Genomic DNA, 260,833 nt, shown 5'->3' with positions numbered 1-260,833 from the left:
TCCCGTGCAGACCTCTAATCGAGACTGAGGATAAGTTGAAACTAGAAATTTCAGGTTGGTCGTATGGATTCCCCCCTGCCTCTGCCTCTCCCCCTATTGGGAAAGGGAATCCTCGATTTCTGATGGATATTCGGATTCAGATTGCTCCTGTTGTATACTGGTGTTTGGTTGTGTGTCCACAGGTTTTTTCTAAAATTGTTTTAGAGGGACCAGGTTCTGGTGTAGGGGAAGGACTAGTGAGGGGGGAGTGAGGCGAAGAAATTATAAGAATCATTTCTTTTTTTCTACTTCTCTCCTCAATGTCTCGATTGGGTAATTCTCTATTGTCAGAGTTGGAAATTCTGCACGGCATAGTTCCAGATATGGATATAAAGCTCATTGTGGTTGTGAGGGAAAAACAAACTGGAGAAAATATTTCTTGAAGAAACGTGTAATTGAACTCTGGAATTCGTTGCTGGAGAATGTGATGAAATCAGTTAGCTCAGCAGGGTTTAAAAAAAAAAAAGTTTGGGATAATTTCCTAAAAGAGAAGTCCATAGGCCATTATCGAGATGGACTTGGGGAAATCCACTGCTTATTCCTAGGGTAAGCAGCATAAGATCTGTTTTACTATTTGGGATCTAGCTAGGTACTTGGGACCTGGGGTGGCCACTGTTGGAAACAGGATACTGGGCTTGATGGACCTTTGCTCTGTCCCAGTACGGCAGCTCTTATGTTCTTATGTGAGCCAAGTGTTGGACAATGGAGCCATTGTGACATCACTGCTGAGGTTGGCTTAGGCATTGGCATTATGACATCACAAACTCAGCTCTGGAATGTTTCTACTCTTTGGGCTTCTGCCAGGTACTTGGGACCTGGATTGGCCACTTTTGAGACAGGATACTGGGCTTGATGGACCTTTGGTCTGTCCCAGTATGACATCATAGGAATATATATTACCCATTTTATAATACAATGTTTCGCTTTTAAATTTATCCACCTTGCTTTTTTTTTTTTGAAATCATTCATATGGGTACTTACATCATGCAAAACAGCTTTCAAAATTGCTTTTGGTATCTAGTTCAGTCGTCAACACATCAAGCTTATGTTTGAAAGTTTCTGTTAGTAAAATGATCAAGTCCAAAGAGCGCTTATTGAGTAAAGCCCACCGTGGAGGAAAGGGGGGGGGGGGCGGAGGAGTGGAGTTAAGTGACGTCACGAAGGGACAAATGCCTGGAGTCTTCAGCTGGTGGGGCCTGGAGATCTCTGCCAGACACGCTGCAGCTTGTGCCATTAGGGGGATCCACTTGTGGCTACACCACCGCTTTATTCCGTAATGGTGACCTTTTGAGAATCGCTTCCTAAATGCATACAATGATTGTGATTTCCAGCTGCTTCGGTTGGTAGATTATCTGTCTGACAGTAGACAGAGGAAGCCTGACATGTTTAGACATGGTCTTATCGATTGATTGATTGAGATTATTTGTGAAGAGATTCGCTCAAGGCGGTCGTGTAACCTTGCGCGAACAGTTACGCTTTTCTCTATGTCCTCTTAACCTTCTAACGGGGGGGGGGGGGGCTCCGCCAAGCTGTTCATGCGAGCAAAACCCTCAAACGCCACAGAGTTGAAACAGTCCTGTGTAGATCAGAAGGGGGCCAGAATTCCTCGGGGGGGCAACGTGAGAGAGACTGATGGACAGTTACAGGAAACTCTTGGCTGAAGTTGCTGGAGCCGCTGAATGAAGGATTCATACTTTCCACACAAAGATGCTCACTGTTAACTCTCGTCGAAGGAATTCTTAAAACATATGCTTTTTTTGTTGGAGTAGTTTACCCACTGGGGTTAAAGGGTAAAGGAGGTGGGGCTTGGGTACCACTTTTTCTGTGTGGTTTACACAAAGTGGTTTCCCTATTTCAGGCAGGTACTTATTATGTACTTGGGGCAATGACTTGCCCAGAATCGCAAGGAATTGAACTCACAACCTCAGGGTGCGGAGCCAGCTGCTATAAGCACTAGAATTAACAGGGTTTAGTTTAGGATCTAATCATGTTTTTAGTATAAATTCAGAGCATCCTAGGGAATTCTCTCAGCCCTATAGATATGTTGAGTGGGAAAGCCAGGATAAAGCAACCATTTGCTTTGGGACGTCTGTAGGTTATCACCCACTTTCAAAGAGTTCTGTCTACTAGTGTATTAACATTTATATAGTGCAACAAAGTGGTACATAGAAGACCTGTCCCTGCTCAGTAGAGCTTACGGTCTAATCAACTGATGAGCACGGAGGGCAGAAGGTGGTTGAGGAGAGATGGAAACATGGATCAGGGAACATTAGCCCTGCATGTCCTCCCTCTCTCTTCTTCCCTATCACCTGTCTGTGCAGCGAACAGGGAGTCAAACACGCATATGTTATACAGAGGGATCCGTAACAAATCAACCCTAAGAAGGGTCCGGGAAAGAGAGAGACCTCCACCAGCATTAGTTGTGTTTTGCCATCATCCAGTTCCCGATATGCGGGTGCCAGGGCCGGCTCAAAACCATGAGGCAAGACTGGGCGGTTGCCTAGGGCTGCAGCTTCTGAGGGTGGCACAGAGCAGCCGAGAGCCACGCCAACTCAAAGAACCGTCAATGCGTTTGTTCACCCGCAGGAAAAGCCCAGGCAGTTTCGAAGAGCTCATGTATCTAATCTAATCCTTAGGTTTGTATACCGCATCATCTCCACGTTCGTAGAGCTCGACGCGGTTTACAGTAGGAGAAATAGGAAGGAACTACAACAGAGGGTTAGAGGTAGAAGTGTGAAGAAAATTTAGAGGATTTGGGATGCCAAGATATAAGAGTTTCCTTGATTCCTATCTGGGGAAACAACTTCTGGAAACTGGCCTCGCTGTTTCTGTGTGTGATACACACCTGCATACGATAAACGGCGCTATTTCAAAGCTCGATGTCTTGGAGAGCAGATTGGGGGGGCCTGAAAGTTAATTGAATAGAGGAGGGTAAAAGGCTGAAGGTTTTCCCAGGGCATCAGTATTCTTGCACCAGCCATGGCGACTCTTTTCCTGCTAAGAGTGCCACTCCCCTGTAGATCCCAGAGAATTTCCCCCACCCACCCCCATTCCCGATTGCCCTCTTGGGGCGGGGAGAGGTTATTGGAGAAAGTGGAGCCGGAGCCTTCCATGAAGTCATCAGATGTTGTTAAAAACCTCATCGCCCTCTTCTGCCCCCACCCAACCCTACAGGTCAGGATTCCAACGTAGGGTTACCCGACCTGCACCCAGCTCACGGCATCGCCAGAGAAGCTGGTAAATTAGAAACATAGAAACATAGAAATAGACGGCAGATAAGGGCCCACGGCCCATCTAGTCTGCCCACCTTAATGTCCCTCCCCTACCTCTGCCCTGTGAATAGATCCCATGTGCCGATCCCATTTGGTCCTAAAAACAGGCAAGCTGCTGGCCTCAATCACCTGTAGTGGAAGACTATTCCAGCGATCAACCACTCTTTCAGTGAAAAAGAATTTCCTGGTGTCACCTCGTAGTTTCCCGCCCCTGATTTTCAACGGATGCCCTCTTGTTGTCGTGGGACCCTTGAAAAAGAAGATATCTTCCTCCGCCTCGATGCGGCCCATAAGATACTTGAACGTCTCGATCATGTCCCCCCTCTCTCTGTAAAAAAATTCCAGTTAGCTACGGCCATCGTCCCTCGAGCTGTCACTTCGGAGGCCGGTGGCGTGAGCTGCAGTCCAGAAGTGGAGATGATCTTAGGGCTTCATTATTCACAGCTGGTCTTGCTTGCTTTTGTCATCCCTGCTTGCTCACAGCTGCGAATGTTCAACGGAGCTGATTTTCACCGAGCATGCCAGGGTGCCAGGTAACGGCTCTGCCCGAGAGGAGTCCATCAAATCCTGAACGCTCCACGAAATGCCTATCAGCAGACTCATAGGCTTGATTTGGCATATAAAGCGTAACTTTCCCGAGCAAGTGATATTCCACCTTATTCTATAATCTTGTGGTTTTGCTTACCATTTGTCTTGACCCTACTTTTGGGATTTTATTTCTGCTCCTGGGGTCATCCCTACTCTTGCATTTTTTTTTTTTCCATGCAAATTACTGTGCCTTACGGGTGATTTTTGTGCAAGCATAAGAGCACTAGTGACAAATGATTGCCACTTATGTGTGTTTCTGCACTAGTCCTTTTTACGGTAATGTTCAGCGCACAATTTCTCTCATGCACACCTGGTAAAGGGTGCACAAATGGGTGACGAAGAGGCATTTGCTAACGTTATAGAGATGTGCAACGTTTGAGTTTAGACGTGAATACAGTAAAACCCTGGTTTGGGAGCATAATTCGTTCCGGAAACATGCGTGTAATCCAGTGGTCTCAAACTCGCGGCCCGCCAGGTCCTAGTTTGAGGCCCTGGGTATGTTTATCATAATCACAAAAGTAAAATAAAAGAGTTTCTTGATCAAAGGTCTCTTTAGCTATAAATTACAATATTATTATTAAGTCTTAGCCAAAAGGAAAGATTTATACACTATAAAGAGTTTTACCTCCTGCAAAATTGTCATTTCTTTAATAAAACATTAACTCTTTTTTCTGAGGCCCTCCAAGTCCCTGCAAATCCCAAATGTGGCTCTGCAAAGGGTTTGAGTTTGAGTCCAGTGGCTTAACTGTAACCATGACATCCTGTTTGCTTTTGGGAAGCAGAGCTGAGATTGTGATGTCATAATGCCTCATTCCACCAATAAGAGCCAACCTCATCAGTGATGTCATAATGGCTTGATTGTCCTGTTCTCCCTTCTGCCCAACCCAGCCAGAAAAGAGTTTTATCTCATGCAAAATTGTCATTTCTTTAATAAGACATTAACTATTTTTTCTGAGGCCCTCCAAGTCCCTACAAATCCAAAATGTGGCCCTGCAAAGGGTTTGAGTTGGAGACCACTGGCTTAACTGTAACCATGACATCCCGTTTGTCTTTGGGAAGCAGAGATGAGATTGTGATGTCATAATGCCTCATTCCACCAATAAGAGCCAACCTCATCAGTGATGTCATAATGGCTTGATTGTCCTGTTCTCCCTTCTGCCCAACCCAGCCAGAAAATTAACCGTTCCCCTTAACTCAGTGGTCTCAAACTCGCATCTCGCCAGGTACTATTTGAGGCCCTCGGTAGGTTTATCATAATCGCAAAAGTAAAATAAAACAGTTTCTTCATCTTATGTCTCTTTAGCTATAAATGACAATATTATTATTAAGACTATAAAGAGTTTTATCTCATGCAAAATTGTCTATTTCTTTAATAAGACATTAACTATTTTTTCTGAGGCCCTCCAAGTACCTACAGATCCAAAATGTGGCCCTGCAAAGGGTTTGAGTTGGAGACCACTGGCTTAACTGTAACCATGACATCCCGTTTGTCTTTGGGAAGCAGAGATGAGATTGTGATGTCATAATGCCTCATTCCACCAATAAGAGCCAACCTCATCAGTGATGTCATAATGGCTTGATTGTCCTGTTCTCCCTTCTGCCCAACCCAGCCAGAAAATTAACCGTTCCCCTTAACTCAGTGGTCTCAAACTCGCATCTCGCCAGGTACTATTTGAGGCCCTCGGTAGGTTTATCATAATCGCAAAAGTAAAATAAAACAGTTTCTTCATCTTATGTCTCTTTAGCTATAAATGACAATATTATTATTAAGACTATAAAGAGTTTTATCTCATGCAAAATTGTCTATTTCTTTAATAAGACATTAACTATTTTTTCTGAGGCCCTCCAAGTACCTACAGATCCAAAATGTGGCCCTGCAAAGGGTTTGAGTTGGAGACCACTGGCTTAACTGTAACCATGACATCCCGTTTGTCTTTGGGAAGCAGAGATGAGATTGTGATGTCATAATGCCTCATTCCACCAATAAGAGCCAACCTCATCAGTGATGTCATAATGGCTTGATTGTCCTGTTCTCCCTTCTGCCCAACCCAGCCAGAAAATTAACCGTTCCCCTTAACTCAGTGGTCTCAAACTCGCATCTCGCCAGGTACTATTTGAGGCCCTCGGTAGGTTTATCATAATCGCAAAAGTAAAATAAAACAGTTTCTTCATCTTATGTCTCTTTAGCTATAAATGACAATATTATTATTAAGACTATAAAGAGTTTTATCTCATGCAAAATTGTCATTTCTTTAATAAGACATTAACTATTTTTTTAAGGCCCTCCAAGTACCTACAAATCCAAAAGGTGGCCCTGCAAAGGGTTGGAGTTGGAGACCACAGGTGTAATCCAATTCACTCGTATATCAAAGCAAAGTTCCCCCTACGAAATAACGGAAACTCAGGCGATTCGTTCCACAACCCAAAAACTTTAAGACAAAATAGTGAACTGTCCTGTAGAAAATAAAAATATATTAACCTGCGCTTTACTTTTGAAACGAATCGAGGCTGGTGTGAGGGAGACGCGAGAGAGGAGAGGACGAGGGTTATTGTGTAGGACGGCTTTCACTATGACGCGGCGCGCGTATCGGAAGACCTCGCTCGTTTCGAACAGTCACTCCGCTCCTGCAGCGTCAGAGCGAGAAGAACCGTCGGCTCAGTCGTCGTGCGCGTATACCGTACGTACTCGTATTGCAAGATCTCACTCGTATATCAAGTTAAAATTGAATTAAATGTTTTTGCAAAACACTCGCACGCCAAGTTACTCACAATCCAAGGTTTTACTGTATTTGTTCCTGCTATTGGCATGGCGTTAAGTCCGTGGTCGCAAACACGTGGGCCCAGGGCCCCGAAGTCCTACATTGCGGTCCTCAAACAGCCGGCTGAAAATACAAGCCCGAGAGCTGGTCTCAAAGGGTGACCATAACACGGAGCTGGTAGGCCCATCAAGAGCTTTCTGGGAAGGTCTCGGGGAGGCGGCGGCAGCATTTCCCACTGAGACAATTTAAAAATGATTGGAAGGAGAGCAGTCGCAAGGGGTGCTGGGGGGGGGGGGGTTAGAAAAACTGGGAGCTCGGAGGACTCGGGGCTTACCTGGTCCTCGGAGGCAGTTTTTCCCACCCGCCTCTTTTTGTCGGCCAGTTGTGGCTGGTCGGGAGGTAGCTCTGGAGGGCCGGTTATCCCGAGCTACTGATAGCTGGGCTCATCCGGGGATGAGCGGAAGGCCGTCTGGGAGCTGTGCCTTTGGGTCGGATGACCCTGGAAAATGGGGCATGGTAGTACATGCCACCCCCCAGACCCTTGCTGACATGGCAGGGTCGGGGGCTATGGGCATTATGAGGCTTATTTTGGTAGATCAGGAATATTCTCTTTGCTTTTTTACGTTTTTGAACTTGTTACAGGGGTTGCCAATAAACAGAGCTGCGGCGATTTTCCCAAGAAGTGAGTTTTGTGTGGTGATTAACAAATTCTAAATTCCCATACCCAACTCTTCCTCGCCATGACCCTTCCACCTCGCCCCCTAATTCCAAGGCCCGAAACTAATTATACTTTCCACCTTGAATCTCATGTACTGACAGAACATATCTTTATTGTAACCCATGTACTGACTAAATGTATCTTTATGGTAACCCACCTGCAGTGTTCCCGCTAAGCTGCGCTGGCATGCGCTGGCGCACAAAATATTACATCGCAGCGCACAAGTTTCACGTCACAGCGCACACTCGAGCGGAGGTGAGAGGAAGCGGCGGCGGTCTGCCCTGATCGCCTAAGATGCAGCAGCGGCGGCTCCTTTCATGATCCCCGTAAATTACGGGGATGCCGCCGCTGCTGCATCTTAGGCGATCAGGGCAGACCGCCGCCGCTTCCTCTCACCTCCGCTCGAGTGTGCGCTGTGACGTGAAACTTGTGCGCTGCGATGTAATATTTTGTGCGCCAGCACACGCCAGCGCAGCTTAGCGGGAACACTGCCCACCTGTATCCCTTACACTGACAAAATGCACCTTGATAGTAAACCACTTGTATTGTAACCCACTTGCATCCCATGTACTGACAAAATATATCTTTACTGTAACCCACTTGTATCCCATGTACTGTCAAATGTATCTTTATTGTAAACCGCTTCGAACTTCATGGTATAGCGGTATATAATAAATAAATTATTATTATTATATTATATTATGAGTGTGTTATGGGGAGAAGGGGTTGCAAATGGTTGCAGTGGCTTCTCCCTTGTCTTCCTCAATAACAGACTACTGTATGGACTTTTCCTCCAGGAACATGTCCAAACCTTTATTAAAACCAGCTACGCTATCCGCTCTTACCACAACCTCTGGCAATGCGTTCCAGAGCTTAACTAAGAACATAAGAGTAGTCTTATGGACCCCTTACTTTTTGATACGAATATCAAACTCTTTAGTCCCCTTCCCTCCCCACTGTTTTTTCCCTTTTATGTAATTTCTAATAGAGAAAGAAATTGTAACTTTTCCCTCCTTTCCTTCTTTAGTCATGTCTGTCTCTAATACGATTACTAATATGTTAATTGTTTTATTTAGTTTTTATTGTGATTAGTTTGTCCAATTGCATGTGAGACCACTATCTAGTGGCTTTTTAAATTGTACATCGCTTAGAAAATTTGCATAAGCGATTCATCAAATGTTAATAAAACTTGAAACTTGAAACTTGTCAGACCAATGGTCCATCAAGCCCAGTAGCTCGTTCTCACGGTGGCCAATCCAGGTCCCTAGTACCTGGCCAAAACCCAAGGAGTAGCAACATTCCATGCAGTGGCTTCTCCCATGTCTTTCTCAATAACAGACTACTGTATGGACTTTTCCTCCAGGAACATGTCCAAACCTTTATTAAAACCAGCTATGCTATCCGCTCTTACCACATCCTCTGGCAACATGTTCCAGAGCTTAACTATTCTCTGAGTGAAAAAAAATTTGCAGAAACGGGGTCATGTCAGTTTTTCAAATACAAGACGGGCTTTTATGAATCGGATGTTTTACCACTAAAGCTTAGCTTTATCATGGTGGTGGTTACCTGGACCTGCCTTCCTCCATTTTGCTCATCTTCTGTGGTATTTGCCTCTCACCTTTTTTCTCTTGTGGTCGTATGGAACAGACTTCCCAAGAAAGTGTTAGGGAAGGACAAAATCTATACTGGAATGGAAGATAGCATGGGATGGGCACCGAAGACCCTGAGCTCTGGGAGAAGCTTAGATCAAGCACTCAGGAACCTCAGAGCTGAAGGAGCAGTGGGGAAACGCCAGAGATCAAAAATCTGCAGGTTTTCATCCATCCCACAACTGCCACACCTACCTGACCAAGGTAAAGTGAGGTGGTGCTAGTGTGGGGAGAGTTTCAAGGCTAAAAAAAAATGATGGAGAAAAAAAAATCCCATTTCTGGCACCATAATCCCAGGGAAAATAAGCCTTGCCATATTTTTTTTTCCTTTTAAGATTCACATCAGTAAGTTTTCAGCATAGAAAAACAAAAAATGGCCTTTTCTATTGAAAAAGAAGCTCCTAACTGGAGGCACTTCACCCTCCATAAACATCCTTCAGAGTTTCTGCACCACAGATCCTGTGTCAAAAGCTGTCGGCTGCAGAGCAAACATCCCGATCAAAGGATTTGTACCGCTTCCAAAACAAGAAAAAAGGGGAACATTTTCTACCCAGTGTCTCTTGCACGATATCTGGCTCCTCTGTTTATGTGTTGGGGGAAGGGTGAGCGGGGCTTGCATTTTAGGGGCTCTCTCTCCTTGTGCTGGCAGAGGAGAGGGGGGACGTTTATCTGCCCCAGGAATGTAGTAATTCCCTCTGTTTTGTGAATGACTCCATTCATGGGAGGGCCCGGCCCCGCCTCTTGGAATGCTTGGCTCGCTGCCCACCTCGCCATTGGCCGAGGAGAGTTCCATTGGAACGTTGCCCGGGACAGTGGGCGGGGCCCGACTGCAGCCGCTATAAGTGGGAAGGTGGGTGCCCGATGAACAGCAGAGTGTGTGTGTTTGTGAGTGAGAGTCTGGGCCGGGGGATTTAGAAGCCAAAACGGTGACAGGGGCTTTGTGTTGTGGTTGCTGGTATTGTTTTTGACATAAATATTTATTTATTTTTTTGATCGATCTATTTCATTTGTTTTTCGGAAGTGTGTTTTTTTTCTGCAAAGCTATGGAACAGCCAGCTCTGGTCATCTGCTTGATGATGGCATGGTGTGCTCTGGTAAGAAGAGATGAGAATCTAGCATCTGTGTGGGACGGGGGGATTGTGCTTCTGCCCCCCCCCCCTATTTAAAACGACCTTTTAAGTAATTGCAAAAACACATGAAATGTGCATCTGTAATTAAACAGTATCTTGTGTCTGACCAGAGCTGTGATGGCTTTGAGGGGTTATTTTAGCGTCAGGTCTTGGTTTCAGTCTTGGCCGTGACCTGTCATGTCATTATAGCCGCTTAAAGGGCTGCGGTTTCATTGATCTCTTTCCAAAATATTTGCCGTGTCTATTTTAATCGACGAGGGTTCCTGGTATAGCTACATGTGCAAAGGTTTTAAATATACATTTGTCCCAGTTCCTGCTGCCGGGAACGGAAAATATTTGGGACTAAGTATAAAGCGAGGGGCAGTTTGTTTACTGACAGATCTGCTTGTGTGATGGACTCTTTATCGTGCTCACAGCCTCTGGTCCTTCTCTTCCTGATCAGGTTTCCTGTGATTGCCCCCTGGTGTGTACCTGTCCCTCTGGCCTGCCCCACTGTGCCCCTGGAGTCAGCAGGGTGCTGGACAGTTGCGGCTGCTGCAAAGTGTGTGCCCGACAATTGAACCAGGACTGTGGCAAGCTGTGGCCCTGCGACCCCCATAAAGGCCTGGAATGTAACTATGGCGCTGACCCTGCAGCTACCAAGGGCATCTGCCGAGGTAAGTTTGGGGAGGGGGAGAGGTGATTCCCTACTTTGCATGGTGGTAAAGAGGGTCAAGGGTAGCTGACAAGGAACTACAAAGGATCCAGCTCCAACATATGGGCTTCTTAACGTGTCGGTGACCCCCATGGCCTGTCCGGTTTTCAGGATGTCCACTGAGAACAGAAATGGACCAAACAAGCAGCGATAGAAAAGACTCAGCATAAAATCTTTCATAATTATCATAAGATCAAAAGTCTAGCACATTTATCAGTGCAGTACATAAAACCCGACACGGCCGTGCTTCAGCTTATCACACTGCCAACCAGGTTCCTGTGTTTTAAAGTTAGCAAGCAGATCAAAGTCTTGCATAATGACAAGAGGGGATTTGGTCTCTATGGAAGGAGCTCTTATGAGGGTTTACACTACTAAAATGATCTGAAACACCAAAACACCCCTGACGCAGGTGAAAGCCTAAACATGGCCGTGTCGGGTTTTATGTTACAATGATAAATGTATGAGACTTTGCCCTTATGAGGGTTATTAAACATTTTGTGGTGATTACTTGTATCTCTGCTTTTTACGTCCTCCGTTTTTCCTCTCTCGGCTTATCCACCCTGAATATGTACAAGAGACCCCCTGTAAATAATCTTCCACAACAGGTAATTGAGGCCAGCAGCGTGCCAGATTTTAAGAAAAGATGGGATTGGCATGTGGGATCTCTTCATGGAGGTAGTTAGGGGGTGGGCCATTAGTGTGGGCAGACTAGATGGGCCGTGGCCCTTTTCTGCCGTCATGTTCTATGTTTCTAAAGTGTAGTTACTTACCTGTAACGTAGGTTCTCCATGGACAGCAGGATTCTCTCACACACGTGCTCAGTGAGGAGATCTGAGGCCCTGCTTGGCTGTGAAGTCCCCAGAACAGGTTTAGGATGCTCATATGAGCCTGAGAAGTGGTCTCGACAGGCGATCATAACACGGGCAACATCTTGGTGAGGGCGCAGGCAGGTGTCGTCTCCTCCGCCACCCCCCCTACCGCCGCTTCCCTTCCCTCTGCTGTCACACCAGCGTCAGCTCTTCCTCTGATGTCACGTACGGGACCCACGCCTAAGAAGGGACATTAGAGGAGGAGCCGATGTTGGCGTGACGGCAGCATGGTGGTTGCTGCTCACACCAGGAATGTTACAGAGGTACGGGGGAAGGGAAGCGACAGGAGGGGGCGGGGAAGGAGGTGACAGGACTAAAATGCGTCAGACAATCGTGCGCGGGACGTCAGCGCACCGGATTAAAAGGTAAGTTTAAAGTGCTCCGAGGGGGGGGGAACCCCCCACTTAGAACAGTTGCCGTTGGGGGAGGGGAACCCCCCTATTTACAGAGGAATCTGTAATTTTTCACTAAAACACTGGGAAAAATTATACTTTCCTCTGTAATGGGGGGGGGGGTTCCCCTAAACCCCCCAACGGAAGCGGCAACTGTTCTAAGTAAATTGGGGGGGTTCGCCCCAACCCCTTCCCCTCGGAGCACTTTAAACTTACCTTTTAATCTGGTGCGCTGCCGTCCTGTGCACATTTGTCTTAGCTGGTTTGTCCGTGCGTGATTTTCCCGCACGCTTTCATCTATGATCCGGGAAGGAGTGTGTGGAGGAGGGGGGACAGAGAAGAGGGTGGGGGGTGGGCACCTCTCACCCTCACTACGCTACTGCCTGGGCAAGTCGCATAATCATACATTGTCCCAGGGGGAGTGGGTAAAATGAGGGACTCGCAGATCTTAACCGCAGGCCCTTAAAAATATGCTCACCTCAGGGGTGAGTGGGATCCATGAGGTCTGAGGGAGTTAAAACGGGGATCTCTGCAAACCCGGTTAAGATCCGCGAGGTCCGCAGCCAGCAAAAGTAGAAATTTAAAAAGAGGATCTCGCGGACCCCCACAGAACTAGAAGCGCAGGGACTTACAAAGAGAGCGGATGTGGCGTGGGGTCCGCACCGATCCTGCGGACCTCATGGATCCCACTCACCCCTGAGGTGACCAGATTTTTTAAGGGCATGCGGTTAAGAGCCATGAGGTCCGTGGAGTCCACAAGGTCCACGTTTTACCCAGTCCCTGTCCCAGGTACGTTAGATAGATTGGGAAACATGCAAGAGGTACCTGATTGTAAACCGCCTAGAGAACCTTTTTTGATAGACGGTGTATAACTAAATAAATGGCCTCTTCTCCCCCACCTTTCATAGATCCTGGGGCACTTCTAGGTTGCTGTCACTTATGGAAATACCAACTGCTTCTAACCTACGCAGGAGAGTTAACCAGGGGTTAACTTAGCTTCTGTGCCCTTTCCAGAGACAGCCTAAGCACGGCTGGGCACTGGGACCCTTCTCCAAGGGGCATGGGACGCTCCCTTCAAGGAGCAGAGGCTTTGCTGGTACCCCGGGCCATGTGTCTTCTTGGCTGCGCACAGTGGAAAAGCCGCGCGGCTGGATCCCTGTGACTATTTAGACTGGGCCAAGTCTCTGGACACAGGAGAGGGGGTGGAATTTGGAGTCTGTTAAAAGCAAATACAGGCGAGGGCTGGGGAGGGGAGGCAGCACAGAAGCCGATTCATATCCCATTTCTTTCAAGGCGACAGTTTATTTTTGTCTGCTTTCTCTTAATGGCTCCCTCCTCCCACCCCAGACACGTACTCCTGGGGTGGAGGGACAGGGATGGAGGGGGGGGGGGCATAGATAGAAAAGGGTGCCTCCTTGTCCCCTACCCTAATATATTTCCTGCAGCACTTGATAAGTCATTTAAATAAATCCTTCAGCTGAGGGATGCTGCTGTGCTGTTTATCACTGACTGGGCACAAAGGGAAAGGAGACCTCCCTGGAGAAGAGGTTTAGACTTGGGAGGAGGTTTATAATCTTTTTTTTAAACCCATGTAGACCCATTCCCCCTTCCTTTACAAAGCCACACTAGCGGTTATAACACCAAACGCGGCGGTATCAGCTCGGACGCTCATAGGATGAGCGTCGGGGGTGTTACCGCCACGGCCGACGCTATGAACGCTGGGGAGGGGGAGATAGTTTGCAAAGAAAATAAAATGGATCTGTCAAGGGGCAAAACAGAGTTGAAACGAAGGAGCAGAGAACTATCCATAGGAACCCCTAACAGTCCGTGTAACTTTAAAAAAACCCCACAAATTCTCGTTTTACTAGTAAAAGCATGGGCAGCTGTTTTTTGTTATTTTTGACCTAGTCCTTGCCAAGGAAAGCCGGTGATCAGATCGAGACCTTTCTCTAACCCAGTATCGCTCTGTAACTAGATAACCTCCCTCCACCCAGCTTCTCCATTGGCCCTACTGGGATGTATCCTGTTCTTTTATTTAAAGCACCATCTGTGCCTCTGGTGCGGTTCCTCTCTAGACCCTGTAAATAGAGGCTCCCCCCCCCCCCCAAGCTACAGACATCTTGGTCCGTTTCTAGAACACACAGTATCTGTCACTTTAGTTTCTGAGGTGAGCTGAAAGAGAAGTGTTCATTTTGCTCCATGGTTGGGAGAAAGTTTCAGGCAGCTCCCTCCCCACCCCCACTTCCATCTCGCACCCTGGCTTATTATCAATTAGACCAGTGTATTGCAAACTGTGTAGGACACCAGGGAGGAGAAGAGGTGACAGCTGAAAGCCTACAGGACATGCTTCTCGCGGCGAGAGGCACGTCATGTAGGCAGTCAGCCGGCACCAGTGCGTCTTCCTTTCCAGCACCTCCTGCTGGTGGCTCAGGGCCCCGTCTGAGGGCATTCATGCATGCATGCGCAGATGTTGACGTGTCAACATCCGTGCACTTCCGGATGCTTCAAGCTGCGGCTACCACGTGTAGTGTGCCGTGGCTTGGAAAAGTTTGCGATACACAGTTACAGGGAGGTGGGGAGGGATTTTGGGGGGGGTTTGTATGTCCCTTGGTGACAGTTACTGGGGATGTGCTTGCTCCGGGGCTGTTTTCAGGGATTTGGAGGAGAGGTTGAGGTCTTTATTGGGGCCGACTGACCGGGGCTCTGTATTCTCTTTGCAGCCAAGCAGGAGGGCCGGAGCTGCGAGTACAATGGACGTGTTTACCAAAACGGAGAGAATTTCCAGCCCAGCTGCAAGCACCAGTGCGCCTGCATCGACGGCGCTGTGGGCTGTGCCCCTCTCTGCCCCCAGGAGCTGCCTCTCAGCTCTCTCAAATGCCCCAACCCCCGGCTGGTGAACACGCCGGGACGCTGCTGCCAGAAATTCGTCTGCATCAAGGGGCCAAAGAAGCCCGACGGGGTGACCTTCAAGGACAACTTTGACTGGGACGCCAAAGCCAATGACCTCGTCTATGTGGGCAAGGAGCAGCACTGGAAAAGCGTGCCAGGTGAGGGGCAGACGCCATCTGCAACATCACTCTTCCACCACCTCCCCACAAGCACCATGCAGTCCCCTGGAGATGTTTGGTGGATTCTTCCCCGGGGGTAAGGGGGGGCAGAGTATGTTAAGAGACCCCAGGAGCCAGTGGCTTAATTCAATTTTCTATACTGTTCACCCAAGGGAAGCTTAGAACAGCTTACATGAATTTATTCAGGTACTCAAACATTTTCCCTGTCTGTCCTGGTGGGCTCACAATCTATCTAATGTACCTGGAGCAATGGGGGGATTAAGTGACTTGCCCAGGGTCACATGGAGCAGTGTGGGATTTGAACCCACAACCTCAGGGTGTTGAGGCTGTAGCTTAAGCCACTGTGCCACACTTTCCCCCTGTGTATATATAAACTACTTCAAATGTGGTATACAAGTCTCATCCCCTTTCCCTCCCCAGTAATGCTGAATGGTTGAGGGGGGGGGGATTCTAATGGTTCCTATATCAAACTGAGCCTTGGATGCCACCTGCTGGATGTGGACTATCCTAACCGTGCCTTGTGTTTTTGCTTTTCTCTCTGTTCCTAAGCAGTTTGGAGTTCCCTGTTTGGCAGCCAGACCCTAGCTGAGAAGAAGTGCCTGGCTCAGACCACGGACTGGTCCTCCTGCTCTAAGACCTGCGGGATGGGGGTGTCGACCCGTGTCACCAACGAAAACCCTCAGTGCAAACTGGTGAAGGAGACCCGCCTCTGTCTGCTGCGGCCCTGCGCCCAGCCAGACTTCACTAAGCTGAAGGTGAGGAGAAAGGAGCATCTCGCCCCCAATAATGGGGGAGAGGGAGGTGAATGTCCTTCAGGGAAAAAGAGGACTGGGGAGGGGACATTGAGGGGCATGGAACAGATGTGAATTGCTTGTTTACTCTTTCCAAAAATACTAGGACTAGGGGACTTGTGATGAAGCTACTAAGTAGTATATTTAAAACAAGCCACTTCACTCAATGTGTAATTAAACTCTGGTACTCTTTGCCAGAGAATGTGGTGAAAGCAGTTAGCTTAGCAGGGTTTAAAAAAGGAGGGGTTGCTGAGGCTCATTTGGGGATGAGCGACGAGCTGGCTAGAAGCTGTGTCATTGGGACATGGAAGTAGATGCCACCCCCCAGACCCTTGCTGACATAGCAGGGTCGGGAGCCATAAGTATTTTGAGGTTATTTTTGGTAGCTCGGGAATGTTCTGTTTCAATAAACAGAGCTGTGGCTGCAGCTATTTATCCAAGAAGGGAGTTTGTTCTGTAATTATGTTATGAATAGGGTCCGGATGTCCCCATACATGTTCTCCTTTTGAGGGTCCGGGCGGCTTTTCAAAGCCTGGTACTTTGTCCAGGTTTTGAAAAGCTTCTAACAAATCGCTTGGATTTTCCAGATCCTGCTGTTTTGTTACCTTCATTGCGATATATGAGTTATACGAGTATTTCTGACTCCCGAAGCAGCCCTAACGGCCGAAATCACAGCTCGTGTTGAGTCATCCTACGTGTTGGTAACTCAGATAGGGAAGGGGTAAAACGCAGATCTCACGGACCTGACGGACCTTGCGGATCTAAACCCGCACGGCCTTAAAAATCTGAGGTCCGTGTCCGAGCCACTTGTAGTTTCTATCTCTGACAGACCTCGATGAGATTTCAGCGCTGACGGATCCGTCTCAGCATAGGGAGGGAAAAATGTTAGGATCCATCAGCGCTAAAATCTCTTCGAGGTCTGTCAGAGCCAGAGACTAGTGCTGGAGCGGCAGAGCAGAAGCCAAGAGAGCGGGGACATAGGTTTGGGACGTGCGTTATGGAACAGAAGTCTCCAAACATTGCTGGGTGCTGCCGGGGTTCAGTCTGAGGATCGTAGGCCTGAGGCAGAGCCTCGGCTGCTTTCCTAGATTTTAGCACTGACGGATCCTAATACTTTTCCCTCCCTATGCTGAGACGGACCCGTCAGCGCTAAAATCTCATCGAGGTCTGTCAGAGACAGAAACTACAAGTGGCTCGGACACGGACCTCAGATTTTTAAGGCTGTGTGAGTTTAGATCCGTCAGGTCCGTGAGGTCCGCATTTTACCCCTTCCCACTCAGATATTCCTTCTAATCCTCCCCCCCCACCCCGACTGTCACATTTTCAGCTGAAAATACAGCACAAATTTTCGAAGCATAAAAAAATACTTTGACGACTCTTCATTCCGCCTCTTAGTACAATCCTCCATCCTCAGCATACTGGACTACTGCAACATCATCTACTTGAGCTCCACAAAGAAAACCATCAGGAGACTAAGGATGATCCAGTACACCGCTGTCCGCCTCATATTTGACCTGAAAAAATGGGACCATGTCACCCCTTTCTACCACAAACTCCACTGGCTCCCACTAGAATCCAGAATCCTATTCAAATTCGCCTGTTTTTGCTACAAAACAATATTTGGTTTATCCCCAAGCTACATCACCCCTCACTTCACCCTTAACCACAACTATAATAACTCCTGAAAAATTCAACTCTTTGCCTTCTCCTCCCTAAAACTATGCCACTCAAAAAAAATTCCTTGACAAAACCTACGCCTTCCAAGCCACCAAACTAAACCCTTGGCTAGCCCAAATGGTCCTCAAGGCCTACACTACCTCGACTTTAGAAAATTACTCAAAACTCACCTATGCCCCTTTTCAATCCTCCTCCTCCCCCCGTTCTGACCTACTCCCCTCCCCCCATCTCCCTCCTCTCCCCCCTACTTCTCTCCTTGCTGTTTGCAACTCTATGATCAATTCGATATGTAACCACTTGTAATCTCTGTCTAACTAATGTGAACCACCTAGAACTCTTCGGGGTATGGCGGTATACAAAATTAAAGTTATTATTATTAATAAACTGAGCTCTTTTTTTTAATATCAGACCCATATCTAGAGACTTTTTTTTTTTACTTTACAGAAGGGGAAGAAGTGTCTGAAGACTTCCAAAGCGCATGAACCCATCCGCTTCACCTACGCCGGCTGCAAGAGCATCAAGCGTTACCAGCCCAACTACTGCGGCACCTGCGTGGACGGCCGCTGCTGCGTCCCCCTGCAAACCCGTTCGGCCTCGGTGGCCTTCCACTGCGAGGACGGCGAAGTCTTCTCCCACGACGTCATGATGATTCGCTCCTGCAGCTGCGGCCCCCACTGCGGGCACCTCAACGAGGTGGTGGCGCCCCCCCAGCACCGGTTGGAGGGAGATATGCACAAATTCACTGAGTGAGGAGGAGAGTGGATGGACAGCAACCCGGAAGGGGTCAGGGGTGGAGAAGGGGGAGAGGAGTGAAGGGACTGTAATGAACTGAGGTGACACCCCCCCCCCCACGCCTTTCTCTGGCCTCTGAAGTTTCTCATAACCTGCACCTGGAACGGAGCTGCTGGCAGCTCCGCGGCCTTCCCACCCTCGCAGCAACTCCCCCTCCCGTTCCGATCAAGTAGCTTAGCCCAGACTGTTGTTTAAACCATGACTATTCTCCAAAGCCATTGCCCCTTCCCCTCCCCCCTCGCCAAGGCAGTACACTGAAGGACACGGCAAAGAGACTGAAGTGCGTTCAGCTGTGGCTAGAGAGCTTTCAGGATGGTCACGATGAATTTGCCTGACATCTGGAGCGCCTGGCTGGGTATGGTCCGATCTCTCTGGCGCTGACTGGGTTTGTCTTTCAAGGCCACTGAAACACCTCAACCATGAGTGGGTTCGGAGTATGGAGCAAAAAGAAAGATAGGTTTGGGGCCTAGTCACATACAGCAGTCAATAAAATCATTTAATTATCGAGAGGAAAAAGGACCTCGGAGACCAATAGTCTGAAACTTATATGTATTGAAAGCGGACTTCCAGTGGTTCTATTCATCCATCATTAGTACTTAAAACCCCTCCATGTTTTTAATCTACAAAGTCCTGAGTGGTGTAGAACGGGTACAAGTGGATCGACTTTTTTTTTTTTTTTACTCCGTCAAAAATGACAAAGACTAGGGCGCACTCGATGAAGTTACAGGGATTTAAAACCAATGAATAGTTAAGCTCTGGAGCTCGTTGCCAGAGGATGTGGTAAGAGTGGTTAACGTAGCTGATTTTAAACAAGGTTTGAAGAAGTTCCCTGGAAGAAAAATCCATAGTCTGCTATTGAGACAGACATAAGGAAAGCCACTGCTTGCCCTCGATCGGTAGCATGGAATGTCGTTACTAAATTGGGCTTTTGCCAGGTATTTGAGACCTGGATTGGCCGCCGTGAAGACGGGATACTGGTCTGACCAGTATGGCTGTTCTTATGTGTTTATCTGTTGATGTGATGCTTAATGTGCAAAGTGTTTTAAAAACAGCATGGATTGCATTTGAAATAACTGTAGCACGAATTCCACCTACGGTATATGATATCTGCAATTATAGAACTTGATGAGAAGAATTTGGGAGTTAAAGGTATGGATAAAAGGTTTGGAAAACTTTTCATACGCTGACAGGTTGGAAATACTGGGGCTCTTCTCCCTGGAGAAGCGGAGACATGATAGAAACCTTCAAAGTCCTGAGGGGCACAGAGAAGGTGGACAGGGACAGATTCTTCAGACTGGGGAACCACAAGTACAAGGGGTCACTCGGAGAAATTGAAAGGGGACAGGTTTAGAACAAATGCTAGGAAGTTCTTTTTTACCCAGAGGGTGGTGGACGCATGGAACGCACTTCCGGAGGTTGTGATAGGCCAAAGCACGCTACAGGGGTTCAAGGAAGGTTTAGACAGGTTCCTAAAGGATAAGGGGATTGAGGGGTACAGATAGAAGTAGAGGTAGATTATAGGAATAGTCAGGGACCACTTCACAGGTCATAGGCCTGATGGGCCGCCGCGGGAGCGATGGACCTCTGGTCTGACCCAGTGGAGGCAACTCCTTATGTTCTTAGGTCATGATGAAAAGAGTGAACAAATGAATAGTGTGGACTTAGGGGGGTTAAAAAAAATCCACCGTTCGCTTGCTTTCAACCCTCCCTGCAGCCCTCATTAAAAGGGTGAAACGGGGCCCCGTTGGGTCATTTTTCAAGATAAGCGTTTGCTCTAGGTGTCTGCTTTTTGAAATGTTGGCTTTGCACATTAAGCATCGCATGAAAAGATAAGATGATTAAAATCAAGGTTTTTAAAGATAAATAAAAGCCACCGAAAGTCATACATTTCGGACTGAGTCCTTGAGGTCCTTTTCCCTCCTCTCCATAATGAAATGATCTTACTTCCTATTGCATGAGACCCGTTTCAAGTTGAAAAAATATATGGTCTATTAAAATCTCTGCTTGTTCTTGTTCAAAACAAGAGTTTGACCTTCAGTCTCTCCCCTATTCAGTCAGGGATTGGAAGTCATTGACCAGGGCCCTGAGAAGTTTGCCTTTAAAGGTGAGAAGAACGGATTGGGTAGGGGAGAGACAGCAAAATGGTATTTCAATAACTGGACACCTGCATTGATTCTGGTCATATCTGTGCAAAATCACACTTATGCACTTTTGTAGATAAGGGTACACTTTCCGTGAAAGGCCAGCACTCTATTCGGTGAGGGGTGTGTCTAAACGCAAGGGGGTGTGGCCATAAGCAGGTCATGGACGGGGCTGGAGTTCAGGTGCCCAGATACCCTTATTTGAATAGGCTGTGATCCCCTGGCCTCGGAAGGCGAAATGGAGGTCCCAGTTATGGAACTGCTCTCAAAATGTACCCCCTTTGTTTTCCTCCAGGTCTAGTGGAGGGAGGGGCTTTTTTTTTTTTTTTTCTCCTTGGGTTTTAAAGAGCTAATGCCATGGATGGGGGAGGGCACTGTTTTAATCATATGAAGGCTAGCTTCCTTTCTTGGGCTTTTGTATCTTTGGGGAGTAGATAGAATTTGGGGGGGGGGGGGATACAGGGATTTTTGCACACCGTGGCTTTTGCATGGAGCCCACTGTTCTTAGCTTCTGATCTGGAGCTCTTTCTTTGTCATTTGCAACAAATGTTTTGAATTTATTTTATAAGTCTGTCTCGATGTCCCTATGTGGTTTGTATAGTGTCAAAATAGTGTCTGGGTGTGTGTTTTTTTTTTACAAAACAACACGTTTTGTCTATTTAAAAGGCTTGCAGTATTGATTAGGTCTGAAGTTTGGCTTCTGAGGATCGCAAGGGTGCAGAGAGGGACTTTAGAGCAATGATCTTCCTTACTACAAATATATTTAGGATAATACAGAACTGCTGGATTCCATGGGAGGGATTTGAATACAGTTAACTGGGAATGAGGGAGTTTAGAATCCTCATAAGAATCCTTATAAATAAGGAGATTCCTCTCCCATCAAGGAACATAGTTATCAACGTGGTCTACTGGTAAGATGTCTTAGATAACTTGTACAGATTTAACACATGAGACCTAGTTATTAATAACTGTAGCCCACATTGATCACTTTTCTAATTAATTAAAGAAAAAAGAAATGTCTCTAGAAAGTGAAATCACTGCTCTATGTAATAAAAGTGAGCCAAATACAGGACAATCAGCCATTGTGACATCACTGATGAGGCTGGCTCTTATGGGTGGAATGAGGCATTATGACATCACAATATCAGCTCTGGTGACCAGAGACTGAAACTCTTCACACTAAGGGGGGAAGTTGTCAATCAACAGGACAATCGTCCATTGTGACATCATTGATGAGGTTGGTTCTTATGGGTGGAATGAGGCATTATGACATCACAATATCAGCTCTGGTGACCAGAGACTGAAACCCTTCACACTAAGGGGGGAAGTTGTCAATCAACAGGACAATCGTCCATTGTGACATCATTGATGAGGTTGGTTCTTATGGGTGGAATGCGGCATTATGACATCACAATATCAGCTCTGGTGACCACAGACTGAAACTCTTCACACTAAGGGGGAAGTTGTCAATCAACAGGACAATCGTCCATTGTGACATCATTGATGAGGTTGGTTCTTATGGGTGGAATGCGGCATTATGACATCACAATATCAGCTCTGGTGACCACAGACTGAAACTCTTCACACTAAGGGGGGAAGTTGTCAATCAATAGGACAATCGTCCATTGTGACATCATTGATGAGGTTGGTTCTTATGGGTGGAATGCGGCATTATGACATCACAATATCAGCTCTGGTGACCAGAGACTGAAACTCTTCACACTAAGGGGGGAAGTTGTCAATCAACAGGACAATCGTCCATTGTGACATCATTGATGAGGTTGGTTCTTATGGGTGGAATGCGGCATTATGACATCACAATATCAGCTCTGGTGACCACAGACTGAAACTCTTCACACTAAGGGGGGAAGTGATCAACGTGGGCTCCCATTAAACTGTTATTTCACCACTAACTTGGGCTATTTTGGCACAGGTCAAATTTTATGCAATGAGACTAGTGAGTAAGAGCTTTTGTCAACGGTACAATAACACATCTTAATGGGAGGCTACGTTGATAATTTCCCGCCCTTCCTCCCCAAATGAAATTATAGCTTATAGAATGAAGATTTGGGAGGAATTGTTCCCAGCAGAGATTACCCTGAGATGTTGCTGATTGTATATCTACACATTGTCAGCAGAGAAAAATGGTGTTTTGGGGTTTTTTTTTTTCAACTTTGATAGTTATCGCTAGTGTCAACAAGGGTGACAGTAGTATTTCTCTCTTCCCCCCCCCCACCACCACCCCCCATTCTCAATCTGTTGTTTTTGTTGGAAGAGGGAGTAGAGTGATGCAAATCCTAAATAAAGTTATTTTAAAACTCTACTCTTTCAAACTTCTACAACGGGGGTCTGGGGCTTTCTCCCCCCACCCAAGGTCCTTCATAGAAACAGAACGGCCAAGCTTCTCTCTTAAACTGTTGTCAATTTTTGTCTCGTGTCTGTGCAGTTGTGGCAGGAATTAAGAGTATTTATCAACAGTAGTCTTTTTCAAAAAATTTATTTTGGATATGTGTAATGTAGTGTGAGCATCTAATGTGTATTCCCTTTTTTAAAAAATTCAGAATAAAATTTATTTTATAGAAAAGAGCCTGTGTGTTTTATGTTTGGGTGCTGGAAGGGATAGAACAGGATCACAATCCAGTCGGGTTTTCCAAATTTCCATAATGAGCTTCATTTGCATGTGCTGCTTCTGTTGGGGAAGGGGTAAAACACGGACCTCACGGATCTTAACTGCAAGTCCTTAAAAATGTGATGACTATGCCACTTTTAATCTCAGCCTTGACCAGGGGTGTCAAAGTCCCTCCTTGAGGGCTGCAATCCGGTCGGGGTTTCAGGATTTCCCCAATGAATATACATGAGATCTATTTGCATGCACTGCTTTTCATTGTATGCTAATAGATCTCATGCATATTCATTGGGGAAATCCTGAAAACCTGACTGGATTGCGGCCCTCAAGGAGGGACTTTGACATCCCTGGCCTAGACTCAGGGGTAGGCAATTCTGGTCCGCGAGAGCCGGAGTCAGGTCAGGTTTTCAGGATCTCCACCATGAATATGTATGAGATGGATTTGCATGCACTGCCTCCTTGAGATGCAAATCTATCTCGTGCATATTTATTGTGGATATCCTGAAAACCTGAACTGGTTCTGGCTCTCGAGGACTGGAATTGCCTACCCCTGGCCTAGGTTATGGCTCTGACAGACCTCTATGATGCTTTAGCTCTGACGGATCCTAATGCTTTTCCCTTCCTACGTTGAGACTAAAAGTGGCAAAACGCTTGCGATGAGGTCCTGCCACTTTCTCTCCTTCCATTTGCCCCTTAATCCGATGAACCCTCAATTGTCTCCTCCCTGCAAGTGAACAAAATCTTACTCTGTGACACTGTGTCTCCTCCTCCCTTGACCTGTTTGACCTTTTTTTTCGATTCAATTTCTGTCAGAGCTGAAAATCCAAGTTTGCAAAGATTAGAAAATCCAAAGCCTTGATTGCTTTGTTGCTCAAGTTAGGATAACTACTTCATAAAAAAAATAAAACTAAAATGACTTGCCATTAGTTTTCAAGTACCAAGCACGTCAAAGAATGATGGTTCATAGACAATGGCGCGAAAGACAAAGGCACGCCCGGACAATTGAGCTCAGCACGGAGGTGCGCGCTGCTCTAAATTACTGTTTTTAGGGCTCCGACGGGGGGTTTTGTTGGGGAACCCCCCACTTCACTTAATAGACATCGCGCCGGCGTTATGGGGGGTTTGGGGGGTTGTAACCCTCCACATTTTACTGTAAACTTAACTTTTTCCCTAAAAACAGGGAAAAAGTGAAGTTTTCAGTAAAATGTGGGGGGTTACAACCCCCCAAACCCCCACAACGCCCCCAGAACGCGGCGCAATGTCTATTAAGTAAAGTGGAGGGTTCCCCCCCATGCCCCCCCCCCCGTCGGAGCCCTAAAAACAGTAATTTAGAGCGGCGCGCACCTCCGCACTGCGCTCAATTGTCTGGGCGCGCTTTTGACCTGACACCAAGAATGATGCTTGTCTGGGCAGTCATATTCTTACGCTCTTAATATTGACAGACTCTTGCATACATGTCATCTAGTCTAGTGTATACTTATGAAGGGAATTTTTAAAAAGAAAAGAAAATCCTGGAATCTCGTGGCACACCGTTTCAGACACCGCTGTACTGGAGAAGTGTGATTCTGAAATTCTGATTAGATTAAATGCTGCCAGGTACTTGTGACCCGGATTGGCCAGTGTGGAAACAGGATCTCGGACTGGATGGACCATTAGCGTATTATGAAGCGCTTCACTCCCAGGGCCAACGCACGCAGTTACGGATGCGAAACAAGACAGAAAGAAGATGGACTCCTTTGAACTTTGGTGCTGGAGAAGGATTTCAGGCGTGCCGGGGACCGCCAGAAGAACGAACAAATCGATTCTGGAAGAGATCAATCACTCAAAGCCCAAAGGATGAAGTTACGACTGTCTTATTTTGGTCAGAAATCACTGGAGAAGGACATCATGTTTGGGAAGATCGAAGGAACCAGGTCAAGAGGGTGATCTGCAATCAGATGGCTGGATGAGGCTGGAGGACCTTTGCGGACTAGCACAAAACAAATTTCTGTAATTCAAGTCCCTAGAACTCCAACGCCAGTCGATGGCAAAATAACTAACTAGGTGAGTCATTGAGAATCGCCTACTTCAGACTTACACTTGAACCCTGTGATAAATGTATTTGATCCTCTGAAGAGTGACAATATTTACACATAAAGCTCTGGAGAGCCCTCCATCTTCTCCCCCATCCCCTGCATCCAATACATTCTTCCTTTCCTCCAGTGGTGTCCTGGCGGGTGTACGGTCAGTCTGAGGTGGGGGGAAGGGGCATTGAAGGACGAGCACAGGGCATGTGTGGTGTTGGGGGGGGGGGGGGCCTGGAGATTCCTGGGTCTTCCACAGTTTGCATTTATCGTGTGTTAAACCTTAGTAAAATCGCAGCAGGCGGAGAATTGACTCTCTCTTTCCTAAACAATCCGCTCCCCACCGCTGAGCAAAGGTGGGATGAGGCAGCGACTAAGCAAAAAGCCAGAGACAAAGGGGCAGCGGGGGGGGGGGGGGGGGGGGAATAGGTGTGTGCCCCCCAGGCAGCTCTGAATGTGAATTAAGAAATGGGGGGGGAGAGAAAAGGTTACAACCAGTGTAAAAAGAAGAGGCCTGGGGGTGCTTTGCAATCATTGTCCCACATTCAGGACACTTACGGACCCTAAGGTGCGCTTAGTGCAGGGAAACCCCAGGAAGCATTTTGTGATATTTGGCTGTTTGCATATTTTTTTGAGTCAGAGAGTGGTCATGGAAGCGTTAGCGCATTTGTATTAGCACGCTAACTGAATAACGCAGGGCAAACAGGGGAGCACTTTTGTATGCAGGTGCATGCTAGTACGTGACCTCCAGACATTGTTTGAAACGCCTGGTTTTTATGCTGCAGTAAATCTGGGGTTCGCATGCGGGAAATACCTGCATGAGAACATGCTAAGCTCTGGTTTTACCTTAGTCCCATCGGGGAGCCTCGCATTCTGCCCATCTGCCCCCCAGTCCCTGTACCAGATCCCGCAGCCTCCACATCTGTCTCAGGAGGATGTCTGGTCTGATAAGAGATCCTTGCACACAGCTGCCTCTGGTTTTACAGTGACGCTGGGTAGGGAATGCTTTAGAAAGCCTCAGGGACCAGAGTGCATAAATGTTTAGTGCATACTGTGTGCAATTCTGGAGGCCACATTACAGTAAAGATGTGCGCAGAATTGAATCGATTCAGCGGACGGCCACCAGGATGATCTCGGGGCTAAAGGGTCTCTCGTACGAAGAGAAACTGAACAAATTGCAGCTCTACACTCTCGAGGAACGTAGGGAGAGGGGAGACATGATCGAAACATTTAAGTACCTCACGGGACGTGTCGAAGTGGAAGATAATATTTTCTTTCTCAAGGGACCCTCGGCCACAAGAGGGCACCCGCTCAAACTCAGGGGCGGAAAATTTCATGGCGACGCCAGAAAGTATTTCTTCACAGAGAGAGTGGTTGATCATTGGAACAAGCTTCCAGTGCAGGTGATCGAGGCAGACAGCGTGCCAGACTTTAAGAATAAATGGGATACCCATGTGGGATCCCTACGAGGGTCAAGATAAGGAAATTGGGTCATTAGGGCATAGACAGGGGGTGGGTAAGCAGAGTGGGCAGACTTGATGGGCTGTAGCCCTTTTCTGCCGTCATCTTCTATGTTTCTATGTTTCTATATTTGGTTTTTAACTGCTGCGCTAAATCTTTACTTTAGTTTAATAAGGCAATGACTTACACAGCACAATGCCTAAAACCATGCTCTAATTCACCAGCTAGACAGGGAAGTCTGGTTTAACTCGCACCTCTAACCACCAGAGGTGTTTCCAGTCCTGAGTGACCCTGTACCCCAAGACAGAACCCCAAACACACCACCTCTCAGTCACTCACCCAGTCTAGGTCCTACCTTTAAACTGGATTCTCCTGTCTCTCCACTGGCCTTTGTAAAATGAAACCAGTTGACTTCAGCTGATCGCCTGGTGCCATTTTCAAAATAGCAAGTGAGGCAGAAAGGAAGGGGCATTATAAAGGAGATAGGCAGGTGGAGGATGAGTGGTAGGCTGCTGAGTTTCAGTGGTGGGAACCACACTGGGAGTAGAGGAGTGGCTCACATTTTGTAAGCAAAGCGCATGAAATTTGCTCATTTCTGTGTCTTATTTAGGGCTGGATTCTCAAAACTCACCAGTAAAATCCAGTGTCTTGATGTACTGGCCATACTGGGAACAATCTGATTTTTACAGGCAATTCTCAGCACAACAGCATGCAAATTATATGCATGCTATATATGCAGAAAAGCTCTGGTAAAAAGGGGGTGGGGCTTACTCCGAAGAGTAATCGCTAGGTTCAGCTACTCCCTCCTGTCAAGGCTACTCTCCCTGCCCCGATCAACTGAGCCACAGGTCTCCCCAAGTCTTGTCAACTCAGCTGATTGATCATGGGAGAGAAGCACAGGGAAATGTTCACCCTACCCGCCAACACCCCCTCATCTGCCACTGCCTCCTCCCCACCCGCCCACCATCCACGTACAAGATCAGCAGGAGGGATGCGCACACCCTCCTGCTGCCAGGGTACTCCGTCCTCAACCCCCTGTCAGTCCATACCTTTAAGATGAAGGATGGCAGGAGGCATGCCCATTTCCTCCTGCCAACCCCCAACAGCCCCCTGACAATCCATGCTTTACCTTTAAGATGACGCTGCCTGGGAGAGGCCTTAGATGCCTGGGCCAATCAGGGTCTTAGGCCCCTCCCCGGTGCATCCCTTTTGAAGAAGTGGACCTGTCAGCTGGAAGGAGTAGACATGCATCCTACCAGCTGTCATCTTAAAGGTACAGGAGGGAGGGGTGGTGGGCTGCTGGGGAGGCGGGGTCCCCAGTGGCAGGAGGGAGTGGGCATCCCTCCTGCCACCCTTAAATTTAAAGTTGGGGGGGAGGTATGCCAGGGGCAGGAGGGATTGGGCATCCTTCCATCTTTCAATTTAAAGTTGCTGAGGGGTAGGGGGGGTAGGGAGGCATCAAATAACCCTGGGGTGGGTCGGTAGGAGGGAGGAATCCAGGGGGGTCTTTTTTTTAATTTGCGGGGAGGGGGGGTCTGAACTGTCAAGCCTTACTTTCCTGCCAGTGCTTGAGCCAATCAGCACTCAGGCACTAAAAGTAGCACAATGAGGTTATAGAATCACCCAGTGACGATAGAGAATCGCCTGGAGTGCTCGTTTAAATATTAATGAGCCCATTTTACTACCATTTTAATATTAATGATCTCATTGTACTACATTTGGATGACAGAGTCAGAGTCTGCTAGGATGCTCGGAAAAGACCATGGCGAGCCGTTCTGATAATCGGCCGGTAAAACACTGGCTGGAACCGATCTAACAACCATAGTTAAGGGCACGGTAAGTTTTGAGAATCTGGCCCGTAGAGCTTAGTTTGTGCACCAAAGCCCTCCCTGCACTGAAAGTAATTTCAGAGTGCCAGTGATATATAGGAGCCGGGGGGAGGGATGTAATGATTAAGAGTCCCAGCTAATGGCTAAGAAAACCTGGTTCAAAATCTCACCGCTGTTCCTTGTGTCACTCAACCCTTCATTGCTTCAGGTACAATTTTTTTTACAAGCCCTCCATGGGTAGCAAAATATCTACGGTACCTGGATAGCATCTTGAGCTGGGTTATGAACGAAATCCAAATGAAGTCGTGTTAACACATTATCCAAAACGTAATACTCTGCTGCCATCTAGTGGACAATATTTGGAAGCGCAGACCCTTCCCCCCAAATTCAAATAGATCAGAATGCTGACTTATGGTGGGATACTTTGTCTGATGGGTGGTGCGGAGGGACACAGAAACAGCTTCACAGCATTCACTAGAAGTGGAGTTAAGAGGAGGTATAGGGGGTTTTGTGTGTGTGTAATATAAATGTTGTCAGGTTGTTAGGAGATGCCAGTGAAGAATCTGGTGCTTGTCATGCTGGGTCAGAGCACCTGAGTCCTGCATCTGCCTCTGACAGTGTGTAAATCATTCTGTACCACTCGAGACACCCGGAAGATCCCAGTGGGCCGCTGAGACGTCTCTCACATCAATCAAGGCAGACAGAATGCAGGAGAAATTTCTCACTCTAAACACAACCCTCCCTACAGGTAAAAATTCCGTTTCTGTGTTTAGTTAAACTGTGCAAAGAAAGGTAAAACGTATTGAAAGTCTGCTGACCAGAGCTTGGTAGGATTAGCCCGAAGGATCCTAAGAAAACTCTGAAATGGCATTTTCTCTGCCTGGACAGAGATCAGCTACAGCTGTTGGTCTTGGGTTTACTTCCGTAATATATATGGAGAATTTGGACACGTGATCTTGACTGTTTAGATTATAAGCACCTTCGAGCAGGGACTGTCTTCTTCGTGACTCTGAACAGCGCTGAGTACATCTGGTAGCGCTATAGAAATAATTAATAGTAGTTTTAATTACTCCACCTATCTTCCTCATCTGCTTGCTATGCTCGTCTTCGTCAGCAGGTGGCGCCAGATGATTACTTTACGATCATTTTCCTCTTACTACTGCCTTATCTAGATTTTAGGAGTAGGATAAAGGGCTAGAGAGGGTTATCCTTGTGATTTTTTTTTTTTTTTTTTTTTTTTTAAATATTCAGTGATGCAATATCCTCCAAAGTCCACAACTTGATTAAGAGAGTGACTGTCTTTCTACTGAGACTTTCTGCTAGAAAGAACTGGGCGGCAACCATTGTATCAATAAAGTGAGAAGGTGGTAACACAGCCGGGAGCCAGAACAGGCATATTTGATGGCTCTAGAGCAAAGGTGTCCAACCTTTTGGCTTCCCTGGACCGCATTGGCTGAAAATTTTTTTTCTGGGGCTGCGCAAACGCTGCAGCAAGGCAGAGGAAGGAGCCGGCAAGACGGTAAACATCCTGGGGCAGCAGAGGAAAACACTGCATCGCCCTCGACTGGGGCCACACAAAATACTTCATGGGGCCGCATGCGGCCCTCAGGCCGCAGGTTGGACACCCCTCACTCCAAGTAAAAGCTATACCTGCTACTGCATCCAAGCTAAAGGCTCCCACTGTGCCCCAGATTTGGCAGCTTGTCATTGATAGCCTGACATCCATAGCTTTGGTTGGTCTTCCTTCTTTGCACCGAGTTTCAATCTTACCACACTGATGCCTTTCTCTAACGATCTTTCCCTTCCCATTGTGTGTCTGAGGTATGAAATAGAGAATGACAAGGGCCAAATTTTTCCCCGGACCCGCAGAAACTCATTTTCCCATGCCGTCCCCGTGAGTTTTTTTCCTGTCCCATTCCTGCAAACTCCATCCTCCTCTGCACCAGCCTCAAACACTTTTTAAAATCATAAAGAGCTTATGGGAATGGGGCAAGGACAGGGACAGTGACAAAACTTGTGTGGACGGGATGGGGAAACTGAGTTCCTGCGGGGATGGTGACAAATTTGTCCCCGTGTCATTCTCTAGTATGACAGTCAGAGTTGAAAGCTTATGGCCTCTTTTACAAAGCCATGCTGGCAGCTGCACTGCGCTAACGGCCCCGAAGCCCATAGAGATTTAAAAGGTTTCGGGGCTGTTGCCACATGTAAAAGAGGCTGTTAGATTTGATCAAATTTCTCGTTTATTGGTGCTTGATATACCGCTTATAATGACCTAAGTGGTTTACATTAAAACATAGTTTTTAAACTATAAAATATGTACATACAGGGGGATGGGGGGTAGGGAGGGAGAGAGAGACTTCACAGGAGACAGGAGGGGAACTGCAAGGGTTACATCATTTAATGGGCAGGGGAAAACAAAGTAGGGTATAGATATGCACAAAGCTAGCTGATGTCATAATCTAAATCTATATGATGAAAGCATCTCTAAACAGAAAGGTTTTTAGGTCGGATCTCCTCTGATGTCGATTGATTTGTTCTTTGGGCCGTCACAGTGGTCTTCACGGCATCATAATTGGAAGGGATCATCTTCTTCCTGTCTTTCCTCTTCACTGCCCAACTTTCTCAACCATATTTTGAAAATATGATTTATGGTATGTTCAATTTATATCGCCTTTCCTACAGCTTGGAAAAGTTGCATTTTTGTAAGCAGAGATGCATCTCTGCACCTGAAGGTCTGGTATGTATCTTTGCATGCAAACCTTTGACTTGTCCAAGCCGTGGGCTTTTCAATAATGTCATCTGGATGCAACAGTTCAACAGTGAAGAAGCAAGATAGGAAGAAAATCTATACCATTGAATTATAGTGTTCAAGAAGACCATGGGGTGCCCCCCCCCAAAAAAAAAAAAACAAACAAACCCAAAACAAATTGGTATTGGAGGAGATCAAATCTAAGCTTTCCTTAGAAGCTCAAATGAGAAAACTTGACTATCATACTTTGGACACATCATACAGAAACATGATGGCAGATAAAGGCCAAATGGCCCATCCAGTCTGCCCATCCACAGTACCCACTCTCTGAGATCCCACTGACTATCCCAGGCTTTCTTGAAATCAGACACAGTCTCTGTCTCCACCACCTCTACCACGCATCTACCACCCTTTCTGTAAAAAAGTATTTCCTTAGCTTGATCCTGAGCCTATCTCCTCTTCACTTCATCCTAAGCCCTCTCATTCCGGAGCTTCCTATCAAATGAAAGAGACTTGCCTCATGCGCATTTATGCCACGTAGGTATTTAAATGTCTCTGTCATATATCCCCTCTCCCATTTTTCCTCCAAAGTATACAGATTGAGATCTTTAAGTCTGTCCCTGTTTACTTTATGAAAAAGACCACCATCCATTTTAGTTACCACACTGATGCCTTTCTCTAACGATCTTTCCCTTCCCATTGTGTGTCTGAGGTATGAAATAGAGAATGACAAGGGCCAAATTTTTCCCCGGACCCGCAGAAACTCATTTTCTCATGCCGTCCCCGCGAGTTTTTTTCCTGTCCCATTCCTGCAAACTCCATCCTCCTCTGCACCAGCCTCAAACACTTTTTAAAATCATAAAGAGCTTATGGGAATGGGGCAAGGACAGGGACAGTGACAAAACTTGTGTGGACGGGATGGGGAAACTGAGTTCCTGCGGGGATGGTGACAAATTTGTCCCCGTGTCATTCTCTAGTATGACAGTCAGAGTTGAAAGCTTATGGCCTCTTTTACAAAGCCATGCTGGCAGCTGCACTGCGCTAACGGCCCCGAAGCCCATAGAGATTTAAAAGGTTTCGGGGCTGTTGCCACATGTAAAAGAGGCTGTTAGATTTGATCAAATTTCTCGTTTATTGGTGCTTGATATACCGCTTATAATGACCTAAGTGGTTTACATTAAAACATAGTTTTTAAACTATAAAATATGTACATACAGGGGGATGGGGGGTAGGGAGGGAGAGAGAGACTTCACAGGAGACAGGAGGGGAACTGCAAGGGTTACATCATTTAATGGGCAGGGGAAAACAAAGTAGGGTATAGATATGCACAAAGCTAGCTGATGTCATAATCTAAATCTATATGATGAAAGCATCTCTAAACAGAAAGGTTTTTAGGTCGGATCTCCTCTGATGTCGATTGATTTGTTCTTTGGGCCGTCACAGTGGTCTTCACGGCATCATAATTGGAAGGGATCATCTTCTTCCTGTCTTTCCTCTTCACTGCCCAACTTTCTCAACCATATTTTGAAAATATGATTTATGGTATGTTCAATTTATATCGCCTTTCCTACAGCTTGGAAAAGTTGCATTTTTGTAAGCAGAGATGCATCTCTGCACCTGAAGGTCTGGTATGTATCTTTGCATGCAAACCTTTGACTTGTCCAAGCCGTGGGCTTTTCAATAATGTCATCTGGATGCAACAGTTCAACAGTGAAGAAGCAAGATAGGAAGAAAATCTATACCATTGAATTATAGTGTTCAAGAAGACCATGGGGTGCCCCCCCCCCAAAAAAAAAAACAAACAAACCCAAAACAAATTGGTATTGGAGGAGATCAAATCTAAGCTTTCCTTAGAAGCTCAAATGAGAAAACTTGACTATCATACTTTGGACACATCATACAGAAACATGATGGCAGATAAAGGCCAAATGGCCCATCCAGTCTGCCCATCCACAGTACCCACTCTCTGAGATCCCACTGACTATCCCAGGCTTTCTTGAAATCAGACACAGTCTCTGTCTCCACCACCTCTACCACGCATCTACCACCCTTTCTGTAAAAAAGTATTTCCTTAGCTTGATCCTGAGCCTATCTCCTCTTCACTTCATCCTAAGCCCTCTCATTCCGGAGCTTCCTATCAAATGAAAGAGACTTGCCTCATGCGCATTTATGCCACGTAGGTATTTAAATGTCTCTGTCATATATCCCCTCTCCCATTTTTCCTCCAAAGTATACAGATTGAGATCTTTAAGTCTGTCCCTGTTTACTTTATGAAAAAGACCACCATCCATTTTAGTTACCACACTGATGCCTTTCTCTAACGATCTTTCCCTTCCCATTGTGTGTCTGAGGTATGAAATAGAGAATGACAAGGGCCAAATTTTTCCCCGGACCCGCAGAAACTCATTTTCCCATGCCGTCCCCGCGAGTTTTTTTTCCTGTCCCATTCCTGCAAACTCCATCCTCCTCTGCACCAGCCTCAAACACTTTTTAAAATCATAAAGAGCTTATGGGAATGGGGCAAGGACAGGGACAGTGACAAAACTTGTGTGGACGGGATGGGGAAACTGAGTTCCTGCGGGGATGGTGACAAATTTGTCCCCGTGTCATTCTCTAGTATGACAGTCAGAGTTGAAAGCTTATGGCCTCTTTTACAAAGCCATGCTGGCAGCTGCACTGCGCTAACGGCCCCGAAGCCCATAGAGATTTAAAAGGTTTCGGGGCTGTTGCCACATGTAAAAGAGGCTGTTAGATTTGATCAAATTTCTCGTTTATTGGTGCTTGATATACCGCTTATAATGACCTAAGTGGTTTACATTAAAACATAGTTTTTAAACTATAAAATATGTACATACAGGGGGATGGGGGGTAGGGAGGGAGAGAGAGACTTCACAGGAGACAGGAGGGGAACTGCAAGGGTTACATCATTTAATGGGCAGGGGAAAACAAAGTAGGGTATAGATATGCACAAAGCTAGCTGATGTCATAATCTAAATCTATATGATGAAAGCATCTCTAAACAGAAAGGTTTTTAGGTCGGATCTCCTCTGATGTCGATTGATTTGTTCTTTGGGCCGTCACAGTGGTCTTCACGGCATCATAATTGGAAGGGATCATCTTCTTCCTGTCTTTCCTCTTCACTGCCCAACTTTCTCAACCATATTTTGAAAATATGATTTATGGTATGTTCAATTTATATCGCCTTTCCTACAGCTTGGAAAAGTTGCATTTTTGTAAGCAGAGATGCATCTCTGCACCTGAAGGTCTGGTATGTATCTTTGCATGCAAACCTTTGACTTGTCCAAGCCGTGGGCTTTTCAATAATGTCATCTGGATGCAACAGTTCAACAGTGAAGAAGCAAGATAGGAAGAAAATCTATACCATTGAATTATAGTGTTCAAGAAGACCATGGGGTGCCCCCCCCCCAAAAAAAAAAAACAAACAAACCCAAAACAAATTGGTATTGGAGGAGATCAAATCTAAGCTTTCCTTAGAAGCTCAAATGAGAAAACTTGACTATCATACTTTGGACACATCATACAGAAACATGATGGCAGATAAAGGCCAAATGGCCCATCCAGTCTGCCCATCCACAGTACCCACTCTCTGAGATCCCACTGACTATCCCAGGCTTTCTTGAAATCAGACACAGTCTCTGTCTCCACCACCTCTACCACGCATCTACCACCCTTTCTGTAAAAAAGTATTTCCTTAGCTTGATCCTGAGCCTATCTCCTCTTCACTTCATCCTAAGCCCTCTCATTCCGGAGCTTCCTATCAAATGAAAGAGACTTGCCTCATGCGCATTTATGCCACGTAGGTATTTAAATGTCTCTGTCATATATCCCCCTCTCCCATTTTTCCTCCAAAGTATACAGATTGAGATCTTTAAGTCTGTCCCTGTTTACTTTATGAAAAAGACCACCATCCATTTTAGTTACCACACTGATGCCTTTCTCTAACGATCTTTCCCTTCCCATTGTGTGTCTGAGGTATGAAATAGAGAATGACAAGGGCCAAATTTTTCCCCGGACCCGCAGAAACTCATTTTCCCATGCCGTCCCCGCGAGTTTTTTTCCTGTCCCATTCCTGCAAACTCCATCCTCCTCTGCACCAGCCTCAAACACTTTTTAAAATCATAAAGAGCTTATGGGAATGGGGCAAGGACAGGGACAGTGACAAAACTTGTGTGGACGGGATGGGGAAACTGAGTTCCTGCGGGGATGGTGACAAATTTGTCCCCGTGTCATTCTCTAGTATGACAGTCAGAGTTGAAAGCTTATGGCCTCTTTTACAAAGCCATGCTGGCAGCTGCACTGCGCTAACGGCCCCGAAGCCCATAGAGATTTAAAAGGTTTCGGGGCTGTTGCCACATGTAAAAGAGGCTGTTAGATTTGATCAAATTTCTCGTTTATTGGTGCTTGATATACCGCTTATAATGACCTAAGTGGTTTACATTAAAACATAGTTTTTAAACTATAAAATATGTACATACAGGGGGATGGGGGGTAGGGAGGGAGAGAGAGACTTCACAGGAGACAGGAGGGGAACTGCAAGGGTTACATCATTTAATGGGCAGGGGAAAACAAAGTAGGGTATAGATATGCACAAAGCTAGCTGATGTCATAATCTAAATCTATATGATGAAAGCATCTCTAAACAGAAAGGTTTTTAGGTCGGATCTCCTCTGATGTCGATTGATTTGTTCTTTGGGCCGTCACAGTGGTCTTCACGGCATCATAATTGGAAGGGATCATCTTCTTCCTGTCTTTCCTCTTCACTGCCCAACTTTCTCAACCATATTTTGAAAATATGATTTATGGTATGTTCAATTTATATCGCCTTTCCTACAGCTTGGAAAAGTTGCATTTTTGTAAGCAGAGATGCATCTCTGCACCTGAAGGTCTGGTATGTATCTTTGCATGCAAACCTTTGACTTGTCCAAGCCGTGGGCTTTTCAATAATGTCATCTGGATGCAACAGTTCAACAGTGAAGAAGCAAGATAGGAAGAAAATCTATACCATTGAATTATAGTGTTCAAGAAGACCATGGGGTGCCCCCCCCCCAAAAAAAAAAAACAAACAAACCCAAAACAAATTGGTATTGGAGGAGATCAAATCTAAGCTTTCCTTAGAAGCTCAAATGAGAAAACTTGACTATCATACTTTGGACACATCATACAGAAACATGATGGCAGATAAAGGCCAAATGGCCCATCCAGTCTGCCCATCCACAGTACCCACTCTCTGAGATCCCACTGACTATCCCAGGCTTTCTTGAAATCAGACACAGTCTCTGTCTCCACCACCTCTACCACGCATCTACCACCCTTTCTGTAAAAAAGTATTTCCTTAGCTTGATCCTGAGCCTATCTCCTCTTCACTTCATCCTAAGCCCTCTCATTCCGGAGCTTCCTATCAAATGAAAGAGACTTGCCTCATGCGCATTTATGCCACGTAGGTATTTAAATGTCTCTGTCATATATCCCCTCTCCCATTTTTCCTCCAAAGTATACAGATTGAGATCTTTAAGTCTGTCCCTGTTTACCATCCATTTTAGTTACCCTCCTCTGGACTGACTCCACCAGGCTTGTATTGTATGTGTTGAGTTGGGCTAAAAACTTGTACACACAAAAAAAATATCAACCCAAACTTGTACCAAAACTATGATAAATTGTAATCTGTTAACTGTAACCCATTCTGAGCTCTTTGGGGAGGACAAAATCAATCAATCAATAATGATTAGCCATTAGACTGAGGACAGAATCTAGCACAGGGCAACTATTCTGAAGGTCACCAGGAATCGACACCAATTTTGTGGTACCACATCAACAGCCCAGAGCTGGTTTGGCTGCCATTGCGTGCTGAGCTGTAATTCTGATTTGTCCATCGATTTCCCCTAAGAAAATCAGAACTAAAGAACCTAAGAAGAGCCTTACTGGGTCAGACCAATGGTCCATCAAGCCAAGTAGCCCATTCTCACAGTGGCCAATCCAGGTCCCTAGTACCTGACCAAAACCTAAGCAGTAGCAACATTCCAGAATCTCAAAGAGGAAGCAAGACTCCGGAACCCCAAAGAGTAGCAACATTCCAGAATTTCAAAGAGGAAGCAAGATTCCAGAACCCCACAGAGTAGCAACATTCCAGAATCTCAAAGAGGAAGCAAGACTCCAGAACCCCACAGAGTAGCAATATTCCAGAATCTCAAAGAGGAAGCAAGACTCCGGAACCCCACAGAGTAGCAACATTCCAGAATCTCAAAGAGGAAGCAAGATTCCGGAACCCCAAAGAGTAGCAACATTCCAGAATCTCAAAGAAGAAGCAAGACTCCGGAACCCCACAGAGTAGCAACATTCCAGAATCTCAAAGAGGAAGCAAGACTCCAGAACCCCACAAAGTAGCAATATTCCTGAATCTCAAAGAGGAAGCAAGACTCCGGAACCCCAAAGAGTAGCAACATTCCAGAATTTCAAAGAGGAAGCAAGACTCCGGAACCCCACAGAGTAGCAACATTCCAGAATCTCAAAGAGGAAGCAAGACTCCGGAACCCCACAGAGTAGCAACATTCCAGAATCTCAAAGAGGAAGCAAGACTCCGGAACCCCACAGAGTAGCAACATTCCAGAATCTCAAAGAGGAAGCAAGATTCCGGAACCCCAAAGAGTAGCAACATTCCAGAATCTCAAAGAAGAAGCAAGACTCCGGAACCCCACAGAGTAGCAACATTCCAGAATCTCAAAGAGGAAGCAAGACTCCAGAACCCCACAGAGTAGCAATATTCCTGAATCTCAAAGAGGAAGAAAGACTTCGGAACCCCAAGGAGTAGCAACATTCCATGCTGCCGATCCAGGGCAAGCAGTGGCTTCCTCCAAACCAGGACTGAATCAGTTTGCTCAGTTGACCTTGGGTTAGGATCATCCCTAAGCTAGGCCCAGGGCCACCTAAGAAAGCAGCCAGGTTGGGCGGTTGCCTACCTTTTGCAAGCTGAGTAGACTTGCCTCTGTTTTTTATTTCCATCTTAAGCCTCTGATGCAGGAGAAGGCGAGGGACTGACTTTGCTCCTCATCACCTGTTCTAATAACCTTTTATTTCATCTGTTTGTCATCAGTAATTCAATGCCATTCGCAGTGGCCAGATTTGAGGTTCATATCATTGTTTGTCTTACTGTCTGTTAATTCATTTTATGGATAGACATTATAAAGGCCTTGATTATAACCGTGATTAACTTTCGCTTCTCATGAGTCCATTTCTTCCCTCAAAGTTGATTTCCCAAATTGTTTTGGTTACTGGTATGCATCAAATAAAGGCGAAATGTGAAATCAGGTGGGTGAGGGTTGAGGATGGGGCACAGGGCATAAGAGAGAATTGGAAGATCATGAAGGCCCAGTGGCATAGCAGGCCGGGCAGAGGAGCAGGAGCAAGAGGTGTTTGCGGTTCCTCCTGCTCACCAACGCCAAAGGTATGATGGACACAGGGCAGGGGAGGGGGCATTGCGATGGCAGGAAAAAGTGGGCATCCCTCCTGCCATTTTGGCGCGGAGGGATGTTCAGCAGGGGGGTGCCGATGCTGATGGCAGGAAGGAGCATCCCTCCTGCCATATTTAAGTTCAGCACAGGGGAGGGGAGAGCGTTGGGTGGCAGGAGGGAGTGGGCATCCCTCCTGCCATTTGTGGGTCGCTGTGTTTGTCGGGGGGCCATTGTGAGTGGTGGGGGATTTTTTTCATTGGTTTTTATATGGGGCAGATATTTTGCGTGTGTAATGCGCGTGAAATATCTGTGCCATGGAAAAAAATAAAAACAGGCAGACCTGTCGATAACAGTAGACGGGTTGTAGCATCCTACAACCCGATGCAAACTAGCCAGGCAAATGTTAGTGAATCAATCGCTTGGCTATTTTGCATTGGGTTTTTACAAATTTGCATGGCCGGATCAGAAAATGGGCGATCGTTTTGTGAATCGGGTCGGTTAGCAGCGATCGTCGCTAAACCTGTGCCTTTCTTGAATCGGGGCCTAAAACCAGATCTCATGATCTTACTCCAGGAGATCTCTGGTTGCCAGGAGGCAGGAAGTGGTGAGAGGGAGAGATTAAGCAAAGACACAGGTGGGCGGTCAGAGACAAAGAAATGGGCCCAGATGCATGCGGTGATGGTTTGGATGGTTTCCCTGAGGTTTGTTTGGGGGGGGAGGGGGGAGGGGGCTTCCCCTGCTCGAAGTTACAATCAACAGAGTTTGGCCCATCCTCTCCTTGCCAAAGAGTGCCAAGTGCCCTTATCCTTCTCACCACCCGACCGACCCAGGAGAGCAAGTTATAAGTCTGGGGAGGAAAAGACCAGGGAGGCCGATGGACACCCACCTCGCTCAGCTCCATGGTAGCAGGAGAGCTGAAAATAGCGGAGGAAAACTGACAAAATACAGACCGTGCAAGGGCTGAAAATCACAGAGGAGACTCCAGCAAAATGTAGAGCAAAGGAGGGTTGAAAATAGCAGTGGAAACCCCGGAAAATGTAGAGTCCAGGGGCTGAAAAGTACTGAAAGGCAGCAAGACGGAGAGCAAACAAGGGCTGAAAATACCAAGGGGAACCCCCCGCAAAATGCAGAGAGCCCACAGGTTGAAAATAGTGGCCGGAGAGTGTGGCATAACAGCGCAGGCACTGAAAATAGGAGAGAAGACGGTAGCAAAATCCCGGCTTGTGTGTAACTTTTCTCTCTCTCTGCTGCAGTTCTCACCCCCCCCCCCCCCGGTGCCTCTCTACATGCCACCCCCTCCCCTCACGCCCGAGTTTATGCGCCTAAATTTGAAAGGATAGATGCACGAAACTGCGCTTTTTTTTCTTGTTTTCCCTGAAGCTCTTTTCTCTGGCTAGCACAGAGGAGATAGGGTTAATAAGCTTGCCCATTCCCCATTAAGCAGCTGTTGCTGGGAGAGGGGGGCTGTGCGTGCCCCCCCCCCCCTGCCACTGTGAATGGGAGGGCATGACATCAGCTTTTCAAAAGCCAGCCTGAGCCCTGGTTGGCTGCGAGTGGAGGGCGGAGGGTGAAGAGTGTGGGGTGTTGCTGCTTCCCATGTTGGAGGAACACACGCCCTGTGCCGGAGGAAGCAGCTGAGACAAAGCCCGCGGTGCTCCCAGCTCCAGCTCCCGGGCCCCCGACCCCCCCCCCCAGCCAGCTGTTGCACACATCTGCAGAGCACCAGACAGGTAGGACCTAGGTGGGAGGGGGAGGGGGGAGAAGGTGGCAGATCCACACCCTTGGCTTTTTGTTCTGCTCCTGGGTATCTCAGCCTCCTTGGGTGGGTGATGGGCTGCTGGCAGGTGCAGCAGCGGGGGGGCCGGCATTGGAGACCCTGCCAGGGCATCCCCCCCAGTTATCTTCAGAAACTGGGAAAGACCCGCAAAATGGAGAGAGAACATGGCATGGAAAGATAGATGCATGCATGGAGAGACACTGCGGAGAGACTGAGAGAGGCAGCTGTCTTGAGACCCCCGGGATAACCACAGATGCACCCAGCAGACCTGAGGTTTGGGGGGTGCACAACCGCTCTCCCTGCTTTCCCCTCTTTCACTCCTGGCTAAGAGCCTTGGCTGTTCCCTGGACAGCTCCTGGGTTTCTATGGCTACGACTGAGGGTTGCATCTGGCTGCCCCCCAAACAAGGAGGCGTTAAGAACATGGAAATCTCTCTGCTTTAGGATCAGCTGCCTATTATGGGGAGGAGCGGGGGGGGGGGGAGGGAGAGGAAAGGAGCTTTTATTCCTCTTTGCTTTTTCATTGGGATTTCAAATAGCCTTTCAATTTAAAGACATAGAATATAATTCTACAACCCTCAGATTGGGTCATCACCACCTCACCCAGATCAAGCTAGAGAGACGGATCCAGTCCTGGTTTTACCCCGTTGCATGCTGGGAACTGTAGTCCCTACTTTTCTTAGGGGCTAGATGTCCATCAGCTCCGCCTTGGTGGAAGGTACCACCAAGGCTATAGTCAACCCTGATGAGGTGGCAAAATCCAGTCCTGTCTCCCTCCCTCCCTGCTTTGCCACCTCCAATTGTGGCTGGCTGATGAAAGATTGCCGAATCCACCCCTGCAGGGTTTCTCCTTCCCACGAGAGGGGGGATGTTCACAGTTAGGAATCATCTGAATAAATTAACCCCGGCGGGATTTGGGTTGTAAGGGCAGAGGACGCCCCCCCCCTCCCCTCTCAACACCTGTCTTGGGCACTGGCTGGTCTCTCCCATGTTCCACAGAGCCAATGGTCATCAGAACGACGGCCTTGGGACCACACCGCCTTTTGTGCTGCATTATTTGTGAATTGTTTTACAAATCTTTTGCAGTAAATAATCCAGAGGTGATGCCTCCGAATTCTTTGGCCCTTTGTGTTAGGCGTAGCTCTGAGGGCACTCCTATGATGATGTGACCATGACCAAGCTCTGTTGAATCTAGGGGCATTTCACCCTATTCATTAGTAAAACTGGGTTGTCCTTTGTTAGCATTCGACATTACTGCGTAATAATAGTCTTTTAAATAAGGTCTTTTTGAATGTGTATGGTTATTATTTCATTCCATTGTTTGTTTTCTTGCAATCCGTGCATTAGCCTGTGGGAGTGTGTGGTTAGAGCTGCAGCCTCGGCACCCTGAGGTTGTGGGTTCAGATCCCGGACTGCTCCATGTGACCACGGACAAGTCACTTAATCCCCATTGCCCCAGGTAGGTTAGAATGGGAGCCCGCCAGGACAGTTAAGGAATAATGCTCGAGTACCGGAATAATGCTCGAGTACCGGAATAATCTGTAATCCGCCTAGAATTGGAGGGTATGCGGAACATTAAAAAATAAACCACTCTTGAACTTTAAATAGAAGGCAGTATATAAAGACCCTGTAAATGTTTGTTCATTTTGAGTGTGTTGCATGTTTTAGATCCTTGTGACTTACCTGAAGCATTCGTATTGTGATTGACGCCATACAGGTAGCTGCGCCCAGGCAGGAGGGGAACGGACTGGGACAATTCATCGTGGCCGTGTTTCATTGCGGGACGTTTCAGCGTGGCTGTGATGAAACGGCTGTGATGAATCATCCTATTGCGAGGAGGCTGGGCTTCATGGTACCTGTAGAGGGCGGGCGCGGATTCATCGCGGCCGACACAGCAGCGCAGCTCTTATGCCCCCAGGGCCCGTCCTTCCCGCCAGCCACCTCAGAGGAGCCACGCCAGAGCGCGGACAGAGAACAGGGGGAGGATACAACTTTCAGGGGATGGGGGGCATTGCCCGCCTCCCAAACGCTGAAATTGGACGATTCATTACGGCCATTTCATCATGCTGAAATGGCTGCAATGAATCACCCTAGGCCTGGAAGGGGGAAAGGGGAGAGAACAGCCAATTTATGGTACTTCTGGAGCGATGCTTAGCAGACAGCAGCCGCTGTAGAAAACACAAAGAAAGCCACCGTCCTAGAACGCAGTTTATTGTCAGTTAAAGAAAATGATTATGATATCTTTCCCCCATCTGCATGCCCATTTTTCTGTCAATTTTATGCTCTTCCTACTCTGCTGTCTCCTTCCACCCCCATTTCAGTATGAATGTGGAAATTGGGTGGTGCTGCTGCACTGTTTGTCATCAGACAGCTGAAGGGAGGATCTTCTTTGGAGTCCTCTGATATTTCTGTGTGACTCTTTGACATGCCATTGGACTTCTCTTGTGTTTTGACTTCTTATGCCCCAGCGTGCTCTGTGCGTCCACCAGGAACCTCCTGCTCCAGGTTCACAAAAGCTCTAGCTTTTAAAAGTGACTCTGGCCCCCGTGAGCCCGTCTTTGGCCTTCCTTTTCCCATCTTCAGGCTGCCTTTGTAAAAAAAAAAATTCCTTAGTCACTGGCCTAATTGCTGTCTTGTGAATAAACCACTTTGTTGTCCTTTTGGTCCATAGAGAGGTACAATAAACTAAACTAACTGAAACTTACATATATAGACCGGGTCATCTCCATGGAAATGGAGCTTGACTCAGAAACAGTCATAAACTATGACTAGCGACAAATAATATTAATGATTAAATAAACAGAAGGAAAAGATAAACCGAAGGACATAGGGAAGGCAAACATGAATACAGCACAGATAGCTGAAGAGTGGGTCTTCAGCAGAGCCACATGCAGGCCTCACACTGAGACATGTAAAGAATGAATACAGCACGGACAACTGAGGAACAGATTGTGATTAGGGCCCCATGACAGGCATCATACCGAGACAGGTAAAACTTGAATACAGCACAGACAGCTGAGGAGCAGATTGTCATCGGAGCCCCATGGCAGGCAACACCTGACATGTAAAGTGTGAATACAGCATGGACAGATGAGGCGTGGATCTCCTCAGACCTCTGTGCAAGTGTTGCGCCGAGGCTCATGAAGCAATGTGCAATTAACTTGTGGAATCTGTTGCTAAAGAGTGTGGTGAAACCTCGCTAAGTTTACAATCGGGAAAAGTTTCTGAAGAACAAGTCCATAAACAGTTACGAGCCACAGGGACCTGGGTGGTGCTACTATGAGCTTTTGGTAGGGAGCAATTTGAATGAACTTTCCTACTAGGATCTGACAAGGATTTCCATGCAGTGGTGGGACGCTGGGCTCAATGGACCCCCTGCACTGACCCAGTATGGCATTCCTATGACTACAGCACGGATGTCTGAAGAGCAGACCGTGCCTCCTGCCTGGCTGCTTATGTAACGCAACGTGTGTCGCTCCCTTCCTCCTGGCTCTGGAACTGGATCTCCTAGCTTGGAAAGGATTGTGCCAGCACTGGCTGGGTGTGCCCCTAACCTGCACCTGGCTTTGCCCACACTTCATTTCTCCCCTATGAAGCAGATCCCTGGTGACCCTCCCCTCCCCCACCAACTGCATCTGCTGGGCAGGACAAACAACATACCGTACCTCTGTCCATCCAGTTCCCATCAGGCATCGCCTCCTCCCCCCTGAGTGTCCTGTTGGACTGGGAGCAGCGGTTGGAGCTGCAGCCTCGGCACCCTGAGGTTGTGGGTTCAAATCCCACACTGCTCCTTGTGACCCTGGGCAAATCACTTAATCCCCATTGCAGATAGAGTGGGAGCCCACTGGGACAATTAGGGAAAATGCTTGAGGACCTGAATAATTTGTAATCGGCGTAGGATATGCAAAATATAAATTTTTTTTTTAAATAAATCTTTATTAATTTTTTCATTCAAAAACAATGCATTAAAATATACATCTACATATAATTAACTTCAGAATTGCATTTACATCAATCATAGAAATATTCAAAAACATTCCCCCCTCCCTCCCACCCCAATACAAGAACAAAACCAAAATGCAGAATATAAATTATTAATAAAATTGCAACATTTTGGGCTCCTTTTACAAAGCCACGCACGGGTTTTAAAGCGTGGAATGGCTCACGCTAGATTGCCGCACATGCTAGCCGCTACCGCCTCCTTTTGAGCACGCGCTAATCCGACTAGCGCGGCTTTGTAAAAGGATCTCTGTATTTATACCTTGACAGTTCAGAGCAGTTTACGTCAAGAAGGTCTGCCAAATGCAGGTGAAAAAACACACAGAACCACATCCGTCATAGAACTAAAATTTCTTAAACCAATTTATCACATAAATAAGTCTTGACAGATCTTCTAAACATGTGGTAAACATGTGGAATTCAAGAATAAACCACGTGTAATTTTACTCCAAACACCAGCCTGAAAGAATAAAAGTTTTGCCCAGAAATCTTTTTGAAATGCATCCTTGTAATGTTGGGAATGAAAATAGAGAAATTCCCCGCTTAGGGAGAGAATATGCCAAGACCCCCACCCCCCTCACCCAAGATGTGACTGAAACAGGACATGGCCATTCGTATTAGAGGGTAGCCTAATGCCAGGGCAGTGGAGTGTAGAGAAGGGGACCCAGGACCATTTCTCACTCTAGCACACTTGCAGTGGTGGAGTTAGGGTGAGTGGTGTCTGTCCGCCCATGCTCCTTCCCAACACCCCCCCCCCCTTCTCCTGCACCTCTTTAATTTTCCAGGTGTGAGAAGCATCGTGTATTCGTTGCCCGCATCACGTTGGCTCTCCCTCGGAGGTCACTCCCTAGGCGCAGGACCCGGAAGCGACGTCAAGAGAGTGCTGACACCGAGGCGGGCAGAAAGTCTGTGATCCTTCTCGCGCCAGGGAAATTAAAGAGGTACGAGAGAAGGGGCATAAGCATGCGACAGGGTGGGGTCAAGAAGGAGGAGGGGCGATGATGGGTGCAGGTGCCTCCATCAAGACAGTGGCTGGATTGGACCGCACTCCCCCCACCTCCCCTTACTAAGCCACTGAGTGAGCCCTTCAAACAAAACCCCAAAACCTACTGGACCGACATATGGGTGACACCTTTGGGCATAAGGGCGATTGAGGTGGTAAGACAGTTGGGTACAGTTTTGGAGGTCTCCCCAAACAATGTAAAGGGGGTTATGGTGAGATGTGTACCTGGGACTCTTTATGTGAAGTTCACTGCAATGTCCACTAGGGTGCTCCACTGGGATGTCTACTAGGAGGCCAGTGTGCTGAGAATTCTGGCCCTCCAGGGTCCCAATGGATTTGGTGCATTTTTCATTTGGACATTATTTTTCTTCTGAAAATGGATCAAAAAGATACTGCACTGAGACAAACATAGTACCCCCCCCCCCCACCCTCTTTAACTAAGCCAGATAGAAGTTTCTACTGTGGCCCAGAGCGTTAAAAGCTCCGACGCTTCTCCAACGCTCATAGAATTCCTAAGAGCATCAGAGCTGCGTCAAAACGTTTAACGCCCTGAGACGCAGTAGAAACCTTTTAACAGCAGATTAGTAAAAGGGGGAGGGGGATATTTAGGAAATGACCATTTTTGAAGAAAAAAAAGATAAACGTGGCGTAAATGCGCATGAGTCTTTCGTTTGATAGGAAGCTCTGGATATGAGAGAGAGGCTGTTTCTTGTGTTTCTCTTTTGGTTTCCTGATGTATTATCCTTTCTGATGTTTTCTTTTTTTCTGGCTGGCAATGTTGACATGTATTTATATTGTCCTATGCTTGTTTCTCTTGTTGACTCCTTAATAAACTTGATTTTCAAAGAAAGAGAGGGCATAGGATGAAGTTAAGAGGTGAGAGGCTCAGGAGTAATCTGAGGAAACACGTTTTTACAGATTTTTTGGAACAGTCTCTCGGTAGAGGTGGTGGAGACAGAGACTGTCTGAATTCAAGAAAGCGTGGAATAGGCAGGTGGGATCTCTCGGAGAGAGGAAGAGATAATGGTTCCTGCGGATGGGCCATTTGGCCTTTATCTGCCATCACAATGTTTCTAAGTATAGGGAAACCCAGCCATTATGACATCACCAATGAAGTTGGCTCTTAGGCATTGGTGGAATGAGGCATTATGATGTCACAATACAAAGGCTCACTGAAAGTTCTCAGCCCAACCAAGAAGAGAATGATGTGGAGCCATGAAACTTACAAATTATTCCACACTGAATTGAAGAAGGCGTGGGATAGGCAGGTGGGATCTCTCGGAGAGAGGAAGAGATAATGGTTCCTGCAGATGGGCCATTTGGCCTTTATCTGCCATCACAGTGTTTCTAAGTATAGGGGAACCCAGCCATTATGACATCGCCAATGAAGTTGGCTCTTAGGCATTGGTGGAATGAGGCATTATGATGTCACAATACAAAGGCTCACTGAAAGTTCTCAGCCCAGCCAAGAAGAGAATGATGTGGAGCCATGAAACTTACAAATTATTCCACACTGAATTGAAGAAGGCGTGGGATAGGCAGGTGGGATCTCTCGGAGAGAGGAAGAGATAATGGTTCCTGCAGATGGGCCATTTGGCCTTTATCTGTTTCTACTGGATTTTTAGACACTTTTCCCTAAATGTCCAAAGTTGGATTTAGCCATCCTATTGAAAATGGCCCTCCACCCATCTTTCAGTCCTATTGTTATATCTGGGGTATTGTAATCTCACTGTCTATTCAGTTTGGATTCTAAAGTCTGATATTATTTTTGAGTTTTCATTTTCAATGGCTTTCCTTCCCCTTCCTTTTTTTTTTTTTTATAAAACAGTAACATGGCTTTTAGCGCCAGCTGTGGTGGCAACAGCTCCGACACTCATAGCTATGAGGGTTGCTGCAGTTACCGGCACGGCCAGCATGAAAAACCGTACTACTGTTTTAACCTAGTAACATAGTAGATGACGGCAGATAAAGACCCGAATGGTCCATCCAGTCTGCCCAACCTGATTCAATTTAAATTTTTAAATTTTTTCTTCTTTGCTATTTCTGGGCAAGAATCCAAAGCTTTGGGTTCCTACTGTCGAAATCTCCGTTAAAACCTACTCCAGCCCATCTACACCCTCCCAGACACTGAAGCCCTCCCCAAGGGGGGGGGGGGGCGTATCTTTAATTTCATGTTCCCAATAATATTTTTGTCACACTGAATGTGGGTTTTTGTTTTTTTCAAAAAAATCCCAGTCTTTCCTTTTCCTATATTCAGTTTGGGGAATTTTGCAGCTGCAGTTAATAACATGATCTGCAGTTTCCTCTTTTTCTTGAAGTTTCCTGTCTGCTAATTTATTATTTTTTTAAAAAAATTTTGGCCTTCGTGAGATGTATTTGAATTGCTTGTTTTTCGAGCAGCAAAAATGACTGCCTCTGTTGCTTTATTTACAAGGGTGGTTTGAAAGATTCAGTAAAAAAATCAAATTACACAAATATTTTTTAAAAATCCCCAACAATTATATTTCTCTACATAGGAGTCCTTTCATTAAGGTGTGCTAACTGATTTATTGCGCTAATCTTTAGCATGCACTAAATCAGCATGCCTTCATTAAAGGACTCCATAGTCTCCATCGAGGGCTATCCACTTAGGCTCCCTTTTATCAAGCCTCATTAGGGGTTTTTTTTTTTTTAAATCACCAGCCATTAAATTATAAGCTCTGACGCTCATTGGAATTCTATGAGTGTCGGAGCTTTTATTGCAGCGGACGGCAATAAAAAAAAAACCCTAATGCATCTTAATAAAAGAGGCCTTAGTCCAGCGAGTTTCCAGTTTTAAAAATTTTTTAAAAAATATTTATTTAATTTGATTTTTTTTTATACCAAACCTTCAAACCACCCTCGTACTCTTTCATTCTGCATTCATTGTCAGCAATTCCTTCTATATTTTTCAATATTGTCCATGCAACTGGTTTTTCAATTTTCTAATCTGTCTTTTGTTTCTTTTTTAAACAACTTTTCATGCCTTGATCACACGTTACCTCCCCTCCCCCCCCACGCACACACTCCTCAACCTCTGACCTTTCTGGTCTGCCAGGATGAAGTATTCGGAGAGGAGCAGATGTCCCGGGGACTTTAGACTCTACATGCCTTTCCTGTAGACTCCGGAGTCAATCCCACTTCTGCCCCCAATAAGCAGCTTATCTCCTTCTGCCCACATTTCTTGAAACTGGAAGCTGTACCAGGTGATCTCATCTCTGTAGAGCTCTCTGTGCCAACTTTTAATACAATTCCCTGGCACAGGGGAATGCCTATTAAATGTCTTTTATCTTTCCAAGCAGCTCTAGAGGAGGAAATCCCCTGGCACAGCAAGGAGCTGAAGTCACTAGAAAACATGTTGCTTTGCACAAATGCTTCAGCCTTACGGTATTAAAAAAATCATCTTGGAAGGTGCTGTGCATTTATTGGGGGGGGGGCATAGCCTTCAGAATGTATTTCTGTAAATATTTGGGGGAGGGGAGTGTCTGATAATGATTAGCACAGTAGGACCCACACCTTAACGAGGTACTTTTGGTTTAGCTCACACTTTTTTAGGACTAAACTTGTCTGGCCCATTTCCTGCTTATACCTGTCTTGGGAGCTAAAAAAATATATATATATATCAGACCTTTATATAACCTCTCTGTGCAGTTGTTCGGCAGAATATTATTACCTTCATCTAGAACAAGCAGGATGCATCAGCCACATGTAGGTGACATCACCCGTCACATGTCCCACTTATCCTGCTGTTCACAGAGAACCTACATTACAGGTAAGTGACTATATGCTTTCACTCTCGCCACCTGCTTCTGCCCAGTGAAAATAGTGTATAATTTCAAGGGTGTGTGTTCTCGCCCCTCTGGGATTTTTCTCAGACAAAACAGGGCAGTGTCTAAATAGGCCAGCTAATTGCCCGATGAGGTAAGCAAATGAGAAACACAGCCCAAGCTTTGAAGTACATTTGCCCAGTGCAGTACTGTAATATGTGCGTACTCAACATTTTTCATCTGCAGGGATCATAGGTTCATATAGTGCCTTAGGGGAGCAGAGATTCTCTGTGGGTTTGTGCACACTGCCTAGGAAATTTTCCAAGGGTGTCTTCAGCTCAGAGCCTCAGACTGAGCACTTGAACCTGAGCCCCCCCCCCCCCCCCCCCCGAAAAAAAGAGGCTGACAAAATACTTGTTTCACTTTGAGCAGATTTCCTGATACGCTCTCAGGACATTCTGTGTTAGAATTAGTGCTACTAGGTGGCCAGACCTAGTTTCATCCCTCCTCCCTCTTCCAATGCATGCTGGGACTCGTAGTTTCTGTTTCCCCTTAATGCAGAGGTGTCAAAGTCCCTCCTTGAGGGCCGCAATCCAGTCAGGTTTTCAGGATTTCCCCAATGAATATGCATGAGATCTATTAGCATACAATGAAAGCAGTGCATGCAAATAGACCTCATGCATATTCATTGGGGAAATCCTGAAAACTCGGCTGGATTGCGGCCCTCAAGGAGGGACTTTGACACCCCTGCCTTAATGTAATTGTGCTTACTCAGGTCTGCCGGGTTTCTGTAGCGGGTTTTGTAGTGATGTAATCCAATTCTTTATGGCTCTGTAAAGTGCTCTGATGTGTCATTGCGTCTGAGCAGCAGTTTACCAAATCTTGAAAGAACCAACTAATGGTTTGGTCATGCAATAATTACGATGCTCGGGCTACTCATGAATAAGAAAGTGTGGTCACCCCGTTAGTCCAGTTTAAAGGTAATAAATAGGAATAAAATAAACCAGAAGAAAGGAAAACAGGGCTGATATCTTTTTATTAGAGGGATAAGCTTTGGAAGGCACATTAGGGCATAGACAGGGGGTGGGTAAGCAGAGTGGGCAGACTTGATGGGCTGTAGCCCTTTTCTGCCGTCATCTTCTATGTTTCTAACCTTCAGGTCAGTCATGAGCAAAGGATGACATAACCAAAATATATACATACATTAATGACATTCTCTGACATTTCTATTCTGCACCATACTGATTAAAGTTCCAGGTCGATTACAGAAAAGAAGCCAGAATTAAGCTATCTGGGAATTGCAACCAATGGGCGGAGCATTAGGCACCTGGGCCAACCGTATTCGTAGGACCCTTCCCAGTGCATTCTGGGACACACTGGGAGTGACCTACAACTGCGATTGGCCAGATCTCTAAGGCCACTCCCATAAATCTTTGGGAATGTCACAGCAAAACCAGATCAAAATGGAAGGCTCTATTTGTGATTTACAAACAGTTGTACAGAATATTGTCCCTTTTTATACTTTTAATAAAAAGAGTTACATGTAAAACCATAAGTGTTGGAGGCTTGTGCAGATGAGGACAGATGCCACGAGGATGGAGTTGGGACGGGAACAAACTTTGCACTGGTCTCTGTACCAGTCGGGATAGAAGCTCCCTGCCTCTGAGGTGTGCAAACCAACTGCACTTTGCCTCATCCATCCTTGCTTTTCTGTTTGGCCACTGGCCTCTTTAACATCCCACATCTTTCCGCTCTCATGGTGTTACCGTTGACCCATCCGTTTTGTAAATGGATCGAAGCAGCCAACAGTCCTTGTTAACAGCCCCTTCTTGGCCAAAAAGAGCCGAAGAGCTTCATTATGCATCTCAAGGGCTGCAAATGGAATAGAGCTTGATGAGAATTTATGTTTCGCTCTTAACATGAAATGGCAGATGTGGGAGCTAGGACCTCTTTGGTCTACCCGTCTGCTGAAGCGTTGCCTTCACTTTTTATATGGATTAGCAGGGAAAGGAGTCGCACAAGGCTGAGAGAGCTCAGAGACTGTTGGGTTTATAAAGTTCCAGTTCACATTTTTAAAACCTTGGCTCTCTTCTCCCTGCCTTTAATCTTGGCTGTTGGCCATTTCTCTTTCTGGCTGCCAGTAGTTGTCCCTTTCCTTACTGCACAAGCACCGAGGAATGGGTTTAGGAGGACGCTCTGCAGACATGTTTAAGGAAAAGCAAAATTCTAAATTTTGCTGCTTAGTTGGACTCCCCCCTCCCGCCCCAGAGATGAGGGAGAGGAAGCTTCGAGATGGGATCCAGACCTGATTTCCCCATCCCTCCCATCCCCAATTTTTAGGACCATTTCCTCTGGTATTCCATTCTACCGCAGTTCCATCTGGGGGAGGCGAACACCACGCAGGGCCTGTGAACCATTCTTCTCTGATACAGGGGGAGTGAAGGAGAAGCCGGAGGGGGCTTGATCACGTGGCTTTCCAGCTGGTGCAGTTAGACACAAAAATCTTCCTTGCATAGCTCAGGGCTGGGGGGGGGGATCAATTCATGTTATGCTAATCCTGCTGCTTAAAAAAGTGACAAAGGAGAGGCTGGCGGGATCCCTTGAAGAGACCAGCAACCCAGGGCACTGATGAGAGGGAGAAAGAGAGCTGCATTCTTTAATCTCCCATTGGCGTAGGAGATGGAGTAAGAAAACTAAGTAGAATTAAGAGGAAAAGAAGGCCGCTTTGGCTTTCAAAATCACTAGCTGAGAAGATAAGGAAAAAGAGATTTGTTTTCATAAACTACATAAGATCACGGAATGAAGAAGACAGGCAAATATATCTGGAAAAGGTAAGAGAAGCTGGTTGAACAGTCAGGAAAGCAAAGATGCAAACGGAAGAAAAAATAGCTGACAGTAAAACAAGGAGACAAGATATATATATATTTTTTTAGATATATCAGTGATATGAAGAAGTGCAAAAGTGGCATTGTGAGACTCAGGTAAAGGGGAGGAATATGTAGAAGCTGATAAAGATACGGCTGAATTGCTTAAGAAAAAAATTCTGTTCTGTGTTTGTGGCTGAAGCGCCGGTAGCGGGAGCAAAGAAAACAAAAGCAAATAGGGTTGGAAGTGTGGTAGATCCTGATTGATTGAATAAAGCGATAGGGCCAGATGGTGCATTGGTATAGTAAGGGGGGGGGGACTGCTATCTTTGCTGGGGCACCGGCGCCTTTCTTCCTGTCTTCCCCTCAGCATATCTGTTGAAATGTTTGCTGGCATGCTCGCTCCGGCCTTGGATCCCTTCTGATGCCACTTTCCAGTCGCGGGACCAGGATGTGTGACATCAGAAGGGATCTGAGGCTGGCGCAAGCAGCAGGTGGATGATGGTCATGCTGGCAAACATTTCAAGAGGTACACAAGGGGCAGGAGGTGCTCAAGCGATGGGAAAGAGGGTGCTCAAGCGGGGGGTACACAGCACGGCGGAGAAGAGCAAGGGGATGCACAGCGCAGCAATGCTGGGCATCACCGCCCTGGGTGCAAACCTCACCTACGCCACCGTTTAACCATAAACGTAGGTGTTAGTCAGCCACTGGATAGTCAATGCCGGTGTCTGGAGTGGACTTGTGGCCCCTCCTCTTTCAATAGAATAAATAGCGTACGCAGGGGAGCACGCAAAGCTTTTCAACAAATCCCAAGCGTAAAACACTCTCAACTGTATTTCAAGCAACACACTGTGGATTACTCATTTTAATATTGACCCCAGTATGTATTATTTAGTGTTATTTTGTATGTGATTTTTGTTCCCCGCTTAGATTTGTGGATAGGTGGGTTATAAATCATTTTAAATAAATACTCAATTATTATCCTTTATCTGAAAAAAAAATGTAAGAACTTTCAAAGTTATATCTTTCAGGTAGCGAATACCTAGTGGCAGAGTGCGGGGGGGGGGGGGGAGCAGTCCACCCCAGGTGCCATCTTGGTGAGGGCGCTGCCACCTCTCTGCCTTCACTTCACCCCCCACTGAACCTCTATCTCTTTGGTGCGAGCGGCAACGCCTCTCCCTCTGATGTCACTTCCGTGTCCCGCACCTAGGAAATGTCTTCAGAGGGAGAGCCGACGCCGGCAGTGAGTTGGGGATACTTCTCGCACCGGGGAAGTTAAAAGACGTACAGGGTAGGGAAGAAGTGGGGGGGGGGGGGAGGGGGAAGATATCAGGAGAGGGGCGCCTTTCATCCTTGCTATACCACTGTGAATACCATATCCTGCTGGTCTTTCAGAGAGCATTCAGCATATCCTACCTGTCAAAACCTCGTCATTGGTCAGGAATTGTAATTCCTTTTAAAATCTTACAGACATAATGCTTGCTCTCCTTTGTGCATGGGGTTGTATGCTCTGCGTGTTCATAGCCCAGTGAGGAACCCTCTCCGTGGGCCAGCTTTGAGAGGAGGGACAAGGCTAAGGAAGTAGATGCGCTCTACCTTGATGCATTTCGGGAGGGAACAGCTGTGCAAAGTGAACCAAACCCCACTGTCCTGCTGTACCCGGAGGGTGCAATGTTAGATCAGGGTGGGGGGCGGGGAGGGCCACAAGTGATATACCCTTAAGACTGCCCCCTGACTTCACCTTATTTGTTTTACCTCGCTGCATGCTGGGAGTTAAGAACATAAGAGTTGCCTCCACTGGGGCAGACCATAGGTGCATCTTGCTCAGCGATCCGCATCCGCGGCGGCCTACCAGGCCCACTGCCTGAAACAGTGGTCCCCGACCAATTCTATAACTTACCTCTACCTCCATTCTTATCTGTACCCTTCTATCCCTTTGTCCTCCAAGTACCTATCCAAAGCTTCTTTGAAGCCCTGTAGCGTGCTCCTGCTTACTACATCCTCTGGCAGCACATTCCATGTATCCACCACCCTCTGTGTGAAGAAAAACTTCCTGGTTGTAGTTGTAGTTCTAATTTAGCCCATGAGTTTTAAGAAGATCAGAAGTACAAACTCCCTGCATGCTATGCAGCGGGAAGGAGAAATGAAAAGGGGATTAGATCGGCCTGAGGGCACTGCACCGAGTTGCAGCTCCATCCCTCCCCCCACCGCCTTCCCATGCCAGGACCATCCACCACATTACAGGGATATTGAGATCTTCTCTAGACAGATTGAGGAGGAACAGCGCTGACTAAATCTAAAGGAAAACATTGTCCCCCTGTATTAAAAAACCAAAGTGAGAGGCATAGCATTGAGAAGCAGCAAATAGATTTTCTTAATAAGAAAGACCATCTTGTATTGAAAGCAAGAATCCGTATAACTGACAGACAACTTGTTTTGTAGAAAAGTGTCTTATAGTTTTGAAACAAATCTCTTAGATTTTTCCCAATCTTCCTGCCTCTGTTTAACACTTTAATTCTTCTCTTTTTCACAGGCAGTGACAGGCTCTTGCCCTGCTGTTTTCTCAGGTGTCATGGATGCAACTTCTTGCCAAGAGCCTGTGTCTGTGCCGGCTGGACCCAGCGAGATGACCTCTGACAACCCCAGCCCAGGTGGCGCAAGTCCAACAGAGGCGGCCATCCCTGGGAATGGGGTGAATGGACCAGTTAAGGGGAAAGTGGCCACGGCTATTCCTAAGTTACCCAAGAATTCACCACGGGAGCCCCGGCGTGTGGCACAGAGCTCAGGGTTAGAGCGACAAACGGTTCCCCATAGCAGACCAGCTCCAGGAAGCAGAGACTCCAGCAGGGCCCTTGGCATCAGCAGCATCAGGAAAGCTAATGGGCCAGAGAAGGGGTCACCCAAGGTCGGCCTCAGGGGCTCCCCTGGGGCAAAGCCAACTGACAGACTAACTGGTAGTTCCAGCCCAGCCAATGGTGTCAAGCCCCTGGAAAAGAAGTGTGGGATGGGCCAAGGTAGCCAGTCACCCCCCAAGCCAACTGGTAGACTGACTAGTGGCCGTTCTACCCCAGTCGATGGCATCAAGCCCCTGGTAAAGAAGAGCGGGACGAGCCAAGGCAGCCAGTCGCCACCCAAGCCAACTGGTAGACTGGCTGGGGGTTCCAACCCAGTCAATGGCATCAAGTCCCAAGGTAGCCAGTCGCCACCGAAGCCAGCACGAAAGCCAATCGTAAGACCAGTGGTGGGTGCCTCCAAGCAGTCCACAGGTGGGTAGAGAATAAGAGGCAGAGACACGTCCTGTTGTTTCAGATTCACTCCCTTCTTGTCAAAATGGTACGGGCTTGGAGAAAAAGCCTCAGTGTCCCAGAAAATGTCCTCAGCATGCATTCAGATGGGCATCCAGAAGCGTTTTGCATCGTTTCCATTTGGAATGTTTTGGTTTTCAATGAATGTCGTTAATAATGTGCCCACTTCTTAAAGAGAGTAGGAGTAGACATCCATATCTCTGTTAAAAATGCTCTCCAAATTGTGTTTTTAACCAAGATTTGAGGTGCTTACTGGCATCTAGAAAATCGGCACCATAACTGCGCCTACGTAGGCGTTTTAGGCCACCAAATGCCAAAGTAGGTGTGGCCAATGATGGATCAGTGGCTTAAAGCGCCTATGTAGGTGCGATTCACGCAAAGATGGCCACTGGAAATGTAGGCCTGGAAAACCCTGGCCTGTCTTTTGCTTCAATGCGATTCCAAAACTGGTGCCGATGAGTGATTGCCACGCAATCTGCGGCCACCGAGATCGGCGTTGTTTTGCGAATCCAGGCCATGGTGCGTAGTGTTGCCCGATAAGGTATGCAAGCGCAATGATTTGTGTGGGTTCCCAGGGGGGGGGGAAGAATGCACATTGTGGTCAGTATTCAGTAAACGGCACTCAACGTTATGCACTGGAAAGATCTGCGGTAAAACTGGTATTCTATAAAGGGCACTTAGCGCAGAGCACCCTTTATAAAATACTAGCATGGCATGGATTTTGCATCTCACCTTGGGCACCTGCCAAAGCATGACATAAATGTCTGTATCCAATGTATATTCCAAAACAATAAAGGGGTAGATCGAACGCTATGCATACCTAGGGTTACCATATTTTTCTCCCGGACACATGATTCCACCCTGTTCCATCTCCAGCCCCACTCAGTTCTGCCTCCAGACCTGCCCCCTCCCCCCCCCCAAGCCTCTTTTCTTCTTCCGGACGAGCTCCAGCCGTGTCTGGAGGGCCTGCAGCATGCGCATATGTGTGCGATGTCATCTGAACACGTTCAGAAGCCCTCCAGAAACGGCCGGAGCTCATTGGGGCTTTCCAAAAACCAGGACAAATGCCAGGTTTTGGGAAGTCTGTCCAGGGGCGTCCAGGGGTAGTGCGATGCAACGTTCACTCCAAAACCCCCAGCATAAGGACAATCAGTTCAATTCACTTTTTAGATCTTAATTAATAAAGCTTACAAATGCTCATAGTGGATCACAAGGCGCCAGGCTGGAGTCGAAGCTGGGGTTTAGTCTTCTATCAGCATTTCCAAAGCTAAGTCTTTCAATTTGAATCCTTTTTGAAAAATTGTTGCTTTCTTTTGAAACATTCCTGTTTATTAAAAGTTCTTTTTGCATTGAGTGAGAAAGCTTATATGCTACGATTCAAAAATGAATTGCACCCACTGGCAAAGATTTTTACCGCATGACGCCTTTATAAGCTTTATTAATTAGGATCTATAAAGTGAATTGAACTGGTCATCCTTTTGGTGGCTTCCAATGTAACTTCTGGGACCAGCCCTGATCCGCCTTGGCTCCTCCCATAACCAGACTCCTTTTGAGTTGTGCACTATGAAAATTACCCCCTCCTTTACAATGAAACACTAGCGTTTTTAGCGCTGGCCAACGCGGTAACAGCTTGGACACTTATAGGATTCTTATGAGCGTCTGAGCAATTACCGCGGTGGTCGGCGCTAAAAACGCTAGTGTTTCATTGTAAAAGAGGGGGTTAGGCACAGAAGTCATAGAATAGTGCATAGGGAACATAAGAACATAAGCATTGCCTCTGCCGGGTCAGACCAGGGGTCCGTCGTGCCCAGCAGTCCGCTCCCACGGCGGCCCCCCAGGTCCATTACCTGTAAGTGGTCCTTTACCTACAACGTGTATCCCCTAATCATTTAGTGACCTGTAAAATTACCCTCTATCTGTACCCTTCAATCCCCTTCTCCTTCAGGAAGTCATCCAATACCTTTTTGAAAGCCAATATCGTACTCTGTCCTATCACCTCTACAGGGAGCGCATTCCAGGTGTCCACCACCCTCTGAGTGAAGAAGAACTTCCTAGCATTTGTTTTGAACCTGTCTCCTCTTGTTTTTGTTGTCCCCGCTAGTCTGAAGAATCTCTCCCTCTCCACCTTCTCTATGCCTTTCATGATCTTATAAGTCTCTATCATGTCCCCTCTAAGTCTCCGCTTTTCCAGGGTAAAGAGCCCCAGCTTCTCCAACCTTTCAGCATACGAAAGGTTTTCCATGCCCTTTATCATCATAGTCGCTCTTCTCTGGACCCTCTTGAGTATCGCTATATCCTTCTTAAGGTACGGCGACCAGTATTGGATGCAGTACTCCAGATGCAGACGCACCATCGCTCGATACAGTGGTAGGATAACTTCCTTCGTTCTGGTAGTGATACCCTTTTTGCTAATGCCCAACATTCTGTTCGCCTTCTTTGAGGCCACTGCACCTTGCGCCACCGGCTTCACTGTTTTATCCACCAGTACCCCTAAGTCTTTTTCTAGGAAGATGTTGGTGGCACCCCAAAATTGTTGATCAATGACAGCAGGGCTAAAGAGATGGCATGGTCAATTACTGCAGTCAGATTGCAGACGGGGTTTTCTCCTGTGTTGCCCCTGAAGAATGGAATAAACTTCCATCCTATATTAAGAAGCAGGGAATGGGGGGGAGGGGAATTCACAAACTTCCTGAAACGACACCTGTTTTGTCTTATGAAGTATGCATTCGGAGTCTGTATTTTCTAAAGTCTTGCTGTGGCCGGTGTATTGCTGTTTAGTGTGGAAACGAATATGTAATAATTTAGCTCTGTGGATATTATGGATCTTGGCTTTTGTACTGTAAAATTTTATATGGTTTTCAGATGTTTGCATGTAATTTTATTGTGTATGTTGTTTTGTGCTCTGCCTTGATAAAGGTAGAATATAAATAAACCAACAAATTGAGACAATTAGGGGGTCATTTTATTAAAGCATAATAACCAATTTATCACACGCTAATGCTAAGGCATCCATTATATTCTATGGCTGCCTTAGCATTTCAAGAACAATTCTGGCACCTATGTCAATAATTCTTCTTCAAGAGCTCATTCTTCAAACATACTCTTTCATATTCACCGAAGTCCCTCAGATTACCACACTTGCACTATATGTGTGGCAAATCTTGTGTGGTGGTTCTCCTCACCGGAACTATTTAAATCGGTGTAATTAATTAATTGTTGTCAAATTTTCTTTCAATAAATATGTATATGTGAACTTAGCTTTTTGATTCATTTGATTGACTTTGATTTTGATTGAATCAAAAAGCTAAGTTCACATATACATATTTATTGAAAGAAAATTTGACAACAATTAATTAATTACACCGATTTAAATAGTTCCGGTGAGGAGAACCACCACACAAGATTTGCCACACATATAGTGCAAGTGTGGTAATCTGAGGGACTTCGGTGAATATGAAAGAGTATGTTTGAAGAATGAGCTCTTGAAGAAGTATTATTGCCTTAGCATTTAGCACGCCTTAATAAAAGGAACCCCAAGTTAGCTGGCGATATGGCACCTACTACAACCTAAGTTAGAGTGCCAACGGTAGCATCTGGCTCACAGCGTTTTCATTTTATTTTAAAATGAGGCATTTTAGTTTGCAAATCAGGCTGTCTCTTCTCCCCCCCCCCCCCCCCCCCCCACCTCCCGCCAGTCTCAGTCCAACACTAAATTTGGTTTCTTTCTTCCCTTGAAAGTTTCCAAGCCTATGGTAGAGTCACCCACAAGTGCCAAGCAAGCAGTGCCAAAGCCAGAGAGACCAGCAACGACAAAACCCCTCAGCAGGTATCGTATAAAACCATTCAGGGCTTGACAGTGAACCCGGGCAAAAGCCCCAGATATTATGGACAGACCTGCACGATCTGTGTTCCATATATGGTTTTTTGGTGTAGGATGGGCTGGGGAGGGCATCAATGGGAACTCCATTAACTTGGAACATGAGGACGTTACAGGCCAGACTTTACAATAGATATCCTGCAAAAAACAGGACAACTTCAACATTTGGAACCTAGGACAATACCAGTTTGTTGACTTAAAATGACCAAATTGGATGCTAAGCTTGACTCTCTGTAGATATAGCATTACTGTACACATGTAAATTCATAATTTGTCTACGCATTATGTACGTCAACCTTGTCGACCGTTCTGAGCTCATTAGGGAGGACAGGAAACAAAACCAACCAAATACATAACATCCTATTTTAATTGGTTTGATTGGCGCTGTTAATTGAAAAATGCCATTAAAAACCAATAACCCTCCCCCGCCTTTTCAACCTCCATTGCCCCAGGTTCAAAAAAGCCACGTACAAGACCCTTTTCCTTTCCCTACAAACCCCACCACAGCTCTGGCCTTGTTGCTCAGAAGCACTGTATATGATCAAACGCTCTTGGACATTATGGACTGACCTCCGAGAGTTACGGATAGTTCCTGTTTTTTGAATCCAGAGAAGTTGGACTGTTCTTGGGCTAATTCTTTACTGAATTTTCATGGTATTTATCTCTCTTTATTGAACATACCTTGAACTTTGAAGAGATGTTAAAAGAGGGAGATGAATGAGTTATGAATCGTTGCACAATTTTTCACTTGTTCATCTATTGAATTGTTTGACCTTTTTCAAGCACACTTTATTATTATTTAGAGACAAAATGATGTATCGGGTGAACTCACTTGGGCTTCAATAGCCATCTTGTAGTTGTCCAAGAGCGTGTGATCATATACAGTTTCCTGATATTGAAGTTTTTCACTTATAGGCTTTATACTCATGGAATTATTGAGTAGTATTCTATTTCTCATTTACTCATTCATCCCTCCCCCCTTCCTTCAATATATGGGAAGAGGTGTCCTCCTCTCGCCCCCTATTTTTTCCAATGTTTTTGAGTTTCATTTTTATCTGCGGCAAGTTTTGGGGTTTTCTTCTTATACCTTTGTATTTAGCCTCGACATAACCTATGTCAGTGGTCTCCAACGCAGGCTCCCATGGCCGCATATGGCTTCTGAAGTCCTCAGTCCGCTGAGATGCTCTTTATATCAGCGGTCTCAAACTCAACCCCTTTGCAGGGCCACATTTTGGATTTGTAGGTACTTGGGAGGGTTACAGAAAAAAAATAGTTAATGTCTTATTAAAGAAATGACAACTTTGCATGAAGTAAAACTCATTATAGTTGATAAATCTTTCCTTACTTGCTTCTGATAATTTCATGCAGAAAGTGAAGTTTAGACAGTCTTTCACTTTTTACATCTTGCACTGCTTTCAGCTGTGAATAGCTGAAATTATCAGAAGCAAGTAAGGAAAGATTTATCAACTATAAAGAGTTTTATGTCATGCAAAATTGTGATTTAGACTCTAAAGTATCAACTGCAAGAGACAAGATTTTGGATCAACTATTTTGAGGCCCTCGGTATTATAAAGAAGGGTTCTTTATGGAAAACTGGTGCCTTGAGTGTCTGGCGGTTGCATCCGCCAACCGCCTTCAGCTCTCGCCTCCTCCAGCACCAGACACACGCACAAGCCTGAACTGCCTCCGAGGGTTACCTTACATTCTGGAACGCTGCCCGCCTCACTGCTGTAACCTCACGCAAGCGCTTTCCTGCGTCTGTACGCGATTGTGAGGTGGAGTGGAGAGGACAATTGCATACAGAGGCAGGAAAGCGCTTGCGTGAGGTTACAGCGACTGCCGGATGCTTAACCCTTTCAGGACCAAGGGACATATTTGTCCCATAACTTAAAAATCCTATAAATTTTGATTGGGATAGTCTACAGTTCTAAATTTGATATGTACGGATTCCATATGATACTGCCTTTATGTAAACAAACTGGTTCCGACATTCATTCATTAGCGTCGTTGCCAGATTGACGAGAAGATTCACTTGCCACACTGTCCATAAGCCAGAAGTGTGATTTTTTTTAAAAAAAATAATGATATTTCACAAAAAAAATCAATTTTTTGGCATCTGCAAGCCCTTTTTACCATAAAAATGTCATCAAAACCACAAAAATTGGCCTACGATCCTTATGGTCCTGAAAGGGTTAAGGCACAAGTTTTCCATAAAGAATCATTCTTTATAATACTGAGGGCCTCAAAATAGTACCTGGCGGGCTGCGAGTTTGAGACCACCGCTTAAAATCCTGTAAATGTGTTCATTTCAATCTGGCCCACTTGATATAGTAACTGCAATCATTTAACTGTGTTATAAGGGGGTTATGGAGGGGGTGGGGGGACAGTCCACCCTGGGTGTGGTCTTCCTAAGGGCGTTCATCTCTCCTCCTTGCCATGCACGTGCGCCCTTTGCCTTTCCCTGTACCTTTTTTATTTCTCCAGCATGAGGTTGCTTCCCGTGTCGGCATCTGCACTCTCTCTGATGTCACGTCCGAGACCCGCGCTTAGGCAGTGACCTCAAAGGACGAGTTGACACCGACATGGGCACGCTGCTCATGCCGGAGAACTTAAAAAGGGAAGGGGACATGGCAGGGGGGGGGAGAAGGAGGTGCCACCTCCCCAGGCGCCACTCACCCTGTGTGTTACTCAGTTGTCTCATTTATGGAATTTGCCACTGCCGATAGACCAAACTTAAGTGAGTTTTTATAATACATCCTTGAAGCCTTGTAGAATCAATATTACTATTAATTTTTTTTCCCAAAGAATCATAAGAACATAAGCAATGCCTCCACTGGGTCAGACCTGAGGTCCATCGTGCCCAGCAGTCCGCAGTAATCCTCTATCTCTACCCCTCTATCCCCTTTTCCAGCAGGAAATTGTCCAATCCTTTCTTGAACCCCAGTACCGTACTCTGCCCTTTTACGCTCTCTGGAAGCGCATTGGCTAAGGCTCTTAACATTTGCATCTCCTCTTCCTATTGGCTAAGGCTCTTTGCACCTGAATTGTGATGTCATAGAGCTTTATGGTTATAGAAACCTAGAAACATGATGGCAGATAAAGGCCAAATGGCCCATCCAGAGCATCCACTATCTCCTCCTCTCCCATAAGAACATAAGCAATGCCTCTGTTGGGTCAGACCTGAGGTCCATCGTGCCCAGCAGTCCGCTCATGCGGCGGCCCAACAGGTCCAGGACCTGTGCAGTAATCTTCTATCTATACCCCTCTATCCCCATTTCCAGTAGGAATTTGTCCAATCCTTTCTTGAACCCCAGTACCGTACTCTGCCCTTTTACGCTCTCTGGAAGCGCATTCAAAATAAATATACAGAGTATACAGATAATTATTATAAATATACGATTATACAAAAGATAACTCAAACATGAAACAGACTAGTTGTACATATTGCAGTTAATAACCGAGGAGATGTTATTGATTATAAGCCAATACAACCAGTGCCTCATGCCAAACAAATCCAGCAGGGCCAGTACATAGAATTTCAGCTGAAAGTAGACACGCTCATTCCTTAGAGTATGGAGACCTGTTCAACGTTATTATGATTTAGATCATTGACATAAATTACTTCAACGTAATATCCATAAAATATATATTGAGTCATTTCTTATCATTTAATTACTATTAATTTTTAATGTTTAATACTCAAGCAGGTTGAGGTGGTTTCCAAAATTAGTAGTATGTCTAAGCTTGAAATTTTTGGGTGGCCTTTGGCCCTTTATATGAAAATAGTTGGAGACCACAGCTTTGTATTCAGAACTGACGTACATAGCTTTGCAGCTGGATGCACTAATGAAGCTTTCCTCGGATGTCTTCCTCCCCCCCCCCCCCTCCCATCTAGGCCTTCATCTTCCACAGGGCCTCCCTCTTCCGGTCGCCCTTCTACGCCAGCCAGAGTCCCGCTCACTGAGAGATCTCTGGCTGCCAAGCCTAAGGTTTTGGCGACATCTAGTGCCCAAGGTGCAGCATTGCCGCCAAGGAAAGCTACGGACCACCTTACAAAGAAAGGTAGGAGAAACCAGATGGCTACTCTGGCAGCAAAACAAAAGTCAGCTCACGGTTGGGATTTCCTATTTCAGAGATTACCTAATGCATGTGGTTTTACTTTTCTGTCAAAGCATTTCATGTACAATCATGTACAACCAAAAACATTGCCTCTTGCTATTACCAGTGTTATCAGTGGTTTGTCACAAGGTTTTTGGGCCTGTTCTTTTTTATTGATGAAGAGCTGTCTGGTAGACATCCCTGATGTAATGGATAACATGGGGAAGGACCTAGCGAAGCTTGAAGAATGGACCAGAAGTTGACAGCTAAGATTTAATGCTAAAAAATACAAGGTCATATCATATGGGCTGCAAAACCCCAAAGGACTGGTACAGTTTAGGGAGTGAAGAATTTTTGTGCATGAAAGAGGAGTGGGACTTGGGTGTGATTGCATGTGATGATGTTAAGGTGACCAAACAGGTTGGAAATGCTATGGCGAAAGCTAGAAGGATGCTAGGGTGAATAGGGAGAGGTATAGCCAGTAGGAATAAGGAGATATTGATGCCCCTGTATAAGACTTTGGTAGACCTCATTTAGAATATTGTGTACAATTCTGGAGGCTGCACCTTTAAAAAGATGTAAAAAGGATGGAGTCAGTCCAGAGGAAGGCTACTAAAATGGTGATTGGTCTTCGTCATAAGGCGTATGGGGACAGACTTAAAGATCTCAATCTGTATTCTTTGGAAGAAAGATGGGAGAGGGGAAGTATGACAAAGACATTTAGATACCTACTCATCTTTCTTTGTATTATTTGTGAGTTTGCCCTTTTGTGTTCCGTGGGGGGAGGGGGGGGAGGGTGGTAGCCTGCTGTTTCCTCCATGTTGCTACCCCTCCCCCCCAAATGTTTTTTTATTTGCTAAAGTGTTCTGTGAAGAATATAATGGTTATACACATGCACACGTCCAGCTTCATAACACAGCAGTCAGCCTTGTGCCACTCAGAGGAGCCAACTTTTCAAAATGGCTGGGGGTGCTCAACTCAGTACACATTCCCTATGGGCACAACTGGCCGAGCCATATGTCCATGTATTGCTTGGGAAGCCTCTCTTCCTCATCCCCACCAATATAATCCACCTTGCTTTTCTTCTTTTCCCTCCCCATCACAACCCACCCATCCAACAGTCATATCCACTCCGGCAGGACGCTTCTTTGATTTTTGTGAAAGTCTCTTTCAGTTTGAGACTTGACTATAGGTCCACTCCATTCCAGAACTTTATCAGACCATGGATGGCCAAACTTGCATATCCTGGTGACTACGGGCCTGGAAGAGAATGGCAAAATACAAGCTGACCCCTTCCCTCCCCACCCTTGACCCAACCCAACCCAACTCAACTAGCACAGAAATCTGTACTTTTGCATCTGTAGGTTTGTCTTATATCCTCAGTCTCTGTTTATTGCATCTTCTCTTTAGCTTCCTCTCTGCCTTCATGTTCTTTCTTTCATTTCTCTTTACTCCATGTCTTTAACTCTCCATAGTTTATCTCTTTACCATCTCATCTCACTTCCTTCTAATGTCACCTTCATGTAGTGAGAGTAGAAGGCACCCCTCCCCCCTGCTCCCTCATCATGCCTTCACCCTCCCTTCCCCGTACCTCTTTAAATCTTCGCCAGCGTGAGCCGCTTCTCTGGCCTGCTGCTTGCACTGGCATTGGCTTTCCCTCTGATATCATCTGCTGGCCCTGTGACCCCCAGAAGCGATTTCAGAGAGGAGAATTTGCTTACACATGTCTCTTCCTTCATCATAGCTCATACTCTCTCCCTGGCTTCCTCTCACAGGCTACTTTACTCACACAGTTCCCAGTTGTTGACTCCATAACTCAACCTCTCTTCCCTTTAGAGCTTTCAGACACGTCCAACTCTTTACAGCAATATTCTCTCTCTTTTGACTCCCTTTACCCCTTCCTAGCTCCTCTCTCCACAGCTCCACGACCAGAGCCTGTCTTGTTCACCCATTCTTCTCCCCCTTACAGTTCCTTTGTGTTTCTTCTAGCATTCTCTCGCCCAGGCAGTGACTCCTTCCTCTTCCTCTCCCTACAACTCCACTCTCAGCCCGTCTCCATCAACCAGCCTCTCTTCCAGCCCTTCACAGCATAATTCTTCCTGTCAGAAATCCTTTCAATCCCCTTTACCCCTTCCTAGCCAAACTGCAGTCCTGAAAGGCCACAAACTAGCCAGGTTTTCAGGATATTCCTAATGATTACTCAGATGATCTTGAAAACCTGACTGTTTTGCAGCCCTCCATTATTGCAGTTTGACACCTCTGGAACCAAACTCCTCATAAGACAGCTTCCAAACTACCCAGTTCCAGGAGGGAAAATTGGAGCCAGTCCTGGATTTCTAACCCTATTCTGGTGCATTATGGGACCCACAACACTGATTTCAATGGGTAGGAAACAGGAACTACAAATCCCACACTCCTTGGGACATAAGTTCACAACCAGGACTTGCCAACAAGACTTCCTGGAACTGGATAAGTTGACAGCTGTTTTGTAAAGGCAGGAAGTGCATTTCTTCTCCTTTAATTCCAACTCCTCTACTTCAAAAACTTCCATCTGTTCAGGACCTGGGACTGAGACTCCAGCTAATGAGTTTGACTGGATAGCACAGCCCTGGAAACTTGGAGTGAGTTTGGGAATGGAGAGCATATTGTCATATGCGGATGACATCTTACTCTTTGCATCAATGAACTTAGTTACCCTATTCAGTCCACCATGAAGATACTGGGTGTAACTCTAGATCAATGCCTAACCATGAAAGACCAGGTGGACTCCTTAATCAGAAAGGGTTTTTTCACTCTCTGGAAACTTAGATCCATTAAATCATACTTTGATACGTCAGCATTCAGAATCCTAGTGCAATCCCTCGTACTAAGTCAACTTGACTACTGCAACATCGCCTACTTAGCAATCTCCCAAAAAAATATGCGACGTCTTCAAATAATGCAAAACGCAGCGGTCAAACTTATCTTCGGGCTAAAGAAATTCGATCATGTAACACCCTACTACCGGCAGTTGCACTGGTTGCCAACGGAAGCACGCGTAAAGTTTAAATTCACCTGCCTCTGCTTCAAAGTACTATATGGACTAGCCCCAAAATACATAACGGACCTTTTCTCCTTTTCCACCAACAAACGCAAGAGAAGCACACATTCAAACTTCGTTTCCCCTCCAGTTAGAGGCTGCAAACTAAAAAAACACCATGAACACCTTCTCTTACATTGGGCGGCATTATGAGGTAAGGACCTAGAGCAATTGCTCTCGCCCACTACTTACGAGGAATTTAGGAAGCGTCTAAAAACATACCTGTTCCTGAAACACCTAGACAACTGACCTGTTCTTCTCTCTTGTACTCACTCACTCTTTCCGCTCTTAAGTCCAATTATTCTGTACCTTCTCTAATCTTTCGTAAACTGCATAGAACTTCACGGTATTGCGGTATATAAACTGTTATTAACCAAACTGACGCTCCTTAGAAAATCTCTGATAATATAGGAAAAATCCAAGCATGCTTAAAAACTAAAACTAGACGCCATTAAAACTAAAGTCCTCTATTTCCACAATGCCCAACATCAGCACCACCAAGCGTCATGCTCAAGTCGGGTGCCATACTTACTGTAGAAAAAACCTCCACAATTGTAGGCTGTATACTAGACTCCACCTTATCCATGGAGCCGCAAGTATCCCATCTTCAAAAGAAAGCCCTCTTCACCATGAAACAACTAAGACTCATTAGGCCATACTTCTACCAGCATCACTTTGCAACCATTGTCCACATGATGATTCTATCCCAACTGGATGACTGCAACTCCGCCTACCCGGGAATCAATGCCACCCTCACCCACAAAATGTAACTGATTCAAAACACTGCAGTAAGACTCATCTTTGGTCTGAAAAAATAAGACTCCATTTCAACCCACCGCAAACAACTCCACTGGTTACCCATCACAGCTCATATAAAATTCAAAACATCCAGTATCATGCATCACATAATCTACGGTAACTCGCCAGTCCCACTCATCAATCTCTTAACAGATGCATGGTCCAGCTCACGAAGAATTCTTAACAGGATCCAATTGAACCTCCCCTCGACAAAAAGTCTTAAGTACATAAGAATCTTCCAATCCATGTTCATCTTCCTCGGAGTTAAAATCTGAAATGAACTCACAGAGACTATAAGAACGGACACCAACCACAACCTATTTTCAAAGAAACTGAAAACGTCACTCTTTGACAACTAATCTTCTAAGATCATCATAAGAACATAAGAATTGTCGCTGTTGGATCAGACCAGTGGTCCATCGTGCTCAGCAGTCCGCTCTCGCGGCAGCCCCCAGGTCAAAGACCAATGCCCTAACTGAGACCAGCTCTACCTGCGTACATTCCGGTTCAGCAGGAACTTGTCTAACTTTGTTTTGAATCCCTGGAGGGTGTTTTCCCCTATAACAGCCTCCAGAAGAGCATTCCAGTTTTCCACCACTCTCTGGGTGAAGAAGAACTTCCTTACGTTTGTACGGAATCTATCCTCTTTCAATTTTAGAGAGTGCCCTCCCATTCTCCCTACCTTGGAGAGGGTGAACAATCTGGCTTTATCTATTAAGTCTATTCCCTTCATTATCTTGAATGTTTATATCATGTCCCCTCTCAGTCTCCTCTTTTCAAGGGAGAAGAGGCCCAGTTTATCTAACCTCTCACCTAAGTTTTAGGTTTCCTGTCCCCCCTACCCTACCCTTTCCCTTTCTTTCCTAAAGTCACCTAGAGCTTGATTAGGTGTGCGCGACACACAATTATTAGATTAGATTAGTAAAGATCAGGATACTGGGGAGGTTTTCTTATGAGGGGGGAATAAGAAAGAGACTTTTCCATTAAACCATCCTCTTCCAGGAGGTGGAATATAAGCTCAGGGGGTCAGGACACTATCTTGTTAGAGATGTGAAGGAAACTGTCTTGCTGGAAGGTTAAAGGGAAAGTCTTTTATTGGATATTCAGATATGAGCAAATGATGATATGTGTCATTATATATTTGAAACACAAATGTGCTCTAGTGACAGGCTCAAGGGGAAAGTCAGGGGTGTATGGGGGGGGGGGGGGGAGAGAGATGAAAGGGCAATCCGGGGAGGTGGGGAGGGTGACAACAGTATAATTTTATGGTTTATGATGGGAAAGGGAAGCCAGATATTTGTTAAGTCCTGTTGGGTGGGTTCCAAATATTTCATCATTTTAACGTCAAAGGTTCTAGTTCCTGGATGGTTTTTAAGTTTCCTTTTAGAATTCTTCCCATAAAGTCATTCATGCAGTGCCCTGGTCTGGCAACATTGGCGCCTGTTTTCAGCGCTTAAATATGTCTTTCAAGTGAGAACAATTTGAAAGGCTTATATTTAAAGGTGCAGAATGACACTGATGTGTACCTCACTTCCAGATTTGTCTGGCCATGTCTCCCCCTTGCTTTTGGTCTCACAGCGCACATATAATTTGCATGCCATTAGTATTGAGTATTGGGGAGCTATTTTTCTGTGATATTCATGCATTATGGATCCAACACTATTTGCTATAGCACCGAGTGAGAATCGGCCCCTCCTGGAGTAGTAGCTGAAGAAATTTTATGATTCTTCTCAGTCTTTCCAACTCTGTAAGGGACACTCCCTCTGTGGGTTTCTTTTTCCTGGGTGTTTTGGGTTGTGTTCTTGTTGTTTGAAGGATTCAGTAAGGATTTTGAGGTGTTTGTCTCTTGGGTCAGAGCAGATGAAGTGGTATTGTGTGACTTGGCTGTGTAATGGATTTTTTTGGGATGTGAAAGATGGAAGCTGGAGTTGTGGAGTAACTACATCTTTCGGTTGATTTTCTATAGTTTGTATGTAGCTGTTGTTCAGAGAGACTATGGTGTCTAGAAAGCAGGTGCATAGCCAGACACTCAATTTTGGGTGGGCCCAGGTGCCCCACAGGTAATCCAGTCTCTTCCTCTCCTGCCAACCCAGAGGCAATCTGCTATCTCAACTCCCTCCCCCTCCCCCCCAACGCTTACCTTTTAAAGACCAGATCTTCACACGCATCAAAGAGCACGACAGATACACACTACTCACACCGGCTCCACAGCCTTCCTTCTGATGTGCTCTGCCTACGCGGAAAATGGAAGTTACATCAGAAGGAAGGCTGAGGGGATGGTGTGAGCAATGTGTACTGTTTCCATCATTCTGTTCACAGCTGGCGAAGATCTGCTCTTTAAATGTTACACAGGAGGGAGAGGTGGTGGGAGTCTTCAGCCGGCGGGGCTTGGGAATACTCCCCAGTCATCTCATAGAAAAGTTGCTACTGGGCGGGCCTGAGCCCACCAGGGCCCACCCATAAAAACGTCAAACAATTTTACAGCTTTCAATACATGCCATCCTTCAATCAACTTTAAAATTGACTACTCCTCAGAGGTTTAGTCTGAAAAGGACAGAGGCTGGGAGAGACAGTTCTGCCATGATAAGGTTTGCATATTGTGGTGCCATGCCCATGATTTCCAGATAGGTATCATTATTTAAACAGACATAGTTGTGAGTTAGAATACATTTGATTCATTTTGTAATAGTTTTGGGTGGCCCAAGGGGAATATTGCTTAGATCCATAAGACGCTGGTAAAAATTTAACCTTCTCAAAACATGCCTCTAAAAGTCTGAATATGTTCTACCTGAGGTAGATAAGATATGGTTACAATTTGAAGTAGTTTGGGACAAATTTAGAGGTCGCTCATGGTCCTACAATATCCTCCTAATGTGGCTGGTTTTTCGTAACAATGTAGCCATGTGGTTAGAAACTGTTACTTCCTTAATAGTGGTTGGATACTAAATAGCTCTTCTTTGTTATTGACAACTTGGTGTGATAAATAAGCCATTGAAAACTGAGTTGATGCCATTTCCGAGGGCTGAAGTATGGCTGCTAGGGAAGGCCCCGATGAACCGTCCCGTTCATATCTTCCAACCAACGGGAATGTTCTTCGAGTGATGACGGTCGTACACCCTGACAAAAAGGCAGCTCATCTGGCCGTGTTCAAGGGCTTGGAAATTTGGCAGCGGCGAATAACAAGGAGAACTTATGTCTTTGGTGTTCTTGACGCAAATGGCCAAGAAGAGGCTCAACAATTTCTGGTTAAAAATCTGCAAACTACCAGTATTTGAAGCAGTCGGCATCGTCCGTGACTCTGCTGAAAGAGGTGATATGATCCATCTCTCCAATCTGCTCAGGGCTGGGTCTGAATGGATGAGACCTGAAGGATTTACTGCCCTGTGAAAAGCTGGCAACCTACTGGGATCCCACCAATCTTTTCCTCTGAATGCATTCAACAGAAACCAGACATGAGACAACTGCTCTCTATTCCATCGCTTAGAATAATAGGCACACGACGCAATGATATGTTCTCCGTGAAAGCCCCTACATTATGGAACTCTCTTCCAAATTTTATTAAAAATGAAACAGACCTTGTCTCTTTTAAGAAAATTTTAAAGACATACTTATTTCAAGATGCTTTTGATGCATGAAAAGTAATACTTCAGGTTTCCATATTTTTTTTTTTCTATTAAAACCCGCTACTACCCAATGTATTTTCCCATTGATGTTAAATTCTAAATATAAAAATTGTAACTTTTCCCCTCCTTCCCAACCTTTCTTGTTTGTCCAATGTTATTTGTCTTTTGTTTAAAATTGTTACTCTAATTGTATTACCACATCCTTGTGGTTTTTAAAATGTACATCGCTTAGATATTGTTATAAGCGATTCATCAAATGAATATTAAACTTGAAACTTGAAACTTGAGACACTGGCTCTGTACTGGGGGGGAAAGAAAGACAGACACTGGAGAAGATCAAGGACTTCACCTGAGTTGTAACACCTGACAGGATTAAAGTAGATTATAGAAAACTTATTCTATTAGGATTTGAGCTGAAAAGGATAAATATAAGTTCCGAAAAGCTCTTGGTGTGAAAACCTGGCTGGCTCAAGGGTTGAGTGCTGGGTTAGTAACTGGAGGCTGAGGGTTCAACTCTCAGCTAGGGAAGAGTGCAGATTGGTTGGAAGAGAGGACCGGAGCAGTGAGAGGACTGCAGCAGTGGAAAGAGAGGTGGATGAGGTAAAGGGGGAGAGAGAGTGGAGGGAGAGCAGAAAAGAGTGAACCTAGTTTTTCCAAAAAATCAAATATACGCCTTTTCAAAAAAAAAAAAGCATAACCCTTTTTTTTCTTTTCCTCCAATCCACCATCTCACTCCCACTACGCAGCCTTTTCTCTTCCACTCCTCTCTGCAGATCCCATCTGCACTCTTCTCTGCAGATCGCATCTGCACTCTGCCCTAGCTGAGGGTTGAACCCTCAGCCTCCAGTTACTAACCCAGCACTCAACCCTTGAGCCAGCCAGGCTTTCACACTAAGAACTGTTCGGAACTTATATTTATCCTTTTCTGAGCTCAAATCCTAGTAGTTGAGGCAAGAAAATATTTAAGTCCTACTCCTTAGCTGAGACTTGAACCCTCAGCCTCTAGTTACTAACCCAGCACTCAACCCTTGAGCCAGACAAGTTTTCACAGCAAGAATTTTTCGGAACTTATATTTATCCTTTTCTGAGCTCAAATCCTTGTAGTTGACACAAAAAACTTTGCCCCTACTCCTTAGTTGAGGCTTTCCTCTAATCCACACTGGACTGACAAAGGGTGGCTCACTTTTTCTCCCCCTTATAACTTTCAGGCCTTGATTTGGAGTCAAAATTCAAACAGCCAGTTATGGGAGTTGAACCCAGGACTCTTTGGTGCAAGGTGACAAACTTTTCCTCTAGTCCACCACTGAACTAATGAAGGTTGGCCCACTTTTTCTCCCTCTTATACTTCTCCTTCCTTGATTTGGATTTAAAATTCAAAAAGCTGGTTATTGGAGTTGAATCCAGGACTCTTTGGTGCAAGGTAACAAACTTTTCCTCTAGTCCACCACTGAAGTAATGAAGATTGGCCCACTTTTTCTCCCTCTTATACTTCTTCCTTGATTTGGATTTAAAATTAAAACAGCCGATCATGGGAGTTGAACCCAGGATTCTTTGGTGCAAGGTAACAATCTTTTCCTCTAGTCCACCACTGAACTAATGAAGGGTGGCCCACTTTTTCTCCCTCTTATACTTCTCCTTCCTTGATTTGGATTTAAAATTCAAAAAGCTGGTCATGGGAGTTGAATCCAGGACTCTTTGGTGTACAGTAACAAACTTTTCCTCTAGTCCACCACTGAACTAATGAAGGTGGTTCCACTTTTTCACCCCTTTATAACTTTCATGCCTTGATTTGGATTTAAAATTTAAACAGCCAGTCATGGGAGTTGAACCCAGGACTCTTTGGTGCAAGGTAACAATCTTTTCCTCTAGTCCACCACTGAACTAATGAAGATGGATCCACTTTTTCACCCCTTTATAACTTTCATGCCTTGATTTGGATTTAAAATTCAAAAAGCCAGTCATGGGAGTTGAACCAAGGACTCTTTGGTGCAAGGTAACAATCTTTTCCTCTAGTCCACCACTAAACTAATGAAGGTTGGCCCACTTTTTCTCCCTCATATACTTCTCCTTCCTTGATTTGGATTTAAAATTCAAAAAGCCAGTCATGGGAGTTGAACCCAGGACTCTTTGGTGCAAGGTAACAATCTTTTCCTCTAGTCCACCACTGAACTAATGAAGATGGATCCACTTTTTCACCCCTTTATACTTCTCCTTCCTTGATTTGGATTTAAAATTCAAAAAGTCAGTCATGGGAGTTGAACCCAGGACTCTTTGGTGCAAGGTAATAAACTTTTCCTCTAGTCCACCACTGAACTAATGAAGGTTGGCTCACTTTTTCTCCCTCTTATACTTCTCCTTCCTTGATTTGGATTTAAAATTCAAAAAGCTGGTCATGGGAGTTGAACCCAGGACTCTTTGGTGCAAGGTAACAATCTTTTCCTCTAGTCCACCACTGAACTAATAAAGGGTGGCCCACTTTTTCTCCCTCATATACTTCTTCCTTGATTTGGATTTAAAATTCAAAAAGCCAGTCATGGGAGTTGAACCCAGGACTCTTTGGTGCAAGGTAACAATCTTTTCCTCTAGTCCACCACTGAACTAATGAAGGGTAGCTCACTTTTTCTCCCCCTTATACTTCTCCTTCCTGGATTTTGGTTTAAAACTGAAAACAACTCATCAAGCAAGGGATTTGATCCCATGACCAAAAGCTGCTCATTGTCTCCTTCTTATACCTCTCATACCCTGATTTGGATTTAAAATTCAATCAACTGATCAAGCAGGGGACTTGAACTCATGAGGTTTAGGACCACAGGCAGGAGCACAACCATCAGGCCACACATTACTCCATATTACTGCTATTCATTTTTGTCTCTCTTATACCTCTTATTCTCTGATTTGGCTTTAAAATTAAGTTGATTGATCAAGCAGGGGATTTTAACCCATGACAATTGGGTAATAAGGCAGATACAGGTCCAACAGGCCACAAATAATTTCATACTCAAGGGTTTTCTTTTTTTCCCCTCTTAAACCTCTCAATTCCATAATTTGGTTTTAAAATTCAATCAGTAGCTCTAGCCTGGGAGTTGAACTGACAACATTTGGGACCCAAAGCAAGGGCACCTCCACTAGGCCACAAGCTACTCTCTGTTAATATGGTTTATTTTTCTCCCTCTTATACCTCTTGTTCCCTGATTTGGCTTTACAATAACTGGAAAGCCCTGAGCTATGAGAGAATTTGAACATACAGCCTCTTATTATACAAGCAAGACCATCTCAGAGGCCACCACTGACCCAGCAGGGCCAAGGCTCCTCTTATATGCCCCTTATATCCCTCATTGTTGATTTGATTTTAAAATGCAAAGAATATACCAAGCAGGGAATTTAAACCCAGGATGCTCTGAAGTCAAGACAGATGAACATCCCACTGATCCGACAATGGCTGACTTTATTTTTATGGTCAATAGAAGGATTTGAACCCACAACCTATTGTTATAAAGCAGCATCACCTCCTGTTTATCTTTTCCTGTTGTTTTTTCTCCCTCTTATACTCTCATGCCCTGATTTGGATTTAAGATGCAGTCAACTGATCAAGGAGGGGATTTGAACCCCTGATCTTTGAATAATGAAGTAGGTCATATCCACCAGGTCACAATTATCTCCCCAATACCTTCATTTTTTTTCTCTGCTACCTCTCATTCCCTGATCTGAACCTATCCTGGTGCATTATGGGTCCTGCAGCACTGGGTAAGGTCAGGAACTACAAATCCCAGACTGCCTTGAGACATGAATTCAACAAGTCTTCTTCCTAGAGCTGGGTAACTTGACAGCTTTAAAGGGAGGAAGTGGGACATGCATTGTCTCTACTTTGTCCTGAGACTAAAATTCCAGCTCCTCCACCTTCCTGTAGCTGAAATCTCCCATCTGTTCAGGATCTGGGACTCCAGCTAATAAGTTTGACTGGACAGCAGAGCTCTGAAGACTTGGAGCAAGTTCAGGAATGGAGTAGAGATCATGAGGGGGAACAATAACGAGACTTTTCCATTATAGCCTCCTCTTCCAGAATTTGTCCAGTCCCAGGGGGTGGAATATAAGCTCAGGGGGTTAGGAGACTTTCCCTTAATCCCTCTAGCAAGGCAGTCTCCCCTGAACTCTCTAACCTGAGGAGGTTTAGGACTGTCTCCTTCATACCCTCTGCTATGTCCTTTGGTGATTTCCTGGCTCAGTCTGTGCCTCTGGTTTTGGTGCAGGTTCCCTGATTTTCTCAGGATCTGTCCATTGCTAGTCACCTAAAAACTACCATTTAGACATTTACCATACCAGGTTTAGGGAGCTGAGGTTGGGCTTTTTAAGACTGGGGTGGGGGAACCAACTCTCTGCACTTCTTGTTTTACATGTGGCTGTTGCCTCCATTAAAACAGACACTTGAATCAATTCCTTTTTGCTGTAGAGCACAGTCCAAGAGAAAATTCAGAGCCAGCATTGAATCCTCAGGTGGCTCAGCAGAGCTTGACAGTGACCTCTCTTTAGAGAGCACCCTGGGTTCAAGTCTCTCAAAGGATGGCCTGCTGTTGACTGTTTTCCAGCAGGGTCCAGGAAAGTGAGATACAAGGGGGAGAAAAATGAGGTACTTTCACTATTTGAGTGGTGGCTCAGAGGGAAGTGGACCTGATACCTTTTAGAGAAGGCCCTCGTTTTGAATCCCACACTTGCACCTGTTTTATAGTTGAGTCCAAGAAGGAAAGATAAAGAGACAAAAAAAAGCTCTTCCTATCTGGCTGACTGGTGGCTTGGCAGCTAAGGTGCTTTGATCAAATCTGGGAGGTTGTGGGTTCTAGTCTAGATTAGCTAGAGCAGGTAAGTGGTGTGGGTGGATGGGGTTAGGGGTCAGATAGACCTGCATACTGAATATATTTGGTAAAAACTCAATAACTGCGGATGAGCCACCACCAGCCAGGGTTATGCGGCTTTTTCCCTATGAAAAATGGTCCAAATTTCACTAAAACTACCTGCTTCTCTTCAAGTGGAGACAGTGGAAGTTGAACCCACAGCTCTTCGATTACTAACCCTGCACCCAAACCACTGGGCCAACAAGGCTTTCACACTAGGACTTTTTCGAAACAGGGACGAAGTGTGAGATAATTAAATTTGCGGACGACACAAAACTATTTAGTGGAGCTCGGACTAAAGAGGACTGCGAAGAATTGCAAAGAGACTTGAACAAACTAGGGGAATGGGCGACGAGATGGCAGATGAAGTTCAACGTTGAGAAATGTAAAGTACTACATGTGGGTAGCAGAAACCCAAGGTGCAGCTATACGATGGGAGGGATATTATTGAAGGAGAGCACCCAAGAAAGGGACTTGGGGGTAATGGTTGACATGACAATGAAGCCGACGGCACAGTGCGCAGCGGCCGCTAAGAAGGCGAATAGAATGCTAGGCATAATCAAGAAGGGTATTACAACCAGAACAAAAGAAGTTATCCTGCCGTTGTATCGGGCGATGGTGCGTCCTCATCTGGAGTACTGCGTCCAATATTGGTCGCCGTACCTTAAGAAAGATATGGCGTTACTCGAGAGGGTTCAGAGAAGAGCGACACGTCTAATAAAAGGGATAGAAAACCTTTCATACGCTGAGAGATTAGAAAAACTGGGACTCTTTTCCCTGGAGAAGAGGAGACTTAGAGGGGATATGATAGAGACTTACAAGATCATGAAGGGCATAGAGAGAGTAGAGAGGGACAGAAAGAGAGAGAGAAAGGGAGAGAGACAGAAATAGAGAGAGATAGATAGAGAAAGATTGGAGAAACTGGGACTCTTTTCCCTGGAGAAGAGGAGACTTAGAGGGGATATGATAGAGACTTACAAGATCATGAAAGGCATAGAGAGAGTAGAGAGGGACAGAAAGAGAGAGAGAGAGAGAGAGAGATAGAAAGACAGAGAGAGAGAGAGGGAGAGAGAGAGAGATAGAGAAAGATTGGAGAAACTGGGTCTCTTTTCCCTGGAGAAGAGGAGACTTAGAGGGGATATGATAGAGACTTACAGGATCATGAGGGGCATAGAGAGAGTAGAGAGGGACAGATTCTTCAAACTTTCGAATAATAAAAGAACAAGAGGGCACTCGGAAAAGTTGAAAGGGGACAGATTCAGAACGAATGCTAGGAAGTTCTTCTTTACCCAACGTGTGGTGGACACCTGGAATGCGCTTCCAGAGGACATAATAGGGCAGAGTACGGTACTGGGGTTCAAGAAAGGATTGGACAATTTCCTGTTGGAAAAGGGGATAGAGGGGTATAGATAGAGGATTACAGTTCAGGTCCTGGACCTGATGGGCCACCGCGTGTGCGGACTGCTGGGCACGATGGACCTCAGGTCTGACCCAGCGGAGGCACTGCTTATGTTCTTATGTCCTCTTCTGGGCGTAAGAGCTCTGCAGAATAGAGAAGATTATGTAAAGAAAGGCCAATTCTCAAGAGCTGCTAGTGGCTCAGAGAATAAAGGCCGTACTTGACATGCCAGTAATCAGGGGTTCAAATCTTACCTCTTACTCTAGTTTAAAGACTCTATTAAGTTGCTCTCCTGTAATGAATGACATTTTCTAACAAATAATAAAAAGTTTTCTATAATCAGAGTTTCAATAAACTATAACTCTACTTTAATCCTATCAGATGTTATGACTAAGATGAAGCCCTTGATCTTCTCCAGTGTCTGTTTCCCCCACCCCCAGTTCCCCCTCCTCCCCCCAGTACAGAGCCAGTGTCTCATGTCTGGTTTATGTTGAATGCATTCAGAGGAAAGGTTTGGTGGGATCCCAGGAGGGTGCCAGCTTTTCACAGGGCAGTAAATCCTTCAGGTCTGATCCATTCACCTAACACATAGTAGATGACAGCAGATAAAGACTCGAATAGTCTATTCAGTCACAGCCCTGAGCAGATAGGAGATTTCAGGTGCTGGGGAGGTGGATTATATCAGCCCTTCCTGTGAATCACAGGAGAGAAGGGAGAGGTGAAACTTTGTTTATTCATAAATCTAATATTTCAGACACTTCTGGCTCTTTCTAGCAACATTTTCTCTCCAACCAGTAAAGCCTTTCCTCTCCCCATAGCTTCATTACAAGTGTCTGGTCCAATCACCCACCCTTCTTCCCCTTAAAGTTACTACTGCTATTTATTATTTCTATAGCACTACCCATATGCAGCGCTGTATATTAAAGACAGAAGAGAAGGTCCCTTCTCAAAAGAGCTTACAATCTAATCCTTTCTGTTTCTTTTAGCATTCTCCCTCCCATCACATAAAAACAGTTCTAGAGGGGTATAGATAGAGGATTACTGCATAGGTCCTGGACCTGTTGGGCCGCCGCAAGAGCGGACTGCTGGGCACGATGGACCTCAGGTCTGACCCAGCAGAGGCATTGCTTATGTTCTTATGTTCTTATATTGCAACGCATATTACAAATGAAAATCAAGTTACAATTTAATGGAAGTTTCAGTTACCATTACCCAAGAAACTAGCAAACTTAGGTTTTTAGATTTCTTCTAAAATGTTGGTAAATACTAGAAGTCATTATTAGAGATTGCAAGTCCCTATCCCATGATGCTGCTTGATTTGAGAAGAGGCGTTGATGATATTTAAAAAAATTTGCATCCTTTGACAGATGGAAAGACAAAGAGAGCATGTGTATGTCTTGAGCATTTCGATTCAGTGAATGCAAACAAATCCGTTAGGTAATTGGGTTTGAGGCCAAACAACACCTTAAAACATAGGCAGCTAAATCTGAACTTCACATGGGCCTCCAACGGAGCTCTCAGAGGGAAGGAGTAACCTGATCAAACCTACTCAAGTTAAAAAAAATCAATCGAACTGCCGTATTTTGGATAATATAGTCTGTAAATAATTTTTTGAGTGGCAGCCAGATAAACTATATCGCAGTAGTCTAATTGACTCAATACCAGAGATTGTACCAACAATCTAAATGATGATACATCAAAATATGCTCTAATTGTGCGCAATTTCCATAGAGTATGGAAACCCTTTCGTACCAGGGCATCAACCTGATTCTTCATGGTCAGGTTCTGGTTTAAAATTGCACCCAGGATTTTGATTGTAGATTGAACAGGATAAGTGCACGGTCAATGATGTTTCGATACTGTTTTGATGTGGAGATGCATTAAAAAAATATTGTCTTTTCTGGGTTTTAGTCTAAATTCAAGCATCCATTTTCCAACTATCTCAAAAACTTCAGCAATAAGATGACTAATATGAGAGACTGAAACTGAAATAGGGAGCAAGATGGTCATGTCGTAAGCATAGCGGAACAACTTAATCCCCAAGTGGGATAATCTAGAACTGAGAGAGAACAGATACAAATTAAAAGGCAAAGGGGAAAGCGGGGAACCCTGAGGGACACCACAGGGATTACTGCAGGTGGTAGAGTGTGTATTCTTAGTGTATACCTGTTAGGAACGCAATGTTAAAAATCCTCAGAACTAATTAAAGACATTGTCATGAATGCCGATGGCATCTAAACAGTCTAACAATTTTTTATGATCCAAACTCCTTCCTATTCCTCTCCCTACAGCTCCACTCTCTGCCCGTCTCCATCAGCCAGCCTCTCTTCCCCATACAACTCTTTTCTGCCTTGTCCAGCCCTTCACAGCAAAATTCTTTGGCAAATATCAAGCTGCTGCCACCAGATATTCTTCTAGCCACTATAGAGCAACATTCCCCATGCAGATGGCACCGTTTCATGTGATAAATTCCTAAAAACCTCCCCCATGGATCCCAATACACAGACAAATCAATAAAAGAATCAAACATACTCTCATAACTCTGTTTAATTAATACCTATCTGCAGATCATGGGCACTGCTGGATGGCACCACAATATGCAAACCTTTTCATGGCAGAACTGTCTCTCCCAGCCTCTGTCTCCATCAGACTAAACCCCTAAAGTACTACCAGTATGTTGATGACTTTTTTATAATTTGGTCTGAAGAAGAGACTCAATTTTACAGCCGTCAGTACATACCTTCACTTTCTGGCAGTGGCATAGCCACCCAGACCCAGTAGCAGCACACCTCTGTTGCTTACATAATGAAACCGCAAAGGGGTGGGGAGGGCAGGAAGATTTCTACTCTCTTAACGTGGCTTTACCTGTTGGCAGAATCCGCTGCCTGCTTTAACTGAAGATAGGATGGCGGTGGGAGCAACATTCTCCTTTTTAGAGGTTCAAAATATACCAGACCCAGTTCATGACCTGCCCGTCATATGGTAAAGTAACACTTTACCCTCTTATAGAACCCAGCACCCTTCAAGCCACATGATAAGTGTCCATTCCATACCCTGTGTTCTAGCTGCAGTTTTTGTGCTGTGAGAAAGAGACACAACCATGACAATATTGAAGTATGATAACAGTTGTTTATATATATTACTGTAAAATATACTTTTTGTACCACAACTGGAATAACAATAAACAAGCTCAATAAATACTGAAATCTGGACTGAGCTAGGATCAGCTCTGGTTTATGTCGATACATAAAAGCCAGCATTTGGGCAGAGGTTCAGGATAAGTCTAGGTGAGGCTTAATAAAAAAAAAAGCAGGAGGCAGACGTAAACCATGCAGGCCCCTTCCGGGAAATTCAAGTACCCCTGCCTCCTTGTATCAAAAGGATGCACTTACCTTTTTTGATCATTTTGTATGATATGTGGAGGAAATGTATGTTTTTGTAATACTGACTGTGAATGTATTACTGAAGCCATCTTGTTAAAGGGGGCCAGAACTAAACTATAAACTATCCCTGGGAAATCATTTAAGCAGGTAACATTAGTTTCTCTTCAAAAGTAATTAGTTACTAGCACATCACTGCCATGCTGTAACCCCCTCCATCTCTAACCCACTGCATGTCCCCATCACTCAGCTCCCCTCCCCTTCCAGCTGTTTTCTGCCACCTCCACCTCTTCAAGGCTGCATTCTGTCTCCCAGCCCTTAACCTCTTCCTAATTTCTCCTTTCTCTCCCAGGACTTCTATGTCCTTTGCACCTTCATTGCTGAACATATGATTGTGGCAACACGTGTCAAATTGTCCTGCCAATAAAGTTATGTGAACCGAGTCTTCTGCCCTTCCTCTCCTCATTGGCAGCTGTAGGCAGGAAGTGCCCGTCTCCTTGGTTACAGCAGCTCTCGCCTCCCCCTGAAGCCCAGTCAAACACAGCCAGCCAATAAGCTATTCAACAATGCCATCTCTTCCACCTGCAGCCCCATTGGTCAGATGTTCAAGCCAATAGGCTACAGAGGGAGGTGGGAGCAGTGACTGGGATACAGAAGCACTTCTTTCCTGTCCTGCATGGAGATTTCAATTTCAAATTTAATAAGGCATATCATACAAATATTAAGGGTGCCCAGGCATGCACAGGTTCATATGGTCTCATTGCAGTTCCAAGCCATCAGGGACACTTTAATTAGGGTTAACATATGGCTCCAGAAAAAGGAAGACAGATTAAGACATCTGGGTTTTACTTCTGTTGAAAGCATTGGAAGTAAAATCCAGACAACTCAATCCGTCCTCCTTTTCCTGGAGCCATATGGTAACCCTACTTTAAATGTAAACACTCTGGGTCTTTCAGTTGTGAGTTTTTCAAATCACTACTATACCACCACAAATTCCAATAAGGAATGACTCAGTCAGAAAAGAGTCAGAAAAGCACAGAGCTGGTTCAGAATATTTCTAATGATCTGGAGTTAGCTGGTAGGGACAGTTTTTCTATTTTTGATAGAAGTACCACAACATTTGCTGCAGAGTATTAGACAGAGGCTAGAAGTCTTGTTGTAAGCTATTTCTTGACCCATGACAAACCAAGAAATTCTCCAAACCTAACTTGTTATTCCTTTGTTTTACAGATGCTATCAAACCTTCTTCTCCAGTGAAAAGTTCCAGTCCTGCACCCATACCCAACAAAACAGTAGCACTAAGAATAGCAAACCAAAAGACAGCAAAAACTGTCAATCATGACCGGAGGCCAGAACAAAAGTCAGAGGCCAAACCAAAAGGCCATGTGGTTGCCAGCACTCCAAAGGCATCTGATAAGGTCAAGCCAGGGGTTGCAGTGTCACCTGTGCCAAAGACCCCTCCCCCAAAGCCTGGAAGTGTAACCAAGTCAACAACTCCCAGGGCAACTGCACAGAAGACACCATCCACTGCATCCCACAGAGCTGCAAAGCCTGGATCTGGGAAAACCTCACCCAAGAAACAGATTGTCTACTCCTTGGAACCAGTTCCTGTGCCTAGGAAAAGGCCTCCCAACCTCGATTCCCCACTAGAGCAGTCCATAAAATCAGAGCAGGATGAGAAGACTGAGGTGGAGAAGGCAGAGTTGCCATGCTCACCACTGCTTCTGCCACAACCATCCCCTGTAGTTGAGCAGCAATCTGTAATTAATACAGAGAAAATACTGGATGGAGAGACGCAGGTCTCAGTTCAACCACTCAAAGCCCCTAAAGTGGAGGATTCAACCACAAGAGAAGAGATCCTTCCATGTAATAAAACTGAGAGACCAGAGGCACAACAGGCAGCTATACAGACTAAAGCTCCAGACAGCATGAAAGAAAACCCTGCTGAGACAGAGGTGATCATGCCAGTCTCAGCTGAACAGCCCCATGTGACTGCAGAAGGCAAGTGGCCTTTGCCACTTCGAGACAGTACCTCAGAATCTCAAGAGATCACCTCAGACCCAGTCTTTCCGCTTCAGCCATGCTTCACAACAGAGAAGGCACCTTCTCTGGTTCTTGAGCAGGCTCTGAGTTGTACAGAGTCCACAGTGACAAAGCCAAAACTTACCTTGCTGTCTAGTAAGCCACCTGATACAGTATCGGGAGATACAGGAAAAACTCCTGAAGTGTTAAGTCCCCAGGTCTATGCAGAATCCTCCTACTCGAGAGAAGACCAACAGTCCATGGTACATGAAGTAAAGAGCGTGCAGAGTGCCAAAAAGGTGGGGGAGCAACTTTTACCTACTGACACACTAAAAGAGAAATCACCCCCTTCTCTGGTTAAAGAAGAATTTTCACAGCATTCAGAAAAAGAGAGAGTAAGAACAGATGACATCACTCTAGATTTAGAGGACTTAGAAGATGTATCTCAAAAGACAACACAGCAGCACTCTCCATTCTTGTCAGAGAAGGCAAACCCTGCTCAACATGTTCAACCTTTGCCTTCTCAGCAAGAAATGGAACAAACTGATGAAGAGCTAATGCCTAAGAAACCTGGAGATGCTCAAGAAAAAACTGTTAAAACTACAGACCAAATGTCTGGACTGAATTGGGAAGAGCCTTTTATCAAGTACAACAAACCTGTTGAAGCTCAACTAAAAGATGAATGCGTTGGGATGGACATCAAAACTCTCAAAGGATTTTCCCCTGAAGAACTTCTTAATGGTGCTGGAGATTTACTGAAAGAAGAGACACATTCAAAAAACATGGAAGGACCTACTAGGACCCCAGAAGTGGTAATTGTGCAGGAGGATGATCTGGCTGTATTGGATAGAGCGGAAACACAGACTGAGCTCAGAGAGATAGAGAATGCATCCTTTCAAGAACAACTTCATGAACTGGCAAGTCCAGCTTTGGCAACTCCAGAAACAACAAAAAGCCAGCTTTGGAGTGCTAATCAGAATGATGACGCAGAGCTTTCAAAAGAAGAAATACCAATGTCAACAAAAGTATCCCAAGATTTTATGGATGAAAACAAAATACCTTTTCATCTTTCTGATCAGAAATTACAAAGCAATCAGTCCACATCTATGTTACCTGGTAAGTCAGACGACACAACTGTTAATGCCAAGGGTAGAGAAGTTTTGGTGTCTGGTGTCTGCAAGTTTGGTTCTGACATAGAAGTTATTCCCCTGAAAGGTGGGTTGGTTCCAATTGGATTTGAATCCTTCATTGATGCTGAAAATAAGTTAGAAGAGCCTCAGCACCAAGTCAAAGAAGATACTGGTGATTCTGTGGGCTCTAAGTTCACCAGCAGTGGGAATGAGCAGAACACTATTCCTCTGGAGGCGTCTCAGCCTTCAGTGTCCAAGCCCACAAACAAGCTTGTTGACGGTCATGGAGATGTGGCAGACTTATCTCATACAGAACATATTACAGAAGGTTTCCCAGAAGTGACTTCTCAGACCGAGTCCAGTGTTACGAGATCTGTAGCAGAAGAACAAGCCAAGAACAGCATACATCTATTGGAAAGCACCCCATTTCCAGACAAACCAGAATTGCCAGCACTCAAAGGTTTGGTGAAGGGCCATATGGTAGATTGCAAAGATGATCCATTGGACCCTGAAACACAGAACTTGATTGCCAAGCCACAGAGTCTGCTGCTGAAGACAGCGAAAGTATTCACTGCAGCAGACAAGACTAATGAGGATGCTTCCTCGTGTAACTTGGAACAGAACCAGAAACCTGAGGTCAATCCTCCACAGAGTGAATCCCCTGAAAAAGTTTCATCAAAGTCAAGTACTCTAAGTGGTCCTGATCTAGCTGGGAAGAGTAGTAGTGAGACTAGTACACCAGAAGAGCTTCGGGATTATGACAGTAGCTCTGGAGTAGAATCCAGGTCTGATGACAAACTCGGAGGCTCGGTGGAGCAACCTTTTGCTCCAACCCAACAAATGATCAGCCCCTTGGAGGATTTGCCAGCAGACCTTGACCTGGGGATTCACATGGAAAAGGGGGATGATGAAGCAGAAACACTGCCTGCTGATGAGATCATGGGGGATCCCCCGACAGAACTTACTATTTCTTCATCAGAGGAAGAACACTTTGAACCTGAGGGTGATGGAGACCTACTCCTAAAAGACTCCAAGTGTTCTACTTTGCAAAGTACAGACAACTCTTTGGATAAAAGTAAGCCTATTGTATCTTTGGCTTCTTCACTCTCCAAACCTTCAACACTTCATTCTGTAGAAGAGTCAGAGGACTTAGGGTCTGGGGATGCAGGTACCGAGACACCAGCATCCACTAATTCTGCAGAGTCTTATGATGTATTTGATAGTGCCTTTCAACTTCACTCTACAGACAGCTGTGGCAAAAGTCCAGGTGTTTCCTCATTATCCAGCGAGGAACACTTGTTAGATGGAGGTCGTGATCAATTTATGAAGGGGCCACAAGGGGAGATTGGGATCTGCTTGGGACCATGCAGCATGGGCAAGGAGAGGAATCAATTGGTGGAAACCCAAGATAATGATAGTGGCAGTCTTTTTCCACATGAGGCAAGTTCACCAGAACCCCCAGGATGGAAGCAAGAAATTGTTGGCGGCTTCAGAACAGACTGGAATCAACAGCTGGAGGCAAGTCCTCCGAAAGATGGAGAGAACCAAATGGGTGACTCACCAATGTGGATGCCAGTACCAGTTCCATTAGCAGATTTTGGACAAAAGAACATTGAATACACAGTGATGCCTGATTTAATGCCACCCGCATATGGGGCCCAAGCCACAGAGGCATTAAGGACTGCTCCATGTGCAAAGACTGATAATGTGCCAACAGGTAATGTATAAGGGAAGGCCCACCTAGAATTCAGGATTGGTTGTAAGTGCCAAATCTGCGAGACCCTTAAAACGATAGGAATCAATTGTTCTGTTTTCAAAAGCCTGCCAATGGTATAATCCAGGGTTTTAATATGCGAGGTTTTCTTTGTAAGCATTTTTCTTCCTGGTGTCCCTTTCATTTAGGCCGATTACCCCTCTCTCTCTCTCCACAGAAATTCCTAACCTCTCATTTCATACTACTGATATAGATCGTGTGACGTTGGTTATTCTGTCAATGCTGTACTTAAGAGCAATAAATTTTGACAAACTCCCCCAACAAAACAGAATTTTTCACAATTCCCATCCCAGTTTTTGGCACATTTTTAAAAATTTCTTTTGACCTTCCTTGCTGTTGCTAACAGCTGTAGGCCTCATGCTTCTTATCAGAATATGTACAGAGGCCCACGTTTCTAATGATGCAGGAAGCTCCTGGATTTTCAGTCACACATCTTGAATTTCTGTCTTCCCAAAGCATCACCAAAGTGGTAGAGGAACAGAATTCATGCTGGCAGCCGCTGGTCAGTAATGGGCTGAAAGTTCCAGCAGTGTGTAAGGACAGGTGGAACTGCTGGAGGGAGACACAGGGTTGACCGATGAACGTAGACAGTTACACGTTTCAGAAAGAAGGCCAGTCTTGCTGAAAGTTGTCTTCAGACAGAAGTTTTGCATGACTTTTCCTGAACTGCAGCTCTGCAGGATACCTCGGCACTAATTGTCCGTCTGTAACCCCTTTCTGTTTGTGCCCACATTGTGGTTTTCCTCCCCCATCCACGTCTTTTTTTTTTTTTAATATCACAGTTCCCTTGTGAAACATCAAAACTTAAGTAGATTTTTAAGAATATTTGTATTTAAAAAGGAAATGTTTCTTGGGAACTTTTAGTCATAAATAAAGAGATTCCTTGATTTGATTTTTTTTTGGCAGCGTTTTTATTTTGGCGGGCGGGGGAGGGAGGGTTGGAAACGTCTCATCTCTTTATCTGTCCTTCTCCATCAGCCACTGGAAAATAGGTGAGGAGCAAAAAGCGTTCCCAGTTGTTAAATCAAAAGGCCATCCTCAACACTCTTGAATTTGAGCAAAAGAGGGCCAGAATGTTTCAGGATTACAATTACAGAGCCAGAACTGCTTTCGATTGTTAAAACAACCAAAGGTCTATCAGTATCAGCATTCTACCGTTTGTCTAACACAGGCAGTAAGATAGTGCCAGTCACAATGAAATCCCTGGCCATCTGTACTATGGCGTTACTGTTGTATTTGGTCTTGGACAGAACTTTTAAAACCAATAGGGGGAAATTTTTTTCACTCAGAGAATAGTTAAGCTCTGAAACGCATGGCCAGAAGTTGTGGGAAGAGCGGATAGCGTAGCTGGTTTTAAGAAAGGTTTGGACAAGTTCCTGGAGGAAAAGTCCATAGTATGTTATTGAGAAAGACATGGGGGAAGCCACTGCTTGCCCTGTATTGGTAGCATGGAATATTGCTACACCTTGGGTTTTGGCCAGGTACTAGTGGCCTGGATTGGCCACCATAACAACGGGCTAATGGTTTTGATGGACCATTTGTCTGACCCAGTAAGACTATGCTTATGTTCTTATAAACTAGAATCCTCGTAGGTCGTGATTCCTCATAAAGAAAAAGCAAATAAATCCAGTCTTGGCTTCTACGAATGTCTCTTTGTAGGTCAGGAAACTCACGGGTTGCTCTATGATAGAAGTTAAGAACTCTTCTGTATTTATAATATAGCACTAGGTTCATTGTGGCTAGAAACATCTCCCTAGCTTTCTCAGTAAGGCACAGCAATACTTCTCATAGCCTTTCACAGGATGGATGCTATGTTTTCTTCTTTGCTTAGCCTGCAAGAGTTTGCAGTCCTTCTCTCCTGTTCTCAAGCGCTTGGTGTCCTCCTCGCTACTGTCATCCTTAGCCCAACCCTTCAGCATCTGTTCTGTCTAGACAATCCTTTCCCCTCTGCTAGCAGTTTGCTCCAGGTACCATGTTTTTTCAACAGCTTAATGAAAGAATAGTTACAGAACATACAAACAAAATCTAGAACGTTCTTTAAGAGACTAGATCAAGACAGAACTATTTGGAACCGGTAAAAATATATTTACTGAAGGTCTGGCCTGGCTGTCATCCTTTCTGCCATTTGGGGTTATATGCTTGGCCTTCTTCATTATTAACATAAGAACTATCCAGCACTGATGTCTTGTATGAGCTTCACAGGCCCTTTCTTCTGCTGATAGTACCCAGAAACATGCAAGTTCTAATCCCAGCCCTTCTACTGACGCTCTGTGACCATGGGCACATTGCTTTCTCTTACTGTGCCTGTTTATGCAGAAACGACTTTCCAAAGCTTTCATACAGATTGAGTACGAACCTCGTGGCCCCAGTATTCACCCATACATGGCACTAGAGGAGGGATGGGGGGATTAAAGCTTGGAAAACCAGGACTGTTTTATCTTCCTCAGGGGCCAGAACTGCCCACCAGTGGTCCAGGTGCAAAATGAGTAATGTTCTTGCATCCCTTAGTAGTAACTGAAGTAAAAATGACCTTAAAGTGAACTTTTTGGTAACATCTGGCTGCAGCTGCTCTCCCACATGCAATTTAAAAATCAGCATAGTTTAGCAGCTGAAGTTGTTTTTTTAAAAAACATATTTGGTTGCTGCATAACACCAATGGATCACAAAGCATGGACGTGGCCATTTTTATATTGACTGTAGAGGATCCCAATATTATCTTACTTCCTCTTGCTTCCCTGCTTGCCTTCTTCTCCTTTGTCATGTCTGTGCTTGTCACTTGTGCACCCCTTTTCCCCCCCCCACCTCAAACCCACCTTTCCCCATGGAGTGTTTTCCTTGTCTCAGTATCAACGTCAAATCGCAGCAAAGGAATTTCCTGTCCAATCAAAAGATGATGTGCCCTGTTCCAGGTGACGGGGGAGCCGTTCTTGACCCCTTTCTCCAGCCGCAGGGGCTTGGCGCAGCCGAGATCCTCTCGACCATCTACGAGGTGGAAGGCACAGAAGGAGCCACAGAGAGTGGGCCGGCAGAGGTGGGCCTGCAGGAGGCTCCTAGTTGCACCCATGAGACTTCTGGAGCAGCGGAGCTTAACCTGGGAGCTCTCCAAGCCAACATGATGCAGCAACTGATCAGCCGGACTCTGCTGTTCTCGGCAGGCGGTGGCAGCGGCGAGATGACTGGGAAGGGCCTGGTCAGCGAGGTGGAGATCAGCAAGTGGACAGAGTTGTTGTCTCCGCTGGATGAATCCCGGGCCAGCATCACTTCAGTCACCAGCTTCTCTCCTGAAGATGTTTCTTCACCACAAGGTGACTGGACTGTAGTAGAGGTTGAGACATTTCATTAATCCATTTTCCTCTCCCCTCCCCCCTCTGCTGTATTCATTTTCCCTTTACTATCTTGCACTACAAAATGCTTTGCTTTGCTGCAGTGTGGGTCTTTTCTGCTGCCTTTAATTATCTTATGCATATTTGGAGAATGCTTGAAGACGAGGTTTACAATTTAGGTGTTCAGCCCAGCCTGTGAATATTTCCTATCAGTCGTGGCAAAGTACAGAGGAGCTTTGTTGGTCAAACTAACTCTTAAGTGCATTTTCCAAACAAGGAGATTTTAATTTTTGTTATAAAATGCAACAGGATTGCTTTTCTGAGGGTTTAGGTGCCTAAATAGTCCCTTTGAACGGAGTGCCTGTACTAAGGAATTGAAAAATGGGGCTGTTACAGACAGTCAGGGGAAGGGGTGGGGGGTAGTTATATGCCAAGCAGTGACTTCTAGCACTATTCAATTAGCATAGTAGCATTTAAAGCGACACTCACTTAGGCATCTAAATTCCACTGAAAAGTCACCAAAAATATAGGCATTAGTGAAATACTGTGATATCTTTTTGAACGTGAAAAAGAATATTTAAGTTGTAAGAGTATACTTTGGTTTTTGAATGTTGCCATTAAAATTTATGGAAGTACAGGCTGCAAGGAAGGGGGTTTTACTACTTGGGATCTAGCTAGGTACTTGGGACCTGGGTTGGCCACAGGACACTGGGCTTGATGGACCTTCAGTCTGTCCCAGTATGGCAACTCTTATGTTCGCCAATCAAGTCATTGTGACATCATTGCTGAGGTTGGCTCTTAAGCATTGGTGGAATGAGGCATTATGACATCACAATCTCAGCTCTGGAATGTTGCTACTCTTTGGGTTTCTGCCAGGGACTTGGGACCTGGGTTGGCCACTGTTTGGAAATAGGATCCTGGACTCGATGGACCTTTTAGTCTGTCCCAGTACGGCAATTCTTATGTTCTTAACTATTAAAATGTGGTAGAGATGGGAGTGGCAAGGAAGGCAATACACTACAATTATAACAGTAGCTCCTGAGCACACCCTATGTCCCGCCCTTCAGGGCCCACCAAAGGTAAGAACATGGTTACATGACAACTTGTACTTCTAATCAAATTTTAGACATAAGAAGACATACCGGGTCAGGCCGATGCTCCATCTAGCTCAGTATCTTGTCTCCATAGTAGCCAATCCAGGTCACAAGTACCTGGCAGAAACCCAAATAGTAGCAACATGGCTTCTCCCATGTCTATCTGAATAGCAGACTATGGACTTTTCCTCCAGGAACTTGACCAAACTTTTTTAAACCCAGCTATTCTAACCAATGGTATCACATTTTCAGGCAACGAGTTCCAGAGCTTAACTATTCTTTTAGTGTCTTAAACTGGTGCTGGAGAAGTTTACAAACTCCTTCCTCTTATTTCTGTCTACAAACGAAAGGTTCACACCAACACTAGTTTTTAAATAGAATTTTTCTTATAAAGGGGACTTGAAGAAATCCAATTTATATTGGGTCTTATAAGATTACCAATGGTCTTAAACTCTGCCTTCTTATCCTATTTGTACCCCCCCCCCATCCTAAATACAGCCTATGCTAATAAGAGCATCTGTTGTTTTAGGCACGCACTATTATCAACCTTTTAGATAAAAATGCCTGTGCAGAGTAAAGCTTTATTTATGGGTGGGGGTACAGCCTAAGCCAGAGGTCCCTCTTTAGTGCTGAGAGGAGGCTTTCTGAGACACCATTAGCTCACAAGCAGACTGGATCTACCCTGAAAACTGTAATTGGTCCCTATGCGTTCCCTTGTCTTCTAAAATGCATACTGGTCTTAAGAGGCTACATCTGGCTAAAAAAAGAATTTTAACACTGGTGACCTGGTTATTCATTTTTGCTTTGTGATGTCATCTCGCTACGAACAAACAGTGGAGATGGCCAAGATCACCAAGATGTTTTTTTATTTCAAATCTCAGCTTTTATTGATATATTGGCTCGATGCGTGTTTTGGCCTCTACAGCCCTGCTTCAGGAGCCTTTTTATCTAACAGATTTTCGTTATTGCGGAATATACTGTATTGCAATTAAAACATTCCCTCGTCCATGCAGACAAGTTAATCTAATCATGTATTTTTTAACGAGTATAACTTATGGGCAGACTGACAACCGGCTTTTAAGCCCACTCATTGAGGTGTGTCGTTGGTACGCCATTAGTTCGTCTCGCACTGGCGCTGTCGTATCAGCTGGAAACTCTCTGGTGAGATTTGAAACAAAAAAGCATCTTGGTGATCTTGGACACCGCTGTTTGTTGGTTATCAGCTTGCGGAGGCCACCCTCCTGCTTTTGTTTGTCATAATGCTTCGTGCATTACACGGCATTATTAAATAAGACTATGACACCACTGCCATAAGTGAATAAAGAGTAACCCTGTGCTCAATCCAACCCAGGCTGCTCTAAATAGCTTGAAAACCACACACACACGCTCACACAAAGCTGCGTGAAAAATCAGTTTACTGCTTTGATGAAGGAAAAATGCTGTGAACACACTGATCTACAGCGGTGGAGTGGTGGGGCTGAGGTCTCCTCATAGTGAGATATTGGATACCACTAGTGGTGATAAGATTACATTTGGAGCTTTGGGTTAGAGGCAGACATTTTGATACGGCTCCCGATTGAGATATTCAAAATATTGCCATTTGTTCTGCTTGAAGTGAACACAAAGATAGGCATTTTTGAATTGATACTAAAGACGTTTTATAATCTGGTCATGCACCAGTCCCAACTTGGAGAACTACAAACCCAACAATGACTTATAATAATGGCAAAATCCCTACAGTGCAGCAAGGCTTCTAGAAAACATTTAATCCAAGCGAGTTCTCTTCTAGTGCTCGAGATGGAGATTGGGGTGTCAGGTCAAAAGCGTGCCGGGACAAAGGCGCACCCAGACAATTGAGCGTAGTGCGGAGGTGCGCGCCGCACTAAATTACTGTTTTTTAGGGCTCCGATGGGGGGCGTGGGGGGGGAACCCCCTCACTTTACTTAATAGACATCGCGCCGCGTTGTGGGGGGTTGTAACCCCCCACATTTTACTGAAAACTTCACTTTTTCCCTGTTTTTAGGGAAAAAGTTAAGTTTACAGTAAAATGTGGAGGGTTACAATCCCCCAAACCCCCCATAACGCCGGCACGATGTCTATTAAGTAAACTGGGGTGGCTCCCCAACAAAACCCCCCGTCGGATCCCCTAAAAACTGTAATTTAGTGCGGCGCGCACCTCCGCGCTGCGCTCAATTGTCTGGCCACGTCTTTGTCTTTCGCGCCGTTGTCTATGAACCGGAGATTGGGTACAAAATGCTATTAAATGCCCCTTGTGTTGTCTCGTTAGAAAGCTGGGAGGGGCAGAAGGCCACCTAGCCCATCTCCTCTATATAAGACCTCATTATATGGACCTTGTTATAATTCATGGGGATCTGAGCTGGAAAAAGCCATATCTGGGGGGTATTCAGAGTTCAAAATGCCACCCTTACCAACCATATTTCCCCCCTCCCTTCCCAAATCTGCAAACAGCTTATTTACTCTGACTTGTAGACAAAACAGATATGGCAGTTTTGATCCTTCTAGAGTGGCAGACGTATTTGAGCTTAAGCTTCCAAGCTTAGGGCTCCTTTTACGCCGCACGCTAATTTGCCGGCCCCGCTAGCCCCTACCGCCTCCTCTTGAGCAGGCGGTAGTTTTTCGGCTAGCGCGGGGGTTAGCGCCCGCTTCGTAAAAGGAATCCTTAATGTTTAATCAATTACAGCGCAAGTCTTTTCAAGCCTGGAAAGTTGTATGTTCATCTGTTTTTTATTATTATTTATTTATTTTTTTTAAAGTGCACAAGAGCAGCCTTGGTCTTTCTTGGAAATGCTCCAAGGAGGTGCTGTGGCTTTTGCAAGGGCTGGGAGGGAGGTTAGAGGAAAAGGTGACATGGTGGCACAGGAGTAAGCGTGGTTCTGTCCTCCGCAACCTATGAAAAATGAGCAGCAGCTGCTTGTTTCCACTTTTTCTGTGAGGTTCAGTAGCCAACATATGCTCCTACCTCAAAAGAAAATAGCATTAGATTTCTTATTTTTACCTGAAAGCAGTGCGTTGCTACAGTAACTTTGCCTGATCAGGCACTGAGCAGTACAGCACGGCATAGATTGATCCGGTCCAACTACAAAAAGTGCCGCAGATTCGCAATACAAGTTGTGTCAAGAATAGGCCCAGATGCAAGGCTGTGTGAATAGTGCAGCTACATAGGGCAAAGGAAGGGGTGGGTTCCTGCTAAAATTGCTCCCCATCCATTTTATCCTCTTCTTGGCCTGCACCTAGGAAGTGACGTCATTGGAAGAGCCGACACTGGGGTTGCTGCTCATGCCGGGAACATTAGAGGTGGGGGGGGGAAGGAAAGGGCGCCTCTCACCCTCCCTACGCCACTGCTTCAGCCCCAAACCAGCCATCCCTTTCCTCTCCCCAAAATAATGACAACAGCTAGGTTTTCAAGTGTATGTTTATAATCTCATATATAAATCCATAATAAAAAGTGTTACAACATAGATGGAAGAACAATATCAATATTCCTATTATCTTGTACACATGGGATGATATCAAAGACACATGGTCCTATGGCTTCTGGGAAGATGCAGAACGTGCCCCTGCAGAGCACAATCTCCTCCGAGATGGGGGGGCACACACATAAAGACAGTCCACAAAGCTCAGGTAAGACAGACATCGCCCCCCTCCCCCCTTCCTACAGAGCAGCCTAATATAGGCTGATACAAGTATAAAAACAGGAAAACTGTTCAGTTAAGATTCACCAATCCCATCCAGGGAAGTTTACCAGAAATAATACTCTCCCCAATTTACAGTCTGTCCGTATCATACAAAATGTCTGGTACAGGCTGAGGTTGCAGTCATGGAAAGTCTTTGTTAAAACATCCAGCTGTTCTTGTGACGTCACTTTTGCAATTAATAACCTCTCTCATTCACAAATCCTTTGCATTAAAGATGCTGCTTTCAACCCTCAGCAGGTGGAAGCTTTCCAACAGATAAGGTACTTTCTAAAGAAACAGCCCATCAACTACTCATCCCTACCATGTTTAGTGCTTGTGAAAAGTGTTACAGATTGGCAGTGGTAAAACTCAAAACTCTTCCCTCTATTAACAGAACAGTTACAGTGCAAACTTTCCTCGCCTGATCCTGCCAGCAGACGTCAGCCCTGCTTCTCAAACTAGTCCTCAGGATACACCTAGCCTCTGATTTTCAGGAGATCCACAATGAGTAGGTGCAAGAAACATCTGCATGCAGGGCTTCCGTTGTGGGCAACTCTCTCTCTCTCATGCATATTGGCCTCTGATTTTCAGGAGATCCACAATGAGGAGGTGCAAGAAACATCTGCATGCAGGGCTTCCGTTGTGGGCAACTCTCTCTCTCTCTCATGCATATTGGCCTCTGATTTTCAGGAGATCCACAATGAAGAGGTGCAAGAAACATCTGCATGCAGGGCTTCCGTTGTGGGCAACTCTCTCTCTCTCTCATGCATATTGGCCTCTGATTTTCAGGAGATCCACAATGAAGAGGTGCAAGAAACATCTGCATGCAGGGCTTCCGTTGTGGGCCACTCTCTCTCTCATGCATATTGGCCTCTGATTTTCAGGAGATCCATAATGAGGAGGTGCAAGAAACATCTGCATGCAGGGCTTCCGTTGTGGGCCACTCTCTCTCTCATGCATATTGGCCTCTGATTTTCAGGAGATCCACAATGAGGAGGTGCAAGAAACATCTGCATGCAGGGCTTCCATTGTGGGCCACTCTCTCTCTCTCTCATGCATATCGGCCTCTGATTTTCAGGAGATCCACAATGAAGAGGTGCAAGAAACATCTGCATGCAGGGCTTCCGTTATGGGCCACTCTCTCTCTCATGCATATTGGCCTCTGATTTTCAGGAGATCCACAATGAGGAGGTGCAAGAAACATCTGCATGCAGGGCTTCCGTTGTGGGCCACTCTCACTCTCATGCATATTGGTCTCTGATTTTCAGGAGATCCACAATGAAGAGGTGCAAGAAACATCTGCATGCAGGGCTTCCATTGTGGGCCACTCTCTCTCTCATGCACATTGGCCTCTGATTTTCAGGAGATCCACAATGAGTAGGTGCAAGAAACATCTGCATGCAGGGCTTCCGTTGTGGGCCACTCTCTCTCTCATGCACATTGGCCTCTGATTTTCAGGAGATCCACAATGAGTAGGTGCAAGAAACATCTGCATGCAGGGCTTCCGTTGTGGGCCACTCTCTCTCTCATGCATATTGGCCTCTGATTTTCAGGAGATCCACAATAGGGAGGTGCAAGAAACATCTGCATGCAGGGCTTCCGTTGTGGGCCACTCTCTCTCTCATGCACATTGGCCTCTGATTTTCAGGAGATCCACAATGAGGAGGTGCAAGAAACATCTGCATGCAGGGCTTCCGTTGTGGGCCACTCTCTCTCTCTCTCTCTCATGCATATTGGCCTCTGATTTTCAGGAGATCCACAATGAGGAGGTGCAAGAAACATCTGCATGCAGGGCTTCTGTTATGGGCCACTCTCTCATACATATTTGCTGTAGATAACCTGAAAACGCGACAGGCTGGGTGGGTCCCTAAGTCTGGGTCAGGAGGGATCTGACTCAGAGGCAATTCTGTCTGTGAGCGTGGGCAGCCTTTGGTGCCTCTGCCAAAGTAATAAACTAGAGGTGGACATCTATCTGCTGGCTAATGGACCAAGATCAAATACATATTTCAAATAAATGATCAGTAAGCTTCCGGTCACTATCAACCTGAAATAAATTTGGAATGCTGATCATAAACCTTTTCCAGCTCCTTTGGCCATTCCTTCCGCCTCATGGCTAGATGCGATTCTAACAGGGGACCTGCGTCTCCTTTCCAAAAAGGCTGGATATGAACAAGTCGTTAGTTCCAAGAACTAAAGCATATCCATCATAATCTACCAGGGACAACTTGAGGACAGCAATTTTGCACAGCTCCTGGAGTTCTACATCTAGCAGACAGCTGAATGAATTTCTGAAATAAAGGAACCAAGCCTCAGGAGCCTGGTCTTTCTGAAGCTTGGTAGCATCAGGATTTCTGTTTGGATTCAACACGTGATATAGATAGAAATGTTGAGACTGAAAATTTCACGATTCTACAAGGCCAGCCTTCACATACATCTACAATTCAAAAGGTCTCAGCTGACAGTACAATTTTTGGCACAATCATTATCGACAGCTGAGAGGCAATTAAAAAAAAGGGGGTGTGGGGGGAGAGGACCATACTACAATGGAACAAAATAATCAACTTCAATTATTTTCTGACCCAATAATGTCTCTTTGCTCATTTTAACCCTTACACAAAATCAAGCTCGACTTTTAAGCCTCAACAACAATCTCCCAAGTAAAAAAGAAGACATTACCACTTTCTAAGGTTGAAATGAAGCAAGCAGGGTCTGCCAACTGAACAAAGCCATTTGTCTCTCAGTTCAGCTCACCAGTTTGGCGTTTTAAATAAACCCCTGAAAAGGCCTTAAGACTGCGTACAAATTCAACCCCCAGCTGTTATGAGCATGTACTCCTCAGTCTGCTAAAAGTGAATCCTCCCTGTGTCTTTCTAATATCTGCAGACACCATAGATAGGGCACTCCTGAAATAAGCTGCATTTCTTTCTGACATCAAGATTACAGTATCTCTATGGGGCTTCTTGACTCTCATTGAAGCAGTGAGCAAATCCAACCTCACTTAAGGAAGAAAAATCCGATGGCAAACCGTTTAAATAGGTTGACTAGGTACAGGGAAACACAACTGGTGAGCACAGCTACAATACATAGACCTCCCTGTCACATGGATGGCCTAAGATTTTTAGCTCTTTAATCAACGATACTATTGCCCCGAAGCAACAGAGTATCATGTTCTTGATAGAACAAGATTTAAATAACTTTATGAGGTACAGGTATGAAGCACAAGAGAAATCATAAAGCTGAAGACTAGGATCGTACCGGGAGGGCCTGCGAGTTGGAATTCCTCTGTTGCAATTTCCTTTTTAACATTTTCAATTTAATTTGAAGTTACACTGCAGATTCATTATGCCCATTACTAAGCTCCCCTGGCAGTACCTCTTATCATATTACAAAACCACAGGCTTCAAATTATGCTGTAGAGCTAATAGGAAGGAGACAGGACTGCTAAATGGTTCCTCTTTTTAACACTGGCTGGTACAGGAAGACGAATGTTGCATGCATTTCATTATCAGACTTACAGACTCACCCAAAGCTACATGCACAAGAAACATGTTACAGAAATCAGAAAACAACAACAAAAACTTAAGTGTTACAAAAGGACTGGAGCAGCAGGCACTGGGGTCTCACCCAGAGAAACAGCGTGGAGACCATGTAAACAGTGTGACGCTCCTCCAGGTTACGCTGGCACTCACAACTGCCGATTAATTTGACAGGAGCACAGGCCGTGTGCCCTGATATAGGAATATAGTTTGGTTAAAGCATCCTTCCCCTCCAGCTTATGCATCGCAGGCACCACATGCTCATGGAGCTCCAAAACACCTCACACCTAGTGAGTGTTTCATGTCGCCTGCCGCTATATCAAATATAGAGAGGTGATGCTGGCGTGGAATACACTTCCCCCTCCAAATTCACTAGTTTAGGACTTGCAACTTTGGTTGGGAGTTTCTAAACCCTGATTCACCCCCGCCTCTCCACACCTTACCTGATGGTCTAACGGTGAAGCGGGATAGGAGCTATCTTCTTAAGCACCTGTCCTGCACAGAGCCGTGAACAAAAATGGCTGCCATGAGTTCCCGTGGTCTCACGGAACTGCAGCGGGAACTCACGGCAGCCATTTTTGTTCATGGCCCTGCACAGGGCATGAGCATAAGATGATCACTCCTGCCCCACTTAACTGCTAGATCACCAAGTGATGTGTGGAGAGGTGGGTCAGAGTCAGCCCTAAAGTTATTTGCAGGCCGGCTCTGCCCCTAACACCCCACGGATTTGGAGGGAGGGAGTGTTCTCTAAAAGCCATTCCAGCACAGCATGTCTTTTCATTCGCCTTAGCTGTCATAACGGAAGCAAGCAAAACAGCACAAAACACAACAATTCTGCCCCTTCCCCAACAAAAGCTAAGTCCATGTGCTTAGAGCCCTAAACCGTTTTCCGACCTGCTATCTTCATCCACTAGTTGCTTCCCAGCTACATAAATTGGATAGGGCAGTGACAAATATTTTGGCATCCTAGTTCCCATCCCTTTGGAGTAACAGCAGCTAACTCCTCCGATTTATCACCACCTACATCCAGCGAGTCACATGACCACTTCAATCCGAGCTGCCACTGATTTCACCGCATTTACAACCTTAGAAAGTGTCATAAACTGTTATCACTCTGCTGGTTTAACTTAGCCGTCTGTGCAGTTACATCTGTTGTATAATTTTATCCTGGAAATACCAGATATAATTATGGGATGGGCGATAAAATTTGAGCCATCATCTACACCGGATAGGATCCAAGAATGTCATTAAGGAACATGAACAATTTTATGTATTTATTTTACAATTCTAACGGATTATTACTTGTCAAGTATTGGATTTTGAGATAACCGGTCTAAAGACAAAAGTGACAAGAGGGTAAATGAAGTGCTAAGACGCCAATTCAAAAGATGTTCGCAGCCTTGATTATCAAGGGCTTCAACATATACCCATAACCCCTAATACGTTGATCTGTTTGACTTTTCAGAGTTAAAACAGTTGATGTAATTAAGGATGTAACCAAGTTAAGCCAGAGGAGCGTAGATTTCAGTTAACAGCACACTCTAAGTCTGTAGATATATTACTGCAAACACACACACCTGGAGGTGGCTGTTTCCAAAAAGTAGCCTTTTATTTAAACACATTATTTCTCATGAAACACTGCACTGATGGAGACTTGTCGTTATATGGTTCCCATTTACAAAGGTCTCTACTGAATATTCCAGGGCTCTACTGTGCTAAATTCTACTGAAATAAAGACTTGTTCTCCGATTTCATGTGGCTTCTTTTATTATATCTTTGTATTAAAGTTCAATGCCGGTTATTTGCATTCGGCCAAATAGTAAAATGAACATAATTGCTTCTTTATCAAAAAGGCTTTAAAAGCCTGTTTGTACCCCCCCCCCCAAAAAAAAAAATCTTCTTTGTCGGTATGTTTATTTGCAGTAATATGCCTTAAAAAGTGCACAGCCTTCCCTTTATTCCCTAGTATTGCAGGGATCCAAGTTTCCCTTCTACCCATCTGCTATTAATCTTCTGTTCAAACTGCACATCTGTACATTAAGACCACCCCAAGTAAGGGGAGGGATCATTTTTTTTTCCTTCTGCTCAAAAAACAGACTTCAGAAGCTGGTTTGAAACAGAAACCTGTTGTGAAGCCCCAGTTGCCCTGTGCGCCAACTCACTGCTTACGATCACATCCTGGACAGCAGAAATTTGCATAAAGCCAATCCAGTTGTGCTTAATTATAACGGAGATGTTTGTTATGGAAATGTCTCTTGTCTGTGGTCATTTGTAATCCATCACTAAACAACAGACAAAACAAACATTCATTTCAGCTGCTTAACACAGAAGTGCTGGGTCGCTTCAAGGGTCTCGAGGTCCTGGAATGTCACCATTTCAACTTATTTTACCAAAAGAACGGATATGATTTCCACCAAATCTGTTTTCTTTGTTAGGTGTTTTCAACAAATCTAACAAATGAAAAGCCATTATACTTTAAAAAAAAAAAAAGATGGCTATGTTCTAGTTTCAGCTGCAAAAAGGGAAGCCATAATCAATACTAAAGACGGTAGAGAGGAATCCCACCCAGACAAAGTTTTCTGCTCCTCTGTCTGGAGAAACTCTTGAACTTGTCCAACTCGGGGCATCATGAGAAGGTTCCATTTTGGACCAAGTGTGAAACGTAATGAAACAAATATAGGGGGGAAGGGGGCAGGAGAGGAGAAAGAGTTGCTTCAAAGAGCTTCCGGAAGGCCCGATATCAGCAAAGGAACACCAGGAATGCCTCACTGGGTTGGCTCACCTCTGTAGAAACAGGAGGGAACAAGCCGACCGTAGCTTTGCCCAGTCTCAGTCTATAAGGCTCAGCTCCTATGAACTGAGGCCACATCTGATAAAGTGCTCCTGCAAAACAAAAACCAATTAAAAAATAAAAAAAAAAGGTATCCCACCAACGAAGTTGAGGAACACACTTATTTGTTCTGGGGGGAGGGGGTTTTGGAATGGGGGAAAACACAAGCTGACCCTTCTGAGACACGGATGGGAGTGCTGATGGCTAAGAAATCCTTTGCTGGTACTGGTAGACTCAAATCGGTTGGGACTCAGCCAAGGAAGCAGTCTCCTTCATCCTCTTCAAAATGGCTTTGCTGTAACACTTTGATGTGATATTCATAAATCTTCAGGGCAGGGCCCAAGCGGATAGATAACCCAGTGAGCACATCAGTCCTCTGCATCAGAAGGAGCGATTTCCCATCAATCTCCTAAGAAACAAGAGAAGTCTTACCGAGAAAGCAGAGCAAAGGTAGTGGGTTCAAACCCAGAGCGGCAACAACACAAGGCTGCCAATCACCGTGTTACAGCGGTCAGCTTATCTGGGTTTAAAAAAGGTTTAGACAAGGTCTTGGAGCAAAAGTCCAAAAAGTCTGCTATCGAAAAAGAAATGGGGACAGGCACGGCTGTCCCTGAACCTTGTTACTCTTTGGGATTCTGGAATTTTATCAAATAAAGAATGCTTTCTCTAACACTGGGGGAGGGGTGCTTGTTTCTAATCTTTAAATTTTAGATTTACTTCTCTTTGCACTTTTTTTTAACTAAATTAAAGATGTTGTAAACAGTCTCACCATAAATGTTTTGAAACTCAAGTTCAACTATCGAGCAAGAGGCCCAGACTCCAACCTGCTTCCACTCACCTGTTCCTTGAAAGCAGATGCCTGATCGCCAAAGCCAGCCTCGGTGAAATAGTCCACAACATCTGTGACCGTCCATTCCACAGGGTCCAATAGCTTCTCCTTCTTCACGGAACTGCAAAGAAATAGCCCCACCAAAATTGTTAAAACTGTATAGTCATGACCCACTGTCCTTAGACTGCCTAAAAACATTGCTGGCTTCTAAGTGACAGGATGAGACATCGCTACCTATAAACTTGGAATGACTTGACTCAAGATACGGAAAAATGGGAATGAGAAAAATATTTCAGGCAGAGAAAATCAAAGAACAAACTACAGTGGAACCTTGGTTTACGAGCATAATTCGTTCCAGAAGCATGCTCGTAAACCAAATTGCTCATATATCAAAGCAAGTTTCCCCATAGGAAGTAAGGTAAACTGCTTTGATTGGTTCCACCTCCTCCCCCCCCCCCCCCGAGGCTACCGGCGCTGCTACATTCTCCCCCCCCTTGAGGAATCCGACGCTGTTCCAGACCCCTCCCTGCGATCCAGCTTCCCCCCCCTGTGAACCGGCATCCTCCCCCCACTCACGTTGCCCCACCTCCTCCAACGCGATCCTACTTCCCCCCCCCCCCCCGAGCACGTCAATGACACTTCCTTTACCCGACTTAGCACCAGTGCCAGTGCCCGAAGATCCTCCCTCTTCTGGCGCGGCCTGGGCTGGGCGGTGCGTTGGAGATCCTCCCTCTTCTGGTCTGGACTGGACTGGCTTTGAGCATTTGCGCATGCTCAAAGCCTTCTGGTCTCGCTCTCTCCGAGATTGAAAGCGAGACCAGAAGGCTTTGAGCATGTGCAAATGCTCAAAGCCAGTCCAGCCCAGCCCAGCCCAGAAGAGGGAGGATCTCCGATGCACCGCCCAGCCCAGGCCGCGCCAGAAGAGGGAGGATCTTCGGACACCGGCACTGGTGCCAAGACGGGGTAAAGTTAGTATCATTGATGTGCTCGGGGGGGGAGGGAAGTCGGATCACGGTGGAGGGGGGGCAACGCGAGCGGGGGGGGGGCGCTCGTACAGCGAGGCAAGCTGGGTTTACGAGGCACCAAGTTTGCAAATGTTTTGCTCGTCTTGCAAAACGCTCGCAAACCGGTGCACTCGTAAACCGAGGTACCACTGTACTGTATTTCTCGCTTTAATCATAAGGACGAAGAGATGTTATGACAACTTTTTAGTGAAGTCACCTGTTCCAGTAAGATAACCCATCAACTCTCTGTGTTACGGACTTTGCTGGAGATAAAGGCACAAACACACGTGGATATGCCTTCTCTGTTTTATCAGATTCTGAAAAAAATAGAGGAAAAAAAAGCCTCAGTGAACACTTATCAGAAAGCTAACACCATCCTCAACTTCTGTTCTTTCAGTCCCATGCTGGCAATTAGCCTCTAAAGCAGTGCCTTTCAAACTGTGTGCCCCGATGAGATTCTGGGTGCGCCACAAGAGATTCCAGAATTTTACTTTATAAATTCATAAAGAGAGTCTGTCTTATTGCAAATATACCACTGCTAACAAAGCTTTTGGAATCTATTGTTTCAAGGCAACTTTTAGAATATCTGGATGAATTCTCTATTCTTCTCCCATTCCAACATGGATTTCGCCCAAACTACAGTACTGAGACTCTTCTTATTTCAATGGTAGCAAAAATTCAGAATTTCTTGGTCCATGACCTGCCATTTTGTTGCAATTTGATCTTTCCGCAGCTTTTGATCATGACATCTTATTAATCAACATCGGCTTAGATCAAAAAGTTCTGAATTGGTTCAGCGGCTGCCAAATTAATATTTGGTAAGAGTAGATATGATCATGTTACTCCATTACCGAGGGCACTGCATTGGCTTCCGGTATATTGGAGGGTTCAATTTAAGTGTGCCAGTGTTGTATTCAAAAGTTTATATGAGATCTTTTCCCCATTACTTAACTCTTTCTTTTAATTCCCAACAACCCCATTTCTTCTAGAGGAATACACAAATTTAAATTAGTATTACCTTCCATTAAGGGTATTCAAACCTTAGGTAGGCTTTCTCACTCTATGGCATTTACCTTGGTAAAAATCTGGAATGATTTCCTTTCTTCTTTGACACTTTTTAGGAAAACTTTGAAGATGTACCGTATTTTCACCCATATACCGCGCACCCGTGTAAAACGCGCACACGGGTATAGCGCGCGGGGAACACAAATTTATGTTAAAAAAAATTTAATATAGCGCGCACACGCGTATACCGTGCATGCTAAAACCTCCTCCTGCCTACTCCGAACCAGCATCCTCCCCCCCCCGCTCGCTTACCCGCGTTTTACAACTTTTTTTTTTCAATCCGATCTGGCATCCCCCCTGCGAACCGGCATCCTCCCCCCCCCCTCGCATCACCCCCCCTCCCCCGAAATCCTACATCCCCCCCAGCAACGCAAAACATCTCTTACCCGATTGGGCACCGGCACCGGCACCAATGCACAGGATGTGCCAGTGCCAGTGCCCAAAGATCCTCCCTCGTTGGTTTGGGCTGGGCGGTGCAGGAGAGATCCTCCTTCTTCCTGCGCCGGACTGGACTAGGCTTTGAGCATTTGCGCATGCTCAAAGCCTTCTGGTCTCTCTCTCTCCGAGATAATCCTGCACCGCACCGCCCAGTCCAGCCCAAACCAAACCAACGAGGAAGGATCTTTGGGCACTGGCACATCCTGTGCATTGGTGCTGGTGCCGGTGCCCAATCGGGTAAGAGATGTTTTGCGGTGCTGGGGGGGATGTAGGATCGCGGGAGAGGGGGGGGGGTGACGCAAGTGGGGGGGAGGATGCCGGTTCGCAGGGGGGTTGCCGATCGGAATTGAAAAAAAAAGTTGTAAAACGCGCTCACACGTATAACGCGCACGGTTATGCACGGTTTGTAAAATCGTGTATAACGCATGCGTTATATGCGTGAAAATACGGTATCTCTTTAAGAAATTCTTAACTGATAAATAAGGGACTGAAACAGATGAATTCTCTGTCCAATCATTGTTTTCCTTTGTCTTTTTGGTTCATTTTTGTGAACCGGATCGAATCCCTACTGGGAATGACCTGGTATATAAGACTAAGGTTTGCAATGGAACCGCCCAAACAAGCATCATTCTTTGATGGGATTGGTCCTTGAAAACTAACAGCAAGTCATTTTAATTTTTTTATGCAGTAGTTATCCTAAGTTGAGCAACAAAGCAATCAAGGCTTTATTACCCTTTGGATCTTCTCATCTTTGCGAACTTAGATTTTCAGCTCTTGACAACTGCAGATGGTGGATGATGAAATGCGTGCATACTTGTCAACTATCAAACCGCATTTTGAGATCATTTGCACTCAAAAACAAGCACATCCATCGCATTTGATAAGAAATTCTATTCTATCTACTTTAAGCTATGTATGGGTAATTCTAACAACGGTGAAACTAAAGAGCTTTAAATAAAATTACTCTCAAATTTAATTTTTTGGTCGGTTTTGAAACTTTACAATTTCAATTATAATGTGCTGTGAAAAACATTTGCTCCCTTTAGTGTGCCAGAGCTAAAAAAGTTTGCGACACACTGCTCTAAAGGTTTCCTCATACAAGCACTGCTGCCACCCCTCTCGTGTATTTTATTTAAAAGATTTCTTAACTGCCTATAACTAGGTGGTTTTAGAAAAAAAAAAGAAAAGTTATACAAACAATAAATATAACAATTTCTTCGTACAACATACCAATAGAAAGAACATTCATAACCCAGGATAGACATTTATTGAAATGCTTCTACAAATAATGTCGTTTTTAGAAGTTTCTTAAACTTCTGAAAATCTACAAGACCTCTTAGTGGTCCAGTTAACTTATTCCACAGCATTACTTCCATTAGCGAGATAGCCAAAGACTTAGTACTCCCATAGTGCATTGCTGAGAACTGTCAGCGATAATCATATTGCCCCCTCAGATCGCAATGCTCTGCGGGGCCTAAAAAGTGCCATAGCCTGTGACAGATAACAAGGGATCCCTTGGTAAATTATGTTAAACACTAACACTATTCTCCAGAGATCCCCCCTATGGCTGGCTACAGGATAACTCTGGGAAGACTAACACAGAAAGCATGTGGATATTGGAAGGGGGGGGGAAGGGTCATTTGCATTCGTGCAACCCTAGGTCTTTCCAAGTATCATCACAGTAACTCACTGAATTTACAGATACTATTTCAGGAAGGGGCCATTAAGAGCCCAGGCCTGGCTATCAACACAATAGCTTGACACAGATTCCATTTATCCTAGGAATTTAGTTCTATATCATTATGTGGGGAAGGAAAGACAATATAGGGTGGGGCGGGCAGCCTTCATATACAAAGGGCCACACGAATGACAGTACTAGCCCTAGAGGGCTACAACATTATGTCATCTCAGAACAGGAAATGCACAGAGCTCCATAGACTTTCTGGGATAAGGAAATAAGTAAGTAGCCAAGCATGGCTATGTTTCCAGACAGATTTCCTATGGCATCAGGCCGCCAAGTGGTATAAATTATTATCTGATTATTTTAATAAGAAACCAAAAACGAGCCTAAGGGATATTTGGAGCACTGAGGGAAAGCATGATATTTCAGCATCTCAATGGCCACAAATTTGGTCTTGGAGAATGAGATGTACAATGTCAACGTCTATGAAACAAACTTGGTTTTTTTTGTTACATAGAGCTTTTTGGACCCCAGTTAGATTGCAAAAGTTAAATAGTTCTTTGTCTAATAGATGCTGGCATTGTAATCTGGATGTAGGGACTTTGGATCATCTTTTGTTCTATTGTCCCCATATCTTAGCCTTTTGGAACTCAATCTGGGATTAAGTAAATTGTTTATTGGAAAACCATGTAGCGTTATCTTATGATACTGTGCATTTTGGTATGTCTATGAGAAAAAAGAGTCAGATATCAATGTGTAATAACAAACTTTTATTGATTTTGACTGGAGTTGCCATCCAACATATTACTAATAACTGGAAAGATCATAGTAGGCTTAATTTTAAGTTTTGGTGGAATTCAGTATGTCACATATATAGAATAGAAAGATCAATAGCGGTGCAAAATGGAAATTATAAAAACTTCATTAAAATTTGGGAACCATTGACGTCCTTTTGTCAAGATTGATGCCATTTTCCTAATATTTCTATATTTAATATGTAAGATAAAGGTGGGGTGGGGGGAAGGTTTTTATTATATGAAAAATAAAAATTACTAAAGGGATTTCAGGATGGGAGAGGGAGGGTTATATTTACAACTATAAGTTATAATGATAAGATGTACAAGTGGTTAAATCTATGTTATTGTGTTGCAATTTTTGTACACTTGATGAAAGTTTTAAAATGAATAAAGAATTAAAAAAAAAAAAAAAGAAATTCAAAGTTTAATAGATGCTGGTATTGTCATCTTGATCTAGGGACACTGGATCACCTGTTGTACTACTGCCCCTTAATACTCGGCTTCTGGAAGTTGATATGGGTGACTATTAATAGGATACTGGAAACTTCCAATCCTATGGCATATGATATGGTACTATTCGTATCTGTATTACAACCCAAGTCTCCAATTTCTGCAACTAAGAATAGACACTTCTTGTTACGACTGGGTTTGCTATACAGATGATCACAAAAAATTGTGATAGACTGAATCATACCTTTTGGTGGGAATCCCTGTGCTTATTCTATCGATATGAACGTATGAATTCAGAACTAACTGGTCACTGTAAAAATTTTAATGAGATTTGGGGCCCATTACCAAAATTTGTATCCATCAATCTTTTTTTTTTTTTTTAATAGAGGTTTATACACATCCGGGATGGGTGGGAGGGGTGTGGGGAGGATATTTCTATTATTATTTGGTAGTTACAAGTGCTGTTTCATTGTACCAATTGTTGTAATTTTTATATGCACTTTATATGTTTTAAAATGAATAAAGATTTATAAATAAACTAGAAGGATGCTATGGTGGACAGGGAAGGGAATGTGTATACCGCCTTTTTGTTGCTTTGACATTTCAAAGCCGACATTCAAAGCGGTGGGTACTAGAGGATTAAGGGACTTGCCCAGGATCACAAGGAGCAGCACCGGGATTTGATCTCACCACCTCAGGGTGCAGAGGCAGCGGCTCTACCAGTGAGCCAAAGGCCAGTAGAAAAAGCACAGTTACTTACCGTAACAGGTGTTATCCAGGGACAGCAGGCATATATTCTCACATGTGGGTGACGTCATCTACGGAGCCCCAGCGCGGACAGCTTTTCAAGCAAACTTGCTAGAAGTTTCAAGTTTGCACACTGCACCACGCATGTGCTAGCCTTCTTGCCACTAGAGGGCGCATCCCCACCTCGTGGTCCTCAGTTCCATAACATAGCAAAGAAAAAGCCATCCCCGGGGAGGTGGGCGGGTTGTGAGAATATATGCCTGCTGTCCCTGGATAACACCTGTTACGGTAAGTAACTGTGCTTTATCCCAGGACAAGCAGGCATGATATTCTCACATGTGGGTGACCTCCAAGCCAACCAAAAAAGGGCAGGTGGGAGGATGGCAAATTATGAAAACAGGTTACGTAACACCGACTGGCCAAACCGGCCGTCGCTTCTGGACAAAGTATCCAGACAGTAGTGAGAGGTGAACGTATGAACCGAAGACCAAGTGGCAGCTTTACAAATGTCCTCCATAGGTGTAGATCGGAGGAAAGCCACAGAAGCTGCCATCGCCCGGACTTTATGACCCGTAACGCGACCCGCAAGCGGGAGACCAGCCTGAGCGTAGCAAAAAGAAATGCAAGCAGCTAACCAGTTGGACAAGGTGCGCTTCGAAACCGGGTGTCCCAAACGATTAGGATCAAAGGACAAAAATAATTGAGGAACCTTCCGATAAGACTTGGAGCGTTGGAGATAAAAGGCCAACGCCCTCTTACAATCAAGGGTATGAAGCGCCGCCTCACCAGGATGAGAATGGGGCTTCGGAAAAAACACCGGAAGGACAATAGACTGATTGAGGTGGAAATCAGACACAACTTTAGGTAAAAATTTGGGATGGGTGCGGAGAACCACCTTATCATGATGAAAGACCGTGAAAGGAGGATCCGCAACCAAGGACTGTAACTCACTGATTCGACGAGCAGATGTGAGTGCAATCAAAAAGACTACTTTCCAAGTAAGAAACTTAAGATGCGACTTGTCGATGGGTTCAAAGGGAGGCTTCATAAGCTGAGCCAAGACCACATTAAGATCCCACACCACCGGAGGAGGTTTCAGAGGAGGATGGATATTCACTAGCCCCTTCATGAAACGTGTCACCAGAGGATGAAGAGAGAGAGAACGACCCTCAAGATGCCGATGGAATGCTGCAATGGCACTGAGATGCACCCGAATGGAAGTCGTTTTCAGGCCAGACTCAGACAAATGCAAAAGATATTCCAGAAGCGAAGCCACAGGCACCGAATCTGGTTGCAGACTATTCAAAGAACACCAGGATGAAAACCTGGTCCATTTCTGAGTATAGCAAAGCCGAGTCGAGACCTTACGCGAGGCCTCCAAAACGTCCCTCACGGCCCGAGACACCGGAACCGAAGTCAGAGGGAGAGAAACCAAGCAGTCAGATGTAAAGACTGAAGATTGGGATGCAACAGCGAACCCCGACTCTGAGACAGCAGAGAGGGAAACACCGGTAGAAGTAGAGGTTCCCTGGTACTGAGTTGAAGAAGTAGGGAGAACCAGGGCTGCCTTGGCCACCGAGGTGCAATGAGGATCATGGAGGCTCCGGCCGATCTGAGATGAACCAGCGTTCTCAAAATCAGAGGGAACGGTGGAAACGCATAAAGGAACCTCCCCTCCCATTCGAGGAGGAAGGCATCCGCTTCGAGACGATCCGGAGAGTAGATCCGAGAGCAATAGAGGGGTAACTTGCGAGTCTCCGGAGAGGCAAACAGATCCACTTGAGGAGTTCCCCAGCGGTCGAAAACCTCGCGAAGTACTCGGGAGTTCAGAGACCATTCGTGCGGCTGGAGAAGACGACTGAGTTTGTCTGCCAGCTGGTTCTGCTCTCCCTGAATGTAGACCGCCCGCAGGAAGATATTCTGGGAAATTGCCCAGTCCCAAAGACGGAGAGCCTCCTGGCATAGAGGCCAAGAGCCCGTACCCCCCTGCTTGTTGACATAGTACATCGCTACCTGATTGTCCGTCCGCACGAGTACTACCTGGTCGTGCAGCAGGTGGACAAAAGCTCGCGCAGCCAGAAAAATGGCGCGAAGCTCCAGCACATTGATGTGGCACCGACGGTCCTCGGCCGACCACAGAGCCTGCGTCCTCAGACCGTCCAGGTGCGCTCCCCACGCGTACTCGGAAGAGTCCGTCGTCAAGACCTTGGTGTGAAGAGGAACGCGAAACAGCAAACCCCCTGACAAATTGGAAGAGTCGGTCCACCAACGGAGCGATCGACGTAAACAAGGAGTTACTGATATCCGGGAAGACACCGGATCGCGATCCTGGCGCCACTGCGACGCCAGAGTCCATTGCGCGATTCTCAGGTGCAAGCGAGCGAACGGCGTGACGTGAACCGTCGACGCCATGTGACCCAGCAAAACCATCATGTGCTGGGCCGACACCTGCGATTGCCCTCGACAATGACGACTCCACCGAAGCAGAGTCTCCCGCCGGGGCGGGGGGAGAAAAGCGCGAAGGCGAACCGTGTCCAGCACGGCTCCAATGAACTGGAGAGACTGCGCCGGACGCAATTGAGATTTGGGGAAGTTCACTTCGAACCCCAGGCCCTGTAAAAGACTGATAGTCTGTCGGGTCGCTAAGATAACCCCCTCCCTGGACGGGGCTTTGATCAGCCAATCGTCCAGATAGGGAAAGACCTGTAGACCCCGCGAGCGCAGGGCCGCCGCCACCACCACCATACACTTGGTGAATACCCGAGGGGAAGATGCCAGCCCGAAGGGAAGAACCCGATACTGCAGGTGCAAATCCCCGACCTGAAACCGCAAGAACCTGCGGCAAGCGGGATGCACCGGAACATGGGTGTAAGCTTCCTTCAAGTCCAGGGAGCACATCCAATCCCCCTCCTCCAAAAGAGGATAGAGAACCGGGAGCGATAACATACGGAACTTCTCTCGGACCAGGAACTTGTTGAGCTTCCGGAGGTCCAAAATGGGGCGCAAGTCCCCGGTCTTTTTTGGGACCAAAAAGTAACGGGAGTAAAACCCCAGGCCCATCTGATCGCGAGGCACCACCTCGACCGCCCTGAGGCTCAACAAGGCCCTGGCTTCCTCCAGGAGAAGGGCCAGCTGGTTCCGATTGGGAGGGCAAGCCCCGGGGGGCAAGTCCGGAGGCGGACAGGAGAAGTTCAGCGAATAGCCGTCTGAGATTATCCCGAGCACCCAGGCGTCCGACGTGATCACCGACCAGGCCCCGGCAAAGGCCGTCAGCCGACCCCCGATGGGGAGGGGGTGGCTCGATATTGCGGTGGGGGCCCGCCCCCAACCGCCTATCCCGTCAAAAGGACGGCGCGGCCTTGGCGGCCCCCTGCGCGGCAGGTTTAGAGGGGCCGCCTCTACTCTGCTGGGGCTGTCTTCGAGGGGGCGGTCTGGAGAAGGCCGGTGTGGACTTCTGAGGGTATCTCCTCGGAGGCTGCCTGAAGGGGCGCTGAGCAGGCGCCTTAGGCTTCGGCTTCACCAGAGAGGCCAAGGAGCGTTCCTGTTTGGAAAGTCGCTCCGTCGCCGCATCCAAAGTGTCATCAAACAATTCCACGCCAACGCAAGGCAAATTAGCCAGGCGTTCCTGCAAATTGGCCTCCATTTCGAGGGTACGGAGCCACGCCAGCCGGCGCATGGCCACTGCACAGGCGGACACCCTCGAGGCGAGTTCAAATGCATCATAAACCGCGTGGAATAAATAGAGGCGCAGCTGGGTCAGGTTGGAACTAAAGGTGGCGAACCGGTCCCTATGCGACTCAGGCATCACCTCCCGAAAGGAGGGGAGGTCCTTCACCATCGTACGGAGGAAGGAAGAGTACGAGAAGGCGTAGTTCAGGACCCTGGTCGCCATCAGAGAGTTCGCATAGAGACGGCGCCCAAATTTGTCAAGGGTCCGGCCCTCCCTACTAGGCGGGACCGTCGCCGAGACCCGGGAAGGCTGAGATTTTTTGACCGCCGATTCCACCAGGAGCGAAGTATGGGAAAGTTGGCCCTTCTCAAACCCTTTGATGGGAAGGGTGCGATACTTAGACTCCATTTTGGCGGGGACCACAGCGACCGTCAATGGAGCCTCAAGATTCCTGAGAAAGGTCTGACAGAGGACCTTGTTAATTGGAAGGCGCGGCGACTCTCTGGGGGGGGCAGGGAGATCCTGCTCCTCCAAAAACTCCTTGGTGTAAGTGGACCCTTCCGACAAGTCAACACCCAAAGCCGCAGCCATATCCTGCACAAACCTCGTAAAGGACGAGGGTTTAGCAGGAGGAGAGGGAGACCGAGACTTCCCGGCAGAGCCGAAGGGAGAGGCCTGGTTGGAGTATCTGGGCTCCCTACCCGACCCCGACCCCAAAGAGGCACAGTCCTGCGACCTCGACGGAGTCGGAGACCGGGTGCGCCTGGAGGAACCCCTCGGGGATCCCCCCGGGGTCCGAGGCACCGAGGTCCGCCCCTTCGGCCCGGGCGAGGAAGCCCGAGAGCTCTCCCTGGCCGGAGACCGGAACAAAATGGGGTTATCAACCCGCAAATCCCGAACTTGCAAGGCACCGCCCCTGGCCGGTGACGAGCGACCACGCCGCCGAGGCGAGGTCCGAGACCTCTTAGCCTTCCTCGGCTTGCGCCTCGCTCGAGACCTGCCCGAGGGAGACGAACCCCTCGAGGACCCCGAGGACGAGGACGAAAGTCTTCGTACTCTGCGCCCCTTGTCCTTCGGGCGCACACTACGCTCCGGCGGATCTCGCGAAGCCGGGTCCGAGGGAACCACCGAGGTCGAGGCCGTGGGCACCTCGGGAGCCGAGGCCCCGGTACCCGAGACCGAGGTCGCCAACTGCGGGGCCACCGGGGCCGAAGCCTCCGAGGCCGAAGCTGCCGAGGCCGAAGCCTGGTGCAGCTGGTCAATGGCCCCGGTGAGCTCCGAGGCGATTAACGCCCGGAGCAATTCCTGAAACACGGGGATTGACATCCCCTGCGGCAAGACCTGCCGCTGCTCCTCAGAGGGCGACCTCGGTCTCGAGTATTCCCTCGGGGCAGCGGACGATGGCAACTTGGGCTTCACTGAGGCGGGCCCACCCGCCGACGAGCCCGAGGATGGCTTCTTAGATGGAGCTGAGGAGGGAAGCGGAGACTTACCCGAGGCCTTGGCAGAAGGCAGCTGCTTCGAAGGCACCGAGGCCCGAGGCGACGCCGACGGTCCCGAAGCTGAGGCCGAGGCCGATGTCGAGGCCGAGGTCAAGGCCGGGGCCGAAGCCGAGGCCGAACTCGAGGCCTTCCCCGGCGGGGACTCTACAGAGAAAAGTTCCGCCATGCGGGCCTTTCGGCGTTTAAGTGCCCGCTTCTGAAAGGTGGCACACTTATCGCAGGATGCCGTCGGGTGTTGGGGCCCCAAACACCGCAAACAGCACCTGTGCGGGTCAGTAATCGAAAGGAGTCTTTCACAGCGCCCGCACTTTTTAAAGCCCGTTACGGGCCGGGACATGGGCCCACAAGCGAGCCGGGAACAAGCGAGGTTCCTCGGCCACGGCTACCGGGAGCCCCCGGTAGTAACGAATACGAAGATTTTTTTTTTTTTTTTTTTTTTTGAAAAAGAAAGAAACAAAGCAAAAAGAGACGAAAAAACGCAGCGACCGTGCGAAAAAACCCCACACAGCCGCGGCGACAGAAGGCAAATTTAGCACAATTTCTCCACAGGGCTTCTGGCTCCGCGGATGAAAAAGAACTGAGGACCACGAGGTGGGGATGCGCCCTCTAGTGGCAAGAAGGCTAGCACATGCGTGGTGCAGTGTGCAAACTTGAAACTTCTAGCAAGTTTGCTTGAAAAGCTGTCCGCGCTGGGGCTCCGTAGATGACGTCACCCACATGTGAGAATATCATGCCTGCTTGTCCTGGGATAAACTAGGTATTGATGCCCCTGTATAAGACTCTGGTGAGACTTCATTTAGAATATTGTGTACAATTCTGGAGAGGCAGGAAAACACAGGAGAGTCAAATCCACAAGATCAATACTCAAACACGATGGAGTGGATAAGTCCAAACAAAGATTGGTGAACTCTGAGTATTTCACAAAATTCTTTAATTTAACAAATATGGACTCGACATGCGCATGTTTCGGACCAAATGGCCTGCTTCAGGAGTCTACAAACATAAATACAGACGTTAAAACCAAGCAATTTTGATAATATGACACATGTAAACATATATTAAAAATAAAGAGCAATCTCATAAATGCCAATAAAGGAAATATCAAGACAATTGTATTACCAAAGGATATTTAAAAAGAGGACTAATTTATATCTATGGAACCATATAAATTCACACATAAGAAAAAAAATAAATATATATATATATATATATATATATATATATACACCTAATGGACAAATAAAAAACAACATAACTTACAAATCACATTGAAATTTCATAAAAATACAATAATGCCTTATAATCCTTAGTAACCATAAATGAATATGTATATAAAGGATATGAATATCAACCATATAAAAATATATATATATAATCAATAAATATCAGACATATTAAAAAATATATATATACATATAATAATGTCTCCGTGCTGAACAATTCATAAAAACTAGTATGAGATTATAATCTGACTTCTAAAAAGTTAACGAAGCATATCTCATATTAAATTAATAAAATTCAATTCATGAATAAAAGCTCCAACAATTAAGTACAACAGCAACATATATATAATAAATTGCAGATATATAAATAATAATAATAAACACCAGTATAGAGCATACCTCACAAGTCTGTGTGTGAATCAAAAAGAACATCCAAAAGTCAATAGGGCATCACACTAATAAAAAGCAGACTTGTGAGGTATGCTCTATACTGGTGTTTTTTATTATTATTTATATATCTGCAATTTATTATATATATGTTGCTGTTGTACTTAATTAATTGTTGGAGCTTTTATTCATGAATTGAATTTTATTAATTTAATATGAGATATGCTTCGTTAACTTTTTAGAAGTCAGATTATAATCTCATACTAGTTTTTATGAATTGTTCAGCACGGAGACATTATTATATATATATATTTTTAATATGTCTGATATTTATTGATTATATATATATTTTTATATGGTTGATATTCATATCCTTTATATACATATTCATTTATGGTTACTAAGGATTATAAGGCATTATTGTTTTTTTATGAAATTTCAATGTGATTTGTAAGTTATGTTGTTTTTTATTTGTCCATTAGGTGTATATATATATATATTTTTTTTTTTCTTATGTGTGAATTTATATGGTTCCATAGATATAAATTGGTCCTCTTTTTAAATATCCTTTGGTAATACAATTGTCTTGATATTTCCTTTATTGGCGTTTATGAAATTACTCTTTATTTTTAATATATGTTTACACGTGTCATATTATCAAAATTGCTTGGTTTTAACGTCTGTATTTATGTTTGTAGACTCCTGAAGCAGGCCATTTGGGCCGAAACATGCACATGTCGAGTCCATATTTGTTAAATTAAAGAATTTTGTGAAATACTCCGAGTTCACCAATCTTTGTTTGGACTTACCAACTCCATCGTGTTTGAGTACAATTCTGGAGACATCTTCAAAAAGATATAAAAAGGATGGAGTTGGTCCAGAGGAAGGCTATTAAAATGGTGCGTGGTCTTCATCATAAGACATATGGGGACAGACTCAAAGATCTTAATACATATACTCTGAAGGAAAGGTGGGAGATGTTTAAATAGCTATGTGGCATAAATACACACGAGGCAAGTCTTTCTATTGAAACTCCAGGTTAAGAGGTGATAGACTCAGGAGTAATCTAAGGAAATACTTTTCTACAGAAAGGGCAGTAGATGCATGGAATACCGTAGTCTCCCAGTAGAGGTAGTGGAAACAAAGCCTGTGTCCAAATTCAAGAAAGATCAGGTAGGATCTCTTAGGGAGAGGAGGAGATAGTGGATGGGCAGACTGGATGAGCCATTTGGCCTTTATCTGCCATCATGTTTCTAAGTAAAACTTAAAAAAAAAAAAAAAAAAAAAGGGAAAGTACTAGAATGGCTGTTCAAAAAATATTTGTGAAATTATGGTACTTAAAAATCATGAAAACTCCGGTAAAAACCATTTTTTTGTGTATACTTCCCATGGTCTTGGGAGCTGCACGGTCACAAGTTGCCCACCCCTGATTTGAGGGAGCACTATGGTTATCTTGATATTTTCAATAAAGAGAATTTAATAAAGTATCCCTCCCAGCCCCACCTTTGTAATCTGATCAATTCAAGTCCAGTGATCACTTGTGCACCCCCTCTCCCAAATAAGATTCTAACAGTTCTCTGTACTTAGGCGAGCTGAGGAGGACCGTATATTCTGACACTCAAAGCAGCAGTACCCCAGCTCTTACAGCAGAGGGAGCTATGATGCCAGAGGCTCAATTCCATATACCAGTGTCTCACAAAACTTGTGAAGCTATGGCGCACCAAACTAGCGGCCGAGCCTCAAGGGCATCCGGAAATGCATGGACCTCAATGCGAAGATGTCACACGCAAGCGTGATGTCATAACGTCGATGTCCGCAAAGGCCCTCCAGACGGGGCCCCGAGCCGCCAGTAGGGGGTGCTGGAAGGGAAGAAGCATGGAGAGGTGCCAGCACCTGCTGACTGCCTACAGGATGTGCCTTTCGCAGCGAGAAGCTCGTCTTGTAGGCAATCAGCCAGTGCCTCTCCTCCTTCCTGGTGTCTCGCGTCACACCTGGAATCTTGGGCAGCACACAGTTTGCGATACACTGCCAGGGTGGCAGGGGTGTTTTTGTGGAACGATTCGACAGTATCACTTAAGAGTAATCTTCAATATTCAGAAATTTAAAAAGGTGCTGAAGACAACTTTATTTGTAGAAGCTTTTTATGAAAGCTGATTTGCGTGAATTTTTAGGTATGATTTATTTATTGCTTTATTGTCTTACAGTAATGAATGTATTAAGTGGACTACTTTTACCTTTTCTTTGTTCTTCAGCATCTCTCTCGGTCTTATCAGCTTCCAACGGGAAGTCAGTGGCAGTAGTGGGATCAGGAGGGTGAGCAATGGAGTCTCGCGATGCCGTCTCCTCCATAGCCCGAGCAAAAGTACCTCCTAGAATGCTCTCGAAGGAAGGACATGAGTTTGAGTTGAACTGTTCCTTGTTTATCGCTTTTAGAGGATGACATGTACCGATGCCCCGTTCAGGAAGAGGATCTTGACAGGTCAAGTACTTGCTATTGTCAGCGTGTCTGGAGACTTCTCCCATGCCAGGCCCATCTTTCTCGCTATCCCTCCACAAGTCCCCGTTCATTCGGCAAGACGCAGCTGGTTTCACTTCCTGTTTAATTACCACTTCTGGAGTCACGGCTTCAGTGACTTTGCCGTCCTCCACCGTATTCCCCGCTTCTTCTTCTTCATCATTTGGCACATCAGAGTCTTCAGATAACATGGATGCCTCCTCTTCCTCTGGCTGCTCTGTTTTCTGTATTTACCCCCAGCCAAAAGAAAAATCATAGTTTAATAACTATTAAAAAAAAGTAAAACATACACATTTTCAGAAATAAAAGGTTCTGCTACAGTGAAAAGTTCAAGTAACAGAGGGTGTTCCCCTAATAGTACTCTCAGAAGACCCACGAGTTGCCAGTATAAGAAAGCAACGTGGAAAGTTTAAGTCGGCCAGATGTACTGAAGGAGTTTTTCATTTTGTGTATATGGAAAAACTTCTTAGAACATCTAGTTCAACAGGAAATGAATTAACAAGAATATCAATAGCAGAAAAAAAGGTGCCAAACTCTTAGCAAGGGCACTGACAGGTTAGAAGCTGTTCAGAGGACTTCTGCAACTCAAACCCTACACAAAAAGTCAGGATTGATCTGTGTCCATGTCCCCCTTTTAAATTTATTTCAGGTTTTCAGCCCAACTCACAGGAGCCCATTTGGGCCCTTTATTTACCGATATTATTGCCTGGATTACCCTGTTATCTTCTACAAGGCAGGCAGGCGGGCTATAGTGGCTGGCCCAAAAGGACCCGCTTTCTGCGCTAGTGTGGGAGTCGCAATTTTCGGTTTCAGATTTGGTTGAAACAGATAAACCTGGTTTCGGTTGCCCTCTACTTAGATTACTATAGACCAGTGGTCTCAAAGTCACGCCCCACCAGGTACTATTTTGAGGCCCTTGGTATGTTTATCATAATCACAAAAGTAAAATAAAACAGTTTCTTGATATGTCTCTTTAGCTATAAATGGCAATATTATTATTAAGACTTAGCCAAAAGGAAAGATTTATAAACTATAAAGAGTTTTACCTCATACAAAATTGTCATTTCTTTAATAAGACATTAACTATTTTTTTTCTGAGGCCTACCAAGTCCCTACAAATCCAAAATGTGGCCCTGCAAAGGGTTTGAATTGGAGACCACTGCTATAGACTGATGTTAGCCAATGTTTTCAAGGGATACGTGTCTGCTTCATCAGAAACCTGCAGTATCCCTAAGTATAGACTTGCACACAATAATCTAAAAGCCTTTCTACCCTTATTTTTAAGCTTAATACCATGCACTAATTTAATTTCATTTACGCTGCCTGCAAACCCAAAAGCTAGCAAAGTGGTGATAGCTTACATGTCTGACTGTGCACACTGACTCCAGACAGGGGTAGTCTATTGGCAGATTGGTTTTGCAGGCTTTATACTGTATATTACCTATCTAAATTATAGGCTGTCTCTGTTGTTGAACAGGCAATAAAAAAAGTGTGAATTCTGAGCTAATTTTAAAATGGACTAACGTTTTCACTGTGTGTGGGGGGAAGGGAATGGAAGGCCTGGTGTTGGTATTCTCCACAACAAAAGAAATTCAGTCTCCTCCCCCCCCCAATTGGAGTCCAGCAAGCATGTCTCCATTCCCTCCTGGTCTCTTTCTCTGGCCGCCCCCCCCCCCCCCCCCGTGATATTTGACATACCTGTGAGCCTCTCAAAGCAGCAGCGGCCTTCTCTCTGCCACATCATCCATCTACAGGAAGTGATGTAGCAGAGGAAAGGCCCTGATGGGGCCAGCTGCTGACAGCACTGTTCACAGCACTGCCTCTGACGGCCAGTTGCCGCCGCTGCATTTGGAGGCTTTCTGGTATGTCAGATTACATCAACACCGGGAAGGGGGGGGGGAAGACGGGTCTGGTCAGAAAGAGGCCAGACCCACACAGAGGAGGGGCGATTGTTTCAGGGCAGAACAGCATATCTGCACAGAATTCCATCAGAAGTAGTTTTCTATATTGGCAAAACTACAAATTTTTCTGGGACATTTGTTTGACGCTTTTGAACATGCTGTAAACTTTTTTTTCCCCATTTATGTTGAATTGTAAGCTGAGGATATGCAAAACAAAATGCTTTCAGATAAATTTTTCCTAATGTCTGGGTGTTTTCACTTTCACATATTTGTATCAATTAACAAAAAATAAAAATAACTTTTTTTTTCAATACCCATCAATTGCACGTGTACAAGTGGCTCAGCTGGACAACTAATTTGGGATGATTATACCTTAGCTGCCAGGAATCCCCAAACCCCGCCAGCTGAAGACCTCTTCCTGGCTGGAACTCTTGCAACCTAGGCAAATATGAGCAGTGATCTTGGGCCATTGCCGCTAGCCCCTGTGAATGCTGTTTCATCAAATACCCAGGTTGTAAGAATTTCCTGACAGCCACACAAAAGTGGCACAACTTTTAGCCCATCCACAGCTACCTCGCCAACAAGTACGCCTGTAGGTTTATGCTTTACAATTGCTCTTGCGTGCACTTTTTATCACCTTCTACCAAACAGAAATCAGAAAGAATTTATACAAAAGGGGCTGAGGATGAATGTCTGTCTGTCTGTGGGCAAAATAACTGAAAATATAACAGAATGGGATGAAACTTGGTACAAGGAAAAAAATTAGAAAAAGACAAGAGTTTGAAATTGGGCCAAACAGGAGTTCCAAAGAAATTAAGCTCCCCAAATGGTGTGTGTGTATATATTAGCTGCTATTGACTTGGGTTTGAGTCCTAGTGACTTGAGTTAAAGATCCAAAAAAAGAAGTCGGTCCGACGAGGTCCTCCAGCATCATTCGCCATAGTAGTAGTACAATGGTACAACTAGCTAAACAGATTTCCAGCAGAACCACAACAAATATACATGAGATTTGCATGGAAAACAGGACATGCATGCTAATCTCCCAAATACATATCCATTGGGGATATCCTGAAAACCTGATTGGCCAGAGGTGCACCCAGGTGGGTTGAGATGCACTACTCGGGAGAGCTCTGCTTCAGTGTTTCTCAACTCAGTCCTGGAGTACCCCCATGCCAGTCAGGTTTTCAGGATATCTACCATTGCAATGTATGCAAATCATAAACTTGATTTGCATACATTGCCTCCATTATATGCAAATTTCTTTCATGCATACTCATTGTGGATATCCTGAAAACCTGACTGGCAAGGGGGTACTCCAGGACCGAGTTGAGAAACACTGCTCTACTTGGTTGGTTTGAGAGAGGGAGGTCAGGTTTTCAGTATATCCACAGTGAACATATATAGAAACATGATGACAGATAAGGTCAAATGGCCCATCCAGTCTGCCCATCTGCAGTAATCATTATCTCATCCTCTCTAACAGATCCCAGTGCCTATCCCAGGCTTTCTTGAATTCAGTCAGTCTCTGTCTCCACCACCTCTCCTGGAAGACTGTTCCAGGTATCTCCCACCCTTTCTGTAAAAAAGTATTTCCTTAGATTACTCCGGAGCCTATCACCTCTTAACTTCATCCTATGCCCCCCTTCGTTCCAGAGCTTCCTTTCAGAGACTCGTGCATTTACGCCACGTAGGTATTTAAACATCTCTATCATATCTCCCTTCTTCCGCCTTTCCTCCAAAGTATACAGATTGAGATCTTTAAGTCTGTCCCCATACGCCTTATAACAAAAAAGCGCGTACCATTTTAGTAGACTTTCTTCTGGACCGACTCCATCCTTTTAATATCTTTTTGAAGGTGCGGCTTCCAGAATTGTACACAATATTCTAAACGAGGTCTCACCAAAGTCTTCTATAAAGGAGCATCAATACCTCCTTTTTCCTACTGGCCATACCTCTCCCTATGCACCCTAGCATCCTTCTAGCTTTCGCCGTCACCTTTTCAACCTGTGTGGCCACATGCAATACAATCACACCCAAGTCCCGCTCTTCGGACAAAAGCAGCCTCTTGACTGGTCCAAAATAACATGTGCTGGACAGACTCAATCCAGATGTGAAAGCATGATCTGCAAAAGTTATAGAAGCTTATGTTCCAGTTTCAACAAAATTAGAAACAGGTGCTCTTGAAAAGTTGATTCCAATAGTCAATGAATCTGCTTGCGATCCATTTGCACGCAGCTTCCGATGTATGCAAATAGATCTCATGCATATTCATTTAGGAAATCCTGAAAAGCTGACCCGGGGAAGTGTGGTTACACAGACAAATCTATTGGGTTAACCAAGGTGAGAAAGTTGAAAGAAAGCAGACTTTTGCACCCCACTCCCCCTGTGCACAGGTAAGCAGAGGATGCAAGGTCTCTTGCTGGTTAGGCGACGCTAAGCGTTGCTGGGCGACTCACCTTGTCACGCGGGGGCTTGGCGGGGGCGTGGTCGGCGCTCCTCTCCCTGGGGGCGGGGCGCCCGCGGCTCCTCTGCAGCCTCCGGCGCTGTTCCCGAGCCCTGCCCCGGGTCAGGCGTTCGCCGCTGCTCCCCCGGCCCGGCGGCCTCCTCGAGGCGCTGCGGGTGCGGGGCTCGGGCGCCTCTTCCTCGGCCCGACTGCGGCTGCGCGGCAACCGGCGCTCCGCGGACGCACCGCGGCTGCGCGCAGCCTCGCGCTCCGGGGAGCCCTCGTCCTGCGGCCCGCCTCCGACGCTACTGCGCTCGCGCGGAGCCTCGCGCGGCGGCGGCGGCGTCTCCGACCGTCGCTGTTCCTTCGCGGGAGATGCCTGCGGCGGCTGCTGCCCTCCCGCTGCGCCCCGACGGCCGCGTGGCGGCAGCACGCGCGCCGCGTTGCGGTACGAGATGGAGCCCTTGTAGCTGACGCGCAGCACCGCGCGCCGCTGGATGAGGCGCTCGAGCTCCTGGCGCGTGCGCTCCGGCTCCGGCCCGTGCCGCCGCCGCACCATCCGGCAGATGCGCTCCAGGTCGGGCCGCGCCTTGCGCGAGCGCAGCGAGTCGATGGTGTCCAGGATCCATTCCTCGTAGCGGGGGGTGGGCGCCGGGGCCAGGGGGGGAGGCGGCGGCGGGCCCGCCATGTCGACGAGGACGAGGAGGAGACGCGGGGCGCGAGCGCGGCCGAAGGGAGCCGTTGGGGCTTGCGCGCGCCGACCTCTGGGCACGCGGGCGGGAGTCGTCGCCGCCGAGGTGGGTGAAAGCGGCTTTTAAGGTGGACTGGGACAGTTGCAGCCAGGCGCCCTGGCGGGTTGTGTCTCGACCAATCAGCTAGCCACCCTCTGCGCCTTCCAGCCAATCGCCTCCCTTCTTCCCTTTGCCCCGCCCGGCTCGTATAACTGTTAGGAATTTGAGTGGCACGAAGTGGTCCAGGGATGCAACCTGCAATGGGATTGGTCGTGCCCTCCCCTCCTCTAGAGCCACATATACTGTAGTGTGACGTAATAATTTTTTTTAAAGCCTTTGACGTCACAAACCCCCTTGCCACTTTTCGGTGCTTCCGTCTCCATCCAATAGGGAATAGCTTACGGTCCACCGGTTCAAAACTGCTAAAATTGCCTCTTTAGAGGAAATGATTTGATCAGTAGCTCTTGCAGTTTTAGCACAAGTCCCACTTCGTTACTAACAGTAAAATAACCTTATATATATATATGTGTCTTTATTGATTATTTATGAATCAAGAAGTAACAAACAAACTATATAACAAGTTCAGTACATTTGGGTTGAATGCAGTACTTGTAAAACAAATGCAATATACAAGAGAAAGGCAATAACAAAAAGTTGTAGCTTCTCAGAGAATGCAAAGCCCATGTTTTCCATATTTTAACAGGAAGTAGCCTACATTGATCGCTTCCACCTTCACACTTGGTTAGTTGTAGCACTAGACCAGTGGTCTCACACTGGTGGCCTGTCAGGTCCTATTTGAGACCCTCGGTATGTTTATCATAATCACAAAAGTAAAATAAAAGAGTTTCTTGATCAAAGGTCTCTAGCTATAAATGACAATATTATGATTAAGACTTAGCCAAAAGGAAAGATTTAGAAACTATAGAGTTTTTTTTACCTCAATAAGACATTAACTATTTTTTTTCTGAGGCCCTCCAAGTACCTACAAATCCCAAATGTGGCCCTGCAAAGGGTTGGAGTTGGAGACCATTAGTGCCAAAGTCCCTCCTTGAGGGCCGCAATCCAGTTGGGTTTTCAGGATTTCCCCAATGAATATGCATGAGATCTATGTGCATGCACTGCTTTCATTGTATGCTAATAGATCTCATGCATGTTCATTGGGGAAATCCTGAAAACCCGACTGGATTGCAGCCCTCGAGGAGGGACTTTGACAGCCCTGCACTATACCAAGCGTAGTAAGCGTAAAGTTACCACTTAACATTCCAGCCCCCTCTTTCATAAGACCCTAAGAGTTACCATCAGGGTCTATCAAGCCCAGTATCCCGTTTCCAACAGCAGACAACCCAGGCACAAGTACCTGGCAAGATCATAAAGAGTAAAACAGATTTTATGTTGCTTATTGTAGAAATAAGGAGTGGATTTCTCCTAGTCTCTTACTAAGGGCTTATGGACATTTGTTTTAATTAAACCAAAACAAGAAGTATGATTCTTAAATTTAAGTTAATGTTCTTTGTATTTTTATATATTTGGCATTTCATGTTACCTTTCATTCTAGGGTAGGGGGAGAATAGGAATGATGATTTTAATATATGTTAAATTACTTGAAATGTATTTTTGTTTAATTCATTTATTATAATAATATTTAAAAAACAATCTAAAGTAATTGTTATAAATGAAACAAATAGAATGAAGGGGGAAGGGGTTAAGGGGGGATATAGAAAAGAATAGATTAGGTATATAGAAATATATTTTGGAGGAATAAAATGTGTGCAAATATTTTATTATGAATTTAATTGTAATGAATATCTCTTTGTAACATATTATTGTATATATATTTGATTCCTTCAATAAAATGTTATAAATTAAACGCTGCTAACCTAACTGCTTTCATCACATTCTCTGGCAACAAATTTCAGAGTTTAATTACATGTTGAGTGGAGAAATATTTCCTCTGCTTTGGTTTAAATCGCCACTCAGTGGCTTCATTGCTTGTCCCCTAGTTCTAATATTTTTGGACAGAGTAAACAAGTAATTCACACTTACTCGTTCCACTCCATTCTCTATTTTGTAGACTTTTATCATAGCTAGGTGTACAGGGCAGGATTAACCAATAGGCCAAGTAGGCACGTGCCTAGGGCCCAAAATGGTCAGGGGGGCCCAATGAAGGAGGGCATCAACATTGTTTTTTCCAAACGGCGATGGGTCCCTGCCCATCGACGGAAAGTAAGACAAGCAAGCAACGTGGGTAAGAAAGGCAACAGGAACTGTAATAGTGCAAGCGGTGCTGCTTGCCCAAAGCTTCCCTCTGATGCAGCTTCCTGTTTCCGCCTGGGCGCATGGTGGGGTGGGGCAGGGGGCCCAGTGTACTTGTGTGCTAAGGGGCCCTTGAATTAATCCTGCCCTGTAGGTATACCATATAGCTCCAGAAAAAGGATGAATTGTGCCTTGGCATAGCGAGGATGAGTGGTACCCCTCCCTACCCTCTTCTCTACCCCCTGCTCCTTCCCAACCCCTTCCCCCATACTTTTTTAGTTTTCCAGGCAGGAGCGACATCATGAACTTGCTGCCCGTGTCACATCAGCTATTCCTCTGACATCACTTCCTAGGTGCTGAGCCCAGAAGTGATGTCAGAGGTGATGACGACGTGGCCAATACTAAAGAGGAAGGGGGGGGGGGAGGGAGGGCAGAGAAGACAACAGGTGCCAGCACCACAACCAGGGTAGACCGCCCTCCTTCCTTACTACGCAACTGGAAAAGCCCAATGCCTCAATATATTCTCATTTCTGGAACCATATGGTAACCCTAATCATGTCTTCCCCGAGCAGTCTCTTCTCAAGGCTAAAGATCCCTAGCCACTTTAGCCTTTCCTCACATTGGCTGAGGATGTGGTGACATCGGTTAACATACATGTGTTTAAAAAAGGTTCTGGGAGGAAAGCGCCATAGTAGACAGACATGGGGAAGCCACTGCTTACCCTGAGATCAGTAGCATGGAATGTTGCTACTCTGGGTTTCCAAAAAGTAGTTACTTACCGTAATAGGTGTTATTCAGGGATAGCAGGCAGATATTCTCTACCTGTGGGTGACGTCACTGTTGGAGCCCCCTAGTGGACGTTTTCGCAAGCAGACTTGCTTGAAGACCTTCAAGCTTGCGATTGGCCCACATGTGCCACTCCCACCCGACCTACGGCATGGGTCTCCTCAGTGTGGCCTCAGTTCAGATAGCTAGCAAAGAAGCCAACCACAGGGCAGTGGGTGGGTTGCGAGAATATCTGCCTGCTGTCCCTGGATAACACCTGTTACGGTAAGTAACTGTGCTTTATCCCAGGACAAGCAGGCAGCATATTCTCTACATGTGGGAGACCTCCAAGCTAACCAGAATGGGATGGAGGGAGAGTTGGCAAATTAGGAGAACAGATTTTGCAAAACAGACTGGCCAAAATGGCCGTCACGCCTGGAGAAAGTATCCAGACAGTAGTGCGAGGTAAATGTATGAACCGAGGACTAAGTAGCAGCTTTACAGATTTCCTCAAGTGAAGTAGAGCGGAGGAAAGCAACAGACGCCGCCATCGCTCTGACCTTGTGGCCCGTGACTCGACCCGACGTAACAGACAGAGATACAAGCAGCCAACCAGTTAGAAATGGTCTGCTTAGAAACAGAGCGACCCAAGCGATTAGGATCGAGAGGAACAGCTGGGGAGCAGAATGATGAGGCCCAGTGCACTTCAAGTAGAAGGCCAGCACACACTTACAGTCAAGAGAATGCAGAGCCACTTCTCCAGGGTGAGAATGGGGCTTTGGAAGAAACAGGAAGAACAATGGATTGATTGATGTGAAACTCAGAAACAACCTTAGGCAAGAACTTAGGATGGGTACGGAGAACCACCTTATCATAATGGAAGACAGTGAAAGGTGGGTCCACCGTCAAGGATTGAAGCTCACTGACCCGACGGGCAGAAGTGAGAGCAATAAGAAACACAACCTTCCAAGTAAGATACTTCAAGTGAGCTGCGATAGCGGCTCAAACGGAGGTTTTATCAAGCGAGCAAGGCCCACGTTAAGATCCCAAACCACAGGAGGGGGTTTAAGGGGCGGGTGAACGTGGAAAAGGCCTTTCATGAAGCAGGAAACCACAGGATGAACAGAGATAGGCTTCCTGTCAATCGGCTGATGAAAAGCAGCAATGGCACTAAGGTGAACTCGAACCGATGAGGACTTGAGACCAGCGCCAGATAAGTGTAACAGATAATCCAAGACAGCAGATAGCGGCTCCTGCTGTCGAGAAGCACACCAGGAAGAAAAGCGGGTCCACTTCTGATGGTAACATTGGCGAGTGGATTCCTTCCGAGATGCCTCCAGGACATCCAGCACAGGCTGTAAGAACTGGAACGAGGGCATCAAGTCTCGAGAAACCAAGCCATCAAGTGCAGAGACTGAAGGTTGGGATGAAGAAAAGAACCTTGACTCTGCGTAAGCAGAGAAGGAAAAACAGGCAGAAGAAGAGGCTCCCTGGAGCAGAGTTGCAATAGAAGGGAGAACCACAGCTGTCGGGGCCACCGAGGAGCTATTAGAATCATGATGACACTCGTGGACTTGAGCCTGACGAGTGTCTTCAGAATCAGAGGGAATGGAGGGAACGCATACAGAAACAGGTTCGTCCAGTCCAGCAGAAAAGCATCCGCCTCGAGCCGGAGAGGGAAGTAAACCCTGGAGCAGAAGCGGGGCAACTTGTGATTGAGGGGGGGACGCGAACAGATCAACATCCGGAGTCCCCCAACGAGCAAACACCTGACACAGGGTCAAGGAATGGATGGACCACTCGTGAGGCTGCAGACGCTCAACTGGTCCGCCAGACAACTGCTGGCCCTGAATGTAGAACGCTCGAAAGAACATGTTGCGGCGATTGGCCCAATCCCAGAGCTGCATCGCCTCCTGGTACAGGGGCAAGGACCCCGTGCCCTCTTGTTTGTTGACATAGTACATGGCGACCTGGTTGTCCGTGCAGATCAGCACCACTTGGTTGCGAAGCAGGTGACAAAAAACCTTCAGGGCGAGGAAAATCGCTCGAAGCTCCAGCAGATTGATGTGACAAAAGCGGTCGGCACTGGACCAAAGACCCTGAGTGTGAAAACCGTCCAGATGAGCCCCCCCCAAGCATAGGCTGACTAGTCCGTCGTGAGGACCTTCTGCGGAAGGGGGGCATGAAACAGAAAACCTCTGGAAAGATTGGAAGAGAGCATCCACCAATGGAGAGACTTCCTCAACAAAAGAGTCATGACAATGAGTCGAGAGACAGGGTCTCGATCCTGGTTCCATTGGGATGCAAGAGTCCACTACGGAATATGTAGGTGAAGTCTGGCAAAAGGAGTCACGTGAACCGTAGAGGCCATGTGACCAAGAAGGACCATCATGAGCCGAACTGAGGCCGAGGCCAGATGGGCCACCCGCTGGCACAACTGATCAAGGGCCTCTAATGAGGCCGAGAGAGGAAGAAGCGGAGACGGACCGTGTCCAGGACCGCTCCGATGAATTCCAGAGACTGGGACGGACAGAGGTGGGACTTGGGGAAGTTCACCTCGAAGCCGAGACTCTGCAGGAGTAAGATGGTCTGATTCGTTGCTCGCAGAACTTTGTGGCGTGAGGACGCTTTGATCAACCAATCGTCGAGATAGGGAAACACCTGCAGGCTGCAGAGACGGAGGGCCGCAGCTACAACAACTAGACACTTCGTGAAAACCCTCGGGGAGGCCGAAGGGAAGGACACGATATTGGAGGTGGAGATACCCCACCCGGAATCTCAGATAATGGCGAGAGGCTGGATGTATTGGAATGTGCGTGTATGCCTTCTTGAGGTCCAGTGAGCACAGCCAGTCCCCCTCGTCCAAGAGGGGATACAAGGTAGGAAAGGTGAGCATTCTGAACCATTCCTTGACTAGAAATTTGTTCAGAGCACAGAGGTCCAGGATCGGGCGCAGATCCCCCGTCTTCTTGGGTACCAGAAAGTACTGGGAATAAAATCCGGTATTCCACTGGTCCGGAGGAACCTCCTCAACTGCCCGAAGGCGAAGAGGGCCTGGGCTTCCCGTAGGAGAGGCAGCTGAAGGAAACTCTCTTGGAGGAAGGTCTGGGGGTGCGTGTCTGAAGTGCAGGGAGTACCCTTCTCGGATGATGGAAAGCACCCAGCTGTCGGTAAGACTTTCCCACTGGATATAGAAATGATGGAGACAACCCCCGATGGGGAGGGGGGAAGGCTCCAGGAGGAAGGGAGCCTGTAGGCTCACACTGGAATTGTTAAAAAGACGGCCCAGGCTTTGCCGGAGCCGGCGGCTGGGCCTTAGCCAAGCGCTGCTGCTGCTGTTGCGGCCACTTCGAAGGAGGCCGAGAGAATGCAGGAGTAGATTTCTGCAGATACCTCCAGAGCGGAATTTTATAGTGCCGAGCCAGAGGGGTCTTCGGCTTAAGTCTCACCAGAGACGCGAAGGACCGTTCGTGTTCCGAGAGGCGCTTAGTGGCCGCCTCAATGGAATCATCAAACAGCTCGTTTCCCACGCAAGGGAGTTTGGCTAGACGATCCTGGAGGTTCGGATCCATGTCCACAATCCTGAGCCAAGCGAGGCGACGCATGGCAATCGCAAATGCCGTGACCCTCGAGGACAACTCGAAGGCGTCATAGGCTGCCTGAAACATATAGAGGCGAAACTGGGAGAGGGTCTCCTCGAGGAGACGAAACTCCCGACGCCAAGAATCCGGGACATCCTCCCGGAACAAGCGGAGGGCGTCCACACAGAACCGGAGGTAGGACGTGAAGATAAAGCTATAGTTGAGGACACGGTTCGCCATCATCGAATTTTGATAAAGACAGCGACCAAATTTGTTCATCGTACGGCCCTCCCTGCCCGGAGGGATGGTAGCGTAAACCTCCGAGATGTTGGACTTCTTTAAGGAAGACTCAACCATCAAGGACTGGTGAGAAAGCTGAGAACTCTCAAACCCTTAACTGGGATCGTCCGGTAGCGGGACTCCAACTTGGAGGGAATGGCCGTGACCGCATAGGGGGTCTCCAGGTTCCGGATAAATGTTTGCCGGAGAACCTGGTGCAAAGGCAAGAGCATCCTCACGGGCTGATGATCAACACCCATTTCCCCCAGGAATTTCTGGGTATAATGGGACTCAGACTAGAAGTCCAGGTTCAAGGCCCTACCCATGCAGAGATAAAACGAGTAAAGGAGGAGTTTCGAGAAGACTCACCCTCCTGAGGAGACCCCGACCGAGATCTGGGGGCAGCCGAGAAAGAGGGAGAAATTTCCCTTGAATAGTAAGCCGGAGCCTCTGAGTCCCGCGAATGGGAAACTGAAGAGGCTCGTCTAAAGTGTCTGGGGGAATGACCCAGAGTAAGATGGACCGGGGAAGACCCCGGGGTCTGAGGAAGCAGCTGGTGAAGCCTCGGAAAAGACAGGGCAAAGGAAAATTCCACCGGTTTCGAAGAAGACCCTTTGGAGGCTGGCAGCCGCCTCGATGGGGAACATACACTAGAGTCCAACTCGAGGACAAACGTGTGCCTGGAAGGTTTCGCGGTCGGAGACCTAAGGGGCGGAGAAGACCGGGGCTTTTTAGGAGGGACAAGCAGCAACATAGCAGCGGGGAGAAAACGGCCCCCAGGCCTGGACCCCCCAAAAGTCACATGTGACTCGGGGGAGGAAGAGTCACTCAAGGGAACCTGGCGAGTCTTGCGGGTATGGCCTTGAGATACGAGGGGACGCTCAGACTGGTCAGACCAAGACAGGGTCGAGACCGAGGTCAGAGGCGTCGAAGTCGGGACCAGTTGGCTCACCACCGAGGAAAGCTGCGTGGTAAGTATAGCCTTAAGCATGTCCTCGAACATAGGCACCGAGACCAAAGGTGGTTGGGTCTTAGGTGCAGCAGTGCGCTCCTTCGGGGGCGACCTCGAGGAAGAGTATTCCCTACATGAGGAGACACGCTTAGAGTGATGTCTCGAAGATGCCGATGAGGCGGCACTGACATGAAACTCCGAGGTAGGCTTCTTTGCCGGCACACCTGAGGAGGAAAGAGACTTACCCGAGGCCGGAGGAGCAGAGGCTGGAGCCTTTGAGGCCGACAGGGACTTCGAGGCTGAGGACTTCAAGGCCGAGGCCCCCAACGAGGGCGCCGAGGCCGAGCTCGAGGCCTGTCCCGCAGGATTCATGGGGCCAAAGGTTGGAGAATCTTGGCCACCCTCCTACAAAGAGCCCGCGGTTGCAAAGTCGCACAGCGGGGACACGACTCAGCGCGGTGCTCTGCACCCAGGCACTCAACACACCAACGATGAGGGTCAGTGATGGAGATAACCTGGTTGAACTTACAGTTTTTAAACCTGGACCGATGCCGGGACATAAGAAGGAAATATGGCCGCAGCCCCACGAGGCCAGGCAGCCAGAGTATGACCGGGAACCCGGTCAAAAATATACAAACTGAAAAAGAAAGGAAAACAAAGACGCTGGCACAGCGACTCGACTGAAACTAACTAAACAAACCGCGGTGCAAGAGGGACGATATCGCGCGAAGCAAGGGAGCAGTGCTTCTGGCTGCGCGGAAAACAGAGAACTGAGGCCACGCTGAGGAGACGCATGCCCTAGGTCGAGCGGGAGGGGCACACGCGCATGCGCAGACCAATCGCAAGCTTTAAGGTCTTCAAGTAAGTCTGTTTGCGAAAACGTCCCGCTAGGGGGCTCCGTTGGTGACGTCACCCACATGTAGAGAATATGCTGCCTGCTTGTCCTGGGATAATCTTGCCTACTCTTTGAGATTCTGGAATGTTGCTACTCTTTGGGTTTCCGGATCTTCAAGTTTAAGTTTCAAGTTTATTATCAAATTTGATTAATCGCCTATTCCAAATTCTAGGCGATGTACAAATAATTAAAATTACAGAGTTGGGGATAACAGACACAGCTAACAAAAAACTAAAACTACTAAACATGATAAAAAACCAACTTATACAAACATATTGAAACATGATAAAACCAATTTATACAAATGCCTATTCTTTGAGATTCTGGAATGTTGTTACTCTTTGGGGTTCCGGAATCTTGCCTACTCTTTTTGAGATTTTGGAATGTTGCTACTCTTTGGGTTTCCGGAATGTTGCCTACTTTTTGAGATTTTGGAATGTTGCTACTCTTTGGGTTTCCAGAATCTTGCCTACTCTTTGATATTCTGGAATGTTGCTACTCTTTGGAAACAGGATCCTAGGCGACATGGATCATTGGTCAGACCCAGCATGGCTGTTCTTATGTTCACCCTATCCCTTTTATCACCCTTCTTAGCTGAGGGTTTCAAAGTATCTTCAACAATGACCTCTAGTTCCTTTTCCTGGGCAGTACCTCTTAATGCAGAAACCTGCATCATAGGTGCCTATAGTTCAGGTTCCTCTTTCCCCCATGTATCCCTTGCTCACATTAATCATCATCATCTGCCCTTTGCCCACTCGTACAAGGTGCTCTTGCATTTTAAGAAGTTTGTGTCATCAGCAAATGTAATTATAGTATCTCACTAGTTGTTCTCATCTCTAGCACTAACATTTAAAAAGGAGATAGAACAACTTTTAAACTGAGATGCTTATTGAAAATGATGTTGGTCAAGAAAGGCTATAGGAGTCAACCCTGTCAGCACTACTGTTTAATATATATATTACATTACATTAGGGATTTATATTCCGCCATTACCTTGCAGTTCAAGGCGGATTACAAAAGAATTATCCAAGATGTATTACAAGAACTTACAAAAAAAAATAAAAAATTGGTCATTTTCAAAAGGAGTAAGGAATGGGTAAGGTTATTTGTTTGGGTAGTTGGCTTTAGTGAGAGGTGGCCAATTTAGGAAAGATCTTTGATCAATTGGAGGTTGAATACAGAATATACGCTGATGATGATCTGTTCTTCCCAATTGGAAAACAAACAGGCTATAAAGACTGAATCACTGTATGGAAAAGGTAGATTTGTGGATGTTATCACTTGGATTGCAACTGAATGTTAACAAAACTGAGGTCATGTTTGTGGGACATAACCTGGAGGATTTGCAAGTGGATTTCATTGATGTGCTGGAGACACAAGTGAAAATTAAACAGGAATTGACAATTTTGGGAGTTTGCTTAGATTCAGCACTTCATACTGGGGGGGGGGGAAGATACGCACAACTACGTACCCTGTACATATTTAAACCTTGCACCACCATCCTAAAATCATAGTGTTGGCATCGGTTTCATCTTGCCAAAATTGGGTTATTGTAATTCACTTTATCTTAGATTGACACATGTAGGTTAAAGGCCTTTAACTTAATGAATTCAGCTGCTAGGCTGATTCCAAATACACCTAGAATGGCACACATTCCCCTTGCCTTAAAACGACTTCACTGGCTCCCAATAAGACAGAGTATAGCACAAAGTTCTTATGATATTCCACCAGCTTTTATATAGGTCAGCTGCGGCATGTTTTGATGCATTGTGGGATACCTATAAACCAGGATGGACACTAAGATCAGAGGAGGGGGAGACGAACAGCAATTAAAGAACTAGGACAAAAACGTTTTGTATCGCTGATGAACAATCTGCCTAGACTTCTGAGATTGTGCACACATTGTGTCAACTCTAAGGAACTACTCAAGACACAACTGTTTGTTGATGCCTATATATAAAATGCAGGACTAATACCCATGCTGCTCAGGACATGTGGCCGCTTTAAATGCACAGATAGTGAATGTTGTCTATGTTTGTTGATTTTGTGGAATTTTATGAATGTTTTTGATATTGGAAACCGCCAAGATTTTAGGAGGTATACAAATGTGTTAAATAAATACAAATAACCTGTTTGGTTTTTCCTTACAAGTACATCTGCTCTGCAGTTATCTTCTTGTTTCACATTTACTGCAGACTTGTTGGATTCATTTTCTGTTGTTGACTTTCTTACCAACCCAGTCAGGCAGAGTATGAATAGGTTCTAGATAGATTTGCATACAAAGGGGGAAGTGCAAATGAAATCAGTCTCAAACATATTTCACAGTGGATCTCTTTAAAACCCTACTGGCTCAGTGTCTCTGAAAGACTCTGTTGACGACCCATGTTCTAGGACAGGGGGTAATCAATTCTGGTTCTCGAGAGCCACACGTGGCTCAGGTTTTCAGGATATCCACAATGAATATGTACGAGATTGATTTGCATGCACTGCCTCCTTGAGATGCAAATCTTTCTCATGCATATTTATTGTGGATATCCCGAAAACCTGACCTGCCTGTGACTCTCAAGGACCAGAATTGCCTACCCCTGTTCTAGGATAGCCACATGCAAGTCTTTGAGGCTCATCACACAGTGGCCATGCCTATATACAATGAAAATGCTCAATGTTAGATCTGTGGGACACAGATAAATACCTCATGCCTCTCCCAGTGCACCCTTGAACTTTTCTCTCTCCAACCATTACGTTGTTGCACAGATTTCCTACTTTGAGATATTACTTTGTGATCTCTCTTCAGCATCCCCCATCCCCAAACACTCTTTTTATATTGTTCTGCCCTGCCTTTCTCCTGAAACATGTGGCTGTGCTTTTTTTTTTTTTTATATTCAATCTTAGTTATTGAGAACATTACAGCTCCTTGAACTTTGTAAGACTGCTCCATACCAGTTATCACATGCTAGCTTAGAATGGTTGCAGATATGCCCTGGAGCATAAGAATTGCCGCTGCTGGATCAGACCAGTGGTCCATCGCACCCAGTAGTCCGCTCACGCGGCAGCCCCCAGGTCAAAGACCAGTGCTCTAAAATGAGTCCAGCCTCACCTGGGTAAGTCCCAGTTTAGCAAGAAGTTGTCCAGCTTAGTCTTGAAACTCTGGAGGGTGTTTTCCTCTGTAACAGACTCCGGAAGAGCATTCCAGTTCTCCACTACTCTCTGGGTAAAGAACTTCCTTACGTTTGTAAGGAATCTATCCACTTTCAACTTTAGAGTACTCTCTCATTCTCCCCATCTTGGAGAGGGTGAACAATCTGTCTATCTATTAAGTCTATTCCCTTCATTATCTTGAATATTTCAATCATGTCCCCTCTTTTCAAGGGAGAAGAGGCCCAGTTTCTCCAATATCTCACTGTACGGCAACTCCTCCAGCCCCTTAACCATTTTAGTCGCTCTTCTCTAGACCCTTTCGAGTAGTACTGCGTCTTTCTTCATGTACAGCGACCAGTGGTTTGAAGATACTGGGCTCAGTTATAATTATTGAGGAACAGCATCCTTGGATCCCCCCCCCCACACCACTGTGGGAAGTATAACACATTGTTTGTAGTCATGGTTAACGATATCAAGGGCATACAGAATTATCGTACACAACAGTTGAACTGGGCTAGACCAAATTATTACAGCAGCCTCTACTAAAAAATAAATTTCTTCTGTAACAAAATGGTGTTTAAAAGTAGGGATGCTCTTTTTTTTTTTTTAAACAAAACTTTATTGGTAATTGTCTCAAATATGTTTACAACAAAGCACACTGTTAAAGAGGAAATATTTTTTCCTTTTTTAGTGAAATAGATTTTTTTTAAAGGTTATACAGAGTTGATTCTTTTGGAAACATCTCTCTCGCCTGTCTGCAAGCTGCATCAGATACCTGGAGCTATGCATGCACCCCCTTCTCCCACTCGCATAACTTTCTCTCTGAGGAAGCCAGTATTCTGTTAGAAAGAGGGAGAGAGAGAGAGAGAAGGGAGTGGAGTTGTTGCCCTTTGCCCAGGAAATGAGAAAATTTTAAGAGGTGGCAAAATCCATAAAAGAAAAGTATATTTTTATAGTCTGACTAGAAAAAAGGCTGGGGCAGGAGTGGAGTGCAGAAAAATAATGCATAAAATGGAAATCCCACCAATTCCCGGCTAAATCCCTTCAACCTGATTCTAAATGTATTAAAGCAGAAATTCCGTAAGATCTTTTGAATTCCCCACATGCTCTCTTCCATAAGTATTGGCTGTTCTTTCATCCATAAAAGACCAGCTCACTCCATCTTCCAAATGGAATGAAGCTGCATGCCTCTCTCCACAGCCAAACACATCCACATTTTGAAATGTTCTTCCATCCTTTTCAGCAAATCTGAATGTCCTTCACTACCGAGTGCCACAGTTCTCCCTCACACACTTCCAAAAACAGGAGGTGCACAGGCCCAGCTCCAATACATGTGTCTCTCTTCAGAGGAAGAAAGCTCTGCTGGTTTCTGATGGGAGGGATGTACAGACAGACAGCGAAGGCTGCTTATCCTACTTTCTTGTTAAAAACCAGGGTGCTGAATTAAAAAAAAAAATCTCTTTCCCTGATTTGTCAGTACGTGCAAAAGCGGTGCAACATTCATTTCTAAAAACAGTTCTTTTTTCAGGTTTATCTTTTTATGTTTATTTAAAAAGGAAAAAAAAAAAAGCGCCCACTCATAATTCATAAAATTAACTCATGTGCTGATCCTTTCTAACACGATTTTCACTTCCAGCTGGTTCTCTTGAGCCCCTCCTGGAAAGGGTGCTTCCTGCTGCTTCTGACATCATTTTAGGAGTCCAAGATTTGCAGTATCAGCTCAATCTCAGAGCAGGGCTTAAAGATCTCCTCGCCTCACTCTCAGTCTTGCGTGCTTTTTAAAAGGAAGAGGGATGTCATGTTAAATGCTGCAGAGCTGATCTAGTCTTAGGGATGCATAGGGTAGGGTGGGGGTGGGGGAAGGAAATGGGGGGGGGAAAAAGGCTGGCTTAATTCAATCCAATTTGTTTTTGAAAATATGAAAGGCATGACTCGGAGATTTGACAGTAGAAACATTTTGGCCCTGGATAACACAATGGGGGAAGATGTTGAACCCCCAAGACAGCCCTGGATCTTCTCCCCTCCCTCTTCTCTGTGCTGGGAGTGGGGTGTGGAGGCGGCTAGGATTACGCAAGTGCTGAGAACGTTGGGGTTGTGCGGACTACAGTAGGGGAGGGTGGGCCAGCTGGGATGATGGAGGTCTTTATCCTTAGCTTACTTTCCTACTGTAGTCTTTGTTAGAACCTGCCCAACTGTACAGGGGGAAAAATAATCCCACAAAATAATTTTGAAGGTGGGGAAGGAATTCTAGCAACTCCGCACATCCTGAACCCTTACGATTCTCCCTGCACTGATACAACGCTTGTTGTTTTAACATGTCTCCTCCATGGTTTGGGTTTTTTTAATTTGTTTTTCTTTTTGCATGTGGCATCTCTAAAACTCTGAAAACTCCTTGGCGCATTTCTCAGTGAGAGACACACGAATTTCTTCTTCCTCATAATCATCAAAGTTGCTGGTGTCTCCTGGGCCTTTGCACTTTGGTATAAAGGGTGCTTCCACCTGGGAGAAGACATGAAAACACCAAAATAAGGACATCCCATCTGAAAGGCTGATCACAAATACAAACGCGGTTTCTGTCTTCATCTGCTGGTCGATCATGGTATCATGCTAATAAGCCCTCAGCTCTAGTAGCTGTAGTCTATTAGTTTGCACCCAAACTGAGTTTTTCCCATCATGGTCACATAAACAAAGGCCTAAGCAACCGCTGATGGTGCGTGAGTGAGCTACGCTGAATTTAGCAGCTCCTCTTGAGGGTGGGGAGTGTAAGCTCTCTTCCTTTAAAAAATAAAATAACTTTAAAATTAGCAGCAACATTACAATGTAATGCTGGAACCCCAGTTGTCTCTTTAGGGCACCAGCTTCATTCACCACATAAAGCACAACGGTTTCAATGTTAAACAGAATACTCTCCCATAACTTTCCCCCCCCCCCAATCATCTTCTTTGCTACTCTCTGTGATCTCGCTGTATCTATGACTACTTTTTATGATGTTGTATTATTATTCTTTTTATGGTTTATTGTGAACCGCTCAGCTTTGGTTTTGTCGATGAGCAGTTTATCAAAGAATATATTTAAAACTTCCAGGGGAGGGGGAATGTGGCGCAGTGGTTAGAGCTACAGCCTCAGCACTCTGAGGTTTTGGATTCAAATCCATGTTGCTCCTGGTGACCCTGGGCAAGACTCTTAATCCCCCCCCCCAGGTACATTAGATAGATTGTGAACCCACCGGGACAGGGAAAAATGCTCGAGTACCTGAATAAATTTATGTAAACCGTTCTGGGCTCCCCTGGGAGAATAGTATAGAAAATTGAATAAATAGTGTGAAAAGTTTCAGTTTCTGATAAGCAGAGCTGGTACTGTGACATCATAATGCCTCATTCCACCAATGCCTAAGAGCCAACCTCAACAGTGATGTCACAATGGCTTGACTGTCCTACACTCAGTTCACTTTTACTATATTTTGATTTCTAGAATGGTGTTGTAGTTAAAGCTACAGCATCAGCACCCTGAGGTTGTGGGTTCAAATCCACACTGCTCCTTGTGACCCTGGGCAAGACACCTAAGCACCCCCCTCATTGTCCCAGGTGCATTAGATAGATTGTGAGCCTATTGGAACAGACAGGGAAAAATGCTCAAGTACCTGAATAAATTCATGTAAACTGGTCTGAGCTCCCCTGGGAGAACAGTATAGAAAACTGAATAAATAAATACTTCCCCATACTTCCCTAACAGAATCACTTCTCCGCTTCCCAAAAGGTCCATTTCAACCTCTCTCACCCCTTCATTCCCAAACATCAGATTCAAAAACTCCTTCTCAGCCCATTGCAAAGTGGAAGCCCAAGGTGGATAAAGCACCGAAGGCTGAGCTAAGGGCCTTTCGCTAGGGCGCAAGCAGAAATCCCACCCGGCAGGTGTCTTGCCTCAACCCTCCACTCACCTTCCTCTGGTAAATGGCAATCCAGTCTGTTGTTGCAAACCACTTGTGGTTCTTAATGTCATTCACCCCATTCTTGAGGTTGCCAAAGCGTTTCGTAAGATCCACCTGCAAGAGGTTACGCAGCAGGTCCTTCAAGTCTGAGCTGAAATGGGAGGGGAATCGAACCTAGGAGGGAGGCACCAAGTTGTCATTAGGAAAGGAGTTAAAAGACAAGAAAGGATCTTCTGCTGTTTACCATGAAGACCAGCAAGCAATGGCTTCGTAGGCTACCGTCTCCTGGGGATGTAAGATCAGCGATGCTGGTCTAGCCCTGATACCCTCTTAGCTAACGTAACATAACATAAAACTTTATTGATATTCCGCTAAATGCCTTTCGGTTCAATTAGGTACAACAACAAGGAAGAAGAAAATTAATAGAACCACTTCTATGTAGTTATTAAGGCACATGAAATGTCCCAATTGGGATCCCAATTTAAGCTAAGTGCCAAAGAAGTAAAGGGTAAAAATTATGTATAAAAGAGAAGAAAATTAAATAAAATGGGGACTAAAACATCTCAGTTCACAGCCTGCACCAAAAGGCAGGAAAGAAATACCCGAGATGAAAAGGTTTAATATACAGATCAAATTTAGCACAAGAAAAAAATACAAGCGACTAGTCAGGTTTTCAGGATATCCATAACAAATAGGGTGAAATTAGGGTTTACCTGCTAATTTCTTTTAGGCCTTCCAGATCAGTCCAAACGCTGATGCTTGGGTTATGCACACATACCAGCAGGTGGAGACTGAGGACACCAAAACTTGCCATTGTATAATGCAGGAATTGGCTGTGGGAGGTGTAGTAGTTATCGGGAAGAAAGTTTCATGTCGAAGTGGGGACAAACTGTTCAGAATGGGCTACGTTAACCTGTGGAGTATCACAGTTTTGTTCAACATCTATTTACTCCCTCTGTGTAGAGTGTTGCGAGATCTTGGTGCGAGTTATAAACTGTACGCTGATGAGATTCAGTTCTTGGTCCCAGTAAAAAGTGCAGTGGATGAGGCTGCCAGGCGAGTGGAAGAATGTTTCGGAGTGATTAAGGAATGGATGGACATTAATCATTTGAAATTAAATGCCAATAAAATGGAGGTGTTATGTATAGGTCAAAGACAACTCGACTTGTTTCCCTCTGTACTGAAATCGAGCCGATACGGCGATCCCGATAACCCACAAATGTAAATACTTGAGGGTCATCTTGGATTCCACCTTATCTTTCAAGTTGCAGATAAGAGCGGCGGTATCCAAAGCCTTTTACAAACTTTGCCTGTATTTTAGGTATTATTGTTTATAAATACAGAATAATATATTGTATTTACAGTGATGCATGAAAGGAATTCAAGTGTATGATTTATGTGATCTTTTAAAATTTCTATGTTACACTTGTTGATATATGAAAATGAATAAAAACATTTAAAACAAACTTTGCCTGCTTCGAAAACTAAGAGATTTTCTCTTAGCAGGGGATTTTCGGAGGACACTTGTCTAACCATTCCTAGGAAGGTACACCCTGTCTATCTGACACAAAGATAATCAAGACCCTGGCTCAGAACAAGAGGACTCTTCTCTGGCTTCACTAGCCATAAAGACAATTTTTAAAAAAGCGAAGTAGACTTAATTTTAAGTTTTGGTGGAATTCAGTATGTCACATATATAGAATGGAAAGATCAATAGCGGTCCAGAATGGAAATTATAAAAACTTTATTAAAATTTGGGAACCATTAACGTCCTTTTGTCATGATTGATGCCATTTTTCTAATATTTTTCTATTAACTTTGTAAGATTAGGGATGGGTGGGGGGTGGGTTTCTATTATATGAAAATAAAAATAACTAGAGGGGTCTCAGGGTGGGAGGGGGGAGGGTTATATTTATAACTATAAGATATAATGATAAGATGTACAAGTGCTTAAATTTACTTTATTTGTTATAATTTTTGTACACTTGATGAAAGTTTTAAAATGAATAAAGAATTAAAAAAAAAAAAAAAGCGAGGCAGAGGTACATCTCCAAGGTCTCTGCATTCCTTATCTTGCCGCCCCTCCCCAGACCACTGAAACTTCTTTTAGAAAACAGTCTGATGAGTTTTGGCTCCCCCCCCCCAAAAAAAAAAGTCAGTACTCTTCCACTGTCAGAATGTGCACCCCCGCCCTCTTTCAAGCACGAGAATAGTTTTCTCTCTCAAAGGACCCTCAGCCACAAGAGGGCATCCGCTCAAACTCAGGGGAGGGAAATTTCATGGTGATGCCAGGAAGTACTTCTTCACGGAAAGAGTGATAGATCATTGGAACAAGCTTCCAGTGCAGGTGATCGAGGCCAGCAGTATCCCAGACTTTAAGAATAAATGGGATACCTACGTGGGATCCCTATGAAGGTGAAGATAAGGAATAGGGTCACTAGGGTATAGACTTAAGGGGGTGGGTCAGTAGAGTGGGCAGACTTGATGGGCTGTAGCCCTTTTCTGCCGTCATATTTCTATGTTTCATCTTTCATCTTTCTATGTGGCAGACTAAATTATGGACAGGTTCAAAGCTCCGTCTGCCCTGGCTGTGCTAAGGTGTATTGCATCACTGCTTTATTCAGCTTTGCAGCGAGAACATAGTGGTTAAACTAGGAACTGTATAAGTATATTATAGTGACAAGCTTTGGTGTTCTTGGTCTCCACTTGCATCTTGGGGCATCTCCTGCACATTCACTTAGGGATTATCTTAAAAACCCACTTGGGCATCAGCTATTAATAATGATCTTCCTCTGTTCCCCATGATGGAAATGGCAGTACTCCCTTTCAATATGAGACGATTCCTCCTCTTGAGAGGGGGAGGGGATTTTGTGCAGATTCATCCAACAGGGTTCAATCCAGCTCTCCCACTTACTCCACTGCATGCAGAGATGTAGTTGTCTTTCCACATGGTAATGTAATGGGGAAATCATAGCTACAAGTCTCTGCATGCAGTGGAGAAAACCCAGGACTGGAACAACCCTGAGGGCAAAGACACAGCTGACAATTCCTAACTTTGGGAGGAACAAAGCAACCTGTTATGCTTATCCCATCAATCTCCAGGCAAAACCAGTGTTCACCCTCCACATTTCCAACCCTTTAAGATACACAAATAGGCAGGGGGCCTCTTTGATACCTCTCTTCAGTCACCTTCCAGAGTAGCGGAGGGGTGTACCCCTGTCTCACCTTTCCAGAGACTATCTTCTCATAGATCTGTATAGGCTGGTCAGCAAAGAACGGAGGGTAGCCAGCTGCCATCTCATAGATCAGAACGCCAAGGGCCCACCAGTCTACTGCCTTGTTGTATCCCTGCAACAGGAAACCAGTGGCATCAGAAAGGAAAGGAGGAAGGAGAATGCTGCTGAAAGGGGCAGAATCAGACAGAAAGGGGGCAAGTCCCCCTGATGTCAGAGTTGAAAATAACTCATCTAGATCGGTAACCCTCACTTATCAAAGAGAAGCAAATCAGAGATGTAGATTCAAAGAGGCTGAGCTCAGACACATACAAGGTCAAGCACTCGTAAGAAGGGGGTGGAGAAAAGACCTCCAGCTGGAACCTGTCCAATCCCTCCCTCCCTCTGCTAAGTTAGAAAATTCCCCTTCTGAACCTGAAAGAGGGCGGGAGGATTTGAGGTATCAATCATGTCCTTGAGTGTCTTTTACTGTGGAAAGTGTCTCCTTCTGGCACTTTACTGAAATGAAAAAAATTCTAGGGAGGTGTTCAAACAGCCGGGGAATGTCTTCTATCTTATTTCCTACCACCCCCAAAAGACAACTCATTTGGAAGACACCTGAGCTCCAAATCCTGCACATGAATTTGCCTGTATAAGCATGCATACCTAAAGCACAAACAGGTACAGGTTGTTCGTCTCTTGATTATTGGGGAGGGGCTGGAGGCAAGACACTCTCTCACCTTGCTCAATATGATTTCAGGTGCCAAGTACTCTGGAGTGCCACATAGCGTCCATGTTCGTCCCTTCACTCGTTTGGCAAAACCAAAATCCGTGACCTGAAAGCAAAGGGGAGGGAGAGCTGGATTATTGTTACACAGTTTCTGCCATGCTTCATTCCACGCTGCTCACACAGAGGCTTTAACAGCAACTGCAGTACTATACTACTTGCCCTGCAAGGGGGGCATTGTCATACCTCAATGTACCCCTGCTGGTCTATCAGCAGATTCTCTGGCTTCAGGTCCCGGTAGATGAGGTCTAGTGAATGGAGATATTCAAATGTGAGGACGATCTGAGCTGCATAGAATCGGGCGTGAGGTTCACTGCAAAGGCAAGAGGAAGAAAAGCCATGATGTACTGGTGTGGGCGAGAGGCTGGACCCCTGGCATTCAAAGGCAGTCATGAATGGACCAGAACAGTTCACTAGAGGGTCAATCAAGGAAGGGAAAAAGAAAAAAGCCTAGAGAGGAGCCGAGAGGATGCAGCTCAAGGACTGCTTAAACATGTCGAACAAAGATCTTGGGATTATATTTAATTAAATTAAAAATGTGATAAACTCCCTTTTGACACAAGAGTAAAGCGGTGAAGTCCACTGCTTTTTCAGGCTTCACCCCCCAACGCTTCATTCCCATTCTCTTGCCGTTGATAACTGAGGCTCATTACGGTTACACAGTCTCTGAAATCAAGGGCTGTGTTCAGGATGGGCTGGAACTGGAAAAAAAAGTCTACAAACAGGGTCAACCACTCAATTTGTAAAGAGAACGGTTTCAAGCAATCTCAGCTGCTAAGTCCCCAGTGCTGGAAATAAGTGAGGGACTCACCTGAACCTTCCAATCCGACGTAAATGAGAAAACATCTCCCCACCAGTGATATATTCCATTACCATATACAGATTCGAGTTGTCCTGCAGTAAAAGAAAACACTTGCTAGTTTACAGGCCAAGAAACAGGAGAGGTCAGCAGAAACTTGCACATCCCTGAACAAAAGTGCACACACCTCTGATGTACCTCACTGTCCTTAGCACCCTCATACACAGCTCTGCCAATGCACCTCATTCCTGCACCAAAGGTGAACTTGAATGTACCAGTCATCTTCTTGCCTCTTATCCCATACCTCCTGTTACTAACCTACAAGTGTGTTCGTTCTGCAGCCCCTCAGTATCTCTCCTCTCTTCTTATACACCTCTCCAAGGACTCTGTTCCTCAGACAAATTTGTTTTCTCCTCCACTTTCAGACTTCTTTCCTTTCAGCTCGCTGCCCCGTATGCCTGGAATAAATTACCTGAGTCCATCTGCCACACTCCTTCCCTTATTCAAAAGTAGGCTGAAAACTGCCCTCTGCTCACCACCCCTCTGACTGTAACCTCTATTCTTGCATTCTGTTTGTCAGTCTTGATTGTATAGATTGTGAGCTCATTTGAGCAGAGACTGTCTCTTTTGTGACTCTGTACAGCGCTGTGTACGTCTGGTAGCGCTCTAGTAATAATAGCAGTGGTCGTCGTCTTTGTCGGCGTGCTATTAAAAGCCAGATGCAATTGGGGAGAGCGCTTACCTTGAAAGAAAATTCGAGTTTGACGAGAAATGGAAAGTTAACAGCCTGGAGAATTCGTTTTTCATTCAGTGTATGCTCAATCTGTTTCAGCTTCACTACCTGGAAAGGGAACAGCAGTAACAGGAGCCGGGTGTTAACCAGCTCGGTAAACCAAAAAGGGAACCCACTAACAAGTAACCCAATTGTCCAGTGTTTAAAGCCCAATGAATTCTGGGACCTGTAGTCCATTTTCTCCCAGCTTCACAGGAGATCAGAGCTAGCACAGCAATGATGAACTATCCTACAGCACTCCCCCTCTGTAACAAAGGGGAGGATGCGAAATTAACTCCACAAAGTTCCAGGGCCATATAGTAAGTAATGAGCATGTAAATCACTGCCGTGTTTAAAATGCGGTAGCAATCCACAGTTCATTGCAAAGTATCACCCATCCTGTCAGTGTATAAGCAGTGATTCGCTCACACACTGACAGGTAGGATTGCTTGTTTTGCCTGCAATTTTTTAAAAATGCTTTCTGCATTTCCCCCACCACCACCACCAATGCCCCAACAAACCACCCTCCTAACCTCCCTCCTTCCTGTCGACTTAAAATTTTATGGTGTCTAGTGGCACCCCTTCTCCTGCTCTAATCTTGACTGCAAAAAAATCTTCCCTACTATCTAGTACATCCCTACCCTGGTCCCTCCCTCAAGCTCCATTGAGGCACACCTTAAAGATGCAACAGCGATGCCCATTCACTACCGTCTGTCTTGAAAAATTGCAGCACCTAACCATGCCATCCCTATTTGGTAGTCCCCACCCATACTACCAAATAAGGGAAAGATTCCCTTATATAGGAAATTAACCCTACTTGGTGCTTCCCATAAGGCACTGTGCAGCATTGCTCTTGCCTCAAGATATGCCTTTGAGGGTACACAACGGAGATTTTTTTTTGTGTTAAATATAGTTGTGGCAAAGTGAGGCAGGGATACAACAGATATTACTTAAAAACAAAACAAAAAAAACCCCAAACTTAGTATTGTGTGTGCACGCGCATACAGAAAGCTCTCGGTGAAAACATTCAACTTCAGATTCATCGATATGTGATTTGATGGCCCTGTTGCAGGCGTAGGCTGAAATGTGGCCACGTTGGACGATGTAAACATCCAGTTATGGATTTTATCTTCAACTTCAGTTTTCCCCCCCAACTCTATGACAAACCCAAGAAGCGTCATCAGCATGCCTCCTTTCCTCCCAAGTCATATCCATCCCAAATGCTCCTGCTCCAACATCTGCTTTCCTTTAAAATCATCTCCCGATTCCTGTGCAAATGATCTTGCTCTCTCATACGTCTGCCTTTAGCTTGCTGGGAATGAGGATATTGGGCTGAAAAGAATTAACACTACCGAAAATCACCACTGGGAGGCACAAGGCGTGCATGACAGACTTGGCAGCCATGGATGCTTAATCTCATCATGTAAATACTGTGAAACAAAGCGAGTTCCTTTGAGGGCACGCCGGATCCTTACTACAGGCCATACATTACCCTATTCATGTGAACTGCACAGAACAATCTATCCTGCGAATGCTACGAGAGGCACAACAAATGGAAAAGAAGAGGTCATTAATGCCCCTGTACAGGACATTGGCGAGTCCTCACTTGGAGTCTGTGTTCAGTTTTAGATGCTGTATCTTACTAAGAGCCAGTACAGAGGAAAAGTAAACAAGAGGAATCCATCAGAAGACACGAGAAGAGAGTGGAGGTCCCAAATAGGTACACCCTAAAGGAGAAGAGGGACAGAGAGATACAATCCAGACGTTTAAACCCGCAAAAGGAATTACTGAGCCCAGATAAGAGAAGCCAGGACAGGAGGAAACGATATGAAGCTACAGAGGGGCAGAATCAAAAGGGATTGCTGGCATGCCCTCCTAAGGAGCAGGAAGCAAAAATGATGCATGGGTTTATTCCTGATGAATGGGTTGGGTGGGGGAGAGGTCTTTTTTATTTGCATTTGACAATAATTGTTAGAATGTCAAGTGATTTGTACGAATTATCTGACTGAATATTGTACACTTGTTGCAAAGAGTTAAAACTGAATAAAGAATTAAAAAAAAAAAAAAAAAGCAGGATACGGATTCCTAAAGTCACTTTCAGCTATGGTATTATTTTTGTACATCAGTGCGGCAGACACAATCCCAGCACCACAAGCATGGGGAAAATAGCCTGCATTGCGTGGTAGATATAACCCAATAGCCTTCCTGGGTAGACTGGACGGGTAACGGTGGTCTTTTTCTGCTAAACTATGTTTTGGCACACGGCGTCTACGTCAAGAGTCATCTACATGAAATAGAGAACTGCACGAAGCCAGTCAAAATTAAAAAACAGAAAAACACCTTGCTATGCAGCAAGGCAATTATAAGAAGTTTAAAAAGATTTGGGAGCCATTGGCTATTTATTCTAGTGATCAGACATCTTAAACACCTGAATATTGGATAAGATAAAGAGGGTGGGATTATGATTGATAATAATTGATATATGTTTGTTTTTTTGAGTTTATAATTTTTTATTCATTTTTGTATGTTACAAGTGTATCAATTAAACTCATGATAAACATTTATTAGAAGTTAATATGGTCAATTTAAATGTAATGACTATTTTACTGTGTTATATTATTGTATATTTATTGCATTTCTTCAATAAAATGTTATAAATTAAACTCATATAAAACTTAAAGATACACACTTGATTAACTCACATATTAGCATCAAGTTTGACATTTCATTAGGAAATTAGTATGTCTAATAGATGCTGGCATTGTAAGCTTGAAGTAGGGACTTTGGATCATCTTTTATTTTTCTGTCCCTATATATTAGCCTTTTGGAATTCGATCTGGGATCAAATAAATTCTTTATTAGATAATCCTGTAGCATTAACTTATGATACTGTGATATTTGGCATATCTATGAGGAAAAAGAGTCAGATATCGGCAAGTAATAACAAACTTTTATTGATTATGACAGGAGTTGCCATGCAACATATTACTACAAATTGGAAAGATCACACAAGACTTAATTTTAATTTCTGGTGGAATTCACTATGTCACATATATAGAATGGAACGTTCAATAGCAATACAAAATGGAAATTATAAAAGGTTTAATGAAATATGGGGGCCATTGACATTGTTTTGTAATGAATAAACACCATTTTATTAACTTTATTTATGATTGGAACGGAAAGGGGAGGGTTTATATAAATGAAAAAAAATAAATAAAAATGTAAAAAAAAAAGAAATATGACAAAGATTGATTCAATTAAATAATTGTATGGAAAGGGAGGGGGGAAGAAGGGTTTAGATATATATACCTTTGTTATGATCTTGATAGATTTATCAAGTGATGTTAGTAAATCTATGTATTACTTATATTGTACACTTGTTGAAAGTTTAAAAATGAATAAAGAATTATAAAAAAAAAAAAAAAAAAGGAAATTAGTATTCTATAATGTTAAATATTATGTAAGAAATCTAAATTTATATCATTCTTATTGAATATAATAATCCCCCATCCCTCCCAATTCAATAATACATAAAATCATCTTTATTGTGAATTCATTCAAATATTGATATATTATGTAATAATCAGAAATAAAATCCCACCCCTTTTGTTTATTTTAACTGGAATAGCAATACAACAAATAACATACAATTGGAAAAAATATGACAGGTTAAATTACAATTTCTGGTGGAATTCTGTATGTCGTATGTACAAAATGGAACTCACCATTGCAACGCAAAAAGGTTATGTGAGTACATTTCAGAAAGTCTGGGGACCGTTAACAGATTTTTGTAATGAATGATTAACTTTTCCCATGATAAGATATTTGATTAGAGGGGGAAAAAATTGATATATGTTAAGTATTAGTGGAGGGGTGGGTCTTTTTTATAAATATTTATTTGGAGTAATACAAACAAGAATGTCAAGTGATTAATTAACGTATTTCTGAATGATTATTGTACACTTGTTGAAATTTCTGAAAATGAATAAAGATTTAAAAAAAAAAATAAAAATAGAAAAACAGTCAAACTGTCACGCAAACTATCAATGTTTGTCGGGTCAGTCTAATACCGACCAATCCTGGTTTTTGAGGCTCTTGGTACTATTCTCGTTGGTCTACTTCGATTCTCTCTGTGTTTCTGGTCTTTCTCTGCTGCCGTGTATTATATTAAGTTTAGGTCAACCACGTAAGGAGTGCTGGTGATCAAGAGAATTGGACCAGTATGGTCTTTGTTTTCCTATAAATTTTCCACCACAGGTGGCAGAAAGCGGCCTGTGGGAACATTTCACAGTGTATTAAGAGACCTCTCCCCCTCCCCGCCAAACTTCAACAGGTTTTGGGCTCCTAACTTTCATAATTAGACCCTGAAATGCAATTAGAACTGGGGAACTAATTTTAGAGCCTAAAAAGTAAGTAGCTATGGGCAGAGTTAGGATAGATAACTGATAACAAATTGCAGCTCTACACTCTCGAGGAACGTAGGGAGAGGGGAGACATGATCGAAACATTTAAGTACCTCACGGGACGTGTCGAAGTGGAAGATGATATTTTCTTTCTCAAGGGACCCTCGGCCACAAGAGGGCACCCGCTCAAACTCAGGGGCGGAAAATTTCATGGCGACACCAGAAAGTATTTCTTCACAGAGAGAGTGGTTGATCATTGGAACAAGCTTCCAGTGCAGGTGATCGAGGCAGACAGCGTGCCAGACTTTAAGAAGAAATGGGATACCCATGTGGGATCAAGATAAGGAAATTGGGTCATTAGGGCATAGGCAGGGGGTGGGTAAGCAGAGTGGGCAGACTTGAAGGGCTGTAGCCCTTTTCTGCCGTCATCTTCTAAGTTTCTATGATTTTCTGTATTAGGTTCTTAACTTTGGCAAATGAATGACAGGCCTATTCTTGGGTCTGTAGCTTCTACTAATTATCTTGCTAAATATTAAGGCACTGGGCTTTTTTTTCTATACTGAACTGAAAGCTATTTTCTTCCAGATGTGTGCAGAGATTGCGACTTCTCTGCCCTGCTGGACTCGAATGAACCACCAGCAGATTCGACTGGATCAGATGAAAACTGTGTCATCCCTAGGCACTTAGCATGTCAGGATACATGTACACACACACACACACACCCAGGACCCCTGGAAGGTTCTTACCTTTTGCTTGTCGAGGATTTTCATGGCATAGTGATGCCCATTTTCCTTGTGCCGGACAAGCATCACCCTCCCAAAGGAGCCAGTTCCCAGTGTTTTGATCTTTTCAAACTGTTCCAAATGGGCTGTATTCTGCAAACGAGGAAGTGGCATTAAGAAACTTTTCTTTGTGGATGCTACTTTCCATAGCATTTTCAATACCAGCCCTATCCTCTCCAGCTGTGGTCGTGCCTGTTCTGGACCCAGCTGTGCGATGGACGGAGGGGGTGCTGGTAGAAATCAGTGCTTGCAATAGTGGAATGGGGTTAAGAGTAAAAAGGGCATCCCAGCTACAGAAAATTCTAAAAGAGACACCCTAAGGTCCATGCATACAGAGACACTTTTAATTTGTGTTAAAGGCCTTGTTGCAGCCGGATCTGCAGTATACCTGCAAAGGATTCTCCCATTTCTTCAGGAAATCTTCTTTAGCTTTGGCGAGGAACTCTTTCACTATAGGAGGCAAAGCAGAGAGACAAATGTCAGAAGTCTTCATGTGCGGCTCTTGGCTGCACCCTTCTCCTCCACATCCAATTCCAGACTTCGCTCCTTTCATCTAGCTGCCCCCCATGCCTGGAATAAATTACCCGAGTTTGTCCGCCAAGCCCCTTCCCTTCCCTTGTTTAAAAGCAGACTGAAACCCCACCTTTTTGATATAGCTTTCAATCCTTAACCCTACTCCTCTGCCCACCAACCCAGCCCGCTGATTAACCGTTCCCCTTAACTGTATCCATGACATCCTGTTTAGTTCGTAAGCTCTTTGAGCTGACTCTGTACAGCACTGTGTACGTCAGGTAGCGCTATAGAAATAATTAATAGCAGTAGACTAGTACAAGACAGGTCCTGGTGAAAGCCTGGGCTATATCCGACCATTATAATGAATTGGATCCATAATCACAAAGTGAGACCTAACCCAACCCACTTCTGCAACACATCCCTTCGTCCCCTCTCCTGTACCTCACAGTAGCCATTAAAACTCTTTATATGCCTGCCGTAACCCGTAAGAGAGTGTAGAGCCTCACAAACTGGGGAAATGACACATCCATCAACCAAGCAATAAAACCCTCTCCAACCACATCCAAGCCACACAACCTGCTTTATCTGTCTCGTTAGCAGCCCTGTCAACGGTGCTCATCACTCCCATTTATACAAGGAGAAGTTGAGGTGGTGATCTTTAGTGTCCCTGCAAACTTAAAGCCCACCAGGTGGAAGGACTGTTTTATCCCCCCCCCCCCCCTCCAAGACCTTCTGTTTGTCTGTCTAGGTCAGTGTATCTCAAACTGCTCCTTAGATTCCAAGTGTGTCACGGCACACTGAGGAGGACGAGGCATCTGCCAGATGACTTCCCTATGCGGTATAGCGTCAGCGCTGCCCAATTCGCCGAAGACCCGCATGTTTCCCCCTTCTCTCTAGCGTCCTCCGGCTCCCCCCCCCCCCCCCACCCCGGTTTCACTTTTAAAGCTAATTACAGCAGCCTCCAAAGGATCACCGGTAGGTAAAATGATTTTATTTTCAATATAGCGATTGAAATGTGTCAGGTTTGAGAATTTATATCTGAAAAATGAATGGAAAAAACTGCATTACAATTAATAAAAGGGATGGGATCTGGGACAGAGCTTGGGTGGGCCTAGGGAGGTCTGTGGTTGATATTTGTTAAGACTTAGGGGGTACTTAGCTTGAAGTAGTTGAGAAATACTGCTGTAGGCAATCAGCTGGCGCCAATGCCTCTCCTTCCCTGCTGGCACCCCCTACTGGCGTCTCAGGGCCCATCTGGAGGGCCTCTGCACATGTGCAGACGTCGGCGTGATGATGTCACAATATGCGTGATGTCATGGCGGCAACGTCCACGCACTTCTGGGTGCCTCAAGCCGTGGCCACTACCTTTAGTGTGCCCCGGCTCGAGAAAGTTTGAGAGACACTGGTCTAGGGATTAAGCTCATTGGAGCAGAAACTTTCTCCTTTGTGACTACTGCGCAGGTCTTGGACCTGTTGGGCCGCCGCGTGAGCGGACTGCTGGGCACGATGGACCTCGAGTCTGAACCAGTGGAGGCATCGCTTATGTTCTTATGACTATGGAAAGCGCTATGCACGTCTGGTAGTGCGAGAGAAATAATTAATAATAGTAGTTTTATTATGCGAAAAGCTGCAGTATACTGTCCAACCCCATAAAGCTTATTCCCCCGCGAAATCATGATTCGCAAATCGCGGCCTCGCTCATTCGCGGTCTGCACCGACCGCCTCTTCCTGTAATAAAGTCGGGCTACACCAACCGGGAGCCGCGTGTCAAAGCAGCTCCCGATTGGTGTAGCCCGACTTTACTACAGGAAGAGGCGGTCGGAGCAGACCGCGAGTGACTTTCTTCACCCGCCAGCGCTCCAGCTGCCCTCTCCTGCCTCTTGACAGGCGAAAAACCACATTCGCGTTGTGTTTTTTTAATTCGCAGGGTTCCTGTAACAGAACCCCCGCAAATTTCGGGGGAGTACATATTACATCATGCAACCCATAAAAAAATATTTTTTACCCCCCCCCCCCCCCTTTTATTTTTTTTTTTAAACTAGCTGCGCTAGAGGTTTTCAGTGTGGGACAGCTAGGTAAGTGCTCCGATGTTCATAGGTATTCTATGAATGTAGCAATATTTACCATGCTGGCCCACGCAAAAAGCCTCTAGCGCAGCTTGACGAAAGCTGGCTTTAGTTATTCACTTACCACCTAAAAAACATTCATATGCCGGCAGCATGAAAAAAAACAAACCCTCTACATTTATATACCAAAGGCCATATTAACAGTAAAATCAGCCAAAGCCCTAAAATGACTATTTCCTTTCCAGATGTCGCACAAAGTGGCAGACACACACCTACCGCCTCTTTATCAACCCCCATGGTTTCCCGAAGAAATCCGACCAGGTTGTAGACTGATTGTTCAGGAGAGCGACTAAAGGCGCCGCGTTTTGGACCCGAATCCATTCCTGCTGCCGCTGCTAGTGGTACTAGGGCGAGGAATATTTCAGGTGGGTCCCTGTGAGGCCCACCGGAAACCGAAGGGAGTCTGCCCCGCTTGGCATGCTGCGCGTTTTTAAATGATCACGTGGGGGTTCTAGGTTCCGTTGAGCTGAAGCTGTTTACCTTCAAGCCTGATACTGGAACCTGAGCACCTTGCTACGTCTTGACACGAGAAGCAAGCTTGAAGTCACTTAGATGTCACAGAAGAGGTGCAGGAGGCGTCTGCTATAGGCAGGGTCTCCCCCCCCCCCCTCCCCTCTCCCCAAATGACTTGTAGCTTTCTGGCTTCTTTTAGAAAAGCTGGAATCTGTGGGTTCTTAGATCCACTGCTGGGAGCAAATCTAGAACCAGCTCAGCCTATTTATAAAAAAAATATCTATACTCCCCCCTCCTTGCTCCAAGTCATCCAAAGCTGTTTACAAAATTAAACATTATAACACCACAAAACAGGAAGAGAAAAATAAACTGATCTAAAGCAGAGATTCTCAAACCTACACTGGGGACCACCAGCTAGAGCTTTCAGGATAACCCTAATGAGAAAGGCATGGGAGAAGCCACGGTTTGCCTGGGATCAGTAGCATGGAATGTTGCTACTCTTTGGGTTTCTGGCAGGGACTTGGGACCTGGGTTGGCTACTGTTGGAAGCAGGATACTGGGCTTGATAGACCACTGCTCTGACTCAGTATGGCTATTCTTGTTCTTATGAATATGCATGAGAGAGATTTCCATGCTTGTCACCTCCATTGCATGCATTTTCATTATGGACAGGGATCTCAAAGTCCCTCCTTGAGGGCCGCAATCCAGTCGGGTTTTCAGGATTTCCCCAATGAATATGCATTGAAAACAGTGCATGCACATAGATCTCATGCATAGTCATTGGGGAAATCCTGAAAGCCCGACTGGATTGCGGCCCTCAAGGAGGGACTTTGAGACCCCTTGATTGTGGATGTCCTGAAAGCCGAACTGGCTGGTGGCCTTGGGACAGGTTTGAGAACTACTGGCCTATGGTCAGCTTCCGTTAGGGTTCCTTCACACTTCCTGCCATCCAACCCCCATAGCGCACAGACCCAGTCCTAGTTTTGTCCCTGAAAAGTCCGAGTTCCGAACCTAGGCGAGCAGCGATGACAGATCTGACTGAAAAATGATCAGATACGCTTAGACATTACTGCTTATAAGGTAGGTAATTCTTGGAGGCAGAGAGACAGCTCTGTGATTTCTTAATAGATCGATAGAAAACACTTAAGATAGAGATGTTGCAGTGCATGAGCTCTGAAGGCCTCATGGGTGATGCTAGAGGAAAAAGTTAGACTATAATTCATTCAGAAAGAATTTTCTCTGAAGGAGCCAGTGTTTTTTCTGGGACTCGGTTCAGTAAACATCCTTTTAAGTTAATGTCATGAGGGTTTTGCCTTCACCTGTTCTTATACGCCTGATCGTCAAAAGTATAGTAGGACTGTGAACCAGGGGGAAAAAACCTCAGTGCCAGTCAAGCATCGAAGCAAGGTATGAGCCGGGCAGGTACCCCATTTCTTGCTGGGGTCACCTCTGGCTGTTAAAACCCACACTCCATGATCTAAGGTTTCTTCAACCATAACCGATGCACCAAAACTGAACTCAGGGCTTCCTGCTAATCTTCAAGGGTGGGAGGGCAGGAGAGAGAAGTACAGGCACTTCTTGGCCCTAAAGCTTGAAGAAAACAAACTTACGTGGCAAACTAAAGGTCCAAACAATTGGGGTGATCCAGGAGGACCCTGTTGAAGCCCCAATACGACAGGAAAATCCAACACAGATGCTGAGAAAGTATTCCATAGGGTCTGTTGGCCCTACCTTTTCCAAATTTTGGATAGGGTGGAAGTATCGGGTAAGTTTAGGCTGTGGATACGCACAATTTATGCTAGTCACACTGGCAACAGATCCCCTAGCACAGGTGGTGTGACCGAATAACAGAGTGAGGGGCGTAACATGTGGGTCCTTAGAGCACAAGATTTTGCTATTCCCCAAGTACATTTTATATACCCCGACAGACCCTTTTTCCTCCCTTCCGGAGGCCTATGCTACTACCACTATTATTTATCACTTATATAGCGCTGAAAGGCGTATACGCTGTACATTTTGACATTTAATGGACGGTCCCTGCTCAGAAGGGATTACAATCTAACTTGGACAGACATGATATATAGGGTTGTGGATGCAGAACCCAAGGTGAGAGGAGTTAGGAATCAAAAAAGACTCTGAAAGAGGTGGGTTTTTAACTGGGTCTTGAACGCTGCCAGAGACGGAGCCCGCTGTGGGGATTCGGGCAGCTTGTTCCAAGCATATGGTGCAGCAAGGCAGAAGGGACGGAGTCTGGAGTTGGCAGAGGAAGAGAAGGGCACAGATAGAAGGGACTTACCAGATGAGTGGAACTCACCGGGGGGTTGGGGGCGGGGGGAAGGTGGCACAGGGGGAGATAAGTGAAGATAGTGAGGGGCAGCTGAGAGAGCATTTGTAAGTCAGTAAGAGGAGTTTGAATTGTATTCGGAAATGGATGGGAAGTCAAAGAAGTGACTTTAGGAGAGGGGTAACGCGAGTATAGCAGCTCTCTCGGAATATGAGTCATGCAACCAAATTCTGGACGGATTAGAGGGGAGCGAGAGGGCTAAGCAGAAGACCTGAGATGGTCTGCGCATGCGCTGGGATCGCTATAGAGCGGGGATCTCAAAGTCCCTCCTTGAGGGCAGCAATCCAATTGGGTTTTCAGGATTTCCCCAATGAATACGCATTGAAAGCAGTGCATGCACATAGATCTCATGCATATTAATTGGGGAAATCCTAAAAACCTAACTGGATTGTGGCCCTCAAGGAGGGACTTTGAGACCCCTGCTATAGAGCAATCCGGGCAGGCAGATGCCCCATCTACATATTCAACTTTGGAGAATTCATCGGAGCTGCACGGATCAGTCAGGTTCATGAATCTAGCCCTTATTCCTTGAGAGAGAGAAAGAGGCCTTGAGAATTCCCAATCCCCATCATGGACTTCACATCCTTGGTGCAAAAGCTTAGGTCCTTCCAACCAACCAGAAACATGATTCCGTGCAGCTGGGGTATTTTCCTTTGTGCATACTACACTTAGAGAGACCAATCTCTCTTCCCTCCGTCAAATAAAGTCTCAAGACCTTATGATACAGAATGTAGGGGGTGCCTTGAAAGTCAAACAGGTCACAACTTTTTTGGAAGATATTTTGAAAGCAAATTTGCTTCCCTTGTTTAGGTTGGGGGTGAAGCATTAGCTGGTAATTAGCTTACATTGATAAGAACGTAAGATTACCCACATACTGGATCGGATTAATGTCATCTAGCCTAGTATTCTATTTCTACAGTGGCCAATCCAGGTCACAAACCTGGCAAAAACCCAAATAGTAGCAACTTTCCATGCTTCCGATCCAGGACAAGCAGTGGCTTCCTACATGTCTGTCTCAATAGCAGAGTATGAACTTTTTCTCCAGGAACTTGTCCAAAGCTTCTTTTTTTTTTTTTTTTTTAAACCAGCTACATTAATCATTGTTACCACATCCTCTGCCAAAGCATTCCAGAGCTTAACTGAGTGAAAAAATATTTCCTCCTATTTCTTTTAAAAGGAACTTCATTGTGTTCCCTAGTCTCTGTAATTATTGATGGTGTAAAAAAACTGATTCACAAGTGCTATTCTCTGCAGATTCTAGCTTTCAACAAATAAACCATTATACAGAGCCCATGACAACTTAGGGGGGGGGGGGGTTCCCTGTTTTTCCAAGAGTTGACACTTGTAGCACTATATCTATTCCCCCTCCCCCCCCTTTATTGAACTAGAACTACAGGTCCCAGAATGCCTTGGGAAAGAAGGTGAAAATTCAGGGCTAATTTGTCGGCACACTCGAAGGACCCAGACTCAGACAAGCGTGAAATATTTAGAAAAAAAAAGACTATTGGCATGTCTGCTTCTCCCCCCTCCCATTAAAAACATTCCCAAATTTCCCAAATGTGTCAGGGGTTCCTGTGGAAGGTTGTTTTTGCCATGGGGGAGAAGTTCACAACCTCTGCAAATTACAACAGCTGCTAGCTTTTGGTTTTGGATCTGAGATGTCAGAGGAATGAAGGAGTCTGCCACAAGAGCATTATTTCTCACATTTACACAGGCAGACACCAACAAGGGTGCAAAAGGGATCTCCCTTCCTTCCCACCCTTAGGCCAGCTGGAAGGCCCCGCCACGATACCCCACTGCCACCAGATGCTATCTACAATCATCCAGGTCCACCGCTACGGCTGGATTTCCACCCATGTCAAGCGGAAAAGAAAAATCACTGCGGATTCTTCAGATCTTGACCCAAATTCTGCATAGGATTACCATGCAGGTGCTGCTAGGAAATGAAAGAAAGAGATCGCAGCTTCGCCTTTTGGCTACGATCAAACATTTAAAGAGAAGACCATCCCCAGCAGCGCAGTAATCATTCCTGCGCGTTTCAGCCCAGTTAGCTTTAAAGAAATATGTTGGAAACTTTACTTCCGATGACCAGGCCCTGAAGGAACATTGAATATCAAAGACTGAACAGGGGATGTTGATGCTGCTTTCCCTTCCATTTTAAGAGGAGGGAGGTGTCAATATGATTTTTTTTTTTTTAATTTATTTACTTTTTTTTTGTTTGGTTTGGTTTCTTCCTGCTTTTCTGAGCCTCCAGCTCAACTGGTGTTATCACACCCTGTGAATTTTAATTCACAGTTCCCCTAACCTTCAAAGGTATTCCTTCCTCACCCACCTTCAAGACAATCTTTTGCCAGGCATCACAGACCCCCATCTCTGGAAACAGGCTACACCTTTCTAGAGAGTCTAACCAGCAGGTGTCACTGGACAGGTGGGGGCTGGAATGGAGATTGTCAGAATTACACAAAGAAAGCTTTAAAGAGTTAAAATGCGAGGGGCGGGGGCCTCCTTCCAGGTGCAGCAGTCTGGATCCCAGGCGGTTCCTTCCGCCTTAGCTACCAGCTGAACATGGTTTCCATAACAAAAAACAGCCCTGGGAAACAGATGAGTCCCTGCTCTCTCTCAGTCAGCCCCTACGCAGATTCGACATGCTATCTCCCCCCCCCAGTTTCCCTTTGAATCACCAACCTCTGTGCTACTCAAAGCCCCGTGGTAGGGTGAGAGCGCAGCGAAACCCAAGAATTAGTCCAAGCTGCTTCAGGTGCAAGCCCTTGGGACAGGGAAACATCAATTTTACCTGAGCACAGCTTGCCTTGAGCTGATGATGAAAAGGTGTCAGTTAATGTGCGCAAAAAAAAAAAAAAAAAAAGTATTAAGAAAAGTGAGATAGCTCATAAGTAACACTGCACTACAATGAAGGGACCAGATTAGGCATTTTGTCCCTTCAGCAGAGGTTGGGAATGCTTCACAAACCTTTGGGGGGGGGGAGAGTATAGAAGGGAGGGAAGGAATCCCGCTCCATACATAATAGCGACATTTAGCAGATGGATTCAAGCCCTATGATTCCAGGGCTCCAAAGGGGACCCTGGTATAGAGCCTATCGCTGAAAACCATCACCACAATGATCAAGTGGGGAAGGAACAACCTAACACAGGGGGGAAAAGAAATATACAGATCGTTGTGAAGGGAAACAATGTAATAGAAACCATCTCTAATTCCAACCAAGCCAAAAAAACCAAACAAAATACCAGGAGAAAATTACCAAGCTGTCTGGCAGGTGCTAGTTTCAATAAAACATGGCATCGGGCAAGGATGCATCTGTTCAACCTTTACGGTGAAGCCATTTTCAGAAATGCAAATTTGGTTTCAAAGCTAGTGTTGGTTTCAAAGATAGTGGCCAAAACATAAAACAACCTGCACTATGCAGATGATACAGCATGTCTTCTTTGCTGCTGGTGATCAGCGTTGTATCTACTGAGAAAAGTCAAAGCCGAAAGTCATAATATGAGATTAGAATGGAACATAAACAAGATGAAGATCATGAACACAGAAAATGATGAAGATTTTGAGCTTGAAGGTGATAGAATAGAGGTTGTAAAGGATTTCAATCTCCTGGGCTCTTATGTCAACAAAGAAGCAACTAGCAGGGAAGAAATATGCTACAGAATAGCACTTGATCGCTCTTCAATGAAGGCTCTCGACAAAGGCAAGGAAATAACACTCCAAAATGAAGATCAGACTTGTCCATGCATTCATTTTCTCAGATGTCGATTACGGATGCGAAAGCTGGACACTACGGAACAAGACAGAAAGAAGACTTATTTGAGCTTTGGTGCTGGAGAAGGATTTTAAGCGCGACGTGGACCGCCAGAAGAACTAACAAATCGATTCTGGAAGAGATCAAACCAACTATGTCACTTGAAGCTCAAATGATGATGTTACAACTATCTTATTTTGGTCACATTGTCAGAAGAGAAAGATCATTGGAGGAGGACAGCATGTTTGGGAAGATCAAAGGAACCAGGCGAAGAGGGTGACCTGCAATCAGATGGCTGGGCACGTTGAATACAACCATGGGAATGATTTATTTTTAGATCTATAATTCATCAAGTTGCTAGAACTTGAACACGAGTCGATGGCACCTAACAATTTATGAGTGACCAAGTAAAAGGCATCTCACTTTGTACCTGGACTAGCCTGCTGCACTCTTTGTAAGAAAGGCCAGTTTTTTTCTTCCCAATTTTTATTGGATTTCTGAAAAGAAAATACAAACTGAAGCAACAACTAAGTAAAGACGGTGAATTGTGAATTAAGCAAACCAAACTTAGAACGAAACAAATCAACCATTTATGTAAGCAATAGTCATCTGGTGTGTGTAAAAAATTCAGAGTAAGAAAGAGAAAATGATCAAACTGTAAATGCAACAAAAATGGTCCAAATTAATTGAAAGAGGGTTTAGATAAATATCTACATATTTTGTAAATAATATAGTATTCCACCATAAAAAACAGAGATTAGAGTTATTCTTCCAGTGTTGAATAATCAACTTTAAAGCCGAGACTAAAAAAACTAAATACGGCGTCTTCATCTAAAAGATTACTTGAGAAAACTAAGGATTTCCAAAATTAATGGTGAGCACATGTTATTTTTGCAGTACAGTACTTTGTTTGTATAAAACTTATGTTCTTTGGTATGAATGAGTGATTCTATCCTAGAACTAATGGCGTTCCATTTTTATTTTTAAAATTTGGTTTTTATTGTGCACCACTTTTGAACTGCGTTGCAACCGAGGCGGTATATCAAGTTTTAATAAACGATAATGGATTTATATGCTAAAGAATCATCGATTTTCAAAATTTTTATAATTTTGGCCCAAACATCAAATCAAAAATGAAAGACGTTCTTACATTCAAAACTCCTGTGTTGACAATATGCCCTTACCTTCACGTTTTTTTCCTACCCATTCTTCCCTTTTCTTCTTATAAAATGTAACTTTTTCCCCTCCACCCTTACTATCCTCACAGTCAAGTCTGTCTTGTTTTGTCATTCATGTCCCACTTAAATATTTTATCCATTCTTCCCTTATACCCCCTTTTTTTTAAACTATATTGTTAACCGGCCAGATATTTGGTTTATGGTCGGGATATTAAAAATTAATAAACTTGAAACTTGAAGAGTTCCTTTTTGCATTACTGCAAGGCCGACAAAGACCACATGAGGAAAGCCCACACGTAAAAGACTCAACCAGTGTCCATTGAGTTATATGTTGCAGAAAAAAATAAAAGATTCGGTAACAGATGAGGAGAGAGAAGGGCGTGGACCATATAACCAGAAAAAGGGACCACAGATTTTCACTTACATACCGTACTCAAGTGCACGTATAAAGTTTACCTTCAAATTAGGCACTGGCTAAATAAAAAGGTGGCCAGCTTGTTGGTCTATGTGTCTCACCTGCACTTGTCCCCTCCGTTGCCTACTGTACTGTATTAACATCTATCCTATTTTTGTTATATAAATATTAAAACAGCATTCAAGTATCATACCTGTTTTATGAATATTCTTTCATTTTTGGTTTGTTAAGTTACAAGTTTATTTTTAACTTAATGGATCGCTTATTAAATTTTACTAAGCGATGTACAAATTAAAACAAGTAAAATATAAATTTACATCAATGTAATCAGTAAATAACATGGGCTAAACAGACTGACATACAAGCTTATAGATTCATATGGAGAAGAAGGGCTAAACTACAATCATTATTATTAGGTATAGAAGACGACAAAAACAGTAAAAACAATAGGAAAAAGGGGGAGTAAAAAGTTGGTTGTTTTTTTTTTTTCTTTTTTGAGAGAAGAGAGAGAGAGAGAAAAAAAAAAATTAAACATTAAATATATTTATAAATTAAAAGCGTCTTTTAAAAAGAAAGCTCTTCAGTTTGCCTTTAAAAAGATTTAGGTCATTTTCATCTCTAGGGCGTTCCATAATTGTGGAGCCATTACAAGAAAAAATGTCATGACGACGGGTTCCAATAATTTTCAGAGAGGGAACTACTAAAAGTTTTTGGCTAACGGACCTAAGGGAATGAGATATCCTATGCGGAATAAGTATTTTATTAATATATTGAGGCTCATTTGAGGATAGAGTTTTAAAGATTAAAAGTAAGATTTTAAAGGTAATGCGATGACTGACAGGGAGCCAATGGGATTCGATCAAAAGTGGTGTAACATGATCGTATTTTTTTCGATTATGTATCAGTTTAATGGCCTCGTATCATACCTATTTTATATAACTGTTCTTCCGTGCTGCCTATTGAGTTGTTTCATTTATCACACACATTAACAGTAGAACATTTATAGTTCTGAAACTCTATCCTGACATGCTATTACTAGGATTTAATTTGCCTATCTCCAAGATTACCTCATTGATTATATCTTATGTTGACACTCTACTCTTCTTACACTGTTAACACATCATAAGTTGTTTATATTATTGTCCTTCAACCTTTTTACACCTATGGACCAGCGGAAATAAAAGAATTATTTTGTGGACTGGCACCAGTCCGCGGACCGGCAGTTGAAGAGCACTGGGCTAAGTCGTAGGCCAGACCCCGACCATCTCCATCCACATAATAGTACTAATTGTAACACTATTTTTTCCGTTCATTTTTCATATACACACACACAATATAATCTTATTAACAGCACATAATGGTTAACCACAAAATTAAACTACACAAAGAACACTGTATGTTTCTCAACATTCATTCCTACTGGAAAACAAATAACCCCATGCAAATACGGTTCATAGACAAAAGCGCGCGAAGACAAAGGCACGCTGACAGCCCAGCGCAGACAACTGAGCGCAAGGCGGAAGCGTGCCGAAGAAAAATGGGGGGTGTTGGGGGGGAACCCCCCCCCCCACTTTACTTAATAGAGATCGCGCCAGAGTTGTGGGGGGTTATAACCCCCCTCATTTACTTTTTAGGGAAAAAGTGAAGTTTTCAGTATAATGTGGGGGGTTACAACCCCCTAAACCCCCCACAACGCTGGCGCGATCTCTGTTAAGTAAAGTGGGGGGTTCCCCCCCACATCCCCCGTCGGAGCCCTTTAAAATACTGTTTTTCTTTGGCACGCTTCCGCCTTGCGCTCAGTTGTCTGTGTTGGGTTGTCGGCGCGCTTTTGACCCGTCACCTGCACATACAGGACCAAAAACTAACCCCCTCTTTTACTGAGCTGCGCTATGCTTTTTAGTGCGCATTAAATATTAGTGCACGCTAATCACACGCTAAACGCTAATGCGTGCATGTTATCCTACGGACGCGTTAGCAGTTAGTGCAGGCGTTGATTTTCAATGTCAGGGAGAAGGCTTGCAGTTAAGGCGCAGGATGCGCTTAGGAGCCGCTGCCCGCGGCTTTGTGCAATGTGGCAGTGAGGAAGAGGGAGCTGGCCCGAAGATAAAGCCACATCAATCGCACCGCGGACCGGCGGTTGAAGAACACTGTTTCGGGCCCGATGCACTGTGGACCGGCAGGAAATTTCTGTGGACCAGCACCAGTCCACGGACCAGCAGTTGAAGAACACTGGTTTATATCACCTTGCGCGAATCTCTTCGTATAGGACGGTAATTAAATCCTAATGCCAGCCTACCCCCGCAGCAGTCCTTTGTGGCATTGTGCCTTTAGGTATCTGTCCTGAATCAGGATACCGACTTTCCTGGGAAGGTGCTAGATGGCAGCTGCCCCCCACCCCCACCCCACATATCCTACTGAACCAAGGTAGTATCTATCCTGTGGGTAGGCAATTATAAATCAGAGCTTTGGTAAGGATATCTGGTAACTTCTGCAGGATCCAGAAACTAAGCCAAAGCACCTCATGATGGCCACACAACCTTTTTTCCCCCTTGCTTCCCTTTTTAAAACACAAGAGAGCTGAAAACTCAAAGAGGAAGAGGAAACGCAATGTCACATATAGGGAACAACGTATCTAATTGCAATGCCCTTCCCCAAAGAGCTTATGGCATTCTGCCTGAACACCTGCTGAAAGTTGAACAGTAAATGGGTGGACAGAAGAACGGAACCAAGATCTCCAGGTTTTCGGCTTTGATCTGTGAACACTGGATACTAGAGGAATAATTCCTAAACTGGTCTTTGCAGTCCTGCATAGAGCTGAAGTTAGGAGGGGGAGAAAATTAAAAACAGGAAGAAATCCTTTAAGACTCCTTTTAGATCCTTCCACACCACCTCAAGCAATATATGACATTTTCACCTTCAGCCAAGTGAATGGGAACCTCTGTCACTCACCAGCCTGGACAACCGGTGACAGGGACTAGTGGCCTCTTGAAGATACCAAAAGGTAGTGTCCACTTCCTGCTTACACGTCAGAGCATACGACAAACCAGGGAATAAGATAAAGAGCTGAGGCTGCCATTACCAAGAAACAGAAAGGGAGTGGTGCAGCTGGGTCCAAGACTGCCCTTGAGTAATGCTGGGTTCAGACCGCAACACAACTTAACCCAAAATGGAAGGGAGTTAGCCAAGAGTGGGCTCCATAAGCACACAAACTCTTACCATTCATTCTTTTTGGGATACCTCACAAATCTTTCCTTTGGTGCTCTCTCCCCGTTTTCTAAATCCTTTCCTTTCACCCAGTACTAGATAAAAGAGAAAATTACTTCAAACAAACAAGAGAGCAGCACAGTTCATGCTGTGACATTCTTTCCACTGGAAAGAGACAGCAGACTTTGACCCCCTATGCAAACAGGGCCTCCCCTCCTAGAAAACCCATCCGTTTGTGTTTCCCTGTCCAGCCACTGACCAGACCGCCCACCAGAAATATGACTGGCCTTAGAGCAGGGGTGTCAAAGTCCCTCCTCGAGGGCCGCAATCCAGTCGGGTTTTCAGGATTTCCCCAATGAATATGCATGAGATCTATTTGCATGCATGCAAATAGATCTCATGCATATTCATTGTGGAAATCCTGAAAACCCGACTGGATTGCAGTTCTCGAGGAGGGACTTTGACACCCTGCCTTAGAGAAAAGGTTCTTTGCTTTCTCCAGAATGGAAAACCCAGTGGAAATCTGCACGATGTGCCATCTCTAGGCCAAAAACTACCACCACTGCACAACAAGTAATGTCTCTTTTAACCAGTCCTTATTAAAAAAAAAAAAAGATACTGCAGACATCAGGGCCAGCAGTGGCTTCCGTCGCCTGCTCCTGTTACTGCATTTGCTGCAGTTCCAAAAGCTTCCAAAGGTTGTCAACTTCCTGCGCCTCTCGTAACCCACTTACAAGTCCTGCGATCTGGACAGTTGCCATGTGGTGGGGGATGAAGATAACTTGATCCAGCGGACTCTGAACCTCCCCCCACCCCCAGCGGCAGTGGTAGTTCAATAATCTGTTATGCAGTCAGACACTTGGCTAACACAGATCAAGTTCCCCCCACTGCCATCCTCCAACATTTCATCTCCCAGAGCCTCTCGTAAAAAAAGGAGACAGGGCAGATCAAGTCATATGAGAGGAAGAACAAACAAAGAGAAGTGAGAAAGGGAAAGAAGACAAAAAAAAACAACAAAACCCACCCCCCCACCTATCAGCCACTCACTCACATGGATCCCTGGTCTCCAATAGCAGAAGGCCGGAGGGCAACAAGATGGGGGAAGCAAGAAGAGAGAAACTGGAACAAGCATTTACTGCTTTTACGACGCTGTTCAAGTCTCTGCTCTTAACTCCAGTACACCTCCTGACCCACACTCAAGAGGTGATAGAAGAAAGGCAGATAACCCACTAGGCTGTGACTGCTTAGCTGAGATCAGGGCTGTAGAGGGAAAACTAAGAGAACAGGGGAAGCCTCCACTGGCCTGGATTGACAACCAAGAGAGCAATGAGATAGATCCCTTTTCAGCCCTGTGTTACTTTGAAGATTCTGGGCACAAGTGAACTCAATTAGTCTCTTTGGAAAAGTAAAAACATGCACAGACATTTCAAAATCTGTCATGCTAAATTAGCATAAGGCCTTCTCTTGTGTAGAATCCCAAGGCAGGAATGCTTTTAAGGGAAGCTCAATTTGCTCGAGATTATGTAAGTGTTAGAAATTTCATTGCTCCTACTGCTTTTTAGCCAATTCATCTGGGCTGTGTGTTTCGGCAGTGAACGGGCACTTCACTATCATGCCTAGTGGGGGTTAGTTTTTAATGTGGTTGCCATTTTGACTTAATTCCTGTTTTATTTGGCTGTTTTTGTTGTGTTTGATTTTACCTTGCTTTGCATTGTTTCCGACGATTGCTGTTTGGTGCCGTCGTTGATTTAGGACATATTCTGCCTCGGGCATCTTTATGGGTAAATGGTTAATATAATGAAAGACGCCGCCCAGGTGACATGCAAAACAAGACATGCACAGCGACGCCAGGAACTGAAGTGTTGGTAGCTGCAGACAGAGTGGAGACTTTAGCTGGCTCATGGATTCTGTGCACCTAGGGATGATCTTGGTGGTTGTCCAAATATCAGGTCATTTAAGTCTCGTCTCAGGGAGTAGTCCATGTCTGTGTTGAGCGCCAACAAGGGAAGAGCACTGCAGAATGCTTTTGGGAACCATGTGCGGCTCCCAAGCTTCAGATTTCGTTTTCATTTCTGTAAGTCTGGAGGAAAATTGGATACAGCTAGAAGATCAGACACCTTATCAAGAATATCTTTAGCTGTTTATAACCATAATCCCCAATAAAATGGATAATTATATCTTTTGGGCCACTAATGATATTTATAACAAGTTGACTTTGTGGTTTCAGCTTATTACCTGGGCTAGAAAAATCACAAGGAAGTGCATACACTGTGTTAAAGACTCTCTCAGAGTATTTCCAAGTGTTTCCATTTACCTTGCTCACTTGACTCAGTTCATAGCTTCCGCTCTTTGTTTTGGCGAGAGACTGAACAGTCAGAATGATTGCACTGATCTCTTAAGAACCCCCCCCCCCCTTCTAGAAGCAGGAAGCCCGCTAGGAACCTTGAGGCTTTGCTAGCATGCAAGTATTTCCTTGCTGGTTGGGATCAGAACCCTCATTTACTCAGACGGGCATTCGGGTTTCCTTTACAGGATGCCTAGAGGAAAATAACCTCTAATGTGTGCCATAACTGTTCATGGGCAGATATGCTGTTTCCTCCACATCTTCTCTCTTTGGGAAAGAAATTATCTGCATCTGTTGGCAACTCTCTCCGAATTTTTCCCTAAATTGTGGAAACCTCTTGAATGGCCTGTCCTTTTCCCATAAAAAAAAAACGCACCAGCTGCCATCCTGATTCTGGAGAACACCAAATTTTTTTTTACAACAGACGGGGGGGGGGGGGGTGTTTTAGCTGCCCAGGCTAAAAATGAAAGAACACACACTCATTCATGCATCTGTTATCTCTCAAATTGATTCCTGTAATACTATCTACCGTAGCATCTCATCCTCTTTGTTACGCTGCCTTCAAACTTTACAAAATTAAGCAGTTGGGTTTCTCTATAAGGCAAAACGACGGGATCACGTCATTCCTCTCATGATACAGTTACACTGGCTACCAGTTCAATTTAGTTACCAGTTCACACTTCTTTGTCAAACATTTAAAACTCTAGAGAATGACATGGGGATAAATTTGTCCCTGTTTCCGTCGAAAAACGAGGGAAACCATCCCATGTTATTCTTTAGTGTCTATCTCAACCTAAGTCCTTCTATACCAGCAGTCTTCAATGCAAGGTTTGAGGGTCAGTGGCTGGAAACCATCTCGTCTCATTCTTTAGCATCTATCTCAACCTCAGTCCTTCTACATCAGCATTCTTCAATTCAAAGCTTGAGGGTCACTGGCTGTGCCCATTCGTACTCTGATTCCTATGTGAGCCAAGTATAGGACAGTCAAGCCATTGTGACATCACTGATGATGTTGGCTCTTAGGCACTGGTGGAATGAGGCATTATGACATCACAATCTCAGCTCTGGATAACAGAGACTGCTTCTTTAGTGTCTCTCTCAACCTCAGTCCTTCTACACCCGCATTCTCCAGTGCAAGGCCCATTCATACTCTGATTCTTCCCTCTCCCTAAAGAATGACGCGGGAAACCATCCCTTGTCGTTCGCTACGACCTCCCTTCCTATCTTGCTTCTGTCACTTTTCCCTATACACCCTCTCGATCTTTGCATTGAGTTTCAATGGATAGTCCTTCTATCCTCTACACAGGCCCACTATGAGTTCACTCACTGTGCTAAATATTTTTTTTCTACCTCCATTTCTTCGGAACAGCCTCCCACCTTCCTTATGCTCAGAATTAACATTTTATTAAGTTCAAGGTCCTGTTAAAAGCACATTTTCAGAGCAGCTTTTGGCGTCCACCTCCCCCTGAGTTTTGTTGCACCCGCAGAGTCCGCATGACTGTGGCAGCTATGCTTGGGCTGTAGTATCAACTGTGCCTGCCTGCTATTCTCTTGGGCAATTGCTCTTTACTTTCCCATTAATATAATGGAGTTCCTTTCTATTTTAATTTGATTTTATTGTAAGCTGCTATGATCTGGTTTTCAGCAACTGGCAGGATATCAAAAATTTTAACAAACATAAAAAGCAATGCAGATGAAGTTATCCTACCTCTCTTAGTTTACGCGTGGCAGTCTTCCCCCAGCAAACATGTAAGCTTTAAGACAACATTAGGCCTTTTTTGTTTGTTTTGCAATTACCAAAAGATTAGGGACAGTTTCTAGCCTCTGGGCTGGTCTGTGATGGTTTTTAGTGGTACTATCCAGATCTTCTGCGTCATTAACAAGGGCTGAATCCTCAACAGCACCTCCTACCCCGACAAGCAACTCTAAAAATACATAAAATGAAAGCAAAGCAAAAAAAACAAAACAACAAATCAACCCAAAAATAAACCAATAACAAAAAAACTCAACAAAACAAAAAAGCCACTCAAACGAAGAGCTCTATTTCGCTCCTCCTGTATTTTGCATGCAAGGGCTGGCTCATGGCTTGGCAGCAATGTTGCATGGTCAGTAGTGGTCAGGGGAGACCTGCAAGCAGGAAATTGGAAGGAAGTGTGACACCATGTATTCAATACCACCACCTTCTAGTGGAGTCCAAGTATCATTTATGCCTCCTGCTAGAGAATGGATGGGCAACCTCAGCCCAAGGACTGCAACCCACCAGTTGGGTTTTCAGATTTTTCTCCAATGAATATGCATGATATCTCTTTGCACTGTAGGGGAGTTAGGTAAGTTCCCAGAGGATACGTCGTCAGAGGTGGGGGTCGCTCTCTGTACACACTTACGCCTGACATGCACTACCAAAGACAAAACACTCGCACCACACCATGATATCATAAACTAAACTAAAGCTTAACTTTGTATGTCGAGTCATCATTGTAAGAAAGCTCGACTCGGTTTACAGCAATTAAATAAACCGGGAATGATTCACAAATGATAAACAGAAGATAATAGCAAAATTTCAAAAGAATTAATTTTCAAAATGTTTGGCAAATAAGAGTAGTTTTTAAAGATTTACGGAAAAATTGAAATGAACTGGAACTCCTTAAAAAAAAAAGGGAGATCATTCCAGAGTTGAGAGAGTTTAAAGGCCAAAGATTGACTAAAGATCTTGACTCCTTTAATCCCTTTTTTAGCCAGGAATCCACTTTATTCCGCTGGACAACTCACACGCACTAAGGAGAGTTATAACTGAGATAAAACACGAACTTATACTATGCAGCTGGCCTGTGGCACATAAAAAGAAAATACACAGACAGGAGAGGGAATACATCCCATGACAGAGAATGTCTGCCCTAGGAGGTGTGATCCACCCCTCTAGTCCTCTGTGGAGTTGGTACATAAAACCTTTGACTCTGACTCCTTTTATTTATGGTATCTCCACTTCGACTACAACGCCAGATCCTTTATTTATATATCTACAGTACATGCAAGGTGTGGCTTCTTGAGATTTGGGTTTAATTTATGTTGATCATTTTTGGTCAGCTATTATGAATTTGGCATTTGTATTCTGTTAGCACGCTTTTTCGATGTAGCATTTAGTAGTAATTTGTCTGGATAGTGGAGGGGATATTTGTGAGGGGGGAAGGAGAAGGGAGACAAGGGGGTTTGAATTTAGGATTTCTAAAAAGACAATGGTACAGAATATAAAATCTTACCTATTTGAGGCTTGTGGGGATGGGATCAGACAGAGTTTGTGGGGATGAGGCATCAACGTGTCATTCTCTAGGCATCGCTTTCATTAATATAAATATCATAAAATATATTACATTTTGAAATCAAAGAACTTGATATCAAAATATATGCTAAAAGTAAAACATACCTTGGAAAAAGGGATAATCTGTGAAATATAAGCATTTGCATGACATTTAATTTAACTCTTATTTTCACAGAGCCCATCTCCAGTGACGCAAAACTTGCTTCCGAATCCACAACTTCCAACTCCAGAGCCCGTTTATGTCTTAATATAGTTCTGATTCTATACAGAAAGGCTAAGAGTATTGGTCACTATGCACCACTGAAAGATTCAGTTCTTACCTGGATAAGCTTGTTTCTATTAATATACTGTACATAGAAATCCATACATTAGGTGATCAATCCAAGCTAGCGAACCACTTGCAGAACCTACGGACTCCTGAACTTCCATTGTGTGCAAACATATTTCATGCATATTCACTGGGGAAATCCTAAAAACCCAACTGGGTGGTGACCCTCTAGGACCGAGATTGTTTCCTCTAGCACAGGGGTGGACAGAGACAAAGCAAATGGCAGAGACTAATGCCCAATGGACGCTATGTTCTACACCATAAAGCTCTATATGACCTCACAATGCAAGTGTTAAGAGCCTTAGCCTATAGGGATGGGCCATTTGGCCATTATCTGTCTTCATGTTTCTATGCTATAGAGTATGAGCTTAGTGCCCTGTTTTTTTGTGCTTTATAGCAACCTTTAGTGAATTTACCCATTAAGGGTTAAACTCTAAATGGAGTTAAATACTGCACAGGTCATACATCAGTTATAAAAATCTCAAGGTGGTCCACGGCAGTGCGCAGGAACCGACCTCTTTAGCCATCACTTAGCGTGGTCACCACAGCAGGCTCTCCGTTGTCACAAGGCAGAAATCAGTGGCCACGGTTCTAAATGATTCAGAATCTCTCGCGATGGCTACCAGTTGTTATACTCTGCCTTTGCTCCTTCTTCAGTTCATAATTTGTGGAGGATGTCTGCTTCTCAAGGCTCTAAACGTAGGAATATTTCAACCCTTGTTAAAGTAAACGGACCCTCAGTCACTGGCAGCACAGTCTGTGAACTGAAGTGTGGAAAGCCCTAGTCATACCATAATTGGAAAGGGTCATGTAGGTTTTCGATTCTTTGGCAGTGAGGAGGAGTGCATTTTCCAAGTTCTTTTATTTTTATTTTAAGATGAGTTGTCAAACTTCAAATCAATCTGGCGTGGCTGGACAAAATTAATTTGGGCTGAAGTGCAGAAACACCCTGCAAACTGTACCTTCGGCTAGGAACCTCATCAGAGAGAGTTTGTGCTATACAGACCTTGAGCCCAGGAGGGGGAATGTATGATTTTTCATTTCTCCCTTGGTCCCATTCGAAATCGCGTATCTGGTATTTTGGCTTATTTCTCTCATCAGAGCCATATTGTATTATTTTGATGCTCAGGACTCGGAATGTTTTCTCTTCCACAGCTGTAAGAACTGCATGAGGAGTTCGGGAACATGCAAATCCTCACTGCTGCTTGAACAAAATCTTCTTAAGCAGGACACTCGCCCGAGGATGCGTGCAGCCAAGGTTCAAAATCCAGCTAGGATGCTTTTTTCAAAGTCACACTTCATTCACTGCCGCAATTCCAAGCCCCCAGCTCTGCCTCTGACACTGTGCAGCACCTCAGGGGCAAGGTCCTTTACCCTCTGTGCTATGGCTAAACAAACCAATGAGGGAACAGTCAAGTGCTGCAAAGAAAGACCAATGTGCATAGAGGTCCTAAATTTCTCTTGTTTGTGGTAAGGTGCAATAGCGTTCCCATGCCAGAGGAATCATGCCTTCTGCTCAAGGCATTTGAGAAATCGCGCTGGATCAGGGGACGCACATTCTCCCAAAAATGGTTAACAAGGTGTGTCCACTTTCACTGTCCGAAGACAGCAGAATTGCAACTACAACATATCAAAAAATCTGACTGTACTTCCAAGTGGCAGACTCCAAAGAAATAATAAAAATACAACTTTCCTACTCCCATTTCTTACCAAACTACTGGAACAACTACCCCTCCAAGGGCTCCTGAACTTTAGGAAAGCAATAAAAAAGCATCTTTTTTCACCTAATCCCTTACCATATGTTTAAAAGAGAAATAGATACTGGAACTAGACCATGGGTGGGCAACTCCAGTCCTCGAGGGCCGGAATCCAGTCGGGTTTTCAAGATTTCCCCAATGAATATGCATTGAAAGCAGTGCATGCAAATAGATCTCATGCATATTCATTGGGGAAATCCTGAAAACCCGACTGGATTCCGGCTCTCAAGGACCGGAGTTGCCCACCCCTGAACTAAACCCCATGTACGAATGCCAGCATAGTAGAATTCTCGCATCCACTCTCACGGATGTTTTCTGTGAAGCTGCTGGATTCAAGGACCCCTGAAGAGGGCAAATGTTGCCGAAACACCTGTAGGATCTGGATATCTGTTTACAACAAGTGAATAATTATTGAAGCTTTGTTGGCTTTTTAATGTTATTGCATTTTAATGTTGTATTAATAAACATCATCGTTTTAATCTCTGGGAGTCCAGGGACTGGTTCCACATTGTTTTGCTTGTTGTGGCACCAAGGTCCATCACTGTAGGATACTGGCCTGCCTTTCTCGACGTTGACCACCCCACAGTGTTGTTCGTTTTCAAGAAGGCTCATACTAGGACAACAACACTGCATTGTAACCCGTTCTGACTGTATATTATTTATGTTAACTGTATATTATCTAGGCTAACCTATAAACTTGAGCTCGTTGGGATAAATAAAATGCCAATACTACAACTTTGGAGTCTGTGGAACTCAGTACCTAATGTCGCATGCCAACAGCAAGAGAGCAAAAGCCAGGCTCAAGCTTTTTAACTACATAGTACACTTATAAAGCAATTAAAGACCATTGAAATGAATGGCCCTTCCAAGGTCTCCTTATCTCCAACTTCCACACCCATCTTCCCTTTTCTGAATCCACGAATTCAAATCCACTATGAGTTCCTCTGACCCTTTCTCATATTCAAGGTCAACTGTCATATGCTCAATTTCTCATGCTTGCCACTATGACCATTCCCTCTTCCTTCAAACATGCTGTGATCACACACCTCAAAAACAACCCCGCTTCCCCCCCAAAAAAAAAAAAAAAGAAAAAAAAATCCTCTTGGGATCCTACTTGCCCTACACCCTCCTCCTTCCTTTTGCATCCAAGCTGCCTGAATGCTCCGTGCTTCACCTCCACTGTCCTGACTTTCTCTCACCTCGTCTCGCTTTCACCCTCTATGTTCCATAGAAACATCAACAGTTTTGGTAATCTCAGATTATAAAAAGTGTGTAATAAAACTCTGGCAGGCAGGATATTTGGGTGCTGGGATTAACTACAAGCATCTCTGTGTTCATTTGTCCAGAGTGGCAGAGAATCAAAGCAGAAAGAGACAAACATGCAACCTGGACAAGGAGCAATACCCAAGAGCAGTCACGCTTCTATGGTGGTAGTCAAGGCATACTCAGCACAGTATGGATGGGAATGCTTGGAGGGATCGACTGAAGTCATTTATTTAGCAGCAGGGTCACACCCTAAGTAGCAGCCTCCATCTTCATCACAACGCACATTTTGTCTGTAACGCAGCAATTCCTAAACTTGTCCTGGGGGAACCCCAGCCAGCCAGGTGTTCTGGATATCCACACTGAATATGCATGAGAGAAATGTGCAAGCCGTGGAAGTGGTGCATGCAAATAAATCTCATGAATATTCATTGCAAATATCCTAAACACCAGACTGGCTTGGCTTCTCCACTAGGACAGTTTTGAGACTACTGCTGTACAAGACAGGGTTTTGGGTTACTTTAGATCCTTAGCCTTCAACCCCTAAGTCCTTGATGGCCAACAGATTAGATTTTCAGGATATCCCTATTGAGTACGCATGAAGATTTGCATTCAATGAAGATATTAGGCATGCAGATCATCTTCATGATATGTTGGTGGCCCTTGAGGATTGGGAGTGAAGACCAAGGGACTAGATCAGTCCAAATACTCAGCTCCTGAAGTCCTCCCTTGTGGCTCTCAAACAGTTGGCTGAAATGTTCTTCAAATCCTGTTAAAGCATTAATTTCAATCTTGTCCACTTGATATAACAACTGCAAACAATCCTTTTTTCCATTGCAAATGCAAGCAGTGTCTCACTTCCGGTTCACCACACAATTGTTTCCCACATACTCACCTTTATAGGACCCCCAGGGACCCCTGAAGAAGACTTTTTGTCGAAACGCAGACCGTGTTGGGTCCTGTATCCCTAGCGGACTAGGTCCTTTAAGGCTCTTATGTGGATGATTTACTTTTATGTGGATGGAATTATTTTATGTGGATGATTTTAGTGTACCTTTGGAACTTTGATACTTTCAAATAAAGTCCATTTGGGAACATCATCACTCCACAGAGTTTTTTTTGTTTTCTCTGGTATTGGTGGTCACGTTCTAGCATAGCTTGAGGGGCTTTTGGTGAAGGGCATTTTCTGTGAAGTCAGGTTTACAGGAATCTCACATTAAGTCACTGGAGTATGAACTCCCACATGGTTCCTCTTGATCTCCAATGTTATTGACTGTAATTTGTTTGTTAGTCCTTTGGCTGAGCTGATTGTGGGGCATGGCATTAGTCCATATATAAGCTGATAATTTGTTGTTGATAGCAAGAGTTCCAAAAGTATCTATGGATTTGTCTATTCTACATACCTGTCTTTTGGCTATTCAAGATTAGCTCTACTTATTAGATGTTAAGTGTTGATAAAACAATGGCTTGTTGGATTTCTGTTGGTAACTTTATATTGTGCTAGAGAATGACATGTATACCCGTTCCTGCGGTAAACCGCACACCTCAGGAATTGGAAAAAATTTGGACCGTTTACTGCAGGTTCAGGAGCAAGGCTTTTCACTGCCCCATGGGAGCAGTAAAGGGCCTTGCTCCCACAGTAAAGTATGACATTGCTGCTGGTCGACCCTTCTACGCCTCCCGCCCCAGGCTTCAACAACTGAAGAAACATCATCGCAGGTCTGCTCCAGGATCTTCCTTCAGCTAAGACTCTCCTTCCGATGTACAGGACTCCCAGATACTCTAGCCACTGAAAGGGAACCAGTCTGCTCTTCTTGAAGTTGATCACCCAGCCCAAGGACTGCAGCAGCTGAACTACTCTTGTGGTCGTATTTTGACTTTCCTGCCAGACAAAGCCCGAATCAACCATTTGTCCAGGTAAGGATGAACCCGGATACCGTGGTGAAGCAGCAAGGCTGCTACGACCACCATTACCTGGGAGAATATCCTTGGGGCCATGGCAAGACCAAAGGGCATAGCTCTGAAATGGAAATGTTAACCCAGGATCACGAACACAGAAACCCTCCGATGAGGCGGCCAAATCTGAATGTGAGAGTACGCCTCCTAGATATTCAGAGCAGAGAAACTTCCCTGGCTGGCTGGAAGCAATCCCAGAATGCAGGGTCTCCATGCGGAATCACAAGAACTAGAGACAACAGTTGAGGCCGTTGAGGTCCCAACAATGAATGAAGGTCACCCCACTTGTTGGGCATCACAAAGTAAATTGAGTAACATCCCAAGCCCCTCTCCTCTGGGGGAACTAGTATGATCACCTGCAAAGCAGGCAGGGACCGGTCTCTTGAAGGACAGCTTCAGAGACATTCATTCACGAGACTCCAAGAAAAGAGGAGCAACTGGGAAGGAGAACTGTAGCTGGTAGCCCTCTGTAAAGAACCCCAAGACCCACTAAGTTAAATGATTTCGCCACATTCTCCAGCAATGAATTCCAGAGTTTAATTACACACTGAGTGAAGAAATATTTTCTCTGGTTTGTTTTAAATCTACTACTTAGTAGCTTCATCGCATGTCCCCTAGTGAACAAGTGATTCACATCTACCCTTTCCATTCCACTCAGTATTTTATAGGCTTCTATCATATCACCTCTGAGCCATCTCTCCTCCAAGCTGAAGCCACTTTAACCTTTCCTGAAAGGGAAGTCCTCTCAGACCTTTCACCATTTTCATGCTAATACTGTTTTTTTACACTCAGACCTGTGAGCAGTCCAGTTCTCCTTAGCACAGAACACTGTGTCAGCATCTGGCATACATACGCTCCCTGTTAAACATATACGTTTCTGCAAGGCTTTTGACAACATATAATTTCCAGTAGTCAAATTTTTACTCTATGCTTGCCTCAGGAAGCCCAAGCTCATTGCATGTTAAAATTTGATCCTGTATTGTTTTATTAAATATTATTGTTTATTGTATTGTTACCCATCAAATGTAATTTTAAACTGTACATCGCTTAGAAGTATGATTAAGCGATTAATCAAAAAAATTATTAAACTTGAAACTTGCATCGGGCCCCAAAAGACCAACTCATTTTGAACCCTGTTTTCCCAGTCATTCACCTCCCCTTATGCGCTAATTTCAATCTTTAGCTCCTGCACAAACAACAAAAGGGTTTTTGCACCTCACTAAGGTGATCATGTCTGGTCTGTCTCGGTGAATCAACTGCCAAACCCGTAGGAATTTGGCATTTGTTTCTGTAGACAAACAATTTCATTCTGCAGCACTTTCAAATGAAGATTTTGCCAATTTCTTAACCAGGGACTCATGCCAGATGAAACACTGGTTTTCTAAGATAAATTTAAAGAACAGACTACCAGCAGCCTCCATCAGCACAGCAGTGCCATTTTCTGTCATTTCTGCAACTTCTCAATGCATGTAAATTTTGTTTCAAATATGAACTCATGTTTAAAAGATTCTGCATCTAAACATGTTCCTCAGAATCACAGAAAACTAGGGGCCCTGGTCAATATAGAAAGGGCCAGGACTACAATCTATATTTTTCTCTATAGTCAATTTGTAAAACGCATTAGAAAAATGCAAAACCTGCAGACAGAATGGTTAAATACTAGCACTACTTCTTGCTTTAAGATGGTAATTAATCCCTTACATGCTATCTCAGCAGAAAAGAGCTTTCTCCTTCCCTCTCGTGTTCCTTCCTCAAGCTCTCTGCTGTGATTGCTCAAGAAGCTGGCTCTGAAAAACAGGCTAAAACAATAGCGTCGTTTTAAAAATTAGATATTTTTTTTTTAAAAAAACTAAACAAACTGAGTTCCTTGAATCTCGGAAGGGGCAGAGAGGAAGTAGGATCGGTGCAGTTTTGACCTGCAAATATAAGCAGGTGCAGAAAAACCTGGCAGCGTCAAATCTGCCGATTCCCCCCCCCCCCCCAGTATTCCCTGGAGCTATTTGTAGCTTTCCACGTGCCCTGCCCCTTTAATTTCAAGGGGAACATCCACCTTGCTGTTGCATCACTGGCAATCGCAGCAGATCCTTAAAGCAGAATTAACACCCATCAAAATCACGGAGGTGTAATTTGGCTTTTTTTGTGTGCTTGCAGGATTTTTTTATTTCCCAAGTTTCAAGTTTAATATTCATTTGATGAATCGCTTATAACAATATCTAAGCGATGTACAGTTTTAAAAACCATCAGAATGTGGTAATACATTTAGTTTACAAAATTTAAACAAAAGACCGACAAAATTGGACAGACAGGAAGGGGTGGGAAGGAGGGAGAAAATTGCAATTTTTTATATATTAGAATTTAACATCAAACGGAAAGCACATTGGGTAGTGATGGGTTATGATAAAATAAGAAGAATGCAGAAACCTGAAATGTTACTTTTCATGCATCAAATGCATCTTGAAATAAGTATGTTTTTAAAATTTTCTTAAAAGAGACTAGGTCTGTTTCATTTTTAATAAAATTAGGAAGGGAGTTCCACAATGTAGGGGCTTTCACGGAGAACATATCATTACGTCTTGTGCCTATGATTCTCAGCGAAGGGATTGAGAGCAATTGTGATGAGGAAGATCTTAAAGAACGAGGAGATTTGTATGGGACAATCATTTTAGCTATAAATTGGGGTTCGTTGAAGCTCAATGTTTTGTATACCAAAAATAAAATTTTGAAAGTAATTCGATGAGTTATGAGGAGCCAATGTGATTTAATAAGTAAAGGGGTAACATGGTCGAATTTTTTTGCATTGTGAATTAATTTAACTGTTTTGGTGAATTTTCCCCACCTAGGAATTAATTAGCCTTCAGTTCCTGCTTTCCCAAAAGCTTAATTTTATGACCGTGCAAAGGATTTAAGCCTCGATGGTCAAAGTTCCGACAATACCGTATTAAATACTGTGGTGGGAGCAATTTTTTATTTTTTAATCAAGTATTGCTTAGCACAACAACACAAGAATAGCCTTACTGACAAAAACCCAGAGTAGCAAGATTCCATGCTACCGATCCAGTGGCTTCCCCCCATGTCTGTCTCAATAGCAGACTATGGACTTTTCCTCCAGCAACTTGTTCAAAACTTTTATTAAAACCAGCTACATTAACCGCTCTTACCACAACTTCTGGCCAGAGCTTAACTATTCTCTGAGTGAAAAAATATTTCCTCCTATTGGTTTTAAAAGTATTTCCCTGTAACTTCATTGAGTGTCCCCTACTCTTTGTAAAAAAAAAAATCGATTCACTTGTACCCGTTCTACATCACTCAAGGATTTTGTAGACGTCAATCATATCTCTACTCAGTTGCCTCTTTTCCAAGCTGAAAAGCCTTAACCTCTTTAATCCTCATACGAGAGGAGTTCCATCCCCTTTATCATCTTGGTCGCTCTCCTTTAAACCTTTTCTAGGAAGTTCTTCTTTACCCAACGTGTGGTGGACACCTGGAATGCGCTTCCAGAGGGCGTAATAGGGCAGAGTACGGTAATGGGGTTCAAGAAAGGATTGGACAATTTCCTGCTGGAAAAGGGGATAGAGGAGTATAGATAGAGGGCTACTATACAGTTCCTGGATCTGATGGGCCGCCGCGTGAGCGTACTGCTGGGCACGATGGACCTTAGGTCTGACCCAGCGGAGGCACTGCTTATGTTATGTTCTTATGAGATAAGGCGAACAGAATTGAATGGAATAGTCAAGATGAGGTTGCACCAAGGAGCAACACTCTTAGGCTTGTTTACCACCTCTTTTCTAATTCCTAGCATCTTGTTTGCTTTTTTAGCTGCTGCCGCCACCCATTGAGCAGAAGGTTTCAGCATATTGTCTACAATGACATCTTTTGCTTGGGTCCTGACCCCCCAAGGTGGACCCTAGCATCTGGTAACTCTGATTTGGGTTTCTTCTTTCCAATGTGCATCATTTTGCATTTGTCCGCCATTCGGATGCCCAGCCTTCCAATTTCCTAAGGTCTGCCTGCAAGTTTTCACAATCTACATGCGTTTTAACAACTTTGAACAGTTTGGGGGTCATCTGCAAATTTAATCACCTCACTCGTCGTTCCAATTTCCAGATTCATTTATAAATAAGTTAAATTGCAATGGTCCCAGTATAGATCCCTGTGGCACTCCACCATTTAACCCTACCCTGTTCTAATCCACAACTGAACCCAGCCTCCTATCCCATGACTCTTTAAATTGCATATAGTAACATAGTAGATGACGGCAGATAAAGACCCGAATGGTCCATCCAGTCTGCCCAACCTGATTCCATTTAAATTTTTTTAAAATTTTTTTCTTCTTTGCTATTTCTGGGCAAGGATCCAAAGCTCTACCCGGTACTGTGCTTGGGTTCCTACTGCCGAAATCTCCGTTAAAACCTACTCCAGCCCATCTACACCCTACCAGTCATTGAAGCCCTCCCCAGCCCATCCTCCACCAAATGGCCATATACAGACATAGACAGTGCCAGTCTGCCCAGTACTGGCCTTAGTTCAATATTTAATATTATTTTCTGATTCTAGATCCTCTGTGTTCTTCCCACGCTTCTTTGAACTCAGTCACCGTTTTACTCTCCACCACCTCTCTCGGGAGCACATTCCAGGCATCCACCACCCTTCTCTGTAAATTCTCTCAGCAGGCTCTCATGAAGAACTTTGTCACATGCCTTCTGAAAATCTAGATGTTCTACATCAACCAGCTCATCTTTATCCATAAGTTTATTCCAAAGAAGTCAAGCAAATTGGTGACTCTGTCCCATTAAATAATGTTTGTCTATATGTTCCACAATTTTATTTTTTATAATTGGTTCCACCATTTCGCCCAGCACTGCAGTCTGTAATTTCCTAATTCTTCCACGGAACCCTTTTTAAAAATCGACGTAACATTAGCCACCCTCCAATCTTCAGGTACTACAGACGATTTTAGTGAGAAGTTACAGATCACTAACAGCAGGTCAGATATTTCATGTCCGAGTTCTTTCAGTACCCTGGGATATTTACCATCTGATCCAGGTGATTTATCACTTTTTAACTTGTCAGTTTGGCTTAGTACATCTTCCAGATTCACTGAGATTTCAGTTCCTCTGCATCATTACCCCTGAAAACCATTAACGCTTCAAATAGATTTCTTACACATCAACTAATGCAATGCACCATGGTTTTCTCACCACTTTTAAACAAAACAAATTGCACACAACAGTGCTGAAAAATAAATACACTTCTCCCTCCGTATTCGCGGTGGATGCAGGCGGAACATAGTCGCGAATATGGAATCAGGCATAGCAAGGCAAAATGTATTATACAGGATGATTCTTTGACTTGAAGGTTGGTCACCTGCATCTCGGTTTCAAACACAGTTTGGGTTCAGAGTTGATTGATTTGGGGGGGGGGGGCAGAGTCTGCATACGAAAAATCGGGAATAAGCGAAACCGCAAATACGGAGGGAGAAGTGTACAGTATCACGCTACAGCAGTAAGCAATTACAATAGTTTGCTCATTAGCCAATGCAATGCATTTGCTACACTGGGACAGGTTACTGGGCTTTCTAAAAGGGGCCCTTAGTGTGTTCACCATTAGGACAAAATGGTTCAGAGATACTGTAGGATGTGAAAGCGTAGACTGGAAAACAGACATATATAAAGAGATGGTACACTACCATTATGAAAACTGCTAACAAAAAAATTAGCTTTACAAAATACAGGTGTCTGGTACTGTACTATAATCACTCAAGATGCATCACTCAACCCGATCAACCTCTTGTGCTTGAGTCGAGGTCAACAGGTCAATTTCTGACACCTCAACAGGTGTGCAGCTCCAGAATGATGTACTTTATCTTTAAAAGAGGGAGATACTGGTGCTGGTAGGTTGACTTCAGCCTGATCAACCTCTGGCACACGATTCAAGGCTGGCAAATCATGTTCTGTCACATCAACCTCTGGCGCACGAGTCTTGCGACTTGTTGACTGGAAAAGCTGTCAGCCTTGTCTGCTTGGCTTTCCTTCTCAAGCCCTTAAGTGTCTCAGCGTTAAGGGGCAAATGCAGAGCTTGCCAGACTGCGCTCCAGCATGGGATCACATGTCTCCATATCTCTGAACAGCTTTTCCAACGTTGATGCCCATCCTAGCTTTATAAGCGCACAAGGATTTGGGGCTCTGTAGACCATAAGAGACTTCCATTTGAAACCTTGGCACTGGCACATAGTAGCGGGGTGGTGTGATCTTAAAATGCCTTGAATCCTGGGACTTTGGTTGCCATTTTCATTATATATGGCCATTTCCCAGTCTGCTTCTAAATCAAGACAGTCTCATCCACACTGAATGCCTGCTCTGGCACATACATACCCCTTTTCTTCAATAACACTTAGCAGGTACATTTTAAATTCCTCAGCTGAACCTGCCTCCCTGGAAAGACTTTTTTTTTCTTTACTGTATTATCGCTTTTTAAAAATGCACTAGCCAAAGTGAACTCGCAGAAAAGGGTTTTGACGTTTTCTTGCTCGTTGGTGACGTGTTTGTAAATGTATCTGGCTTTCATTCCGACAAAAATGCTGTCCACTGTGCTTTTTCCCTCATTCACCATTTGCATTATCCACAAATTTAGACAATTCTCCATCTTTTCCATTGACTGATCACAAACCATAGATGTTGCTTTGGAACTTTCCAGTGCAGCTTGGCAAACAGACCGACGAATATCTTCCTCTGTTTGCTGGATGGATTGGATTGTGGATTCATTCACATTGAACTCACAGCTTGACGGCAGAAACAGACCTGTGAGAACGAAGACTGTCTAAAACACGTATTTTGTCACTCACGACACATGACATGCTTCTTTCTCTTCGGAGCTGTACCTGCAGATGCTTGTAGCCCACTCTCGAAGCCAAAACCAGAAGTGAACATGAAAGGAAACAAAGCTTTTTTTCCTAAGGTTGGAGGTCCACAATTACATGGCACGAATAGCGGTCACAATGCATGCAACCGTGGATAAACAAAATTGTGAACTGGGAACGTTCAAATAACGAGAACATGCTTTTGCTTGGGTGTCGGTGGAAACATGACACCTGGTTAGGAGGTAGAGTTAAGTCCAGATGGGAGTGGAAATGCCACTTCAACCAACTTGCCTAAAAGCCATGGCAAAACCTCAACGCTTCTAAAAGCACAAATCCACTTATGATGAACACGATCCAGTGTAAAATGTCCTTGCTGCTCTCGAGATGTGCTGTTTGCTGGATACGGGTTCCTTCCCTCCAGAGGCTCTTGGCCTACGGCCCTGCTTTACTGGCTATTTTAAACGTTGATGGATGCCATGAGCTTATTTTCACTGTTTGTTTACAGGCTCTGCTGTTGAAAGAAAGGTTTGTGAGCTAAGGATTAAAAACCCAGGTTCCTCCCTGTGGCATAGGAAACCAGCCAAGAGTTAAGACTATCCCCATGCTTCCCCCATCATTTTTCACAGGAAAGGTGTGTGGGGAGGGTGTCATTACATAGAAACATAGAAATAGACGGCAGATAAGGGCCACGGCCCATCAAGTCTGCCCACTCTAATGACCCTCCCTATTTATCTTTGCGGATAGATCCCACATGTCTATCCCATCTGGCCTTAAAATCTGGCACGCTGCTGACCTCAATAACCTGGAGTGGAAGACTATTCCAGCGATCAACTACCCTTTCAATGAAGAAGAACTTCCTAGTGTCACCGTGCAGTTTCCAGCCCCTGATTTTCCACGGATGCCCCCTTGTTGCCGTGGGACCCTTGAAAAAGAAGATATGTTCTTCCACCTCGATGCGGCCCGTGAGATACTTGAATGTCTCGATCATGTCACCCCTCTCTCTGCGTTCCTCGAGTGAGTAGAGCTGCAACTTCCCTAACCGCTCCTCGTATGGGAGCTCCTTGAGTCCCGAGACCATCCTGGTGGCCATTCTCTGGACCGATTCCAGTCTCAGCACATCCTTGCGGCAATGCGGCCTCCAGAATTGCACACAGTACTCCAGTTCAGTAAAATAAACCAACTAATACAAGTTTTACGATAAAGATATTTGCTCCTAGTGGAGTTTTTCAAAGCAATGCCCAGTGGCAGCCCCCCAAAACTCTTGGGGTTTCTTTTTCTGCTCAGGGTAGAGGAAGTGGATTGGGGGGGGGGGTTTAAGAGCTGCATGTTTAAAGGATAAGGCAAAGGCATATCTCAATGGACAGAAGAGAATGCATTTGGAAATGCTCTCAACCTTGAAGATACTTCCCCCCCCCAACATCAAGTCTGAAGGTGAGCTGGTGGTTAGAAGTTGTAGCCCCGCATGGGAGAATAATTTGGCTGCTCTCCTTCAGCTCATTAGACTCCAGTGGTCCTAGCTTAAAAATCAATGAAGGCCACTGACCCAATATGTAGTCTTTACTCCACCCAGCTTCCTTTTAGTTTTTCATCCAGATATGCCTCTTGTGTTGCTCTTCCAGATGAATCTATTGAATAATGGTGTCACAAACGTTTCCTTTATGATTTTCTGCAGTGTCCCCCTCACAACTCAGTCTACCTATTCCAGCCCCCATCATTAACACAGACCGGGGAGGAGGTAGAAACTGCAGCTTACTCAGAAACTCAGCTAATGCATTAACATCCAGCCACAAGGGGTCGATGTCCAGTGATGGTTGAAACAAGCTCCCCCCCCCCCTCTCACACACACATTCCCCACGTCTGGGCAGGCCAAAGCACTTACCACTATGCTACCAGGTCAGCCCTGAGCACCCACTCTTGATTTTCTTGTTCACAGATCCCCGAGCCATCAACTAATCAGCAGGTATCGACATGACCATTCAGTATTAAAATTCCCCTATTAAAATGACCTGCAACCCTCCCCAGGACCCTGTATTTGAATATCAAGAGGAACATTTTTATCCTCCCACTGTGTTAGCTGTACTTGGAATAGTCCTTACCTGAACCTAAAATGCCCTCTTATTCCCCTCTGTCCTCAGAAGTACCCAATTGTATTACAGCTTACAGGTGATATAAACCATATGGTATTTATTTAATGCTCTTTTGTTCAACTGATTATGAATGTTTTATTGTAAGCCACCTAGGTTTTAGGTGGATAATAAACATGTTAAATAAATATTAGATTCTAAACTAAACCTTAAGTTTGTATACCGCATCATCTCCACAATCGTAGAGCTCCGCACGGTTTACAGGAAATGGTGTAGAGAAGGAACTCCAATGAGGGTTACAGGACAGTATAGAGAACGTTTAGAGGGACTTAGTATAATAAAGAGGACATATCACATTTTTGAGAATAGCCAAGTTTTAAGATGTTTTCGTTAAAGTTGGAGGGCGCCCAGATTCCGAAGTGGGGTAGAAAGGTTATTCCAGAGCTCTGTGATTCTGACGGAGAGGGTTGACCCTAGTTTTCCTGGATGGAATATGCCTTTTAATGAGGGGAAGGATAGTTTGAATTTTGGGGTGGATCTGGTGATGTTAGGATTCGAGGAATTCCAAGATAGTGGGATAAGGGGAGGAAGGATGCCGTGTAGGATCTTGAAAGTTAGGCAAGCGCATTTAAAGTGGACCCTAGAGACATTTAAAGTGGACCCAAAGATTCCTCTAGGAGATGGGAGAGGGCCTTAAGGTCAAATATCTTGCGTGAATGTTTTTTTAGCTCTTGTCCTATATGTTATGGAGTTCTTTTTCTTTATTTGTAAAGCACTTGGACCTGTTGTAAGTTATAGCTATATAGATTGATTTATTTAAAAACACTTTTATCCCACATATTCAAACAAACTATTTATGCAGGTTACAAAAGTACACGCACAAATCAGTACAAACCATAAAACACAATTTCTTAAAATCACTAGCATCGTATTTAAGAGAACAAAACTAATGATTTAACAGCTCAACTGAACAGATCTCCATTTACAAAAGCTTTCTGAAAAAAATAAGCCTTCAACGGCTTGCGAAAGCATAGCAGCACCTCAATCAGACAAATATCATATATAGGTAAAGCATGCCACATAAGCGGTCCAGCAACACTAAAAATTCTCAAACGTATTGTATAGTTTTGGCGACAGACTTCAATGAAGGAGCTCCCAATAAATATTGCGGCCCTGACCTAAGAGATTGAGAGGGCATGGTATGTAGACACCAAAGCACCAACTGCCTTTGGCATAACGTCTTGAATGACTTTAAACGCTAGCACCAGGAAGATAGTGTAACTTGGCCAATAATGGAGTTACTTACATGCTCGTAGCGGGAAATGCCACCAATTACTCTCACCACTGTTTATGGTATAAATGTATCTGTATTGAAAACCATCTCAGGAAATGCTTACTCTGTATTGCAACACCTTTACAAAAGCTCATATAAACTGCTTTGAACTGACCGACCAAGTCATTAGCAGTGGTAAAGAAGCTTTCAATAAACATATCAAGTTCTAATAAACAAAATAATAGGCCTTTCCCGTCTTTGGTTCTGGAAGTTTCCACTAGGTTCAGTTCAGTTTATTTGATATACCGCTAATATAAAGCAAAGTTAAAATCCAAGTGGTTTACGTTAAAATAAGGGAAGTGGTGGAGAGGAAAACGATGATGGAATTCAAAAAAGTGTGACAAACAGAGGATCTCTAATTAGAAAATGAAGGATGTAAATTAAAGAACTAAGGACTGTTCTGGACAGACTTGCATGGTCTGTGTCTCATATCTGGTGATTGGGTGTAGGATGGACATCAATGGGAACTCTACTTAACTTGGAAAATGCGGATGTTACTGACCAGACTTTATGGTAGATATCCTGCAAACAGGATGGTTGGATAGGCTGGAGGGGAGCTTGGACGGCAACTTCATCATTTGGAACCTAAGACAATACTAGGTGGACTTTACAGTCTTTGACCCAGAAATATCAAAGAACATAAGAGACAAGTTAATTTAATCACGTATTTTTAATGGGTATAACTAATGGGCAGACTGGATGGACCATTCAGGTCTTCATCTGCCGTCATTTATTATGTTAAAAAATATATAAGGGGAAGGAAACAAACCAATAAGACCTTACGAGCACAACCACCAAGACAAGGCATAACAAAAACACATGGGTGAATACAGAAGGAATATTTACAATAATTATCAATGGGGGGGAAGGGGGAAGAAAAACACAAGGGAGGTAGGGGAAAAAAAGATTTCAGCTTGAAAGTGTTTAGGCACCAATTCGTTTTCCATCCCATTCTCGCCAACGAGCTCAGAACGGGTTACAGGTTAACACACAGTTAATGGGTTACAATCTTCATAGTTACCATACACGTTTTTATCCTAACTCGACATATACCGAGATACATACTCTTTGAACTTTAGAAAAGAAGTTTCTGTTTGGAGATAAGAGGGGACGTGAATTCCATAGGGTAAGAACCATAACTGAAAAGGATGAATTTCTATGGACGTCTAAAAATAATTGTCTGAAGGAGGAATATGTGGGGAATATGGTACACGGAGACTGAACAGAAAAGAAGACCAGAGGATTGAATCTGAAGAGAGAGAATATTGTATTTGAAGAGAATACTGTAGGTAATTGGAAGAATGTGTTCAGTTTTTGAGATAGGGGTAACACGGTCAATAGAGTCTGACTGCAGTGTTATGCACAAACTGTAATTGGTGAATCTGATAATTTGGGAAGGCCAATGAGAATAGAGTTACAGTAGTCGAGCTTAGAGAAGACCAGAGACTTAAGAATACACAAGGAACCTTGTTGGTGGAGAGAATGGTTTGAGTGAATATACTGAAGAGCTTGAAAAGCGGAGGAAACCACTTTGGAAATGTGTAAATGAAAGGGTGGAATCTTGAAGGAAAACAGAAAAAAAATCGCGAGCAAGTGCATTAGAAAGGTCATCAAGGTGAATATTTAAATTGCCAGTCAATCGATCAGTGCACACCCTTGTAGTGGCTGCGCAGATGGCTTTGCTTTACTCTAACTGGAATCCCGACCTGCATTACATAACTGCAGAAACCAGCTCCCTCTTCCCTTAAGTTCCCACATCTCTGTTTTTCTTTCAAACGGGCCCGCCTCGGATTTTCATATATGGTTGGTGCAAAAGCCGTGTGAAACTTCCCCACCCAACTTCTCTCAAAATATACTCAAGTGTGCAGACAACGCAGAGATTTGATCCTCAGGATAGCAGCCAGGGAATATTTCACTGCCAAATATTTTGAGCCATTTCACCCTTTACTGTAAGCTTAAGAGCATATACCCTTGACTTTTGTTTCGTTTATGTCAAGTAAGCCAAGCTTGGATTGTTCAGTTCATATGTGGCCAGTTACCAGCGCCCTTGGTCTGCCAGACCTATGAGGCAGGGAACATTTTATTCCAGGAAAGGGATGTAAAGTCAAAAAGAAGCAGGTCCATCTTAATTCTGCATCTTCTGCTCACTGATTTAACTAGTGATATTACATCGGAACCCACCTGCTTGCACAGTTCCTACTGAATTGGAAGGGATGGTGCTTGCACCTCATGGAACTACTTACAAAGGGACCTACATCTTGTGAAAGATAATATAATACATCATCTCTCTTGAATCCAGAGAAAGGTGGAGCATAAAAAAATCCAACCCATCAACAGCCAGGCAACCACCAACCTGTTTCTCTCTTTCTAAAAGTAGGTTAATGCTCCAATACAGTCTCTCTCTGTTTAATCAGCGAAGTTCACAAAATATAGGATTCCACATGTAAAATGCATGATTCCCTGTACAGCTTTTCCAAGAAAAAAGAAATGGGCTCCTCTGCTTTTACAGACTTTGGCAAGGAGCATCACTATCTGGCAAAAAGGAACGTAGGATATGATAGCCGCCAGAGAGGCCACATCTAACTCGAGACTCTTTCTACTTCTGAAAGTCTCCGTTTCTTCCCCCAAGCCCTTAATGTACGTGGCGACCGACTATCCACTCGCTTTGCACCTGGACTAGCTTGCTGCACACTCTGTACCTTAGACCAGTTCCTCATATCTTATTCAACCGTACATATCGTTTGCCTTCAGTTTAGCCAGCCAATGACTCTGTCTCCTCTCTCTCTGAGCTGCATTTGTCCACTTGGCGAAATTTAAGATGTTTCTTTGTAGTGTACAAACAGTGTTAGCATCGTATCTGTGTTGCCTATTATGGTAGGATTTGTATCCTGCTGACACTTATCATATTTCTATTCTATGGCTCTTTTACAGTGTTTATATTTCTGAGACATTCGTCCTATTACTAGATTTTACTTCCAAGTTGACCGTATGTGTAATTTAGAGGTTTTATACCAAGCTCTGTATCTTCTTATAAACCACCTTGGGTGAATCTTTTCATAAAAAGTTTTGGTAAATCAATCCCTATAGCCATATAAATCAACCCCCGCCCCTTTTACAAAACTGTAGCGCGGTTTTTAGTGCTGGCCGCGGCAGCAACAGCTCCAATGCTCATAGAATTCATATGAGCGTTGGAGAAGTTACCGTGGCCAGCGCTAAAAACAAAACAAAACACGCTATGGTTTTATAAAAGGGGGGGGGTGTAAATAAATCATTTTACAAAGCGGTGCTACCGATTAGCAGCATTCGGGCCCTAATTCTGTAACCGGCACCTAATGAAACTAGGCAGGCGCCTATCTAAATTGACTAACGAGCTCAATTAAGCTTTTTAATCGGCAATAATTAAAATTTAGGCGCTTATCAAGAAAGAGCGATTCAGCAATAAAAATTTAGGCAGCCTTAAAAAAAAAAACAGGCGCTATGCACGTTGGACGTGGGCGTGGCTACGTTAGGCCGCCTTATTGCTGAATCCCTGCGCCTAACTTTTAGTTGTGTCTAGAGCTGGCCTATTCCTTGGGCGCCTCCAAAAAAGGTTCCGCGCAGCGTGATTCATTAAACAGCCCCCAATTTTACTTGAATCGCGCTGAACAGGGCCTAATTTGGCGGCTAACTTTTGGCCGCTTTTTACAGAATTTACCTTTCAGTTCCCACGGGCTTCTTTGCATTCAGCACTTGCTAACTGGTAGCACTGCTTTGTAAAAAGGAGCTCAGAGTACGTAGACTCTAGGGCCGCAGATTGGGTTTGGGAAAGGTTGAACTCAAAAGCCAGCTATTTATCCAGCTCAAAATTGATACCCATCATGTGGTTGACAGAAGCCACGGTGGTTTAGCAATTTTCATGTCAAAAATGCCATTCTACGTAAATACGGTTGCTTCTTCCCAGCTCAGAAATCTCACCAGAGTCTATAACGCCAGGAAGCAGAGTGTCACGAAGCCACACTGGCATTCTGAAACTGGAAGGGAATAATCAAAGACCCCCCCCCCCTCCCCAGAGGCAGCCCACGGAGGAGATAAACGCAGCAGCAAAGGTACCAATGAGACCTTGGGGCTGATTTGCTAAAAATCTGGGGCTACTTCTGCAGGACTCAAAGACGCATATGGTTAATTCTGTTTATTACAGGCAATGTTTCTGTTTTAAAAAGTAAATACCATACTCCCCCCCCCCCCCCCCCCGGAGGTTCATGTTTTTACATACATTGTCACTTCGGTGCACTTATTTCATCCTCTTCCTTCCCAAATGTGCTTTTCTCTCTCCCTTCCCATCAGCTCGAGCTTCCTCTACAACAGTGGTCTCAAACTCAAACCCTCTGCAGGGTCACATTTTGGATTTGTAGGTACTTAAGAGGGCCTCAGAAATAAATAGTTAACGTCTTATTAAAGAAACAAAAATTTTGCATGAGGTAGAACTCCTTGTAGTTTATAAATCTTTTCCTTTGGCCAAGTCTTAATAATAATATTGTAATAAACATACAGAGGGCCTCAAAATAGTACCATGCGGCCCGCCAGGTCCTATTTTGAGGCCCTCTGTATATTTATCATCACAAAAGTATGTCTCTTTAGCTATAAATTACAAGTGGCTGAGTGGTTAAGATGAAGTCCACTGGGGGTCTCCCTGTGCAGGTTTCAATCCTGCTGGCCACAGGGAGAATGACAAGTTGACAGAATTTATCACCATTCCAGTCCCTGCGGATAACTGCAGGAAACTATCCCGTGCCGTTCTTTAGTGTCTATCGCGACCTCAGTCCTTCTACACCAGCACTGGCTGGGCCCATTCACACGATGATTCTTCCCTCTCTCCTTAAAGAATAACATGTGGATGGTTTCCCGCAGTTATCTGTGGGCACGGGGGAACGTTTTGTCACTGTTATTCTCTAGGGGGGGGGGGACCTTCTTATTTCTCTCAGTCAAACTGGAACTCATTGCCAGAGGACATGGTAACAAGCAGTTAACATAGTTGCATTTAAAAAAAAAAGGTTTGGACAAATTCCTGGAAGAGAGTCCGTAATCTGGTGTTAGAACAGACCTGGGGAAAACCACTTCTGGTCCCTAGGTTTGACCACATGGAATCCCGTCGCTCTCCGGGATTCTTCCAAGAGATTTGCGACCTGGATTGGCCACGGTTTGGAGCAGGATACTGGGCTAAATGGACCGTCAGTCTGACTGTTCTTATGTTTCCAAAAGGCTTCAGGAGTTACAGCTCACACCTGTCCCACTCATAGAGCAGACAGAGCAATGGCAATAAAACAGGCTGGGGTATCTGGACCATCTCCTGAGATTCCACAGCCCTGAGGTCCACAATCAGAAATAAGTTCAGAAAGTTCATCCTTGGACATGCTAACATTAGCCCGCTGAAATATGTTTCATTCCACTACCTATAAAAGCCCTATCTATTCCCAAGCAAAGACAGAATAATAAAGGGAAAGAAGGGAGAGGGAGATGGGAGGGAATGGCAGAAAGGATTAAGAGGGAGATATGGAACAGAGCTAAGGACTGCAAGGTGACGGAGAACCAGAGGGGGGGGGGGGGGAAAGTATGGAAGAATTCTTCTGGCCTTTTTTAATTACCATTGTTTACTGCCAAATCATTATTAGCGAAATTCTTTCAAGCTATTACACCTGGAATGCCACTGCAGCCCTTGAAGTAAGTAGAGGTTAAGCGCATTGTGGGTCATGGAACTATGACATCACAAAGCGTGACACGAACTAATGGGTTCCAGAACATCCAGGGATTCTCCTGCAGCTAAACGCAAAGGTCCGTTCACCGAGCTACATTTCTCGTACCGTAAGAGCCAGAAGATGAGGATTAGCAGCAAGGCACAAAGTGAAATAAATATGCAGAACTGGCAGCACCCGCAGGGGTCAGAAAACTTAGACCCTCCCCATCCCCAGCGCCGATGGGATCATTTACACATGTTGGCAAAGTTTACTCACTCTCTGTGTTCCAGGCAGCGAGATGCTCAGATTCGTACACGGGCTCCGTGCCCGGGGGTCCGGCGGCATCGCCTTCTGTCGGTGCCGGGCTCCGGGGCCCCCGAAAGATCCGCACAGCAAAGTTTTCCAGTTTCTGCAGGGCGGTCATTTTGGACCCTTTGCTCTTGCTGGGACTCTGGTTGGTCACCTCAATTCCATGGCTCATGTTCTCCCACTTTTCTTGTTGCAAAAAATTAAAAATTTCCTTAATATACTTAATCCTTTAGCAGGAAAAAACTTAAGCCCATCGGAAGTCTTCAGCGGTGGCCATCAAGATGAAGTCTGAAAAGATCCCAAGTAAAAAAAAAAAAAAATCACTTGTGGACCAGGCCACAAACACCCTCTGAAAGAATTAAAAACAAAAAACAAGCACACACGAACTGAGAGCAAAGACAGAGTCTGGCTTCACAGGGTCTCAGAAAGCACTCAACAGTCCCCCCCTCCCCAGCAACCTTTAGTTGCGTCCCACAGCACTTCGCACGTGCTTGAAGGGGGAGATCATTATGAAGAGAGGGGGGGAGAGAAATAAGGGCAGCAGGTTGGAGAGGGCGAGCTCAGGCAGAACGGGGGAAACTCCAGTCGGGGCCTAGCGCCGGCATCTCTCTCCGCTAAAGTTAAAAAGCAGGCGAGAGCGGAGGGTGGTCCAAGCCGCCGGGTGGGGAGGGCGAATTGCAAACCCCCCCCCCCCCCAAAAAAAAAAAAAGTGACCCTTTTTTCAAACGAGTCACGTTGGTTAAAAGCATCAGTCGAGATGTCACAAACCCCCCCCCCCCCCCCAGCCAGAGCCGCTTTCAACGGCCCTCGGGCTGGTGCCCTCGCGCCCGCCCGCCCAGCCCCCGGACAGCGGCGCGTGCCATGCCCTCGCGCCGCCCCCTCTCTTCTTATCTGGCTCGCGCCAGCGGCCGCCCGATTCGCTGCTGCTTTGGGCCAGCCCGCAAGCCCCCCCGTGCCGGGCGTGAGAGCGCGCCGATCGTGGGCGCGAGACAGAGAGAGAGAGAGAGAGCGCGCGCGCAGGTGCTGCTCCTGCTCCTGCTCGAGCTACGCTTTCAGGGAAGTGCCTCATGGGAACAGCCTACGAGGGAGGGAGGGAGGGGGAGGGAAGGCAGCCTGGCCGTGCACTTTTAAAGGCACCTGGCGCTCTCTGCAAGAAACCCAGAGGGCGAGGGCGAGGCAGGAACCCCCCCCCCCACCCCTTCGTTGCTCGTCATCGCGGTAGGCGGCTCCAGCTCCTAGAGGACTTGCGCTCTAGGCGACAAACTGCCTACAAAGTCCCTCCTGGAGGGCCACAATCCGGTCCAAGGAATTTGCATGCACTGCTTTCATTGGATGCTACTAGATCTCATGCATATTCATTGGAGAAATCCTGAAAACCCAACTGGATTACAGCTCTTGAGGAGGGACTTTTGACACCCTTGCCATAGACTAAAGCAGAGGTCTCAAAGCCCCTCCTCAAGGGCCGCAATCCAGTCGGGTTTTCAGGATTTCCCCAATGAATATGCATGAGATCATTTGCATGCACTGCTTTCATTAGATGCTAATAGAACTCATGCATATTCCTTGGGGAAATCCTGAAAACCCAACTGGATTGCAGCCCCTGCACAAGATGAAGCAACACCTCCTCAGGCCTTTTGATGATCTGGGCTTGTCCTGTACCCAACCAGTGACAGCTGAAACAAAAGCCTTTCACACACCCACCTCTGTGAGCTCAACAGTATTTAATACAGCATTTCCTCCCATAGCAAGTGCAAGGATTTGCAAAAGGGGTGTGTGCTTTACCCCACCTTTGTCCATGGCAGGGGTGTCAAAGTCCCTCCTCGAGGGCCGCAATGGTTTTCAGGATTTCCCCAATGAATATGCATGAGATCATTTGCATGCACTGCTTTCATTGGATGCTACTAGATCTCATGCATATTCATTGGAGAAATCCTGAAAACCCAACTGGATTGACCCTCGAGGAAAGACTTTGACACCCCTGCTCTAGAGACTAGCCCCTTTGGTTTCCTACATATTGCAAACTCTTCTCCCATTGTATTGGCTTGGTTGTTATCAGTTAGCTTATTTATTTATTTAAAAATGTATATACTGCTTTAAACCAAAGCAGTGTACAATTAACAAACAAATACATTTCACAATGTATCAAACATTATGCTCAAGCAAAGTACAATACATAGAATATACCCCTTGTAATCCACATAAAAGCTGGCATACAAATAATTTTTTTTAAACATCTCATTAAGAAAATAAACCCACAGGGGCAACCAAAACTCTTGACAAGCCAAACCAGGAGGATTAAACTTCTCAAATAAAAGTACCCATTTACAATCCTATTTGAGGCATGGGTTAGGCCTTAAAATGATATACGAGGAAGCAGCAACCTGTGCCCGGGCTCTTTTGGATCTGAATGAGCCTCGAGTATTGGAACATGTAGTGAAATTAGAAAAGGTTGAAAGGGGACAGGATACTCTCCAGATTGGACTATTGCAACTCTATCTACTTAAGCCTCATTAAGAAAAACCTCCACAGACTCCAACGGATTCAGAATGCCGCGGCCAAGCTCATCTTCGCTAAAAGTAAATTTAACCATGTCTCCCCGCTCCTGGCCAAGCTCCACTGGCTTCCGATAATCGCCAGGGTCCACTATAAATGCGCCTGTTTAACTTTCAAAATCCTATATGGTATCCTCCCTCCCTTTATCCCTCTTTCTTGGAATTCCTCAAACCCTAATACCACCAGATCCTCCCACAAATTAAAACTATCCTTCCCCTCGCTAAAAGGCATTTCCCACACAGGAAAGCTAGGGACCTCCCTCCACTTCAAAATCACTGAGCTCTGGAACAACCTTACCTCCCCTCATCGGAACTTGAGCTCTCTCCAAGTTTTCCGCAAACATCTGAAAACCTGGCTTTTCTCAAAAAATGTAAGTCTCCCTCCAACTTAGGAATCAAGGAAATTCTTATATCTTGGCATCCCAAGTCCTCTAAATTTTCTTCCCACTTCTACCTCTAACCCTCTGTTGTAGTTCCTTCCTATTTCTCCTACTGTAAACCGCGTCGAGCTCTACGAACGTGGAGATGATGCGAGATACAAACCTAAGGATTAGATTAGATTAGATACTGGGCTAGATGGACCATCGGTCTGACCCAGTATGACTATTCTTAAGTCCTCTCCTATGAGGTGAGGCTTAAGAAGTTAGGGCTCTTCAGTTTGGAAGAGAAAGATGGCTGAGCGGGGATGTGATAGAGGTCTACAAAATACCGAGTGGTGTAGAACGTGAATCGATTGACTATTCTTTCAAAAAGTACTAAAACTAGGGAAGAAACATTTCATCACTCAATGAAAAGTTAAGCTCTGGAACTCGTCCGTAGAGGACATGGTAACAGTAGTTAGTGTATCTGGGTTTAAAAAAAAAAAAGGTTTGGACAAGTACTCAGAGGAAAAGTCAAGTGTGCTGTTGAGATAGAAATAGGGAAAGCCACTGCTATCCCTGGGATAGATAGCATGGAACCTTGGGTCTCTTTGGGATTTTCCTAGCCTAATGATGGATCATTTGGGTCTTTATCTGCTGTCATCTACTATGTTACAAAGAGAGATGAGTTGAGGCCCTAAAATTGAATAGAGATCCTCTCAAGGAACAGTCTCGTGTGTGTACGGTATGTGGCTAGTGGTTTGTGGAAAAATGAACACTGCAGAGCTGCTGCTCTGACAAAATCAGCTGGATCCGATCACCCTGGTGCTGTGCACTGCCCACTGGCTGCCAATTGACAAACGATGTATGTTCAAAGGCCTAGCAATAGCTTACAAACTCTTCCATGACATGGTACCGGCCAACTCTCAACATATGGTACAAGTCAATCCGTAGTTCTGCCACACGCACTTTTAGCATCTGACTTTGCAAAAGCATTTCCTACGGCTCTGTTCATCTCCAGCCTTTAAGAGGCGATGTACCCATACCTGCCTAGTTTCAAAAAGAGCAACTCCGGTTCCGTTCCTGCACCCTAGCCAACCTCCAGGAAATCCACCATTTGATGCTGAAACCCGAGGGAATAAATGAGAACATGATGACATCAGGGATACCAAGAGATCCAGAAACACCTTAAGACACACTTGCTTGCCTGTTAGGGTTGAACTGGCACTTTCTGCTGGCTTAAACACTCAAAATGGAGGGCTAGAAATCTGTCCACTGTCTGGAACAGAAAAGTGAAAAACTGGGTCTGGAAACAAAACACAGCCCATAGATACCACAGGAACTCACTAAAGAGCATGTTATCACTAGGCACAGATTATGGACCAAGGAGAAATGTTAAATCACATTGTGCGATACATCGACAAACCTTTAAAAAGATCAAAAGGTTTACTGGGATTATAAAGTCCAGGGAAAGGAAGAAGCACAATATTTTAGTGATATATTTTACATTGTGATTGAACCAATTAAAAAACCCCCCAAAAAACCCTGGCTTTCAAAACTGGAAGCTTTTGAAGAGAACAGGCCTGCTCCACCCTCACCTTCCGATAGTTCTGCAATTGAGTATCAAGCTTACCTCAAGAGAACCTTCACCGTCCCAAGCTTGGCAAAGCCTCTTCCATACAGGAAGCATATTCCTAAAGCAAGAGCGCCCCCTAGAGGGAAAACAAGCCACACTCCACCACAATATCCTCCAGGAAGTTCTCAGCAATAAACCATTTGCTGCTGCACAGGGAAGTGGAGGGGACGGAGAGGGAAAGGGGGCCTGGGAGCAATCTTGGTTTGCTTTGGGGGAGGGGAGACAGAAGGGGGCCATGGAGAGACAGAAAGACAGGCAGGCAGGCAGCGCATTAGAACGAAAGACAGAAACACAAAAAGACAGCAGGCAGGGAGAGAGACAGAAAGAAAGGAAGAGAGAGACAGGGGCAGGGAGAGACACAGAAAGTAAGAAAGACAGACAGACATATATTCTAGCACCCGTTAATGTAACAGGCTTAAACACTAGTTTTTAGATAATACAGAAGACGAGAAGGTGCAGTCTAATGGTTATTTCATTCCTACAATGAGGATGTGTTTAAAATGTCTGGAAAGCTCCTGCTGACTCCCATGCTCTACAATATGACACCAGGAAGTAGGTGAAAAGTGCTTGCAAATATTTAAAAGGTGTGATGGTAATAAAGAGGTGAAGAAAATAGGGAAAAGATTAAGCGCAGACAAAGAAAAAGACATAAAATTATGGGCTCGATCGTGTACCGATTGGTTTGTGACCCCTTTTTCCTCCGACACCAATTCACTAACCTCTTTTTGATGGCATAGAAAATCGATTCACTTGTACCCGCTCTACTTCATTCAGGATTTTGTAGACTTCAATCCTGTCTCCCCTTAGCCGTCTCTTTCAAGATGAAGAGCCCTAACTTTTTTAGTCTTTCCTCATATAAGAGGAGTTCCATCCCCTTTATCATCTTGGTCGCTCTTCTTTGACCCTTTTCTAGTTCCGCTATATTTTTTTTGAGAAAAGGCAACCAGAATACTCAAGGTAAGGTCGCACCATGCAGCGATACAGAGGCATTATAACATTCTTAGTCTTATTTACCATCCCTTTTTTAATAATTCCTAGCCATCTTGTTTGCTTTATTGGCCCTCGCTGCACATTGGGTGGAAGGTTTCAACGTATTATCTACAATGACACCCAGATCTTTTTCTTGTGCACCGACCCCCAAGAAGGACCCTTGTATCTGATAACTATGATTTGGGTTATTCTTCCCAATATGCATCATTGCATTTGTCCGTATTAAATTTCATCTGCCATTTGGATGGCAAGTCTTCCAATTTCCTAAGGTCTACCTGCAAGTTTTCGAAGTCTGCATGCATTTTAACAACCTTGAACAGTTTAGAATCATCTGCCAATTTAATCACTTCACTTGTTCCAATTTCCAGATCATTTATAAATAAGTTAAATAGCACCAGTCCCAGAACATGTCCCTGTGGCACTCCACTATTTACTCTCCTCCATTGAGAAAAATGTCCCTTTAACCCTACCCTCTGTTTTCTATCCGATAACCAATTCCTAATCCACAACTGAACTTTGCCACCTATCCCATGACTCTTTAATTTTCTCAGGAGCCTCTCATGAGGAATTTTGTCAAAAGCTTTCTAAAAATCTAGATACACTACATCAACCGGTTCACCTTTATTCATGTCTTTATGAACACTTTTAAAGGAGTTGAGCAAATTGATGAGGCAAGGCTTCCCTTGGTTGAACCCATGCTCACATTTGTCTATGTGTTCCACTATTTTGTCCAGCACTGAAGTCAGGCTTACCAGTCTGCAATTTCCCAGATCTTCCCTGGGACCCTTTTTTAAAAAATTGGCATAACATTGGCCACCCTCCAAGCTTCAGGTCCTATAGATGATTTTAATGACATGTTACAGATCACTAACAGCAGATCAGCAATTTCATGTCCAAGTTTTTCAGTACCCTGGGATGTATACCGTCCGGTCCAGGCGATTTATCACTTTTTATCTTGTCAATTTTGCTTAGTACGTCTTCCAGGTTCACCAAGGTTTCTTTCAGTTCCTCTGTATCATCACCATTGAAAACCATTTCCGGTTCAGGTAGATCTCTTAATACCTTCTTCCATAAAGACTAAAGCAAATAATTCATTCAGTCTCTAACGGTCCCACATATTCCCTCATAGGTTTTCTGCTTCTGATGTACTTCTACCTCTAGGCAAGTAGCAGTCACACCCAGGAACGAGTTAGTCCAACCACTGTGCAATGGTAACCTCTAGTGGTTGGATCTGGGACTGCAGAATGTGAAGATTACTGCTACAGAAAACTTGAGCTGGGAAGTCGCGAAAAATCATTGGCCACCTGTGAAGGTCATCATGCTTGATCCCTGGCCTTAGATTCTAGTTGTAATGGAAACCAAAAACCGGAGCACAAGAGGCATCAAGAAAACCAAATAAACAAGACACAACAAAGCAAATGGAAAGAATGATTTTTTGCACTGAATGTTAATTTTGGCTGGCACCTAAGTTTCCAAAATGTTACCACCCCAATACACATATGAAAAACTACCTGCATCGAAAGCTACAAAGTCAAAACCAAAGTGTACAAATTGAACTCGCACTTATCTTTCAGATTTAACTGGATTGGTATTAGGATGGAGAGGACTAACTCACACATGGGAACATCGGTTGCCAGTAAAGATGACAACCAGGAGAATGGGGGGGGGAGGGGGAGTGCTATTTCCTTCAGGTCCCAATGGCTGCCATACAAAAGTGCAGGGTGACATCACATTGCTCTAATTCTGCCGATTCTCCCTTACACGCCAGCCTCAGACACACTTTGGCCCCGTCTTCTACTCCCCATTACATACGGAATAAGAAACACTCTGGCTTCAAGACTTGTAGAACAGCAAAGTTAACAAAAAGGGTGCAAAATTTCAACTGTTGCCAGGGGATGTTGAGTCAGCATCAAACCTTCGATGACTATTTTTCTACTGCCCGACTGCAACTGTCGATAGTAAATCTAAAAGAAATTTAATCACAAAAACGTAATTTTTTTAATTACAAAATTAGTTCTAATAGATTAATATATTTGAAATTTGAACAAAGAACCTGAACAAAAAAATGCCGTCAATGAAAATATGCCAATAAGCTGTTGTTTTATTCTGAGTCGGTACTTATTTAATCCTGCAACATTTGATTCTTTGCTTGTTTACAAACATTATTGGTAACATTTGCGTAGTTATTTTATTTGTGGTTAGGAATGGCTTTCAGTGATTTGACATCAAAAAGGTAAGCAATCAGTCATGGGTTTGGTTTTTTTTATATGTATTGCTTCGATTTTGTACATTAGGTTGGCTTGTGTGTTTCATTTTGATGCTCTGATGTTGTTGTCACAGCTTGAGGGTGTTGTCTTAAGGCCTGTCGTCAGAGGGAAGGCTTCCGGCTCAGCCGCTGGATGCGCACAGGAGCAGCTGCCTGCGGCTTTGTGCAGAGAAACAACTGCGGCTGGAAGGAGCCAACCAGAAGAAGCTATACACCCGCGGGAAGAAGGCACAGAATGGAGGGAGGAAAGGAGGAAGAGAGAGGGACGCAATGAAACTCAGGAAGGAGGGAGCACAAACTTTGGACAAAGGAAGGAAGGAAGGAAGGAAGGAAGGAGGGAGGTGGCATGAATTTGGGACACAGAATGGAGTGAGGGGTCACAAACTTTGGACAAAGGAAGGAAGGAGGGAGGCGGCATGAACTTGGGACACAGAATGGAGGGAGGGGTCACAAACTTTGGACAAAGGAAGTAAGGAAGGAGGGAGGCGGCATGAATTTGGGACACAGAATGGAGGGAGGGGTCACAAACTTTGGACAAAGGAAGGAAGGAGGGAGGCGGCATGAATTTGGGACACAGAATGGAGGGAGGGGTCACAAACTTTGGACAAAGGAAGGAAGGAGGGAGGCGACATGAATTTGGGACACAGAATGGAGGGAGGGGTCACAAACTTTGGACAAAGGAAGGAAGAAGAGAGGTAGCATGAATTTGGGACACAGAATGGAGGGAGGGGTCACAAACTTTGGACAAAGGAAGGAAGGAGGGAGGCGGCATGAATTTGGGACACAGAATGGAGGGAGGGGTCACAAACTTTGGACAAAGGAAGGAAGGAGGAAGGCGGCATGAATTTGGGACACAGAATGGAGGGAGGGGTCACAAACTTTGGACAAAGGAAGGAAGGAGAGAGGCAGCATGAATTTGGGACACAGAATGGAGGGAGGGGTCACAAACTTTGGACAAAGGAAGGAAGGAGGAAGGCGGCATGAATTTGGGACACAGAATGGAGGGAGGGGTCACAAACTTTGGACAAAGGAAGGAAGGAGAGAGGCAGCATGAATTTGGGACACAGAATGGAGGAAGGGGGTCACAAACTTTGGACAAAGGAAGGAAGGAGGGAGGGGAAATGAGCCATAGGATGGAAGAATGGAGGGAGTAAGGGAAAGAGATGCTGAGGTGGGGGAGGGAATAGAAAGATAATTGGGTATAAGAGGGAAAGAGAGATGGTGCACATAGGGAGATGAAGAAAGAGGAGAATTGTTGGTCATAGGGAGAGAGAATTATTGAACATGGTGGTGGGAGAGGAATGAGGTAGAGATACATGAGGAAGAGAGAGATGAGAGGGAGTAATGTTATATATGGTAGACGGAAAGGGATGCAAGAGGTGGAGAAGGTGGGAAGAATACTAGGATCCGAGTTACATACAAATTCAACTTAAGAACGGTTTAAAAAATGGAATTCGTTCTTAACCCGGGGACTGCCTTGTAAATATCTGGAGCAACAGTTGTAAAGTCCACATTTGGCCACTTTTATACGTAAATCCAGCTTTGCCTCCAACAATTATCCCTTCATGCAGAAAAGGTCAAAGAAATCGAATCTATCTGGTAAGAAGTGGGAAAAGGCTTTAAAAACAGCTCAGTTTTCTTGCAGAAGCAGAACTGCTAGAGGAGATAAGATGCCAGATAAAAAGGTGCCAGGCTGAAGGTGGGTCGCTATGCTGAACAGCTGGGGTAGAGCAAAAGCAAAGATCAGATCCCTTCACAGAGGTTAATTTACACGACACAGATCACTAGCAACCTCACTGCGTCACAACTTTACAAACACAACAATAAAGACCTGAATCACCATCAACACAGCTCAATTAAAGATAGATTTACGAGCCTGCTAACACATTCATGACAGCCTATGAAGTAGCAAAATTAGGTTTCGATGACGGCAAAAGTCAGGCAAGTGTGTGAGAAATGAACAATAAAACCTCAGATCTGGCGCTTAAAAGATCCATCGAGGGATGACAGGAGAACTCATCTGTGATAGTCATCAGCTCCCCAATCTCATTTCCTCCCACATAGACATTTGAACTGGCTGCCAGTGAAGAGTGCTCAAATACTTATGGCAGTCGTAACACAGACCACAGTAGCTTGAGAACATAGTAAGCGTTGGCGTTTTCCATCCCTGTGGCTTTGGGAAACAAACACAGAGAGCTGGATGCTCTAAAAAGCACAGTTACTTACCATAACAGGTTGGAAGGTCGCACACCTGGGGCAGGAATCCGTAGGGTGATCAGCACCCAAGCAGAGGAGGCACCACCGGTGGGGATCGGTGATCGATAGCAACCGATCACACCGGGTGCACTTCTTGAAACCCGACAGAGGCCGGGACATGAAAGAACAAAAAGGCCGCGAACGATCGAGGTCCCGCGGCCGCGGCAACCGGGAGCCCCCGGTGCCGAAACGATTTTTTTTTTTTTTTACGATTTGCAACACGCAGACGGTAATAAAACAAGAAAATATACAGCGACTAAGCAAAACCACCAAGCCGCAGTGACAGAAGGCAAAAACACACGGAGCAAAAACACGACAGGGCTTCTGGCTCCGCGGAAGAAACAGAACTGAGGACCACGAGGTGGGGATGTGCCCTCTAGTGGAGGGAGAAGGCATGCACATGCGTGGTGCAGCATAGCAAGCTTGAAACTTCAATCAAGTTTGCTTGAAAAGCTGTCCGCGTCGGGGCTCCGTGGATGACGTCACCCACATGTGAGAATATGTTGCCTGCTTGTCCTGGGATAATCACCGTTAAAACCCTGTGGGTTGCGGTGGTGCCGGTTAAATGGTCCGATTTGAAAACAGCGATCAATGCAGAAACAATTTTGCATGCAAATGAGTTTCGCGGAGCTCCCCCGTAATCCCATCAGATCAGTTGTTGGAGAAAGCGACTAACCCATGCGCAGAGCTGGCAGGGGAAGCCCTAAAGCAGCCTCTTGCCACTCAGCTGTTTGGGGAACGAATAATGCCCATTAAAAAAAGGTTATGCTGGCCGCCCCTCACCTACAACCCCCTGAACTTTAAAGAAAGAAAATTGGCAGGTGGGAAGCCCCACCTTTTAAACTGAAGATCGGCAGGAGGTAAGTCCACTCCTTCCTGCCGCCGGAGCCCCCCCACCCCCCCGGTGAATCCCCCTCCCACCTTTGAATTGAAGATCGGCAGGAGGGATGCCTGCTCCCTCTTGTCGCCGGAGTCCCCCTGCGAACCCCCACCTATAAATCAAAGATGGGCAGGAGGGATGCCCACTCCCTCCTGCTGGCAGGCCCACCTCTTCAAAATAGTGGGCCTTCTCCTTTCCAGTGCATCCTGGAATGCACTGGGAAGGGCCTAAGACTGATTGGCCCAGTAGTGTTAAAAACGTGCCAAACAGAAGCTCTTTTAATGGGCACAGATGTGTGTTAGGACGCACCATATCTGTCCTAACTTAAAATAAAAAAAATTGTGACCTGGATTGGCCACTTTTGGAAACAGGATACTGACCCAGTATGGATATTCTTACTGCTACCGAGACAGACATGGGGGAAGCCAATGCTTGTCCTGGATTGGTAGCATGGAATGTTACTTACTTTTTGGGGTTTCCGCATGGAATGTTTCCAAGTTTATTAAATAGTTTGATTTATCGCCTATTCAAAATTCTAGGCGATGTACAAATTGTTCAAAAATTTAGTTAACATATCATTTAAACATACAATAATTTGGGTAAGAAAAGTAAACTTATTTAAATAGGTATAAATACATTTAGGTGAGATATTTCTACGTATAATAATAAAACAAAAGGGAAGTTATTTAATGGTTGCATTCATTGTTACCCATTAAATAACATGCTTACTCTTTGGGGTTCTGGAATGTTTTTACCAGGTACTTGTGACCTGGTTTGGCCAATGTTGTGAAAACAGGATAATGAGCTAGATGAACCACTGGTCTGACCCAGTATGGCTAGTCTTATGTTCATAGGCTATATTCTCTAACCCAGTGTTTTTTCAACCTTTTTACACCTATGGACCGGCAGAAATAAAAGAATTATTCTGTGGACCGGCGGTTGAAGAACACGGGGCTAAGTCGTGGGTCAGACCCCGCCCATCTCTACCCAATCTCCACCCCAGACCCCGCCCCCATAATAGTACTAATTGTAACACTATTTTTTCCATTCATTTTTCACAGATACACAATATACTGTGTGCAATTCTGGAGGCCACATTACAGTAAAGATGTGCGCAGAATTGAATCGGTTCAACGGACGGCCACCAGGATGATCTCGGGGCTCAAGGGTCTCTCGTACGAAGAGAGACTGAACAAATTGCAGCTCTACACTCTCGAGGAACGTAGGGAGAGGGGAGACATGATCGAAACATTTAAGTACCTCACGGGACGTGTCGAAGTGGAAGATGATATTTTCTTTCTCAAGGGACCCTCGGCCACAAGAGGGCACCCGCTCAAACTCAGGGGCGGAAAATTTCATGGCGACGCCAGAAAGTATTTCTTCACAGAGAGAGTGGTTGATCATTGGAACAAGCTTCCAGTGCAGGTGATCGAGGCAGACAGCGTGCCAGACTATAAGAATAAATGGGATACCCATGTGGGATCCCTACGAGGGTCAAGATAAGGAAATTGGGTCATTAGGGCATAGACAGGGGGTGGGTAAGCAGAGTGGGCAGACTTGATGGGCTGTAGCCCTTTTCTGCCATCATCTTCTATGTTTCTATGTTTCTATATACTGTAATCTTATTAAGAACACGTCAGAGAGAAGGCTTCCGGTTCAGGCGCAGGACGCCCGTAGGAGCCGCTGCCCGTGGCTTTGTGCACTGAATCAGTGAGGAAGAGGGAGCTGGCTCGAAGATAACGCCACATCGATCGCACCGTGGACCGGCGGTTGAAGAACACTGTTTTGGGTCTGATGCACGTGCTGGCCCTGTGGACCGGCAAGAAATTGCTGTGGACCAGCACCGGTCCATGGACCGGTGGTTGAAGAACACTGCTCTAACCCATGCGTTTAAGTGGCTGAAGGGCCTCGAACCGCCCATGTCGCTCCCATGTCAACGTCCCCTTGAAATTGCACAACCTACAGAATATCAACTAAGGCCAATTACGCTCATAACTGCTAATCAGGACCACAATTAATAAATGGTTGCTAAGGCCAGTTACCAAGTAATTCATTACTTAGAAAAATTTGCACACAACTTGTAGAATAAGGTCAGTTGCAAAAGTAATCATCAGAATTTGGGCATGCAACTTTACACATAATAGCTCACACAGAGCTTGTGCTTAGCACCCACCATCCTTGCACCTAGATTTCAGCGACCATTTGCGAATTCCCCCCCTCCCCCCTGCTTCGCCTCCTTTTGTAAAATGAAGTTGACACGAGTGATTTAAACCAGGGTTCCCAACCCTCTCCTGGAGGACCACCAGCCAGTCAGGCTTTCAGGATAGACCTAATGAATATGCATGGAGCAGAATTACATGCCTGTCACCTCCATATATGCAAATCTCTGTCATGCATATTCATTAGGGTTATCCCAAAAACCCGACTGGCAGGTGGTCCTCTAGGACAGGGTCGGGAACCGCTGATTTTAAACATTATAGAACACGGTAAATGATAGCAGAAAGATCCGTGTGGTCTATCCAACGAGAGAGGCAGCGCTGTACCTACCCATCGGTGCCCTATTTAAAGGGCTAAAGTTTAAGCTTTGCTCCGATTCCATCCTCTTTCTGTACAGGAATCCTCTGCGTTTATCCCACACATTTTTAAGCCCTACCACCTCCAATGGAAGAGAAATATATCTCACACCTACAATTAATATCTCTACATCCAACACTATCTGGAATACACTATATCTCACATACAATCTTCCTATGAAAAAGTAATAGAAAAGCAGGATGAAATACCATATGAATGTAAATGGGGGAAACAAAATATCTAAGGAGAAGTGAGAGCTTAAAATATTTCTCTAGGCACATGCTGAAGATTCAGCTTTGCGGGATAGTTGTTTCTGGAGAAAGGAGATTTATAGCCAAGCTGCTCTTTCTACACAGAGCAGGAACCAGGAAGCAAAACAGATTATCCTTGCACTGTTTGTTTTTTTTAAATAAAGGACCTAAACAAATCTACCCACACACCCCTAGTCAATGAATGGCACAGCAGCTCCGAGACATTTTAGCATCAAGATGCTGTGATGAGTTGTGCCAGGGCTCAGGCTTTCATATGACGTGCCATCTCCAAACCTACAAGACAACAAGCTTGTGAAACCACCAAGAAAAGAGCAAACCGCATAGTTTTGGGCAGAAACTTAGTAAAGGTGTTGCAATATTGCTAATATAGATACTACAGTGCTTTGAGAGATCTGGAAATTGATCTCTCTCTGTCCGAGGTCCTGCTGCGCTGCTGGAAGCTGCACCTAGGGTTTGCAAAGGAGGATAACTGCAGAGGTGAGCAGAAATGGTGTTATCTGTACACATCAATCTAGCATGATCCAGTTAGGTGGCGTGATTCACAGGGAGGCAATGACGCACGTGTCCAAGACCTCGCACAGGCTGGGTCAGAGCCGAGCTGTACAGACTCGCGCAAGGATAGCAGCTTGTTTTGGGAACACTTTTTTCTAAACTATTTAAGTCCGACGGCTCAGTGTACGGACAGTTATTACACAGTTTTACTTAAACGGATGTCTCTGGATATCAGCGTAATCTGCCTCTCCTGTCAAGTCCCTCCTGCCCGCCCCCCTCCAAAATGCACAGGAGTCAACTGCATGAAGTGCGCCAGAGGTTAAGCACCAAAATGCAGCGCACCGAGTGTAAACCATATAATGGCGTCTGGGCACCCAGATTCAACTACAAATAGGTACCAGCTTATGCACTCGGTCTCTGAATGACTATTACTTAGTTTTACCAAGAGGTAAAATCTACAGACGTTCTGTGTTTTGGTTTTTTAACTGATCTGGTGCTTTGAAAGGGTAGAGGGTCATGGACTTGATATAAAGCAGTTTATTTAACTCGCTTTCTCCCCCAGGAGCTCAGAACGAGTTACAGGTTAAACGTACATAATATAATTACAGTACAAGTTCTGCATATATCATGTGCAGTTACAGTGGTACCTCAGTTTACGAGTGCACCGGTTTGCGACCCCCCACATTTTACTGAAAACTTCACCTTTTCCCTGTTTTTAGGGAAAAAGTTAAGTTTACAGTAAAATGTGGAGGGTTACAACCCCCCAAGCCCCCCACAACGCCGGCGCGATCTCTATTAAGTAAACTGGGGGGGCTCCCCAACAAAAACCCCCGTCAGAGCCCCTAAAAACTGTAATTTTCTTTGGCGCGCGCCTTTGTCTTTCGCGGGGTTATCTATGAACCGAAAGTTCTATAGCAGGTAGGCCGAGTTTTGAAAATAAATGCTTTCCGTGGCTAAACTGCAAGCGATTAAAAAAAAGCTTAGCAAGGACAGGATAAAGAGTGAAGAAGAGCTACGGTGTATGCTCCCCTTAAGGAAGCTCCATACAAACATTTCTCAAGCACTGGGTGCCCGTGGAAGGAAAAATACCAGTGGCATGTCTTAAGAACACACCCTTTTGCTCACAACAGGGAAACAAGATAACTTGTGTCTGCCTCCCACAGCTGCCCTTTTCATCATCCCCACTCCCATCCCGCCCAACCGGACCCTAAAAGCAACTTCACTCCCATGACTCATCACCATCCCCACCTGACTTCCGCTTAAGGGCAGCAAATTAACCTGTTCTTAGCCTTCAGACTTGCCAAGACAGTCGGCAAACTGATCTGAAAAAAAGGTGCTTCACACACGTAAGGTTAATAGTTTGGGAAGCGCGAGATGGTGGTTTTGAGTTCATCACTTTAGAACAGGGATCTCAAAGTCCCTCCTTGAGGGCCGCAATCCAGTCGGGTTTTCAGGATTTCCCCAATGAATATGCATTGAAAGCAGTGCATGCACATAGATCTCATGCATAGTCATTGGGGAAATCCTGAAAACCCGACTGGATTGCGGCCCTCAAGGAGGGACTTCGAGACCCCTGCTTTAGAACCTTTATCTTAAACAAGAACAACAACAACAACAACAAAAAAAGACGCCCAAAAATGAGTTAAAATAAAGAACCTTGTTGCGCTCAGCAGCCCAACAAAATCAGAAACTGGGGGTGGGGAGGGGGTTTTAAAATAAATAAACGTCCATGTTCAACATGGCCTACAGCCGTTTTAGGGAGGGCGTTGGCTCTTCTAGCAAAATAAAGCACACACATATACCAACCCAATTCCGAGGCTTGGGCTTTTTGCACTGATCTCATATTTGGTCAAGCCTCCTTTCTAGCTGGCTGGAAACGGCTTATGTAAATATCCAGGAACTCTTTCTACCTAAAACAATAATTAGGGAACAGGGTGAGCTATTACTAATGCAAAGGAGGAGTGCACAGAAACAGACTGTGCTCATAACCCAGAGGTTTAAACAAATGCCCAAGAGACCCATGCAATGGTTGAATCGCTTCTGACCTTTACTGTATCCCAACAAGGACTAAAGCACAGAGGTCAAGAAGAGCCTTCCATCCAGGTGGGGCCTGCGGGTTTAAAAATCCACCTCCTTCACTTTCACTTTCACTTCTGAAAATGGGCCACCTAGTGTCCAGGGAGTGAGTTGCATGCATGCTTCTTTCTTTTTTTTTTTTTTTTGAATCGTTGCTTGCAACTCACTCCCTGGACTAGGTGGCCCATTTTCAGAGATTGAAAGTGAAAACAAGGTCGATTTTTTAAACGCGCAAGTCCACGAATACGTGAACATAATGTAGATGTCGCACCAGATGTTTCATGTAGAAGGAGAAGTGGAAGGTGTAGTTGTTGGCTCTACTGGCTAACATGGCATTTTGGAAAAGGCGCTTACCAAATTTATCCATGGTTTTTCCCTCTCTGCCAGGAGGGGTGGAGGCATATACACTGGAACCCTGAGATTTTTTCAAAGTAGATTCCACCAGGAGGGACTCGTGGGGTAATTGAGGTTTGTCAAACCCTGGGATAGGAATAACCCGGTACAAGCTATCCAATTTACGAGGGGCTCCAGGAACCGTGAGGGGAGCTTCCCAGTTTTTATAGAAAGTTTCCCGTAAGATGTCGTGGACGGGCAACTTCAGAAATTCTTTGGGAGGTTGCTCAAAGTCTAGGGCATCGAGGAAAGCCTGAGACTTTTTAGAGTCGGACTCTAAGGGAATGGAAAGAGCTGCTGACATCTCCCTAAGGAATTTGGAGAAAGAGGATTGCTCTGGTTTTGAGACGGTGTCGGTCATGGAGGGTTCTTCATCGGTTGATGAAGCGTCCTCCTCGGTACCGTGAGGGGAGTCTTCCCACAAATCTGGGTCCCTAACGTCGGGGTGCGTACGTTTGGACATCGGTGTGGAGGGCTCGGCATGGCGGGTCTTTGAAAGAGATTTGCCTGAGCGCACCGAGGCGGTACCGGGTGAGGAAGACCGATGTTGTTCCTGGGACCGGACAGGGTCGGCAGCATCACGGGTATGTACTGTAGGTGTTTCTGCCAAGAGCACCGGCATGGAAGTATTAATCGGTACCGAGGGGGTCGACACCGATGGGACAGTGTGAGGCTCGGACCGGTCCTGTACCGGAAGGTGCGGTGCCAGCAACGCCGGCAACAGTTGTTGGAGCTGTTGTTGCAGCTGCTCCTGTAACTGTGTTTGGAGTATGGCCGCGATGCGGTCGTCCAGGGGAGGCACCGGTACCGCTTTTTTCTTCTTCGGTACCATAGGTGCCGCTCTACGCTCCGGCGATGAGGAGGCCGATGATGAGGCACTCACCGAGATCGGAGCAGAGCGTTTGCGGTGCCGGTGCGGTGCCGGGAGGGCCGGTGTCGCAACCGTGGCAGGAGGGCGCTCAAGGGAAGTGGGAGGCTTCTTAGCCGGCTTACCTGGGCCCAACGACCCCGAGGAAGGGTCCGGTGGTGTCGATGTCGTCGGTGCCGACTTTTGTGGTGCCGTCGACGTCGCAGCCGGTTCCATGGCAGATCCGGTACCAAACAAAATATTTTGCTGGATCTGCCGATTTTTCAAAGTACGCTTTTTAAGCATAGCACAGCGGGTGCAGGTGTCAGCCCGATGCTCTGGACCCAAACACTGGAGGCACCAATTGTGTGGGTCGGTGAGGGAGATCGGGCGTGCACACCGCTGGCACTTCTTAAAACCCGGTTGAGGGGGCATGAAGGGAAACACGGCCTCCGCAAAATTGAATCCGGAGGCCTGTATGGTGGCAACAGGCCCCGCCGGGGCCGGCCTGAAAAAATAAGGAAAACCCGATGATTTTTTTTTTTTTTAAACAAAAATAAGGGAATCCGATAAGAAAAATAGGAAAAAAGTGAGAAAATACGCGAGCGGGAAGGCAAAAATTAGTTTTTCAACAGCCGTTGAAAACACATGCGTCTTCTTCGCTCCGCGGAAACGAAGAAACTGGGGACCACGCACTCCTCCGTCGGGCGGGAAGGCGCTCGCGCATGCGCGGTGCGGCCAACTAGAACTTTCTAGTTAAAAAGGTCCGTACCGGGGCTCCGTCGGTGACGTCACCCATGCGTTAAGAATATGCTGCCTGCTTGTCCTGGGATAAATCCTTTGTATTCAGCGGACATTTATCATATGTCTGTTATAAATTTTCTATTGTGCTGTTTTAATATGTACATTACTGCCATTAAAGTAAACATGAAGATAGAACAATTAGGCAAATTAAACCTGTTGTATTACACCAATGTTTGGTCATTCCATGCTAATATAATTTGTTTATGCCAGGCCATTAATAAATCTTACTAAAGGTTCATTGCAGCAGATCCCAGCCATGGTTCTGATTGCAGTGGAAGTACGAGGAGGAAGAGGAACATACTGAGCCAAAAAGTAACAAAACAGATTTAAAAACACACATTCCCCCCCACAATGTCCTAACCCACAACGATCTCCAACTTGTAACACTCGGGATATATTTCTAAAAAGTCCAATACCCCCTAGTTATCATTATTTATCCACTAGCCCCAACACTGTAACTGAGGCATTGTCAGGCTCCTTTCATCTCGACTTCCACTGGTCCGAAATCCAGAAGTAAGCAGACATCCTTGAGGTGACACCATCAGCCAGTCTCATCACAGCTGTGGAATATTAATTACTATTTACAGTCGCAGGACAGGCTGACAGCAAGACTTTGGGTCACGTCCATCCCGTCTGCATAACCCACCCTTCAAACAGCTTCAGGGTGCCTCAAGGCCGTTTCCGATGGGTTCATCAGTTAAAAATCACCAGCCTCCCTCAGTGCTGGGTTTTTGTAGTAAATTTCAGGCAACATGAACTAATGTCGACACAAACCCCCCCTCCCCCAAGACATTTTAACACCTTTTCATTGCCAGGCTAAGGTGGTAGCTAAATCGACACAATGGTACAGCAACTTACGAGTCTGGGGGGAGAGGCTGCAGTAAAACCTGGGTGAATGGAAAAGGTCAACCATTAGCTTCCATAAAAATAGGGCAGCAGACGCGTATATATATCCATGGCTTGGACTCCCTTCTTTATGTGCAGCCAATAAGGTCCGGCTTCTATAAATGGTACCCTACTGCCTACTAACTTAATTGCGTTAATTGGCACGGTAATTGACTGTGCCATTAAAAAGCAATTTAAAAAATCGTTAAAAAGTAGGCACCAGAATCACGCATGGTGCCCAATATCAAAGTAGGCGTGATTAGGGGCAGATATGACCTTAGGTGCCGCTATGCGTGATTCTCCATCAAACATATGCACCGGTAACGTAGGCTTTTAAAACCCTGGCCTACATTTTTCAGTAGCTGTGATTCTATTAAGAATGCCGTCGGGCCTAAGAGGCTAAAAAAGTGGTTATGATCCAGCAAACCTAAATTGGGGGGAAAAAAAGCATAAACTTGCAAGCACACAAAATAAATGCCTATGGGACGTGTCGAAGTGGAAGATGATATTTTCTTTCTCAAGGGACCCTCGGCCACAAGAGGGCACCCGCTCAAACTCAGGGGCGGAAAATTTCATGGCGACACCAGAAAGTATTTCTTCACAGAGAGAGTGGTTGATCATTGGAACAAGCTTCCAGTGCAGGTGATCGAGGCAGACAGCGTGCCAGACTAAGAATAAATGGGATACCCATGTGGGATCCCTACGAGGGTCGAGATAGGAAAATTGGGTCATTGGGGCATAGACAGGGGGTGGGTAAGCAGAGTGGGCAGACTTGATGGGCTGTAGCCCTTTTCTGCCGTCATCTTCTATGTTTCTATGTTCAACATAAGCTAAGGTCGTTTCTAAACGGCATTGGTTCTTCTAGCAAAACAAAGCACACACACAAATCCAAATCTGAGTCTTCTACTGATCTCATATTCGTCAAGCCCCCTTTCATTTACCTCCCCACACCCCCCTACATGACCACTATTGATCAGGCAAGATACTTATGTCTCCATCACTAACCCTGAATGCCACACTCCTGAACTCCCTGGCCCACCTAAAAACTCACCCCATTAAGGGCTTAATCACACTGGCTCTTCCTAATCATAGCTCTCTCAATTTTAACTATGTTCAAGGTAGAGAATGACATGGTGACAAAATTCATCACTGTTCCTGTCCCCATGGATAACCACGGGAAACCATCTACATGCCATTCTTTAAGGACAGAGGGAAGAATCGGAGTACGAATGAGCCCAACCACTCACTAACCCTCAAGCCTTGCATTAAAGAATGCTGGTGTAGGACTGATGCATTATTCCACCAATGCCTACGAGCCAACATCATCAGTGATGTCACAATGGCTTGACTGTCCTATTCTTGGCTCACATAGGAATCGGAGTACAAATGGGCACAGCCAGTGACCCTCAAGCTTTGAATTGAAGATGTAGAAGGACTGAGGTTGAGATAGATGCTAAAGAATGACACGGGATGGTTTCCAGCCACTGACCCTTAAGCCTTGCATTGAAGAATGCTGGTATAGAAGGACTGAGGTTGAGATAGACGCTAAAGAATGACACGGGATGGTTTCCAGCCACTGATCCTCAAGCCTTGCATTGAAGAATGCTGGTGTAGAAGGACTGAGGTTGAGATAGATGCTAAAGAATGACACGGGATGGTTTCTAGCCACTGACCCTCAAGCCTTGCATTGAAGAATGCTGGTGTAGAAGGACTGAGGTTGAGACAGACACTAAAGAATAACATGGGATTATTTCCCATGGTTAACTGCAGGGATGGAAACGGTGATGGATTTTGTCACCGTGTCATTCTCTAGCTCACGGTAACGAATTTCCTTCTAAGGACGTGTTATGGAAGTTTTATACTTTCAATAGCCTTGTTTCTTCAGATGATTTGCCTACTATCCGTACCAATAAATCAGTTTGTATGCCTGTTATTGTATTGAAATCTGTTTTTAGTGTATTTTTTATTTTCTTTTTTGTATAACCGCTTTGATATTTGTAAGTCGGTATATCAAATTTTTAAGAAACCTGAAAACCTAAAGATGACCATGAACCTCTGAGAAAGGTGCCAGCTAAACCCAAAATCCCTTACCTAAATATTTAGAGCGTCAGAGAACTTTAGTTCTTGTAATAATGCTGTAGATCTGATGTCTCACAGTATTCTGAATGAGAGGAAAAAGAACATTACTTTAACTGAACTGATGCCCATTAAGATACATCACTCACTTTAAATGATTCCCTGGCTGGCCTTCCTACCTTTCAAACTTAATATGACAAGTAGAATGATCGATATTGATACATGACAGCCAACGCACTGTGGATAACAGGATGTCGTAAGAGTGACGATTAGCTGATTACACTGGGAACGCTAGCCCCCTGAAGTCAACCACAATACAGATTAACAATGAGCGACCAAAGCAAAAAGCAACCAATCTCTAGATTCTTCTCAGTTCTAGGTCACAGAAAAATATGGGTCTACAGCTTTTGCTCGTGTCCTTTTCTGAAATAAACAAGTTGGTTTTACATCAGTGATCTTCAGTTCATTGTCCGTTCCCACTTCCTTCTGCGCTGTTTTATACCCGTGGGTTCTTTGTCCTCTTGGACTTTTTGGTGTTGGCTTGGCCTTCGTATAATAGATACCAATGCCGGTAACAATGGAATTCTGTTCAAGATTTTGAACCCCTCAATCTACAATCCTGTGCACATTTTTGAGCTCAGCGCACAAAATTGCATGTGTAGGTTATATAATAGCACCAGTTATGCACAAGATTTAAACTGGCAAATTGGCTACTGATTGACATCAAACCAACTCCAAATAAATGAAGTTAATTGACACTAATCGACAGTTAAGCTTGTGACTGCACTCAGTAGCATGGAAAATCTATAGCCCATAACTGCAAGAGGGTATGGATATTTGGGTGGGGTAGAGGGTACTGAGTTTCTATCATACTATCAATAATGCATCATTTATGGTAAGCAACTACGCATAAATGGCCGAAGAAGTATCAAAATCAGGATCCCTCAGTAACAACAAAGACGATGTTCAATCATGATGTGTCCTCGGTGTTGGATCCAATGCAGGTTGGTCCAACAGGGCCCTACTGACACCCAAAGTGGAGGTAAGGGAAGACCAATACTTAAGTTGATGGACCAGACTTAGAAGCGCCAAAAAGTCCTCTTCTGCATTTTAGAACAATTAGAGGCTTTATGGTCTGGTCCTAGAACACGAAGCACAGAAAAATGGTCTTGCTGCACCTAGTACAATTTTTTTAAACCACTGGGAGTTTGAGAGATATTAGGAAAAAAACATTAGCCAAAGCGAAATGAACTGGCTCAATTTTTTATTTTTAAACAAAAGGAAATCTGTCCAGCTACTCAGGCCTAAGAGGACCAAAAGGAGGCATGTGAAAATAAAAGGAAATCTAAACAAGGCAAAAAAAAAAAAATGCTAAAGAAAAAAGCAGTTACTTACAGTAACAGGTGTTAAGAACATAAGAACATAAGCAGTGCCTCCGCCGGGTCAGACCATAGGTCCATCCTGCCCAGCAGTCCGCTCCCGCGGCGGCCCAAACAGGTCACGACCTGTCTGAATCACCAGAAGGGGCTCCCTTGCCACCTTGGTTTCCCATTGAAGTCCTATCTTCCCATCGAAGTCCTAATCCTCCGGTCTTGCACATTCACAACTTGGTTGGGTTTCCATACTTATTACCTGGTTAGTTTTCTATACTTGTATTACATCCCAGCACCTCTCTCAGTATCCCACGATCCCTTTATCCCTCAGGAATCCGTCCAATCCCTGTTTGAATCCCTGTACTGTACTCTGCCTGATCACTTCCAGGGATAGCAGGCAGATATTCTCTACATGTGGGCGACGTCACCCACTTGTAGAGAATATGCTGCCTGCTTGTCCTGGGATAATTAAAAAAAGGTCCCACGGTATGTCACACAGCAAGGCATCAAAACTGTGAAGCGATGGGTTGAGTAGAACCGACAGACACAACTGCTCTGTGGAAAATTTAAGACGGCTGGTCCCACGAGTTCACATCAGGCATGTATGTGTGGTGCCACACTGCTAGAAGCTTTGAGAAAGTTCTTGAACAGTGGGTAATGTCTGCACCGGGGCTCCACCAGATGATGTCGATAATGTCCCGCTCAACCTTTGAGAATGCTTTTTACAGAAAACTAGTGTAAATGGACAATTCTACACCTAATTGACGATATATAATTTGAACGTAATGTGCAGCATCCTAGTGCCTGAGTTTTGGTGACCTTATCAGAATTACCCCCTAAATGTGCAAAAACTGTGTTGCTTGGGCACTTTCATCAACTACTACTCGAAAGGGTCCAGAGAAGAGCGACTAAGATGGTTAAGGGGCTGGAGGAGTTGCCGTACAGTGAAGGATTAGAGTAACTGGGCCTTTTCTCCCTCGAACAGAGGAGATTGAGAGGGGACATGATCGAAACATTCAAGGTACTGAAGGGGATAGACTTAGTAGATAAGGACAGGTTGTTCACCCTCTCCAAGGTAGGGAGAACGAGAGGGCACTCTCTAAAATTGAAAGGGGATAGATTCCGTACGAACGTAAGGAAGTTCTTCTTCACCCAGAGAGTGGTAGAAAACTGAACGCTCTTCTGGATTCATAAGGGAAAACACCCTCCAGGGATTCAAGACAAAGTTAGACAAGTTCATAATGAACAAGGACGTACGCTGGTAGGACTAGTCTCAGATAGGATGCAGGTCATTGACCAGAGGGCCGCAACGTGGGCATGATGGACCACTGGTCTGACCCAGCAACGACAATTCTTATGTTCTTACACTAATTATGCTGGAAGGAAGGTACGGTTCTTCAAGACCCAAGAAAGGCTTGTAGGGACTGTAAAAACTATAGTCAAGAGTAACTAGTAAAATCTACCTGTGTTGCTCCAGGCTAAACCAACCGAAGGCGTTTTCAAACAGGATTCTCTTGAAATAATTACATGTTTATGTATCCATCTTTAAAAGCATGTCGCTATAAGAGATTTCTAGACAAGACTTCAGTTAGGTAAAATGAATTCCTGGTTAAGTACTCTGGTTCCACAAGTACAATCATATTATGCTTTTAGGAACTTGTTAAAAACTTATCTGTCTGATAAGTTTTTAACTTGAATATTGTTGTATCTCTGCCTATGTCCTTCTTTGATGTGAACAGCCTGGAACTCATGGTTGGGCGATATACAAGAATAAAGATGATTATTATTAGTCACCATGCAGCTTTTGAGCTAAACACTCAACCAATGATATGATTTTGTCCCCGAGGTTAGCTGCAGGGAGCAGAAACAACAAAACAATGGAGATTGCCACAGTTCATCTCAAGGTCTTCAACTATGTAAGCAGAGGGATCTTGTTGTACTTTGTAGAACAGGCTGTCTTCTGATGTAACACGAGATGCATCATCCAGTATGATGGTTCAAAGGATTTCAGATTACATAGGGTGCATTTTTGCCCCTATGCTATTTAGGATCTTTACCTGCCATGAATTTTTTTCTGTACTCCTGTGGCCTTTGGATCAAAAACCGAGGAGCTCTCTCTACGTACAAAGTCAACTATTTATTAAAAATTTTATTAACAGCAAACAGCATCAGCACAAGAAGGCATTGACAAATAATTACGTTTTCAGGTGTGCTGCATGCCATTCAGCCTTATGTCTTGGAAGGATAAAACCCCCAGCATCCAAATTTTTGAAATGGGCTCAGAAACTCCACTGTTTTCACAAAGCCCAAGACATGTCCATTATCAAGGTAATTCTGTAATAGGCTGTGAAGATATCCCCATGTCTTTCTGAAATAGCCTATCGACAGGTACACCAATGCAGCAAGTAACTCGTACACATACGAGAGATTTGTGCTTGAGTAAAGTATTAATACACGAACGTCAATTCACCACTCCCTATGAATTTATTGCAGAAAAGTGGTATAAATGCAATTCTCTAACGAGACGCCTGCATTTGCATGTCCTTCCCATGTGTAAATTTACAGATCCTCCCAAAACGGTTTACAATACACTGAATAGTAATCAGGTGCATTATCTGTCCCGGCAGGCTGACAATCTAAACTGTGGTACCTGGGCCAATGGAATGGTAAGTGGCTTGGCCAGAGTCACAAGGACCAAATTCACAACCTCAGGGTGCCAAGGCAGTTCTAACCACTAGGCCACCCCTTCACGCCACTCAGTGGGTTTGATGCCTACTGTGGCAATTTATGACCTTGGGCAAGTCACCAAATTCTCCACTGACACAGGTATAAAACTTTAAGATTGTGAATCCACTGGTTACAGAGAAAAATACACATGTATAAAGCACAGTTAACTTACCTGAAACGGATGCTATCCGAGGACTGCAGCCAGATATCCTCCCTTTCTTGGTTTCATAGCTTTGTTACTGAACTGGCAGCAGGCGGAAAGGCACCCGCATGGTACATGCAGTCTTTTAAGTTCTTAAAAGTGACAGTTCACTTTAGACAGTCCGTGCCGGGTTCCATGGACGATGTCACCCACATGCAAGAATATGCTGCCTGCTTGTCCTGGGATAATTGTACAGCTCCCCAAATTGTAAATCTACTGGAATAGCCCAGTCATCTTTTCTGTATCCTAAATCCTAAATTGTAATTCTCCAATCTTCCTGCAATTCTCCTGGAAATGTCCAGCTGCTTCTTTTTGTAATCCGCTCAGAACTGCAAGGTACGGGCGGAATAGAAGTCATTAATGTAATGTAATGTAATGATATGTGAACCACTTTGGTTGTGCTGCAAAAAAGGCACACAGTGGCACAGTAAGGGAGGTGGGGGGCGCAGAATGCCACAGGCGCAATCTTGGTAGGGGCACTAGTACCTCTCCTCCTCCCCACTCCCCCTTCCATACCTCTAGCTCTCGTGCCAGCTTCGGCTCTCCCTCCGACGTCACTTCCTGGTTGCGGGACCAGGAAGTGACATCAGAGGGAGAGCCGAGGCTGGCAGGGGCAGCATGCTGGAGCCGCTGCTTGTGCCAGGGAAGTTAGAGGTATGGGGGAAGGGAAGGGGTGGGTTCGAAAAAGAGGGCAGGGGGGCAGCACAAAGCCACTGAATGCAGGTATCAATAAGAAAGTCTAGTCATCCAGATTCCATTACAGAATACGCTCTTATCCTGTAATATTGCATCGCCCCCATGTTTTTCAGCATGTATACTTGAGCGCACAAAGCACTGATCTACACACGCTCAAATTGCCCCGTCTGTGGGAATCCAGCCAGGATACATTCTAGATGGGCAGCTGGCCAGCCTCTGTCAAAAAGCCAATCATTTGTCTGCACCTGCAAGTTAAGGTGACCTTGTCCGACACCTTGGAAACAGTCGATGAAGAACACAGACTTCAGTGAGACCAGAACAGTGTGGATCCAGGAAAACGAGAAAGCTCCCATAAAGAATATTCAAAGCCGAGAATGACACGGGGACAAATTTTTTCCCGTCCCGTTCCCCCCCAAGTTCTTTTCCTGTTCCTGTAAGCTCAGTCTTCATCCGCACAAGCCTCGAACATTTTTAAAATCATGTGTGGTTCAGGCAGAGCTTACAAGAACGAGGCAGGGACAGCGACAAAACTCGTGGAGATGGGACAGGAAAACTGAGTTCCTGTGGGGACAGGGACAAATTTGTCCCCGTGTCATTCTTGAATTCAAAGCTCAAAAAGTTGCTTTTGTCATCTGATGTAGCCACAGAAACAGAAAACAGTGCCAACCATATAAGAAGATGGCAGTATGGATAGAACTTGCCATCCTGTGGATAATCTATTTAAATGTTACATTGAAACATAGAAAATGACGGCAAAAAAGGGCTATAGCCCATCAAGTCTGTCCACTCTATTAACCCTCCCTAACTACCCTCCTAGAGATCACACTCAGGTGGCGATACCTTTACACTGTCCTCGTAGAGATCCGACGTGGGCATCCTACTTATTCTTGAAATCAGGCACACTGTTGGCCATGATCACCTGCTCTAGGAGCTTGTTCCAATGGTCAACCACTCTCTCTGTGAAGAAATACTTTCTGGTGTCGCCATGAAATTTCCCGCCCCTGACTTTCAGCGGATGCCTTCTTGTGACCGAGGGTCCTTTAAGAAAGAAAACATCATCTTCCACCTCGACACGACCAGCGATATACTTAAATGTCTCAATCATGTCTCCCCTCTCCCTACATTCTTCGAGAGAGTATAGCCGCAATCTGTTCAGCCTTTCCTCGTACGTGAGATCCTTGAGCCCCGAGACCATCCTGGTGGCCATTTGCTGAACCGACTCAACTCTCAGCACATCCTTACGGTAATGTGGCCTCCAGAACTGTACACAGTACTCCAGATGAGGTCTCACCATGGCTCTGTACAACGGCATAATGACCTCGGGCTTCGGGCTAACGAAGCTTCTACGGATACAACCCAGCATTTGTCTGGCCTTGGATGAAGCTTTCTCCACCCGATTGGCAGTTTTCATGTCTTCACTGATGATCACCCCTAAATCTCGTTCTGCCACAGTCCTAGCCAAGGTCTCACTATAAATGATTACAACATCAAATCTAGGATGCGGACCTGGGATGATAAATAGATCATAGGAGGTCCTATAATCTGATTATCTAATACGCTACGATTTGATCACCTCCATTCCCTAGCAAGAATTCTATATAGACCCCAAATGGAAACTTCACTTAATTGATAATGATTTGTTTAAGAAATTTTGCTATAATTTATGTAAAATATAATGAAAGTACACTTCTCCCTCAGTATTCCTGGGGGATGCGGGCAAAACATAGCCGTGAATACCGAAAAACCGCGAATAACTTTCTGCACGTTATTCGTGGTTTTTCGGTAAAATAGACCTGAAGAAGATAATAAACCGTGAATAACCCGACCTGCAATTTGCTCCGTACAAGAGTAGAGCACTATTAGTACTTACCACACTACAGCACATTGTCATGATCTGCAAAACATTATATCATATATGCTATATGTTGCTACTATTTGGATTCTTGCCAGGTACTAGTGACCTAGATTGGCCACCGTGAAGATAACAACTTTATTCTTCTATACTGCCACAATCGTGTGACTTCTAGGTGGTTTACAACTGAAGAGAGCTGGACAATCAGCGAGTTACAATATGCAGATCACACATCATATTATACTACAGTAGAAGTTGAACACTGCCTGCCAGTCCATTGTCTTGATTTACAAGAATATCACATAGCATATATTATACAATATAGTGGGATTCATTATGCAGCTTTTTGCCCCAATTTTCAGAATTATACTGGCTTTTCAGGCAAGCATTTCCTTTGCAGTAATGGGAATTTACATCCTTTTGGATCTTCTCTCTCTATAGCTCATCTTGAGCTTTTATTGTAAACCATTTTCAGGCCATTTTTGACAATTGACGGTATATGAAAAAGGAAATGAAAATATTTCAGTATTATATGTACCATATGACCCCTCACTGAGCTACAACTCATAACCCTGACTTATAATAATATTAGAGTAGAACCATTATTATGCTATATATCTTAGTGTAATAGCAGTGAGTTAGAGAGCAGAGTCAAATTTGTGCAATATTATTACATTGTGAGGTATATATAGTATAAATTAGGGCAGTGAGCAGGGGAGTGGTGTGCCTTGCATTCTAGATCATTATTATACTGTGTGATATCTTCAGTGTAAATCAGAGCAGCAAGCTTGAGAGTGGTGGAAACACATTTTTAATATACACCGGGGCATCAAGGAGGAGAATGGTGAATACCACTAATGCAATGTCATTATTCTACTGTGTGGTATTAGTGCAATATTACAATGTGCGATATCTGTGGTTTAAATTAGGATAGCAGCTGAAGAGTAGTAAATCCTATTCAGGCAATTATAACATTATATAGGTTGTATCTTTAATATTAATCAGGATAGCAAGTTGGAGAGTGAGCCCCAGTTATGCAATAATATTACGTTGTGTGACATCTGTGATGTAAATAAGGGCAGCCAGCTGAAAACAGTGATTCCCATTCATGCAATATTATACAGTGTGATATGGTGTAAGTCAGGCCAGGCCGCTAGAGATGATGAGTCCCACATGTGATATTATACAGTGTAATAGTTATAGTGTAAATTAGGACAGTGAGTTGAAGAGTGGCGAGTCCAACTCTTATGATATTATAAAGTGTGATATGGTGCAGAATGGAGAGCAGTATAATATACAATATAGTACAGTGTGATACTGAAGGTGTAAATCAATGCAGTGAGTTGGAGAGTGTCTAGTCCACTCCTGGGATATTATCATAATTGTGTGATATCTTTAGCAGTGAGCAGGAAAGCAGTGAGCCCCAGTTATGCAATAATATCATTATTACTCTGTACAATATTGATAACGTAAATCAGGACAATGAGCTGGATCATAGCATATACCACTCATCAGGTGATATAAAACGGCATAATAATGATATTAATAGTGTACATCACAACAGTGACTTGGAGGATGGTGAATCCCATACATGCTATAATTATTATTATTTTATCCTGAGGGAGACACACTGCTCTTCAACTAGAGGTCTGCTCGGGAACGGGGATCGCGGGAATCCCGCGAGTCCCGCGGGAATCCCCTCCTAACCCACGGGACTCCCACGGGGACCCCCTCTAGCCAACGGGACTCCCACGGGGATGGAAGGCTTTGGAAGCAGGGTTCGTCCATATAATATAATGGACACGTCAGTCTTAGTAAAAGAGGGGGTTTATAAGTTAATTACCTGAACAGAAAACAAAAAAAGGGTTCCACCAAAGAGATTCCACAAGGAAAACAGCAGCGCAAACACAAAAGAAACTGTGGAATTGATGATCCTGTCAGAAGTAATTGCTGCTTTTTATAGGAACATGTAGGGATGGAGGTAATTCCTTGCGGGGATGGGTGGGGATGGAGAAGATCCTGACGGGGACGGGTGGGGACGAAGAGGATCCTGGCGGGGACGGGTTGGGACGGAGAGGATCCTGATGGGGACGGGCGAGGATGGGTGAGATTTCTGTCCCCGTGCAACTCTCTATCTTCAACTCCCTACCCTGATTTACACTAGAAATATCTCACAGTATAAAAAAAAGATACTTTGCACAAGTAGGACTCGCCGCTCTTATTTCCTGTCCTGTTTTACACTAATACCACATAGAATAATCCTGTTTTACACTAATACCACATAGAATAATTATATTATAACACACTTATTATTCTTCTCGTTATCTTAATTTATGCTAGAGATATCAGACCGTATCCAGCTCATTATTCTGATTTATAATCAAGGTATCAGGCAGTATAATAATGATATCATCACACATGTGAACTCACAACTCTACTGTTCGATATCCCAATTTACACTAAAGCTATCAGACAGCATAACCAGTATATTATCACACAAGTGGACTCGGCTCTACTGCTCATTATCCTGACATATACTAAAGGTATTAGACAGTATAATAATAATATCACACAAATGGCATTCACTGCACTGCTGCTCATTATCCTGACATATACACATGGGGTAATAATGACATTATCACACAAATGACATTCACCACTCTCCAGCTCATAACCACGATTTATACTAAGGGCTCCTTTTACGAAGGCACATTAGGGCCTTAACGCGCGGAATAGCGCGTGCTAAATTACTGCGCACGCTAGCGCTACCCCATCCTTTTGAGCAGGTGGTAGATTTTCAGCTAGCGTACGCAGCCCTTTTCTGCCGTCATTTTTCTATGTTTCTATCCGGTGCGTGCGCTAAAACACTTAGCGCACCTTCGTAAAAGGAGTCCTAAAAGTATGACATAGCATAATAATATTATTACACAAGTGGACTCACAGCGCTACTGTTCATTATCCTGATTTACACAAACAGTATCAGACTATAATAATCCATTCTGAACTCTTTGGGGACAACGGGCTAAAAAATGAACTAATTAAATAAATATTATAAGATTATTATCACACATGTGGACACACCACTCTACAGCTCGTTATCCTGATTTACATTAAAGGTATCAGACCATTAGTGTAATATCACACAAGCAGCATTGACCTAATCCTAAGATCTCAAGAGCCTGATTTATAAATTACACATAATAATATTTAGCACATAAGTGGACTAGACTCACTGCTCTCCTGCTCATTACCCTAATAGACTCTAAGGTATCAGACAATATTTATTCATTTTTATTTTAGTACAGTATTTATATAATCACTTATGGCCTATGTGGTTCACATCCAGGCACTTAAGCATTTCCCTATCTATCCCGCTGGGCTCACATTCTACCTAATGTTCTTGCCCAGTATCACAAGGAGCAGCATGGGATTTGAACCCACAACCTCACCGTGCTGAGGCTTTAGCTCTAACCACTGTGCCACACACTCCCAGTATAACAATGACATTATCACAGAAATGACACTCACCACACTACTGCTCATTATCCCGATTTATACTAAAGGTATCACAAAGGTAACAATAATATTATTACCCAAGTGATCTCAGGGCTCTAATGCTCATTATCCCAATTTACACTAAAGTTATCAAAGAGTATAAAGTTATCTACCTGACCATACAATAACGATGTTATCACACACCTGGACGCCCCGTTCTACAACTCAATATCCCGATTTACACTAAAGGCATCAAATGGTATTATGTCATCACATAAAGGGCATTTCCTGTAATGCTACCCATTAGTCTGATTTACACTAAAAGTTATCTACCTGACTGTACAATAACGATGTTATCATACACCTGGACGCCGCGCTCTACAACTCAATATCCCGATTTACACTAAAGGCATCAAATGGTATTATGTCATCACATAAAGGGCATTTCCTGCAATGCTACCCATTAGTCTGATTTACACTAAAAGTTATCTACCTGACCATACAATAACAATGTTATCATACACCTGGACGCCCCGCTCTACAACTCAATATCCCGATTTACATTAAAGGCATCAGATGATATTATGTCATCACACAAAGGGCATTTCCTGCAATCCTGCCCATTAGCCCAAGTTATCTACCTGACCATACAATAGCGATGTTATCGTACACCTGGACGCCGCGCTCTACAACTCAATATCCCGATTTACATTAAAGGCATCAGATGATATTATGTCATCACATAAAGGGCATTTCCTGCAATGCTACCCATTAGTCTGATTTACACTAAAAGTTATCTACCTGACCATACAATAACAATGTTATCATACACCTGGACGCCCCGCTCTACAACTCAATATCCCGATTTACATTAAAGGCACCAGATGATATTATGTCATCACACAAAGGGCATTTCCTGCAATCCTGCCCATTAGCCCAAGTTATCTACCTGACCATACAATAGCGATGTTATCGTACACCTGGACGCCGCGCTCTACAACTCAATATCCCGATTTACATTAAAGGCATCAGATGATATTATGTCATCATACAAAGGGCATTTCCTGCAATCCTGCCCATTAGCCCGTTATCTACCTGACCATACAATAACAATGTTATCATACACCTGGACGCCCCGCTCTACAACTCAATATCCCGATTTACATTAAAGGCATCAGATGATATTATGTCATCATACAAAGGGCATTTCCTGCAATGCTACCCATTAGTCTGATTTACACTAAAAGTTATCTACCTGACCATACAATAACAATGTTATCATACACCTGGACGCCCCGCTCTACAACTCAATATCCCGATTTACATTAAAGGCATCAAATGGTATTATGTCATCACACAAAGGGCATTTCCTGCAATCCTGCCCATTAGCCCAAGTTATCTACCTGACCATACAATAGCGATGTTATCAAACACCTGGACGCCCCGCTCTACAACTCAATATCCCGATTTACATTAAAGGCATCAGATGGTATTATGTCATCACACAAAGGGCATTTCCTGCAATCCTGCCCATTAGCCCAAGTTATCTACCTGACCATACAATAACAATGTTATCATACACCTGGACGCCCCGCTCTACAACTCAATATCCCGATTTACATTAAAGGCATCAGATGATATTATGTCATCACACAAAGGGCATTTCCTGCAATCCTGCCCATTAGCCCGAGTTATCTACCTGACCATGCAATAACGATGTTATCGTACACCTGGACGCCGCACTCTACAACTCAATATCCCGATTTACACTAAAGGCATCAGATGGTATTATGTCATCACACAAAGGGCATTTCCTGCAATCCTGCCCATTAGCCCAAGTTATCTACCTGACCATACAATAACGATGTTATCATACACCTGGACGCCCCGCTCTACAACTCAATATCCCGATTTACATTAAAGGCATCAGATGATATTATGTCATCACACAAAGGGCATTTCCTGCAATCCTGCCCATTAGCCCGAGTTATCTACCTGACCATGCAATAACGATGTTATCGTACACCTGGACGCCGCGCTCTACACAGCTCATTATCCCGATCTGCGATATAATAAGGAGATTATCGCACGAATGGGACTCACCGCTCTCCTGCTCGCTGCCCTTCTTGGCCGTGGCCGTGTTCCCCATGGTGGCCGGGGCGGGGGGAAGCGAACCTCCCCCACCCCCTCCGGGGCCCGCAGGCCGCGCGCTCCTTCTCGCCCTCCCGTACGGCGGCGGCCTGGAGCCCGCCCCCCCGGTAGAGGGAGGGAGACGCGCTCGGAGCCCCGCCGGCACGATATATCGCGACAAGGGCTGGACAGCCGCGCTCGCCCCCGAGCACCAAAACAGGGAGAAGAGCCGAAGACTAAAAAAGACTGGCACGAAGGAAGGCGGGAGCGAGCAGCGCCTCCTCCCCCCACCCCACGTCTGTGACGTCAGCCTGCGTACCCCCCCTCCCTCCCTCGCCCCTGCGCCGCCACCAGATCAGAATCTCCCGCCGGCCGAGTGACGGCTCGAGGCGCCCGTCGCGCGCCGGACCCGCCCCGCCGCTCCACGGCGATTGGGCCCGTCCCTAGCAGATTAGGCTGGAGCAGGGCCATTGGCCGGACAGGGTTCTCGCGCCCGCCGAGGCCCCGCCCACGCCTGCTTGTCATTGGCTGGGGGCGCCGGCTGACGTTCTATTTTTAGAACGTTGGCCGCTACTCGAAAGAATGTCTGGGGCCTGGGGCAATGCCAAGCCTGGAGGGTTGGGCTGGCCGTGCCCCGAAAGGGCGCCGATTGCTTTTCATTGCCCCGTCGAGCACGTTGGCTGAATGTGGAGGGCATGAGCCCAGCCCTAGCCTTTCCCCCTCTCATCCAGGGAGCCTCCGGTTAGCCATTTAAGTAAAGATACAGGGGGATGGGGAGAGAATGGGCAGCTCTCCCTCTGCTGGTTAGTAGGTGTCAGGTTCATTAACAATTTGATATACCACCTTATCATATATCAAGGCAGTGTTACATAGTATAAAAAAAACATGTATATACATATGTAAGAACTGCTACACATGTTTCAACCATTGTTGTGGTTTTTGTTGGGGGGGGGGGGTTATTGCATTTTTTTCCTGCGTATGTGCCCATTGCTATCACCAGTGAGGGGCACATGCAAATTTAGTGAGTCTTCTCTCCTCTCCCCCACCTCATTTACATGACCATTTTTTGAAGAAGGACTTGCCTTTTTTTTAATTTGCTACCAGAACTGCTGCAAGAGTAGCCCCTCATTGTTTTATCACTTTCTTAAGACTCTAGGCCTGCCTCTCCAACTGTCCTAGCCACATGTTCTCTACTACCCTAGGGTATTTCCACACCTATCTCCTTTTCTACCAAATTTGCACCACAACTATGGAAAGTTAAGTATCATTACCCATAGGCGAACAGCTACTTTAAAGCAGTATTCTTAAGTGGAAAGGCTGGAGTGGCTAATGGCAACCCTCATCAGTCCTGGTTGGCCCAATTCTTTCCTCGATATACTCGCTTTCCCCCTTCTCAAACTGGTTAAAGCAGCAGAAATACGCTCAGCCCAACTATAGCACGTTGCTCCACTCAAAATCAGTCTGGTCTCAGGCGATCAAACTATGACACCACCAGCAAGGCCCTCTTTTACTAAGGTGCATGTTAGCATGTAACACACACTCATCGGTTAGCGCACCTTAGTAAAAGAGGTGGCAAGTCTCCAACAAATGCAACGGAGGGAAGGTTAAAGCGAAGGGAGAACAGGATGGCTCCTACTCTTGGCACTCATGCAGAACTTTTTTGACAAACTGGACCCTTCTTGGAAACAGCCAAAAGCTCTCTCTCAACTTTAAGACTAGCAAACATAAGAACATAAGCATCGCCTCTGCCGAGTCAGACCATGGGTCCATCGTGCCCGGCTGTCCGCTCCTGCAGCGGCCCCCCCAGGTCAATGACCTAAGCAATCTGTTATTTAACATGTTGCCTTGTATAGTATCCCTTTAGTTATACCCTTCAATCCCCTTTGCCTTCAGGAACACGTCTGATACCTTTTTGAATCCCAAAATCATACTCTGCTCTACTACCTCCTCTGGAAGCGCATTCCAGGTGTCCACCACCCTCTGAGTGAAGAACTTCCTAGCATTTATCTTAATGTATATTTTCTGTAAACCGCTTAGAACCTAACGGATGTAGCGGTATATAAGAAATAAATTACATTACATTACATTACATTTGTTCTGAATCTGTCTCCCTTCAATTTTTTTGAGTGCCCTCTTGTTTTTGTTGCCCCCCAGTCTAACCTAACCCCCTTTATTATTTTGTTGTGCTAAAGCACTATAGCACATCAGTTTCCTGTCCTGAAAGAAGCAAATGGTGTCTATGAAACATTGTTACTATAAGTACATTATACTAGATTCACTCTAGCCATCTTATCAAGGAGAGGGACCAAGTACACAGAAAACCGGTTCATAGTTTACTTAATAGAGATTGCGCCGGCGTTGTTGGGGGTTTGTAACCCTCCACATTTTACTGTAAACTTAACTTTTTCCCTAAAAACAGGGAAAAAGTGAAGTTTTCAGTAAAATGTGGGGGGTTACAACCCCCCCCCCCAACACGGCGCGATCTCTTAAGTAAAGTGGGGGGGGGGTTTCCCCCCATGCTCCCCCGTCGGAGCCCTAAAAACAGTAATTTTCTACGGCATGCACCTCCGCGCTGCGCTCAATTGTCTGCGCACGCCTTTGACCTGACACCCAGAAAACCTGTCATTGACCAGTTTTCAGTGCTAATCAAGCAGATTATGACAACATCTAGACACTTAGAAGTGGAAGAGAAAGTGCAATAAGCTGTCAAGACTTTTGAGATTATGTAAAGTTAGTGGTCAGTTTAGTAAACTGCTTAAAACATTTTTTTGTGTAAGCTTTTTATAATTAAGAAATAAAGGCTCTTTAATGAAATTACAGGCTGCCAAGAATTGAATATGTTTTGTCAATATTTTATAATGTACAGTAATTGGATTTCCACATCATTATACAATAACCAAAATAATGCTAGAACCTGAAACTTGCTCCGAGATTAAGTGCCAGGGTGCCAAAACCAGTAAAATGGATGAGATGACTTCACTAAGAGGAAATGCATTGAACTCAGGTTGTTCTTCACTACATGTTCAAAGCTTGAACTCCAGGTGCTGAGAGGGTGGTCTACATTTCCCTTTTTTACTTTGCTTATTATTTCATGTTTCACTAAAGGGAGTGAGGAATTGTACCTCACATTAAAAAAAACAAATGACAAATTTATCCCCATCCCTTGCAGGAACTTAATTTCTCCATCCGCACAAGTCACGTCGCTGTCCCATTAACCGCACAAGCCTCGAACACATGATTTGAAAGTTTTTGAGGCTTATGCAGATGAGGATGGAGCTTGCAGGAATGGGGCAGAGGCAGGCACAGAACGGGAAAAAGAGTTCTTGCGGGGACAGGGAAAATTTGTCTCTGTGCCATTCTCTTAGGGGATGGCATGGGGAAAGACTGCAATGTATTCTTGCACTTCTTGTTTTGCCTGCCACATGTGTACAGGAGTTGCACACCTGGAACATGCAGTCACATTCCTTCCCCTTGCTTTACTAGCGCACATAAAATTTTCATCCTATTTGCTTTGAGCAGTGGAGGGCTTAATTTTCAGAACTATTCCCACGTTGTGGTATGTACAGTACACCATAGCATTGAGCCTAAGGAGTGTCAATGGACTCTGAACCCTGCCTTCCTTGCTTCACAGCCTCTTGCTCCAGTCCAGGGCAGCACATGGCTGAGGAATAGAAACTGTCCAAGAAAAGGAAACGCACCCTACAGTTGGCCTCACCGGCAGACTAGCTGAATCAAGGTGTTGTCTGCTGTTTAGTCTACAAGTACCAGGAGATCATGTTCTCCCTCTTCCCCTACCACTCCACAACGTCCAGAGACCAGCATGTGTAGATGTTTTTCTCCCTCATACACTAAGCCTCAGATTTTTATGATTGTAACCGAGGCTGGGTTATGTACGAGTAGTTTCAACTCTGGATTTTTGGGGTTTTTTTTCCTTTTGCCACATTATAAACTGCTTCACTTTTTAATTTTATATACTGTGGTCATTATTGTTGGTCCTTTCTGTCTATCTGGTTTCGACTGCTACTTTTCAAAGTGCACTTTGGTCAGTACTGGGTCCCATGCTTTGTCATCACTTGCCTATGGCATTATGATCTATTCCGATATGAGTATTGTTTAAACAGCTTAAAGTTCATTTAATAACATGAGGCTTTTTCCTGACCAAGTACTGACAATGTTTGGTATATAGGAGTGGTTGACCTCAGAGCCCTACATTTTGAAATTTGTACTTTTAAGCTTTTGCAATTATGGAGGGTATTTTTCCTTTCTAATTTGGATTTGTTTTGTATATAACCTCTGTCTGGACATTGTCCAAGTAGATAAAAGCAGTGTCTCGCAAACCTTTTGAAGCCAAAGCACATTAAACACAAGGCTGCGTGTGGATGTCAGGATGACGACGGCACAAGCATGTCCAGAGGCCCTCCAGACAGGACCCTGAGCTTGTTATTTCTTTGCCGGGGGGGGGGGGGGGGGATGCGCAAGAGGAGAGGTGCAGAGTGAGGGCCAGTTGAATGCCTACGGAACATGCCTCTTGCTGGGAGAGGCTTATCCTGTAAGCAGTCAATTGGTGCCTTTCCTCCTCGCCAACTTCCTGTAGCGCATCCAGAATCTTACCACAGCATATAGTTTGCAATACACTGGGCTAAGGCAGGGGTATGCAATTCTGGTCCTCGAGAGCCACAATGAATATAGATAAGATAGATTTGCATCTCAAGGAGGCAGTGCATGCAAATCTATCTCATGTATATTTATTGTGGCTATCTTGAAAACCCAACCTGCCTGTGGCTCTGAGGACCGGAATTGCCTACCCTTGGGCTAAGGAAATAAAATGAACCTGAACCAGAGTGAACAGATTACTCCCATCCCAAGAGCTTGCTCTTATTCTCTCTCAGCATCTTCCCTCCTCGTTCCTAGTCTAGAAACAGAACCCAGCCTTCCCATATGGCACCTGTTAGGAAGAAGCATTACCCTTCTTGTTTCCAGATCACAGCACTTACCTGACCTTCAACGTCCCCCTCACTTACACAGAGGGGATTGTTTGAGGGATGGAGAGAGTTTAACAGGACAAAAACAAAAGGCCGTCATGGATTATTTGGTTACATACAAAGGTATGTACGCCAGGATACACCATCATCTCAGCCCTGTTTACAGCAGGGTGTGAATATTTAGGGAACAATTTTATAAAGAGAACAAAAAGGCAAGTTCAGGTTCCAACCAACTGCAACAGTTAAAATCATGCACACAGGGGAAAAAAAAATAAAGTATGGTCAAGCTCCCAAGTGCTTTATTTCTAGATCTAAATTACCAATATAAAAAATGATTTTTACAATATACAAAAATGGTCTGATGACATTAGAAAAACATGCTCACAGCTAGGAACTGCAAAATTTTAAATACTGTCCAAAGGACATGAAAAATTTACACACTGGTAAGTTCAGTCACAATACAGAAATTATTTTTTTGGATAAAGGTATAGCACTAATTTAACCTTTGCGGTGGGGGTTTGAAGTTTGTTTCTACTGGTCTCAACCTCAACTCCTGTCCCTCCAGATGCATGATGTTTCAACCCCGGGCCAAAATGCAGGCTCAGGCAAGCTATTTTAAGAGACACCCCCAAGAGTTCCCTTTCATTCCAAAGAAGGCTTGGGGGGGGGGGGAGGGAATTAATTCTAAGAGGAAGGAGCCTTTACACTGCCACCACTGGTGGAAGACACCGATATGTCTAGATTATAGGTACACTTTCCTGACACCCACAGCCAGTCAGGCCAGGGACAGATCTAAGCAGTACATATAAGTGCACTGAGTACCAGCTCTTGCCTCTTAAGAATACATGGCCAGTTATCTTTATCAAATTTGTCAAAAGCCCTCCTCTGCCCCCCCCCCCCCCCCCATCTATACGATCATGGAGTACATTCAGCTACCTTTTAAAGAGCTAGCACAAAACTAAAGTGAGAACTAGCCAAGTACACCGCTAGATTTCACTTTGCCTAGTTTATGAAAAGCACCATCATTAGTTATGAGGTATTAGAAATACTCTCCCTAGGCAGCAAGTCCCCCCTTCTGAGAGCAGAGTCTCTGTAAAAATGAAAATGAAATCCTCCCAGCGGTTTGGAGGTGCCCCTGTGATTTTATAGTCAAAAGCTGCTCAGTGGGATACTTCAATGCTTTTAAAATCCATGTTTAGCTCAGGACAATAGAAACATGTTAAGACTTCAGGAAACACTGGACAGATGAAGGCTATACACACTGTCACAAACAGCCTCTGACGCACTTCTGCTCAACACTGAACCCAAATGCCCCCCAAAAAAACAAAAGCACTGAAGGGAGTATGTCACTGATGATTACAAAGTGGAACCCCATTATGTGACTCAGATTTTAGACTTAAGATTGAGAACCTGACCGCTGTCTAGTGTGGGTGTTCTGTCTACTATCACGTCAGGGAGGAGTCCAAACGATGTGCTGAGCCTTCACACCCCCCTCCGTGCCAAAGAAGCAGGACCACATTAATAAACAAAGGTAGAAAGGAAGCAGAGTCCAAGATACACATCTAAAAATCAGTTCTACAGCACCGGGAATCTAAGCATTTTAAGACAAGACCTACGGACGCTGCCCACCTACACATTGCCTGTTTCCCCATAGATGCCATCTGGAGCCACCGGTTGAGAGGAGGCCCAGTAGAGGACAGAGGCAGAGACAGCACAGCTCATCTAGGAGATTTGATGTGTGACAATCTTCTGTGGACGCTCTCTCCCACCCCCGAAAAAGCTCACACCTAGGAGGAATCAGGTATAAAAGCTTCTGCCCAACTGTTCCCCTTAGAGTAGGTTCCAACCTTGCTGAAAAGGCACTTGTGTCCCCCTGCTCCTCTTAATGCTACAGTTGCCTCAGGCTATGCCAGACAGCGCTCGGCATAAAACAAACCTGCAAATCCAGTCCGAGAGAGCGACAAGCACGAGCCAAAGCCCCAGGGAGCTCTCAGGTCAGACAAGTCGCTGCAAAGGCTCCCAATGTCTGTGTCACCGAGTGCTTGCTCTATTTCTATTTGCCAAAGAAATCCCCTTCCCCCACCGCAACATCAGTGAAAATCGGGTTACATGCAGTCCATGGAGTTCTCTGGGATGAGGTTGAGGGCTCCCCCAGGTGCCAGGCATTTGGAAGAAGTACAGTTTGAGGGAAGCATGTTATTGGGGGCAGGATCCACATTCTCAATGTCCTCCATCTTTTGATCTGAGGCGTTGTCCCAGTTGATGTGGAAACGGGTCACACGAGGGTTAGGAGCCAGTATGTTCCTCTGAAGCTGGACAGAAAAGGAGAGAGGAGAAGGGGAGGGGACAGTCTATGAAGCAGACATACGACTGCACAAGGCACAAGCCCACCCTTTCACTAAGAGGAAACGGGTCAAGTTTTTTTCAGCAGCTGAGATAGTGGCACTTTTGGTACAAGTCCTGCCTCAGATTGCTCAAGTTTAAATTTACACCAGCCAACAGCTGTTCTTAATCTATTTCTGAGCAAAACATAGGGAACAGAAACCCCACGTAAAGTCACAGAAGAACAAGTGGGGAGTGGGATATTCCTGGTCTGATAACATTATTCCAAACCTGGACTTTATGTGAATTTTTGTGTATTACATTACATTACATTAGGGATTTCTATTCCGCCTGTGCCTTGCGGTTCTAGGCGGATTACAATATAGAAATATCTGGGATATTCCAGTAGAGTTACATTTCAGGATAAGAGTAAGTTACAGGAACAGTAATGAGTTATGATACTACAATTTCACAGAAGATAATACTTGTTACAGAAGATAATACATATAACGGAAGATAATGCATTTAACAGAGGTAATACATGTTAACTCGATCGGTTGAATCGGGTGTAGTGTAGCAGAATTACAGTACATTCTAGATCGCAGATAAAAAGATAATATAGGTGGGTATTTCCGAAGTCGTTGATTGGGAGGTCATTGGGTGGTGGTTAGAGTGATGGGAGATATTTTTTGAACAGTAATGTTTTTATTTCTTTGCGGAACTCTTTTTTATAATAGTGAATTGATTTCTACAAATAAATATTGTCTACTCCAAGGTTGACATGGTCTATCCCACTCCCCACTTAATCTTATTTCTTGCATCTCTCTCATAGAAGACCGGAAGTTTTAACTACACTCAACATTAGATGAATGACTGCACTGCCCTTGTAATTTCAATTATAAACCCTTGTCCAAACACTTTATATTCTGAATTCACATACACATTCAATACTTTATTCAAATGATTTGAAAGTGCAAGAATAGTCAATTCATTTCAACTATGTTTACAGGATATCCATTATGAATATGCACAAGAGATCTGATGTACTGCCTTATTTCTCTCATGCATGCATATTCATGGAGGAGTAGCCTAACAGAGCAGTCCTCTGGGCATATAACCCTCCAGTGCCCCAGGTATGAAATAAGTACCTGTATATAATATGTACTGCTTTGATTTTACCACAATAAAACAGTACAGGCAGTCCCCGAGTTACAGATGCTAGACTTAAGTACGATTCGTAGTTATGGCTTCATTTGATTTCACTGAGCAGTATTTCCAGTGGCCTAGACTCCTACATTTCTCCTATAGCAGATTCAGGAATGATGCATGGCCACATTAAGAACAGTGTGTGGTTGTACTTGCTGTACCTTAGAGGGAACACTGACCATTGGCCCTTTTGGCAGCTGGGAGCAGAATCTTAAAATTTACATACAAATCAGACTTAACAGCTTTAAAAACCTAACTCGCACTTAATCCAGGGACTGCTTGGATATCAAATTCTCTTCCTTTCATAGTGGCTATCCTGAAAACTCAACTGGCTGTAGAGTATCCAGAGCTCTGACAAGTTCTGTTCTAGAGGAAGCACATTCACTGCCCCCCCCCCCCCCAAAACACACACAATCACCTCATTCACACAGGTATCTTACCTGGGAGAAATCTGGCTTCAAGGGTGGATTCTCTCTCAGTTCAGGGCTCACATACTCATTATTAACGTAGTATCCCACCCGAATGAACTCCTGACCTCGGTATGTACACGTGATCAATACCACAGTCACACCAACGGCATCCGTTTCAGGAATAAGGCTGGAGTTGGGGGCATCGGCCTGGAAGAGACATGTTGGCTCAAGAAAACAACTTCACTGCCAGAGGACATGGGAATAGCAATGGGTAGAGTTGTGTTTAAAAAAAGGTTTTGGTACATTCTTAGCGGTAAAGTCCATAAACGCTTAAGGCAAACCTGAGGTTGGTAGAATGCTATCTTGCTACTTCAGTATTTTGCCAGAAACAGGTTACTTTGACAGATGGACTTTCAGTATGGCACTTTGTATGTTATGTACAAACTTTTAAGCACAGGAGTTTAAAATTAAACAAAGCCTTTTCCATAATCTAAACAAAAGATCTAATGCTAAAGCCTTGGAGGGCATTTTTGCAGCAGATAAAGAGAAAGTGTCTCTCTCTATAAACTTGTTGGCTTCCTTTATCCAAGTCTTGCCTTACTTGCATTTATACAGTTTCCACCCACTGTCTACAATGTGTAAACGGGGGATAAGGGTGCTTGAGGCCCCCCCCCCCTCCCTTGCATCAGGGTCTCATCAAATCTAGTGGGGGAAATAGTGGGAACTAATCATATATGAAGAGCAAAGACTTTCCTGCATGTACTATTCAATGCCTTTTGATCACAACATTTAAAATCACATGCATAAAAACATCTATTTAACAGATAAGATGACCTGCACATTTTACAAACATTTGCCTCTGATGGAGACTTTGTTTCTATGTATTTTCAAAAGCCAAGCCCCCCCCCCCCCCCACACACACCTGAACTTACCTGAAAAACAAACATGTGTCTACCAGCCGGCACAGGCCCCACCAGGACTGAATCTAAAATCTGGTCATACTGTTCACTCTCAGCTGAGCCAACATAAATGATCTTCCATTCTAGATCTGAAAGAGGACAATTCGTTAGGGGCTGGTGGAAGGGATGATGACAAACTACACACAACAATCTATTACAGGGCCAGTCCAACAGCATGACTATGACGTCCTTTTCAGGAAGCTCAGATCACATTCTGGTAGGCAGAACACATATCAATAAAGCTAAGTAGCAGGATAAGAGGGAACTATTTAGAAAAATTATAGGCTAGGAACAAAAAAAGAATCACTCTGCAGGACAAGTATCCATGTCCCTACCAGACCCTACCCCACCTCAACACTTATGGGTCCAGCATCCATGGCAGCTGGTTCTGACAACCCCCTCTCCCTCCCTTACCAAAAGCAGTAGTGGCAGCCGGTGAGCAAAGGCAGTGACATAAACAGGCCCCACCAAGGGACAAAGCCAGGGCTGGCCAGAAGCAGCCCATTTATTTCATTGCCTTTGCTCATCAGCTGTCAATACTGCTTTGGGTAAGGGAAGGAGGGGGGTTGTGAGGACCGGCTCTGCTGCTTAAATGAGGGAGATTTTTGACCTTTGTGATGCTTCGGGAGCTGGAGGGAGGATGTTGAGTCAGGATCACGACTTTGGAGGTTGTCTGAGGGGCACAGGAGATCTTTTTTTTTTTTGCCAGTTAACTGGGATGCTATTGTACTGTTTACAGCTCCTTTACATCTCATCCGCCCACCCCTCGCCCCAATCTCTCAACCATTTTCTTGGAGTCCTGCAAATGGAGACATAAATGCAGTTGGTTTTCATTGCCTGCCTGGAATATTTGGTCATCATTATGAGGTTGGGTTGTAGCAAATTCCTGTTCATGGGTTAATGAAAAAGGATGTACCCTACCTACAATTGTGCTGTGTTAATGTGAGCATTATCCAAATGGTGTTTGAGAACACAGTTCCCTTTTTCAGGATTTTGGAGGGGTCTGGAGGTGTTTCAACTTTAAGGTCTGCAAACTAAGGGCTTGTAAAACATCATTCTGAAAGCAAAGGTGAGCAAGGGGAACTAACTGCCGATTCCATCAATTCCCACTTGATCCTGGGCTAGTGGCTGCACAGCAGACAGAGCCCCAGATTTAGATAGCTCTGCCTTCCCTAAGAAAAGGGAGCCTACAAGTCTTGCCTCGGATGTAGAACTTAAACCAGCTGTACTTACCCCCCCTTGCAGGCTCACGATCTTATTTCTCTGGCCGTTTCTTACGCATTAGTACTAGCTGTGCAATTTGTGATTCTCAGCTATGGACGCGAAAAATACCAGGCAATCAGACAGGGTTGGGGGACGCTCCACCGGCCGGCAGATGGCGCTACGCAGCGACTCCCTTTCCGTCCCCACTCCTCGTGGCCAATCGCATCGTCAGGAATGAAGAGCGGAAAGAACGCGGCCCTCGCTGAGGGCCAATCGGGTGCAAGAGGGGAAATGAAAAAAACTCCCGCCGGCGCCAAAGTTGCCCTGGCTTTGCGCAGCCTGATTTTATGATCTGGGAATCTGTAGAGCAGTTAAGGATGGCGTTCTTCGCCCGGTCTCAGAGCAGGCGCAGCAAAGCAACGCAGGACAGGGGAAAATAGCCACAATCTGCACTTATTGGGCGGGGAGGGAGGTATGGGATCTTTCCCCAGCCCTGCAACGTCAGGCCTCATCTGCACAAGCCTCCAACGCTTATGAATTTACAGCGGGGGAGTGTTGGGCAGGGGTTTTCAGGATTTCCCCCATGAATATGCATTGAAAGCAGTGCATGCAAATAGGTCTCATGCATATTCATGGGGGAAATCCTGAAAACCCGACTGGATGGCGGCCCTCAAGGAGAGACTGAGATCCCTGATGTAGGCCAACCCCCGAAGTCTCTAAACCAGGGGTGTCAAAGTCCCTCCTCGAGGGCCACAATCCAGTCAGGATTTCAGGATTTCCCCCATGAATATGCATTGAAAGCAGTGCATGCAAATAGGTCTCATGCATATTCATGGGGGAAATCCTGAAAACCCGACTGGATTGCGGCCCTCAAGGAGAGACTTTGAGATCCCTGATGTAGGCCAACCCCCAAAGTCTCTAAACCAGGGGTGTCAAAGTCCCTCCTCGAGGGCCGTCATCCAGTCGGGTTTTCAGGATTTCCTCCATGAATATGCATGAGACCTATTTGCATGCACTGCTTTCAATGCATATTCATGGGGGAAAATCCTGAAAACCCGACTGGATGGCGGCCCTCAAGGAGAGACTTTGAGATCCCTGATGTAGGCCAACCCCCGAAGTCTCTAAACCAGGGGTGTCAAAGTCCCTCCTCGAGGGCCACAATCCAGTCGGGATTTCAGGATTTCCCCCATGAATATGCATTGAAAGCAGTGCATGCAAATAGGTCTCATGCATATTCATGGGGGAAATCCTGAAAACCCGACTGGATTGCGGCCCTCAAGGAGAGACTTTGAGATCCCTGATGTAGGCCAACCCCCAAAGTCTCTAAACCAGGGGTGTCAAAGTCCCTCCTCGAGGGCCGTCATCCAGTCGGGTTTTCAGGATTTCCTCCATGAATATGCATGAGACCTATTTGCATGCACTGCTTTCAATGCATATTCATGGGGGAAATCCTGAAAACCCGACTGGATGGCGGCCCTCAAGGAGAGACTTTGAGATCCCTGATGTAGGCCAACCCCCGAAGTCTCTAAACCAGGGGTGTCAAAGTCCCTCCTCGAGGGCCGCAATCCAGTCGGGATTTCAGGATTTCCCCCATGAATATGCATTGAAAGCAGTGCATGCAAATAGGTCTCATGCATATTCATGGAGGAAATCCTGAAAACCCGACTGGATTGCGGCCCTCAAGGAGAGACTTTGAGATCCCTGATGTAGCCAACCCCCAAAGTCTCTAAACCAGGGGTGTCAAAGTCCCTCCTCGAGGGCCGTCATCCAGTCGGGTTTTCAGGATTTCCCCCATGAATATGCATTGAAAGCAGCGCATGCAAATAGGTCTCATGCATATTCATGGGGGAAATCCTGAAAACCCCACTGGATTGCGGCCCTCAAGGAGGGACTTTGAGACTCCTGAGTTAAAGCTACCCTTGTGAGCCCGGGAAAGTCACTTAACCCCCCCTCCCCCCCATTGCGCCAGGTACATTAGATAGATTGTGAGCCCAGACAGGGAAAATTCATGTACACTTTCTGAGGTCCCCTGGAAGAACAGTATAGAACAGTGGTTCCCAAACCTGTCCTGGGGGACCCCAAGCCAGTCGGGTTTTCAAGATATCCCTAATGAATATGTATGAGAGAGATTTGCATATAATGGAAGTGACAGGTATGCAAATCTCTCTCATGCATATTGATTAGGGATATCTTGAAAACCTGACTGGCTGGGGGTCCCCCAGGACAGGTTTGGGAACCACTGGTATAGAAAATCTGAATAAAAAAAGTGTTCTCATTAGAAATCTATTTTCATACATTTCAGTGGAATTTCCTGCTTTTGAGCCCTTTGTACATTCGGCACACAATATGCAGGCAAATCAGGCGCCAAGTGCTTTCTAATATTGGCTGGTGTTAAATTTTGAGCATCAGCCCCCCGGATATCGTCACTAAGAGGGGCATAAACAAAATAAACGTCCCAAGTCGAATTTGGTCGTATGGCGCTACATGCCCAAAGTTGGCAGCGGGGAAGGAAGTGTCCATTCCTCGGAAAAATATGTCCAGACCGCCAGTATGTCTAAGTCCCAAATGCCTAGAACAAGACCATTGGGACGTGGGTGGAGCCAGCATTGTGATGGACTGGCCACCCAGGCAAGGCAACAGAGCAGTGGGGCACCTTACAGGGCACTGCTGTGAACTTCACAAAAAGGGTGCCACATAAACATCTACCAGATCTCTCTTATAGGTTATGGTAAGTCCCTCCAAAACCCACTCGTCTACAACCCTAATAGCCCTTATGGCTGCAGATGCCACTTATATGGCAGTAGAGTAGGGTTTTGTTTATGATGGGCTCACATTTTCCACCATGAATGAAGTGGTTAGAGTGGCTTATGAGCTTGGGTCCTTCTCTCTATGGTTCAATAGCCCACCTCCCAGGCTATTTAAGAGACCTGTGTGCAGTTCTACTAGGCTTTCCTATACTAGGTGCTGATGTTCTGGAGCAGGGGTCTCAAAGTCCCTCCTTGAGGGCCGCAATCCAGTCGGGGTTTCAGGATTTCCCAATGAATATGCATTGAAAGCAGTGCATGCACATAGATCTCATGCAGATTCATTGGGGAAATCCTGAAAACCCAACTGGATTGCGGCCCTCAAGGAGCGACTTTGAGATCCCTGTTCTGGAGGTACATTTTTTTATTCCAAGTGTGAGGGGGTCAGTGATCACTGAGGGCGTGTGTGGGGGGGTCTTTACTTTGTCTCTGCGGTGGTTATCTGGTCACTTTGGATACCTTTTGGGCACTTATATCTGTTTTTACATCATCTAAGTCGCAACGTATAAGTTCCATCCGGGAAGTCTTGTAAAACCTTCAATTATACCTGCAGGACGACCAAGTCTAGGTCGGCTCACATCTCGCCCCAACTACTCCTACAGAAACGCTACATTTAGCTCTGGGTGCACAGCAGCATTCAGAGGTCTAAAAAGTCCCTGGATATGTAAAAAAAAATAGGTTTGATTATCGGCGCTTGGATGATCTGTCTTTTAGGTCGTTCAAGTGCCAACTTGGGTGAGTTTTTTTTAACACATTTATGTTTCAATTATGTGCCCCTAAGTATTAATAAATCATAAAACAATTTCTTCTGAGCAGAACTAATCCTACCTGGGAAAAAAAAAAAAAAATCCACCTTGTAACCAGCCCTGTCTTCAAAGCCATTACTCAAGGTGCACCATTAGGATTTCTAAGCCAGTCTTCCAATTCATACCGATGTCACAAAGAAACAAAAACGACAGATAATGGCTAAATGGCTCATCCGCAGCATCCACTATCTCCTCTCCTTAAGAGATTCCACGTGCTTGTCCCATACTTTTTTGAATTCCAACACGCTGCTTCAATCACCTCTACCGGGAGATTATTCCATGCATCTACCACCCTTTCCGTAAAGAGAGGGTTTCCTTAGATTACCGTATTTTCACATAGATAAAGCGCACCCGTGTAAAATGCGCACACGGGTATAGCGCGCAAAAAACACATATTTATGTACATAAATTTTTATATACCACGCACACCCGTATACCGCGCATGCTGCCCGACTCTCCTTTCGCCCGCCCCGACTCTCCTCTGGAGACCCCGACTCTGTTTTCGCCCGCCCCGACTCTCCTTTCCTCCTTGAAGTACTGTCCCTACCCTGAAAGCCTGATGCCCCCCCGACGTCCGATTCACTCCCCCACAGGACCGCTCGCACCCCCACCCCAAAGGACCGCTCGCACGCACACGCACCCCCACCCGAAGAACCGCTCGCACCCCCACAGCCTCACCCCCCTCCCCCATGGAGAAGCTTTCTACCTTGTTTCCAGATGCCAGCCCAGCTGTTTTCTCTGCCGGCGGTCCCGCCTCTTCTCTGAGCCCTGCTGCGCTGCTTTTTCTTCCGGCGGTCCCACCCTTTCTCTGACATCAGAGAAAGGGCGGGACCGCCTGAAGAGGAAGCAGCGCAGCACAGGGCTCTGAGAAGGGGCAGGACCACCGGCAGAGGAAGCAGCTGGGCTGGCATCCGGAAACAAGGTAGACAGCTTCTCCATGGGGGAGGGGGGGAGGCTGTGGGGGTGCGAGCGGTCCTTCAGGGTGGGAGTGCGAGCGCTTCTTCTGGGTGATGAATCGGGCGTCGGGGGGGGGAAACTATGTAAAAAAAATTTTGTACAACGCGCTCACGCGTATAACGCACAAGGGTATGCGCGGTTTGTAAAAACCACGTATAACGCGCACGTTATATGCGAGAAAATACGGTACTCCCGAGCCTATTGTAGCTCAATGACCCATTCTGATCTTGTAAATGAATAACAATTCAACCTATTGAAACCTTATTCCCTATAGTTGCGACAATTTCGCTTAAAATTAAAACCGTCTCCAGAGAAGGTTTTGGTGCCTGTTGGCTTTGTTAATTATCTATATGGCATCTTTCAGATGCATATTTGACGAGCTTGGGGTGCATTATGGCATTTACGTCGATGTCCAAACCCTCCCTTCCCCCATATCAAATGAGGACTTGGCAAAAAATTGAACCTCTATAAGGACAAAATAGGGCAGTGAATGAAATTGAATAGATTGGCTTTAAATCTGTTGGTAGAGAGAAATCCGGAATTATTATAATGGGAGTCTGACTTTGGTTTCCTATTAGCTTTTCATTTGCTGCAAGGCGATTTGATAGAAACGGCATTTCAAGTGGTTTACATAACTTTTTATACACCCAAAGACTTCCAAGACTCCTGATGCAGGCCGTGACATGTCGGGTCGTTGAGTTACTTTGGATGAATAAAGATTTTGGATCAATCAGATGAGTTGAAAGACGCTTTTTTGTGCACCTTTCTGATTGGACATTTCCACTTTGATTTGTTCCTTCACACCTATGAAGGACCCAGCTGTAACTTTTGCTACTCAATGTAGGGTAGTGACTACAATCTGAGACGCTTTTGCCACAATGTGCTGCATTTTCTTTTTTTTTTTAAAAGCCTTAAGCTGTTATCAAGTTAATTTATATCTTTTGGAAGCTCTGGCATTGGTTCTCTTAAACTTCTCAACGAGTGTAGGCCTTTTTCTGTTGCAGGGCTACACTTGCAGAATTCAATGCCTTTAGCACTGCGCTCGCATGCTATTTTGTTTCCAAAAAGAAAGTGGAGACTTAATGAGAACTGTAGCTTCAATGACACTTTTACCCAGAGATAATCCAAACACCAGACCTGTCTATAGCATTATCTTGATTTGAATGCACTTGGATAAATCTTTAACCTTTTTTTTTTTTTTTAGTTTAGTTTATAATTTTTAGACTAAGCTCTCAGATGCCTGCACTGTGCCATCATTACAGATATCTACCACAGTTAAAGCAAGACAAAGGTATCTTTCATCGAGCTGAGTCTTACAAAAGTGCCGATAGATTATAAACTAAACTAAACAAAAAAAACAAAGGTTAAAGATTTATCCAAGTGCATTCAAATCAAGATAATGCTATAGACAGGTCTGGGGGATTATCTGTCGATATATGTGACCTGTTTCCATTGTTAATTATTTTACTTTTAACCAGAGACCAGAATAAGAGCCCGTGGGGTGGGGGAAGAGATAGAATCCAAAGTGAAATTGCCAAATCTCCAGCAGTCCCAACACAACAGAACCGTTTTAAGGTGAAAAACCAACTGGGCAGAGGCAAGTAAATGACTCTCTTCAAAGCTACCATTAAATAGCAGCAAACTAAACATAAAAATGGAGTCATTACATCCCACCTCTCCCCACCCTCGACAAAGACTTTCTACCCCCTTCCTAAAGGCCTCAGAAAAACTCTAATCCCCTGCTCTACCTCCCCCCTTTCTCCCACTGGAGCTCTAATCCCTGCTCTACAGCCCCCTTCCCCAGTCTCAAGGGAGCTCTAACCCCCTGCTCTACCCTCCCTCCTCCTACTACTAGAGCTCTAATCCCCTGCTCTATCCCCCTCTCCTTCCCCAGGATTCACAGGAACTCTTAATCCCTGCTTTCCCCCCTTTTCCCACTGGAGCTCTAATCCCCTGCTTTATTCCAAAGTCCCAAGTGAGCTCTAATCCCCTGCTCTACCCCCCCTCCCAGAACTCTAATCCTCTTCTCCAAGTCTCACCACCGCCTCCGCTACCCTCCATCCTCAAGGGAGCTCTAATCCACTGCCTTTTCCCCCCCTCCCCCAGGGAAGCTCTAATCCCCTTCTCTGGATCTCACCGCCACCTCTGCTGCCCCCCCCCAGTCCTCAAAGGACCTCTAATCCCCAGGTCTCATGGGAGGTCTAATCCCCTCCTTCTCCTCCTCCCCCAGAGCTCTAATCCCCTTCTCCAAGTCTCACTGCCGCCTCTGCTGCCCCCCCCTCCTCCCGGGAGCTCTAATCCCTGCTCTGCCTCCCTTCTCCAGGTAGCTCTAATCCACTTCTATAGGTCTGACCGCCACCTCTGCTGCTCCCCATCCTCAAGGGAGCTCTAATCCCCTGCTCTACCCCCCTTCTCCCACTACTAGAGTTCTAATCCCCTGCTTTATTCCAAAGTCCCAAGTGAGCTCTAATCCCCTGCTCTACCCCCCCTCCCAGAACTCTAATCCTCTTCTCCAAGTCTCACCACCGCTTCCGCTACCCTCCATCCTCAAGGGAGCTCTAATCCCCTGCCTTTCCCCCCTCTCCCAGGGAAGCTCTAATCCCCTTCTCTGGATCTCACCGCCACCTCTGCTGCCCCCCCCCCGGTCCTCAAAGGACCTCTAATCCCCAGGTCTCATGGGAGGTCTAATCCCCTCCTTCTCCTCCTCCCCCAGAGCTCTAATCCCCTTCTCCAAATCTCACTGCTGCCTCTGCTGCTCCCCATCCTCAAGGGAGCTCTAATCCCCTGCTCTACCCCCCTTCTCCCACTGGAGCTCTAATCCCCTGCCCTTCTCCCCTTCCCCAGAGCTCTAATCCCCTTCTCTAAGTCTCACCACCACCTCTGCTGCCCCCCCCTCCTCCCTGGAGCTCTAATCCCCTGCTCTACCCCCCTTCTCCCACTGGAGTTCTAATCCCCTGCCCTTCTCCCCTTCCCCAGAGCTCTAATCCCCTTCTCTAGGTCTCACCGCCTCGGCTGCTCTCCCCCCACCCCCTCACTGGAGCTCTAACTCCCTGCCCTTTCCCCCCTCCTCCAGGGGAGCTCTAATCCCCTTCTCTGGGTTTCACCGCCACCTCTGCTGCCCCCCCCCCCCGGTCCTCAAAGGACCTCTAATCCCCAGGTCTCATGGGAGGTCTAATCCCCTCCTTCTCCTCCTCCCCCAGAGCTCTAATCCCCTTCTCCAAATCTCACTGCTGCCTCTGCTGCTCCCCATCCTCAAGGGAGCTCTAATCCCCTGCTCTACCCCCCTTCTCCCACTGGAGCTCTAATCCCCTGCCCTTCTCCCCTTCCCCAGAGCTCTAATCCCCTTCTCTAGGTCTCACCGCCTCGGCTGCTCTCCCCCCACCCCCTCACTGGAGCTCTAACTCCCTGCCCTTTCCCCCCTCCTCCAGGGGAGCTCTAATCCCCTTCTCTGGGTCTCACCGCCACCTCTGCTGCCCCCCCCCACCCCGTCCTCAAAGGACCTCTAATCCCCAGGTCTCACGGGAGGTCTAATCCCCTCCTTCTCCTCCTCCCCCAGAGCTCTAATCCCCTTCTCTGGGTCTCACCGCCACCTCTGCTGCCCCCCCCCCATCCTCAAAGGACCTCTAATCCCCAGGTCTCATGGGAGGTCTAATCCCCTCCTTCTCCTCCTCCCCCAGAGCTCTAATCCCCTTCTCCAAGTCTCACTGCCGCCTCTGCTGCCCCCCCCTTCCTCCCGGGAGCTCTAATCCCTGCTCTGCCTCCCTTCTCCAGGTAGCTCTAATCCACTTCTATAGGTCTGACCGCCACCTCTGCTGCTCCCCATCCTCAAGGGAGCTCTAATCCCCTGCTCTACCCCCCTTCTCCCACTGGAGTTCTAATCCCCTGCCCTTCTCCCCTTCCCCAGAGCTCTAATCCCCTTCTCTAGGTCTCACCGCCTCGGCTGCTCTCCCCCCACCCCCTCACTGGAGCTCTAACTCCCTGCCCTTTCCCCCCTCCTCCAGGGGAGCTCTAATCCCCTTCTCTGGGTTTCACCGCCACCTCTGCTGCCCCCCCCCCGGTCCTCAAAGGACCTCTAATCCCCAGGTCTCATGGGAGGTCTAATCCCCTCCTTCTCCTCCTCCCCCAGAGCTCTAATCCCCTTCTCCAAATCTCACTGCTGCCTCTGCTGCTCCCCATCCTCAAGGGAGCTCTAATCCCCTGCTCTACCCCCCTTCTCCCACTGGAACTCTAATCCCCTGCCCTTCTCCCCTTCCCCAGAGCTCTAATCCCCTTCTCTAGGTCTCACCGCCTCGGCTGCTCTCCCCCCACCCCCTCACTGGAGCTCTAACTCCCTGCCCTTTCCCCCCTCCTCCAGGGGAGCTCTAATCCCCTTCTCTGGGTTTCACCGCCACCTCTGCTGCCCCCCCCACCCCGTCCTCAAAGGACCTCTAATCCCCAGGTCTCACGGGAGGTCTAATCCCCTCCTTCTCCTCCTCCCCCAGAGCTCTAATCCCCTTCTCTGGGTTTCACCGCCACCTCTGCTGCCCCCCCCCCCATCCTCAAAGGACCTCTAATCCCCAGGTCTCACGGGAGGTCTAATCCCCTCCTCCTCCCCAGAGCTCTAATCCCCTTCTCCAAGTCTCACCACAACCTCTGCTGCCCCCCCTCCTCCCTGGAGCTCTAATCCCCTGCTCTGCCCCCCTTCTCCCACAAGAGCTCTAACTCCCTGCCCTTCCCCCCTCCCCCCTCCCCCAGGGGGCTCTAATCCCCTTCTCTGGGTCTCATCGCCGCCTTTGCTGCCCCCCCTCCTCCCGTCCTCCCGTGAGCTCTATCTCCCTGCCCTCCCCCCCTCCCTTACCGTCGGGCAGGTCCTCGATGCACTCGAAGGTGATCTCGAACTGGAAGGGGTTCCTGAAGGGACAGGGGTTGTCCAGCACCACCACGTTCAGGATCTGCACCTTGGCCATGGCTCGCGCAGCCCCAGCAACCGGCGCGCGCGTTCAAATAGAGGGAGGGAAAAAAAAAAAAAAAGGGCGCGAGAAGCCCGCCCGCCCGCTGCGCGCATGCGCCTCCCCCCTCCCAAGGCCTTCCGCCTCGACCGCGCGTGCGCGCCAGCCGTCCGCCGCCCCCATTGGATAGCGGGGCCGGACAAAGGATCGCGGGCGGGGCGAGAGGAAGGTTACCTTGGCAACGGGAGCCCGTAGGGACACCCACCCCCGACGTTGAAAAAACAGAAGAGGCGGATGTGTGCTATGGCACGCCCCTTGTAGGAGGGGCTTTCTGGAATCGATGGAAGACATTGGACGTTTCCTCCAAGAGCGCGTACCAACGTGGTTTTTTTAAACCCTGCAAGGCTAACCATTACTTTTACAAGCTCCAGAGCTTACCTATGCTTTAAAAGTATGTCCTTGTAATTTCACTGAGTCTTTCTTACTTTTGCCCTAGTGTTTTTCCCATCTACAGTTCTGTTTCTTCAAATTCATTCTACTTCTACCCCCTTTCCTTTTGTTTTTAAGTGTTCAGTAATAGTTTTTTTGCATTTGATAAATTTGTCCTTCCCTTTATTCTTATTTTCTTGTAAAACGCCCAGTATTTGGATAAATGTTTAATCAAATGTTAAATAAACTTGGAAACTCCTACACTAGGGGCAAGCCACCTTCCAGCGAGCTCAGCAAAATGCCCAACAGTAGGGGCATCGGCAGCTGAACCCTCTCAGCTGGATGTGCTTTCTACCACTTATCAGGTCCTCCAAATGCTGCATGGACAGAGATATAGCACTAAAGGCTGCCTCTCTGGCTAACAGGGCCTTTCCTCTGATGCATCCCACCGTTCTGATGAAACTTTCAGTGGGCAGGCGTCCATCTTATATTTCATCGACCCATTGGAAGCCCAGTCTTCTGATTTCTTAAGGTCCTTCTGCAAATTCACAGGTTGCAGGTGATTTAACAAATTTGAATAGATATATGTGGTCTGCAAATTTAATCACCTCACTCATCTTTTCCAGTTCCAAATAAATACAGTCAAACCTTGGTTTGCGAGCATAATTTGTTCCAGAAGCATGCTTGTAATCCAAAGCACTCGTATATCAAAGCAAATTTCCCCATAAGAAGTAATGGAAGCTCAGATGATTTGTTCCACAACCCAAAAACTTTAATACAAAATACTATACGTATTTGTATTGCAAGACTTTGCTCATTTAGAACAGTCACAACACTCCTGTAGCGTCAGAGAGAGAAGAACCGTCGGCTCAGTTGTGATGATGTGACGCGTGTATACTGTATATACTCGTATTACAAGATCTCGCTCGTTTAGAAGAGTCACTACACTCCTGCAGTGTCAGAGAGAGAAGGACCATCGGCTCAGTTGTGATCTGTGTATACTGTATGTACTTGTATTCCAAGACATTGCTTGTATATCAAGTTAAAATTTAATCGAATGTTTTTGCTTGTCTTGCAAAACACTTGTAAACCAAGTTACTTGCAATCCAAGGTTTTACTGTATGTTAAATAGCACTGATCCCTGCAATCCACTACTCACCTTCTGATGTTGAAACAATTGTCTATTTAATCCCAATCTCTGTTTGCTCTCTTTTAACCCATTTCCAGTCCACGTTGTCTCCCGTCCCTGGCTGTTTGAGTTTCTCACAAGTCTTTCATAAGGAACTTTTGTCACACCTTCTCAAAATTCAGATACACCATAAAAGTTGACCAATTCCCCATTGAAATCAGCACATTAGGTCTCAGAATAAGGTGATCAAAAATCCACGACTGGTCTAAAATCTCCCTTCTGGAAATGGGCAACTTGGAAGCTATGGAAGACTCACAAAGAGATGTAAAAAGGAAACCTGATGCTAATCTCCACCCAAGGCACTTAGCACAGTTGTCCTGCTCATGCCTTGTCAAAGTCCTGGGGGTTGGGGATAGAAGCACCTTCACTTGTGTGCAAATGAAATCAAAACCAGAATGAGAATAGGGTTTTTAAAAAACCCTAAGATTTAGAATCCTGACAGCAGAAGTGTGGCCACCAGGGAGCACCAAAGCTCCATGGTTCCAAAGGCAACAACTTTAAAAAATTTCCAACCCAAGGAGTAGCAATATTCAATGCTACTGATCCAGGGCAAGCAGTGGCTTCCCCCATGTCTTTCTCAATAACAGACTCTGGACTTTTCCTCCAGGAACTTGTCTAAACTTTTCTTAAAACCAGCTACGCTATCTGCTCTTACCACATCCTCTGGCAACGCGTTCCAGAGCTTAACTATTCTCCGAGTGAAAAAAAATTTCCTCCTATTGGTTTTAAGAGTATTTTCCTGTAACTTCTCAATCTGTATACTTTGGAGGAAAGGTGGGAGAGGGGAGATATGGTAGAGACGTTTAAATACCTATGTGGCGTAAATGTGCCTAAGTTGAGTCTCTTTCATTTGAAAGGAAGCTCTGGAATGATAGGGCATGGCATGAAGTTAAGAGGTGATAGGCTAAGGAGTAATCTAAGGAAAGACTTTCTTACAGAAAGGATGGTAGATGTGTGGAACAGTCTCCTGGAAGAGGTGGTGGAGACAGAGACTGTATCTGAATTCAAGAAAGCGTGGGATAGGCACGTGGGAAGAGATAATGGTTACTGTGAATGGGACATACATATACATAGTAACATAGTAGATGACGGCAGATAAAGACCCGAATGGTCCATCCAGTCTGCCCAACCTGATTCAATTTAAATTTTTTTTTTTTTTCTTCTTAGCTATTTCGTTTGGCCTTTCTCTGCCCTCATATTTCTATGTGTCTATAAAGCTCTATGACCTCACAATGCAAGTGTTAAGAGCCTTAGCCAATAGGAAGATGAGGAGATAGTGGATGCTGCGGATGGGCCATTTGGCCTTTATCTGCCATCATGTTTCTATAACCATAAAGCTCTATGCAGGTGTAAAGAGCCCTAGCCTATAGGAAGAGGAGATGCAAATGTTAAGAGCCTTAGCCAATAGGGAGAGGAGGAGATAGTGGATGCTGCGGATGGGCCATTTGCTTTATGACCTCACAATGCAGGTGTAAAGAGCCTTAGCCAATAGGAAGAGGAGATGCAAATGTTAAGAGCCTTAGCCAATAGGGAGAAGAGGAGATAGTGGATGCTGCAGATGGTCCATTTGGCCTTTATCTGCCATCATGTTTCTATAACCATAAAGCTCTATGCAGGTGTAAAGAGCCCTAGCCTATAGGAAGAGGAAATGCAAATGTTAAGAGCCTTAGCCAATAGGGAGAGGAGGAGATAGTGGATGCTGCGGATGGCCATTTGCTCTATGACCTCACAATGCAGGTGTAAAGAGCCTTAGCCAATAGGAAGAGGAGATGCAAATGTTAAGAGCCTTAGCCAATAGGGAGAAGAGGAGATAGTGGATGCTGCAGATGGTCCATTTGGCCTTTATCTGCCATCATGTTTCTATAACCATAAAGCTCTATGACCTCACAATGCAGGTGTAAAGAGCCTTAGCCTATAGGAAGAGGAGATGCAAATGTTAAGAGCCTTAGCCAATAGGGAGAGGAGGAGATAGTGGATGCTGCGGATGGGCCATTTGCTCTATGACCTCACAATGCAGGTGTAAAGAGCCTTAGCCAATAGGAAGAGGAGATGCAAATGTTAAGAGCCTTAGCCAATAGGGAGAGGAGGAGATAGTGGATGCTGTGGATGGTCCATTTGGCCTTTATCTGCCATCATGTTTCTATAACCATAAAGCTCTATGACCTCACAATGCAGGTGTAAAGAGCCTTAGCCTATAGGAAGAGGAGATGCAAATGTTAAGAGCCTTAGCCAATAGGGAGAGGAGGAGAGTGGATGCTGCGGATGGGCCATTTGGCCTTTATCTGCCATCATGTTTCGATGTTTCCCGCCTTAAACAGAGTATAGAGAGTGTTCTGTGCTCGCGCCAAGAGTCCTTACTGCAAATACCTTCCTTCAAAGGCATCAAATACAAAAGCACCAGGGCAAGAATATTCTTGGCAATGGCCCCGATGTGGTGGTAGAATGAAAGTTAGAAAAGAGCACCAGAAAATTCAAGAAAGGGTTAAAGACTGTCCTTTTCTCAAACTACTTCAACTGAAATTAGGAAGTTGACGGAGAGAGGAAACTAGAACTTTCAGGGATGCATGTCAATAGAAAAATTAATGAGGAGGTGTGTAAATATGTGGCCTCTTTTACAAAGCCACGCACGGCAACAGCCCCGAAGCCCTTTAAATCCCTATGGACTTTGGGGCCATTAGCTGCAATAGTAAACCTGGTATTACATGTGTACATACATAGGACAACTGATTTGGTATAAACATGTGCATATAAGTAGGATGATGGATTATTATGCCATAGCCATGCCAGTATTAGTAACTCAGTAACACCACCACAGAGCTCTGTGTATGATTAAGCGATTAATCAAATCTCCATTAAACTTGAAACTTAAACTTGTATAGAGCCCCCGCATTGTAACACTTCACAACTCCTTATCTCTACAGAAGCTAATGGATCATATCACCTGTACAGAAGCTCATGTATTGTAGTGCCTTTGCAGAGGCTCATGTAGACCGCTCTGAATTGACTCCCCAGTCATTGGTAGCTGTACAAAAACTCTCAATAACTAATAAACAACATGCTCAGAGTGGCGAGTTCAACCCCAATCAAGGCATAGAGGAGTGTAACCCTCATGAAATGGCATGTTTAACCTTACGGGACAGGATATCAGGGGTAGGGGACTCCGGTCCTCGAGAGCCGTATTGCAGTTGGGTTTTCAGGATTTCCCCCAATGAATATGGACGAGATCTATTTGCATGCACTGCTTTCAATGCATATTCATTGGGGGAATCCTGAAGACCCGACTGGAATACGGCTCTCGAGGACCGGAGTTCCCTACCCCTAACCTAGAGTAACTGAGCATGTCTATGTGTGTAACCTATAGAATTCTATAAGGTGCCCATGTACACCCATTTGCATACTACAGTTCTTCCATGTTCCCTTAGTCAAGGGTAGGGAACTCCGGTCCTCGAGAGCCGTATTCCAGTCAGGATTTCCCCAATGAATCTGCATGAGATCTATTTGCATGCACTGCTTTCAATGCATATTCATTGGGGGAATCCTGAAGACCCGACTGGAATACGGCTCTCGAGGACCGGAGTTCCCTACCCCTGGGTTAGATGGACCACACTGCTATCATTTCCTCATGTCAATTACAGCAGTATGATTCACAGTAAGGGCCAGATTCACTAACCTGCCCAATCGGGCCCAATTCGGGCAGGTCCGACGAATTCAGCAAACTTCAATATGCAGATGGGGGCGATCGGAGGAACACCCCCATCTGCTGGCACGGATCGCTCTATAGCTTAAAGCATGCCGGTTAAAACCACGGGCTTACACTGCGGGGAAGGGTGGGAGAGTCGGGGCAGGCAGACGATCGGGGCAGCTACAGTCAGGGCAGATCGAGGCTGACAGGGCTAAGAGCAGGGTGGCAGAAGGCAGTCGGAAACACCTCTTACCCTCAACGATCACACCTCATAAGATTTGTCACACTGGATCAGACCAAAGCTCCATCAAGCCCAGTGTCATGTTTATTCAGCAGTGGGCTGATTCTTTGCGATTCAGATGCTTATTTGCGTTTCTTTGTTGTGAATGAATCTTCTAACTTTCTTAATAGTTGCTTTCATGACACCTAGTGGCTGAGCGGTGTAGTTTGCTACTGTTTGCTTGGTGCTAACCGTGCAGCTTGGAGAGCAGCACCCCTAGGAGTAATCCAGTGGTCTCAAACTCAAACCCTTTGCAGAGCCACATTTTGGATTTGTAGGTACTTGGAGGGCCTCAGAAAAAAATAGTTAATGTTTTATTAAAGAAATTATAATTTTGCATGAAGTAAAACTCCTTATAGTTTATAAATCTTTCCTTTTGGCTAAGTCTTAATAATAATATTGTAATTTATAGCTAAAGAGACATATGATCAAGAAACTGTTTTATTTTACTTTTGTGATTATGATAAACATACCGAGGGCCTCAAAATAGTACCTGGCGGGCCGTGAGTTTGAGACCACTGGAGTAACCTGTGCAATCCATTTTCTGAAGTCTGTTGACAGTGACATCTAGTGGGCTGATCTAGTATTACACCTGGTTTCATTTTATCATTCTCTACAAACCAGAAGAATGTTTGGGCACCATGCATTTAATCTGTTCTCTCCACCCCCCCCCCCCCCTAAACACACACACACACACACACGAGGTAGAAAGAAATCCCTAATCTGTGCTGCACATGCTTCATAACTCTATGTAGCAACATGCTGCTTGCAACCCGCCTAGAACTCTAATTAATGAGGAATATAAGATTGCACATAACATGACACACTTCCCCCACTTGTCTCTCTTTCCCTTGATTCTCCCTTTTCCAGGAGCCAGAACAGGTTAGGTTATATAATCCGTATATGGTAAAATTTATTCACCCAGATGACATTTGGTTCATCACCTCGTTCACCTCGTCGGCATCTCTTTCCTCCTTCTCCTCATCCTCTGAACTCCATCAGTGAAGGCTCCACCCATGCGAAGATGGTAGAGAGAGAGAGACAGGGCAAGCACTGTGGAAAGTGACCTATGGCTGAAGAAATTACTGTTTTGCTATCCTAGTCCTCAGACCGTATTTGTCTTTTAGTCAGGGAGGGATAGAAATTTGTAGAAATCCCCTGTATTACTATGGTAATCCCAGAACATCCCTTCCTCTCTATCCTTAGACCTGTCTGACAAAATATTAAATGACTTTTGCACTTCCTTTTCCTCACTCTTTGTTCTCTGTGCAAGCTGTAGAATCATTTGTTAAGACCTCCATTATTTAGCGGAACAGTTGGAAATTGTGGGAGGAGGATACATGAATGAAGTTTGCTCAAAGCTTGGTTGGGCCTGACTGATCGACCCCCCCCCCCCCCCCCGTCCCCCAAATGATTTTCAGTCAGCTAAGAATGGAGAAATTGGGTAGTGATGGAGGCAGGAAATCTTCAGATAACGCAACAGAAACTGAACCAGATAATGAAGGCTAGATGGAGCCACAAGGCGGGGAGCACCCAGGGTTTCTTTCCCAAAATAGATATAATTCTCTCTGAAGAAAGGGGGATAGGAGCATGGGCTTCACAGTGGCACCTTTCACTCTGCCAGGATCCTGAGAGGGCCTTGCAGCTCAATACTTCAGAACCATGATGGTCAAAAGAAGCTCTTGGATGAAGTAGTTACCAGATTTTACTTTAGCAAAATCTGGACCCCCTAGACCTGTCCCCCAGGCCCGCCCAGTTTACCCAGCCCCACTGCCTGCTCCCGTCGGGCAGGAGGGCATGCACGGATGCCCTTATGCCTGATGCGATTTTGAGGAAGTTTTTCAAAACCCGGACAAAGTGTCGCGTTTTGAAAAGTCGTCCAGACCTGTGGAAATCCGGACATCTCGTAACCCTAGGATGAAGGGCCTGGCACTTCACATCTGCTCACAAACTCGGTCCTCCTCGAATTACCAAAAGGATGTGCAGAGAATTGAGTCGGTTCAGCGAATGCTATGGCCACCAGGATGGTCTCAGGACTCAAGGATCTCCTGTATGAGGAACAGTTGAGTAAGTTGCAGCTTTACTCACTCGAGGAACGCAAGGAAAGGGGAGACATGATCGAGACATTCAAATATATCACGGGCCGTATCGAGGTGGAAGATGATATCTTCTTTCTTAAAGGACCCACGGCAATAAGAGGGCATCCGTTGAAAATCAGGGGTGAGAAATTTCATGGCAACACCAGAAAATATTTCTTCACCAAAAGGGTGGTTGACCGTTGGAATAATCTTCCACAACAGGTAATCGAGGCCAGCAGCGTGCCAGATTTTAAGAAAAGATGGGATTGGCATGTGGGATCTCTTCATGGAGGTAGTTAGGGGGTGGGCCATTAGTGTGGGCAGACTAGATGGGCCGTGGCCCTTTTCTGCTGTCATTTTCTATGTTTCTGTTCTGTAATTCCTTATATTGTAAATCGCTTTGAACCTATTAAGGCACAGCACAACTCAGAAATACTAGATTAGATTAAGAAAAAATATGATGATTCAGAAGAGGGTAAAAATTACAAAGTGGAAGAAACAGCTGGAATAATATTATTGTTAATACTGTTGGGGAAACAGAAGCTCGGGGCGATGGAATTGGCTCACCCTGAGGACACAAGTAGAAAATTAGAGTTGAGATACTGGTAAATAAAATGTCCCGCTCTGGGCTCACAGAGAGCCAGCACCAGAACCAAGGATTAGAACTGAACACCAGAGAGATAAATCGACTCGCTCCAAGGTCACACGCAGACAGTGATAAAGCTGGGGATTGGAACTGACGTGCAGAGAAATAATAACCCGCCCTGAGGTCACACACAAGATAGGCAGTGGCAGAACTGGGGATTGGAATTGAGGCACTGGGAAATCAAACGACCCACTCTGAGCTCACACATAGTCAGTGTCAGAGCCAGGAAATGGAACTGACACCCAGGGAGATAAAGTGTCTCATGAAAGGTCACACTCAGACAGAACCGGTGATTAGGACTAATGGTTGATCAGCTTCCGTGGTGGTTTGGGAAATGCCAGTACGACAGCCTTCCTGCTCCAGAGTCCGAGTCTGGCAGGCTCTTTGCTCCCTTCTCCCCAGTGAGTCTCACCTGAGCAGTTCTCCAGTCAGTGCCCATTAAGGATTTATAAGGAGCTGAAAGAACTTTGACGGGGCAAATGTCAGGACATTAAGAGAAAACAGAAAGCAGTCATCAACCATGAAATATTAATTTTTCTCCCTCCCTCCTTCCCGTAAATGGAATCTTTCCACGTTAATGTTTAATGACGGTGCAGAGGAGTGGCTGAGATGCACAAGCGCACTGCTGGGGGTGTTTACGACACGCCACAAATCCTGCCAAGCGCAGGCATATTTTTAAAACTATTTCCATTGTTAAAATGCTTTCCAGATTTGTCCTTCTAGACTTATCCCAGCCTCTTCAGTTTGTCTTTTAAATCAATGCAGTTTGTAAAATTATCCATGCTTTCTTATTCATGTATCACTGGTCATTAACCCCGCTTCCCTCCTTCCCATCCCATCTTCTCCCCTCAGCAGTTCCTGTTATCTCTGGTTATTGCCACTGTTTCCCCCTGCCCTCCCCTCAGTAGTTCTTGTATCTCTGGTTCTTATTCTTTGAAGGGACACAGACAAGACTTCTTTAAAAGAAAAAGAGAAAACGACATCCTCTGCCTAGTTAACTTCCAGTTTCTTCAGTAGTGTGTGGTTGTGCTTGCTGTACCTTAGAGCAGTGTTTTTCAACCTTTTTACACCTATGGACCGGCAGAAATAAAAGAATTATTCTGTGGACCGGCATCAGTCCATGGACCGGCGGTTGAAGAACACGGGGCTAAGTCGTGAGCCAGACCCCGCCCACCTCTACCCAATCTCCTCCCCAGACTCCGCCCCCATAATAGTACTAATTGCACCTTGCACGTCCCGTGCCTCATCTGGAAGCCTTCCCTCTGACGTTGCAACATCAGAGAGAAGGCTTCCGGTTCAGGCGCAGGACGCCCATAGGAGCCACTGCCCGTGGCTTTGTGCACTGAATCAGTTAGGAAGAGGGAGCTGGCTCAAAGATAATGCCGCATTGATCGCACCGTGGACCGGCGGTTGAAAAACACTGTTTTGGGCCTGATGTACGTGCTGGCCCTGTGGACCGGCAGGAAATTTCTGTGGACCGACACTGGTCCATGGACCGGTGGTTGAAGAACACTGCTTTAGAGGGAACACTGGTAGGGACAGTTGGCCCTTTTGTCAGCTGGGAGCAGAATCTTAAAATCTACAGGTTCTGAGTTACATACAAATCCGACTTAAGAACAGCTTTAAAAACCTAACTCGTTCTTAACCCGGGCACTGCCTGTATAGGAATAATCAAGCCATTGTGACATCACTGATGAGGTTGGCTCTTAGGCATTGGTGGAATGTGGCCATTATGACATCACAATATCAGCTCTAGAACGTTGCTACTCCTTGGGATCTTGCAGTCTTTCCAGTGGCCTAGACTCCTAGAAGATTCAGGAACGATGCGTGGCCACATTAAGAACAGTGTGTAGTTGTACCTTAGAGGGAACATCGGTAGGGACTTGCTTCTCCAATATTATTATCAATTCAACTACATCAAGAATTCTGGGAGATACATTCCATTCAAAGTTAGCATTTCAAAAACAAATTTCTATGGTACTACCACATAGCTATTATAAACTCTGCCTTATATGTTCAATATCTCCACTTCTACTACCTTCAGCTATTAATGTCTTAGTCCACAGTCTTGTAACCAGCACATTGGACTACTGTAACTCTTTATATTATGGAATAAGGCAAAGAGATCTGCGCCCTCTCCAACTTGCTCAAAGCACTGCAGTAGAACTAATAACAAAGAAATCGGCACATTGGCTACCAAAAAAACATCAATTGACATATAAAATTTTATTTCTCATTTTTAAGGCACACTTGAATCAGACACCTCCATACACTTCTCCCTTCGTAGTCGTGGTTTCAGCAATCGCGACTTCGACTATTTGTGATTTGTAGCGTGCTGGCTCCTCCCCCCAAATTACGTATTCCATCTGGGACCCTCGGAGTAAGAGCGGCGGCTTGGTGGGGTGGGAGGGGTTGGGAATGACGCAACGGGAGTTGGTGGTGTGCTTCTCTCTCCCCCCTGCTAAGTAGATGGGGCCAGGGTTAAGGAGAAACCCAGGCAGGCGGAGGGAGGAGGCGAATAACTTTCTCGTATGGTATTCACGGTTTTATCATATTCTTGAGGGTTTTTAACAGAAACCCATGAATAACACATGAAAAAGTTATTTGCGGTTGTTCTGTATTCGCGGGTCTGTTAATCCCCTTATCACCGCGAATACAGAGGGAGAAGTGTATTTAGATAACCACTTAATATCTTACTCGCCAGTACGTAATCTCCGCTCTCTAGTAGTGGTCCCTACAATCAGACAGATAGTGCATATATCCACTAGGGATCGCTCTTTCGCAGTCGTTGTCCACAACTTAGGAACGCCCTTCCAAATTATTATCCATTAGGGATCGCTCTTTCGCAGTCGTTGTCCACAACTTAGGAACACCCTGCCAAACTATTATCCACTAGGGATCGCTCTTTCGCAGTCGTTGTCCACAACTTAGGAACGCCCTTCCAAACTATTATCCATTAGGGATCGCTCTTTCGCAGTCGTTGTCCACAACTTAGGAACACCCTTCCAAACTATTATCCACTAGGGATCGCTCTTTCGCAGTCGTTGTCCACAACTTAGGAACGCCCTTCCAAACTATTATCTACTAGGGATCGCTTTTTCGCAGTCATTGTCCACAACTTTGGAAAGCCCTTCCAAACTATATCCAAACAGAACACAATCTCGAAAGTTTCAAAACATTGTTAGAAACCTTTCTGTTCAACGATGCTTTTGATCAATGATTTATAGATTAAGATACTAGACGGAGACAAAACTGAAATAGAGGCACAAATCAGTTTTCTTAATTTTCAATTATTTTCTTCTTTGCTTTTACTATTGACATTGTAGTTCCTTTTCTGTCTATCATTTAATTTTATCAATTTATTATAAACTTCATAGATGTTACTCCATTGCAGTATATCAAGCGATAAATATACTTGGAAACTTGGTTTCATACCTGACACACCAATCTCCATCTCAAAATGTGACTCATTGGAGAAGACAACCCTCTACTTGTCGGTGCAAGTCCAATGTCAGTACTCCTGTACAAATTGCAGCTGTTTTCTTGCGATGAATCCTTGTGAGCATGGGTGCAGTTACCAGCCATCTGCTCCGGAGCCCCATTTGCAACAAGGTTCGCTGCATAGTCATTTTGGACACACATTTGGAAGCCCCCTGGTTCATTTGGACAGTGATTTGTTCCACGGTAGCGTGCTGATCGGCTCGCACCAACCTGCACAACCAACGTTCAACTCGCTCATTGATGGTTCATGCTGCCCCACCCCCTCCAGTTACCACGTCGGGTCGTCAAAAAGGTTTCAATCATCCACTCACAGTATACTTTAACCACAGAAACCCATGAGGAGTTCACAAACTCCGATGTTTCCGAAATGCTGCCGCTCTTGGCCTGTTAGCCGATGATCATGCCTTTTTCAGTGTCTGATAAATCACGTTTTTTCACCCATGACAGCCACAGTTGCTATATTGGCAACTTGCTGGCATCCCACCCATGAAGTCTGCACGCAACATGTGCATTCGTTCATTGGCTGTGCGTCCCTGATGTCAGAGGTAGGCACCGGCGGTAGTCATAATAATGTGACTGTATATGCTGCAGTGGTTTCCATAAGGCTTCAAACCTGGTCTGTACTTATATAGACTTGGTTCTGCTTTGGTTAGGGTTGCCAGGCATCTGGATTTCACCAGAAGGCTTTTCAAAACCCAGCACTTTGTCCGGGTTTCAAAAAAGCCGGTGAGATCGGGGCAGGGGATGGAGTGCACTCCAGGCCCGGCCCAAAGAGATGAAGTTTGTGTGGGGCTGGGTTTGGGGGGTGTAGAATGGGGCAGACCCGGGGCAGAAGAGGGTGGTCCCAGGGTGGGCTCATGCATCTTCTTTCACCAGATGGAAAATCTGGTAACCCTAGCTTTGGTAGTGAGATACTGGAAAATTTCAGGCTGCAACAGCCCTTATACTGGTAATGTTACTGGAATAGTTTAGTATCTCTAGCTCCATCTGCTGGTAGGAGGACTTAATCCATTAGTCTAGATCAGGAGGTCAAAGTCCCTCCTCGAGGGCCGCAATCCAGTTGGGTTTTTAGGATTTCCCCAATGAATATGCATGAGATCTATTAGCATACAATGAAAGCAGAGCATGCAAATAGTTCTCATGCAAATTCATTGGGGAAATCCTGAAAACCCAACTTGATTGCGGCCCTCAAGGAGGGACTTTGACACCCCTGGTCTAGATCTAGAACTAGCAGAACTCACCTTTCACTGTGGATTTTTTTAAGGCTGATTTCTTTCTGTTATTGGCCACTGGAGGACCTCCTTATTCCACACAGCCTGAATTTTCCAGCACTAATCTGTTCTCACCTTTTATAAAGTCAAGAAACATTCCAGGATATTTTCCTACGATCTCCCAAGCGCGTCCTTGTGAGCTGGCACCTCCGTTTGTGGCAGCAAGTCTCCAGTGGCAAGACATGCCCCCTCACACTCGTCATCTTTCATGGCCGGCAAGTTTGCTGCCAGGTGGAGCCGGAACAACATTGATTAGTCTCAGGTTCCCAAGGCACAAAGCAGATGAGATGGAAAATGAGTAGATGTCCCTGGTCTCATCACCTACATAGTTCAATCAGTGCCCTTATGCTGGCACTCTCAGCTGAGACAGGAAGAAGTGATTCTACAAGGAGGGTGAACATCTGCTCTACCCAGGGCTGGCTTAATAATTAAGCATATTGTGCAGTCAGTCTCCTAGCAAAGAGTATCTGTAAGTGAGCAATGTATACTGATAGCTAGAAAAATGCAACCCCCCCACCTCCAAAAACAAAACAAAAAAAAAAACACCAGCAAGGAACAGGGAGGGTAAGACATTTGCCTATAGTCTATTCACCCAGGTAAATAGGGGTTTTCATTACCTGTGCTGTTTCTGGGAATGTTTGTTCTATTTGTTTTTCACTTGGCCATTTTTTTCGTGATGGGAGCAACGGTGCCGAGTTTGCACCTTTTTGACAGAGGACGTCTGCTTTGCGAAACAGCGCACACGCTACGTGTGCATCCACCCTATGCACAACGGATGCTCTCTTTGAAAACAGTACGCGCCCTCTCAAAGGACGCCCCCTCTTATTGGCAAATGATAAAAAACGTGAATTTTAGCATTTTTCTGCTTGTTTCCATTTGCTAATGACATAGGAATTCCCTTATTGTCGCAGCCGAATGGCCATCCCTGTGGGCAAAGTTTGTTCGAGAGTTAACTGGGAGTAGGCGCAAGGCCAAGGGTTTGCTTGGGGCGTCTTTTACCTTTGCACTGGCCCCCCAGCTTCACCAAGCTCTCAGGGACATGAAACCCTCACCCAAACACAACAAAGAGTGTGTCCTTCTGAACATGTCCGATTGCATTTTTCGTCGGTAAACCCCCAGAGAATGTTACCACACTACCTCCAGATGTGAAGGAGTAATAATAATAATAATTTATTCTTGTATACCGCCATACCCAGCGAGTTCTAGGCGGTTCACATCGCTTTGAATTTGATTAAGCGATTAATTAAGAAAAAATAATAAACTTGAAACTTGAATTAATTAAGATCCACGATGACACGCGGATTTACAACATTTATCAGAGTTGCAGGCAGAGAAGAGGGTGAGGTTAGAAGGGAGGAGAGAGAGAGACAGATCAGGTAGGAAGGAGAGGAGCAGTAAGGGGGGGGGAGAGGTTTTATTGTGGAGGAGTGGCCTCAGAACGTGGGAAACTGGGTTCAATTCCCACTGCAGCAGGGTTCCCATATGGCTCCAGAAAAAGGAGGGCGGATGAGACATCCAGGTTTTACTTTCACTGTTTCAAAAGAGCAGAAAAATACTAAAATTTGCATTTTATCATTTGCCAATAATAGTGTGTATCCTTTGAGAGAGTGTTTACTGTTTTCAAAGAGGGCATCCATTTTGCATACATGAACTCACACATATGTGTAAACCATGGCACATACACACATTGCGTGCTCTGTTTCACAAAGCAGACGTCCTCTTTGCTTCAATGGACATAAAACCTGGTTGTCTCAATCCGTCCTCCTTTTTCTGGAGCCATATGGTAACCCTACACTGCAGCTCCTTATGGATCTGGGCAAGGTCCATCAAGCCCAGTATCTTGTTTCCAACAGTGGCCAACCCAGGTCCCAAGTACCTGGTAGAAACCCAAAGAGTAGCAACATTCCAGAGCTGAGATTGTGATGTCATAATGCCTCATTCCATCAATGCCTAAGAGCCAACCTCAGCAGTGATGTCACAATGACTTGATTGGCCTATATTTGGCTCACATAAGAGTATAAGAGTTGCCATACTGGGAAAGTCTGAAGATCCATCAAGCCCAGTATCTTCTTTCCAACAATGGCCAACCCAGGTCCCAAGTACCTGGCAGAAACCCAAAGAGTAGCAACACTCCAGAGCTGAGACTGTGACGTCATAATGCCTCATTCCACCAATGCCTAAGAGCCAACCTCATCAGTGATGTCACAATGACTTGATTGACCTATACTTGGCTCACATAAGAACATAAGAATTGTTGTACTGGGACAGATTGAAGGTCCATCAAGCCCAGTGTCCTGTTTCCAACAGTGACCAAACAAGGTCCGAAGTACCCAGTAAGATCCCAAATAGTAAAACATATAATATATGTAAACTGCTTTGGATGCATTACTGAAAGACAATATATTAAATCCATGACCCTTTACCACCCACATAAGTCTTACAAAGTCCATGTCACAGCCAGAAATCTAAGTCCTCCTTTCAAAATCTATGTTTAATTTCACTTCTATAACTCCAAGCTCACTCCCCTTTAAAATAAAAATATTTTTTAAAAAAGTTTGGAAATCATTTGCAGGTTTTTCATTATTTTTTAAACTTGTATAGTTTATTTCATCTTTTAAGTTTAATCTTTGTAATTGCACTCGACCCAGAATTGGTTTGGCATATCGAAAAGAATGAAAAAAAAGGAAAAAAACGTAACATTAAAAACAGGAAATTGTACAGAAGATCATTTGACAAAGACAATCAGGTATTATGTACTTGGTGTGTGTGTCTGTGTGCAAATAGATGGAAATATATACCTGTATGTGCATAGAGATATACATCTCTCTCTCTAGACAGTCATTCATGTAGGACTTAATGAAGTCAGATTTCCCTTGATCCATTGCCCAAATTAGTTCTGAAGGGGGAGAGGGTGCTAAGGGCAAACATGGCATTTTCTTAAAGGCACGGAGTTTGTGGCAGATGTCTTGTAGACCTGTCTGTGGGTAGGGGGGTGCCAAGGATATTTGGGGGTAGGGCAGGGAAGACAGTCTGCTGAGTGGTATGGTGCCATTCTAGTATCTATCAAATGGGTTTTGGAAGGGATAGAGAGACCCTCACCTGTCCCCCGTCTCATATGCCATAGGCACCATAGCCATTCCGAAGCCAGTCTGTGCTTATGCCGCAGCTGCACAGCCTTGTTTGGTGTGGCTGGCTCTGAACATCCCTAGGCTGTAGGACTAATACCTAATTCAGGCCATCGTGGGCTTGATTCATGCCTTTCTGGGAAAGCTCGGGAAAAGCGTAGATCGTCTTCCTTTTCAAAGAAGATGTAAGTGCCGGAAAAGGTAGGGGCGGCCCCAGCATAGCAAGTCTGGAAGTAGGGCCTCTTGGAGAGAAGATGATGGAAGACAGAAGTTTGAGCTGGGCTGTTTCTGAGTCTCCAGACAGGGGGGGGGGGTTATTCTGTTGATGAGCGAAAGCCCAGCTGAACAGGTTCTAGAAGTGGTGAGGTTGGTGGGAGAGGGGGGTTTAGCAGCGCTGCAAAGGGAGCTGGGTCTTTGCCTAGAAAATCAGTATCTTTCTGCCCCTCAGCTCTGCTTCCCGAGGTGGGTGTTGCTCACTGAACCAGGAACACTCTATATAACAACCTTGTCCTAGTTAAGTTTGGGGAGGGGGGGGGGGTGGGAACAGCGGCTTCTGGATATTTAGGGTGCGAGAAATATTCAGACGCAGGAGGGGGTCAATATATGACAAACACTCCAGCAGGGAAGGCACACAGGCACAAACATTGCACCTTTTCCTATATAAAGAATGCGCAAAGTCGTGCCAATTCCTAGAAACACTTATTCTCTGCCCCTGGGAACGCCTGTATTTCCACGCTCGTGCACCCCTCAGGCAATTTCACAACAGCCTATTTCACTTATAAAATTACACCCTCCCCCCCTCCAGTATGGAAAGCACAAATCTCATGGCAGAAAGGGTTTGTGCTAGCCCTGTTTTCCACTTCACTCAAGGCCCAACCCAGGCTTTCGCGATTTCTGCCATGGTGTCTCTTCTCCACTACCTCATTTGGAAGGCAGCCACCACCCTATCACCCTATCGTGTTGAGTGGATTCTTCTTGCTGTGTCCGCAGTAGGTCT

At 45.2% G+C, this 260,833-nt stretch overlaps 5 protein-coding genes across 9 annotated transcripts; 2 read left to right on the top strand and 3 right to left on the bottom strand.

Moving 5' to 3' along the window:
- Nucleotides 1-9,910: 9,910 nt before the first annotated feature.
- On the top strand, nt 9,911-19,717 carry LOC117349988 (CCN family member 1-like). The gene is made up of 5 exons (XM_033923826.1): nt 9,911-10,119; nt 10,598-10,811; nt 14,831-15,157; nt 15,731-15,933; nt 18,091-19,717. Exons 1-5 carry the CDS (start codon nt 10,069-10,071, stop codon nt 18,394-18,396), a joined length of 1,101 nt encoding a protein of 366 aa, XP_033779717.1. The 5' UTR covers nt 9,911-10,068; the 3' UTR covers nt 18,397-19,717.
- A 20,641-nt stretch (nt 19,718-40,358) lies between these two features.
- Nucleotides 40,359-86,463, top strand: LOC117350718 (titin homolog). Its single transcript, XM_033925238.1, has 5 exons — nt 40,359-40,503; nt 54,734-55,466; nt 59,244-59,331; nt 63,278-63,444; nt 81,876-86,463. Exons 2-5 carry the CDS (start codon nt 54,773-54,775, stop codon nt 85,523-85,525), a joined length of 4,599 nt encoding a protein of 1,532 aa, XP_033781129.1. The 5' UTR covers nt 40,359-40,503; nt 54,734-54,772; the 3' UTR covers nt 85,526-86,463.
- A 6,940-nt stretch (nt 86,464-93,403) lies between these two features.
- On the bottom strand, nt 93,404-121,635 carry SAMD1 (sterile alpha motif domain containing 1). Of its 2 annotated transcripts, XR_004537261.1 has the most exons (6): nt 120,715-121,635; nt 116,077-116,581; nt 102,100-102,199; nt 100,888-100,999; nt 100,223-100,458; nt 93,404-100,102 (listed from the first exon to the last, which is right to left on the bottom strand). XR_004537261.1 is itself a non-coding variant. In XM_033924442.1 (5 exons), the coding sequence occupies exons 1-5, from the start codon at nt 121,387-121,389 to the stop codon at nt 100,300-100,302; spliced, it is 1,551 nt and encodes a 516-aa protein (XP_033780333.1). In that variant the 5' UTR covers nt 121,390-121,635; the 3' UTR covers nt 93,404-100,299. The 2 variants fall into 2 exon arrangements, 1 of the variants encoding a protein (XP_033780333.1); XM_033924442.1 differs by having other exon boundaries at nt 93,404-100,458.
- A 12,255-nt stretch (nt 121,636-133,890) lies between these two features.
- On the bottom strand, nt 133,891-223,354 carry PRKACA (protein kinase cAMP-activated catalytic subunit alpha). Of its 4 annotated transcripts, none has more exons than XM_033924159.1 (10): nt 223,032-223,354; nt 148,370-148,431; nt 147,946-148,074; nt 142,764-142,862; nt 142,034-142,116; nt 141,409-141,535; nt 141,176-141,271; nt 140,449-140,571; nt 137,233-137,397; nt 133,891-135,794 (listed from the first exon to the last, which is right to left on the bottom strand). In XM_033924159.1, exons 1-10 carry the CDS (start codon nt 223,075-223,077, stop codon nt 135,669-135,671), a joined length of 1,056 nt encoding a protein of 351 aa, XP_033780050.1. In that variant the 5' UTR covers nt 223,078-223,354; the 3' UTR covers nt 133,891-135,668. The 4 variants fall into 4 exon arrangements, with proteins under 4 accessions (XP_033780050.1, XP_033780047.1, XP_033780051.1 ...); XM_033924156.1 differs by lacking the exon at nt 223,032-223,354 and adding an exon at nt 189,193-189,513; XM_033924160.1 differs by lacking the exon at nt 223,032-223,354 and adding an exon at nt 161,981-162,003.
- A 4,963-nt stretch (nt 223,355-228,317) lies between these two features.
- Nucleotides 228,318-243,702, bottom strand: ASF1B (anti-silencing function 1B histone chaperone). Its single transcript, XM_033925516.1, has 4 exons — nt 243,545-243,702; nt 232,911-233,026; nt 232,009-232,185; nt 228,318-230,352 (listed from the first exon to the last, which is right to left on the bottom strand). The coding sequence occupies exons 1-4, from the start codon at nt 243,651-243,653 to the stop codon at nt 230,146-230,148; spliced, it is 609 nt and encodes a 202-aa protein (XP_033781407.1). The 5' UTR covers nt 243,654-243,702; the 3' UTR covers nt 228,318-230,145.
- Nucleotides 243,703-260,833: the final 17,131 nt, after the last annotated feature.

Source organism: Geotrypetes seraphini, chromosome 16 (assembly GCF_902459505.1).
Source record: "Geotrypetes seraphini chromosome 16, aGeoSer1.1, whole genome shotgun sequence".
Taxonomy (NCBI): domain Eukaryota; kingdom Metazoa; phylum Chordata; class Amphibia; order Gymnophiona; family Dermophiidae; genus Geotrypetes; species Geotrypetes seraphini.
This window is presented reverse-complemented; position numbering and strand designations above follow the sequence as displayed.

Bases quoted from the DNA above. Each gene is read 5' to 3' on its own strand.
- SAMD1 (XM_033924442.1), bottom strand. From the start codon at position 121,389: ATGGCGGGCCCGCCGCCGCCTCCCCCCCTGGCCCCGGCGCCCACCCCC. The intron at 102,200-116,076 runs GTAAAAGTAGTC...TATTTTTTTCAG, and splicing joins TGCTGAAGAACAAAGAAAAG to AATCTGATAAAACAGAGAAG. The intron at 101,000-102,099 runs GTGACTTCACTA...ATTTCTTTGCAG, and splicing joins GGGTTATCTTACTGGAACAG to TTCCGTGAAGAAGGAGAAGC.
- LOC117349988 (XM_033923826.1), top strand. From the start codon at position 10,069: ATGGAACAGCCAGCTCTGGTCATCTGCTTGATGATGGCATGGTGTGCT. The intron at 10,120-10,597 runs GTAAGAAGAGAT...CTTCCTGATCAG, and splicing joins TGATGGCATGGTGTGCTCTG to GTTTCCTGTGATTGCCCCCT. The intron at 15,158-15,730 runs GTGAGGGGCAGA...GTTCCTAAGCAG, and splicing joins GCACTGGAAAAGCGTGCCAG to TTTGGAGTTCCCTGTTTGGC.
- PRKACA (XM_033924156.1), bottom strand. From the start codon at position 189,397: ATGAGCCATGGAATTGAGGTGACCAACCAGAGTCCCAGCAAGAGCAAA. The intron at 142,117-142,763 runs GTAAGCGCTCTC...CTTTTACTGCAG, and splicing joins AACTCGAATTTTCTTTCAAG to GACAACTCGAATCTGTATAT. The intron at 135,795-137,232 runs GTGAGTGGAGGG...GTCTTCTCCCAG, and splicing joins TTGCCATTTACCAGAGGAAG to GTGGAAGCACCCTTTATACC.
- ASF1B (XM_033925516.1), bottom strand. From the start codon at position 243,653: ATGGCCAAGGTGCAGATCCTGAACGTGGTGGTGCTGGACAACCCCTGT. The intron at 233,027-243,544 runs GTAAGGGAGGGG...GTCCTCTTTCAG, and splicing joins CATCGAGGACCTGCCCGACG to ATCTAGAATGGAAGATCATT. The intron at 230,353-232,008 runs GTAAGATACCTG...TTTTCTGTCCAG, and splicing joins TGAAGCCAGATTTCTCCCAG to CTTCAGAGGAACATACTGGC.
- LOC117350718 (XM_033925238.1), top strand. From the start codon at position 54,773: ATGGATGCAACTTCTTGCCAAGAGCCTGTGTCTGTGCCGGCTGGACCC. The intron at 55,467-59,243 runs GTGGGTAGAGAA...TTCCCTTGAAAG, and splicing joins TGCCTCCAAGCAGTCCACAG to TTTCCAAGCCTATGGTAGAG. The intron at 63,445-81,875 runs GTAGGAGAAACC...TTTGTTTTACAG, and splicing joins GGACCACCTTACAAAGAAAG to ATGCTATCAAACCTTCTTCT.